The sequence below is a fragment of the Anomaloglossus baeobatrachus genome, chromosome 4 (genome assembly GCF_048569485.1).
Source record: "Anomaloglossus baeobatrachus isolate aAnoBae1 chromosome 4, aAnoBae1.hap1, whole genome shotgun sequence".
NCBI lineage: Eukaryota > Metazoa > Chordata > Amphibia > Anura > Aromobatidae > Anomaloglossus > Anomaloglossus baeobatrachus.
In genome coordinates, this window is record NC_134356.1 from 370060072 (window position 1) to 370292642 (window position 232571).

General features: G+C 45.0%; 2 protein-coding genes across 2 annotated transcripts in view; one reads left to right on the top strand and one right to left on the bottom strand.

Annotated features, from left to right (window-relative positions):
* SYPL1 (synaptophysin like 1) overlaps window positions 1–17790 on the top strand; it is a 31207-nt gene extending 13417 nt beyond the window's left edge. Inside the window, exons 4-6 of the mRNA XM_075345161.1 lie at window positions 3343–3547; window positions 13970–14155; window positions 15315–17790. Coding sequence (XP_075201276.1) covers window positions 3343–3547; window positions 13970–14155; window positions 15315–15443 — 520 coding nt within the window. The 3' untranslated portion in view covers window positions 15444–17790. The remainder of the gene's footprint in view (window positions 1–3342; window positions 3548–13969; window positions 14156–15314) is intronic.
* An 84473-nt stretch (window positions 17791–102263) lies between these two features.
* Window positions 102264–201749, bottom strand: CDHR3 (cadherin related family member 3). Its single transcript, XM_075342568.1, has 18 exons — window positions 201546–201749; window positions 182474–182642; window positions 178193–178284; window positions 175678–175772; window positions 170222–170326; window positions 169094–169242; window positions 166463–166652; window positions 162140–162311; window positions 161022–161124; window positions 160835–160933; window positions 158314–158540; window positions 142893–143064; window positions 132038–132282; window positions 112190–112365; window positions 109157–109173; window positions 107839–107867; window positions 107360–107408; window positions 102264–103292 (listed from the first exon to the last, which is right to left on the bottom strand). Exons 1-18 carry the CDS (start codon window positions 201747–201749, stop codon window positions 102934–102936), a joined length of 2652 nt encoding a protein of 883 aa, XP_075198683.1. The 3' UTR covers window positions 102264–102933.
* Window positions 201750–232571: the final 30822 nt, after the last annotated feature.

Below are 232571 nucleotides of genomic sequence, written 5' to 3' on the forward strand. Positions count from 1 at the left end.
GTCAGTTTTGATGAACGGTTGAATTTTTTTTTTTTTTTTTTTTTTTTAATTTCTTTGAGAGCAAGTGAACAATTTTACTGAAATCTGGTCAATCTGCTGCTATAGGAGATGGAGTGAAATATTTTTCCTTGCGGCAACACTTTGCTGCTCCATGTCATCCAAATACTTGTCAAAGTTAAACTCCTCATCTGATGAGGATGAAGATATGGCAGCAGTAGCACTGTCAGGCCCCAAGTCCTCTTGCGCCTGGCAGTCCTGTAGCTGCTCATCCTTACTGCTACCTCACTCAAAGCTTCTTTTCCTTTAGTAAGCTGTTGATCATCAAGCAGTATACGATGACTTGGGTCCACATAAACAGCTGCCAGAAGAATTTTATTTTCCAATAGCGGTGTCTGTTTCATTGAAGCAGAAATGCCATCTGCGATTAAACCTCCTCTTTGGGACAGGCAAAATAGCAAGTTCGTCCACTCCCCTATGAAAATGTCAGGAGTTAAATCCTCAGCTTGTAATTTTTTAGTCACTGTAAATGGGTGATTAAGCAATTCCTTCAATTCAGCCACCTGTGTCCATTGACCTTCATTTAAGGTTACTTGAGGGTTCACCATATCTATAAGAAACGATTTTAGTTCAAGCACTCGCTCAGTCATTAAATAAGTGCTGCCTCACCGAGTGGCTTGATCAAAAATTGCCCCTTTTCCCAGCACGTCTCTTCAAGATGGAATCAATATTAGGGGTTCCGGCGGCAATAACCAACTTCCTCACTTTTCCAATCAGATTTCCAGCATGTCCACCCAGTTTCACACATCCGTTTTTTCGCCTGTTTGGCGGATGTGGCGCACGCCAGTACAGTATGATACAGTATACTGGCAGCGCCACAACTTCCGGGTCACATGCTCCGGTCACATGAAAGCATGTGACCGGCGTGTGTCGTGCTGCCACTGTACTGTATACACTGTACTAGAGTGCGCTGCATCCGCCAAACCGGCAAAAAGACAGATGTGTGAAACCGGGGTCCCTCTTGCAGACTCTTATTGCCAGCTGCAGTGTGTGCACAACACAGCGCATGCGATGAATATGAAAGTGTTTTGAAGCAGCTTCAACAAGATCATCTAATCCTAAAGCATCATTTTCCTGTTCTTCTGTTGTAATATCTGGTTTGGTTTTTTTCCTCAGTTACATGAGCAGCATTGTGGCTCCATCTCATACATACTAAATCCTAAGCTTTCTTCTAGCTGTTGTTCATTACTCTCATTCATCAGTTTAATTGTACTTTTGTTTGAAGCATTGTCCATTACAATGGCAAGAACCTGTTCTTTTTTGCATTCCTAATCTTGCAGAACTTTTTCCACTAAGGCCTGGAGAAACTGGCTGATGGGATGAGCTTTACTATCTTTTACTGCCAGTGTCTTGCTAACAATTTCTTTCTTGTCACAAACATATCGAACATTGATGGCAAAATAATTCAGTGAAATGCAATGACTCTGGCATCCCAGCAAAGGCAATGGGTGAAAAGATGGGATATTCAGACAGCATTTTGTGAGGATCCTCACAAATAATGAGCAGTCAGTTTGTGTGGCCTTTTTCTAATCTGCTTTTGCTATTCAAAGCATTATTTATGAGCTCAAAAACCTTTCAGGTGATGCGGTTTTTTAAAAAGCTGATCTGCTTTTGCAGTTGAAAAACGTATCCTCAAAAAAACAGCAAAAACGCTGTGTGTGAATGCAGCCTTAGATCAGGAATAGAACAGACATTTATAGGACATTTCATAAGTTTCCCAAATTCCTATGAAAACAATTTATCACACTATGCATTGTACTACTGTCCCCAATTTTTTTATATATTTTCGGAGTCTGTGTATTTTATACCGACTCCACCAAAATGAGCTCCGACTCCATGACTCCGACCTCACAGCCCTGGCTTTGCCCCTTGTCCTGGTAGACGGCTGCACTGACTTTGGTCTTGACAAAACAGTGGTCCTACACCAGCAGATGACATGGCTCCCCAAACCGTCACTGATTGTGAAACCTCGACACTAGACCTCAGGCAGCTTGGATTGTAGGCCTTTCCAGACTCTGGGACCTTGATTTCCAAATTAAATGCAAAATTTGCTATCATCTGAAAACAACACCTTGGACCACTGAGCAACAGTCCAGTTCTTTTTCATCTGGGCCCAAGTAAGATGCTTCTGGCGTTTTCTATCGGTCATGAGTGGTTTGACACAAACAATGAGACAGTTGTAGCTCACGTCCGGGATACATCTGTGTGTGGAGGCTCTTGAAGCACTGAATCCAGCAGCAGTCCACTCCTTGTGAATATCACCCCCTCCCCCTCCCCCAGAATTTTTAGATGGCCTTTACTTCACTATCCTCTCAAGACTGCAGTTATCCCTGTTGCTTGTGCATCTTTTCCTACCACACTTTTTCCTTCCACTCCTCATCTTTTTCTTAATATGGTTGAATACAGCACTCTGTGAACAAAATGGGAAGCAGAAGGGGGGGGGGACTCGGCACCAATACCACGGAATAAAATGCAGAAACTTTATTTCATCTTCTTAAAAATTCGTCATGCAAGAAGCTCCAAAATAGATGCCATGTGGCTTGACGCGTTTCGGACAGAGGGGAATAAAAACAGTCCTTAATCTGTGAACAGCCTGCTTCTTTAGCAATGACCTTTTGTGCCTTACCCTCCTTGTGGAATGTGTCAATGACTGCCTTCTGGACATCTGTCAAGCCAGCAGTCTTCCCAAGATTGTGTAGCCTACCGAACCAGACTAAGGAACCATTTTAAAGGCTTAGGAAGCCTTTGCAGGTGTTTTGTGGTAATAATTTTTTTTTTTTTTTTTGACTTTTGGGTTTTCATTGGCTGTAAGCCATAATCAACAACATTAACAAAGTTCCAAGTTCTTTTTCAGTACTTGAACAAAATAATTAAAATTAAGTGTGGTATTGCTATAACTTTACTGACCTGTTGAATCATATTGCCAGGTCATTTTTACAGTACAGTTAACACAGTGAGGAAAAAAAAAATTTAAGCGTTTCAGGGCTTTGAATATTGTTTTAGTTTTTTTTTTTTTAAATTTTTTTTCTTTATTTTTACATCTGAATAGTAAAATGAATGTTGTCATTCAAATATACAACCCGTCCCACAAAAATATTGGCCCACATATGGCTATGTATACATGAAAAGTTATGGCTTTTAGAGGAGCAGAAAAGGAAAATTTGTCCAGCTGGGAAGTGGTTAACTTAGAATGTTGGGTTGTAGGCACGTACGTAATTTACCAATATGATGAATGTCTTGTTTAGCGAAGTAAATGTAATACTTATTTTCCTTGTTTGCTGTTAGGTTAAATAATGTCAAATTTGACGGATACAAAGAAAACTACTGTGACGATCTAATGAAAGAGTGGCACCTAAGTGGGGATTTTTCTTCATCGGCTGAATTTTATGTTACAATTGCAGCTCTTGCTTTTCTTTACTGTATTGGTGCACTTGTTGTATATCTTGGATTCCGACATCTTTACCAAAACCCCAGCAAACTGCCATTAATTGTAAGTATCATGTATAAATTATGTAATGCTGAAATAGTATGCACAGGAATGGTCAATAGCTCTAATAAACTGATAGAACTTTTCCTCTTTATGCTCATAGATACGCAACTACTGTACATACTATAACATGCGAGCAACATTTCATCCATCAATTATGGCTCAAATTGAACTGGAATTAGTGCAGGGGCATTTCCTTTGATGGTGACTGTTATCAGGTTTTGATGGAAGCTTAAGTCCCTTTTCACACTCTGTGGAGTCTTCTGAGAATCTCTCCAAGAACAGGATTCAAACTGACCTCTAATGGGGCCATAGACTGTCATGACACAAGTGGCGTTAATGTGAACTGTGGTTTGTTTTGTTTTTCCTCATGGTTCATAGCGTCTGTCATAAAAACATAGACCATTTATTTTTGCCCATATGAAATTATTTCAGAAAAAAATAATCCAAAATGACGTAATAGCCCATTAGGGTTCTGACTAAATCCCATTGTGGGGGGGGGATGCTGGTATAGAACCCCTTTGCATCACTCCAAAAAAAAGTGTGAATAGGGCCTTAGCCATATTTGCATGAAGTACATGATTTGATGCTAGAGGACTTTTTTACAAGTTTGCGTAATAATTGTAATAACATGGAATATAAATTGTGGGTAGTTCTATAGTTCTTATTGTATGTGATTGATGTCATGTTACTTAGGCCGGGATCACACGAGTGTAGACTTTCTCACGTGAGAGAATTGGATCGATTTATGAAAATGACACTCAGATCAGAAGCTGCTTAGTCATCTGCTTCTCACCTGAGCGAATCGTAGCACACTGACTAGAAGATGGAGAACAAAATGTCTCCATTCTATGAGCCACGGAAATCAGACTACTCGGATGTCATCAGTGGCGTCCAGTGTTTTCCACACAGCCATAGATTTGAGTGTGTGCCATCCATCCCCCCCCCCCCTCCCCACACACCAAATTATATCCTTTGAACTTTTCTCAAAAAACCTGTCTCCAAACAGAAAATGTTATTACACAACAAAGTGTGATGGATGGGTGGTGGTGAAAGCACCCGCCCCCGTCAGTTGTGCGTCACGGGAAAATAGCTGCCCGTGGCGCAAAACATTGCTAACACCTGTCACACGTACTTGCCTGTCTAGCGACGTTGCTGTGGCCGGTGGACCACCTCCTTTCTAAGGGGGTGGTTCGTGTGGCGTCACTAAGCGGCCGCTCAATAGAAGCGGAGGGGTGGAGATGAGTGGCCGTAACATCCCGGCCACGTCCTTCTTTGCTCATTGCCGGCGGCCGCAGGTACGGTGATGTTCCTCATTCCTGCGGTGTCACACATAGCGATGTGTGCTGCCGCAGGTAAGACAAACAACCTGCGTCCTGCAACAGCAACGATAATCTGGATTAGAAACCGGTCAACGATTAGGTGAGTAATTTTGATCGTTTAACGGTAGTTCGTGCGTTTCACACACAACGACGTCGCTAACAAGGTCAGATGTGCGTCACGAATTCCTTGACCCCAACGACATCTCGTTAGCGATTGTCGTTGCGTGTAAAGCCCGCTTAAGTCAGTTCAATTGTTAAATTTAGAGGTGCTGATCCCTACCTCACCCCATCCCAGAATTTTTACTGTTCCTAAAAAAAAAAAACTTAAATTCCTTCCTGTAGTAATAACTCTGTAAAGGAGCAATCAACATAAAATCTTTTTCTTTGTGAACTAGACAGACACCTTTTATATCTTGTGAGCTGGCAATTATCAGATCTAGTAGAAATTAATGTAGAGAGCCACTCGTGCACGGCCCTCTCTCCTGACAGTGTTCAGTGGGTGTGATGTTGGGACCTAGAAGCTCTTATCCATTCATAACGTAGCCTGTGGCCTTGCCATAAGTGTAGAAAAAGGAAATAACCCTATAGGTTGCATAGGTTTTCTTGTTGTACGTACCTGTCCTTTTTATATTGCTTTTTTGGCAACAATCAAAGGTCCTGTTTCATATCACCATGTGTGTAATCCTTCACCATAACTAACCAGGCACATGGCCCCGACAGTCACTGAATATGTAGCCTTCCAAGGGTGAAGCCACACTCTGTATACTGGGAAATGAATGATAAAAATAAACTGCAGGTAAATTTTGCCCACACGGTTTGTCGGCCTTAAAGAATGTTTTGGTTTTTTTTTCCAAGTTTCTAAAGCTGCCTTGTTCATCTGAGGGTGTGTGGCCCTTGTGACTTTCTAGAGACAGGAAAGATTGAGGGGAGGCTCCTGCTGCATTTAGTTCTATAGCCTTACACAGGACTGTGCCGGTGGGATGGAAGATTTCTTTATATATTTCTAAGTAGTAATGTCAGTAGAACACAAAATAAGGACTGCTTGTGTCCTTACTGCTTCCCCAAGTCACATACAATAAAGAAAACTAATTCTCTACATTCTTCTCATTGCTGCTTGGATTGTATGACGGATGTCAGTGGTAAGTAAGCTTTGCATTCAGAAGTGTTTTCTTACCATTTCTTGTGTCTCTTTTCAAAACAGCAAATTATGTTCTGTAATCTTAAACTGATTACTACTAACTCTGAATATATATATATATATATATATATATATATATATATATATATATATATATATATATATATATATATATATATATATATTTATATATTTATTTTTTTTCTGGGGGAAGCAAATCATAGTTGAATAATTGTATTCTTGTTAAACAAAATATCTCAAAAAGAAAATTCATAGTTATGAAGATTTAGATGGGCGTTCACTCCTCACTGCTGTGATTGACAGACACTATGAAACGTTCAGGCACATCAGTCAGCGAATTAGCCTTTACAGCTTGTATACTATCCTTTTCTATAAATTGTTACATATTTGATTAGGTCTTGTGGGAAATGATGGGTGAGAGGAGAAGGAAGCTGGGCTGGAGAAAACATATATGCTAGGTATACATGACATGCTAATGTGTATTGATATTTTTTTTTTTTTAATTTTATTTTTTTAAATTGCAGTAAAAAATTTTAATTGTTGAATTTTTTGCAATAACAATGCGTTTGTTACACCTTTTGGAGAACCACAAAATCAGCACCAGTGTGCGACTGCATTCTTTCATCTTTGCCATTTAAACTTTTAACTTTTTTTTTTTTTTTTTATTTTTTTTTACAGTGCATCAAAAGGGAGAGGGAGGATAAGGGGACTGAGGTTTATCTAGTAGTAGCTGTGGACTGACAGGCTAGGGTCTATTCAAAATCCTAAAATATATAATGGTTGAACATTACCAGTTATGTAGATCCTGTAGTGGAAATCCACCCAAATGGTGAAAAAAAATAACTAAACCGTACTCCAAGAGATGCAATTAGAAAATTAAATTGGCTGTATTGTGTTAAGGTAAAGCTCCAATATGTATAATGGCCAACATCTTACTCATCTGTGGATTATGGATATGGATTAGTGGCACAAGATGCATTAAGATTATGGATTAATGATACAAGATCTTCATTAAGCATTGAGGGTAAATCCTATGTAAAAACTGAGGCAAGCTTAATACACACATATGAATGTAGTTAATATAATAAAATATGAAGAAAAGATGTCCATTATGGTCATGATGGAGATGACTGTATGAGATGTAGGAGGGGGGAAAAACTGGTAATCTTCAAAAGGTGATAAAGCATATGGTTTGGACCATTTTCTGGGTTACATTAGTGGAAAGCAGCTTTTTGGTCTGCATTCACAATTTAAGGACACTGGATGTGTGGGGTGTGTTTTTTTTTTTTTTTTGTTTTTTGTTTTTTTTTTCTCTAAGATGGATGTGGGTTACAGAAATGGATTCACATTATAGATCTCTTTCTTTTTCGCTCCTAATTGGGAGACCCAGACAGTGGGTGTATAGCTACTGCCTCTGGAGGCCGCACAAAGAACTACACTTAAAAGTGTAAGGCCCCTCCCCTTCTGGCTATACACCCTCCCGTAGGAGTACAGATTCCTCAGTTTTAGCTTTGTGCGCAAGGAGGTCAGACACGCACGCATAGCTCCATTGTTTTTAGTCAGCAGCAGCTGCTGACTATGTCGGATGGAAGAAAAGAGGGCCCATACAGGGCTCCCAGCATGCTCCCTTCTCACCCCACTGTATGTCGGAGGTGTTTGTAAGGTTGAGGTACCCATTGCGGGTACGGCGGCAGGAGCCCACATGCTGATTCCTTCCCCATCCCTTTTTACAGGGCTCTGGGTGAAGTGGGATTTACTGGTCTCCAGGCACTGAGACCGTGCTCCATCTACAGCCCCTGGAGAAGATGCTGGATGGAGCGGAGTACATCAGGGACATGGCCCTGCTTCCTCAAGGTACTCTGTGTCCCCGTGCATTTGGCGCTCACACCGCAGCATGCTGGGTGTTGTAGTGCGCCGGGGGACATCAGCGCTACGGCGCTTGTGCCATGGCCTCATTCAGCTTCGCTGAAGCAGGCACACTTCTAGGAATCGGTCGCGCCGGCCGCTGGGACTGCGGCGCGGCTGGCACTTGTGGTGCGCCGGGGACTTCAGCGCGGCCCGCGCTTTTACGGCGGCCGCGCTGATAACTCGAGTCCCCGGCTTTTGCGGCCTGCTTCCGTTCGTTCCCGCCCCCCGGACCTGCCAGTCAGGAGAGGGGCGGGACGCTGGCCACGTCTAGGAATCGGTCACGCCGGCCGCTGGGACTGCGGCGCGGCTGGCACTTGTGGTGCGCTGGGGACTTCAGCGCGGCCCGCGCTTTTACGGCGGCCGCGCTGATAACTCGAGTCCCCGGCTTTTGCGGCCTGCTTCCGTTCGTTCCCGCCCCCAGACCTGCCAGTCAGGAGAGGGGCGGGACGCTGGCCAGTGCATCAGCGCCGAGGGCTGGAGTCGTTTTTACATACTCCAGCCCTCACAATCGGCACAGAGGGGACACTGTTTCCCGCACTTTTGTTTGGGAACTCCCACGGACCGCCCCTCTCCACAGACGCCGGCAGCCATTCCTGCTGACACGCTGAGCTGCAGAGGGGAGCCGGGGAGACCCAGACAAGGAATTCTGCAGCCTCTTACCCGCTATTCAGCGGGCGGTAAGCAGCCCTCAGGGCTCACCCCCTCTTGTGCCAGTAGTATTCTTAGTATTTTGTTTCTACAAATACTTTGTATTGCATAGCGCTGGTCGCCCTTTGGCTATAGACTCTCTCACATTGCAGAGAGCCAGCAGCATGTCGTCCGTAAAACGCAAGGGTGCCAAGGCACAGACATTATATGCTTCCTGCACCGCATGTGGGACTTTTCTACCGGCAGGCTCCACGGACCCCCATTGTGTGCAGTGCTCGGCCCCTGCGGCGCTTGCACAGTCGGGACCTCTGCTGGACGTGACCCAGGGTGTACCACCTGTGAATGCTGTCCAGGTGACAGGAACTGAGTTTGCAGCTTTTGCTGACAGAATGTCTCTCACTATGTCACAAATTCTTGACACATTGCGAGCTAGGCCTGTACTTCAGGCCACGGACACTGTGCAATCATTGCCCCCTGGTCCCCCTCAGCTCCAAGCTCCGGGACGGGCATATACACCTCAGGGTGAAGACTCTGACTCGGACGATGGCCCCGGGCAGCCTAAGCGGGCTCGCTATGACGGGCCTTCACATTCATCTCAATGGTCAGGATCCCAGCGAGATGAATCTATGGGTGATGAGGCGGACGTAACTGATCAGGATTCTGATCCTGGGACCGCTCTCAATCTAGATACACCAGATGGTGACGCCATAGTTAATGATCTTATATTTAACATCAATAAGATGTTAAATATTTCCCCACCAGCTCCTCTTGTGGAGGAGTCAGCTTCGCAGCACGAGAGAATCCATTTCAGATACCCTAAGCGTACTTTAAGCACTTTTCTGGACCACGCTGACTTTAGAGACGCAATCCAGAAACCCCACGCTTATCCTGAAAGGCGTTTTCCTAAACGGCTTAAAGATACACGCTATCCTTTTCCCCCTGAGGTGGTCAAGGGTTGGACCCAGTGTCCAAAAGTGGATCCTCCAATTTCCAGGCTTGCAGCTAGATCCTTGGTTGCAGTTGAAGATGGAGCGGCACTTAAAGATGCCACTGACAGGCAGATGGAGCTCTGGCTGAAATCCATCTATGAAGCGATTGGAGCGTCATTAGCGCCTTCTTTTGCAGCCGTATGGGCACTCCAAGCTATCTCAGCCGGGCTTGCGCGAGTTGACTCCGTCACACGTGCATTTGCCCCGCAGGTAGCACCTTGACCTCGCAAATGGCGGCATTCGCGTCGTACGCGATTAATGCTGTTCTTGACGCTACAAGCCGCACGGCAGTGGCGTCAGCCAACTCCGTTGTTTTGCGTAGGGCCCTGTGGTTGAGACATTGGAAAGCAGATTCTCATTCCAAGAAGTGCTTAACCAATTTGCCTTTTTCTCGTGACCGATTGTTTGGAGAGCGTTTGGATGAAATCATCAAACACTCCAAGGGTAAGGACTCATCCTTACCGCAACACAGACAAAACAGACCCCAACAGAGGAAGGGTCAGTCTGGTTATCGGTCCTTTCGAGGACCGGGCAGGTCCCAATTCGCCTCGTCAAAAAAGACTCAAAAAGACCAGAGACGCTCAGATTCTTGGAGGTCTCAGTCACGCCCAAAAAGGACAGCCGGAGGAACCGTTGCCAAGACGGCGTCCTCCTGACTTGCGGTCTCCGATTCCCACACCCGCGGTCGGTGGGAGGCTTTCCCACTTTGGCGACATCTGGCTGTCACACGTCAAAGACCGTTGGGTGAGGGATATTCTGTCTCACGGGTACAGGATAGAGTTCAGTTCTCGTCCGCCAACTCGTTTCTTCAGAACTTCTCCACCACCAGACCGAGCCGATGCTCTGTTGCAGGCGGTGGCCGCTCTAAAGGCGGAAGGAGTGGTGACCTCCGTCCCTCTTCAGGAACAAGGTCACGGTTTTTACTCCAATCTGTTTGTGGTCCCAAAAAAGGACGGATCGTATCGGCCCGTCCTGGATCTAAAGTTGCTCAACAGACACGTAAAAGTCAGGAGGTTCCGGATGGAATCCCTACGCTCCGTCATAGCCTCAATGTCTCAAGGAGATTTTCTAGCATCAATAGATATCAAAGATGCGTATCTCCACGTGCCGATCGCACCAGAGCATCAGCGTTTCCTACGCTTCGTCATACACGACGAACACCTGCAGTTCGTAGCGTTACCTTTCGGTCTGGCAACAGCCCCCCGGGTCTTCACCAAAGTCATGGCAGCAGTAGTAGCTGTTCTGCACTCGCAGGGTCACTCGGTCATCCCGTATCTAGACGACCTGCTTATAAAGGCACCCTCTCAAGAGGCATGCCAACACAGTCTGAAGGTGGCACTAGACACTCTCCAGAGTTTCGGGTGGATTATCAACTTTCCAAAGTCTCATCTAACCCCGACCCAATCTCTGACTTATCTTGGCATGGAGTTTCATACTCTCTCAGCGATAGTGAAGCTTCCACTGGACAAGCAGTGCTCGCTACGGACTGGAGTGCAATCTCTCCTTCAGAGCCAGTCGCACTCACTGAGGCGCCTCATGCATTTCCTAGGAAAGATGGTAGCAGCAATGGAGGCAGTCCCGTTCGCGCAGTTTCATCTGCGCCCTCTACAATGGGACATTCTACGCCAATGGGACGGGAAATCGACGTCCCTCGACAGGACTGTCTCCCTCTCTCAGACTGCCAAGGACTCTCTGCGTTGGTGGCTTCTCCCCACCTCATTGTCACAGGGAAAGTCGTTCCTTCCCCCGTCCTGGGCAGTGGTCACGACGGATGCGAGCCTATCAGGGTGGGGAGCGGTGTATCTCCACCACAGGGCTCAGGGGATGTGGACTCTGGAAGAGTCCACCCTGCAGATCAATGTTCTGGAAATCAGAGCAATCTATCTTGCCCTGCGAGCCTTCCAACAATGGCTGGAAGGCAAGCAGATTCGGATTCAGTCGGACAATTCCACGGCGGTGGCGTACATCAACCACCAAGGGGGAACACGCAGTCGCCAAGCTTTTCAAGAAGTCCAACGGATTTTGACGTGGGTGGAAAGCAGAGAGTCCACCATATCCGCAGTTCACATCCCAGGCGTGGAAAACTGGGAAGCAGACTTTCTCAGTCGCCAGGGCATGGACGCAGGAGAATGGTCCCTTCACCCGGACGTGTTTCAGCAGATCTGTTGCCGCTGGGGGACGCCGGACGTCGATCTGATGGCGTCACGGCACAACAACAAGGTCCCAGTTTTCATGGCACGGTCTCACGATCACCGAGCACTGGCGGCAGACGCCTTGGTTCAGGATTGGTCGCAATTCCGACTCCCCTATGTGTTCCCACCTCTAGCATTGTTACCCAGAGTTCTCCGGAAAATCAGGTCCGACTGCCATCGAGCCATACTCGTCGCTCCAGATTGGCCAAGAAGGTCGTGGTACCCGGATCTGTGGCATCTCACGGTAGGCCAACCGTGGACACTACCAGACCGTCCAGATTTGCTGTCTCAAGGGCCGTTTTTCCATCTGAATTCTGCGGCCCTGAACCTGACTGTGTGGCCATTGAGTCCTGGATCCTAGCGGCCTCAGGTTTATCTCATGAAGTTGTTGCCACAATGAGACAGGCTAGAAAACCATCCTCAGCTAAGATCTATCACAGAACGTGGAAGATATTCTTAGCGTGGTGCTTGGCTCAAGGGTTTTCTCCCTGGCCATTTGCATTGCCAATTTTTCTTTCCTTCCTGCAGTCTGGGTTGGAAAAAGGTTTGTCGCTTAGCTCTCTTAAGGGTCAAGTCTCCGCGCTATCCGTATTCTTTCAGAAGCGCTTGGCACGGCTTTCTAAAGTACGCACGTTTCTCCAAGGAGTTTGTCATATCGTTCCTCCTTACAGACGGCCATTGGAACCCTGGGATCTGAACAAGGTTCTCATTGCTCTCCAGAAGCCGCCTTTCGAGCCTTTGAAAGAGGTTCCCCTTTCTCGGCTTTCACAAAAGGTAGTTTTTCTTGTGGCGGTCACGTCTCTTCGAAGAGTGTCCGAGCTAGCGGCGTTATCTTGCAAATCTCCCTTCCTGGTGTTTCACCAAGACAAGGTAGTACTGCGTCCAATTCCAGAGTTTTCTCCCAAGGTGGTTTCTTCCTTTCATCTCAATCAGGATATTGCTTTGCCATCTTTGTGTCCGCATCCAGTTCACCAATTTGAAAAGGGTTTACATCTGTTGGACCTGGTGAGAGCACTCAGGATTTACATTTCTCGCACGGCGGCTCTACGCCGTTCTGATGCGCTCTTTGTCCTAGTCGCTGGTCAGCATAAGGGATCGCAAGCTTCCAAATCCACCCTGGCGCGGTGGATCAAGGAACCAATTCTTCACACATACCGTTCTGCTGGGCTTCCGATTCCATCTGGACTGAAGGCCCTTTCTACCAGAGCCGTGGGTGCGTCCTGGGCATTGCGGCATCAGGCTACGGCTCAGCAAGTGTGCCAAGCGGCTACCTGGTCGAGTCTGCACACGTTTACCAAACACTATCAAGTGCATACCTACGCTTCGGCAGATGCCAGCCTAGGTAGACAGGTCCTTCAGGCGGCGGTGGCCCACCTGTAGGAAGAGGCTGTCTGACAGCCCGTTCATGTGGTATCTTTTTACCCACCCAGGGACTGCTTTTGGACGTCCCACTGTCTGGGTCTCCCAATTAGGAGCGAAAAAGAAGGGAATTTTGTTTACTTACCGTAAATTCCTTTTCTTCTAGCTCCAATTGGGAGACCCAGCACCCGCCCTATTTGTTCTTAGGGTTTCGTTTTTCGGGTGCACATGTTGTTCATGTTGTTTCTTAAGTTCTCCGATCGTGTTATCGGATTGAATTTGTTTTTGAAACTGTTATTGGCTTTCCTCCTTCTTGCTTTGGTACTAAAACTGAGGAATCTGTACTCCTACGGGAGGGTGTATAGCCAGAAGGGGAGGGGCCTTACACTTTTAAGTGTAGTTCTTTGTGCGGCCTCCAGAGGCAGTAGCTATACACCCACTGTCTGGGTCTCCCAATTGGAGCTAGAAGAAAAGGAATTTACGGTAAGTAAACAAAATTCCCTTCTTTTCCCTCTCAAATCTATCTAAATTTGCACATACAACACCATATTTTTCTCTTTATGCGTATACGTACATACATACTTGGGTTAAATAGTTCACAAATGTAAAATTTTAAAAGCTCAACAGATGAAAATGGGTAACAGGGAGGGACCTGTCAATAAAGTAAAGCTGGGCGACCAGTGGTGACCAGCCCCTTTTTGACTTTTCTCCATTCCTAGCTCATTTTTGAGCTATGTAAACAAATCTGTGGTTTTAGGCAGCATACGTTTTGTCTACAGGTTTCCTTTCAGTGTAATTTGCTCTGTAATAAAAATGTATTTTTATTTATCAACCATATCTTCTTTTAGGACTTCATCATCACAGTCATTTTTGCCTTTATGTGGCTTGTGAGTTCCTCTGCGTGGGCTAAAGGGTTGACTGATATCAAAACTGTGACCAGCCCAGACCATCTTGTAAAAGAACAGTGCGTAGGACGAAAATTCCAGTGTTCTGAAGGCACTGAATCGCGCATGGGAAGTCTAAACATTTCTGTGGTATGTGTATTTTGTATTCTAACCCAATAGGAGATAAGCTATCATCTTTACTTTGACATCTTTCCATTCATGCAGCTATGTATGGGGGCTTGTATTGTTTCCTGTCTGTTTTTTTTTTTTTTTTGGTTTTTTTTTGGGGGGGCTTCTTGTAGTCTTTATTGATTTTCTTTCTCTCCCTCGAACAGTACATTTATTGTGCACATTTGCACGTGTTTTGTTTGTTTTTTTTTCTCAACATTTGTTTTGAGTATTTTCCATTCAGAACAATGTTAAGGGGGATGTCAAGTACTTGGACAACCCCTACTTATTCCCCTTTGTTCGCCCCCATAAAAATAAGCCTATACGCTGCTCCCAGTGCGGCCACAGTTCGTGATGTCTGAAGCTCCATTCCCGGGGCCCATGTGACATTATGACACGCGAGCCCAGCGACCAATCAGCGCCCGGCGTCTATCTCCCTGCCCTTAGGCATTTGAGCAGTGTGTGAGCACTGCACTGACTTTCTGCTCAAATGTCCGAAGGCGGGGCGAAGAAAGCCTGCACTGATTGGTTGCGGGGCTTGCATATCATAACATTGTCACTTGGGCCCCGGGAACGGAGTTTCAGACACCGCTGGAACCGCTGCCACACTAGAGGTACGTATACGCTTATTTTTACAAACAAACAAACAAGGGGAATGAGTAGAGGTTGTCCAAGTAGTTGACAATCCCTTTAAATCCTTTTCAGATAAACTGTTCAATTCCTAATCTTGTCTCAGGTCACACAACAAACTGCTTTTGCTCTAGGGACCAATGTGAAGACTACAAAATTGACTATAATAGTCACAACAAATGACATATAGAACGAATGCCAAATATTAGAAGCTTTTGCGCTACTTTTTCCGGAATGAATGTGTTGGAAAGAATGTTTGTAATACAATTTATAGGAAAATTACACTTACAATGAATGAGGCCCATATCTATAATTGACCTTGGGTAAGAAATACAAACTGTGTATCAGGTCAGGTACAAGTACTATTATTTTGGCCAAGAGCCTATTTTTTTTTTTTACATTTTTGCCTCCAATTATATTTAAAAATCACTTTTTTTTTTTTTTTTTTTTCTCGTCATTTGCATGCAAGGTCAAAATATTCAAACTGATAAGTGCCTATCTTGTTTTTCAGGCTTTTGGGTTCTTGAATTTGATTTTGTGGGCAGGAAATGCATGGTTTGCCTATAAAGAAACAAATCTACACACTCCACCACCAGAACCATCCAATCCTGAACAAGGCGTACCACCTTCTTCCATGTAATGAAAGTTCAAACGTCCATCTATTAAAAAAAAAAATAATTGCCATTTTTGTCTTATGTGCAGGTAGCCAAAAAAAGAATGGGTAGAATTAGGAATTTTCTACTGGGCTAGTGATACTTTTATTTGTTTTCTTGTTATATAAAAGCCTTACAATGTGATTTATATAGTATATGTCTTCATGGTGAAGGTCATTGGAGGTGAATCTTGCCCACAATGTAAAATGTCAAAATAGATACCTCTCCTAAGTGCCTAAAATGTCGTCTTTATAATAAAAGTCTGCTCTTATAGATAATACATCTAAAGTATGTAGAAAAAGTTATATAGTTGTTTAAGTGTAAATTGTATTATGCTGCATACACAAGCAGCTTTTAGGGCCAATTTAGACAGTTCAAAAGGCATTGAACAAGCATACGTAGCAATGTTCGTTCACAACGATCAGCCCATACAAATTCCCAACGGACAAGCAAAACTCTCGTTCTTAAGGTGAGATGATTTTTAAGCTTGCCTAAAAAACCTTGTTATTGACAGCATATTGTCAATGACATATTCTGTGTGCACAGAACAATAGTTCATTGAATTGTGGTCAACTTCCTAAGCACACCACTAAATGACTGCCAATTGGCCTGCATGTAACAGTTTGGTGTTGGCTGTCATGTTTAACCCAGTATATGGTAATATATGCAGACAAACTTGTGCAACTAATCTAACATTGGTGCGTGCACATAACCAAATTCCTCACACTATACTGTGTGGGGCAAAAGAATTCACTAATTAATCTTCAAGCAAGTGATAAAAGAATTGTACAGTATATAAGGTCTGAACGTAATGCTATTTTGATGTCCTAAAGCCTCCCAAGAATGTATTTTTATTTTTGTTTCCTGTTTTGAGACTGCAGCATGTCACTTACATATCTCACTATTTCATCAAAGATGGTTAGTGATGTAAATTATATAAATACTTTGCCTCTTAGGGCCGTTTCACACATCCAGCTTTTCGCTGGCTTGGTGGATCTGGCGCACCCCAGTACAGTGTATACAGTACAATGGCAGCGCGACAAGCTCCGGTCACAATCTGTCATGTGACCGGAGCATGAGACCCAGAAGTTGCCGCACTGCCATTGTACTGTATCACACTGTACTGGAGTGTGCTGGAACTGGTGAAAAGCCGGCTGTGTGAAATGGTCCTTACCAATTCTAAAATATTTGGCAGAGAGGGGTAATTCTATTTGAAGTCCACTTTGAAAATTTATGCAAAATGTACTGGGTTACACCTCTTTTATCATCTTGTGGTGTCAAGTGAATTTTGATGGATCAGTGAATGCATTAGTGGACTAGTCCTTCTGATGAATGTATTGGTTGTTTTACACATGGCTATTATAAAACCTTAGCCCATATCCAAAGAATAAAGTACAACTGTCTTAAAATGACACTAAGACTTTTTACAGCCTTAATGTAAATAGCTGAACCTATGTTAAACGTCTTGCGTTGATGTACTGTACTAAGATTACCAAACTGCTGTAATACTATTTTCTGAAAGAAATGTTCTGCAATAACTCTGAGCACATGCTTTTTTGTTTAGCACATTTTTGGATTTATTTTTTTTTCTTATACTTTAGAATAAACGATGCATTCGTTATTTGTACTTCTTTATAACCTGTTATTAGACTAAATAAAGGGTTATTCCAGTATGGCAAATGTTCATTGTATACTGAAGAGTTAGTCTCTAATATGCTTTATGTATCCGTCTTCTTGCCTTCATTTAACAAAAACCTCGATTGTTCACTTTCGGCGGAGAAAAGTCCTACTTTATCATATCGTATATAATGCACAGTTTCTTACAATACAGTTAGGTAGGGTCACAAGTAGTGGACAGTGGATTATAAAGTGTATGTGTGGTATGTTTGCCTGTAATCCAGTTAATAGCTACTGCAATTTCGGATGTGTCCACATCACTCATACCTCAGCCGCATGCCAACCACTACATAACTGTACTGTAACAAGAGTGCACCATTATATAATCAGGACAGAGTTTTGTTCCCTGGAAATAATCAGTTATGGTGTCTATTGAATGACAGTAAGTAGTGATATTGAAAAGTGTTACTACAGAAAGTGTATTAGAAAAATGCATACATTTAATGTAAGAAATATCATTTATCTGCTGAAACCTAATAGCCCTTTAATACAGGTGCATTAAGTGGTGGGGTTTTTTATACTAAAGATCTACACATTAAGCATCAGCCATCTTTGTTTTATTTGCACAACACTGTTAAACTGTAAATGGGTTATTCTTATGTTACTTTTCTTGTGTTCGCAGTACAGTGAAGTGCTAAAATAAACTGTTGAATACCCTTTGTGTCTGATTATTCTATAGTACATCTTATATTTATGATAACTACAATTTTCTTTTTTTTTTTTTAAGCAAGATAAGAATGTCCTTATCAGGTTAGACAGATCAAGCTCTGCAAATGTATGGTGTCAGGTCTTGGGCTTTAACCCTAAGCTATTTATAATGCTATACTGTGAGGTTAAGACTCCTTCAATAAAGCTGGAGCATGTCCAGTCCTCTGACAGCCATGGAGAAGGCAGGAGTGGTTTATTACCATTTCTATCTTCTATTCAGCCTGTTAAATTGAGCTTAATAAGCAGTACTCCGTGAATACAAGTCTTTGCTCTTTCAATGCCTTTCTGCTGTCTGATAATCTGGTGTAACAAACACAGAGGAAAACTTCCTGGAGTGGGCTCTTTCCTTTTGAAAGTAGAAAAATTAAAAGTTAAAAAAATGTAATATAATATTTTTTATTTTTTTTTTGTTTTGTTACGCCTGCTTCAGATGATTTTAGCAAACATGCAGCAGCTTCTTGCGGCCCACAGGCACGTAGATCTATTGATTGTAGCCTGGTGCACACAGCAAATCTGAATTCTCACAGACTTTATTGGGAAGTCAAAAGTGAGAACTTTCCTGCAAAACTGCACCAAAACAAAAAACAAAACGCAGCGTGCGCATGTAGCCTTAGAGAGAGCTAGGCAGTGATTATTGCCTTTAAATTCCTTGCTGTTATATTAACCCAAAAGTTTTTTTCAGGGCTAATTCAAATCTATTCTCTAATATCGCTCTTCGCTGCAATTAATGTAGGGAGATATGCTGGAGTGTATTAGAGGCATGTAGGCAGGGATTCTAGTCTTACTGACTTTACTGCTACTGTGTTAATCCAAATGTCCTTTTCAGGGTTAATTCAAATCTATTTTATTTTCTAATTATACTGCTGTTAGCAGCAATTAGTGAATGTAGAGCTGGTGGAGAAGGGATATAGTGTATTAGGGTGGAAACACATCTATGCGAGTAAAATCGGTCCGACTGGGCTGAAAAAAACTCGGCTGATTTTAGTTCACGTTAGGTGCGAGTGCAACGCAAGTGCGATGCTATTTCTGAGATTTTACTAGCGTGGTGTAATGCGTGTGTAATGCGTATTTTTTACTATGTCATCTGCCATTCAGCGCTGCTACATGGCCGCTGACAGCAGACACAGACAGCCATGTAGCAGAGCTGAATGGCAGATGACAGCAGACACAGACAGAGCCGCACTGTCATAATGAACTCGGGTGAACTTAACCCGATTTCATTGTCATGCTGCGGCTCTCTGTGCCGCGTCCTGATTAGCGGTCACCAGTGAAGGACTCACCGGTGACCGCTAATCCCCTGAGTGACTGAAGTTAGCAGCCCTCTCTCATACTCACCGATCCCCAGCGCTGCACGGCATTCACACTGTTCCGGCGGCTTTTACTATTTTGAAAAAGCCGGCCGCTTATTAAACAATCTCGTATTCCCTGCTTTCCCCGCCCACAGGCGCCTATGATTGGTTGCAGTGAGACATGCCCCCACGCTGAGTGACAGGTGTCACACTGCACCCAATCACAGCAGCCGGTGGGCGTGTCTATACTGTGCATTGAAATAAATAAATAATTAAAAAAAATGGCGTGCGGTCCCCCCCAATTTTAATACCAGCCAGATAAAGCCATACGGCTGAAGGCTGGTATTCTCAGGATGGGGAGCTCCACGTAATGGGGAGCCCCCCACCCTAACAATATCAGCCAACAGCCGCCCAGAATTGCCGCATACATTATATGCGACAGTTCTGGGACTGTACCCGGCTCTTCCCGATTTACCCTGGTGCGTTGGCAAATCGGGGTAATAAGGAGTTATTGGCAGCCCATAGCTGCCAATAAGTCCTAGATTAATCATGTCAGGCGTCTATGAGACACCCTCCATGATTAATCTGTAAGTTACAGTAAATAAACACACACACACATGAGAAAATCCTTTATTAGAAATAAAAAACACAAACACATTCCCTCATTACCAATTTAATAAGCCCCAAAAAGCCCTCCATATCCGGCGTACTCCATGGACCTCCAGCGTCGCTTCCAGCATGAAGGTGACAGGAGCTGCAGAAGACACCGCCGCTCCGGTCACCTCCAAGCAGCAACTGAGGTGAGTAGCGCGATCAGCTGAGGTGTCACTGAGGTTACCCGCTGTCACTGGATCCAGTGACAGCGGGTAACCTCAGTGACACCTCAGCTGATCGCGCTACTCACCTCAGTTGCTGCTTGGAGGTGACCGGAGCGGCGGTGTCTTCTGCAGCTCCTGTCACCTTCATGCTGGAAGCGACGCTGGAGGTCCATGGAGTACGCCGGATATGGAGGGCTTTTTGGGGCTTATTAAATTGGTAATGAGGGAATGTGTTTGTGTTTTTTATTTCTAATAAAGGATTTTTTCATGTGTGTGTGTGTGTGTGTGTGTGTGTGTGTGTGTGTTTATTTACTGTAACTTACAGATTAATCATGGAGGGTGTCTCATAGACGCCTGACATGATTAATCTAGGACTTATTGGCAGCTATGGGCTGCCAATAACTCCTTATTACCCTGATTTGCCAACGCACCAGGGTAAATCGGGAAGAGCCGGGTACAGTCCCAGAACTGTCGCATATAATGTATGCGGCAATTCTGGGCGGCTGTTGGCTGATATTGTTAGGGTGGGGGGCTCCCCATAACGTGGAGCTCCCCATCCTGAGAATACCAGCCTTCAGCCGTATGGCTTTATCTGGCTGGTATTAAAATTGGGGGGGACCGCACGCCATTTTTTTTAATTTATTTATTTCAATGCACAGTATAGACACGCCCACCGGCTGCTGTGATTGGGTGCAGTGTGACACCTGTCACTCAGCGTGGGGGCGTGTCTCACTGCAACCAATCATAGGCGCCTGTGGGCGGGGAAAGCAGGGAATACGAGATTGTTTAATAAGCGGCCGGCTTTTTCAAAATAGTAAAAGCCGCCGGAGCAGTGAGAAAGCCGTGCAGCGCCGGGGATCGGGGAACGGTGAGTATGAGAGAGGGGGGGAAACTGACCGACAGACTGTGAGAGAGGGACAGAGATAGTGACGGACCGACAGAGAGAGAATAGAGACCGAGAGGGAGAGACCGACTGACAGGGAATAGTGATTGACAGACATTGGGAGACATCGCTCGTTTCCAGTGTTTTAGGAAACATGCAAGAAATGTATTTAGAAAATCGGATGTCACTAAGATGGTGTGAATGCCGTCCCGTGACATCCGATTTTTTTTTTTTTTACACGCTCCCATAGACTTGCATTGGAGAAACTCGCAGTAGAAACTCGCAAAAAAGCAGCATGCTGCCATTTTTTTTCTCGGTCCGATTTGGACTGAGAAAAAAATCGCAGATGAGAGCTGAATCATTCACTAACATGTGTCCGATTCCAATGCGAGTTTTTCTCGCATTGCTCTACTGCGAGAAACTCGCAAGTGAGAAGCAGCCCTTAGAGTCATTTAGGCAGTGATTATTGCCTTACATTTCCTGCTGCAACCTAAAAGCAAAAGTTCTTTTCAGGCCTTCATCTATTCTATTCCCTATTAATATTTAGCTGCATTCAGTGTAGGGATATATTCTGGAGGAGGGTTAGTTTTGGATTAGAGACATTTAGGCAAGGTTTATGGCTTTACAGCCATCTATAGGTCAGGGCACAGCTGATAGTGGGACATATGCTTGTGTAAAGGCCCCGTCACACTAAGCAACATCGCTAGCAACATCTCTGCTAATGAACAACTTTTGTGACGTTGCTAGCGATGTTGCTGTGTGTGACATCCAGCAACAACCCGGCCCCTGCTGTGAGGTCGTTGGTTGTTGCTGAATGTCCTGGGCCATTTTTTAGTTGTTGCTGTCCCGCTGTGAAGCACAGATCGCTGTGTGTGACAGCGAGACAGCAACAACTAATGTGCAGGCAGCAGGAGCCGGCTTCTGCGGAGGCTGGTAACCAATGTAAACATCGGGTAACCAAGAAGCCCTGTCCTTGGTTACCCGATATTTACCTTTGTTACCAGCCTCCGCCGCTCTCACTGTCAGTGCCGGCTCCTGCTCTGTGCACATGTAGCTGCAGGACACATCGGGTTACTTAACCCGATGTGTGCTGTAGCTAGGAGAGCAGGGATCCAGTGCTAAGCATTGTGCGCTGCTCCCTGCTCTGTGCACATGTAGCTGCAGCACACATCGGGTAATTAACCCGATGTGTGCTGTAACTAGGAGAGCAAGGAGTCAGTGCTTAGTGTGCGCTGCTCCCTGCTCTCTGCACGTGTAGCTCCGTGCGCTGGTAACCAAGGTAAATATCGAGTTGGTTACCCGATATTTACCTTAGTTACCAAGCGCAGCGGCACTGGGGGCTGGTCACTGGTTGCTGGTGAGCTCACCAGCAACTCGTGTAGCAACGCTCCAGCGATCCCTGCCAGGTCAGGTTGCTGGTGGGATCGCTGGAGCGTCGCAGTGTGACATCTCACCAGCAACCTCCTAGCAACTTGCCAGCGATCCCTATCGTTGTTGGGATCGCTGGTAAGTTGCTTAGTGTGACTGGACCTTTAGGCAGGGGATGGTACACTGGGATATACAGGTCCATCTCAATAAATTAGAATTTCAGCAAAAAGTTAATTTTTCAGTAATTCAATATGAAAAAGGAAATGCATATATTTATATAGTCATTACAAACTGATCTATTTAAAGTGTTTATTTCTGTTAATGTTGATGATTATGGCTTACAGCCAATGAAAACCCAAAAGTCATTATCTCAGAAAATTAGATTATATAAGACCAACTAAAAAGATTATTTTAAACTCTGAATTGTTGGCCCTACTGAAAAGTATGTACAGTAAATGCACTCAATACTTGGTCAGGGCTCCTTTTGTATGAATTACTGCATCAATGCAGCGTGCCATGGAGGCAATCAGCGTGTGGCACTGCTGAGGTGTTATGGAAGCCCAGGTTGCTTTGATAACAGCCTTGAGCTCTTCTGTATTGTTGGGTCTGGTGTCTCTCATCTTCCTCTTGACACTACCCCATAGATTCTCTAAAGGGTTTAGGTCAGGTGAGTTTGCTGGCCAATCAAGCACAGTGATACTGTGGTTATTAAACCAGGTATTGGTGTGGACAGGTACCAAGCCCTGCTGGAAAATTTAAATTTCCATCTCCAAAAAGCTTGTCGGCAGAGGGAAACAAAGTGCTCCAAAATTTCTTGGTAGATGGCTGTGCTGACGTTGGTCTTGTTAAACACAGTGGACCTACACTAGCAGATGACATGGCTCCCCAAACAATCACTGATTGTGGAAACTTTACACTAGATCTCAAACAGATTGGATTGTGTGCCTCTCCACTCTTCCTCCAGACTCTGGGACCTTGATTTCCAAAAAATTACTTTCATCTGAAAACACCTTGGACCACTGAGCCAACAGTCCAGTTCTTTTTCTCCTTGGTAAGACTCTTCTGGCATATTCTATTGGTTATGAGTGGCTTGACACAAGGAATGTAACAGTTGTAGCCCATGTCCTAGATAAGTCTGTGTGTGGCAGCTATTGAAGCACTGACTTCAGCAGCAGTCCACCTTGTGAATCTCCCCCAAACATTTGAATGGCCTTTTCTTAACAATCCTATCAAGGCTGTGGTTATACCGGTTGCTTGTGCACTTTTTTCTACCACACTTTTTTTCTTCCATTCAACTTTCCATTAATATGTTTGTATACTGCACTCTGTGAACCGCCAGCTTCTTTAGCAATGACGTTTTGTGGCTTACCCTCCTCGTGCAATGTGTCAATGACTGCCTTCTGGACATCTGTCCCCATGATTGTGTAGCATACTGAACCAGATTAAGGGACCATTTTAAATGCTTAGGTGTTTTGTGGTAATTCTAATTTTTTTAGATGACTTTTGGGTATTCCTTGGCTGTAAGCCATAATCATCAACATTATCAGAAATAAACACTTGAAATAGATCACTCTGTAATGACACTAATATATGAATTTCCCTTTTATGTATTGAATTACTGAAATTAACTTTTTGATATTCTAATTTATTGAGATGCACCTGTATAGTGGTGAGTGCGGACAGAGTACTATGGGATGGCTGCCACCATGAGGTTGTGGAAAGGCAACATTTTCAGTGCAAGCAGTCAGGCTATGCAAACATGAAGCATCCTGTGTACTTTCTTTTTCCATCTCCACCTGGTCCACAGGTAAAGCTTCCTCTATAAATGTGAGCAGCAAGTGTTTAAGTAGACACAGAAGCAGGATGGTAACCCTGATTAAAACGTCATCGCCGCTCATCATCTTGGTTGATTCTACAAAATTTTGTAGAACGTTACAGATGTCAGGCATCCATGCTCACTCGTCATGTCTTATGCTGACTGGGATACTGACGGGCATGTTATAGCTGAGGAAATAACACACATTGTGTAACTTCACAAGTAGCTCAGGCACATCTGGGTGGGTTTTCAAAAAGCGCTGAATCACGAAGTTGAACACGTGGGCCAGGCATAGTACTTGTGGTAGCTTGCAAATCTTCTGAGCCGCCACCATGCTATGACTATTATTACTGTAAGATGTTGACCAGCTACATTGTAAATGGCTGGTATTTGCTACTAAAGTAGTGTAAACCTGAAGGTCCGTTCTGTTACGTAAAGTGACTGGGTCAGGTTTACAGGTGGCTGGAGAGATGGGTGGGTCTGGCTACCTACATACTCCCGCCCATGGGTGTGTCGCATTACATGTTTAATGGAGTCTGTCTGTGTTTGACAGATTGAGAGACTGCAGCCAGTATGGATAGTGCTAGGCTGTAGGAAGGAGCCTCTGAGGGAGGTCCTGTACATACCCTGACAGGAGTCTGTGTGGAGGCTGCTGAAGGAAGGCTCGTCTATTGTATCTTTTGCTCACTTGCTGGTCTTCAAGGTAACGATAGGAAACATTTGTCCCATTTAAATGTTCATAAGGTTTATTTTGTACTCCATAAACTGTACTTCAGAACATAACAATAGATGAGCTTCCTTCGGCTTCACAGCAACTTAAACACACGATTTACTGACCGTCTCATTCACAGATATGCCCGCACTGGAGGTATGGCAGCCTCCACACACTGACTCCTGTCAGGGTACATACAGGACCTTCCTCGGAGGTTCTTTCCTATAGCCTAGCACTATTCATACTGACTGCACTGTTTCTCTCTGTCAAACACAAACAGACGCCATTAAACATGTCATATGGCACTCCCATGGGAGGAGGTATGTAGGTAGCCAGACCCACCCATCTGTTCAGCTACCTGTAAACCTGATCCAGTGAACACTTTACAAACATATGGATTATACGTACTAGAACGGACCTTCAAGTTTACACCATTTTTGTGGTACATGCTGGCCATTAACAATGTAGCCGGTTGGCATCTTACATCACACAGCCATGCCTAGTTAGTAGGTTTAGCATTTGGCGCCACAGATCTGTCTGGTCTGTGATACCTTTCAACAACTCTGCGCAGTGTGCTTTTTGTCATCTAAACATATTACATTTAGCAGAGCCTGTTGCTGCTTGGTGTAGGTAGGAGGTGGAGGAAACCCTGATGTAACTACGGCCTGCAGTCCTCTGCTTCTGTAGCACGTGTGCCATCCCAGGGTCTGACTCTGTCCTGGCCTTTAAATGTTCACTCAGTGTGTTGTCAGGGAAATGTAGCTTCCCTAGCTACAAGCACTTGTCCACGTGTCAGTTGTTACATAGACCTTCCAAGTAACTGCGTTGGCCAGGGCACGGGTGTTGTAATGGGATACGTGCGAGTAAAGCGGGCATGGAACATCTTGAAAAATAGTGGTGGCTGGGGCTTGAGTACCACTGGATGACCTTCTAAAAATTATGAGTGAGGGCCGCCTGATTGCCCACCTAATTTTAGAAGTGAGTGCCGCGTGATGGCCCTCTAAAAATTTGGAGCCAGTCCACATGATGACCCTATTGATATGGGGGAGGAGGATAATAAAAAGAAGAAACCATGAACTGTATACCCTTCTTTGGATGGGAAGGGGTACATGGAAATACACCATTAAAAAAAAAAGTAACCTTTAATTTCGCTTTATATTCCGCTGCTTTCATCCAATGGGGTTGAGAAGCCTGGGCCAATCCAGGCCTTGTTTATTTTAAGAACAGTCAGCCTGTCATTATTTTGAGTTGACAAGCGGATGCGTCTATCAGTTATTATGCTCCCAGCGGCACTAAAAAGACACACAATCAACTTACGCAGGGAGGGAGCAGTGACTGCTGCCTTTGAGTGTCAGATCTGGCTCATCTCCATGGACAATACAAATTTGAGTGAGAGCCACCTGATGGCCCTCTAAAAATTTAGGAGCAAGGGCCGCATGATGACTCTGTTGATATGGTGTGGAGGAGGCGGACAAGAAGAAAACACTTTTTGTGGGGGTGGGAAGAGGTGCATGGGAATACACCAGAAAAAAAGGAACATTTGATTTGGCTTCATGTTGTCCTGCTGTCTGGTAGCCTAGCTATTAAGGCTTTGTTCACACGTTGCATGTTTGCTTCATTTTTCGCAGCTTTTTTTAGTGAGTTTTATGCTACATAAAAGATGACTTTTACAATACCAGCAAAAGCTATGAGAATTCATAAATCTAATACACACTATTGTTTTTCTTTTCACAAACCTAAAACTTCTGCGTTGTGAAAGAACGCTGTGTGTGAACATAGCCTAAGAAGTGGAGGCAGGGTTTTTTTTTATTTTGCTTTGTATACAAATCATTATATAGGAAAGAATGTTTCCTAACATTTTTTCCTGTAAAATCCATTTTATCGTTGGTTGGGTATGTTTCTTTTGTCACTCTGAAAGGCTATGTCTGCGTTCTGGCTTGACAACGAAACTGCAGCATTTTGACAAATGTAAACATTTCGTTTAACAAGAAAACGCATGCATTTTAAACAGTGCGTTTTGAGATTGCGAAGTCAATGGGTGGAAAATGCAACAAAAACGCAATCAAGAAGTCACATGCTTCTTTTTTTTTTTAGGCAAGGATTTTGACAAATATTTGTCAAACAAAACGCTGCCTGAAAAAAAGCAACGTGCGGATGGAATTTCTGATTTCTCATAGACTTTGCTCGGGAAGCACAACGCATGCATTTTGTCAGTTTAAAACGCAACCAAAAAGCAAGAAAAAGGCACACGTGCGCGCAGACCCTAAAAGTGGCATAATACTCTGATAACATTGTTCCCAGCAGTGATCTGGGAATCAGAGATGCATCCAGCCATCTTCCCCATGCTGTTCAGATTCCATTTGAGCGGAGATTTCATCCATTTCATCGATTTTCCTGCCCCTTCACCTTCTGGGAGGGTCTTCCGGAAAAATGCTTGAGTTTCCCATTGACTTCTATTATACTTGTTACTCAAGTCAAGCACCTGAATAGTCCGACGTGCTCGATCCGAGAAACAAGCACCCGATCATTTTAGTGCTCGCTCATCACTATATATAGGCAAATTGTAGTCTATTTCATGTAAAAAACAAGATTAAAAAAAAAACTTTGTGGAAAAGGTTTTTCCACTTTTTTTTTTTTTTTTTTTTACAGGATCGGACACCATTTTTAGTTCTAATAAACTCCCATGAAGAATCCAGTACAGTTAATCTCTTGCACACTAGATGTCAGTGCAGGTCTGGAATAGTAGACATGTAGCCTGGGATTTACCAGTAGTTGTTTCCTCCGTATTCTATTTTTTTTTCAGCTTTTAGCGGTATGGCTATGTGCACACGACATCTTTTTAAGGTGGATTCCTTTTGGAACCGTTCTGAAAAAGGGCTGCAAAACAGCCGCAAAAATGAAGATATCTCACAGCAATGTAAAAACTACATTTTTCTGCATATGCTCAGCTTTTCCTCACTTCTTCCTCATAGTTTGGAGACTGAAACGGCTAAAAAAAGGTGTCATTTGGAAGCTGCCTGCTCTTTATTGTTGAAAGGAAGAGACGCTGGAGCAGAGCCACAGCAAAACTGCCAGTGAAGCCACTTTTGGAAAAAAAAAGGCTTTACGTACAGCGGCTTCACCTAGGCAAAACTCTGTGGTTCTGGCGTTGGAATTAAGACGTCATTTTTAAATTATTTTGCCACCGCCAAGGGCAGATTAATACAATGTTTGTGAGTTTCCGGCAATCACTGTAAGGAGTCTGGTAGACTGCTTATTTCAGGAGATGAGCCCATTCTGTATATGCATTAGTTGTTACAGAAAAAGGTGCTGGTTTAGCTATTGAACTGAGCCAAAAACCAGCCCCCTTGATATATAATGGATAACGTGACTGGAGAGGATACCTGACAAACGGGGCGCTTGGTGTAATTCAGGTTGATTAGTAAGTAGTGATGGGTGGATCCGGACTGCCAGGAGGTGCTGAAATCTGGTGCAAGCAATGCACCTCCTGGCAGAAAACCGCACAGAAACCGCGTCAAAACCGTTTTTGTGCATTTTTTGTCAACTTTATCATGACTCGGTATCAAAATTGGGGGAGACCACACGCCGTTTTTTTTTAATTACTTAAATATTTAAAAAAAAAAAAAGCCGCATGCGGGTCCTTTTTATTTTAATGCACAGCCAAGAAGAGCACATAGCTGGGGGCTGCAGCCTGTAGCTGTATGCTTTATCTGTGCTGGGTATCAAAATATGGGGGGACCCTATGCCAATTTTTTTATTTATTTTACACCAATATACCGTAGATAAACAGACATCATCTCTGATTGAAAGCAGTTAACCATTCTGTCACACAGGGTGGGGGCAGGTCTGACTGCAACCAATCAGTGATCCAGGAACTGCCTGTGGGTGGGCAAAGAAGTGCATATCCTTGAAGGATAATGAGCAATCCCGGAAGTAGTGTTACATCTGTGTGGAGTCTAGTAAGTATAACGCGCCCGCTCCAATCACCCTATCCCTTGTACCACCATTTTTTAGCTCCTGATTCGGGTCCCCATAGACTTACGTATAAGGACAGGCATCTAGCCAGATATCCGGGATCAATTCCAGGCCCAGTCCGGCTTTTGTTTGCTTTTTTTTTTTTGTAAACCGAGTATCTGCGAATCCACCCATCACTAACTAAGTTATATATTACTTTTTGAAGCACATGTATACTTTTGTAGCTCGATAAACCACTTAAAGGGAATCTGTCACCAGGTTTTTGCCACATAATCTGAGAGCAGCATAACATAGGGGCATAGATCCAGATTTCAGCGGGATGTCATTTACTGGGCTGCTTAGTGTAGTTTTAAATGACAATTTCGCAGCTGTAAATTGAATGGCATAGGGGGATTACAACAATGCCACCATAACAATGATTTTCAAAGCAAAAGCCACTAATCGGTTATCTCTTCACACTGCCAAATACAGTGTTGCTATAAAAGGCACTTTTCCATGATACTGCACTGTTTGCCTCACCGCTAGCAGACATAAAACAGCCCACCTTTGTACCTATTCTAGTGCTTTGCACTATCCAGAGATTCTTTTCTCACCTATGTGTGAAGCAGTGACTAGAGCAGGAGTGGGGAAGCTTTTTTCTGCCGGGGGCCAGTTGGAAATTTCTACTAATCTTCGGGGGCCGCACAAAATTATCAATGTGAAAATAAACCAGCTATATTTGGTCAAACAATAAACTCACCCCTATTGTGGTGGTTGGAGCTGCTTCTGTTTGGTGTTTCTGTGATGTTCGGCGATACTTATGCTGCTTCTCACAACTGCTTTTCCAGATTTCTCTCGGTCTGGAGCGCAGTCAACTCTTTGTGATAATAAGATTGGTAGACCATATACATCACATAACAAATGCAGGGACTAGTGTATATAAATCACAGGAGACACATACATGACTGAAGGGGCTGTTGGTATATACATCACATAGGAGACGCTGGGACTCCTGTATATACATCACATAGGAGACGCTGGGACTGCTGTATATACACATCACATAGGAAACGCTGTGACTGCTGAATATACATCTCAGGAGACACTGGGGGCACATACATCACACGCCCCTCCTGTGATGAATGTGCTTCCAGCCCCTCCTGTGATGTATATGCGCCCAGCCCCTCCTGTGAGGTATATGCTTCCAGCCCTTCCTGCGATATATATGACCCAGCCCCTCCTGTGATATATATGCCCACAGCCTTTCCCGTGATATGTATGGCCCCAGCATCTCCAATCTGATGTATATGCCCCATCATGTGATGTATATACCCCCAGCGTTATACACATCACAGGAAACGCTAGGGGCATATACATGACATGGCATGACAGGGCGGCACAGACATCACTACGTGGGCACAGACATCACTATGTGGGCACAGACATCACTAAGTGGGCACAGACATCACCAGGGGGGGCACAGACATCATTGGGCAGCCACAGGCATCATTAGGAGGCACAGACATCACTGAGGGAGGGCACAGACATCAGTAGGTGGGCACAGACATCACTAAGTGAGCACAGACATCACTAGGGGGGTACAGACATCACTGGGCAGCCACAGGCATCATTAGGAAGCACAGACATCACTGGAGGGGCACACACATCACTAGGGGGGCACAGGCAGTACTGGGTAGCCACAGGAATCACTAGGGGGCACAGGCAGTACTGAGCAGCCACAGGCATCACTAGGGGGGCACAGACAGTACTGGGTAGCCACATGCATCACTGAGGGAGGGCACAGACATCACTGATGAGGGGCACAGGTATCACTGAGGGGGCACAGACATCACTAGGAGGAGACTGGGGGGCACGGACAGCACTTGCAGAGCACATACATCACTAAGGGGTACATAGCACTGGGGGTGGTACATAGTATTGGAGGGAACACAACATTGTGCGTGATACACATCACTGAAGGCTGCACACAGCCCTGGGGAGAGTGGGCACACAGGGCTGGAAAGCGGGCGGCACACAGGGCTGGAAAGCGGGCGACACACGACCCCGGAGAGCGGGCACACAATGCTGGAAGCAGTGAAGCTGCTGTGGGACGGAAGCGCAGAGCGCTAAACCCGCCCACAAAGTCCTGAGCACACTGGCACCTGCCAGCGAGAGAGCTCATTGGTGCGCACAAGCAGCACACGTGGGGATTTAAAGGGCCGGCGGCCGGTAAGACTGCGGCGGCGGCCGAGCACTGCCACCACTGGGAATCTACCCGAGGGCCGCAGGAAAGGTCATGCGGCCCGCGGGCCGGAGATTCCCCACCCCTGGACTAGAGACTGCCTCCTTCCCAGTAGTCTTATATTTGACTATATATAATGTAATAGAAAAAAGGCGGCACTGTGCTGTCTACAAATTCTTTATTTCACAAAAACGCAGCTCATGGGATGCAATGCTGACATAACACAGGAGATGGATGCTTTGCGCTGGATTATTCTGTCCATATTCTACAGCTGGCTGGACACCATTGTTAGGGCTATGTACGGAGGGAGGACAAACTAGACCTATTATGCATGAGGTTATTGGAAAAATAAATCTGTACACATTGTTGCCAGCCCATATGTTCTTTTTTGATGACTGTACTATATACGCAGGACCACAAGGAATTATATTTTACATTTATTTACTGAATCATCTGGTATTGCACATTTGTCCGTTAGGCAACCAAGGACTGTGACGGTTGTAAGACTATGTTCACACAGGGCGTTTTTGGTGCTTGTACATGTTTAAATAAAGTTAGTTTTATTGACCATAAAAACGAGCAAAAATGCACCAAAAATCACACCTGCGGTTTTTTTCCCACTTTTATTGCTTTCAATGGTGAAAGAGAGAAAGAGAGGGGCGAGAGAGAGAGAGAAAGAGGAGAGAGATAAAGAAAGAAACAAACTCACTCTCTGTGGTTTCCTGGCATGCTCAGTACACCAAACAGGATCCTTTCTATCAGTATACCACCGTTCACATGCCTTTACGTGCAGTTTTGTCAGGATCCAGCGACTTGCAGTATTTAGACGCAGCTCAAAAATGCTACAAGTAGCGTTTTTAAACAATGTTAAACTGCAAGTGGCTGGATTCTGACAAAACTGCACGCAAACGCATGTGAACGCATGTTGACGCATGTCCATTGCAAATGCATTGAAATGAAAACGCATTTGTACTGGATCGGCTCTTGCAGCAAAAAAACATTCAGGACGCATGTTAAAAAAATGTAGTGTGAAAGCAGCCTTAGCAGCAAAAAATAGCACACTACAGCAGCAGCAGAGACAGATGTAACAGTGCTATAGGATCTGAGAACTTTCAACGTATCTGATTTGTTACCCAGGCATCACCCTTTGGGGAAAGGTACCTTAAGAACCTGCAATCTCTCAGCTGACCTGAGAGGCGCTTCTAGGTTAGGTTATACTGGACCTTTAAGAAAAGGGACGTGGTCATGCATGCATCTTTCGGGCAGAACCAGGAAGCCTGTGAGGTGCATACGGGCTCTGGAAGGCAGCACCATGGACCGAGGACTAGATAGCGGTCTGGGCAGGTGAGGGAAACAACGTCCCCGCCTGGTGAGGGGGGCAGGACAGCACAGGGATGCCGGTATGGGCGTTACACACATACAGATAGGTTCAGAAATATTTGGACAGTGACAAGTTTTGACATTTTAACTGTTTACCAAAACATCTTCAAGATAATTATATAATGAATATGGGCTTAAAGTGCAGACTCTCAGCTTTAGGCCCGTTTCACAGGTCAGTGAAAAACACTGACGTTCTTCACTGACATGTAAAACACGCACATGTCCCTCCGTGTTCCGTGATTCACGGCACACGTGGGTTGTCCATGTGCAATCCGTGATCCGTGATTGCACATGGACATTACTCACCTGCCTTCACTGCTGCTGTCCATGGTGCTGAAGTCTCCAGCTCTGTAGCGTTTGCCCACCGCTCTCAGTAGCTACTTCCTGGTCGGGTTTTCCTGCTCTCATGAATATTCATGAGCCAAGCAGGAGCTGCCGAGAACAGAGGCTGCACAGCGAATCGCAGGCAAGGTAAGTTGAAAATATTTAATATGTCCGTGATTTTATGGTACGTGTTTCACTGATCACACACGGATCACACCATAGTGGTGTCATCAGTGATGCCATAAAAAAACTGACTTGTCTCCGTGCAGAATCACGGCCACGGGTGCACGCTGCACGGAGACAAGTTCAGTGAAAAATCACTGATGTGTGAGCAGACCCATTGATTATAATGGGTCTGCGTATGTCAGTGATTCTGGTACATTTTAAAAAAAGCACAAACGTACCAGAATCACTGACGTGTGAAACAGGCCTTAGGGCTCACTCCCACTTGTGTATAAAATGGACGAGTGCAATGAGAGAAAAAATCGCATTGCGCTAGGACCCATATTATTCAATGAGTCAGTGCAGATCTGCAAGTTTTTCCTGTAAGCTGTAATTGGAATGAGGAAAATTTGCAGCATTCTGGCATGCTGTGTGTGGTTGAGTAAAACCGCCGAGCCTCGCTAATGCAAGTCTATAGGAGTGAGAAAAAGAATTGACGTCACACAGACTATCTATATATCGTCCAATTTTTTTGCAGCCCAAGGAAAAAATCAACAGAATATTTAGTTATCAATGATAACTTATCATCCAGGAAGTGTATTTTATTCTATAGTTTTTTTGGTTTTGGGCGGTTTGAACAAACAGTTCATTATTTGAGAACAAAAGAAAAAAAACCCATAAAATTATTTTATCAAACATTATTACATACACTTTTTAAACACTAACAATGCAAACAGTCCAGGTCAGTGGGTTGCCATGGTATTGATCCCTCCGGTGTGACAAATAATTTGCCAACATGTCACAAACACGGAGGCCAGAAGTGTGATGCCGTATCTCATCTACATGGGATACTTGATCAGTGTGGCGCGCTAAGCCACCCACAGCATCCATGCAGACAGGTGAATCATAGGCACATGTCAAGTTGTGTAGAATTACACATGCCTGGATTACACCATTGACATTTTGTGGGCTTAATTGGAGGGCAGACATCAAAACATTCCATTTAGGGGCGTGACTTAGCAATGGCCGTGTGAGGAACCAGGCTCCAGACCTCCATGAACACAGGCAATTATTCCCACGTTTAGGCCATGTGCGCACGTTGCGGTTTTTTCTGCGTTTTGGCTGCGTTTACAACTGGACTGTGTCATTGACAAAATGCAAGCGTTGTGCTTCCCCAGCAAAGTCTAGGAGAATCATACAAAATCTGTGCGCACAATGCTTTTTGAAATGCAGCGTTTCGATTGTCAAAAATTTGACAAAATCTCTGCATTTAGAAAAGCAGCATGTCACTTCTTTTGTCCGTTTTAGCAGCGTTCTACACCCATTGAAATGAATGAGTTGTAGAAAAACACTGCCAAAATGTTAAGCAGTGCGTTTGCACTGCATTATTGTTGCGATACGCATTTTTAAATGCAGGTCTTTCGTCTATCTCTCTCTGTCGGTCGGTCTTTCTCTCTCTCTCTCTATCTCTCTCTCTGTCCATGTCGGTCTCTCCCTCCCACCCCTTCTCTCATACTCACCGATCCACGATCACTGGCGCGGCGCTGCACGGCCTTCACACTGTGCCGGCTTCTCCTCTTTTGAAAATGCCGGCCGCTCATTAATCCATCTCGTATTCCCTGCTTCCCCCGCCCACCGGCGCCTATGATTGGTTGCAGTCAGACATGCCCCCACGCTGAGTGACAGCTTTCTACTGCAACCAATCACAGCCGCCGGTGGGCGTGTCTATATCGAGCAGTAAAAAAATAAATAAATAATTTTAAAAAAAATGATGTGCGGTCCCCCCCAAATTGGATACCAGCCAGGGTAAAGCCACACGGTATTTTTAGGATGGGGAGCTCCACGTTATGGGGAGCCCCCCAGCCTAACAATATCAGCCAGCAGCTGCCCGGAATTGCCGCATCCATTAGATGCAACAGTCCCGGGACTTTACCTGGCTCATCCCGAATTGCCCTGGTGTGGTGGCAAACGGGGTAATAAGGAGTTAATAGCAGCAGCCCATAGCTGCCACTAAGTCCTAGGTTAATCATGACAGGCGTCTCTCCGAGATACCTTCCATGATTAACCTGTAAGTTAAAGAAAATAAACACACATCCAAAAAATCCTTTATTTGTAATGAAAGACAAAAAAACACACTCTTTCACCACTTTATTAACCCTTCAAAAACACCTCCAGGTCCGACATAATCCACGCAAGGTCCCACGATGCTTTCAGCTCTGCTACATCGGAAGCGGACAGGAGCGGCAGTAGAACACCACCGCTCCTGTGAGCTCCATGCAGCAACTGAAGTGAGTCGCACGATCAGCTGTGCTGTCACTGAGGTTACTCGTGGCCACCGCTCTCAGGTGGTGGACTGCAGCTGTGGCCACAAGTAACCTGAGTTAAAGCACAGCTGATCGTGCGGCTCACTGCAGTCACTCAGGGGATTTGCGATCACAGGTGAGTCCTTCAATCACGCCACGGCACATGCACAGAGCCGCGTGATCACGATGAAGTCGGGTGAAGTTCATCCGAGTTCAATCTGATCGCGTGGCACTGTTTCGCAGCCAGCCATGCTCTTTTTAACAGTGCGGTCCTACTCTGCTCTGCTGCAAGTCTATGGGGATTCTGCAAAGCCAAGTGGGACCGCACTGTGAAAAATGTGCGTTCTGGATGCTTTTCCCACTCTGTCTATGGCAGAGCAAGCATCCAGAACGCATGAATTCTCCAGGAATGTGCGCACGTTGCGTTCTGCCGAATGCGTCTCAGAACGCAGGTTTTTCGGCTGCGTTCTGAGACGCACATTCAGTGACTTACACGCTGCGGAATCGAACGCAACGTGCGCACATGGCCTTAGCCATCCCTAACTGCAGCGGCAATGTCTAGGAAGAAGAGGACAGAAGGCAGCATAAACCCAGCTGCTGCATTGCGCGGAGGGAGCGGTGGATCGGAGCTGGTGCGGCTCTTCTCTAAGGCAGGTGTCTCTAAGAACGAACCAATAGCTATGGCGTATCATGAGAAGAAGCAGGCGCGCGCTGCATGCACAGCACAGAGAGGAAAAGCGGGGGCCACGGAGTTGAGCCCTTATGCCATCCAGGGACATCCGAAGGGGCCCATGCGTCTGATAATGACACTCACTCAGTCAGAGATACACAGGTGGGGCTGGAAACTAGGCAAGACCCACTTCATCAATGGCGGCATCACGTGGTGACTCAGTGGTGTCGAAGACACAGAGGACGCCGAGAGGGCAGACTGCCGTTGCTGCTTCCACAGGTACAGGGGAATTGTCTCCAGGGCCAGCAGAACTTTCTCCATTATTTAATGCACCAGCAGATCCCTGCCTGCCCAGCTCTGAGCCACATAGTGATACATTACATGAGGACTGGCCTGGCCTGTCAGTCTTTTTTATCCCTTCAGCCACATGAGTCTCTGTCAGAGCTACAGAGCATCAGGGCACTGATTCAGGCCCTGCCATCTAAGAACAACCTGGACAGACTGGCCCAAAGATTTGAAGCCTCCCAGGAAAGGGCCTTGGCAGTTATTAAAGGGGACTTGGACTCTCTGGCTGAGAGGGCTTTGGCTAATGAAGAGGCTCTGTCTGCCATTTCAGACAGGGTAGCTGCACTGGAAACTAAATCCCCCCCCTTTTTTTTTTTTTTACTTTTATCCCTCTTTCTCTCCCTCTAAGTGGGGTGATGGGTGTTGGGCCTTCCCTCCCCTCCTGACAACATGTCGCAACATGTGCAGAAGAAGTTTCAGCTTGGATCCATAGTGCTGGTAAGAGATTCATCATGTTTAAACATTTGAAAACTAGTCACATACAGGTGGCGTTCCTTCAGGAGACTTACATGTACATGAACAAGCCATTTTTACCGCATGCCTACCATATTCTCTCACCTGATACGAAATCATGTGGCACTAGTATTTTGAGATCCCTTGAATCTCCTGTTATGATGACCAGGGCTGATTGCTATTGGTTAAGGGGAAAGTTGCTGCACAGCCCTACACCTTTGCCTCGCTATATCTGCCGAATGCAGGCCAGATTTCATCATTAACACAATTCTTGGAACATGTGGATGAATTTGCAGAGGGGACCCTGGTGCTGGGGATAGACTTGAATATGGCCCTCCAGCCACTAATGGATACCTCGACTGGCGAGTCAGTGAAGTAAAGTGCAGCTCTTAACTTAAAAGGGTCTTACACGAATATCAACTGCTAGATACTTGGCGTATTCTACATCCCAATGACAAAGATTTTTCATTATATTCTATGGTCCATAACTCTTACTCGAGGTTAGACTATTTTTTGATTAGGCATGCAGACCTCAACAAAATACAGATGGCAGGGATCAACGCTATTACTTTTTCTGACCACGCACTGGTAACGATCTCCATTCTTTATTCCTCCCCACTACCTAGACAGTGGCAATGGAAACTTAACTCTGCCCTGCTAGATGACACAGTGACGCAGGACGAGATCTCAAAGGCCCTAATTGTCTACTTTGATTTAAATATTCAATCAGACTTGTCTTGCGAGACTTGGAAACTAGGCACAAGCGAACACCAGTGATTGAGCTGAGAGATGCAGTCCTTAAGACAAGGGAGGAGATTAGGGCTCTCTTGAACCAGAAAGTGAAAGGAACTCTAGCTAGAGCCAGACGTCACTTTTCCGAATATAGGAACAAATGACGCAGATCGTTAGCAAAAGCTTTACGGGTAGTGATGGGCGATCTCGTTCTGTAAAGATCGAGGATCGTACTGATCACATAGTGATCGTCTGCACGATCTTGATCATGAGCTTTCCTTGGTCCAGGAGCTGTAAAAAGAAAGCACATTATTATAAAACATTATGATTTTACTTACAGGTCCCGCGATGTGTCCTGCGGATTGTCTCCCGGCCGCTTCTGCCTCCGCGATCGATCATTGCTGTGCCGCCCGGTAACAAACACTGGACGTACAGGACATTCAATGACGTCATACCTATGTGACCAGCTGGTGTGAATGTTGTACAGGCTTTGGCTTACAGACTGGTCACATGATGAGTTTTCAAAGGAACACTTAACTTCCAGGGGTATTCACTGCACTGCTCGTTACTCGGCAGTCATCGGCTGTTTTAGGCCGTGTTTCTGGTGACATCAAGATTCACCCAAGTCCATGGCTCATGGACTCGATTGAACTTTGACTGTCACTATGCGAGTGTCACATCACGGCAGGGCCGTATTTGCCACTAGGCACCCGTGGTCCCGTGCCTAGGGCGGCATGTTGCGGGGAGGCGGCACTTTCTGGCAGCAAAAAAAAAATATATATATATATACATAAATTTTTTTTTTTTTTTTTTTTAGATCTCCGCCCCCCGCCCCTCCCTCCGTTGCACTTCGCTGTGTTCTCGGGGGGGAGGGGGGGTTGAGAGGGAGAGGAAAGGCGCACTTCTGTCTCTTTAAATACACGGAGGGCGCCAGGCATAGTGAGCTGATTAACCCCGGAAGTTCCAGCACCTGCACTTCCGGGTCAGAGGCGCGCGGGCGCGCCAATCAGCTCACTGCCCCGTGCTGCAGCGTCCAATTCTGTAGACAACACACGCCGCGGAGGAGGACGCGACTGGAGCTGGAGCCAGCCAGAAGAGGATAATAGCAGAGCAGGGCAGCAGGCACCGGAGCAGGTATGCGTAAGGCAGAGCCTAGAATGTATGGGCACCTTACAGGTTAGTTGATGATCGTTGCGATGCCTCTTTTTGGCTGGGGGGAGGCTGGGAAAAGAGAGAGGCTGGGAAAAGAGAGAGGCTGGGGGGAGGCTGGGAAAAGAGAGAGGCTGGGGGGAGGCTGGGAAAAGAGAGAGGCTGGGAAAAGAGAGGCTGAGGCTGGGGGGGAGGCTGGGAAGAGAGAGAGGCTGGGGGGAGGCTGGGAAAAGAGATGCTGGGGGAGGCTGGGAAAAGAGAGGCTGGGGGGAGGCTGGGAAAAGAGGGAGGCTGGGAAAAGAGAGAGGCTGGGGGGAGGCTGGGAAAAGAGAAGCTGGGGGGAGGCTGGGAAAAGAGAGAGGCTGGGGGGAGGCTGGGAAAAGAGAGAGGCTGGGGGGAGGCTGGGAAAAGAGAGAGGCTGGGGGGAGGCTGGGAAAAGAGAGAGGCTGGGGGGAGGCTGGGAAAAGAGAGAGGCTGGGGGGAGGCTGGGAAAAGAGAGAGGCTGGGGGAGGCTGGGAAAAGAGAGAGGCTGTGGGGAGGCTGGGAAAAGAGAGAGGCTGGGGGGAGGCTGGGAAAAGAGAGAGGCTGAGGCTGGGGGGGGGGAGGCTGGGAAGAGAGAGAGGCTGAGGCTGGGGGGAGGCTTGGAAAAGAGAGAGGCTGGGGGGAGGCTGGGAAAAGAGAGAGGCTGGGGGGAGGCTGGGAAAAGAGAGAGGCTGGGGGGAGGCTGGGAAAAGAGAGGCTGAGGCTGGGGGGGAGGCTGGGAAGAGAGGCTGAGGCTGGGGGGGGAGGCTGGGAAGAGAGAGAGGCTGGGGGGAGGCTTGGAAAAGAGAGAGGCTGGGGGGAGGCTGGGAAAAGAGAGAGGCTGGGAAGAGAGAGGCTGAGGCTGGGGGGAGGCTGGGAAGAGAGAGGCTGAGGCTGGGGGGGAGGCTGGGAAGAGAGAGAGAGGCTGAGGCTGGGGGGAGGCTTGGAAAAGAGAGGCTGGGGGGAGGCTGGGAAGAGAGAGGCTGAGGCTGGGGGGAGAGAGAGGCTGAGGCTGGGGGGGAGGCTGGGGGGAGAGAGAGGCTGAGGCTGGGGGAGGCTGGGGGAGAGAGAGGCTGATGCTGGGGGAGGCTGGGGGAGAGAGAGGATGATGCTGGGGGAGGCTGCGGGAGAGAGAGGCTGATGCTGGGGGAGGCTGGGGGAGAGAGAGGCTGATGCTGGGGGAGGCTTGGGGAGAGAGAGGCTGATGCTGGGGGAGGCTGGGGGAGAGAGAGGCTGAGGCTGGGGGAGGCTGTTGGGAGAGAGGCTGAGGCTGGGGGAGGCTGGGGGGAGAGAGGCTGAGGCTGGGGGGAGAGAGGCTGAGGCTGGGGGAGGCTGGGGGGAGAGAGGCTGAGGCTGGGGGAGGCTGGGGGAGAAAGAGGCTGAGGCTGGGGGGAGAGAGAGGCTGAGGCTGGGGGAGAGAGAGGCTGAGGCTGGGGGAGAGAGAGGCTGAGGCTGGGGGAGGCTGGGGGAGAGAGAGGCTGAGGCTGGGGGGGAGGCTGGGGGGAGAGAGAGGCGGAGGTTGGGGGGGAGGCTGGGGGGGAGGCTGGGGGGAGAGAGAGGCGGAGGCTGGGGGGAGGCTGGGGGGAGAGAGAGGCGGAGGCTGGGGGGAGAGAGAGGCTGAGGCTGGGGGGGAGGCTGGGGGGAGAGAGAGGCTGAGGCTGGGGGGGAGGCTGGGGGGAGAGAGAGGCTGAGGCTGGGGGGGAGGCTGGGGGGAGAGAGAGGCTGAGGCTGGGGGGGAGGCTGGGGGGAGAGAGAGGCTGAGGCTGGGGGGGAGGCTGGGGGGAGAGAGAGGCTGAGGCTGGGGGGGAGGCTGGGGGGAGAGAGAGGCTGAGGCTGGGGGGAGGCTGGGGGGAGAGAGAGGCTGAGGCTGGGGGGGAGGCTGGGGGAGAGAGAGGCTGAGGCTGGGGGGGAGGCTGGGGGGAGAGAGAGGCTGAGGCTGGGGGGGGAGGCTGGGGGGAGAGAGAGGCGGAGGCTGGGGGGGAGGCTGGGGGGGAGAGGCGGAGGCTGGGGGGGAGGCTGGGGGGAGAGAGAGGCGGAGGCTGGGGGGGAGGCTGGGGGGAGAGAGAGGCGGAGGCTGGGGGGGAGGCTGGGGGGAGAGAGAGGCGGAGGTTGGGGGGGAGGCTGGGGGGGAGGCTGGGGGGAGAGAGAGGCTGAGGCTGGGGGGGAGGCTGGGGGGAGAGAGAGGCGGAGGCTGGGGGGGAGGCTGGGGGGGAGAGGCGGAGGCTGGGGGGGAGGCTGGGGGGAGAGAGAGGCGGAGGCTGGGGGGGAGGCTGGGGGGAGAGAGAGGTGGAGGCTGGGGGGGAGGCTGGGGGGAGAGAGAGGCGGAGGTTGGGGGGGAGGCTGGGGGGGAGGCTGGGAGGAGAGAGAGGCGGAGGCTGGGGGGGAGGCTGGGGGGAGAGAGAGGCGGAGGCTAGGGGGGAGGCTGGGGGGAGAGAGAGGCGGAGGCTGGGGGGGAGGCTGGGGGGAGAGAGAGGCGGAGGCTGGGGGGGAGGCTGGGGGGAGAGAGAGGCTGAGGCTGGGGGGGAGGCTGGGGGGAGAGAGAGGCTGAGGCTGGGGGGGAGGCTGGGGGGAGAGAGAGGCTGAGGCTGGGGGGGAGGCTGGGGGGAGAGAGAGGCTGAGGCTGGGGGGGAGGCTGGGGGGAGAGAGAGGCTGAGGCTGGGGGGGAGGCTGGGGGGAGAGAGAGGCTGAGGCTGGGGGGGAGGCTGGGGGGAGAGAGAGGCTGAGACTGGGGGGGAGGCTGGGGGGAGAGAGAGGCTGAGGCTGGGGGGGAGGCTGGGGGGAGAGAGAGGCTGAGGCTGGGGGGGAGGCTGGGGGGAGAGAGAGGCTGAGGCTGGGGGGGAGGCTGGGGGGAGAGAGAGGCTGAGGCTGGGGGGGAGGCTGGGGGGAGAGAGAGGCTGAGGCTGGGGGGGAGGCTGGGGGGAGAGAGAGGCTGAGGCTGGGGGGGAGGCTGGGGGAGAGAGAGGCTGAGGCTGGGGGGGAGGCTGGGGGGAGAGAGAGGCTGAGGCTGGGGGGGAGGCTGGGGGGAGAGAGAGGCTGAGGCTGGGGGGGAGGCTGGGGGGAGAGAGAGGCTGAGGCTGGGGGGGAGGCTGGGGGGAGAGAGAGGCTGAGGCTGGGGGGGAGGCTGGGGGGAGAGAGAGGCTGAGGCTGGGGGGGAGGCTGGGGGGAGAGAGAGGCTGAGGCTGGGGGGGAGGCTGGGGGGAGAGAGAGGCTGAGGCTGGGGGGGAGGCTGGGGGGAGAGAGAGGCTGAGGCTGGGGGGGAGGCTGGGGGGAGAGAGAGGCTGAGGCTGGGGGGGAGGCTGGGGGGAGAGAGAGGCTGAGGCTGGGGGGGAGGCTGGGGGGAGAGAGAGGCTGAGGCTGGGGGGGAGGCTGGGGGGAGAGAGAGGCTGAGGCTGGGGGGGAGGCTGGGGGGAGAGAGAGGCTGAGGCTGGGGGAGAGAGAGGCTGAGGCTGAAGGCGGGGGAGTGAGGCTGCTGCTGGGGGAATGGGAGAGAGGGGCTAATGCTAGAGACAGAGGACAAGGGTTGAGGGATAGTGCAATGACAAAATCGATGGGGGGAGTGTAAGGACTCAAAATGAGAGGGGGGCAGCATTGGGAGCTCATTATGGAGAAGGGGCAGCATGTGTGGGCTCAGTATGGAGTGGAGCAATGTAGGGGAGTCAATATCAAGAGTGGGGTAGTGTGTGTGTGTGGGGGGGGTCTCAGCATAAGCGTTAGTGTGGTGGTCTTAGTATGATGAATGGGGCAGCATGGAGGTGTCATTATGGAAAAGAGTAAGGCAGCATTAGGAGCTCATGGAGAGGGGCAGCATGCATGGGACACTGTGAGGAGGGGGCAGCATGCATGGGACACTGTGAGGAGGGGGCAGCATGCATGGGACACTGTGAGGAGGGGACAGATTGCATGGGACACTGTGAGGAGGGGGCAGCATGCATGGGACACTGTGAGGAGGGGGCAGCATGCATGGGACACTGTGAGGAGGGGGCAGCATGCATGGGACACTGTGAGGAGGGAGCAGCATGCATGGGACACTGAGGATGGAGCAGCATGCATGGGACACTGTGAAGATGGAGCAGCATGCATGGGACACTGAGGAGGGATCAGCATGCATGGGACACTGTGAAGATGGAGCAGCATGCATGGGACACTGTGAGGATGGAGCAGCATGCATGGGACACTGTGAGGAGGGGGCAGCATGCATGGGACACTGTGAGGAGGGATCAGCATGCATGGGACACTGTGAGGATGGAGCAGCATGCATGGGACACTGTGAGGATGGAGCAGCATGCATGGGACACCGTGAGGGGGGAGCAGCATGCATGGGACACTATGAGGAGGGGGGCAGCATGCATGGGACCCTGTGAGGAGGGGGGCAGCATGCATGGGACCCTGTGAGGAGGGGGCAGCATGCATGGGACCCTGTGAGGAGGGGGCAGCATGCATGGGACCCTGTGAGGAGGGGGCAGCATGCATGGGACCCTGTGAGGAGGGGGCAGCATGCATGGGACCCTGTGAGGAGGGGGCAGCATGCATGGGACACTGTGAGGAGGGGGCAGCATGCATGGGACATTGTGATGAGGGGGCAGCATGCATGGGACATTGTGATGAGGGGGCAGCATGCATGGGACATTGTGAGGAGGGAGCAGCATGCATGGGACATTGTGAGGAGGGAGCAGCATGCATGGGACACTGAGGAGGGGGCAGCATGCATGGGACACTGTGAGGATGGAGCAGCATGCATGGGACATTGTGAGGAGGGGGCAGCATGTATGGGACACTGTGAGGAGGGGGCAGCATGCATGGGACATTGTGAGGAGGGGGCAGCATGCATGGGACATTGTGAGGAGGGGGCAGCATGCATGGGACATTGTGAGGAGGGGGCAGCATGCATGGGACATTGTGAGGAGGGGGCAGCATGCATGGGACATTGTGAGGAGGGAGCAGCATGCATGGGACATTGTGAGGAGGGGGCAGCATGCATGGGACATTGTGAGGAGGGAGCAGCATGCATGGGACATTGCGAGGAGGGGGCAGCATGCATGGGACATTGTGAGGAGGGGGCAGCATGCATGGGACATTGTGAGGAGGGGGTAGCATGATGTGAGGTCAATGTGCAGATCATATTTCATAATTGAGGAAGGTGTGGTGGGTATAATTTATAAGGGAGGGCAGTGTGACAGTCACAGTATATAAGTGGGGACGGTGTGGTGGGAATATTTTATACTCATGCTATGTTTTGATGTGCCTGTGGTGATCCCCATTGGGGGGGGGTTAGTGCCCTTTGTTTCTCATTTATACTTTTTAAAGTGTTTTACAGAGTAGATCTGCCTTAAACAGATGTCGAGTGCGAAAACTCAGTTTTACGTTGTCACTAAGGGGCGCGACCACTTAAAGTGCCTAGGGCAGCACGAAGGCAAAATACAGCCCTGCATCACGGCGCACAATTTCCCGGCAGGAGCGGTCGGCTGCTAACCCCCACTGCTTGGTGTTACCTTCACTGGCAATGGAAAATCCAGGAAAGCCCTTTTTTTTTTTTGTAAAGTTTTTTGCCAAAAATAAAAAAATGACATGGGCTTCGCCATATTTTTGTATGCTATTCAAGTACAGCAAGCAGGTACGGGCTGCCCCCAACCCCCAGCTGCCTATTTGTACCCGGCTGGGAACAAAAAATATAGGGAAGCCCTTTTTTAACTATTTCATGAATTTAACCCTAGAACGCGCAAGCATAACAATCTACCATAGAAAACAAATGACCTAGCAGGCCTGCGAGGCCACAGGTATGCGTTCTAGGGTTAATGAAATAATTAAAAAAAAAAAAAACAACGTGGGCTTTGCCCAATTTTTGAGTCCAGCTAGGTACAACTAGGCAGCTGGTGATTGGAATCAGCAGCACGCGGTGGCCCAAGTTTTCTGGGCCACCCACTGCAAATTGCGGTCCGCAGCTGCCACAGAAAATGGCGCTTTCATAGAGGCGCCATCTTTTGACGCAGTATCCAACTCTTCCAGCGGCCCTGGTGCCGGGTGGGACGCTGGGTAATAAGGGGTTAATACCAGCTTTGTTTTACCGCTGGTATTAAGCTGATTTTAAGCTAAGATATTTAATGTCAGGCCAAGTTTGACCCAGCCATTAACCCCTTCACGACCCTGGACGGATCTATCCGTCCAGGATCGTGTCCAGTTAAGCCCCGCCCCCTGCCGCGGGCAGGCGGCGTGGATCGGCACACATATCAGCTGTTTTCAACAGCTGACATGTGTGCCTGCTAGCCGCGTGTGGAATCGCTTCCACCCGCGGCCATTAACCCCTTAAATCTTGCTGCCAAAGTCTGGCAGCAAGATTTAAATGCGCGCGGCCATGTTTGTTACTCACCGCCGCCCCCACCGGAAGTCACGTGTGTTATCACGTGACTATCGGTGGTTGCCATCGTAGCACAGGGTCATGTGATGACGCCTGCTGCTACGATGTTTCACTTTCATTTTCCCTCGGCCGAGAGCAGAGGGAAAACCAAAGTGACTGAATCTGCTGATTACAGCGGTATAGCTGTGATCAGCAGATAGCGATCAGCAATCGGATTGCTGATCGCTATAGCCCCCTAGGGGGACTAGTAAAATAAAAAAAAAAAGTAAAAAAAAAGTTTTAAAAAATAAAAAAAAACAAAAAAACCTAAAAGTTCAAATCACCCCCCTTTCTCCCCATTGAAAATTAAAGGGTTAAAAAATAAATAAATATACACATATTTGGTATCGCCGCGTTCAGAAATGCCCGATCTATCAAAATATAAAATCAATTAATCTGATTGGTAAACGGCGTAGTCGCAAAAAAATTCCAAACGCCAAAATTACGTTTTTTGGTCGCCGCAAGTTTTACGCAAAATGCAATAACAGGCGATCAAAACGTAGCATCTGCGCAAAAATGGTACCATTATAAATGTCAGCTCGAGACGCAAAAAATAAGCAGTCACTGAGCCATAGATCCTTAAAAATAAGAACGCTACGTGTTTCGGAAAATGGCGCAAAACGTGCGCCACTTTTATTGGACAAACTTGTGAATTTTTTTTAACCCCTTAGATACAAGTAAACCTATACATGTTTGGTGTCTACAAACTCGCACCGACCTGAGGCATCACATAGATACCTCAGTTTTACCATATAGTGAACACAGTGAATAAAATATCCCAAAAACTATTGTACGATCACACTTTTTTTGCAATTTTTCCGCACTTGGAATTTTTTTGCCGTTTTCCAGTACACTATATGGTAAAACTTATGGTTTCATTTAAAAGTACAACTCGTCCCGCAAAAAACAAGCCCTCATATGGCAAGATTGATGGAAAAATAAAAATATTACGCCTCTCAGAAGAAGGGGAGCAAAAAACAAAAACGCAAAAACGGAAAGTGCCCGGGGGCTGAAGGGGTTAAGAATCTCCAATAAAAGGTTAAAAAAAAAAAGACACCACACAGAGAAAAAAATACTTTATTGGAAATAAATACACAGACACACTTAGGGACTCCATCTTTATTACTCCCTCTCACCCCTCCACAATCCTGGTCTTCTGTCATCTTCAACCAATCTAGCTCTGCTATATCAGACAGCATGGGGGGAGGAAGAATGCTGCTCCTCCCCATGCTGTCTAATCACTCAATGAGTGAGCAGAGGCTGCCGGTTGGTAAACGGTGACGTCACTGCTGCTACCATTGCTATAGTAACCTAACGAGCGGGTTACTATAGCAACGGTGATCTACGATCACCTGCTTCCCAGCGCCGATATTCACCGGCTGTGGCATTGCAGTGTGGGGCAGCCAATCCCTGATTGTGGGCTGACTCTGTAAACAGTGCCAACATGCAGGGAGGTGGAGCCGACCATGTGGCCGAGAATCTCGTCAGTACACGGTGGTTGCCGAGTATACCGAGTACTCAGATGATCGGGCGAGCACCGAGTACCGGCGAGCATGCTGACACTACAGGACCTTGCATGATGTCATAGTCATGTGACCCAGTCTGTAGCCAGTGAGATAATGCAACATTCCTACGTGACTGGTCACATGGCTATGTCGTCACTGAAGGTCCTATCGTCAGCGATGGTTACCAGGAGTAAAAGCACCGAGAAACAGAGTGTTGGGCGCGTCGCGGGACCTGTAAGTATAATGACAATGTTTATTATTAACTGTATTCTTTATTTTACAGCCCGCCCCATCACATAACTGTAAAGCTCGAGATCGGTGATTGGACGCAAGATCGAGTGATCCCGATATCGATCTTTACAAAATTATCAGACGAGCCTCCCCGGTCCCGACAATCGGGGGATCACCCATCACTATTTACAGGCCCATAAAGTGAGCACCTATGTATCAGAGCTTTCCTCCGGCTCACAGAACTCGAAAGTTCACTTGTCCTTGGAGATTGCATTGGCCTTTCAGAACTATTATGCCTCATTATACAACATAGATGGATCAAACCCCCTCGCCTCCGGCCCTGACTTACGTGCGTGGATTCAGTACTACATTAAAACCTCCGGCCTCCCATCTCTGCAAACAGAGGATATGGAGAGGCTAGAGCACGGGTGGGGAAACTTTTTTCTGCCGGGAGCCATTTGGAAATTTTTACCATCATTCGGGGGCTGCAAAAATTATCAACTTGAAAATTACAATGCTATACTTGGTCAAACTCACTGTGGTGGTTGGAGCTGCTTCTCTTTGCTGCGGCTGTGATATTATGTGATATTGATCTTGTTGCTTCTCACAACTGCTTTTCCAGGTTTGTGTCAGCTGGAAATGCTGTATATACATCATAAAGAAGATGCTGAGGGCATATATATTACAGGAAGGGCTGGGGGCATATACATCACAGGAGATGCTGGGGGCATATACATCACTGGGGGTATAGACATCACTGGAGGGCAGAGACATAGTTGGGGGTACAAACATCGCTTGTGGTATATACAGCATTGGGGGGTACACACAGCCCTGTAATGGCTGGAGGGGCACACACAGCCCTGTAATGGCTGGAGGGGCACACACAGCCCTGTAGAGGCTGGAGGGGCACACACAGCCCTGTAGAGGCTGGAGGGGCACACACAGCCCTGTAGAGGCTGAAGGGTCACACACACAGGCCTGGGGAGGCTAAAGTGTCACACACAGGCATGGGGAGGCTGGGAGCACAAACATACCTGGAGAGGCTGAAGGGTCACACACAGGTCTGGGGAGGCTGAAGGGTCACACACAAGCCCTGGGGAGGCTGAAGGATCACACACAAGCCCTGGGGAGGCTGAAGGGTCACACACAAGCCCTGGGGAGGCTGAAGGGTCACACACAAGCCCTGGGGAGGCTGAAGGGTCACACAAGCCCTGGAGAGGCTGAAGGGTCACACACAAGCCTGGGGAGGCTGAAGGGTCACTTACAAGACTGGGGAGGCTGAAGGGTCACACACAAGCCTGAGGAGGCTGAAGGGTCACTCACAGGCCTAGGGAGGCTGGGATCACAAACATACCTGGGGAGGCTGGATGGTCACACACAGGCCTGGGGAGGATGGATGCTCACACACAGACCTGGGGAGGCTGAAGGATCCCACACAAGCCTGGGGAGGCTGGAAGCACAAACATACCTGAGGAGGCTGAAGGGTCACATACAGGCCTGGGGAGGCTGAAGGGTCACATACAGGCCTGGGAAGGCTGAATGGTCACACACAGACCTGGGGAGGTTGAAGGGTCACACACAGACCTGAGGAGGCTGGAAGCACAAACATACCTGGGGAGGCTGGATGTCACACACAGGCCTGGGGAGGCTGGGAGCACAAACATACCTGGGGAGGCTGGATGGTCACACACAGGCCTGGGGAGGCTGGAAACACAAACATACCTGGGGAGGCTAAATGGTCACACACAGGCTTGGGGAGGCTGGGAACACAATCATACCTGGGGTGGCTGGATGGTCACACACAGGCCTGGGGAGGATGGGAGCACAAATATACCTGGGGGATGCTGTAGAGTACTAGTTTTTGGCCTGGGTGATGTACACACTGCAGCCCAACTTGCTGTGAGTAATACTTAATTTTTGGAGGATATTATCCTCTTTTTGTTGCTATTTTTATATTTAGTGTAAGGACCTACAACATGAGGTCCCGTGACGAGGGTTGTAGGCTTACGTTTTATGGCCATAAATACCAACAAAAACCTCATATATTTTTGTTTGCACAGGATGCAGCCAAGCTCCTTTCTATTGGGCCTTGCATTGTAGAGTGTCTGTCCGTGCGTGATACATAGGTGGGGTACGGCTTGGCAGCCCGCCTGATCTAATAGTATGGGTGTCACCTAATAGGCTGTGGGTTTGTGACTGTGTTATCTGCATGTGTGAACAACGCTCTATGCAAGCCACTACTGTGCAGTTTTATCATCTAGAATTTGCCCCCCTCCATTCCATGGAGGTGTGTGATTTGCTTCTCCTGCACCTGTGATGCTTCCACTTTAGTGGGGGTTTAGCTGTATCCTGGTAGAGTACTAGTTTTTGGTCTGGGCGATGTACACACTGCATTAAACCAAAAATGGAAATACAGATCCATATTTCACTATAGTATAACTAAAGCAGATCTTACCATACTTGACATATGTAAACCAAAAACCAGAGTTCTGCAGAGCATAAATATTTTCAATAATGCATCAAACACGTGTGTGTTTTTGAAAAAAGTTCATCATATTTTATTACGTACATCAAAAATTCATAACAAATTAATAAAGTGCCGAGCTTCACAGATATTAAAACGGAACGCTTACAAATAAATGGACTTGATGGTGAAAATCTATTATGAGATGGTTTTCATCAATTATTTGTGAAATCTGCAGTAAAAATCTACTATGAGATGGATCTATATTGACTGCTTATATTGGAAATCGGATAACTTGGCATCCCTGCATCATGTTTATAAATTGGAAATATTCCTCATGTTTTGCATGAGACTATCTATTGGATGTCAGCGGTCCATGTGTATACTTATTGTTCTATGATTTATGAAGATTGGTGAGATTTTTGGTGGCAGCACTGGTCAGAATCATACTCAGTCTTCATTACCGAACCATGAGTTACAATTAAAAATTAAGGATCTCCTAAAAAAACCTGATGAGGGCATGGTGGAATAAAGCCTCCCTAGAACAGTATTTATCAAGAGGGATTACCCCTAGAGGCCTTAGAATTCAGGTCTTCCCCTCGTTTGAGGTTTCGGATGACACTTTTAAGAAAAGATGGGAGGAAGCCTGTAGTCTCTGTACTCGCACTATGCTTGAACTCCTTATTGGATTGGATAAGAAAAAAATAGAGTCTCTCGAGGCTGAGATTGAACAAATTAATACTGAGATTAGGTCTAAAATGTCCAAGGAAGCCATCGACATTCTTGAGAAGGATATACAGAAAGATAGTACAGAATGGGAAAGGGAAATTAAGCAATTTAAACTAAAGAAATTCCAACGGGATATTACCGATCATGAAACCAATAATGTATTTAGGTGGCATCAGGCCAGGCATTTTGGTTCAAGATCAAGATCTCAACAGAGAAATAACTCTTTCTCATCTGATGACCGTTCAAGGAGCCCTCATCCCAACTTGGATCATCCATCATCAAGGGATTCCCTTGAAAGGCCTACGATGGGTGGATTTGTGACGCGTAACTCCTCGAAGAGAAAGGCGAATTACCAAATGGGTGGCACGAAGGACTCAGGCCCTAAGGATAACCTCAAGGTAATCAATTTGCCAGATAAAATACTCACTCGGGAACAATTGGAGGTGTTGCAGCTAGGGCTATCTTTTTTGCCGGTAGCGAAATTTGATAGATTTACAGCGATTAAGGATGTTCAACTCTTTAGCCGCAAGCTTCTATATAAAAAATATTTTGCGAGACAAGGAGATGGGAACGATCTGTCTGGCCTGTCTGAACAGGACAGGGAGATCGTCAGCCTCCTAGAATCCTTGCTGGCTGAACAGGAGAAACCAGCCATGACTAAATTCCCAAAGTTTATTAAGAAAAAATCCACGGCCTTTCCTCCCTTGTCGTCCTGTCCCACGATAGAACTGTTCACTAAATTGGTCACTCAGGAGTTGCGAAAACAACCTGAAATTAGGTCGCATGATAATTTAAATCAGAATCAGCATAGAGCAATTGACCAACTTTCTAGAATGAGGGACATTGTGGTGAAACAGGCCGACAAGGGGGGCAATGTCGTGGTGTGGCCTACTGCCAAATACGAGCGTGAGGCATTTAGACAGTTAAATAATCGCACTTGCTATCGTAAATTGGGAGGCAACCCCACTACATTGTTCCTAAGTGAACTTGAGGTAATTCTCAAAAAAGCCCTGGACAGTAATGTTAAAACCTTAATTTAGGTTGATGCCATTCATATGATACGCATCTATCCCTTTGACACCTGTATTCCAAATTAGTAAAATAAAGACCTTTATCGCATGTGATATGTATAGCTACACAAACCAAAGACAGCCAGTCATGATCGATGCAGAATTCTGATTTATTTCAGGAAGTGAAGGGAATAATATTCAAAGACCCTTGGCTGAGGGCCAGGGGTGCCTACTATAATCCTATTGGTTAACTTGCAAAAACAGCTTACATCGAGTAATATATATGTATGCATTTCATAATCTTATATTAAGCTAACTCAGCATGTATTAAAATAAAAGTATGTCTTATGATAAAGTGGAAAGTCCCATGTCTGAAATTGCCAGACATGGGTGTGTTTAGATAGATCAAGCTAAATCAAGCACCATTTTTATTAGTCCAGCATTTTCTTGATTATATTCAATATGTATTAAATCCCATCCATAACAGTCCCCCCTTTTGAAGATAACCAAAAAATCTTTTTCATAAAGTCCATCCATCTGTCCCGGCATGTTCCAGCGTGTCTTTGCGTATACATTATACAGGGTGTTCCTAAACTAACCCTATGACTGGGGACCCTGTTCTATCCCTCATCCCGACGGTAGACTTAAAGGCGGTCAGGGCCGGGCCTCCAGCGTACCCCTATCTCCTAACAGACCCTGATCTGAAATCACCATACCCTGAGTCCAGGACTAGGCAAGACACGCTGTATATCAAAAGGACAAAACAAATAGACTTGTTCAGCAAATTATCAAAGGGGAAGTAAAAAGCACAGGATGGCAGAAAGAAATCAGTTCCTGTCCCTTAGGTGTCCTCTTGGCCATGTTCCACAGTGGCATATAGGATCCGAGGAGAAGGGGGAGGAGTAGGAGGCGGTGGTGGTGGTCCTCTCATCAGTTCATACTCATCAGGGCTGGTTGCACTCAGAGCCTCATACTCCTCAGGCGGTGGTGGAAGGTCATCAAAAGCGGCATGCATGGTCATCGTCTCATCCATGGATTTAGATATCATCCTCCTGATGCATGGAGCTACGCAGCGCATGGTCAAAGCCAACACTGTCAAGACACAGATAAGAATTATTCCTAGTTTAATAAGCCACCCTCTCCACCACCCAAACCAAGTGTCCCATTGTTGTGTGCCTGAGTTTTTGGCCAGTTCCTCGGACAAATCATTGAGGCCTTTTAGGGCTTTAGTTATGCTACCATCGGGGCCAGTATTATTGGGTATGTAAGTACAGCAGTTAGATCCTATCATTTTACAGACTCCCCCCTTTTCTGCCAGTATCATGTCGAGGGCCATCCTATTTTGAAAGGCCATAACTGAGGTGGGTCCTAGTTGTTCAACAATTCCTTTTAGGGCGTCTCTGGTGTAATTTACGAAGCGTTGTTGGTTGTAATACAGGTAGTTTATCCAATCTACATTTTTGTTTACCGTTATTATGGGGATGATTGATTCAAAACCGGCTGCTACTTGATTTCTGGCTTTAAATTCATCCGGCACTCCTCTAGGAACACCAATTGAATCGACATAAACATGGGGGTCAAAGGATCCTTTTATTTCTGATTCCCTTTTCTGTCTATTTAGGGGCTGGCGTTCCTGAATGGCTTTGTTCACTTCAGGAAAATCAAATATGTGGAATGGCATGAGTACTTTTACTAGGGCACATTGCCCGGTCCAAGGTACTTGTAAACGGGGTCTTATTTTCATGTCTCCACAAAGCCAGTATACATCGGGTAATTGACTATGTTGATTGGTAAACAGGGAATCATCATAAGGGCCATTGTATATTTTTATGGTATTGTTACAGAAATTTGGTGTCAATTTACCTACTGCTAGTCCCGGGGCAGTGCGTTCAAAACAGGCATAATTTCCGGGATAGGGGGTGATCCCATGCCCAACAGGTTCGTTCCACTGATAGGGAGGGTACATATGTGCTACATGTCGGCATCTTTTTAAAAGGGCTGTGGTGTTATTGAAAAGAGACAATACGCAATAAAAACCTTTTTTATCTGTTCTGGGATCTATGGGGAAAGGAACAGTACCCAAGTGAGGCCTAGCTGTGGCACACACAATACATGCTGACCTGTTGTTACTTGTTGCGGTGTACTTCAACCACTCTAACCAGAGATTTGAGTCTGAATACCCGGTTTCCAGAGCAAGTTTGTCTTCATAGGTCATGTCTGTCATGTATCTTGCCCCTCTTATCAGTTCCCTTATCTGTATATCCCAGGTGTGGTGTGAAGGCTTGTTCACTATATCTTTGAGCCAAAACTTTCCTGTCGCAATAGGTACAGGTATGTCCCCATATGTGCTTAGTACGTACAGTCCTTGGTCACCTTCAGAGGGATTCTCGATGTTTAAAAACATAGTCATGCACCCATCTATTGGACAGTAGATGTCTGTGTCTCCTCCACCTCTTATGCCCCTTTCTCCCCTGAATCTGCCTTTGGTCAGTGTCATGCGAGCCAGTAAGTTTTTCCCAAACTTGTCTGTGCGTTCTACAGCTTGAGTGGGCATGTATCCCCAGTTTGCATTGCCAGTGGTCCACCCGACAAAGGACAATTTTTCACAATTTGAACCCCATCCGGTTTCAGCAGTGGTTATACATATGTAATGTGTACCCCATTGGTGTAGAAGATATTGGTTAGTGGGAGTAGGGCATGTCACTATGTCGCAATAGTCAAACTGATATGAGGCAGAGGGAACGGACACATTAAACCAGAAAGTAACCACACCATTTTCTCTGGATATTGCCCCTTGGCCAGTCACCACCCCCAAAAAAATGGAATGTAGCAGACTTAGGTAGAAGATGGGAGACAGCCGTCTCCTGCTTCCGGGTCCGGCATCTTTTTGCAGTGAGATGCGTGGATCCATGTGGGTCTTCCTTCAACTTTGACAGTGGTAGTAGTCGTCAGAAGGACCTGGAATAGCCCGTCGTATCTGGGCTCAAGGGTATGTCTGGTGAATTTCCTGAGGAGGACCCAGTCACCTGGTTGGATCTGGTGTGAGCCTTCTAGGTCCTGAGGATCTGGAATGGAAGAGAAAACTCGAGAATGTACTTTAGTCAAATGTTTAGCCAGCTCAACAACAAACTTAGTCAGAGTATCATACTGCAAGGATAGCTGTTGTGGAAAGTACAACCCTAATCTGGGTGCGCTACCGAACAAGATCTCATAGGGGCTCAACTTGTGGGCTCCTGTTGGGGTGTGTCTGACACTGAACAATGCAAGGGGAAGACTCTCATGCCATGGCTTCCCTGTCTCCTGCGCTGCCTTAAGCATTTTTGCTTTCAGTGTCCCATTTAACCTCTCAACTTTCCAACTACTCTGAGGGTGATACGAGGTGTGTAGAGCCAATTCAGTACCCAAGGCCTGCCATATCGCTTTGGTCAAGTTAGCAGTAAAAGCAGGCCCCTGGTCACTTTCTATGGTCTCCGGGAGTCCATATCTGCAAACTATCTCCGTGAGAAGTTTCTTCATCGTTGTCTTCGCGGATTGGTTTTTGACAGGAAACGTTTCTGGCCATCCGGAAAAGATATCTATCACCACCAAGACGTATTCGAATCCTCCTGAGTGAGGCATCTGGATGTGATCTATCTGTATGCGCTGGAAGGGGTACAAAGGCTTGGGTGTACACTTCTGAGGTGTCTTCTCCGTTTTCCCAGGGTTGCATCGGGCGCAGACCAGACATCCTGGTAATAATAATTAGGGAATAATATTCAAAGACCCTTGGCTGAGGGCCAGGGGTGCCTACTATAATCCTATTGGTTAACTTGCAAAAACAGCTTACATCGAGTAATATATATGTATGCATTTCATAATCTTATATTAAGCTAACTCAGCATGTATTAAAATAAAAGTATGTCTTATGATAAAGTGGAAAGTCCCATGTCTGAAATTGCCAGACATGGGTATGTTTAGATAGATCAAGCTAAATCAAGCGCCATTTTTATTAGTCCAGCATTTTCTTGATTATATTCAATATGTATTAAATCCCATCCATAACAGTAACATCATCCCACAATCGGTGTTCGATGGTTTAATCAATAAGTTCCCTACGACACCAACAATATATTTTTTGCCAAAGGTCCATAAGGACATTGAAAACCCTCCCGGTAGACCAATTGTTTCAGGCATTAACGGCCTGTGCGAACCAGCCTGTAATTTCTTGGACTATTATCTGAAGCCTCTCATGTTTGACCTTCCCTCTTATATAAGGGACTCTACTGATTTTTTGGTTCGTCTGCAGGATCTGCATTTGGATGGGGACACCATAATGCTGACTGCGGACGTAGAGTCCCTATATACGTCCATTGCACATACTGATGGACTTAGAGCGGTGGAATTCTTCTTAAGTGCTACAACTCTGGATAGGCATTTGATTGATCTCCTGCTCACCCTTCTTCATTCTCACCCACAACTATTTCCTCTTCAGGGGGTGCTACTATCTCCAGGAGAGGGGCACTGCTATGGGGGCATCTTGTGCGCCCTCTTATGCGTGCCTCTTCCTGGGGTATTGGGAGCGCCTGATACAGTTCCCTGAGGAGGATTGCGGTACAGTTATTATGTGGGTGAGATACATCGATGACGTGTTTGCCATCTGGCAGGGTGAGCGGGAAAAACTTGACATGTTCATGCTGGCACTAAATAACAACACCTTCAATATTAATCTGACCTATCATCTCAGTATGGATTCCATTGAGTTTCTGGATGTAAGAGTGGTGAAGAGTGAGGACGTACTCATCAAGACGGATATTTATAGAAAGGATACAGCTGTGAATTCCCTCTTAAGTGCTAAATCGTCTCATCCTCCACAAGTTATAAACTCAATTCCAACAGATCAGTTCCTTAGGGCCCGGCACATATGTTCAGATTTTAGTCTCTTTGAGGGACAAGCCCTGGAATTAAAAAGACGATTTAAAAATAGACACTACAACAATGGGGCAATCCAACGTGGGTACGATAGGGCCAGTGTGACATCCAGGGATGACCTTCTAAGACCTGCGATTAAAAAATCTGATAACCAAGTGAGACTGATTACTTCGTATCATTCTCAATGGTCCGAAATGAAACAAGTGGTGGGGTGATTTTGGCCTATACTATTATCAGACAAGGATCTGAAATCTGTCTTGTCAGATAGACCATCTATTACACCGCGGAGATCCAGAACGCTTAAGGACATTATAGTCAGGAGCCACTACACACCGCCGCCCTCCAATTTTTTGGAGAGAGCTAGGGGACCAAGATGGGGCTCCTCCTGCTGTGGTGACTGTGGGGCTTGCCCACAGATGGAAAGAGCAGTTAGCTTTCACAACTATGCTAACAATAAGGAGTTTAAAATTGTCCACAGTATTAATTGTTAAACAGCGTACGTGGTGTATTGGGCCAAATGTCCCTGTGGGCTCATTTATGTGGGCCTCACCTCTCGGGAGCTGAGGGTGAGGATCCTTGAGCACATCAGGGACATCAAGAGGGCCGCTCGGATCGAAGAACCTGAGGAGTTTGAGATGCTCAAGAATATTCCGAAGCACTTCAAGGAGAGCCATAATTGTAATTGGCGCCTCCTTAAATTTCGCGGCATTGACAGAGTCTATTTGAGTCCTAGGGGTGGAGACCCTAAGAAGGTATTGGCACAAAGGGAGGTCAAATGGATTACAGTTTTGGAGACAGAGAAGCCTAATGGCTTGAATGATTTTATTTCCTTCAAGCCATTCTTGTGAAGAAAGAACTATCTATATTTTTTCGTCTCACTATGTGGCTTTATCTGTCTTCCTGCCCTGCCCTCTCCGTTTTGGGTTGATGTAATTTTCTTGGTTTAGTTGTTTTAATTGAAATATTGCTAAAAGCATTTCATGTGTACTGCTATGCTGCTGCCACTAATTTTCTCATCTTTTATTAGGGTTAGGTCACTCATTTTTATTTTTCTTCTTTTTTGTACAGAGCCTGTTATATAGCTATATTGAATATTGGACGGGATGGAACGCTTACAAATAAATGGACTTGATGGTGAAAATCTATTATGAGATGGTTTTCATCAATAATTTGTGAAATCTGCAGTGAAAATCTACTATGAGATGGATCTATATTGACTGCTTATATTGGAAATCGGATAACTTGGCATCCCTGCATCATGTTTATAAATTGGAAATATTCCTCATGTTTTGCAGGAGACTATCTATTGGATGTCAGCGGTCCATGTGTATACTTATTGTTCTTTCTTATGATTTATGAATATCTCGTTTTACATGGGCCGCACTACTCAAAATATAGAACTCTGCCTTATTTTAATCTAGTCCTGTAGACTGCTGCTATCCCGGCCTTCTGGGCTCTTTTCAATGTTCACGATTACATTGCCATCACTTTTGCCCATTTTTAATATGGCTACTTGCCGTCCTGACGTCAGAGCGCACCTGGCGCGTCGGAGTCTGCCTCTCCTCCTCTGCCAGCGCCCAATTGTGGGAAGTTTTCCTGCGTGTGCGCAGGGCTCCTTCCGGTGCGCCGACGGAGGTGGATGACGCGACTTCCGCCGCGCGAGGTGCACCGCTAAATGAACTTCAGGTGGGCTTTCCAGTACTTAAGAGTGACCCTGCAGCTACCCCAGCACCTCCTGACGAAGCGAGAGGCGAAACGTGCGTCGAGGTGCTGAGCGTTGTGGTCCGACAATCTGGGTCCCCTTCCCTGACACCCTCCAGCCTATACGGAAGGTCCCTTGGCTCATCCTGGCCTTAGGTGTATATGCATTATCCTCTTTTGAGTTCTTACAATTGTGCTTGGATAATATTGCTTCATATCATGCAAAATGATTTAACTCTTTGACTGTTGTTATCCATGTCTCCTTTTCCACCATTATAGTTATAGGTCAAGGATAGTGTCCAAGGTTGACTATATACCTGTCTGTATGCACTTTATGGGGTTGCTGTGATAGGTCTTTTGGGTTTCATTATGTACTTTTGGCACCCAGATGTTTTTATATGATTGTACTCACATTTAATAATGATTATGTCTGTTCCACAATGCACCAGTTTGGTTGTGCATGGTTTTATGGGGTAGGGAGTTTTTTAATATCTGTGAAGCTCGGCACTTTATGAATTTGTTATGAATTTTTGATGTAATAAAATATGATGAACTTTTTTCAAAAACACACACGTGTTTGATGCATTATTGAAAATATTTATGCTCTGATGTACACACTGCAGCCTAACTTGCTGTGAGGGATGCTGTGGTACCAGATCGCATTGCATGTTTACTCTGCCCACAAAGTAAGTCTTCACACGGGCATTGACCAGCACAAGGATGTAATCCTCCAGTGTTTTTGTGGTTGAGCCTAGAATGTATGAGCTCCTTCCAGGTTGGTGGGCGTGCATCGCAGCGTTGACCACGCTGCATATAGGCTTTAAAGGGCCGGCAGCCAGCTGCCGCCGGAGCACTGCGGTCCTTGGTAATCTGCACGGGGGCCACAGAAAATGCCATCGTGAGCCGTATACGGGGTTCCTCACCTCTGGGCTAAAGACATCGATTACAGAACAAGAGTTAGCCTCTGCTATCTCCTCATCCCAAACGGTGAAAGCGCAGGGTCCGGATGGATTTTCTCTGCCATACTATAAAAAATTCCAGGAGTACTTGTCTCTTTACCTGTTGTCTTCATTAAATGACATCTTTATTAAATGCTATGCCTCACATGACTCATCTGCCGATGGATGTCCTGGGGGCACATGTTTCGATGATCCACAAGCCGGGAAAGGACCCAGCACAATGTTCCAACTATCATCCCATCTCCCTCCTGAATGTTGATAGTAAGCTTTTTACCAAAATTCTCTCCTCTAGGTTGGTGCTGCTATTGCAGGGTATCGTTCACCTGGACCAGGCTGGTTTCATCATGGGAAGGGAGGTATGGGATGGCACCACCAAGGTGATAAACCTAATCTATAGAGCCAAACTTACCCACACACCGTTATTGCTCCTTTAAACTGATGCCGAGAAGGCTTTTGATAGGGTAAATTGGACCTTTGTGGAAGAAACTTTAGCACATATTGGATTGGGAAATAAAATGTTGGATTGGGTGTTGTCCCTGTATTCCTCCCCATCGGCCAGAGTGCGGGTGAACGGTATCCTATCTGACTCTTTTAGCATATCGGACAGGACGTGGTAGGGTTGCCCTCTTTCCCCTCTGATTTTTGTACTAACCATCGAGCCCTTTCTTAGACAAGTTTGGGCTAATGCGAATATTAACGGGATAAAAATTCTCTCCTCCACACACAAAATTGCTGCTTATGCGGATGACCTCCTTTTCTTTATCACCAACTCTAGAATCACGCTCCCTAACCTAATGGCAGAATTCCGCAGCTACTCTCGCCTTTCTAACTTCAAGATTAATTTTTCCAAATTGGAGGCTTTGAATGTTCGTCTTCCTCCCCCACTTGTGAATCACCTTTAAGGGAGCTTTTAGTTTTAAATGGGCAGCGCAAACATTAAGCTATCTAGGAATAAAGATTACGGCATCCCTTTCAATGTTATACCAATGCAACTTCCCGAGACTTCTTAAAACTATAAGAGCAGACTGTGATAGGTGGTCCAAATCTAACTTTACATGGTTTGGTAAGGGCCAAATCTTCAAAATGAATATCCTTCCGAGAATAATATATTTGCTACAGGCCCTGCCTATCGCAGTCCCCTCAGCTGTCTTCAAAACAATAAATGCAATTCAAACGGTCTTTATCTGGGTCAGTAAGGGAGCTAGGGTTAAATCTGCTGTCCTATGTAGACCCAAAGCTGAAGGGAGTTAAACGTGCTGTCCTATGTTGACCCAAAGCCTTCCGAATCTCAAGCTGTAACACGTGGCTTCACACCTAGCGCGGATTGTTGACTGGTATAGAATTAAACAAGCAAGATGTGGGTCCAGATAGAACAGAGCTTTTCAGACTTCTCACTATGCACTCTCCCCTGGGCCACTTCTGCTGCTCCCACCCCTCTGAAAGTGCATCCTACAATTGAGCCCACACTAAAAATTTGTTGGATCCGTTAATGTGCAGGGTGGCAATTCCCCCCTCTCTATTCTTGCACCAATTATCAGTCAACTCGGCTATAGTCCAGATTCTTTGGACCCCATTTTTAGGGCATGGAGTAGGGTAAGTTTTGACAGACTAACCGGGTTGAGTGGGGACTCGGACTGGCCCTCACTTGAAGAGCTGATGCTCCTTCAGATTCGGTGCCACTGGGGAACTAGAGAAGTTCCCAACTGAAGCATTTCTTAAACACACTTCCACCTAGGGTGCCGTTTTTGATGGATAAGACTTTTTTTGAATCCACTTGCCTAGCATCGGGACCTATTCTTCATGCTCTCTCAATGTCCTACTCCCTGTTGATCATGCCCCGGATCAGCCACCTCCCCCCCTACATTCTGCAATGGGAAAGAGATTTAGGTATAACCTTTTCACCGGCGCAGCGTTCCAACATATTTCTTGTAGCCTATAAGACGTCCTTTAGCTTGAGATTACAGGAGGCGAATTACAAACTTCTCTCACGTTGGTACTGAGTCCACTCTCGTTTACACACAATGTTTCCTTCAGTGGATCCAATTTGTTGGCGGTGTAGCGGGACAGAGGATACTTTCCTACACATCTTTTGGGAGTGTAGTGTGTTGCAGCCCTTTTGGGCAGGAGTCAGATTATCTACTAAAGAACAGGGCATGCGGGACAAATGGGATCGGCATTATACCTACTGCAGCACAGCAAAATGTTGACTTCTGCATATAAACGTTTTCTGTTGAGATTTTTAATTATGGCGGTCCGCTCGTGTGTGCCTCTTAACTGGAGGAAAGTCACCTGACCCACCGTGTAACTGTGAATTGAAAGGGTTAACAACATTATGCATATGGAGGACCTGATATCTTCGATCAATGACACTTACGAGAAGTTCTGTGCCACCTGGTACTATTGGCTCGACTTTCAACAGACAGATGACTAAAAGGAGGCACTGAGATAAACGGAAAGTGGTACCTTAGGGATGAAGGTGTGTGAAGGGGTGGCCCTTGCCCCCCCTTTCCTCCCCCCACTGCCCCTTTTTTTTCCCTTATCCTTTTCCTCTGCTTTTCCTTTTCCTCTCGTTTGTTCCTTCTTTACTCCTTTGCTATCTCTCTTTTCCACTTTCTTACTCTCTCCCCTTTGGTTGGGCTGTTTTGTCTTTCAACCACTGGGGACCCGGACGCTGTTGTATCTCTGTAAAAGCTTTTGACAGTCCAGTGTATATTTTGTTTTACCTGAAATGGTTTGCATTCTTCTATGTGCAATGTATTTCCATAGTTTTACATTTTATTTAATGATGTCAAGTTAAATAAAGAATTATAAAAAAAAATATTCCATTTAGCACACAAAATGCCAAAGAAGCATTCCACCAATTGCTGTGCCATGGTGAGGCTGTAATTAAATATCCAACGCTAATGGTTTAGAGCACGGGAGGGGAAAGGCCTCAAGAGATGATGCGAAAACTCTACGTCCCCCACCATGGCAAATGGAACAGGATGTCCTCTTGATCCAGGCAGCATCCGTGGGGGACGGACTGCCATTTTTTTGTTCTTAACCCATTAAGAAAGAATTCAAGATCCGTGCATCTCCAGTTCTTTCATAGGCCCTAATGTCTACAATTCTAAACATGTAGTTGCTGTCAACCATGGGTAACAGAACTGCAGAAAAGTACTACTCATAATTATAGAATTGGGACCCTGAGTTTAGAGGCTTCCTAGCTTGGATGTGCTTGGCAGCCGCCAAACAGTTTGGAAGCTGGCACAGTTCAGATATACCCTGGAAATTTGGATAATGTGACTTGTGGGGGGCATGGACAGGAATGTCTCCTCTTGCCTATTTGACGGCAACTATGGCGCACTATTGTGGAAATCGTGGATTTCCCCAGAAGAAATTCCAGGTGCGATGCCATGTAGTACAAGCCAGTTGATAAAATTCCAAACAGGGAAAACAGAAACAAAAAAAGAAACAGATACATAAAGGTGAGTACTGCGAAATGTAAAGGATGGCATGCAGTACCTCTGATATACTCAACACAAGATAAGCAGGAAACACTATCACAGTTCTTATTGGTGAGGATTGAAGTAATAATTTGTATGTATAATTTCAAAGATGTAAGGTACAGATTTGTAAAAGAAAAAAAAAAATAGGCGCAAACAGCCACATGCCTTGCTCACTTACCTCAGGGTCACCATGAGCCGCTCTTTTGCAGAAACAGGTTTCTGCATTCTGGTAATCTGAAATGTGATTCCCATCTATAACTCCTCCAGTAGTCAGTCAAATGTTTCCTTACGCATTCTGCAGTATGCGAAAAATGTATCAGGGTGCAGGCGTCACTTCCTTAAGATACGTGCAAAATGGCTTCTTGTCTGAAACTGGCAGAGAAGAGGATGGACCTATACACGCCGACGCCTCCTCAGTTCCTGAATTGTTGGGTACCTTTCCCATAATCTCTGGACAGTACCCACTTAAAAAGGACTTGCTCAATCTGGTTAAATGGTAAATTCATTTTGGCCATTTCTGCTGTTTTCAAAACACAAATATTCAGTCTTGGTATATAAATGGAGTCATCCCATATAATATGGATATACTCCCAGCAGGTTTTTGTAAGTGGTGTTTTTTAAGGTTACCAATCATCAGGCCATTAACTAATAAGGTTTTGAATTTAGAAAACATGGTAAAAAAAAGCATTGCATACATATGACATACGGAAGCAAAGCGAAAACGTAATCGCATACTCGCATAGCACTCGCATGATATACATTCCTTTATATATACAGAATGAAATACGCATGACACTCGTACCACTTTTCTGGATGAAAATTGGACCAATTATTTATATGCAGACGTGAGCAAGCTAGCAAGCCCTAAATTTGAGAGTATTCACTTCCTAATTGGAGAAAGAGTTTAGGAATCAGAACTGTTTTACATGTAGCTGCTAATGATGGCCAAGCAGTACATTACTCAGTGCTTGGTACCTTAGGCTTCTTTTGGCGGCCCTCAGGCCGTGTGTTTGAATGAACTGTGGGCTACAAGAAGCAGAAAAGAGGACACCAAGGGAACGAAAGACAGGTGAGAAGAATCTTTTGTTTATAGGATGGGCACATTACTACAGGATGGGCACATTACTACAGAATGGGCACATTACTACAGGATGTAGATAAGGATGGTCACATTACTACAGGATGGGAACAAGGATGGGCACATTACTACAAGGGAACCAGGATGGCCACATTACTACTAGGGGACAAAGATGGGCACCTTACTACAGGATGGGTACCAGTATGGTCACATTACTACAGGAAGGGGACAAGGATGGGGACATTACTACAGAATGAAGACAAGCATGGCACATTACTGCAAGGGCCCCAGGATGGGCACATTACTACAGGATGGGGACAAGGATGAGAACATTACTACAGGATGGGCACATTACTACAGGATGGGGACTAGGATGAGGACATTACTACAGGATAGGGCACATACAGGATGAGGAACAGGATGGGGACATTACTACAGGATGAGGACCAGGATGGGGGCATTACTACAAGATGAGGACCGCATGGGAAAATTAGCACAAGATGTTGGCCAAAATTACTATATGGTGCTAATTGTAAAACAATAGTACTTACAATATTACAATATTACAAACTGAGTTTGTAGAGGCAGTGGACACCATTCACAGGCAACACGTCAGCTATCGCAAGGCGCCCGATACATACCAGCAAGCCGCTAATATAGGGCGGCTATAGGAGTCTAGGGAGACCTCAAATAACTAGTGAATGTCTCCCTAGTGGGACCTTATATTAACTTTTCTGCATTGCCAGAGTTTTTTTTATTGAAGAGCATCAGATCATAGATGGACATGTCAGAAATAGGTGCATCTGAGGTGACATCATGGTGTATCCTAGCAGCCTGACTCTACGTGAGGTGGCAAACAATATAAGGATAACTAGAAGATTTTGCATCTGTCACCCTATATGCAATTTATGGCATTGTGCATTATCTGCCACTTTCGGACAAAAAAATGTGTGGCATAGCCATAGGATATTATGTGAACTAACATCTCTACACCATATTACATTTATATATCTGGCTCTTAAACGACCCCTGAAGAACCTCCTGCTGGGAGGAGAAATGCGCTGGATCGATTAGGGGTACATAGGTTATCAGTATGGCAACCTCTTTTTCATATGGTGCGAATAAGCATATGCGGATTTATACCCCGTAGCAATATTGGGGATACAGCATTACGATGCCCATAGGGACCTTGACCTTAGGACTCTTGACTATCGGACAGACTAGGGGTTAATCTCCATTGCTTGACTTATATTGTGAATCTCAGAGGTCCCCCTTAACAGCTTTTTACAAGTGCCCATATTCAATAACGAGGGATATACAGTATAAACCCTGAATGATTGGATCCTAAATGAGGGAAATATAATATCTGGAATATATCTAATATTAAGGGGGATACACATTTTTCTATTGTGGTGTTTGTTGTGTTTACTACTAGGTAAATTTTTATATAACTGTGGAAGTGCTTTGTATTTTTGTCACTTTTGTAATAAATTTGTATAATTATATACATTTGGGAGGTTTTTTTGTTTGTGAAACGATATTACTAAAAATGTCTCTTTGTCCTCCAAATAATGCGCCCCCCCCCAAATAAAAACTTTTTTTTATGTGCGGTCAAGTTTAAGACCCCTGTGGTAATATTTTCCACCTTTTGGCAAGGGTTGAATAATTGGGGTTGAAAAGATTGTCAAAAGTTAATTGTTGACATAATCAATTTGATCACAAGTGACTAAGATGGATCTTTTTAAAACCATTTTATAATTTGGAAAAACATGAAAAGTCAGTCCGCTATGTTATTAAATGGGCTATTGATTACTGTCAGTTTGCTGTCAATTTCTTTGGTGAGGTCACTTTGGAAATACAAAGGCAGTGTTTGTGTTATGGAGCTTGAAAGGGGTTGGATACAGTCCTAGGGCACTGCAGAATGACACGTCTTTTCAGGGGAACCGTAACGGCTTTGCAGTATTGCGATTCGTGACAATTTGATTAGCTGCAAATTGAGTCTCACACGCCACCTGGTGCTTTTGAATTGCACAGGCAGACTCTGGGTCGACCAGTTGATTGCTTAATAGTGATCAGTCTAGCAACAGTTGACCCTAGCAGCAATCCACAGGCAAGCAAAATTAAAGGGGTATACCCATCTCTAAGATCCTTTACCAATATGTAGTAGATGTAATAATAATAATTAATATTAGCAAATACCTCCAATGTAATATAGTATAGTTCTCCTGATATAGCCATGTCTCTTACCTCATGTTCAGGGCATTGCAGGACCTTAGGTATCCATGGTTATGGCCACTAGAAACTAACTATGACTATATGTGTGTTTGTAAACATGGATACCTAAGGTCCTTCAATGCCCTGAACATGAGGTAAGCGACATAGTGAATCAGGAGAGCTATACTACATTTCTAATTGGAGGTATTTGCTATTTATTATTATTATTATTAATATTATCACACATACTACATATCGAGATAGGATCTTGGAGATGGGAATGCCCCTTTAATTTTTGCTTGCCTGTGGATTGCTGCTGTGGTCATGGGTTACTGGAAACCTATCACAGCCACTTCTGCCCTTTAAAAGATGGTGGAGCCTGTTCCTCCATGCCGATTATAGCTTCATTTTGCGATAATGGTCCTTGTGTTCTGGTGTTGTCTTGTGTGTTATTTGGTGTGTTGTCGAAATAATTTCCTTGTCTGCTTATTTCTTCTCTTATTCTTTATTTCCTCCTGAACACATACTGTCTATACCTCTGTGTGTGCAGTGAGTTTGAGTTTTCGTTTTTCCCTGTCTGTCTATTTGTGTTGAATTAACCACTCCTGTCCTGGCCCTCCCCAGGGTATAGACCAGGGTTATTTAGGAGCTACGGTTAGGAAGATGGCCCAAACATAATCACCATTAGAAGTATATTTGGGAACAGGGACAGCTAGGGCCACCCTAGCTCTGTGGCCAATGTAGGTGCTCCTCATCCAAGTTACCTCTTCACACCCTGTGACAGCCATTTGCTGATCTGTTTCACAAATGGGTCTATTGAACACTATAATGGCAGCTAAAACTGACTTTCAGGTTACCATGCTCACTGGACAAGTTGTACCATTTGACTTGAGGGCACTGTAGTTAATGTAGTTTACAAACTATTGTGTTGTAGGTCAATTTACCTATATTCTTACATTTTAGTGTTATTTAATCTCTAGGTGCTGAATTTCTTCTATTTCTTATTATTTATACTGATAACCACCCCAACCAATCACTTGTGTAAAATGCTTGTAAAAATGCCTGTGAACACCAGAAGAACAACCACAATGCTCTTTGGATTATCTATGCTAGCACAAAAAATATTGTCAGCAGCACATTGTCTTGTGTAAATGGGGTGTGCTGTTTATACCATGATACAATTTGGGGTCAGAACTATAGTGGCAGCAATCGTTCTCTCCCATGCCGGTCTTGATGGCCTTAGAGCGCTGATGAACCTGTATATAGGTAATGACAGACATTTCAGGTACATTGCTGGTCCAAAATAGGCTCCTCTGAATGCACCATAAGTGTAAAGGGTGCTTTACACGCTGCGACATCGCTAACGATATATCGTCAGGGTCACGCGTTAGTGACGCACATCCGGCGCCGTTAGCGACATCGCAGCGTGTGACACCAAGGAGGGCCAATCAGCGATCGCAAAAACGTCAAAAATCGTTGATCGTTGACACGTTGCTCCTTTTGATAATATCGTTGGTGGTGCATGCCGCTGGTTGTTCGTAGTTCCTGCGGCGTCACACATCGCTATGTGTGACGCCGCAGAAACGACGAACATCTCCTCACCTGCGTCCACCGGCAATGAGGAAGGAAGGAGGTGGGTGGCATGTGCCGGCTGCTCATCTCCACCCCTCCTCTGCTATTGAGCAAACGCTTAGTGACGCCGCAGTGATGTCGCTATGACGCCAAACGCACCTCCTCCTTGAAGGAGGGATTGTTCGGCGGTCACAGCGGTGTTGCTGAAAAGGTATGTGCGTGTGACGCTGCCGTAGCGATAATCTTCACTATGGCAGCGATCACCAAATGTCGCACGAACGACGGGGGCGGGCGCTATCGCGCATGACATCGCTAGCTATCGCTATCGATGTTGCAGCCTGTAAAGCACCCTTAATAGTTGATGCTTTGTGATCTTGCACATCAATCTTACACTAGGTGACAGTGGCGTACCGTCAATAGAGGCAGGCCATGCCACTGCTATGGGGCCCGTGACCTGAAAGGGGCCCCGTGATGGCTGCCCGCTGTGTTTGCAATTTCACTTTCCTCATTCCCAGCACGGGCTGCCCAAGCAGCTGATAAGGGCCACAGGGGGCCTGCACTGTTTGTACAGCTGTAGTTCACCGCAACACAAAGGAACAGACACGCCCACACTGCACACCGTGCGCCCTCTGCTGAAGAGGAGGGAGTGGACAGGCAGCATCTTCAAATCAGAGAGGTGTAAGAGATGCCAGGAGGAAAACAGCCAATCAGGAGAGGGGGCGGAGCTTGTTCAGTACAGCGCGGGAGATTGAAAATATAGAAGGGCAGAAGGAGCACAGATCTTAGCATTGCACATAGAGAAAAGAGGCAGAAGGAGCAGGGAAAATGAGGAGAAGCGAGAACAGAAAGAATAGAAAGAAAAAGCAAAGGACAGGATCTGAGCACAGCCAGGACGACTGACAGGAAGTGCAGCATGAGGCCAAAGGCTGCCACTAACATGATCTCTCACAGCACAGGAGCAGGTGAGTATAATGATGTGCAAATGTCTGCCTGTAACACTACAAAAAGAAACTGTACTGTCACATCTCTGTGTGTTATCCCTGCACTGTCACATCACTGTGTGTTAACCCTGTACTGTGACATCACTGTGTTAACCCTTTTCTGTGACATCACTGTATGTATTATCCCTGTACTGTGACATCGCTGTATTATCCCTGTACTGTGATATCACTGGGTGTGTTATCCCTGTACTGTAACATCACTGTGTGTATTATCCCTGTACTGTGACATCACTGTGTGTGTGTGTATTATCCCTGTACTGTGACATCACTGTGTGTGTTAACCCTGTACTGTGACATCACTGTGTGTGTGTTAACCCTGTACTGTGACATCACTGTGTGTATTATCCCTGTACTATTATTAAGGAATAACGTTTGGAACTCCATTCTATGTCTGAACTGGGTGCAAAAAACCTAAAAAACATCACTATGGGGAGATAAGGTATGCACACCAGTGACTATGGAAGGGGAATACATGGAATAGCAGAAACTGCTGTGTGAATACTGACATGAAAAATTCAATAGCTATTTGTAAGAATGAAATGTGAAAAATGGAACCTGCATTACTGCCATGAATATATGAATAAAGAGAAATTTAGCTACTGAATTGATCAATGCAGAAGAGCCCCAACACTACGCCAAAGTATTTCTCTACGTTGGGGTCCCTAGCTTGTGTGTGTCCTCTCATGCAGTTAAAAAACTTACCGTGTATGGGACGCTGAGACCCAGGCTATATATGCGTATAATGTGGATTGGCAATAGGTGTGTATGGGGAGGGTTCACAAACGAAAAACTACTAACATTAAGGAATAACGTTTGGAACTCCATTCTATGTCTGAACTGGGTGCAAAAAACCTAAAAAACATCACTATGGGGAGATAAGGTATGCACACCAGTGACTATGGAAGGGGAATACATGGAATAGCAGAAACTGCTGTGTGAATACTGACATGAAAAATTCAATAGCTATTTGTAAGAATGAAATGTGAAAAATGGAACCTGCATTACTGCCATGAATATATGAATAAAGAGAAATTTAGCTACTGAATTGATCAATACAGAAGAGCCCCAACACTACGCCAAAGTATTTCTCTACGTTGGGGTCCCTAGCTTGTGTGTGTCCTCTCATGCAGTTAAAAAACTTACCGTGTATGGGACGCTGAGACCCAGGCTATATATGCGTATAATGTGGATTGGCAATAGGTGTGTATGGGGAGGGTTCACAAACGAAAAACTACTAACATTAAGGAATAACGTTTGGAACTCCATTCTATGTCTGAACTGGGTGCAAAAAACCTAAAAAACATCACTATGGGGAGATAAGGTATGCACACCAGTGACTATGGAAGGGGAATACATGGAATAGCAGAAACTGCTGTGTGAATACTGACATGAAAAATTCAATAGCTATTTGTAAGAATGAAATGTGAAAAATGGAACCTGCATTACTGCCATGAATATATGAATAAAGAGAAATTTAGCTACTGAATTGATCAATGCAGAAGAGCCCCAACACTACGCCAAAGTATTTCTCTACGTTGGGGTCCCTAGCTTGTGTGTGTCCTCTCATGCAGTTAAAAAACTTACCGTGTATGGGACGCTGAGACCCAGGCTATATATGCGTATAATGTGGATTGGCAATAGGTGTGTATGAGGAGGGTTCACAAACGAAAAACTACTAACATTAAGGAATAACGTTTGGAACTCCATTCTATGTCTGAACTGGGTGCAAAAAACCTAAAAAACATCACTATGGGGAGATAAGGTATGCACACCAGTGACTATGGAAGGGGAATACATGGAATAGCAGAAACTGCTGTGTGAATACTGACATGAAAAATTCAATAGCTATTTGTAAGAATGAAATGTGAAAAATGGAACCTGCATTACTGCCATGAATATATGAATAAAGAGAAATTTAGCTACTGAATTGATCAATGCAGAAGAGCCCCAACACTACGCCAAAGTATTTCTCTACGTTGGGGTCCCTAGCTTGTGTGTGTCCTCTCATGCAGTTAAAAAACTTACCGTGTATGGGACGCTGAGACCCAGGCTATATATGCGTATAATGTGGATTGGCAATAGGTGTGTATGGGGAGGGTTCACAAACGAAAAACTACTAACATTAAGGAATAACGTTTGGAACTCCATTCTATGTCTGAACTGGGTGCAAAAAACCTAAAAAACATCACTATGGGGAGATAAGGTATGCACACCAGTGACTATGGAAGGGGAATACATGGAATAGCTGAAACTGCTGTGTGAATACTGACATGAAAAATTCAATAGCTATTTGTAAGAATGAAATGTGAAAAATGGAACCTGCATTACTGCCATGAATATATGAATAAAGAGAAATTTAGCTACTGAATTGATCAATGCAGAAGAGCCCCAACACTACGCCAAAGTATTTCTCTACGTTGGGGTCCCTAGCTTGTGTGTGTCCTCTCATGCAGTTAAAAAACTTACCGTGTATGGGACGCTGAGACCCAGGCTATATATGCGTATAATGTGGATTGGCAATAGGTGTGTATGGGGAGGGTTCACAAACGAAAAACTACTAACATTAAGGAATAACGTTTGGAACTCCATTCTATGTCTGAACTGGGTGCAAAAAACCTAAAAAACATCACTATGGGGAGATAAGGTATGCACACCAGTGACTATGGAAGGGGAATACATGGAATAGCAGAAACTGCTGTGTGAATACTGACATGAAAAATTCAATAGCTATTTGTAAGAATGAAATGTGAAAAATGGAACCTGCATTACTGCCATGAATATATGAATAAAGAGAAATTTAGCTACTGAATTGATCAATGCAGAAGAGCCCCAACACTACGCCAAAGTATTTCTCTACGTTGGGGTCCCTAGCTTGTGTGTGTCCTCTCATGCAGTTAAAAAACTTACCGTGTATGGGACGCTGAGACCCAGGCTATATATGCGTATAATGTGGATTGGCAATAGGTGTGTATGGGGAGGGTTCACAAACGAAAAACTACTAACATTAAGGAATAACGTTTGGAACTCCATTCTATGTCTGAACTGGGTGCAAAAAACCTAAAAAACATCACTATGGGGAGATAAGGTATGCACACCAGTGACTATGGAAGGGGAATACATGGAATAGCAGAAACTGCTGTGTGAATACTGACATGAAAAATTCAATAGCTATTTGTAAGAATGAAATGTGAAAAATGGAACCTGCATTACTGCCATGAATATATGAATAAAGAGAAATTTAGCTACTGAATTGATCAATGCAGAAGAGCCCCAACACTACGCCAAAGTATTTCTCTACGTTGGGGTCCCTAGCTTGTGTGTGTCCTCTCTGCATTGATCAATTCAGTAGCTAAATTTCTCTTTATTCATATATTCATGGCAGTAATGCAGGTTCCATTTTTCACATTTCATTCTTACAAATAGCTATTGAATTTTTCATGTCAGTATTCACACAGCAGTTTCTGCTATTCCATGTATTCCCCTTCCATAGTCACTGGTGTGCATACCTTATCTCCCCATAGTGATGTTTTTTAGGTTTTTTGCACCCAGTTCAGACATAGAATGGAGTTCCAAACGTTATTCCTTAATGTTAGTAGTTTTTCGTTTGTGAACCCTCCCCATACACACCTATTGCCAATCCACATTATACGCATATATAGCCTGGGTCTCAGCGTCCCATACACGGTAAGTTTTTTAACTGCATGAGAGGACACACACAAGCTAGGGACCCCAACGTAGAGAAATACTTTGGCGTAGTGTTGGGGCTCTTCTGCATTGATCAATTCAGTAGCTAAATTTCTCTTTATTCATATATTCATGGCAGTAATGCAGGTTCCATTTTTCACATTTCATTCTTACAAATAGCTATTGAATTTTTCATGTCAGTATTCACACAGCAGTTTCTGCTATTCCATGTATTCCCCTTCCATAGTCACTGGTGTGCATACCTTATCTCCCCATAGTGATGTTTTTTAGGTTTTTTGCACCCAGTTCAGACATAGAATGGAGTTCCAAACGTTATTCCTTAATGTTAGTAGTTTTTCGTTTGTGAACCCTCCCCATACACACCTATTGCCAATCCACATTATACGCATATATAGCCTGGGTCTCAGCGTCCCATACACGGTAAGTTTTTTAACTGCATGAGAGGACACACACAAGCTAGGGACCCCAACGTAGAGAAATACTTTGGCGTAGTGTTGGGGCTCTTCTGCATTGATCAATTCAGTAGCTAAATTTCTCTTTATTCATATATTCATGGCAGTAATGCAGGTTCCATTTTTCACATTTCATTCTTACAAATAGCTATTGAATTTTTCATGTCAGTATTCACACAGCAGTTTCTGCTATTCCATGTATTCCCCTTCCATAGTCACTGGTGTGCATACCTTATCTCCCCATAGTGATGTTTTTTAGGTTTTTTGCACCCAGTTCAGACATAGAATGGAGTTCCAAACGTTATTCCTTAATGTTAGTAGTTTTTCGTTTGTGAACCCTCCCCATACACACCTATTGCCAATCCACATTATACGCATATATAGCCTGGGTCTCAGCGTCCCATACACGGTAAGTTTTTTAACTGCATGAGAGGACACACACAAGCTAGGGACCCCAACGTAGAGAAATACTTTGGCGTAGTGTTGGGGCTCTTCTGCATTGATCAATTCAGTAGCTAAATTTCTCTTTATTCATATATTCATGGCAGTAATGCAGGTTCCATTTTTCACATTTCATTCTTACAAATAGCTATTGAATTTTTCATGTCAGTATTCACACAGCAGTTTCTGCTATTCCATGTATTCCCCTTCCATAGTCACTGGTGTGCATACCTTATCTCCCCATATTATCCCTGTACTGTGACATCACTGTATGTATTATCCCTGTGCTGTGGCATCACTGTGTGTATTATCCCTGTACTGTGACATCGCTGTATTATCCCTGTACTGTGACATCACTGTGTGTGTTATCCCTGTACTGTAACATCACTGTGTGTATTATCCCTGTACTGTGACATCACTGTGTGTGCATTATCCCTGTACTGTGACATCACTGTGTGTGTGTGTGTTAACCCTGTACTCTGACATCACTGTGCGTGTGTTAACCCTGTACTGTGACATCACTGTGTGTATTATCCCTGTACTGTGACATCGCTGTGTGTATTATCCCTGTACTGTGACATCACTGTGTGTTATCCCTGTACTGTGACATCACTGTGTGTATTATCCCTGTACTGTGACATCACTGTGTGTGTTAACCCTGTACTGTGACATCACTGTGTGTGTGTTAACCCTGTACTGTGACATCACTGTGTGTGATAACCCTGTACTGTGACATCACTGTGTGTGTTAACCCTGTACTGTGACATCACTGTGTGTATTTTCCCTGTGCTGTGACATCGCTGTGTGTATTATCCCTGTATTGTGACATCCCTGTGTGTGTTAACCCTGTACTATGACATCACTGTGTGTATGTTAACCCTGTACTGTGACATCACTGTGTGTATTAACCCTGTGCTGTGACATCACTGTGTGTATATCCCTGTTCTGTGACATTGCTGTGTGTGTTAACCCTGTACTGTGACATGGCTGTGTGTGTTAACCCTGTGCTGTGACATCACTGTGTGTATTATCCCTGTGCTGTGCAGTGATTTATTATGGTACCTAAGGCTGTAAAGAGGGTCATAATCGTTACTATTATATAAGAGAGACATCTGAAAATTTATATTGTGTGTGGTCAGGGGGACGAAGGAGGACATCGCTACTTCAGGCCAAGTTCACATATTGCAGATTTTTTGGGGATTTGTGGTGTGAACCCACTGGTCTTTGTACAGTGGACTTTGCTCAGTGACAGGACGGTTCTTATATTCAGATTCAATGTGGTGATAATGTTTGGTCATGGTGTGGCGGCATTATTTTGCAATGTATAGTAGTATTATTGGTCTTGGTATGGTGGGTGCTGTTCAGTAACACTATATACCGTAGTATGTTATTTGGTAATTGTATGACTACTTTGTCACAGCATTACTCAGCGAGCGTCAGGCCCTGCGCTGCTCAGTGCATCACACACAGTCACAAGACAGGAGCACAGGCACACAGCACTGGTGCTCTGCAGACGGAGTCGCGTCCAGTAATAGTCTACTTACTGGACTGGTAGATGTAGAGCCTGGCTAGGATAAAGATGAATTCATAATGTGTATATGTGTCCCCAGTCACTTTTATGCCCCCCCCCACTGGCCTCCCGCTAACTTGTATGGCCCCCCAGTAACATATATGCTGTTTATTATATTAATATTTTATTGTGGGGTTTTTTTTATTTTATTCGGGGGGATCCATTCAGACTTTTGCTATGGGGACCCATGATTTCTATATTTGCCCCTGCTAGGTGAGTAAGTGATTCTATCCCCACGGTTTACAATTACCATTATGTAAAGGTGGACATGCTTTACACTGTCTATTTTTTCATGATTTGAACAGATCATGATCAGCACAATCCACGTTCATTTACATCACCAATGTTCCTGTTACCAGTAACATCATACAAAGTAAATGAGGCTGGACAAGGTTAACATAGCTTCATGCAAAGGAAGAAAAGTCTACAATGACTAAAATCTCATTTGTGAGTTTGCACTCTATACTCCTTGTCAGTAGGAAGTTATTTTTCCAAATGCAATAGTCTGTGAAAACATATAAGCTATAAATCATGAAGGCGTGTGTCCTTTCTTCTGTGTGGTGTGAGAGCATGATGAGTTTAGCCGTGCAAACAAAGGTTGGTCAAGGACGTCATGCTGCAAATACCTGTAACATGGTTACTATCAAAGTATCAGCTCATCCATAGTAACAAGTAGATTTGATTAAACTGGTGGCATGTACTGGCTAGAAGTACAGAATTATTCACCTGGGAGCGATAACCACTGATAGAATAAAAGCTCCTCTTGAAAAGACAGGCAATTGTTGAAAGGGGTATAGTAGCTGCAGTGACCACTTTAGGCATCTTGTCCATCGGCAGTGCAAATTTTAGCCCTTCATCTCTTGTTATGTATACACTTTGGCTATGTTAACTGAGGGGGGTTAGGTGTTTATAGAATGGAAACTCTCCAAAATACTCCTAAAATTGCTTAAAAACCTCTTGGAAAATTCTGTTAATTTATTTCTTTGACTAAACCACTGTGCTGTTCATATTAGAGGCTTTTTCAGCTTGTATTTTTCCTGAAACTGTTTTTAAAGGCTTCAGGGGGTAAAAAAGAAAATGCATGTAACTTCCTTGAAGTAGATCATGAAGGAAACCTTGCCAAACTAGTCACTGTCCAGTCCGAAGACTGAACAAAATTCTTTAGGAATTAAACAAACTCTTCAAAACAGCCCCAGGAAATGAAGAAACCTCCCCAAAAGCTCTTCAACAACAGAGTGTTTTCTTGAACTCCTGAAAAAATCTCAGTGTGAACATTGCCTTAGATATGTTCAGTGATGGATATTTTCAATGCTGCAGCACCGTAGTTGGAGATTTAGGGGCACTTTGCACACTACGACATCGCAAGCCGACTTACCTGCCCTGCTTATTAAGGGGGCGTGTTGTGCGGCGTCATAGCGATGTCACACGGCAGGCGGCCAATAGAAGCGGAGGGGCGGAGATGAGCGGGACGTAAACATCCCGCCCACCTCCTTCCTTCCGCATAGCTAGCGTGAGCCACAGGACGCAGGTAGGAGATGTTCCTCGCTCCTGCGGCTTCACACACAGCGATGTGTGCTGCCGCAGGAACGAGGAACAACATCGTTAAATCGGTCATTTCCAAATTATGGAACTGACCGACACTACACCGATGATACGATTACGATGATTTTTCGCACGTTAATTGTATCAAAAAGGCTTTACACACTACGATATCGCCTGCGATGCCGGATGTGCGTCACTTTCAATTTGACCCCACCGACATCGCACCTGCGATGTCGTAGTGTGCAAAGTGCCCCTATGAGCAGAGTCACACTTGTGTATCACTTCTGATGTGAGAGCATCGGATACGATATGCTAATGACCCTCGGCTCAGGCTCTGCTGCGAGAATGAGCCGAGTGTCATGTGACTATGGTCCGATCCTTAGATTGCATCACAGCTGCAGAACAGAAGAAGAGTTTAATCCCCTATTTCCTCCATTGTCAGCCTGTGCGTATATCACACCGCACTTGGATAACATCTGAGTGTAGTCCGATGTTTCACTCGTACCCATAGACTTGTATGGGTGCGAGTTACACGGCTCTCACAGACAATCGTAGCATGCTGTGATTTCGTCCTCAGTCTGTTTATGGCTGGAGTCACACTTGCGATTAACTCGCACGCGTGCAATGCGAGAAAATCTCGCATTGCACTCAGACCAATGTTAATCAATGAGGCAGCTCTGATCTGCTATTTTTTTTCTCAGTCCAAATCGGACTGAGAAAAAAAATCGCAGCATACTGCGTTTTGGTGAGTTTCACGTGCGAGTCACTCCAGTGAAAGTCTATAGGTGCATGAAAAAAAAACAGATGTCACACGGACGGCACACACACCATCCTAGTGACATCCATTTTTCTATATACAGTCATGGCCAAATGTTTTGAGAATGACACCAAAATTATATTTTCACATGATCTGTTGCCCTCTGGTTTTTAATTGTGTTTGTCTGAAATTTAAATCACATACAGAAATACAGTTAGGTCCAGAAATATTTGGACAGTGACACAATTTTCGCGAGTTGGGCTCTGCATGCCACCACATTGGATTTGAAATGAAACCTCTACAACAGAATTCAAGTGCAGATTGTAACGTTTAATTTGAAGGTTTGAACAAAAATATCTGATAGAAATTGTAGGAATTGTACACATTTCTTTACAAACACTCCACATTTTAGGAGGTCAAAAGTAATTGGACAAATAAACCAAACCCAAACAAAATATTTTTATTTTCAATATTTTGTTGCGAATCCTTTGGAGGCAATCACTGCCTTAAGTCTGGAACCCATGGACATCACCAAACGCTGGGTTTCCTCCTTCTTAATGCTTTGCCAGGCCTTTACAGCCGCAGCCTTCAGGTCTTGCTTGTTTGTGGGTCTTTCCGTCTTAAGTCTGGAGTTGAGCAAGTGAAATGCATGCTCAATTGGGTTAAGATCTGGTGATTGACTTGGCCATTGCAGAATGTTCCACTTTTTTGCACTCATGAACTCCTGGGTAGCTTTGGCTGTATGCTTGGGGTCATTGTCCATCTGTACTATGAAGCGCCGTCCGATCAACTTTGCGGCATTTGGCTGAATCTGGGCTGAAAGTATATCCCAGTACACTTCAGAATACATCCGGCTACTCTTTTCTGCTGTTATGTCATCAATAAACACAAGTGACCCAGTGCCATTGAAAGCCATGCATGCCCATGCCATCACGTTGCCTCCACCATGTTTTACAGAGGATGTGGTGTGCCTTGGATCATGTGCCGTTCCCTTTCTTCTCCAAACTTTTTTCTTCCCATCATTCTGGTACAGGTTGATCTTTGTCTCATCTGTCCATAGAATACTTTTCCAGAACTGAGCTGGCTTCATGAGGTGTTTTTCAGCAAATTTAACTCTGGCCTGTCTATTTTTGGAATTGATGAATGGTTTGCATCTAGATGTGAACCCTTTGTATTTACTTTCATGGAGTCTTCTCTTTACTGTTGACTTAGAGACAGATACACCTACTTCACTGAGAGTGTTCTGGACTTCAGTTGATGTTTTGAACGGGTTCTTCTTCACCAAAGAAAGTATGCGGCGATCATCCACCACTGTTGTCATCCGTGGATGCCCAGGCCTTTTTGAGTTCCCAAGCTCACCAGTGAATTCCTGTTTTCTCAGAATGTACCCGACTGTTGATTTTGCTACTCCAAGCATGTCTGCTATCTCTCTGATGGATTTTTTCTTTATTTTCTGCCTCAGGATGTTCTGCTTCACCTCAATTGAGAGTTCCTTAGACCACATGTTGTCTGGTCACAGCAACAGCTTCCAAATGCAAAACCACACACCTGTAATCAACCCCAGACCTTTTAACTACTTCATTGATTACAGGTTAACGAGGGAGACGCCTTCAGAGTTAATTGCAGCCCTTAGAGTCCCTTGTCCAATTACTTTTGGTCCCTTGAAAAAGAGGAGGCTATGCATTACAGAGCTATGATTCCTAAACCCTTTCTCCGATTTGGATGTGAAAACTCTCATATTGCAGCTGGGAGTGTGCACTTTCAGCCCATATTATATATATAATTGTATTTCTGAACATGTTTTTGTAAACAGCTAAAATAACAAAACTTGTGTCACTGTCCAAATATTTCTGGACCTAACTGTATAATTGCAATCATATTATGAGTTCCAAAAGGTTATATTGACAGTTAGGCGGGCTTTGCACACTACGACATCGCAGGTGCGATGTCGGTGGGGTCAAATTGAAAGTGACGCACATCCGGCATCGCATGCGATATCGTACTGTGTAAAGCCTAGATGATACGATTAACGAGCGCAAAATCGTCGTAATCGAATCATCGGTGCAGCATCGGCGTAATCCATAATTACGCTGACGTGACGGTCCGATGTTGTTCCTCGTTCCTGCGGCAGCACACATCGCTGTGTGTGAAGCCGCAGGAGCGAGGCACATCTCCTACCGGCGTCACTGCGGCTTCCGTAGGATATGCGGAAGGAAGGAGGTGGGCGGGATGTTTACATCCTGCTCATCTCCGCCCCTCCGCCGCTATTGGCCGCCTGCCGTGTGACGTCGCTATGACGCCGACCAGAGCGACGGTCGCAGGGCGGGTGAGTGCATGTGAAGCTGGCATAGCGATAATTTTCGCTACGCCAGCTATCACACGATATCGCACCTGCGACGGCGGCGGGGACTATCGCGTGCGACATCGCAGCATCGGCTTGCGATGTCGCAACGTGCAAAGCCCGCCTTAGAATGAGTTAATGCAGCAAGTCAATATTTGCAGTGTTGACCCTTCTTCTTCAGGACCTCTACAATTCTCCCTGGCATGCTCTCAATCAACTTCTGGACCAAATCCTGACTGATAGCTGTCCATTCTTGCATAAGCAATGCTTGCATTTTGCCAGAATTTGTTGTTTTTTGTTTGTCCACCCGTCTCTTGATGATTGCCCACAAGTTCTCAATGGGATTAAGATCTGGGGAGTTTCCAAGACATGGACCCAAAATCTCTATGTATTGTTCCATGTGAGCCATTTAGTGATCACCTTTGCTTTATGGCAAGGTGCTCCATCATGCTGGAAAAGGCATTGTTGGGTGCCAAACTGCTCTTGGACAGTTGGGAGAAGTTGCTCTTGGAGGATATTCTGGTACCATTCTTTATTCATGGCTGTGTTTTTAGGCAAGACTGTGAGTGAGCCAATTTCCCTTGGCTGAGAAGCAACCCCACACATGAATCGTTTCAGGATGCTTAACAGTTGGCATGAGACAAGACTGGTGGTAGCGCTCACCTCTTCTTCTCCTAATAAGCTGTTTTCCAGATGTCCCAAACAATCGAAAAGGGGATTCATCTGAGAAAATGACTTTACCCCAGTCCTCAGCAGTCCACTCCCTGTACCTTTTGCAGAATATCAGTCGGTGCCTGATGTTTTTTCTGGAGAGAAGTGGCTTCTTTGCTGCCCTCCTTGAAACCAGGCCTTGCTTAAAGAGTCTCCGCCTCACAGTGCGTGCAGAAGCACTCACACCACCCTGCTGCCATTGCTGAGCTAGCTCGGCACTGCTGGTAGTCCGATCCCGCAGCTGAAACAGTTTTAAGATACGATCCTAGCATTTGCTGGTCCTTCTTGGGCGCCCTGGAGCCTTTTTGGCAACAATGGAAGCTCTCTCCTTGAAGTTCTTGATGATGCGATAGATTGTTGACTGAGGTGCAATCTTTGTAGCTGCGATACTCTTCCCTGTTAGGCCATTTTTGTGCAGAGCAATGATGGCTGCACATGTTTCTTTAGAGGTAACCATGGTTAACTGAAGAGAGACAATGATACCAAGCACCAGCCTCCTTTTAAAGTGTTCAGTGGTGTCATTCTTACTTAATCATGACTGATTGATCACCAGCCCTGTCCTCATCAACACCCACACCTGTGTTAATGGAACAATCACTAAAACAATGTTAGCTGCTTCTTTTAAGGCAGGAATGCAATGATGTTGAAATGTGTTTTGGGGGTTAAAGTTCATTTTCTTAGCCAATATTGACTTTGCAAGTAATTGCTGTTAAGCTGATCACTCTTTATGACATTCTGGAGTGCATGCAAATTGCCATTAGAAAAACTTAAGCAGTAGACTTTGTAAAAATTAATATTTGTAGCATTCTCAAAACTTTTGGCCATGACTGTACAATTATCGCGTGTTGCAGAAAACACTGGAAATGAGTGAGGTCTGTCAATGTCGGTCAATCTCTATCTCTGTCTGTCGGTCTCTCTCTGTCGGTCTCTCTCTCTGTCGGTCTATCCCTCTTCCCCCTCTCTCATACTCACCGATCCCTGATCACCAGCGCGGCGCTGCACGGCTGTCACAAAGCTCTGGCGGCTTTTCCTCTTTTGAAAAAGCCGGCCGCTCATTATTCCATCTAGTATTCACTGCTTTCCCCGCCCACCGGCGCCCATGATTGGTTGCAGTCAGACATGCCCCCACGTTGAGTGACAGCTGTCTCACTACAACCAATCACAGCTGCCGGTGGGCGGGTCTATATCGTGCAGTAATTAAATAAATAAATAAATAATTTAAAAAAACGGCGTGTGGTCCCCCCCAATTTTCATACTAGCCCGGGTAAAGCCATATGGCAGGAGGCTGGTATTGTCAGGATGGGGAGCCCCATGTTATGGGGAGACCCCCACCCAAACAATATCAGCCAGCAGCCGCCCGGAATTGCCGCATCCATTAGTCCCGGGACTGTACCCAGCTCATCCTGATTTGCCCTGGTGCGGTGGTAATCGAGGTAATAAGGAGTTAATGGCAGCAGCCCATAGCTGCCACTAAGTCCTTGGTTAACCATGGCAGGCATCTCCCCGAGATACCTTCTATAATTAACCTGTATGATAAAGAAAATAAAGATATACACCAAAAAATCCTTTATTTGAAATAAATGACAAAAAAACCAACCCTCTTTCACAAATTTATTAAACCCCCAAATACCCCTCCAAGTCCAACGTAATCCACAGAGGTCCCACGACGCTTTCAGCTCTGCTACATCACAAGCTGACAGAGAGCGGTCACAGACCACGACCGCTCTCTGTGAACTCCCAGCAGCAATTGAAGTGAGTCGTGTTATCAGCGATGCCATCACTCAGGTTACCCGCGGTCACAGATCTCAGCGGGAGGACTTCAGCTGTGGCCGCAGGTAACCTTAGTGACGGCACCGCTGATAGCGCAGATCACTTAACTCACTCAGGGGATTTGCGGTCACCGGTGAGACCTTCACCGGTGACCGAAAATCAGGCAATGACACACAGACAGAGCCGCGGAATGACAATGAAGTCGGGTGAAGTTCATCCGACTTCATTCTGATCGCGCGGCTCTGTCTGTGTCTGCTGTCAGCGGCCATTCAGCTCTGCTACATGGCTCTGTCTGTGTCTGCTGTCATTGCATTGCATTGCACTCGGACACATGTTAATCAATGAGGCAGCTGCCATCTGCTATTTTTTTCTCAGTCCAAATCGGAATGAGAAAAAAATCGCAGCATGCTGCGTTTTGATGAGTTTATCGCGCAAGTCTCTCCAATGCAACTCTATGGGAGCGGGTAAATAAACGGATGTCACACGGACCAGCGCACACACCATCCTAGTGATATTCGTTTTTCTAAATACATGTATCGCATGATTCAGAAAACACTGGAAATGAGTGAGGTCTCACAATGTCGGTCAATCTCTATCTCTATCTCTGTCAGAGAGGGAGAGACCGACTGACAGAGATAGAGATTGACCGACATTGTGAGACCTCACTCATTTCCAGTGTTTTCTTAAACATGCGATAAATGTATTTAGAAAAACGAATATCACTAGGATGGTGAGTGCGCTGGTCCGTGTGACATCCATTTATTTACCCGCTCCCATAGAGTTGCATTGGAGAGACTCGCGCGAGAAACTCTCCAAAACACAGCATGGTGCAATTTTTTTCTCAGTCTGATCTGGACTGAGAAAAAAATAGCAGATGGCAGCTGCCTCATTGATTAACATGTGTCCAAGTGCAATGCGAGAAATTGTGCTTCACTACGAGAAAATCGCAAGTGAGAAGCTGGCCTAAAGGGGGTTTTACACGCTACGACATCGCTAATGCGAAGTCGTTGGGGTCACGGAATTGGTGACGCACATCCGGCCGCATTAGCGATGCCGTTGCGTGTGACACCTATGAGCGATTTTGCATCATCGCAAAAAGGTGCAAAATCGCTCATCGGTGACATGGGGGTCCATTCTCAAATATCGTTACTGCAGCAGTAACGAAGTTGTTCCTCGTTCCTGCGGCAGCACACATCGCTCCGTGTGACACCGCAGGAACGAGGAAGCTCTCCTTACCTGCCTCCCGGCCGCTATGCGGAAGGAAGGAGGTGGGCGGGATGTTACGTCCCGCTCATCTCCGCCCCTCCGCTTCTATTGGGCGGATGCTCAATGACGTCGCTGTGACGCCGCACGGACCGCCCCCTTAGAAAGAAGGCGGTTCGCCGGTCACAGCGACGTTGCCAGGCAGGTAAGTACGTGTGACGGGTCTGGGCGATATTGTGCGGCACGGGCAGCGATTTGTCCGTGTCGCACAACAGATGGGGGCGGGTACCCACGCTAGCGATATCGGTACCGATATCGCAGCGTGTAAAGCGACCTTTAGGCTGAGGAAAAACTCGCAGATCTGAGCTGCTATATTGTCTTACATGGGGCCGAGTGCAATGTGAGATTTTTTTTTTTTGCATTGCAGTTGTGCAAGCCATACGCAAGTGTGCTCTAAGATAAATAGTCCAATATATTGTTTTAAACCAGCTGGGTAATTCAGAACAGCAAACCTTTGAGCAGACCCATGCTATGTGATGCTTTCCATACCTCAGTGCTATTTCTTTCTTTTTGCAAAAGCTTATTTGAAACAAAATACAAAAATACTTCTCCTTGTCTTTGCTGCTGCCAGTCTGTGGTCACAGCATGCCATATCATGGGCATACCCAGGGTCAAAACTAGGGGGGGGGCAAGCCATGGTCGTTCAGGTTGTAAAATATTAGAACGGAAAAGGTGAATGAAACGAAAATTTTAAGAGAATTAAAGGGAACCTGTCATCACATTTTTTGGCTATAAGCTGCGGCTACCACCACAGGGCTCTTATATACAGCATTCTAACATGCTGTATATAAGACCCCAGGCCGCTGTGACTACATAAAAAACACTTTATAATACTTACCTAACGGTCGCGCTGCGGTGGAATTGGGTCACGGAGGTGTCTCCGTTATCCGGTGTCGGCGCTGCCTCTTTGGGCCATCTTCGTCCTTCTTCTTCTGAAGCTGCGGTGCATGACGCGTCCGACGTCATCCACACTCGCCGGCATTCAGGTCCTGATCAGGGCAGATCAAAGTATTGTAGTGCGCCTGCGCAGGAGCGGCGAGTGTGTGTGACGTAGACGCGTCATGCACACAGGATTCATAAGAAGGAGGACGAAGATGGCCGAAAGAGGCGGCGCTGGCAACGGACAACGGAGATGCCTCCGTGACCCAATTCCACCGCAGCGCGACCGTTAGGTAAGTATTATAAAGTGTTTTATATGTAGTCACAGCGGCCTGGGCTCTTATATACAGCATGTTAGAATGCTGTATATAAGAGCCCTGTGGTGGTGGCCGCAGCTTATAGCCAAAAAAAAGTGATGACAGGTTCCCTTTAAATGTAATTTTAGCTCGATTAATGACTCCGCACCCCTACACACACACACACACACACACACACACACACACACACACTACAATGCACTCACCATTACTCCCTACACACTCACACAATCCAATGCACCCCGTATTCCCCCTCCCTACACACACACAATAGAATGCACCCACATTACCTTCACACACACACACACACACACACACACACAATGCACGCTCCATTATCCCTACCCCCCCCACACACAATACAATACACCCCCAATCACCTCCCACACACACACACACAGACACACACAATACAATGTAACCCCTATTACTCCCTACACACTCACACAATACAATGCACCCCCCATTATCCCTACAATGCACGCTCCATTATCCCTACCCCCCACACACACAATACAATACACCCCCAATCACCCCCTACACACACACACACACACACACACACACAATACAATGCACCCCCTATTACTCCCTACACACTCATACAATACAATGCACCCCCCATTACCCCCTCCCCCCACACACACACACAATACAATGCACCCCCCATCACCCCCTACACACACACACACACACACACACACACACACACACACACTGCAATGCATCCCCCCATCACCCCCTACACACACACACAATACAATGGACCCTCCATTACCCCTCCCCAGACATAATACATTGCACCCCCCATCACCCCCTACACACACAAATTACACTACCCCATCACTACACACTCCTGCCTCCCCCCTCCCTTGGAATTCAGAACTCCCCCTCTGCCTGTCACAAAGCTGTGTTCCTTCACAAATGTAACCTGTTATGTTTCCTCAGCCCCTCCCCACTCATCCCCATTAATTAAACCTGTCTATTCGGCTCCTCCATGGAGCGCTTACCGCTTCCTGATACATCCAGTGTGGTGCCCGCAGCACTGTGATGACGTCAGCAAGGTGCTGATCTCATCACGTTGCTGCACGTCGGGGGTGGGGCCCAGTCCCGGCGTGCTGTTCAAATGTATTTACGTCTGAAAGACGCAAATACATTTCAATAGGAACGGAAGGAGGAAGCTGCGGTCACCGGCACCGGCTCTGCTGCACTCCTCTGCAGTGTGTACATGCCAGGCACACTGTCACACAGCAGGGCCGGCACAGCACAGCGCTGCTTCCTGCTGCAGCTAGTGTGCCCAGCATGCACACACTGCTGAGGAGCGCGCGGCAGTGGCTGCAGATACAGCGGCCCACTACAGGCACCGGCCCACTACACCGTGCCCCTGCTTCTAGGGGGGGCAGCTGCCCCCCTGCCCCTCGCTGGGTACGCCCATGTGCCATATTATTGTAAAAATTGCTTCCATTGCGGAGCAGTGATGCCAGTAATATAGTATCTTAACACTAATGCCACTGATTTTCTACAGTTATCATGTCACAGTTATTTAACCCCTTCACCCCTGAGCCTGTTTTCACCCTCCTGACCAGGCCAATTTTTGCAATTCTGACCACTATCACTTTATTAGGTTATAACTGGAACGCTTCAATGGATCCCGATGATTCCAAGACTGTTTTCATGAAATATTGGACTTCATGTAAGTGACAAAATTAAAATGATATTTTTTACATTTCTTTGTAAAACAAAAATTGGAAATTTGGTGAAAATGTCACAATTTTTAAACTTTGATTTTTTATTTTTTTTTTTTATACTCTTTAACCTGAGCATTATATCATAGTTACTAGTTAATAAATAACAATTCTGATATGTCTTCTTTACGTCAGCACAATTTTGGAAACAAAATTTTTATTTGTTAGAAGGGTTGAAAGTTTACCAGCAATTTCTCATATTTCCAACAACATTTACAAAACCATTTTTGTGGGACTACATTATATTTGAAGTGACTTTGAGAGACCTAGGTGACAGAAAATACCCCAAAGTGACACCATTCTAAAACCTGCACCCCTCAAATTATTCAAAACTGCATTCAAGAAGTTTATTAACCCTTCAGGTGTTTCACAGGAGCTAACACAATGTGGAAGGATAAAATGAAAATTTAACTTTTTCCAACAAAAATGTTATTTTAGCTTCAAATATTGCATTTTCACAAAGGTAACAGGAGAAATTGCACCGTACAATTTACAATTTATTCTGAGTATGTTGATACCCCATATATGGCAGAAAAAAATTGTTTGTGCACATGGTTGAAAGGGAAGGAATGTCGTTTTGGAGCACAAATTTTGATGGAATGCGGATGCCATGCTACATTTGGAGAGCCCCTAATATTACCCCACAAGTGACCACATTTTGGAAACTAGACCACCACAAGGAATTTATTTAAATGTGTATTGAATACTTTAAACCCCCAGGTGTTTCACAGAGTATTATAACATTGAGCTATGTAAATGAAAATATTTTTTTTTCCACAAAAATGCTCTTTTAGTCTCAATTTTTTCATTTTCACTATGGCAGCAGTACAAAATGGACCCCAAAATGTGTTGGGCAATTTCTCTTGCTGATACCTGATATGTGGCGAAAAACCACTGTTTGGGCACACGAGAGGGCTCGGAAGGGAAGGAGCGTCATTTGACTTTTTGAATGGAAAATTGGCTGGAATTGTTAACTTACGTGACGTTTAAAGAGCCGCTGATATGCCTAAACAGTAAAGCTCCCCCACAAGTGACCCCATTTTGGAAACTAGAACCCCCCAAGGAATGTATCTAGATGTGTGATTAGCACTTTGAACCCCCAGGGGCTTCACAGAATTTAATAATGTTGTGCCATGAAAATAATAAAATATTTTTTTCCACAAAAATGGTTTTTTTAGCTTCAATTTTTTCATTTTCACAAGGGCAACAGGATGAAATGGAATTCAAAATTTGTGGGGCAATTTATCCTGAGTATGCTGATACTCCTATATATGGTGGGAAAAGAATATTTGGGTGCACAGCAGGGCTAGGAAGGGAAGGAGTGATGTTTTGGAGTGGGGACCTGGTATATGAATTTTATGTTGTGACATGCGTGAGTTGTGTAGAATATGTCATGTTGGCAAGTATGAGTAGTGTAGAGTATGTTAGGTTGGAATGTGTGAGTTGTAGAGAGAACATCAGATTGGCATGTGTGAGTTGTGGAGAGTATAGGGTACTTTACACGCTGCGACATCGCTAGCAATCTCGTTAGCGATGTAACATGCCAGATCGCACATACGATTTGCCTAGATCGCACATGTGACCAGCGCTACAAAAAATGACCTATGTGCGATCTCGGCAATCTTATCTGCGATGTAGCGTGTCACATCGCTAACGAGATCGCCAGCGATGTCGCAGCGTGTAAAGCACCCTTATGTCAAGTTGGCTTGTGTATTTTGTGTAGAGTACGTCAGATCAGAATTTGGGTGTTGTGGAGAGTACATAAGGTTGGCATGTGTGAATTAAGTCCATGGATGTGTGGTAGAGTCTGAAGCAGTCTTTTATGCACAGTCCAGGTTTGTCGGGTCAGGTGTCGCATTGCCAAGAGGTGTCCTTCCTTATCCCTCTCCTGTAGCACACCCAACACTTTTTTGTGAACTCCCTTTGCTGGTTGTTCGAGGTACCTTACCTGGGAAATGTTGCCCTGGTACAACAGAGAACTTTCAGTTTCAGAGGTACTGGTGCTGCTCCTTTCTGACCTTCAAACATCAGGGCCTTGATCACGATCTCCTGGAACTAAAGGAACGCTTTGTACAGTGCCATCTGTACGATGTGCACAACCAGCTTCTTGTACCACACTTAAGCCTTTTGCATTTCACTGTAGGGCTGGAGGACTTGATCAGAGAGATCATGTCCCCTCATGTTTTTGTTGTACCCCAAGGTACAGTCCGGTTTGCAGACATGTGCAGAGGTACCTCGAACTACGGTAGCAGTGGTACAAAAAAGTATTGTGATCAAGTTAGGACATCCCTCTTGTCCTTATACTTGACAACAAGCATGTTGTCACTACATTGGGCTCAGCTCTTGCCCTTTCAGAGCAGCTGCCCAATTAGCGACGTAGGAAGGCCCCTCTGGCTTCTGTGCACAGTACCGTAAGCTGCAGTACCTGTGGCAGAGAGGGACTTGAAGAGAGGGATGCTGGTATAAAAGTTATCAACATTATCTAATCCCACACAATTTTCCCACTCACCCCCAGTGCAGGTGGGCATTCCAGGGGTAGGATCTGAGTGTCTTTTACTTCATAAACTCTAAATCTGTGAGTGAATCCTGAGGTACTCTTGCACAGTTTGTAGAGTTTGATCCCATACCTGGCCCTCTTACTGGGCAGCTACTGACGGAATCACAGCCTCCCCTTGAAGCAGAAGAGGGACTCATCCACACAGATTTCCCTTTGAAGAATGTGCACTTCAGTAAACTTGTTGATAGAAGTGATCGATGACCAGACAAATTTTTAAAAGTTGGCCAAAATGCGGGTCATCTTGGGGAGGACATTCTGAATTGTCCCTAAAATGTAGAAATTTGTGAATGGCCTCAAAACGCCTACGGGTGATAACCATGCAAAATACTGGAGTGTTATATAAAATATTAACACTCCAATATTGATAAAGTTTGACCTCCTTCACCAACTCTATGTGAAGAACCAGACCCCAATACTTCACCATGTCTATTGCGTCAATGGGAGAACAGCTAGAAAATTATGAAGCAGAGTTTTGTACCAAACATTGTTGGGCACACAAATTTGTTTGCTCCATCATGACACTTACCATCTAATCAGAGAAAAAGACTTGGAAAAGGTCTTGTTCTATGAGTTTTGCAGTCTCAAATTGGAGATTCATGATTGAGGAATAAAATAAGGAGTTAATTGTGAAAAGTCTTCTGGGGCCGGTCCAGAGGAGGTCACTAATGCTGGGTTGGGGGTCACTTATACTGGATTCTCATTCATTTCGTCTCCTGTGGCTTCTTTGTGGTGGTTCCGCGTCACTGGAGGAGGAAAAGGAGTGGGAGGAATAAAGAAAAATAGGGGCTGCTCCCTCACTATCATTGTCGGAGGCAATGATGGCATATGCTTCAACGATTGAATATTATCTTTGAGACTGGAATGACTGGGACATTTGTGTGTGTAGTGTGTGTGTGTAAAATAACTAAAGTTTATTGACCTGTGTGTGCATATGTTCATGTGTGACGCCCTGGCCTATCAGGTCATCACAGGGTTTTATGCAATCTGCCCTTCTGCATGATATCCACCTCCTCCTTGGTTACGGGTCCCTGACCTTTGGTGTTGCTAAGAACAAGCTAATCAAAACCCTAGGAACACTCTATACCACACCCACCAGACACACCAGTGGACAGCCTGAAGGGAATAGGGCTGGTCACTAGGTGGGTTGGTAAGGGGGGTCAGGAGTGTCAGAAGTGGAGGAGTTGAGTGGTGACTCTCAAATGGAGAAGTCAGGAGCTGGGCTCCTTGTTTACTAGGTGGCAGACGGTCTGGGCCCGGTGGGAGCTTGGACCCTGGTCGCAGGGGATCATGACAATGGGCACGGACTGTCGAGGAGGACAGCCGGCGGCCTTGTGCCATCACCGGGCAGGGGCCGGGGCACGACGGGGTACGTGGACCCTAGGCCAGGAAGTAGCTTCAGGCGTCCTGGTAATTTACCCGACGAGGACGGAGCCTTCAAGATCCGTTCTCCACCCGCTCCAAAATCGGGGTACTAGCACAACAAGGGGGATAGGACTTTCCCACTGCTTAGTCCAGAAAATCCCAAGCGTGAACCCTGAGAGCAAGCTCACTCCGTTAGCCATACGGGTGAGCGGGACCCGCTTTAGTTTCAAGCTAAGAGGGAACAATTGTAGAAAAAGGTGCCATGGTCAAGGTCACAGGCTAACAAGCAACACCAACGGGCATGGGATCCAGGCATGCTCCCTCCCTGCTGCAGTGGCATCAAGGACTTTGGTTTACCACGGTTGTTAGCATCAGCGTTATTGGACTGAGTGAGTACGCAATTACCTTTACCGGTCTGACGGCACCTTCCCGACACCATGACCGAGTCCCGGGGAATTTCCCCTACCCGTGGAGGGGTTAAACACCTGGCTGCCCCCACCATCGCCACCGGATACTCCCAGCTGCAGCGGTGGTACTTCACCCTTACCACACACCACGGGTGGCGTCACGAATTTTCCACACCATCCCCTGTACAGAGCCCCCTTAAATTCGAGTGGCCGCACGACCCCTCGGTCCGGAGACCCCTCGAGCCCCCGCGGATCCGGATCCGAGCAGCCTGGCTGCTGACGTGGGGGCGGCACACGTGTGTGTATGTGTGTGTGTGTGTGTGTGTGTGTGTGTATGTGAGAGTGTTTTGTGTAAGCTTTCTCTCTTTGCTTCTTAGAAGAGTGGAAGAAAAGAATCTAGAAAGAAAAAGAGAAAACTAACAGAACATTAAAATTCAGTAACATAAAAAAAACTTACTAAGCGGACATCAGTAAAAAAAAAAAAGTACTGAGCGCCCGCAACTGACACTAACCCTGAATATACTCAGTAAAAATACTGTAGTACATGACAATTACTATGGTATATTTTTATTGTCCCTAATCCAGGCCTATCAGCAAATCTAAATGTATTATTATTTTTATTTGATTCATTTTTGAATTTTATAAAAATAAAAAAATAAATAAACGGGTGCTTATCAGTGGTTGCAGATTGAACTCAGAGACGTGGTGCAAAAAGAGGGAACAGACAAAAGAAAAAAAAAAAGGTCCTGGTCAATATCGAGCCACAGCCACTGGTCAGTGTGGTGCTTCACTGGTCAGTAGTTTGGTGGCTGCAGAATGTGGTGCAATAAAAAAACCTGCCAAAACTAAAGCGATCATGCACTCGACCATCATTCACGTACCCGACCAGCAATCAAGTACCTAACCAGCAACCACGTACCTGTCAGGAACAGCAGGCACCATCATGTGATCGCTGTTGCTATGGCCATAGTGATTGCATGAATGCTAGTGACCTAGTGATGTATATGGACATATGGGTACATCCTTGGTCATGAAGGGGTTAAAGGAGTATTCTCAAATTTGAAAGTTATTTCCTATCCAAAGGATATTGGATACCTTTGTGATCATTGTGGGTCTGACTGCTGTAGACCCCACCAATCTCAAGAACTGGGGTTCTGAGGAGCCATGGCAGAATGGAGCAGAGGTCGATCATGCACACTGCCTCTTCAGTCATTCTTATAAGAACACTAAAGGTCTTGTGCTCTCATTAATAATCAATAGAGTGGTAGTGCCCAAGATTAACCTCTGCTCCATAACCCAGGTTCTCGGTATTTGTGGAAGCCACAGCAGTCGGAACCCATGCAATATTAAGTTATCATAATCCTGTGGATAGTGGATAACTAAGGATGAGTAAGCACTACCATGCTTGGGTGCTCAGTACTCGTTAAAAGCAGTTGGATGCTTGAATGGAAGCAACTTGAGCACCCAAGTATAATGGAAGTCAATGGGGGACTTAACAAGTACTGAGCACCCAAGCAAGGTAGTGCTTGCTTTTCACTAGGGCTTTTTCACTACCTTTAAACTTGAGAACACCCCTTTAAGTCTAGAGATCCTTGGGAGAAAGAAGAGGGGAGAGCAGTTAATTTTGCTATTTGCTATTTTTATCACATCTGCTGCAATTTTGACATTAGTTTTTCAAAGATTAGATAACCCTACAGTATTTAAGAATAGCAAATGTGTTTGTTCTTTCGCAATTTAACCCCTTCACGACCGCGGGCAGTAAAATTACGTCCTATTTTAACGTGACTTAACGACCAGGGACGTAATTTTACTGCCTAAACTTCATTTGATTGGCCATAGCAACGGCTTTCAAATGATGTCCCCTGCTGTTTCTTACAGCAGGGGACCTTTGCTTGACCCCAGGGGGGGTGGCATCACCACCCCCCCATAGGCGATCGATGTGATTGGCTGTTCAAATCGGAACCGCCAATCACATTGATCACGCTGTTTTCGGCAAAAAAAAATGCCAAAAATGGTGTGATCCTGTAAAATCCAGCTAGGACCGGGGCTGCAGCAGCTCCGATCATTGGCTGGAAGCAAGCAGACACCGTGGCCCCCCCCTGCAGCACTGATTGGAGCGATCGTGCTATGACGCGCAATCGCTCCAATCAGTGTGCAGTGGGGCGGTCTGATCTGCCGGTGGCCGCCCTCCCCAGGCCTGTGCTGGTCTGGGGACCCTCCCCCAACATGTCTGCAGCATGCAGCACTGGCTGGTACTAGTGGTACCACGCCACCGCTGCCGCTGCTGTCATGTCACGGAGCAGGAGCGGTGAGTATTGTGCTCACCTTGCAGCCCCTGTGCGATTCCGTAATGGCCCCTGCTCGTGCACCCCTGCGATCTGCCCCCCCGACATCCCGATCTGCCCCCCCGACATCCCGATCTGCCCCCCCGACATCCCGATCTGCCCCCCCGACATCCCGATCTGCCTCCCCGACATCCCGATCTGCCCCCCGCCATCTCTATTCTGAGGCTCCTCTGGTATCTCCCTCCTCCTTTGCTCCCCTTGCAGCCCCTGCGCGCTCTTGTGATTGCTCCTGCGCGCTCCCATAATGGCCCCTGCCCGTGCCCCCCTGCGATCTGCCCCCCCGACATCCCGATCTGCCCCCCCGACATCCCGATCTGCCCCCCGCCATCTCTATTCTGCAGCTTCTCCGGTATCCCTCCTCCTCTGCTCTCCTTGCAGCCCCTGCGCGCTCTTGTGATTTGCTCCTGCGCGCTCCCGTAATGGCCCCTGCCCGTGCCCCCCTGCGATCTGCCCCCCCGACATCCCGATCTGCCCCCCCGACATCCCGATCTGCCCCCCGCCATCTCTATTCTGCAGCTCCTCCGGTATCTCCCTCCTCTGCTCTCCTTGCAGCCCCTACGTGCTCTTGTGATTGCTCCTGCGCGCTCCCGTAATGGCCCCTGCCCGTGCCCCCCTGGGATCTGCCCCCCCCCGACATCCCGATCTGCCCCCCGACATCCCAATCTGCCCCCCGACATCCCAATCTGCCGGCCTCCCCCGTGATCTCTATTCTGCAGCTCCTCCGGTATCTCCCTCCCCCGCTGCTCTCCCCCTCCCCCTCTGCTGTTCCCCTCTGCTGTTCCCCTCCCCCTCTGCTGTCCCCCCGACGTCCTCTTACCTGTCTTCACCGGCCGATCACATCTGTCTCCATCGCTGGGTCCTTCTTCCTGGGTCTTCTGCTGAGCTGTCCAACTTCCTGCCTGCGGCTCCTGTACAGCTGTCTATCTCACTTGCCTTCTGTTCCTCCTGCTACTCCTCTGGGTACTGTGAGTATAACTTTTTTTTTTTCGTTTTTTCCTCTATCCCCTGTCCATTTTTACACCTCATGCGTCCCGCCGAGCGCAGATCAGGGATGCACATAACGGATCGGCATCCCTGCTCAATTTTTGGCGTGACTTTTTTTTCCGTATCCCCGATGCTTTTTGTCACGCCAAAATTTGAGCAGGGATGCCGATCCGTTATGTGCATCCCTGATCAGCGCTCGGCGGGACGCACGGACTGATGCGATACAAAAAGCGTCGGGGATACGGAAAAAAAAAGTATCGCATCTGTCCGTGTGTTCCGCTGAGCGCGGATCAGTATCCCTGCTCAATTTTTGGCGTGACTTTTGTTTTTTTACTGTATCCCAGCGCTTTTTGTATCTCATCCGACCGTGCCTCCTGCAGCGGCCGATCAGTGCACTGCGTCTGTGCGTTTGAAAAGTCAAATGGCGTTCCTTGTCTTCTGAGCCCCGCCATGTGCCCAAACAATTGATTTCCACCACATATGAGGTATCTGCGTACTCGGGAAAAATTGCACAATACGTTTTATGGTGCATTTTTTCCTGATACCATTGTAAAAAGAAAAAAAAAGCTACCTTGTTGCTGCAAAAATTTAAAAAAAAATTAAATAATTTTCACGGTTCAACGTTATCAACTTTCAGTGGAGCCCCTGGGGGTACAAGGGGCTCACTAAACATCTAGATAAATTCCTTGAGGGGTCTAGTTCCAAAATGGGGTAATTTGTGGGGGAGCTCCACTGTTTAGGCACCATAGGGGGGGTCTAAAAACGTGACATGGCGTCCGCTAATGATTCCAACCAATTTTGCTGTCAAATGGTGCCCTTCTCTTCTGAGCCATGCCATGCGCCCAACAATTACTTTCCACCACATGTGAGGTATCTGTGTACTCAGGAGAAATTGCACAATACGTTTTATGGTGCATTTTTTTCCTGATACCCTTGTGAAAAAAAAGCTACCTGGTTCAAGTAACAGTGCTGTGGTAAAACAAAAGAAAATTGTATTCATGGCTCAACATTATCGACTTCTGTGGAGCCCCTTGGGGCTCACCAAACATCTAGATAAACTCCTTGAGGGGTCTAGTTTCCAAAATGGGGTCACTTGTGGGGGAGCTCCACTGTTTAGGCACCTCAGGGGTCTCCAAACGTGACATGGTATCCGCTAATGATTCAAACAAATTTTGCTGTCAAATGGTGCTCCTTCTCTTCTGAGCCCCGCCATGCGCCCAAACAATTACTTTCCACCACATATGAGGTATCGTCGTACTCAGGAAAAAATGCACTATAAATTTCATGGTGTATTTTTTCCTGATACCCTTGTGGAAAAAAAAGCTACTTAGTTGAAGCAACAGTTTTGTGGTAAAAAAAAAAAATTCTTTTCACAGCTCAACTTTATAAACTTTTGTGAAGCCCCCAGGTGTTCAAAGTGCTCACCAAACATCTAGAAAAATTATTTGAGGGCTCTAGTTTCCAAAATGGGGTCACTTGTGGGGGAGCTCCATTGTTTAGGCACCTCAGGGGGTCTTCAAACCTGACATGGCGTCCGCTAATGAGTGCAGCTAATTTTGCGTTCAAAAATTCAAATGGCGCTCCTTCCCTTTCGAGCTCTGCCGTGTGCCCAAACATTTGATTTCCACCATATATGAGGTATCTGCGTACTCAGGAGAAAATGGACAATACATTTTATGTTGCATTTTTTCCCGATACCCTTGTGAAAAAAAAAGCTACCTAGTTGAAGCAACAGTTTTGTGGTAAAAAAAAAATGTTTCTTTTCACGGCTCAACGTTATAAACTTCTGTGAAGCCCCCAGGTGTTCAAAGTGCTCACCAAACATCTAGAAAAATTATTTGAGGGCTCTAGTTTCCAAAATGGGGTCACTTGTGGGGGAGCTCCATTGTTTAGGCACCTCAGGGGGTCTTCAAACCCGACATGGCGTCCGCTAATGAGTGCAGCTAATTGTGCGTTCAAAAATTCAAATGGCGCTCCTTGCCTTTCGACCTCTGCCGTGCACCCAAACAATTGATTTCCACCACATATAAGGTATCAGCGTACTCAGGAGAAAATGCACAATAAATTGTAGGGTGCACTTTCTCTTTTCTCCCTTGTAAAAATGAAAATTTTATGGCTAAAGTAACATTTTTGTGTTAAAAAGTAAAATTTTCATTTTTTCCTTCCACATTGCTTTGGTTCCTGTGAAGCACCTAAAGGGTTAATAAACTTCTTGGATGTTGTTTTGAGCAGTGTGAGGGGGTGCAGTTTTTAGAATGGGGTCACTTTTGGGTATTTTCTGTCACCTCGGCCTCTCAAAGTCACTTCAAATGTGATGTGGTCCCTAAAAAAATTATTTTGTAAATTTTGTTGGAAAAATTAGAAATTGCTGATGAACTTTGACCCCTTCTAACTTCCTAACGAAAAAAAAATTTCTTTCGAAAATTGCGCTGATGTAAAGTAGACAAGTGGGAAATGTTATTTCGTAACTATTTTGTGCGACATATCTCTCAGATTTATGGGCATAAATTTTCAAAATTTGAAAATTGCGAAATTTTCAACATTTTCGCACAATTTCCTAAATTTTCACAAATAAACGCAAAAAGTATCGGCCTAAATTTACAACTGACATGAAGTACAATATGTAACGAAAAAACAATCTCAGAATCGCCAGGATCCGTTGAAGCGTTCCAGAGTTATAACCTGTCAAAGTGACACTGGTCAGAATTGCAAAAAATGGCCCGGTCATTAGGGTGTTTTAGTGGCCGGGGGTGAAGGGGTTAACATGTTTCATACAAAATTAAATACAAGAAGGCTAAAACAAAAATCAGCAGTTTCCAGTGGCACCACTAAGTAGGGGCGCCATCATATCATTGGGGCCCCTGTGTGGCTACACAGGGCCTCAGGGGCTGGGGGCCCATTTCTACCCCAAAAACAGGTGGAATTGTGAATTTTAATGAAAAGGGCCCATATACTGTTCTTGCACAGGGGGTCCTTTTTTCTCTGTGTCCGCCAGTGCCACTGAGGATACAAATAGTCAATACCAGTTGGGATCAACTTCACATATAAAACTTAAAAGTAGAGCATGAATTTACTGGTGACAACAGCAAGTCCCTGGTTGTTTGCTTTCAGTGTCTGGGCCTGTCTGTAGTAAAAAGCTGCATTCATTTAGGTACATGGCACGGGAACAAAAGCATTAGTGTTAAATCTCAAGTACTTCAAATAGACTCGCATGTCTTTAAAGCCGAGAAAAGGCGGAACTGGATATGCCTGTCCGGAGAGGCACAGTTATGTGCTAGCAACTCACTGAAAAGGTTGTGTTTGGTAATTTGATCCCATTATTACTTGTTGCTTCTTTTCTTCTGGAAAATGCCATCACTCGACTTATTATTGTGCTGTCCCAAGAATATTTCCAAATAGCAAACACCAAACTTAGGCTTACAAGATGGCAAGACAATCTAGATACTTATGATTATAATAGTGCAAATATATTGTCAGTAGACATTTCAATTACAGGCGAATGACTAAGCTATACCATGTTTATTTAATTATTATAGAGACATGACTTTAAAGTATATAAACAAACAATAAAACAAACTGCACAAAAAGCTTCAGATATATGAAGTCTTTATTCAAATTACAAAGGAGGGATTTACAGTTGAGTAATGTTGGTCAACAGACACATATCAAATGAGCAATCTCAAAAGTAACACTCCTCAATAAGAGCTCCATATTGAGTATAGTCAGAGGATAAGTGTACGTGTCATATGGTATCAGGTAGATGCTACTATAGTTCACATGCCCTATTCACACACAATTCAAACAATATTCACACAATATTCACATAATATTGTTACAATTAAAACAGTTTCATTTGATTATGAAAATTACATTTATAAACATTATTATCATTTTTAATATTCACATTGTTACAATTTCAAACATTTAGAGCAGTTATTTGCAAACGGAAATGCACAGAATGATCAATTAAAGCAATTTAATTTTGTTATGAAAATTACATTTCTAAACAGTATTATAATTTTCAACTGTAAGGTATATGCCTCCAACTTGTCCCTTCTGTACCCTAGCGCTAGTGCAATTGTTAGAGCTGGACTCTATTCCTCTCAGGTAGCTGTAATGGATCGGCCGATTCTGAGTGGAGCCGCTTCAACAAATCAAGACAAAACCAGTCTGTAACTTGTCAAATCATATGCACACACTGTTTATTAATAGAGGTGAGGGGTTTTTATACCCTTTAGACTGATTACATAATGTGAGACATGTGATATAATTACAATAGTCATACATTTTAGGTGCTTACCATATGCCATATGTCAAGGTTAATCTTTGTTACACTTCTGGGAAATAACAAGAGCTTTGCCAAATAACGTTCCCAGGAAGTATACCCTATTATGTCCAGGTTTGTCAGCAAGAGAACATTGGGCCAAGTATAAGACCCAAAACAGGACATAGAATTTCAAGGATATTATATTAATATCAAATCATTTAACAATAAGACACATCCTGGGAATGAAGACAACATTTTTGTAAGGGTAAATGTTCATAGAAGGAGAACATAGCAACACAAACAAACAAACAAAGTAATGGCAGGGTCGTGCTGGAAAGGGGGTGAAGTAAAAATTTAATAAAATGCAAACTGCACTATGTGCACCACCAAAAAGGATGCCCTTCATAAATGACCAGTCCGTATAGATGGAAAGGATCCTACCTGTGTTGACGGGAATCAAGTCCTGCGATGATTGCCATCAAGGGTCCAATATTATGAAATTATGGTCCGCCAAATATTCTAATTAGCAGAGGGAATGATAATGTTTTCCCAATGCGACCACAATATTATAATATAGGACCCTTAATGATAGTGATAACAGGACTTGATTCCCATCTAGTTGGACCTGGACTGTAAAAGTACATATCTGTGAGAGTTCAAAAGTACCCAACCACCAACCACAGGCCTGGAGTTCTCAGGGAGCTCCGGGTAATGATCTGGGTCTGGTAACTTGGGCAACTGTGACCGCAAATAACCTGAGTGACATCACCGCTCATGACTGCGGCTTAGCCATTCTCTGCCTGAAGCTCAGAGTTGGCGATCACGTTCTGTGCCTGCGCACTGTCATGTCAGATGTAGCAGAGCTGGAATCGTCGTGGGACCTTGTGTGGATTAAGTCAGACCTGGGTGTTTTTGGGGTTAATAAAGGGGTAAAATAGGGTGGGTTTTTTTTTCTATTTTATTTCAAATACAGGATTTTTTCGGTGTTTGTGTTTATTTAATTTCACTTACAGATTAGTAATGGGGGATCTCACAGAGGCCCCCTATTACTAATCTAAGGCTTAGTGGCTGCTGTGAGCTGTTATGAAACCGTTAAAAGGAGGGACTGCCGGTGGACGGGGGAAGCAGTGCATATGTATGTTAAATGTATGTTAATGAGCGGCCCTAGAAGTAGCATTGGAGCCACACGGAACACTCAGTAAGTATAATGCACTTGCTCCAATCCCCCTATCCCTTCTCCACCATTTTGAAGCTCCCGATTCAGTTCCCCATAGACTTATATGCGGACCGGTGTCCGACAGATATTCATGATTAATTCTGTGCCCGAACCAGGTTGTTTTTTTTTTTAAACCCGGTTGAACCCGCAGATCCCAGGTATCCGGCGGGTATCATTCCCATCAACATAGGGAGGATCCTTTCTATATATCCTCAATGGTCATTTATCAAGTGGGATCCTTTTTGGCGGTGCACATAGCGCAGTTTGCATTTGATTCTATTTTTTGTTTTATCCACCCTTCAAGCAGGCTTTAGAACATGGCTTACCATTTATTGCAGCAAGTGTGCACATGATATGGTGACAACGCTGATATTTCTACTTAATTTTTTGGTTTGAATTTCAGAGACTGATTGTAGCTAGGAATTAAAGTGGTCAGCCATTTTCTCTTGTAAGGTCGGGGCCACACGGGGACTACTGTGATCCTCGCATGACACTCGGCTCACTCTGGCAGCACAGCGAGAGCCAAGTGTAATGCGAGTGTCATTGCGACTGAGGTCCGATTATGCGATCGGACCACAGCTGCAGGGGGCGGGCCGACACTGAGGAGGGGAGGGGTGGCACTGAGGAGGGGAGGGCCGGCGCTGTAGAGGACAGGGAGGGATTTATCTCCTTCTCTCCTCTGTTGCTGGCTATTGCCATTCTCGCTCTGCACTCACATTACACCGGATTAATGCGAGTGCAGTGCAATTTTTCTCTCACCCCATAGACTTGAATGGGTGCGAGAGAAACAAGGATCGTATTCCACCCGCAGCATGCTGCAACTGTTTTCTCAGTTCGATTAGAGCTGAGAAAATAATCGCTCATGGGTGCTGGCACATAGGCTAATATTGGTCAGAGTGGAGTGCAATGTTTTATCGCATTCCACTCGCTCCGATTTTCATGCCGTGTGGCTTAGGCCTAAGCTTTCCTCATACAGTGACCAGTATCACTGTCCAAAAAACGGCTTCTAATGGAGAAGCAATGACTAGAGGAGTTCATCACACTCCTCCAGTTGTAAAAAAAAAAACCCACAACCTCTTTTCTATAGGAGGAGGCTGAATCGACCAGTCTGGTCACAAGCTACTCCATTAGAAATCATTTTATGGACAGACATGCTGGTCAGAGTGTGAGGAAAGTTGCACTAGTATGAGAAATTGGCCGATCTCTTTAAAAGAATTTGTGCAGGATTACAAAAAAATGCAATTTTTTTTATCACCAATTCGAGGCACAGTCTACGATAAGCATGTTGGTATTTTATCCAAACCCTGACTAGAAGAACAGACATCCTAATCTCTACACATATTCTAGACATGTTCAGCAATTCCTTTTTTCCTTCATGAGAAAAGTAATTTGAATCAATCATAAGAAAAGAGAAGCTTTAAAGACACAATCCCCCTGTTAGATTTCAAAAGAAATAAAATTAAAAGTGTAACAGTATGTGCCCCTCAGATCAGCAAGACTTTTAGAAACATGTAATTCGCTCCAGTGTCGGAAAATATTGCGGCATGCAGCACTGGTTTGTAAGTACATGGGGCCTGTCGATCAATGTCATGTGACAGAGCCAGTCATCTTTAATTTCTCTGTTTTGCTCTTTTGAGAGAGAAGAGCAATAGAATTAGCATTCCCAGATGTGGACAGGGCATTGTTCAGTAAAGGCCATGTAGTAATCTACTTTTTGATGGCTAAACTATTTTGAAATCAAATGTGATATACATTTAGCATATAAGGTGGGAAAGCTCCTAAAAGACATATTAAAAGGGGTTGTCCACTACTTGGAAAATCCCTCCTGATTTCACGTTTCCCCCAGGTAAAATAATAACGTCTATACTCACCTCCTGTAGCAGCGCCGTTCCAGCAGTGCTGCAGTTCACGTTCCTGGGGCTCGTTGTGACATCATGTGAGCCCCACGTTCAATTAGCACTGGATTCTGTCTCCCTGCCTTCAGACACAGGAGCAATCAAGAGGAAGTGAGCAGTATCCGTTCACTTCCTGTTGATTCATTTGTTTGGTCCGAAGACAGAGACACAGAAGCTCATGCTGATTGGACACAAGTCTCATGTGACGTCACAATGTCACATGAGCCCCAGCACCTCTGGAACAGCATCTGTATGGGAGGTGAGTATAGGCTTCATTATTTTACCTGGAAGACACGTGGAATCAGAAGGGGCTATCCTAGTAGTAGGCAACGCCTTTAAACATGTCCACATAAAATAGCCTGAAAGAGGACAAACAATCCCTTTTGGTAAACCATCTGGCCAGTACACATCAATGTTCTGCAAAAAAAAGGAGGGTTTGGAGTAGCCTAGCTGACTTTGCTGATTTGATGTGAACCAAGACATTCTATGTAGCAAAGCTTTAAACTAAGATATCAGAAAATTGATATAGACAGTGGTTAAGTAAGTAAATGTGCAGTATTGTCCATGTGGCGCCCCTGAGGCTTCAGTCGCCACAGAGGTCCTGCACCTCAGCCAGAGGTGTGGTATCCCATCCCAGGGTAAGGAAGAGGTCATCCAAAGGTTCATACAAAACACAGTCATTTAGCAGCTCCCCATCGGGTCAGTCAGGGTTAGAGCCTGGTGACATTAATGCTATGAATAGCCACCACTGGTGATGGCACCTTCCTCCCCCTACTCGACCTGGCCTGGGGGTGTGGTCTAGTTAGTGGGAGTAGATTGTAGAGAGTTAGACAGTTGAAAGGAGCAGTGGAGAAGTAAAGACCAGTGGTCTGAAGCTGGGGCAGCTCGACTCAGGCACAAGACAGAAGGGGTCCTAGGGCCCACGTGGAGTGCGCCAAACCCCCCGTGGACTCGTTCCACATACAGAACATTGGAATGGAGGAACTTGACAGCAAACAGGGATACCTAGACTAGAGGAGAAGAACCAATGTGTTCATCTAGTAAAACTGGAGGCTTAGGTCACTTCAGAGGCCAAAGCCAAACCCGCACACGAATCCACTGGAAGGTGACCACATAGGACCAAAGGGACTAGGTCGACAGGCTCCCCTTATGAAGGATCCATGGACACCGGCTTAGGGCACTGTGTGTGTAAGCACATGACAGAAGGGCGAGAAGTCAGCGCAGGAAGACGACCAGGGAAAGGAACACACGAAGGGTGCACCGGTATTGACCTCCGAACTATCCAGGATCGACTGGAGCCCATCGCAGTGAAACCCAGCACTCCAAAGGCGGTCACTGACTGGTCGTGTTACTGTGGAACCTGCTACAGTGAGTAAAAACCCTTGAGACTGCATCCCTGTGTCGCTCCGTTATTCGCCGGCCCCCGAGCCCTGCACCCCGCCATCATAGACTACTACTCCCATCTGCCCTGGGGCCCAGCTCTACCTGTGGAGAGCTATACCAACCAAGCTGCGTCACCATCTGCCCCAGAGGTCCCATTCTCTGGCCAAGTACCACAGGTGGCGTCATGACAAACTATAACTACTACCCCCCATCATTTTCCCCTTTTAAATGACACCACCGGGGTCACGGAACCAGGCCCTGCCACTGCGGCGTGACCAAAAACAGAACCGCGGCCCGGTAATGAGTGCCCCATGGCCCTGGTGGGTGCGTCATCCACCTAATGTTTATAGTCAGTTATATTAATCTTTGTACATTGCACCATGTTGACTCAGTACTAGGATATGGGTCACACAGAATATAAACATGTCAAATTATATTTTAATCCCCCTCCTCCTTCTCACTTCCCCAGGATATTTTACAATTAGTAGTAAGTTGTCATATTACACAGATTAGTTTATCTTCTATTAATTTATTTTTATTATCTTTCTACCCAAATCAAAATGTGATTATATACATAATAAAATATAATTCATATTAATTACAGATTGTGTACATACTTATAAACAAAGCAAATACAGGTATCAAGAATGTTAAGTTCCCACAATGAGATTTTGTTGACTTTTTCATGCTTTATATTTTGGCTGTGCACAAAAACGCAGCGAGTTACAGCTCCAGCAAAGTAAAAGGGAATTATAGAAATCTCTCGCCCATTGTACTTCTTTTAATGCTGTGTAAACTGACCTGTGGTGCGATTTTTAAATTTGCAACATGTCAATTTCTCTTGCTAATTTTATGTGTGGATTTTCCCCATAGAATTGCAGTAGAGGAACATCCCCAGACAAAAAAGACGTTCGGTTTTAGTGTGTTTTACACACCGTACATGCACTAAAAACAAACTTAATCCACACATGACGGTATCAATAAAGTGTTGTCAAACAAACTATTAGGAAATATGTATCAAAAACTAAGATGCTTTATTTAAAGCATGACATACTGAAATGTGAGTGCAGAGTCAAAAATGAACTCAGAAGCACAATGAAAACAATGCAAGTAACCTAACAAACTTAATAGGTGCAGAAATGCTTACGAAACTGTGCAACATCAAAAACTCAAAGTGCTGGATGAAGCTGAAAGCTTTCACGTACAGTTTTGTAAAATCTAAGTGTACACTTGGTTCAGCACTCAAGGGGTTAAGGACGTATTCCGTTCAGTGCTCAGCCATTAGATGAAGATCTAAATGTTTACATTTTGTTAAGTTGGAGTTTTGGGTATTTTAGGAGATACTTTAGGAGAACGTCTTGGTGACAATGGAGATCTGTTAGAAGGATTTTTGTTTTCAGGCTCAATATTGGTTGTCGTTTCTTTAGGCGCTTGCAGCTTATTTGGTGTTCCTGGCACTGCAGTATTTGTCAGATCTTCTGCTTTAGCTCCACTGCTGGGTGTTTTGACCTTTCTATTAGGTGTACCACTTGTTTGTACCGGTCCAGATGTTTGCCCCATAGTATTTACTGGCAATTGCTGTGAGACTGGAGCAGGGATTACTGGCTGGTTTGTGTCTTTCCATCTTCTGGCTCCAGACTTGGAATTGTACTCATAGACACTTCCTGTGACTACAAGGATGAAGAACACACATGAGTGACAACGTCATAGTGAATGTGATATATGAGAATTATATTTTTTATTTCAGACATAATTAGATTAAATTACTTAGAATGAAGAAAATACTATAGAAAGTGAAAACACAAAAAGGTATAAATCATCTGTAGTTATTATTCCTACAAACTGAATCACACATCTTTTTGGGTCATTCTTCTAGTCCCAGACTCTAGTGATGGGTTTGAGCAGGAAAAATCCCAAATCTGAGGTCACTTACTCAGGTCTGCTTTCTACCTACCACCGCTAGAATCATCTCTCATGTCACTACCATTATCCGTTGATACACACTCCCTTCAAATTTTGACATAAAAATCCTAGACCTACTTTATTGTGAAAAAGTTTTAGGCAAATATTTTAAAAATAAATTCTGTCCGGGTTTTGATCCTGTCTACGATTACATGAAGAAACAGATGAATTTGTCAAAGTTAAATCCACAGAAGATCTGTGGTTAGTTCTCCATGATGTTTAGAACAAGTTCCTTCTGAAATTGTGCTCAAGTAGAAGTGTGCTACGAAGAATTGATGCTGGTTTGAAGGCTAATGTGGGCGTCACACGAAACGATCTATCGTGCGATGCATCGTCAGGGTCACAGTTTTCGTGATGCACATCCAGCATCGTTTGTGACGTCGTTTCGTGTGACACCTCCGAGCGTCGCTGAATCGGTCACAAATCGTGAGTCATGTACACGTTGCTTATTTTTAAAAAATCGTTTATTTTTCATGGCGCCGGTAGTTCATCGTACCCGGGGCAGCACACATTGCTCCGTGTGACACCCTGGGAACGATGAACACAACTTACCTGCATCCCGCAGCACCCGCCGGCTATGCGGAAGGAAGGAGGTGGGCGGGATGTTTACGTCCCGCTCATCTCCGCCCCTCCGCTTCTATTGGCCGGCGGCTGTGTGACGTCGCTGTGACGCCGAACGTCCCTCCACCTTCAGGAAGAGAATGTTGGCCGCCCACTGCGAGGTCGCTCAACAGGTAAGTACGTGTGACGGCGGTTTAACGACTTTGTGCAACACGGGCAGCGATTTGCCCGTGACGCACAAACGACGGGGGCGGGTATGATCGCTCATGTGATCACACGATAGATCGTACCGTGTGACGCCCGCATAAGGCTAGTCACACCAAATATTGATTGGATTTACATTTCTCTTTTGTTCACTTTGAATTTTGTTAATTGGTAAAAATAAACTATTAATACTTCTCTTTTTGAAAGCATTCTCCCTAAAACTTTAGCACAGTACTGTATATTTACAAAATAATATTGGTCCATGATAAAAAGTATATATTTTATATATTCGTGACCTATTGTCTCTTAATAATGAAACTGTTTTTCTGGACTTTGATATTATCCCATTTGTTGCTTTATCCTATAGCGGCCTGCGCTTGCTCACACCTGGGTACAGGTCACATCCAGACCTGAATAAACAATGGTGTGTGTGTGTAGGCAAATTGCTGTCATTACAATGTGCGTTCTAGATTCTTATTCCCATCTCTTTTCTTAAGGCCTGTGACACACATCCGTGCCGCCGGCACGTGTTTGTCATTTTTTACACGTACCGGCGGCACGGAGACACGTTAAGCAATGCTACCCTATTGCAGCAGACACACACACGTAAAACCACACGGAACGTGTGTGCGTTTGTACGTGTGTGCATTTTTCAAAGCACTGACATTTCAGTGTTTTCTCCTGCAGCACGGGTGTCACACGGCCCGCACCCGTACCACACGGGTGTAGTGTGGATGCGGTCCCGTGTGACACGCGCCGGAGAAAACACATGTGTCAGTGAAAAAAAAAAAAACCATTTACTCACCTTCTCCAGCCCTCCTGTCTCTGCCGCTGCTGCCTCTTGCTGCCGACCACCGCTCATTATTCTCATTGAATAGTCACTTCACTGCCTGGCAGCAGCAGCAGCGGGGAGACGGGAGGGCTGGAGACCGAGGATCAGCACCACGGACAGCAGCGCGGACAGCAGGAAGGACCACGTGAGTATGTTAATTACCGGTTCTACGTGTGCTATCGCGGATAGCACACGTAGAACACACGTGTCCCGCACGTACCAGAGACACGTACTTACCTGCATGCAACACGCAGGGGAAATACGTGTCTCTCGGCACGTGCGTGATTTTCACGTGAATGTTGCAGAGGCCTAAAAGCGTGTTTCAACTGCAGAAACTTTCCTTAATCTATATATAGTTACATGGTGCACACCTATAGCATGTCAATCAATTTAAGGGACTCTCTTTTGAAAACTGGTGTCTGCCATCCAATGAATGCTGCAAGTCTGGTTTCTTTAATCCTAGTGAGAAGCTGTATTTAACTAGTGCTGTCTACCTCAGTATTACCGCAGAGCTCAGTCATTGCCTGCAGCAGTCATTTGCTGTTGTGACAGCAATGCTCCAGCGTATCAGCATAGACTTTGGGTATCAGCGGATAAGCAGGCCTGGAGCAGCAGTAGATGCATAAAGCACATGCTGTTATTTTTACACAGGACAAGACAATAATGATAAAATAGGTCATCTTTGAAAAACCTTTTAAGATTCCCTACAATATTTAGCCATCCCACTGCTAAAACTTATAATTCCCCACCTTGGCTATTTTAACACATTTATAATTACTGAATTAATTACAAAGCTGTCCCAGATGAAGCATTCATGCAAATCTAAAGGTTGCCACGAAATATATAAAACTGAGTGTATGTATGTGTGTGTGTGTGTGTGTGTGTGTGTGTGTGTGTGTGTGTGTGTGTGTCCGCTAAAGGAATCTGCATTTAGAATCACAAAATCTTGCACAGACACCTCATTTGACTCTGGGAACGTTATAGACTATGTTTTGAGGGAAACATTTCACCCCGCACTTTACAGTTATTCACCAAAATACCTGCTAACATTAAAGTCAAGGGAGCTGGGAATGGATCTGTTATTATAGACTCCTATTATGGACAGAGAAAGAGACGCAAAGAAAGACCCCCACACAGAAAGAGACACAAAGAGATACCTACACACAGAAAGAGACAGACACACAGAAAGTAATAGAAAGAGATACACTCAAACAGAAAGAGGCACAAGGACAGAAGGAGACACAAACACACACACCAAAATAGACACACCGAAAGAGAGACACACTAAGAGACAGACACACCTAAAGAGACACAGAAAGAGACACACTCACACAGAAAGAGACACACAGACAGAAAAAGAAACAAACAGACACATAAATAGAAAGACACATAGAAAGAGACACACACAGAAAGAAACACATAGAAATATACACACAAAGAGACGCACACACTGAAAGAGACACACACATAGAAAAAGACACACAAAGACACATACACAGAAAGAGACGCACACACAGAAAGAGACGCACACACAGAAAGACGCACACACAGAAAGAGACGCACACACAGAAAGAGACACACAGAAACTGGATGTTTGAGGTAATATATTGGCTGTTTTGACAGTTACCCTGGATATTTATCAGGTGGCCTATAGCAACCAATCACAGGTATGCTTCTATTTTGTTACAGGTCAAGGAGCTCTGGTGGGTTGCTATAGGGAATGAAGGACAATCTTAATATAAGACAGCTCATGTGTGAGTTAATAGGATTTCAATGGTGAGTGGGAGAGAGGGAGAGTGGGATAGAGAGACTTAATTACTATCCAGGGCAATGTCGGATTCTACAGCTAGTACATATTAAAGAAAAAGGTAAAATAATTCAGCAGGAAAATTGTATACAAAGGGAGATACAATAATTCAGTTTCCAAATGTAACCTTTTGTGAAATAGTATCTTTGACGTCTATGGGCTATATCTGGTATGGCCGTTTAGTTGCATTCAAACAAATAAGACCGCGCTGCAGTAGTATACTGAACCTGTGGACTACAGAGGTGCTGTTTCCAGAAAAATTATAGGGATGTTGTACCATGGACATACAGAATACTGCACACAGAGGCGCTAAACTACATACTGTAACACCAGTGCAAAAAACAGCTGGGAGCATCTTATGTATATCTTACTTGGATCTATAGCTTCTCCATCAAACACAGTGTTTAACTTGGTCATTTCCTGTAAAATAAATAGAATGGCTGCTGTAATAATGATTCACTCTCCCAATGGTCCCAATGGTCCAATAAAAGTACTTTATTGCAATGGTTAAAGTACAATGTTGTCTATTCCTGCAGCACATTCTATACGGTTTTGTAAAACTTTATATTATTCCATTTTAATTGTGGGAAATATATTCTATTTTCCCTATCACAGCTTGTCCATACAAACAGAAGCTACTCTGTATCTTACTATTTTAAAAAAACATTTCTGGCATTGTGTTTGACTCAAAATTATAAAATTGAGTAAGAAGACTTTGTCATAATGCAATATTTTCAGTGTTTACCAAATTCCAGAAATCTGACATTTATACATTGATAAAATACCCCATTATTTAATATTATGTATTTATTTTATTTAAACATTTATATAAAATTATACATAAACTTACCCAGACAACATCTTGCTTAACCTTCTTTTCTATATATAAAGAAAAAAAAAAATATTGTTATTGATTACATTAAATTAGTGTAATGTGTGCAGTATTCAGTGTTACGGCTGCACCTTGCGAATCTATAGAACCAAGGTTGGCTTTCCTTAGAGCTCTACAACACTGGGAGTTTGCTTCAGTCTGGATCCTCCTCTTGCAAAGTAATAATTGGCATATGGTAGCTATGTAAAATCAGCCTATATAACCTGTGTTTTCATCAACTATTTATGGGTGTATTCATACAGATTTATTTGATGTGGATGTTTTTGACTGAAAATATTTTGGGCATGTCACAAAAATCAAACATGTTTTTTGTGTGAATTTTGACTCAGGTTTTGTAAATAGAGCTTTCTACTTCTAAATCAGTGAACAGAAACATCTGAAAAATTTACTTTTTTTTTTTACGTAGAGAAAAAACAGTGCCGTGTTTTCTCATTAAAATTTATAAAAAAACAAAAAATTGTGCAAAGAGTATAGGAAGCAGTTTTTGAATTTTGGAGCAAAATCCATATAAAAAGATTTCTTTGTGAATATACTCTATGTGATCTAACACATTTATTTAATTAAAAAATAATTCAAACACTTGCCAGTCTAAATTTGTGTCTTGCCATTGCATTTTAATTTGTTATCCTTTTTGATTTTGGATGTCACTAATAAGGTCATGTTTTTCACTATCTGAGTTGGGTGGATCGATTGTGTTATTCTGGTGATTCAGCCATGGCAGTAGTCTTTGGCCACTGGATGGGATTCTCTCGAATCTCCTATCTTCCAGGATCTCCAGTGTGGCTTTTGATTAACCAGGCTGGCGCGATATCATCATTACGGCGGAATATACAGATGACGTTCCGCCAGCCTGGCTTAAAAGCAACTCCAGCATTCACAAAAGGCAAGAAATTTGAGAGTCTCCCATCTAGTGGTCAGAGACTACTGACCTGGCATCTCTACTAGCTACCTCTTTAAAATGCACACTTTTTAGTGCTTTTTTTTCTAGTGGTTATTATTGATATTAAATTGACTGCCCATAGCTGGATAATCCCACTAAAGACAATATCTTCAAGGAATTTGTATGTTCTCCCATGTTTGGGAAGGTTTCCTCCTAGTGCTCTGGTTTTATTAGATGCTCTGAAGATAAGGCATTTAGATTGTGGACCCCAATGGGATCAGTGATGATAATGTCTGTAAAGCGCTGCTGAATATCATGGTACTATATAAGTAAGCGCACTAAATGGTTAGACTTACTCAGCTTTGCATAAAACATAAGTAACACAATTTTACATACCTGGTGGTGGTTTTATTCTGGAAATGAATAAAACAAAGATGACATTACAAGAAAGTGTAAGTAAAAAGTGATAGCAATACATAACAGATATTATACATCCAGTTGGCTATAAAATGAAAGTTATATCCAATGTATGAATGTACCATAATATACATGAATATATACATATACACACACAGAGTATATTTCAAACTCAAAAGGTGGCTTTATACCCTACGACATCGCTAAAGCCGCGTTAGCGATGTCGTTGTGTGTGACACCTATTAGCGATTTTGAATAATTGCAAAAACATTCAAAATCGCTCATCGGTGGCATCCCCCTAATCTCAATTATCGTTGCTGCTGCAGTAACGATGTTGTTCCTCGTTTCTGCGGCAGCAAATATCGCTACGTGTGACACCGCAGAAACGAGGAACATCTCCTTACCTGCGTCCCACCAGCAATGAGGAAGGAAGTAGGTGGGCGGGATTTTCGTCCCGCTCATCTCCGCCCCTCCGCTTTGATTGGGCGGCCGCTTAGTGACGTCGCTGTGACGTCGCGGTGACGCCGAAAGCACCTCCCCCTTGAGGGAGGGATTGCTCGTCAGTCACAGCGACGTCGCAGAGCAGGTATGTGCATGGGATGCTGCCGTAGCGATAATGTTCGCTACGGCAGCGATCACCACATATCGTTACAACGACGGGGGCGGGTGCTATCACGCTCGACATCACTAGCAATTGCTAGCGATGTCGTAGAGTGTAAAGCGGCCCAAAGAGTCAAAGAGCATTTTTTTTCTCTACTCTCATGCTGCCAGAATTATACAAATCAAATTCCTAATGATTACAAATATTACAAACAAATAAACATTATGAAAATATGTTATAGTATTTACTGTACATCTGACATTATGAAAGACTTTATATAAGGTGAGAGGGGTTAAAAATAATCCAGGTATCTAATGCCTAAATATTTTACTAAAAAAGTCAATGTCTGCTCACTAGAAATGAGTGGACTTGTTGAAGTTCTGTTCGGCGGGTTCAGCGTTATGAGAAAGGATTATCATATATGATAAATGTAGGACATAATTGAATAGCCAGACAAACAAAATTTTTCTCTTTATATGACAGATATTATAACTCACTTCTCACATATATTTGTAGTTCATGAGACATACATAACCTTTAGAGTGTATTCAGGCAAATATATAAATTGGTCCGAGATTGTACGCGATGCTCGGATTGACCATGCATCTCCTGCCCCGAGTCGGATAGCTGCATAGAAATTTATGAAGGTGTCTCGCTCAGGTCAGGAGAGCCGTGACTAGTCTGAGCATTGCAGTACGATCTCAGAACAAATTGCACAGACGTGAAATAGCCCTTACTCATACAGTGCCTACAAGTAGTCTTCAACCCCCTGCAGATTTCGCAGGTTTGATAAGATACAAATAAGTTAGAGCCTGCAAACTTCAAACAAGAGCAGGATTTATTAACAGATGCATAAATCTTACAAACCAACAAGTTATGTTGCTCAGTTAAATTTTAATAAATTTTCAACATAAAAGTGTGGGTCAATTATTATTCAACCCCTAAGTTTAATATTTTGTGGAATAACCCTTGTTTGCAATTACAGCTAATAATCGTCTTTTATAAGACCTGATCAGGCCGGCACAGGTCTCTGGAGTTATCTTGACCCACTCCTCCATGCAGATCTTCTCCAAGTTATCTAGGTTCTTTGGGTGTCTCATGTGGACTTTAATCTTGAGCTCCTTCCACAAGTTTTCAATTGGGTTAAAGTCAGGAGACTGACTAGGCCACTGCAACACCTTGATTTTTTCCCTCTTGAACCAGGCCTTGGTTTTCTTGGCTGTGTGCTTTGGGTCATTGTCTTGTTGGAAGATGAAATGATGAGCCATCTTAAGATCCTTGATGGAGGAGCGGAGGTTCTTGGCCAAAATCTCCAGGTAGGCCGTGCTATCCATCTTCCCATGGATGCGGACCAGATGGCCAGGCCCCTTGGCTGAGAAACAGCCCCACAGCATGATGCTGCCACCACCATGCTTGACTGTAGGGATGGTATTCTTGGGGTCGTATGAAGTGCCATCCAGTCTCCAAACGTCACGTGTGTGGTTGGCACCAAAGATCTCGATCTTGGTCTCATCAGACCAGAGAACCTTGAACCAGTCTGTCTCAGAGTCCTCCAAGTGATCTTGAGCAAACTGTAGACGAGCCTTGACATGACGCTTTGAAAGTAAAGGTACCTTACGGGCTCGTCTGGAACGGAGACCATTGCGGTGAAGTACGTTACTTATGGTATTGACTGAAACCAATGTCCCCACTGCCATGAGATCTTCCCGGAGCTCCTTCCTTGTTGTCCTTGGGTTAGCCTTGACTCTTCGGACAAGCCTGGCCTCGGCACAGGTGGAAACTTTCAAAGGCTGTCCAGGTCGTGGAAGGCTAACAGTAGTTCCATAAGCCTTCCACTTCCGGATGATGCTCCCAACAGTGGAGACAGGTAGGCCCAACTCCTTGGAAAGGGTTTTGTACCCTTTGCCAGCCTTGTGACCCTCCACGATCTTGTCTCTGATGGCCTTGGAATGCTCGTTTGTCTTTCCCATGTTGACCAAGTATGAGTGCTGTTCACAAGTTTGGGGAGGGTCTTAATTAGTCAGAAAAGGCTGGAAAAAGAGATAATTAATCCAAACATGTGAAGCTCATTGTTCTTTGTGCCTGAAATACTTCTTAATACTTTAGGGGAACCAAACAGAATTCTTGTGGTTTGAGGGGTTGAATAATAAATGACCCTCTGAATAAACTTTTCACAATTTAAAAAAAAAATAAAAAAATAAATAACATTCTTTTTTGCTGCAGTGCATTTCACACTTCCAGGCTGATCTACAGTCCAAATGTCACAATGCCAAGTTAATTCCGAATGTGTAAACCTGCTAAATCTGCAGGGGGTTGAATACTACTTGTAGGCACTGTATGTCTATATTAGATGGAACATTTCACCTGAAGTGAAATCCACAAACGGCATACAATTTTACCATAATACTCACAGTGGTTCCGTTTCCGGTTTAGTACGTCCAGGGCATGGACAGTACTTTGCAAGAAGGTAAATTAGTAATCCAAGGAGCCCAAGTAGAAGCAAAGCACCAACTGTGCACACAAATGGTATATACCATGCCAATGGGGAATACACATTTTTAGATGTTGTCACATACACTACTCTAGGCTGTAAAAAAAAAAAAAGAGATATTTTAGTTTAGCCATTAACAAAAGTGCAGCAATTGAAAAAGTTCAAGTTTGTTGTTTATTTAATTTTGATAGTTTTGACATTTAGTGTACAGTTAGAATAATTTAGCATTTTGATAAATGGGACTTTTACAAAGGCATTAACAGAAATATGTTTATTTTATTTACATTCTTTTTTATTTCTTTGTTTTGAACAGGGGAAAAAGGCAGAGTTTGGGTTTTTTTTATATTTCTTTTACAATATTTTTAACTCGCCTTAAGGGTCCTTAACTTGTGATTGTTTTAGGACTCATACTATTTACTGCAGTACTACAGTATATTGCATTAATTAGTGTAAGTAACTGGCTAACATGGCAGCCATGGGGGTCTTTAGGACGTCCCTAGCTGCCACAGTAACCAATCAGTTCCCCGCATTATCACATGCACTAGTAAACTAGATACTTAAATGCCCCTTACAGTGATTGACAGTGGCATTTAATATGTTAAACAGCAGTGATCAGAGCAAGCTCCCATTGCTGCTGTTGCAGGAAGATGCTGGTGCTGGCTGTGTTACACAGTCATCTTCCACCTGGTGTGGTGCTGAGCCCACTTTATGCAGCCTGCAAGTGGCCTGTGGTGAAAATATACATTGCAGGTCATTCGGGGATTAAAGGGCTGTTTAGCAAATAAAAGTTCTCTTTTTTTTTTTGCTAAATGGATGTGGATCGCTGATGATGTGGGGATGTGTGAGCTACAGGAAACTTGGTCAAAGTTGAAGGAAAGATAAATGCAACATGTTATCAGCAACTACTTGAGGCAAATTTGCGCTCATCAGCCCGGAAGCTGCACATGGGATGTACTTGGACGTTCCAACATGACAATGATCCAAAACACAAGGCCAAGTCAACCTGTCATTGGCTACAGCAGAACAAAGTGAAGGTTCTGGAGAGGCCATCTCAGTCTCCTGACCTCAATATCATTGAGCCACTGTGGGGAGAACTCAAGCATGCAGTTCATGCAAGAAAGACCAGGAATTTACAGGAATAGGGCTCTTTTTGCCAAGAAGAATGGGCAGTTTTACCATCTGAGAAAATAAAGAGTCTCATCCACAACTACCACAAAAGACTTCAAGTTGTCATTGATGTTAGAGGGGGCAATACACGGTATTAAGAACTGGGGTATGTGAACTTTTGATCAGGGTCATTTGGATGTTTTTGATTTAAAAAGAGAAAGCACAGTAGTTTGAAACTAAATGACTTGACCCAAACACTAACCATGAGTGGGAAAAAAGGATTTTGTGTTATCATTTTTATATTCTCTGTAAAAAGGCCAAAAAAGCAAAAAATCTGCCGGGGTATGTAAATTTTTGAGCACAACTGTATTTTCTATATCATTTCCTCCAGGTTTTCAAGATCTTTTTGTTGTCATTCTGTTAGAACCTATATGTGCATCCCATGACAAGGATGATTTTAATTTTACTAGAAGTAAACATTGAATGTTCCAATAGAATGATGAGAAGTAGAGATCTTAAAAACCATGAGGCACTGATGGGCTTTGTTTACATAAGTAAAAAACACTGAACATATGAACAGCAAAGTGGTTACACAATAGAAATAAGTTGGAAGAACCTTTCTATTTTAAGGCATTTTTCAGGCTTTGTTTTGTCTTTGTATTTTTTTAAGAAGATATGCTAAAAAACTCCTCAAAATATTCTGTGTAGACATAGCCATGAAGTGTATCAGAAAAGGGGAGAATTTCTTTTTCACGACACTATAACTTGTCCACTGAAACAGGAATCTCCCTTTAACTGCTGACATTCCACTACTTTGGGCAGCCCTGTCCATATTCACACCGGACATGCACTCTAGATTAGCTCCATCGTTTCAGTAGAGCCACGCTGTAAACTTGTGGTATATGGAATAAACATAATTATCTTTGTCACCTAGAGAGCTCAGTAACAAATACAGTGTATCAGGTTACAATAAAAGCAAGCATTTACACATCCTAAAAGCGTTAATCTAACTTCAGAGAAAACGTGATTGTGCTAGACTGTGACCGTTAATCCTCAGGTGACAAATAAACCGAAGGCAAATATAAGCAAGTATTGGTGCCATTAAAAACATCCAGAGGTATCAGTGTGAAAAAAAAACCTTTCGGTCACATATTCACCTGTACTATGTAAATAGAAGGACGTGAGCTACTCTCTGACTTTACATCTTGTTACTTAGAATAACATCCTTATCACCAATCCATATTGCTGGGTCATAATACAAGAGCTGTTGCAAATATGACAATGAGAGAACGAGTTGATCCGGTGATTTCCAACATGATTGCTTTTGGAGAACCACCCAAAAATCTTTCCACTAGTGAGGAACACCTAAAGCCTTAAAGAAGCTTGGTATAAGGTAGTTGGCAAAGGAGTTTAGAACTCTTGTAGTGTTAGAATAATTTACTTCTGAAATGTTTTCGGCTTTACATAGTACCTTTGAGCAAACTGAAGTCAGTTTTCTGTTTTAGTGAAAACATTTATCGAGGTTTGAGGAAACCCCAAGGTTCAAGGTAGTTGGTATGCAAGAAAGACTTTCATACCTACCATCAAGGCGTAAGTATAAAATTTGCAGGTGTTGCAATCTGACCCTGGTCCTGGAGCTTAATGGACCCAAACGGTCCATTTGGCCCATATTATATTATCAATATTATTACAGACCCATGATAATTAGGGCCCTGTTGGAGATTTTGCACTGATATTTTGAGATTTTGAGCTTCAAGTTATGCCATTGCCTACCAATTTGTGTTTAGTCATGGAAGATGACTACTATGTTCCACACATCTCACATATCTACTGGCACATGGATACCTGTGTCATATATTGGATGATGTGTGAGAGGTTCTTTATTTCTACGCATTTCAAAGTGAAACCTCACTTCTTCTTTAGGAAATCTACCAAAATGGGTTTCCTGAATCAGAAGTGGGGTTCACTTTGAAACGCATAGGAGTAAACCACCTCTCACACATCATCCGGTGTATTGGACATACATGTTTCTGCAGCAGCATGGTTCTTTTTCCATGATTTTATTCTGGTTCCGGTACTTCCCATTTGGCCTTGGGGCACGTGGATTCTGCGTTACCTGCACTATGCCTGTATTACTGGTTGTGTGTCATGTAGTGGGTGGGCCTACCCCCTACTAGTTTAACATAGTTACCTGGCACTGTGATTATTAAAAATGTTGAATTTTATGTTTTTATGTGATGTGTGAGGGCACCCCCTAGTGGCCGGGTGGGACGGCTGTTGCCACCGGGGAGGAGGAGTCGGCCGGATATCTAGGCTAGGTCTGAATGTGTGTGGGGTAGAGAGATCCGGGTCAGCGGAGTGCGAGCATCTGCAGCGGCAAGTGCGATTGTGTGAGCGTAACATCAAGGGACACCAAGGAGGAGGAGGTGAACGTAACCTCAGAGCCTATTCTGCCGGTGTGGGTCCGGTGTATGCTTGGCTGAATAGTGGGTGTCCCGAAGGAAGTAGAGTACGGAGGGCATATCCCCACCCGAGGTGACGTTTGGTCAGAGTGTCCCCAGCTCCACTAATATGGCCGTGATCCGCTGACCGGAGTGATTTTTACCGGAGTGTCTGTCAAGCTGTGAAATCCGGGACAGCAGTGTGTGCACTTGGGCAGAGTGTGAGCGAAACAGCACGGGACACCGGAGATAAGGAGGTGGACGCAACCTCAGAGCCTATTCTGCCGGTGTGGGTCCGGTGTATGCTTGGCTGAATAGTGGGTGTCCCGAAGGAAGTAGAGTACGGAGGGCATATCCCCACCCGAGGTGGCGTTTGGTCAGGGTGTTCCCAGCTCCACTGAAAGTCTACAACTGCCTGTTTCTTTACTGTCTGCTGTTCGGATTATTGGACTGTGCTGAATAAATGTTCTCTTTTATTGCATTCAACTCCTGCCTGAAGTCTTTTTGTGTAATGGAGAACGAAGACACTGACACACACTGCTTTAACTCTAAAGAAGTGATGAAGACAGGGATGGGCCTGCACCATAGTGCTGCCACGACTACACAGCCAGAGGCCTCCCTGCCTGGTCACTTCATGTGGCGTAGTCGGCAGGATCCAAGTCCCTTGCCGGAGAACCAGGAGTCTGAAGACCAAGTAGTGCCTGAAGCACGGAATTCGGACGATGAAAGAAGAGTTCCAGTCCCACGGTGGGAGGAAGAAGTGCCCAAGGCGTTGGACCGGGCACAAGATGGCGGCAAGGAGGCCGTTATCTGTGAGGAAGAAAGGGCGCGAAAAGTTGGCGCCGAAAGAAGAGCCTGGGGCTGGCCGGCGCCGAAGAAAAAGGACAGAGTACTCCGCCCAAAGAGGGGAGGCGCCAGCTCCAGGGCATTGAAGACTAAAAAAAGGAAAAAGAAGTACCTCGGCGGAGGAGTCGAAATGATGCGCAAGGCTGGGGGTGGAGTTTGTTCAAAAGCGGGAAACGAAAACCCGCCTCCACTTCCTCCAGTCTCAGTGTCGACATCACCGCCATTACCAGTGATTATCGAGATGGAGAACTTTGGGCAACCTGCGGAGTTGGCGACGACCATGGCCCTCATCAGCCTTGGCCGAGGCCGACCCCGGTTCGCCCCTGCTAACGAGGCCGCGATAGCGGATCTCCCCATTGGGCCGGGAGGCTCTACCAGACCGGACAAGGTCTCTTGGAAGACCTCGTGGGACGCTCAAACCGGGAGCACCATTACGGAAGTGAAGGCGACCTATGCTACCCCGCCCATGCCAAGCCGTCCGGGAGTTGCTGTTTTCCCTTGGGACACCCCGCAGCTTAACGCCGCTGCCACACCATTTGTTCCGGTGCCGGAGTCGGCCGAAGAGTTAGCCGAGCGTCTAGAGGAGGACCACCTGGGCTTCTTCTGGGACCCAGTCATCGCCCCGCCGGAGAGGGCGCGTCCCAGTGTTCCGCCCCCGAAGCCTGATCCCGTCCGGGAACGGCTCATGGCTGAGACCATAGTCCGGGAAATGCTGTCCGGCCCCGGTGGAGAAGATCTGGCTCAGCAGTTCGTGACCGGGGTGGTTGTCAAATTCAACCAGCAGGAGGGGTATGGATTCATCCGTGAAGTAGAGACCGGGGATGACTACTTTTACAACCGAGTTCACCTGGATGTAGAAGGACTCCCCAAGCGACTCCATACCCTGTGGCCGGGCGAGAAAGTCAGCTTCTTGCCGGACAAAGGCAGCCGCGGTCTGTTCGCGGTGTGTGTTTCCCGCATGCCCACCACCCGGGAAGCGGAGCAGTGGCAGGAGGAGATTGCCTGGGAAGAGCAGCAAGAGCGACGACAGAGCCGTACCAGACCGGCCGCGCCTCCTCAACCCCGGCGCGTACCGACGGCTGCCCCGGAAGCAGAGGCAGAGCCAGCCCTCGATCCGGAGAGGCTTCCAACCGTGGTGGCGGTGACGCAAAATGTCAACAACAGGCCAGTTTTTATGCTGGACGCGTCGCCCGCCGCACCACCACCGTCCCGGGCGGAGACGCCATCACCACCAAGAGGTGCTGCAGCAGCTGTGCCGGAGGAGCCGTGCTACGCTCCGGTGACTTTCAGGCGGATCCGCCGCCAGCCAGGACAAACTCTGGGGGCCTATATCCAGGCTCAAGCGGAAGAATGGAAGAGAGCCTGGCCCCCAGAGTAAGCTGTTCGCTCCAGCACCTGTTAAGACCGGGATGGTTGTAAACCGGCAGAAAGTTGTTTTTGTTGGAAAGTTTCACGGGCCTGTTGCCCTGCAGCAAAGACCGGGAGCGCTATTGAAGCCTCCGGGCACCTTCAGCAAAGACCGGGAGCGCTATTGAAGCCTCCGGGCACCTTCAGCAAAGACCGGGAGCGCTATTGAAGCCTCCGGGCGCACATCTAAGACCGGGAGCGCTGTCGAGCCTCCGGGCGCTATCCAGAGACCGGGAGCGCTGTTGCGCCATCAAGCGCCCCTCAAGACCGGGAGCGCCGCTGAACTGGTGCCGCTGTTGAGGACTGAACCGAAAGGTTTTTATGTGTTTATGTTTTTATGGGTTTAAGAGCCTTGCCGGGAGGCTCGGATTTTAAGAGGGGAGGCATGTAGTGGGTGGGCCTACCCCCTACTAGTTTAACATAGTTACCTGGCACTGTGATTATTAAAAATGTTGAATTTTATGTTTTTATGTGATGTGTGAGGGCACCCCCTAGTGGCCGGGTGGGACGGCTGTTGCCACCGGGGAGGAGGAGTCGGCCGGATATCTAGGCTAGGTCTGAATGTGTGTGGGGTAGAGAGATCCGGGTCAGCGGAGTGCGAGCATCTGCAGCGGCAAGTGCGATTGTGTGAGCGTAACATCAAGGGACACCAAGGAGGAGGAGGTGAACGTAACCTCAGAGCCTATTCTGCCGGTGTGGGTCCGGTGTATGCTTGGCTGAATAGTGGGTGTCCCGAAGGAAGTAGAGTACGGAGGGCATATCCCCACCCGAGGTGACGTTTGGTCAGAGTGTCCCCAGCTCCACTAATATGGCCGTGATCCGCTGACCGGAGTGATTTTTACCGGAGTGTCTGTCAAGCTGTGAAATCCGGGACAGCAGTGTGTGCACTTGGGCAGAGTGTGAGCGAAACAGCACGGGACACCGGAGATAAGGAGGTGGACGCAACCTCAGAGCCTATTCTGCCGGTGTGGGTCCGGTGTATGCTTGGCTGAATAGTGGGTGTCCCGAAGGAAGTAGAGTACGGAGGGCATATCCCCACCCGAGGTGGCGTTTGGTCAGGGTGTTCCCAGCTCCACTGAAAGTCTACAACTGCCTGTTTCTTTACTGTCTGCTGTTCGGATTATTGGACTGTGCTGAATAAATGTTCTCTTTTATTGCATTCAACTCCTGCCTGAAGTCTTTTTGTGTAATGGAGAACGAAGACACTGACACACACTGCTTTAACTCTAAAGAAGTGATGAAGACAGGGATGGGCCTGCACCATAGTGCTGCCACGACTACACAGCCAGAGGCCTCCCTGCCTGGTCACTTCAGTCACGCAACCATACAAGGTGAGCAACTAGCCCTCCTGATCTATTCTCTGTTTTTTGGGTAAGACTCTATTGCGCTTGTCTATCCACAATAATCTGTCTCATATATTAGTATAACATATGCATTGTCAAGAAACAATTATGGAACATCTTATTTTAAAGGGGTTGCCCACTACTTTTACATTGATGGCCTATCCTTAGGTTAGGTCATCAATGTCTGATCAGCCGGGGTCCAACATCCCGCACCCCTGCCGATCAGCTGTTCTCGGTCCCGGCAGCGACAGCAGACAGCCGGAAATGTTCAGTTCCGTAGCTGCTCCATCTTCTCATAGCGGCCGTGGCCGGGTACTGCACATCTGCCTCCCATTCTAATAACTTGGAGGTGGATGTGCAATACCCAGCAGCGGTTGCTATCAGAAGATTTAGCAGCTATGGAACTGAGCATTTCCGGCTGTCTGCTGCCGACCGAGAACAGAGATCGGTAGGGGTGCGGCGTGTCGGACGCGATCAGACATTAATGACCTATCCTAAGGATAGGCCACCAATGTAAAAATAGGGGACAAACCTCTTTAAGATATTTTCTAAGATGTCTTAAATTATTGCCAAAAAAACCCAACAAAAGTACAGACTTGAGATTTGATGGAATGCAGCATGGAGAAACGGAAATAATTATACATACAGTATTTAGCCAGTAATTTTTACATGCATCTAGCTTGGAAGTGTGTATAGCAGGGCAAGCGACCAGTGTGCCAGCTGGGGACAACCCACGTGCTAGCTTTGGCAGAGCTGGGGCATCAAATTAATCTTTTGTCTTGATAGTTTTTTATTGAAATGTTTTTTTAAAATATTTGTTCATTTTGTTTGTAAATTAAAACTAGTTTAGTATAATCTAACATCAGCTGGAAATAAAGGTAAAATCACTATGGAAATACAAACCTTGTGAAACAATCCAGCTTGGTTAGAAATAGTGATATTTCTCTGAATTGACACAGTAAAGGCAATCTGTCAGCAGATCAATGCTTATAAGCCGTTTATATAGGCATGCAGCTCATAGAGGGCTGAATAAAGTGACACCTTAATATCTATGATACGATGGCTTATTCCACACAAATTGACAGTTTTCTTATATGCAAATGAGCTATTAGGAATATAGGCTGAACACAGATCTGCTTCCAGAACAATACATCTATATATATAATTGCCTTATTCTGTCTGTCTGTCTGTCTGTCTGTCTGTCATGCTCCGAAATTGTGTCCTTACGGTGACACAAAGCTGATTGGCCGCTGGGCTCGCCATGGCCCCGCCCCCCCACATGGATTGGCCTCTCGCCCCGGGTCTCTGCAGGCCCTGCCCCCCTCACGCAATGCACGCTCGCTCTGGCCCAACTGACACGGAGCTCCGATTCCCAGGTGAGTACACACACATAAAATCACACTCACTCTCACACACACCTCACACATTACATCCACACACTCACAACATCCTGGGATATCGCTTGCTTCTACACCGGCTCCGTCAGGATCCCAGCAGCGCCAGACATAACCTTGCGATGCTGGGATCTTGACGGAGCCCGTGAACGCTGGTAACCATTATACACATCGGGTAACTAAGGTCCCTTAGTTACCCGATGTGTATCATAGTTACCAGTGTACACCGGCTCACACTCACTCTCACACACACATCACACATACATCACATCGCATCCACATACTCACAGCATCCGGCGATATCGCTTGCTTCTCGGCCTCGATACTGTGCTGTGAGCTTCCAGGACCTGCCGGAGGATCACATGGCCAGAAGCATGTGGTATCTCCGGATGTTGTGAGTATGAGCGTGGATGTGCGATATCGTCAGTGTGTGTGTGCGTGAGTGTATGCGATCGGGTGTGTGTGAGTGTATGCGATCAGGTGTGTGTGAGTGTATGCGATCGGGTGTGTGTGAGTGTATGCGATCAGGTGTGTGTGAGTGTATGCGATCAGGTGTGTGTGAGTGTATGCGATCGGGTGTGTGTGTGTGTGTGAGTGTATGCGATCGGATCTGTGAGTGTTGGCAGAGGAGCACGGCGTGCTGGAGGAGGCTGGGAGGAGAGAGGCTGATCCTGGGGAAGGCTGGGATGGGGAGGCTGATGCTGGAGACGGAGAGGCTGATGCTGTGATGGGGAGGCTGATGCTGGGATGGGGAGGCTGATGCTGGAGACGGAGAGGCTGATGCTGGGATGGAGAGGCTGATGCTGGGGACAGAGAGGCTGATGCTGGGATGGGGAGGCTGATGCTGGAGACGGAGAGGCTGATGCTGGAGACAGAGAGGCTGATGCTGGAGACAGAGAGGCTGATGCTGGGGACAGAGAGGCTGATGCTGGGGACAGAGAGGCTGATGCTGGGGACAGAGAGGCTGATGCTGGGATGGGGAGGCTGATGCTGGAGACAGAGAGGCTGATGCTGGGGACAGAGAGGCTGATGCTGGGGACAGAGAGGCTGATGCTGGGGACAGAGAGGCTGATGCTGGAGACAGAGAGGCTGATGCTGGAGACAGAGAGGCTGATGCTGGGGACAGAGAGGCTGATGCTGGGGACAGAGAGGCTGATGCTGGAGACAGAGAGGCTGATGCTGGAGACAGAGAGGCTGATGCTGGGATGAGAGAGGCTGATGCTGGGGACAGAGAGGCTGATGCTGGGGACAGAGAGGCTGATGCTGGGGACAGAGAGGCTGATGCTGGAGACAGAGAGGCTGATGCTGGGGACAGAGAGGCTGATGCTGGGGACAGAGAGGCTGATGCTGGAGACAGAGAGGCTGATGCTGGGGACAGAGAGGCTGATGCTGGGGACAGAGAAGCTGATGCTGGAGACAGAGAGACTGATGCTGGGGACAGAGGGGCTGATGCTGGAGACAGAGAGGCTGATGCTGGGGACAGAGAGGCTGATGCTGGGGACAGAGAGGCTGATGCTGGGGACAGAGAGGCTGATTCTGAGGACAGAGAGGCTGATGCTGGGGACAGAGAGGCTGATGCTGGAGACAGAGAGGCTGATGCTGGGGACAGAGAAGCTGATGCTGGGGACAGAGAGGCTGATGCTGGGGACAGAGAGGCTGATGCTGGGAGGAGAGAGGCTGATGCTGGGAGGAGAGAGGCTGATGCTGGGGACAGAGAGGCTGATGCTGGGGACAGAGAGGCTGATGCTGGCGCAGCATGGCAGATGGAGCACGTTTGGGAGTGCGCAGCATGGCGGATGGAGCACGTTTGGGAGTGCGCAGCATGGCGGATGGAGCACGTTTGGGAGTGCGCAGCATGGCGGATGGAGCACGTTTGGGAGTGCGCAGCATGGCGGATGGAGCACGTTTGGGAGTGCGCAGCATGGCGGATGGAGTACGTTTGGGAGTGCGCAGCATGGCGGATGGAGCACATTTGGGAGTGCGCAGCATGGCGGCTGGAGCACGTTTGGGAGTGCGCAGCATGGCGGCTGGAGCACGTTTGGGAGTGCGCAGCATGGTGGATGGAGCACGTTTGGGAGTGCGCAGCATGGGGTATGCAGCACGATGGGGAGTGCGGAGTATGGCGGATGGAGCACGTTTGGGAGTGCGCAGCATGGCGGATGGACCCCGTTTGGGAGTGCGCAGCATGGCGGATGGGGCACGTTTGGGAGTGCGCAGCATGGGAGATGGAGCACGATGGGGAGTGCGCAGCATGGCGGATGGAGCACGTTTGGGAGTGCGCAGCATGGGGGATGGGGTACGATGGGGAGTGCGCAGCATGGCGGATGGAGCACGTTTGGGAGTGCGCAGCATGGCGAATGGAGCATGTTTGGGAGTGCGCAGCATGGCGAATGGAGCACGTTTGGGAGTGCGCAGGATGGGAGATGGAGCACGATGGGGGGTGCGCAGCATACGGAATGGAGTACGTTTGGGAGTGCGCAGCATGGTGGATGGAGCACGTTTGGGAGTGCGCAGCATGGGGGATGCAGCACGATGGGGAGTGCGGAGTATGGCGGATGGAGCACGTTTGGGAGTGCGCAGCATGGCGGATGGACCACGTTTGGGAGTGCGCAGCATGGCGGATGGAGCACGTTTGGGAGTGCGCAGCATGGGAGATGGAGCACGATGGGGGGTGCGCAGCATAGGGGATGGAGCACGATGGGGAGTGCGCTGCATGGGGGATGGAGCACTATGGGGAGTGCGGAGTATGGCGGATGGAGCACGTTTGGGAGTGCGCAGCATGGCGGATGGAGCACGTTTGGGAGTGCGCAGCATGGCGGATGGAGCACGTTTGGGAGTGCGCAGCATGGGAGATGGAGCACGATGGGGAGTGCGCAGCATGGCGGATGGAGCACGTTTGGGAGTGCGCAGCATGGGGGATGGAGCACGATGGGGAGTGCGCAGCATGGCGGATGGAGCACGTTTGGGAGTGCGCAGCATGGCGGATGGAGTACGTTTGGGAGTGCGCAGCATGGCGGATGGAGCACATTTGGGAGTGCGCAGCATGGCGGCTGGAGCACGTTTGGGAGTGCGCAGCATGGCGGCTGGAGCACGTTTGGGAGTGCGCAGCATGGTGGATGGAGCACGTTTGGGAGTGCGCAGCATGGGGTATGCAGCACGATGGGGAGTGCGGAGTATGGCGGATGGAGCACGTTTGGGAGTGCGCAGCATGGCGGATGGACCCCGTTTGGGAGTGCGCAGCATGGCGGATGGGGCACGTTTGGGAGTGCGCAGCATGGGAGATGGAGCACGATGGGGAGTGCGCAGCATGGCGGATGGAGCACGTTTGGGAGTGCGCAGCATGGGGGATGGGGTACGATGGGGAGTGCGCAGCATGGCGGATGGAGCACGTTTGGGAGTGCGCAGCATGGCGAATGGAGCATGTTTGGGAGTGCGCAGCATGGCGAATGGAGCACATTTGGGAGTGCGCAGGATGGGAGATGGAGCACGATGGGGGGTGCGCAGCATACGGAATGGAGTACGTTTGGGAGTGCGCAGCATGGTGGATGGAGCACGTTTGGGAGTGCGCAGCATGGGGGATGCAGCACGATGGGGAGTGCGGAGTATGGCGGATGGAGCACGTTTGGGAGTGCGCAGCATGGCGGATGGACCACGTTTGGGAGTGCGCAGCATGGCGGATGGAGCACGTTTGGAGTGCGCAGCATGGGAGATGGAGCACGATGGGGGGTGCGCAGCATAGGGGATGGAGCACGATGGGGAGTGCGCTGCATGGGGGATGGAGCACTATGGGGAGTGCGGAGTATGGCGGATGGAGCACGTTTGGGAGTGCGCAGCATGGCGGATGGAGCACGTTTGGGAGTGCGCAGCATGGCGGATGGAGCACGTTTGGGAGTGCGCAGCATGGGAGATGGAGCACGATGGGGAGTGCGCAGCATGGCGGATGGAGCACGTTTGGGAGTGCGCAGCATGGGGGATGGAGCACGATGGGGAGTGCGCAGCATGGCGGAAGGAGCACGTTTGGGAGTGTGCAGCATGGCGGATGGAGCACGTTTGGGAGTGCGCAGCATGGCGGATGGAGCATGTTTGGGAGTGCGCAGGATGGGAGATGGAGCACGATGGGGGGTGCGCAGCATGGGGGATGGAGCACGATGGGGAGTGCGCTGCATGGGGGATGGAGCACGATGGGAAGTGCACACCTCCCCCCAACACACACACACACACGCGCGCGCGCACTGCACAACACACCACACACACACACTAGGAACCACAAACAACTGCCCTACACAGACACCCACACACACAGACAACGCTGCACACACAAATATACGCACATACCGCACAACACACACATTGCACAAAACATACCTCCCTCCAAAACACACCACACACACACAAACCGCGCAACACACACACAACGCTACAGACACACAGCGCTCCACAAACAACGCAACACACAAACAACACCGCTCTCAACCCCCATCACACCCAGACAACACCCAGAACATGTACAGCGCCCTACACAAACACTTGGTAACTACACACAACAACATCTATATATATATATATATATATATATATATAACAAAAATCATACATGAACTACACAATACGTAAATTCTAGAATACCCGATGCGTAGAATCGGGCCACCTTCTAGTGTTAAATAAAAGCAGGTGTTACCAGTGTCAATCAAGTAATAACTGACATATTGATCACACAGCTCTGCAGTGACATCAGAACAAAATCACCAAAGTATGGGGGAGAGGGAGCTCACCAGGTTCTCTGCAAACCCCACCAATGCACAGACGTGGCTGGCCACCACATATAATCGAGGAAGGAAGGAAATTCAGCATCAGGTTCTTTCTTAAAAGTGGTATCCAAATTTATTTAGAAAATCGTACTTGCAAAAAATTTAAAAACGTAAGTCCCATGATATGGGCCAACGCAGGGCGCATGCCTTACACGTTTCGGATTGCTCCTTAGTCATAGTCATCAGCACTGCTCTGTACATGTCACACTCGGACTAGTGGAGGTTCCAGTGTGAGGCAAGAAACACAACAACAAGGGGTACACCAACTACAAACAAGTGTTACACCGGAGACACTTTAACAATGGTGGGCCCTGGTGCTAGTGAGAAGGAATATGGGACACCTTTGCACTCACCTGCAGTGACACCCTGCACTCCTAGCCAGTTCATATACAGGTTCCTCACCTGTCGAGCAGGATACCTGATACCTGAAGCCCTAAAAGATCCTGCAGTAAACCCTGACTAGTGAGCTGGCAGGTAAGGATCACTGAAAAACTATATGCTAGTATCAGAAGAACAAAAACTAGTCACAGAAAACCAGACACCCCTAAAAATATATATTTACTTGTTGCTGTTAAGCAGTGTAGGCTGCAGTCCTGGTGTCTGACTACAGCCTTGAAGTTGGACTTTATCTTTTTGTTGTTTCCCCTATCTGCCGTACTTTCCACTTAATGTTGTATTAGTGCAGTGGTGGGACTAGTGATTCTTACCTGCCAGCTTAAAAACTAGTCATAGAAAAACAGACACTTCTAAAAATACGAGGGGCTGCTGACATGTCTTTAGCTTTGTGATCTTTTTTTTATTTCTATGGTAACAAATATTACATCACCTGAAAGCCTTATGCGTCTAATATATGTTTTCAAAATTTTGTGTTTGTTGCTTATGGCAGCAGTGCTCTACGCATGCAGGAAAACAAAATGGTGGAGTCTAATGCGATATTCACAGCAACTGAGAGCAGAGGAGTGATAAAATTCTTGTTTCTGTAAGGAAAGTCATTGAAGGATATTCATGGTGATATGTTGCAGACATTGGGGGATCAATGCCCTTCATATTCTACAGTTAAAAACTGGGTTGCCAAATTTAAAACAGGCCCCTTCAGCACCAATGACGTCCTTAATGACCGAGAGTGGTTGTTGTTCCGGAGATCGTTAAGGCTGTGCACAATCTCATACTGGAAAATTGACAAATTTCAGCTAAAGCAATAGCAGATATCATGGGGATTTCCCGTGAACGTGTTTGTGTCATTATCCATGGACATGAGGAAGCTATCTGCAAAGTGGGTCCTCAAATGTTTGACAACAGATCAGAGATGAATGCGAGTGAAAACATCCCTGTCCATTTGTCAGCGTTTCCGGACTGATAACAACTTTCTGGATCGACTGGTCACTATGGATGAGATCTGGATTTATTTGTATGACCCTGAAAACAAGGAGCAGTCAAGAGTGGAGGCACAGTGGTTCTCCTCGTCCAAAGAAGTTCATGATGCAAAAATCAGCCACTAAGGTGATGGCGTCTGTGTTCTGGGATAAGGAGGGCGTGCTGCTAGTGGACTACCTTCAAAAGGGTTTGTCCATTAATGCAAGGCATTACACTGAACTTTTGAACCAATTGAAAGCAGCTCTGAAGGCCAAAATGTGCGGCAAGCTGTCCAAAGGAATCTTGTTCCTGAAAGACAACGCCTCTGCTCGCACTGCATAAACAACCATGGCAAAACTGGCAGAGCTGGGCTTCCAGCACGTTGACCACCCACTTTATTCACCAGATCTAGCTCCTTCCGACTATCATTTTTTTCCAAACCTGAAGAAACACCTCAAGGGTACCAAATTTCACACCATTTCTGATGTCATGGCTGCTACGGATGCCTGGTTTGAGGCACAACTGAAATCCTTCTTTTTGCTAGGTTTACAGAACTTGGAAACCAATGTAAGAAGTGTGTTGACATCAGTGGAGACTAGAGTATGTGGAATAAATGTAAAGTTTCATCATCCTATCTCGTTTCTTTCTAGGTAAAACCAAAGACTTATCAGCAGCCCCTCATATATATGTTTATTGATATACATTAAAAAGGACATAATAAGAAGTCACAAAATGTAACCCATTGTGTAACACAAACAATGAGCTTGGACAAAAAGCAAAAATATAATAATACAATAGAACATACACATTCCCCATACAGAGTCAGCCTACATTCACACGACCACCCCGTTTTTGCGGTCCGCAAAAAACGGTCCTGTTTTTTCACGGATGCATTCGTGTGGCATCCGTGTGACATCCATTCCGTTCCGTATACGGGCCATGTGTTATCCATATGCCTTCCGGGGTTTTTTTTGCGGACCGCAAAAAAACGGAAGAAGCTAGATAGATAAATAGATAGATCTAGATAGATAGAGGGATAGATAGACAGATGGATAGAGGGATAGATAGAGAGACAGAAAGATAGCTAGAGGGATAAATAGAGATAGAGGGATGAATGAATGAATGAATGAAAGAATGAATAGAGGGATAGATAGAGGGATAGATAGATAGATAATAGATGAGACAGACATACACTACAGTGCAAAAGTTTAGCGTCACTTAGATATTTCCTTATTTTTGAAAGAAAAACACATTTTTTTAATGAAGCTTACAATAAATTAAACAGAAATACACTCTACACATTGTTAATGTGGTAAATGACTATTCTAGTTTCAAACGTCTGTGTTTTTAATGCAACATCATTGTGTTTGCTAACTGTGCTAGAAGGCTAATGGATGTTTAGAAATCCCTTGAAAACCCTTGTGCAAGTATGTTAGCATAGCTGAAAACAGTTTTGCTGATTAGAGAAGCTATAAAACTGACCTTCCTTTGAGCTAGTTGAGAATCTGGAGCATTACATTTGTTGCTTCCATTAAACTCTCAAAATGGCCAGAAAAAGAGAGCTTTCATGTGAAACTCCACAGTCTAGTCTTGTTCTTAGAAATGAAGGATATTCCATGCGAGAAATTGCCAAGAAACTGAAGATTTCTTACAACGGTGTGTACTACTCCCTTCAGAGAAGAGCACAAACCGGCTCTAACCAGAGTAGAAAGAGAAGTGGGAGGCCCCACTGCACAACTGATCAACAAGACAAGTACATTAGAGTCTCTAGTTTGAGAAATCGACGCCTCACAGGTCCTCATCTGGCAGTTACATTAAATAGTACCCACAAAACGCCAGTGTCAACATCTATAGTGAAGAGGCAACTCTGGGATGCTGGCCTTCAGGGCAGAGTAGCAAAGAAAAAGACATATATGAGACTGGCTAATAAAAGGAAAAGATTAATATGGGCAAAAGAACACAGACATTGGACAGAGGAAGATTGGAAAAAAAAGTGTTATGGACAGACGAATCGAAGTTTGAGATGTTTGGATCCCACAGAAGAACATTTGTGAGACGCAGAACTACTGAAAAGATGCCGGAAGAGGTGTGACGCCATCTGTCAGGCATGGTGGAGGTAATGTGATGGTCTGGGGTTGCTTTGGTGCTGGTAAAGTGGGAGATTTGTACAAGGTAAAAGGGATTTTTGAATAAGGAAGGCTATCACTCCATTTTGCAACGCCATGCCATACCCTGTGGACAGCACTTGATTGGAGCCAATTTCATTTTGCAAAGGAGCATTCTGTGACGAAAGCAAAGTCTGAAGGAGAAAATTATTATTTCAAGTATAAATCATTATTTCTAACCTAGTCAATGTCTGGACTATATTAGTCAATGTCTGGACTATATTTTCTATTTGTTATGCAACTCATTTGATAAATAAAAAGTATGATTTTTCTTGGAAAAGACAAAATTGTCTGGGTGATCCCAAACTTTTGAACTATAGTGTATATAATGTCCCACTCCCCAGCATTTTGTAATCTTGCACCCTTTAGTGCCTTTCATGTGGCACTAAAGGGTGCTTAGCCTTGTATTTAGCCAAAAAATAAATAATTAAAAAAAACGACGTGGGGTCCCCCCTATCTTATATAGCCAGCTCGGGTAAAGCAGATGGCTGCAGACCACAGCTGGAAGCTTCACCTTGGCTGGTGATCCAAAACAGAGGGCACCCCATACTGTTATTTTAAATTAAATATATAATTTAAAACAAAAAAAGGGGGGGTCCCCCCCAAATTGGATTTACCAGCCAAGGTAAAGCGGACAGCTGTGGTCTGGTATTCTCAGACTAGAGAGGTCCGCGGTTGTTGGACCCTCCCCAGCCTAAAAATAGCAGGCGGTAGCCACCCCAGAAGTGGCGCATCCATTAGAGGCTCCAATCCTGGTGCTTTGCCCCAGCTCATCCTGATGCCCCTGGTGCGGTGGCAAACGGGGTAATGGGGTAATATATAGGGTTGATACCAGCTGTGTAATGATACCTGGCATGAAGCCTTGGGGTTAGTGATGTCACGGCGTCTATCAGATAACCGACATCAGTCAGTAATAAAAAATAAAAATTGATGACAAACAAATTTTTATTTGAAAAAACACTCCCCAACACATTCCCTCTTTCAGCAATTTATTGGAAAGAAAAATGAATATTTAGACCCCTCACTTTGTCATTATTTTCTGGAGACCAGGTACTATGGTATGATGTGCTAAAAATTTTCTGATCCCACTTAATTTCATTGGGACTGCGCTTTGATGCCCCACATCAGTGTCAAGACAAGCTGAAGTGGAGGGCTGCCAGGATAGGATTAGACGTGAAGCCAGCAGATTGTATACTATATTCTGTATTGGGAAATAACATTATTGAGCACATCTCAGCTATCAGACAGCTATACTATATTGCGGATGTATATGGATTTGTTGATACCGTTTTGGTCTATGTGACTGTATAACATGGTCTGTATGTTTATTGAAAATACTATTCTGGACTGTAGCAATCATAATACCCCTGAGGAACCTCCATCATGTAAGGAGAAATGCATTGGATTGCTTGCTATATATGATAAATATTTGGGTAATGCATGAATGCTACCATAAGGTAGAAGAGAAGATTTGATGTGCTTTTTTGTTGTTCACTATATAATTAACAGCCTGTTATTTCATAATATATTCTTTATGAGATGCAAGAGAAGATTGAATGTTCCATATGACTTCTCTTTTTTGACGAATCAGCTTCCAGATTGTAGGACTTTGAATGTTTCATATACTCACGATAAAATGTAACTGTGACACAATACAATCTCATTGTTTTTTTGGACTAATCTTATGTAGTGACAAACCTATTGAGGGACAGTATATAAGACTTGGATTTGTTCTGACTGGAATGGTTAATTATTAAGAGAGATATAATCCCAAATCTTTTCTTAACTCGGTATGGAGAGTGTGTGTGTTCTATTCTATTTTTGCTTTTTGTCGAAGCTCATTGTTTGTGTTACACACCGAGTTACCATATATTTTGGGATGTCTTAGTATGTCCTTTTTAATGTATATCAATAAACGTATATATTTTTAGGAGTGTCTGTTTTTCAGGGACTAGTTTTTGAGCTGGCAGGTAAGGATCACTAGTCCCACCACTGCACTAATACAACATGAAGAGGAAAGTACAACAGATAGGGAAAACAACAAAAGGATAAAGCCCAACTTCAAGGCTGCAGTCAGACACCAGGACTGCAGCCTACACTGCTTAACAGCAACAAGGGCTCCAGCATCTCCTTCCACCTCGAGGCCAAGCTTCAGAATGAATCAGAATAACCAGCGCCGTCTACTGGGAGATGTGACCATATATAGGGGAAGGGAGTGGTTATCAACCGGAAACACCTCAGACCAGGAGTCAGAAGCTGCTGGAAAGAAAAACTGACATTAACCCTTTCAGCACCAAAGGAAAGGAAATATGTTTAATGTGTGGAGTCTCACATGGCAAAGAGAGACTCTGGCCCAAATCCTGCCACATGTCTCTAGTAATAGAGACGGCCATGACATTACAGCAGAAATCATAATCTCCTATGAATGCTGATTCACAGCCAATGTTCACAGGAAGAACGTCCTGACAGATACAGGAGTCATCAGCTGACCCTTGGCTGTCATGACAACCCATCGGCGCCCCATGATCACATAATGGGAGCACTGATGGGAGTTGGAAATGGCATGCTCACAGCTGGCATGTGCTAAATTCCGCTGTCAGAGATTGACAGCGGGATTTAACTTGTTAATGGGATTTAATTGATTAACAGCTGCGGGCAGATATCCAATGCACACGGGGCTGTCAGAGGCACATGTTGGCAGATCAGACTAGCCGATATGCGCAGGGAAAGATGCAGTCTTGCACAAAGCAAGTGTCCAATATGTCATAGGTCCTGAAAGTGTTAATAAAAAATACAGTTATCTGTTTATGGACACTCTGTCATGCGATCTCCACACTGCTACTCAATTAAAGATGAAAAACATTCTCACTTGTGAATGATTTGTCTGATTATCTACATACTTACTGTAGTAGTCGTTTTAATGGTGGTCAGTCCAGGAATATAGACATTAATAGTTAAAGACACAGTCCCGGTTTGTACAACCATTGATGGTGTTGAAGAAATTAAATTGTCATCAGTAATTAAAACTCTCATGCTGTATTTCCAAGTAGTGTCCCCACCTTTAAAGTAATCAAATGGGATGGCAAGGATCAAACTGGTAACGTTAGAGCCAGAAGATGGAGAAAAAGCAAAATGGTTGTTTATATTGCCTAGAAGAGTAAGAACAAATATGATCAAAATCTTTTGAATAGATTAGAAGGTTCTGTTTAGAGCGCTGGTCCTTTAATATATTTTTTATATTTTTTTATTATATAATACAAATAAACAAGACATTCTTACAGAAACTGAAAGCAATACATGTAGAATATTTTGTTAATATTTCATTAAAAATGTATAGGCTTCCAAACAGTAACTAAATAAAAAGGGAATGGAAAGATGAACTCAGGTGTACCATATTATTATTGCACATGGTCAATATAAAAAGGTGATGATCCTGATGAGATGTTGGTTCCAAATTTTGCCTCAAGTGGTCAAGTGAAAATCCTGAGGATGTCAAGAAATAAGAAATCCAGGATGTTTGAGTTTAAAAATGAGAACCATTTATTCCAAATTTGTATATGCTTATTTTGTTCTAATTCTGGTGCTCCTATGCTTATTGCAGGCACAGTAGCTCTTTCGTGGAATCAGATTAGATGGGCACATCAATGAGCCTTGGGGGGCCTAGGACATTGTGATTACTTAATTGGTCGTAGTTCTTTGGATATCTCTTTTTAGGTATCAAGCACTGAATAATGGAGACACCCCATAAGACATGCTTTTTGAAGATGCTCTTCCCCAGCTCTTGAGAGTCTTTAGATACTTTGATACTTAGATACTACCTTTGCTGCTTACAACACGTCATGTCAACAGGATACATTGTAACCAAATACGGTAGTTAGCATTATTCACATCACCTATCAGTGGTTTTAATGGTTTATTGGATGCTGGCAACTCCTTTTTAAATTGCCGTTCCTGATGTGCTCAATGGGAGACAGGTCTGATGACATTGCAGGCCATGATATCATGTTTAGGCTATGCTGTCTACTCATAGTAGCATGATCAACATGCGGTTTGGTGATCTCATGTTGAAAAATGGCTTCTGGGACATGAAAAAAATCACCATCCTGTAGATACAAAACCAGATCAATAAAATACTAAGCTGTTAATGTACTCTTAATGAAGTCTAAAGGGGTTTGGCTTCTGTACCTTACACCACACCACAAAATATTCTGAGGAGTACGACAAGATTGATGTTACCTCATGAACACCTCCTTATGGGGTTGAACCTGAGGTCTCTAGACAAATCTCATTGCATTAAGACAAAAGCTTCTCACTGAAGAGGATAGACCTTCATTCCAGTCACAATTGCCGTCTTGCTCTGGACCATGATAGACTTTGGTAGCGGTGGTGTCATATCAATGAAACACCTATAGCTGGCTTTCAGACTTGTTGCTCAGTGTTGTGCAAACGCCTGTTAATAGTTTGTGTACAAACTGCTTGATGCTTTAGGCTTGATACGTGATGGCCAAATTCACTGATATTGTAGAATGGATCAATGATTGAATCAGTGGTACCGCCATTTCTCCAAAGTGCCCTAGATGATGTTTTTTCAACACGACAGTGACATGTTACTCGTGCTACTGTGAGCAGCATGCTTGACCTTAATGTAGTACCATGGTCTGCAAAGTCTTCTGATTTGTCACCCATCAAGCACATCTGGGACACAATTGGTCAGCAATTGCAAAGGGAACTGCCAGCAGCGGATCTGGATAATTTTCGTGCTCAAGTGCAGAACATTTTTCAGGCAGCTATTATAACCTTAGTATTCATACTTACGCAATAATTAATAAATCAAGATTTTTATATGAGACTTGGCTATAGGTGAGCGGAAGTGCAAGGACCTGCTGACCTGCTGAATACCAGTCAGTCTTTGCCAGAGACTGATTAAGTCTGGACTGAATTTGAACTGGTGAGCCTGCTCAGTGATCCAATACTGTTGTATAGACTGTTTATTTTTACTCATCATTTCTCCGGATTAAAGTCTGTTTTAGTTTGTCCTTTATGCTGGAGATTAATGAACTTTAATAAAACCTCCTGTTTTCACAAAGAGACTTTTGTCTGTGTAAACACTACCAGCTTCTTGAAAGCGAGTGGATCCCTTACATATAGTATATTTACAGCGGGTGAAATAAGTGTTGAACATGTCACCAATTTTCTAAGTAAATATATTTCTAAAGGTGCTTTTAAATTAATTTCTCATCCGATGTTGGTAACAACCCATCTAATCCACATATGCAAAGAAATCAAATGATGTCCATACATTTAGTGATGTGTAATTAGAAATTACATAGGGAATAAGTATTGAATATGCTCACTGAAATTTATTTAATACTTTGTACAAATGCTTTTGTTGATGATGAGAGCTTCAAGACGCCTACTGTATGGAGACAAAAGCTACATGCATTGCTCAGGTATGGTTTTGCCCTATTCTTCCATACAAATACTAATCAAATCCTGAAAGTTCTGAGAGCTTCTTTTATGAACTCTGTGCTTTATTTCCTTCTATACATTTTCTATTGGATTCAGGTCAGGTGATTGGCTGGGCCATTGTAGCAGCTGTGTATTTGGGATCGTTGTCTTCCTCAAATTTCGACCCTCACTTCATCTTCATCATCTTGGTAGATGGCAGCAGATTTTTATCAAGAATGTCTCAGGACATACTTCCGCTTATCCTTTCTTCAATTATATGAAGTTTGTCAGTAGCGTATGCTGAAAAACATTAACACACCATGATGTTCACACCTCTAAACTTCATTATTGGTATGGTGTTTTTGTGTGATACACAGTGCATTTTGGCCTCCAAACATGGTGTGTTTAATATCCAAAGAGTTCAATTTTGGTCCCATCTGATCAGACAATATTCTCCCAGTACTTTACAGGCTTGTCTAAATATTGTTGAGCACATTTTAAATGTGCTTGAACATGCTTTTTATTCAGCCATGGAATCTTGCGTGATGAGCGTGCATACAAGCCATGGTGGTTGTGTGCATTACTTACTGTTTTCTTTAAAACAATTATACGTACTGATTACAGGTCTTTCTGTAGCTCTCCTCCAATGGTTCTTTTGCTCTTGAAAAACTCTTCTGATAACTATTTTAACTCCTCTGTCTGAAACCTTGTGGGGAGCACCTGGTAATGGCCAGTTTATGGTGAAATTATGTTTTTCCATTTCCATTTTATGGCCCAACAGTGCTCAATGGAACAACATTCAGTAGTTTAGAATTTTTTCTGTACCAATGCCATCAGTATGTTTTACAACAATAAGTTTGCAAAGGTTTTGAAACATCTCACTGGTTTTACCCATCATGAGATGTTTCTTGTGTGGCAACTTGGTAGTGAGACACCAGCTGATATTATTTTTCACTAAATGGTAGGATTGCTTTCTAATACTGATAGATTTCAGATGATGTCATGACTTTCCTTAGCTTTATGCACCTCTCTTTCTTTACATGTTCAATACTTTTGTCCCGGTGTCATTTTTCATTATTACACAATTTAATTTATCGACAGCTATGGATTCATTTTTTTGCCTGTGTGGATTGGATGGATTGTTACCTACAGCGAGGAAAATAAGTTTTTGATACACTGCTGATTTTGCAAGTTTTTCCACCTACAAAGAATGGAGAGGTCTGTAATTTTATTACAGGTATACTTCAACTTTGACAATCAGAATCCCACCCACAAAAAATCCGAAAATCCCATTGTATGATTTTTAAATAATGAATTTGCATTTTATTGCATAAAATAAGTACCGTATTTGATACAATAGAAAAACAGAGCTTAATATTTGGTACAGAAACCTTTGTTTGCAATTACAAAGGTCAGATATATCATGTACTTTATGACCAAGTTTGCACACTGCAGCAGGGATTTTGGTGCATTTCTTCATGCAGATCTTCTCCAGATCTTTCAGATTTCAGGGCTGTCAATGGGTAACATTGAGTGTCAGCTCCCGCCAAAGATTTTCTATTGGCTTCATGGCTGAAGACTGGCTAGGTCACTTCAGGACCTTTAAAATGATTCTTACGGAGCCACTCCTTAGTTGCAATGGCTGTGTGTTTCAGGTCATTGTCATGCTGGAAGACCAAGCCATGACCCATGTTCAATGCTCTTACTGAGAGAAAGGGGCTGTTGGTCAAAATCTAACAATACATGACCCCATCTATCCTCCCTTCAATAAGATACAGTCGTCCTGTCCCCTTTGCATAAAAGCACCCCCAAAGTATGATGTTTCCACCCCATGCTTCACAGTTGAAATGTACTCATCCTTCTTTTCCTTCCAAACATGGCGAATGGAGTTGATAGAAAAAAGATCTATTTTGTTCTCATCTGACCACATTCGTCCTATGGATCATCCAGATGGTCATTGGTAAACTTTAAATGGCCATGGTAAGATTGACAACCATCTTGTGTTTTCTAAAAATTCTGCCAACAGTTGTTGCCTTCTCACCAAGCTGCTTTCCTATTGTCCTGTTGCTCAGCTTGTGCAGGGCTACAATTTTGTCCTTAGTGTTCTTAAATAGTGTTTTGGTCTTGGCCATGGTGGAGAGTTTGGAGTATGATTGATTGAGTGTGTGGACAGGTGTCCTTTATACAGGTAACGGGTTGACACAGGTGCAATTGAGGCTGTGTGCACACGATGCGTTTTTTACCGCGGAAACGCTGCGTTTTGAACCGCAGCGTTTCAGTGGCAAATTGCATGCGTTCAGCTTTCCCAGCAAAGTGTATGGGAAAGCTGAAAAATCAGTGCACATGCTGCGTTTCTTTCCGCAGCGTTTTGGATGCCAAAAATCGGTGCGGAAAGAAAAGCAGCATGTCACTTCTTTTGTGCGTTGTGGCTGCGTTCTCTCCCCCATTGAAATCAATGATGTGGGGTCAGAACGCAGCCACAACGCATGGACCTGCTTTTTTGTTGCGGTCCGCGGCCTTTGTCGGCACGCCAGAACGCAGGCATTTACCTGGAAGTGAGGTCAAGAGGCTTCCTGTTGACCTCACTTCCTGGCAAAGCCCCCGGTGTCGCCAAAGTGCCCGCCCCGACCCCCGACCCCCCTCCCGAAAATCCAACATGGCCGCGCGCACAGTAGCGCACCGGCCGCCCTGCTCCTATGATTTCTGTCGCATGTGCAATAACACATGCGACAGAAAACTGTTCCCCAGGCCCTGCCCGTTCACCCCCTATTCCCCCCGGTGTCATACATACCTGTCCGGTCGCAGCGCTGATCCCCCGCGGCCCCCTCCTCCTTCACAGTGCACGCTGGCCGGTCACATGTGCAGAGCAGCTGACAGCCAGCACTGTGTTCAGTGTGAGCTGTGCTGGCTGCTGCTCGGCAGTCTGCAGCTGTGACCCGGGGAGAGTGGGTGCAGATTTTTGCACCCACTCTCCTCAAATGGAGGGTCTGCCCTCCTAGAAAATGGGGGATACGTTTCCTGAACGTGCCCCCATATTCTAGAAGGTCCAGAGGCGACGTGGGACATCCATATGGATTTCTGCGGACCCATTTTTTTTTATTAAATTGGAGAACAAGGGAATGATTTGGGGAGTGTTTTTTCTAATAAAACATTTTTTGTTGTCTTTTTTTGCTTTTGTTTACTGTCAATTAGTTATGTCGGGTGTCTGATAGACGCCGTGACATCACTAATTGCTGGGCTTGATGCCAGGTGACATTACACATCTGGTATCAACCCCATTTATTACCCCGTTAGCCAACGCACCAGGGCGCGGGATGAGTTGGGGCGAAGCGCCAGGATTGGCGCATCTAATGGATGCGCCACTTCTGGGGCGGCTGCGGCCTGCTATTTTTAGGCTGGGAAGAGTCCAATAACCATGGCTCTTCCCACCCTGAGAATACCAGACCCCAGCTGTCAGCTTCACCTTGGCTGGTGATCTAATTTGGGGGGACCCCACGTTATTTTTTTTTTTATTCTTTATTTAAAAATAAAAAAAAAAACATGGGGAGCCCTCCAAATTGATCACCAGCCAAGATGAAGCTGCCAGCTGTGGTTTGCAGGCTACAGCTGTCTGCTTTACCCTGACTGGCTATCAAAAAAAGGGGGGACCCCACGCCATTTTTTTCATTGGTTTTTTTTGGGATAAATACTAAGCTAGGCACCCTTTAGTGCCACATGAAAGGTACTAAAGGTGCCAGCTTAGAATATGCAGGCGGGGGTGGGACGTTATATATATTTGACATCCATTCATCCATTGACGCTTTTTAGGCTGTGTGTCCACAATCAGGGTTTGCAGCGTTATGGGCGCTGAGTGTTTTCCCTGCGTCCATAACGCTGCGTTGTGCAGTAGAAGCACAGTGGAAGGATTTTTGGAGATCCCATGTCCACTGTGCTTCTTTTCTCCGCAGCATAAACTGACCGGTAGCGTGGCTTCCCGAGCCTCAGCATGTCAATTTATGCTGCGGAGACGAGAGTGTTCTCTGCAGGTAGCATAGAGCTCCACAGCAGCCTGAACCCAAATCGTGGGCATGGGCAGCTGCAGGAAGGCTGGCACTGTGTACTAGACGCCGCGTCGCTGGATCATGGCCACATAGCCTTAGGCCCCTTTCACACGTCAGTGATTCTGGGACGTTTGTGCTTTTTTTTAAACGTACCAGGATCACTGACATACGCAGACCCATTATAATGAATGGGTCTGCTCACACGTCAGTGATTTTTCACTGCACGTGTCTCCATGCGGCGTACCCGCGTGTGCGTGATTGCCGCACGGAGACATGTCCATTTTTTTCTGGCATCACTGATGTCCCACGGACCACGCAGTGGTGTGATCCGTGAAACACGTGCCAGAAAAAAACGTGCTTTTAAAATAAAAAACATTTTAACTCACCCGGCTCCAGCGATGTCCTCTGCAGCCCGTCCTCCCTGTTCCTTCTGTGCCGGCTCATTATTGTCGCGCATATTCATGATGCACGACACAGCCGACCCGGAAGCAGCTGCTGCGGGGGTCAGCGCCGGCCGGATGCTGCACCGCGGGAGCGATCAGCACCATGGAGAGCGGGAGCGGGTGCAGGTGAGTTAATCTCTAAGTGCAATCACGGGCCACGGAGAACGGAGCCCGGATTGCACTTAGACAACCCACGTGTGCCGTGATTCACGGCACACGGAGGGACATGTGCGTGTTTTACACGCCAGTGAAAAACGTCAGTGTTTTTCACTGACATGTGAAGCGGGCCTAAAAGTGAGAATATTGTTGCTACAGCAACATTTTGGGTGAAGTAGCTGTGGATTCAAAATGCTTAATATACTCCTGAATAAAATCCTTGATGGGTGCAGATTCCAAAATGGGGTCACTTGTGGGGGTTTTCTGACGTATAGGTACCTAAGGGGCTTGGTGCGCGAAGTTTATTTCAACTTTTCCAAAATTCAAATGGTGCTCCTTCCATTCCAAACCCTCCCATTTATCCAAACAGAATGTGGAGAAGGAAATGACATCACAGGTTTTTTTTTCCAAAGGTCTGTGTTCAACCAACTTTATTATCACTGACAAGTCTTAAAAAACGCACCTAAAAAAACGCATGAAAAACGCATGAAAAACACATGAAAAACGCATGAAAAACGCATGAAAAACGCATGCGTTTTCGATGCGTTGTTTCTCAAAAAGCATTGTTTACAATTCTCCCCTCTGCCAGAGGGTGCGTTTTTTTCCGCGCGGAAAAAAAAGCAACGTGTGCACATACCCTAATACAGGTAATGAGTGCACAGTAGGAGGGCTTCTTAAAGAAAAAAATAACAGGTCTGTGAGAGCCAGAATTCTTGCTGATTTGTAGGTGATGAAATACTTATACATTAAAATGCAAATTAATTATATAAAAATCATACAATGTGATTTTATTGATTTTTTTGGGGATTATGTCTGTTACAATTGAAATGTACAATAAAAATGACAGACCTCTCCATTGTATGTAGGTGGCAAAACTTGAAAAATCGGCAATGTATCAAATACTTATTTTCCTTACTGTACATCTGGTGAGAAATTCATGACAATAGCACCTTTAGAAATACAGTCATGGTCAAAAGTTTTGAGAATGACACCAAAATTATATTTTCACATGATCTGTTGCCCTCTGGTTTTTAATTGTGTTTGTCTGATGTTTACATCACATACAGAAATATAATTGCAATCATATTATGAGTACCAAAAGGTTATATTGACAGTTAGAATGAGTTAATGCAGCAAGTCAATATTTGCAGTGTTGACCCTTCTTCTTCAGGACCTCTGCAATTCTCCCTGGCATGCTCTCAATCAACTTCTTTGATTTGATATCTGTCCATTCTTGCATAAGCAATGCTTGCATTTTGCCAGAATTTGTTGGTTTTTGTTTGTCCACCCGTCTCTTAATGATTGCCCACAAGTTCTCAATGGGATTAAGATCTGGGGAGTTTCCAGGCCATGGACCCAAAGTCTCTATGTTTTGTTCCATGAGCCATTTAGTGATCACCTTTGCTTTATGGCAAGGTGCTCCATCATGCTGGAAAAGGCATTGTTGGGCGCCAAACTGCTCTTGGAGGACATTCTGGTACCATTCTTTATTCATGGCTGTGCTTTTAGGCAAGACTGTGAGTGAGCCGATTCCCTTGGCTGAGAAGCAACCCCACACATGACTCGTTTCAGGATGCTTAACAGTTGGCATGAGACAAGACTGGTGGTAGCGCTCACCTCTTCTTCTCCTAATAAGCTGTTTTCCAGATGTCCCAAACAATCGAAAAGGGGATTCATCTGAGAAAATGATTTTACCCCAGTCCTCAGCAGTCCACTCCCTGTACCTTTTGCAGAATATCAGTCGGTCCCCGATGTTTTTTCTGGAGAGAAGTGGCTTCTTTGCTGCCCTCCTTGAAACCAGGCCTTGCTCAAGCAGTCTCCGCCTCACAGTGCATGCAGAAGCACTCACACCAGCCTGCTGCCATTGCTGAGCTAGCTCGGCACTGCTGGTAGTCCGATCCCGCAGCTGAAACAGTTTTAAGATACGGTCCTGGTGTTTGCTGGTCCTTCTTGGGCGCCCTGGAGCCTTTTTGGCAACAATGGAAGCTCTCTCCTTGAAGTTCTTGATGATGCAATAGATTGTTGACTGAGGTGCAATCTTTGTAGCTGCGATACTCTTCCCTGTTAGGCCATTTTTGTGCAGACCAATGATGGCTGCACGTGTTTCTTTAGAGATAACCATGGTTAATTGAAGAGAAACAATGATACCAAGCACCAGCCTCCTTTTAAAGTGTCCAGTGGTGTCATTCTTACTTAATCATGACTGATTGATCGCCAGCCCTGTCCTCATCAAACCCACACCTGTGTTACTGGAACAATCACTAAAACAATGTTAGCTGCTCCTTTTAAGGCAGGAATGCAATGATGTTGAAATGTGATTTGGGGGTTGAAGTTCATCTTCTTAGCCAATATTGACTTTGCAAGTAATTGCTGTTAAGCTGATCACTCTTTATGACATTCTGGAGTATATGCAAATTGCCATTAGAAAAACTTAAGCAGTAGACTTTGTAAAAATTAATTTTTGTAGCATTCTCAAAACTTTTGGCCATGACTGTATATTTACCTAGAAAATTAGAGTTGTGTTCAATACTTATTTGAGCCTCTGTGTATACGAGTACATATATGTATAAACATACCTACACACACACTGTATATATAGAATATATTTAATGTATGAATATATACATATATATTACAACATTTACATGTGAATGGAAAAAAACTTTGTTATTATTATGTACAGATAGACATTAAGATATGCATGATGACTAAATGGGTTTCCGCAATTCTATTATTTTTTCACGTCACATGACAATTTGACATTAGTTCCTAAAGGACTGTCTGTAACTTAGGGCCGCTTTACAGCGTGCGTACTCGCCCTCATCGGTTGTGCGACACAGGCAAATCGCTGCCCGTGGCGCACAACATCACTCAGACCCGTCACATTACTTACCTGCCTAGCGACGTTGCTGTGACCGGCGAACCGCCTCCTTTCTAAGGGGGCGGTTCGTTCGGCGTCACAGCGACGTCACTAAGCGGGCACCCAATAGAAGCGGAGGGGCGGAGATAAGCGGGTTGTAACATCCCGCCCACCTTCTTCCTTCCTTATTGCCGGCGGCCGCAGGTAAGGTGAGGTTCCGCGTTCCTGCAGTCTCACACATAGTGATGTGTGCTGCCACAGGAACGACGAACTACATCGCACACGCAGCAGCAACGATAATTGGGAATGGGGGGGGCAGCGATTTTGCACGTTTTTGCGACGATGCAAAATCGCTCATAGGTGTCACACGCAACGACATCGCTAAGGCGGCCGGATGTGCGTCACAAATTCCGTGACCCCAACGAGATCGCTTTAGCGATGTTGCAGCGTGTAAAGCACTCCTTAATGTCTTACTCAGAAAGCGCAAAATCCATTTATTTTAGTAAAGAAAAGGCCACACCTCTGTGATGGCTATGTGTAGATGTCTATGGACCTTTACACCAAGTAAAAGTACAGTAGCGGTTTTCTTTCTTCATGTCATTATACTATTTATTCTGTCAGCAATAATCCACATTATTGACCTTTCTAAAACAAAAATTCATGAGAAGGAAGGAACTGAATGCTGAACACAACCTCCAAAACTTTCCAAAAACTCTTAATGGTATGCCAAAATATTATACTTTTATATAAACTATTATTAAAAACAAACATATGTAGTACAGTTTATACTATATGTTTGGATTTTTTTTTACCTGAATTGAAAGAGTATTTAAAAGAAGTGGGTCCAGAATCCCGATCTGTACAAGTGAGCTTGAAATTTTGAATGTTTGTACCTATTGCTTGATTTACTGGTACAAACAGTGTAGATGAATTTGGGGAACATACTGGTTTTTCATCATTAGCTTCTAGTATATTTATAGTGACCTGAGGACAAAATGAAAATATTAACTTGAAACAAGATGTGTTTGTAAACTATGGACTCTCACTGCTGACAGCATTAAAGAAGAACTCCCAAGTTTTTATCCTCTTAGTATATTGTAGTCATATTATAAAGCACTGTGTACTTATAATTGCTCATTTCGTCCATCTACCCGGTTAATTCTTCTCTTTCAATTAGGTCTTTGACATCACGTGATTAAAAACCGACTATCTGAATCCTAAATCAGCTGCTGGCTTCTGATTGGCTATTTGCTGCCATTGGATTAGCTTTGCAGAGAGCTTTTCTGAGCAGCGCTGCCAATACATTCAACTGAAATAAAGCGCTGACAGCGGCCCCTGCACCAGCTGTGATAGTCAGCAGGTCTACGTGCCCGCGAACCGCAAGAAGCAGGAAAGAGGACACTGAGAGAATGGAGGACAGGTGAGAAGAACCTAACTGTTGCTTTCTCAAGGGGAAGATAGAGCCCTATCTATCTATCTTGCCCTTGAGAAAGCCACACAGTGGTGATACACGTGGGGCTGCATCCCCTGCCTTCTCCTTTGCCGCATTTCTTATACTTATATATATTGCAGGTGCCATAGGTCTTTTTTGTTCGGTACCGTATTCATAGCATCTTGTTCATTGTGATTTCTCACGTTATGCTTTTATGTCATCTATTATATTTGTCTTTATTTGTTATTCTGGACATGTCTGTCTGTACTGGTGACAAACAAAAGGTGTTCACATCATGATCACCATCATGAGTTTTTTCATTGGGGGTGTGCTTTCTTGTTGATGTAATCTATTTTTTCAACCCCCTCCCAATACCTATGATTCCTTGTTAGCATCGGTTTTGTGTGGATCATTGTCTCTCCGCAATTAAGGGCACATTACACGCTACGATATATCTAACGATATGTCGTCGGGGTCACGTCGGTAGTGACGTACTTACGGCATCGTTTCACATATCGTAGCGTGTGACAGCTACGAGCGAGTGTGATCATGCAAAAATACTCACCTTATTGTTGATCTTTGACACGTCGCTCATTTTCTAAAAATCGAACATCCTTCTGCGCGCCGGTTGTTCTTTTTTTCCCGAGGCAGCACACGTCGCTCTGTGTGAAACACCGGGAAAGATAAACTGAAGCTTACCTGCGTCCTGCCGGCAATGCGGAAGGAAGAAGGTGGGTGGGATGTTTACGTCCCGCTCATCTCCGCCCCTCCGCTTTTATTGGCCGGCCGCTGTGTGACGTCGCTGTGACGCCGAACATCCCTCCCCCTTCAAGGAGGGAAGATGTTCGCCGCCCACAGCGAGGTCGTTTGGAAGGTAAGTACGTGTGATAGGGGGTTACGACTTTGTGCGACACGAGCAACAAATTTCCCGTGCCGCACAAACGATGGGGTGGGTGCGATCGCACATGCGATCGCACGAAAAATTGCAGCGTGTAAAGCAGGCTTTAGGGTTATGTCGTGGGCGGGGAGGACGCCGTCGCTGCTGCGCTCTCGCTTACGCTCGGGTCCGGCGCTGCTGCGATGGCTGCTCGGTGGCTCGAGCGGTGGGCCGGATCCGGGGACTCGAGCGGCGCTCCTCGCCCGTGAGTGAAAGGGGTGGTTGGTTTGGGGGATTTAGTCCGTGATGCCACCCACGGGTCGTGGTGAAGATGGGCACCACCGCTGCCAATGACGGGGATCCCAGGAGCGATGGTAGGGAGCAGCTGGGATGTTGTTTTCTCCCTCCATGGGTAGGGGTCGGTGGTCCTGGGGCCCGATGATGTTGTAACGGGGAGACAGGTTCGGTGAGGTGCAGGGTTGCAGGGACAGCGCGGCGTGGTGCCGGATGGCACGGGTGTACTCACTCAGCAAGAAAGGTACAAAGTCCTCGGTACCACAGCCGGCTGCAGTGCTTCTCCCCGGACAGGTGATGGCGGCTGTCTTTCCATGCACCTTGGTGTTCTCTTTCTGACTACTATGGATTCCCAACGGTAGTCCGCTCCCCGGTGTATGGGTACCGGAGGAGCCCGTTTGCCCGCAGACGCTGGCCCTTGGGTCTCTAGCCTTAGGCGATAGCTGTATAGCCTCACGGTGTGGGCGGTTGCCTTCAATCGGGACTTTTGCTGTTGTGAAACCCCTGGGGTTCCAGTCACATTCGGATCTGACTATTGACGGCGGCTCCAAGCCTGGTCGGGGTCGGATGGCCCTGCCTGTGTGTGCTGGCTTCACTTCGCTCCCCGGTCGGTACCGGCGGGCCGTCGCCCGTCCCCGGTCCTACAGTCCCGCGTTGCTCCACCACTCCTGCAGACGGGCATCACCGTCTGCCAACCTTGCTGTCAGTGCCTGGGCCACTACCCAGACACCCAAGTGTTCGCTCCTCTCACTTCAACCTCCTCAACTAAACTCCAACTCCTAACTGACACTTTTCCCGCCTCCAGGCCTGTGAACTCCTCGGTGGGTGGAGCCAACCGCTTAGCTCCGCCCCACCTGGTGTGGACATCAGACACTGGAGGGAGGCAACAAGGATTTTTGTTTGGCTGGTGTCCCTGTCTGATGGGGGTGGGGTGTTTGTGTGTTATCTGTGACGACCTGGCTAGGCCAGGGCGCCACAGTTATAATTAGGGATGATCGAATACCCTAATATTCGCTTCTCCGAATATCCGTCGAATACTTCGTTGCTATTCTACTATTCGCGAATATTCGACGCCCAATGTAAGTATGTGGGAAACCAGAATAATTTTATGTTGGACCCAATGGTGATCTGTGGTGACGGTGACAGGGGAAAAGGCTGAAATGGATGGGAAAAGGCTGAAACAGTATGGGCACAGCCTGTAGAAGGTGCCTGACTACATTTATGGTGTCTTGGAATAACATGCTCAGAGCAGCACGCAGCATTTACATAGTCGCCAGAACAGCTCTCAAACCAAAGTATAAGAGGGGAAATTGCTAAGAAACAGTTTCTAGTGCCTAATCACTGCAATAAAACGTCAAATCAAGCCCTGACCTCCAAAAAAACACTTTAGCATATGTTCACACGTTTCATTTTTTATATTTTTCCTTCTTTTTCGATTTCAAAGGGTTGTAACATACATTATATTGATGTCTGTCTCGCACCTCCTTTTTTGGGACATATTTGACAGCACTTTAAAAGGTCAGATACAATGTGCCCGTTGGGATGTTGGCTTTGCCCTCCTCTTCCACCAACACCACCAGCTCCAGTGGCCCTCTATTCAAATGTAGAAAGGGCCACTGGCTGTCCTCAAATCTCAGACTTCTTAGGGCCCTCAGGTGGGCCCTGTAACATAAATTGGGGAGGGACAGCAGTCATTTGTAGTATTCTGCGTCCCCTATATCATTAGTGTGAAAGTTGGAATACATACTCCATAACACTTTACAGTGCTATTGCCTATGTGGCCATTTGGGTGTTGGCCTTGCCCTACACCTCCTCCACCAACACCACCGGCTCCAGTGACCCTTTAATCAAATTCTATTCAAATTATTCAGTAATGTATGTTTTATGGACAAATGAACGCCATGCTGGGACATCGAAGCTGATGTCGTTGATGATGATTGCATCTGACCAAAAGCAGGCTGGGAGCAGGAGGCATCATCGCCTGCTTCCTAGACCGCAGTTTGTGAAGCATGCAGCACCGTGGAAGTGGCACTAGTTTCACTCTGGAACTCAGGCTTTATTCCACTAGCTAACTCCGAGGATTTAAAAAAATTCAGTTTGCACAGGGGGAATGGTTCAAACACCATGTAGAACAGCATCAGAAGGTAGTCTCAATAGCTCCCAACAGCTTTTTTTTAAACATTGGTAATATAAGCAACAGGGCATAACATGCCAAGGAGTTTAATAAATTCAGTTTCCCCAGGGGATAATGGTTCAGACACCATGGAGCACAGCATCGGAAGGTACTCCCAACAGCTTTTTTTTAAAAAAAAATTGGTAGGATAAGCAATAGGGCATAACATTCCAAGGAGCTAAAAAAATTCTGATTCCGCAGGCGGCCATGTGTAACACACTGTAGAGCACAGCATCAATAAAGAACACAATTAGAGACTGCCTGACCAATTGTTATACACAGTGTAGCCTCGACAGTGGTTGTGCCAGTGCATAATGTACAAAGGCTTGAAAAATATTGCCCTGGGTGATTGAGCCGAACAATTAAATCGCAGCAGCATAACAAGTTAGATTAGTCATGCGGTGTCATTAGATGATAGAAGACAAAATAGTCTTTAATGAGAAAGAATGGAACTGATTTGAACTTAAGAAATACAAATTTTGGGGCTACACTTATTATTGGGTCTTGTTAACAGGCGGCCTGAGATACTCTGGGAAAGTCCATCTATGGTTCATTTTGATCATCATCAAACTGTCTTGCACTTTCCATGGATAATTGTGTGCGAAAATCTGTTATTATTGACCCCGCTGAGCTGAATACACCCTCAGAGAAGACACTTGCAGCAGGGTAAGCTAGCATTTCCAAAGCGTAAAAGGCGACGTCTGGCCAAGTGTTGAGCTTGGAAACCCAATAGTTAAAAGGAACTGTAGACTCTGAAAGCACGCTGATATGGTCACCTACATAGTCCCTCACCATCTTACTTAAGTGTTCCCTCCTTGTCATAGTTCCCCACACCAGTATCTGAATCGAAGTTGAAGGTTTGTGGAAAATGGACCAGTTTTGACACATTAGTCCCCCGTCTATGTTGCTCCTACTATGCGTAGCCCTCTCTTGTAATCCTGTTGCGTGAGATGACACGCTACCGCTGATGCCAGCATGATCTCAGGGTAATCATTTCATCAACTGCTCCACTACAGCCCTCTTGAATGTTTCCATAGTACAATCCTTATTTGCCTCGACAAGTAGCAAAGCGAATTTGTCTTTGTAGCGTGGGTCAAGGAAGGTACATAACCAGTATTTGTTGTCTGCCAAAATGTGAGCTAGCCGACAGTCATGAGAAAGGCAGTCTGACATGAACTGTGCCATGTGTCCCAGGCTCCGAACTGGAAACCTTTGTGTGTCACTGCTAAGAATACATTCTGTCTCCCTAAACCTCCTCTCTTCCTGAGTCTCTCTCTCCTCCTCCTGCTCCTCCTCAGGCCATCCACTGCTGGACAGCCCTGAAGCTTGGGTTGTCAATCACTTGGTTACCAACTTCAAAGCATTCCTGCTCTTCATCATCCTCCTCATCCTCATGATGCTAACCAAAGGTGGCCTGAGCCTGTTGACCGAGGTTGTGCGGATTACTAGCAATCATTGTGAAGTCTGGATCCACAGACACCTCGGGTGCATTAACACTTTGGTTAGTCAGACCATCCAGAGAGCGTTTCAATAAACAAATCAGTGGAATGGTAATGCTGATAGGAGCATCATAACTGCTCACAATGTTGGTACAGTAATCAAACTTTTCTAGGACCTGACAAATGTCTGCAATCCACACCCACTCTGCAGTACTTATGTCTGGCAGCTGCGTCTGACGGGCATGTTCCAGCTGGAATTGGGATACTGCCCTCTGCTGCTCATGGATCCTGGCCAACATATGATAGGTTGAATTCCATCTCGTAGGGAGGTCACATATTAGTCTGTGACGAGGCAAGTGTAAGCGATTCTGCAGCACTGCCAGGCCAGCAAAAGAAGGAGATGACTTGTGGAAATGTGCGCTAATACGTCGTACCTTGGTAAGTAGGTCTGGTGTCCCAGGGTATTTCTTCAGAAAGTGCTGAACTACTAAATTTACAACATCGACCATATAAGGAACGTGTACAAGCTTTCCAAGCTTTAAAGCTGCCACCAGATTACGACCATTATCACACACTACCATCCCTGGATGGAGGTCCAACGGCTAAAGCCACTCATCTGTCTGCTCAGTTATTGCTTTCAAAAGCTCAGGTGCCGTGTGCGATTTGTCACTGATACAGATGAGCTTCAGTAGAGCGTGTTAACGCTTAGCCGAGGCAGTGCTGCAGAGATCCCAGCTGGGGAATGATGTCGACGGTTGGACACCGGCAGATGTTGAGGAGGATGCACAGGAGCCAGATGAAGAGTAGGAGGAGGAGGGAGTTGTTGCTGCGTGGGAGGCTACTTAAACTCTGATTGAAGTGGGGCCCACTATTCTGGGTGTGGGAACTATATGGGATGTTGCCGGCTCAGACTCTGTACCACCCGCCACCAGGTTCACCCAGTTTGCCGTCAGTGAGATGTAGCGTCTCTGTCCACTTCCGCTTGTCCACGTGTCTGAGGTTAAGTGGACCTTCCCTGTTATGGTGTTGGTGAGAGCCCGTTTGATGTTTACGGACACATGATTGTGGAGCGCGGGGACAGGACAAAGAGAAAAAAAGTGCCGGCTAGGCACAGAGTACCGATGTTCTAACACTGCTAAAAGGTCGCGGAAAGCCTCTGTTCCCACAAGCCAATACGGCAATATCTCAAGGGCTAGCAATCGTGCAATGTGTGCAGTTATGGCTTCTGCCCTTGGCTGCGTAACGGGGTATTTTCGTTTCTTTTCGAAGGTCTGTGGTATGGACAACTGAACGGAATGCTGGGACACCGAAGCGGATGTGTTCGTTGATGATTGAGTTTGGCCAACATCAGGTTGGGAGAAGGAGGCATCAGCGCCACCTCTTCTTGCACACCAGTTTGGGGAGCAGGCAGCCCAGGGGAAGTGGTAGAGTTTTGAGTCTGGAAATCGTGTTTTTCACCTAGAGCTTTTAACCTCCTAGTGGTGTGCTTGGCTAACATATGGTTTTTCATGCTGGAGGTGCCCAATCTGGAAGTATTTCTTCCTCTGCTAAGCTTGTTCTGACAGATTTGACAAATGGCAACCGTTTGGTCCGAAGGACTGTTGGAAAAAACTCCCACATAATCGCAGCACGGACCCTTGGACTCTGAGATGGCACAGGTGATGCACGGACCCTTGGACTCTCATTTGCCACATGTGGTGGTGTCATGTGCACAGTTGGTTGACCTCTGGCAGTGGTCGAAACCCTATCTCTTACAGCCTTTTTGCGGCCTATGGGCACATGCTCCTCTGCACTGCTGCTCTCGCAATCCATGCCACCCGTCCATGTTGGATCAGTCACCTCATCATCGACCAGGTCGTCTTCAAATTCCTGAAGGTCAACATCTTCGGTAATTGAGGTTTCAGGCTGACCTGATGGAAACTGTGTCTCATCATCCTCCAACACTTCCACCTGATTGCCCAGCATTTCACGCTCAACAACATGGCTTTCTTCTGGCCTTGGGGGCTCAAAGATCTGTGCATCACTGCACACCATTGCTTGTTTCCTTAGAATACTGATGCTGTGAGGAAGGAGGACCAGGTTGAGGATTCGATGGCACAGCCTCTGGGCTACTCAAGTCTGTTTGTGTGGACCCTTGGGATTTGGTACTCGACAAGTAACCGGAGGCATTTTCTCCTAGCCAACTCGTTACCTGTTCGCACTGTTCAGGGCGCAAGAGTGGTTTCTCACGTGGACAAGAAAATTGGGATAGGAAGGCAGAGGTAGATAAAGCAGGAACCTTTTTCTTTGGCTCATTCACATTGCTTGGGCGACCACCACTGTCACTACCACCTCGTCCACGGCTCTTACCGTCTCTTTTTCCCATTTTTTTTGTTTGATTATTTGAAGGTGAATACTGTAACGTGACCTTTTGTACAGGCAGTGGAACAACACTTTTGCCGGGTTGTTAAACCTGTGTTAATAGTTTCCCACGATAGCTGTTTCTGTAAGTCTAAAAACCGCAAGGTACCTTTATTAGACAAAGTACCACTTGGAGGAGTCGACAAAGATGTTGTGAATGTCTTTTAGCCCTAAAAGATAACAGGGTTTGACAACACTTTTATTTTAGTATTGGTTTTTGGCACTCAGACTGTGTTTTAGTTTGAGCAGGACACTATGTAGGTTCTGTAAGATATGAAGACGCCACCACCGGGATGCTAGCTTGGTGCTATAACGGTATTTGGCTTCAGGCAGGAGTAGAGGCACTGACACCGAGTATTAATTAAAAATTTGGTAACACTGACACTGTGTTTTAGTAAAAGCAGGACACTATGTAGGTTCTGTAAGATATGAAGACGCCACCACCGGGATGCTAGCTTGGTGCTATAATGGTATTTGGCTTCAGGCAGGAGTAGAGGCACTGACACTGAGTATTAATTAAAAATTTGGTAACACTGACACTGTGTTTTAGTAAGAGCAGGACACTATGTAGGTTCTGTAAGATATGAAGTCACTACCAAGATGCTAGGTTGGTGCTATGAAGGTATTTTGCTTCAAGCATGAGTAGAGGCACTGACACCGAGTATTAATTAAAAATTTGATGACACTGTGTTTTAGTAAGAGCAGGACACTATGTAGGTTCTGTAAGATATGAAGTCACTACCAAGATGCTAGGTTGGTGCTATGAAGGTACTTGCCTTGAGGCACAAGTAGTGCCACTAATACCGAGTATTAATTAAAATTTGGTAACACTGACACTGTGTTTTAGTACGAGCAGGACACTATGTAGGTTCTGTAAGATATGAATGAAACACCGGGATGATAGGTTGGTCCTATGACGGTATCGGCTTCAGGTAGAAGTAGAGACCGTGACAGCAATTTTCTTTTCTCTTTTTTTTTTTTTTTTTTTTTTTAAACTTGCAATATTTTTTTTAGCAGTAGGGTACTATGGAGTTTATGGAGTTGGCCATGAAGCCAACACAAGGACGCAACTGTGCTGGTATCAATTGAGATGGTGGCTGACAGGCACTACACCTAAACCCGTTGTTTGGTAAATTTTGTGACCATTTTTTAGGGAATTTGCAATACCTGTCCCTAGTTGAACACGCACAAGTGATGTAGTAGTGCTGGGATTGTTGATTATTAGTAGCAGATGTCAGGAAGGCTTTAAATCTTTACCTGCCGGTGAAAAAGCTCTCCCTATATCAGACACCACACTAACAGACCGTATGCAGCAGTAATAAGAGGGATTTTTGTTTTTTTGGTTTTTTTTTGTTTACAGATGGATCTCTCTAACCTAACAAAGCACTGCACTAACATTGACCCTATAGCTGGTTCTGCATTCACTGTTTTGCAGCCTGGCAATTTATGGAGCTGACTACTGGCTTCAGTCCTTAGAAGGACTATTTAGGAGTTTGAAGCACGATCGCTATCACCAACAAGGCACTGCACTGTCACTGGCCCTATAGCTGGTTCTGCATACACTGTTTTGCAGCCTAGCAATTGACTAGTGGCTTCAGCCCTTACAAGGACTATTTGACTATTTAGGATTTTGCAGCAGGAACGCTATGTCATACAATGCATTGCACTGTCCCTATACCTGGTTGTACGAATTTACACAGCTGCTAGTAGCTAATGCACACTATCTTCAGTCCTTACAAGGACTATTATTAGTTGGCTGTATAAACGCTCTCCCGCACACAGTACAGTCTATCTACACCGCCATCTGCCAACAGACTGCATGTTCACAAAATGGCCGCTGCCTTATATAGCCCCTATGACGCTGTGCGGTTAAGCCAATCACATTAAGACCATAACAAAGATGGCTGCGGCATTACTGTGAAGGCAAGCAACATCAGATGTGTTCTTTGGCTGGAAAACAGGCGCCAGCAAGTCAGAAATGAAAATGAAAGTATCGGAGCAGATGTTGTTTTATCCGTCGGATACCGAATAGTGGTGAATACATTCGCTCAAACCTAGTTATAATATATGGAGGGTTTGTGTAATACTTTATTATAAGGCTACACTTTGGGATGCTTTGTTTGTGGCCTATTTGTATGGCATTTAAATTATTTTAATTTGTTGTCTTATGTAATTTGTATTTGTATATTTGCACAATAAATTATATCAATTGGTGAGTGATCCCATTGTGCTGGCACATTGCTTTCTTTCTTTCCTTGTTTTTCTAAGGATGCACACACTAATACAAGGGGACAAGGATGGGCACATTACTACAATATAGAGACAAGGATTTTCACATTACTACAATATGAAGACAAGAATTGGGAACATTACTACAGGGTGAGGACAAAGATGAGCATATTGCTATAGGATGGGCACAAGGATTGGCACATTACTACAGGATGGGGACAAGAATGGGCACATTACAGGATTGGGACCAGGATGGGCACATTACTACAGGATGGAGACATGGATGGGGAACATTACTACAAGATGGAGACAAGCATGGGCACATTACTACAGGAAAGGGACCAGGATGGGCACATTACTACAGGATGGGGGCAAGGATGGGACATTACTACATTTACTACAGGATGGGGACAATGATGGGCACATTACTTAAATGTAACATGGATAGGCAGATTACTACAAGATAGAGACAAGGATGGGCACATTACTACAAGGGGACAAGGGTGGGCACATTGCTACAAGATGGAGACAATGAAAGGCACATTACTACAGGATGGGGACCAGGATGGGCACATTACTACAATGGGACAAGAATGGGCACATTACTACAAGATGGAGACAAAGATGGCCATATTATGACAGAATAGGCACAAGGATTGGCACATTACTACAGGATGGGGACCAGAATGGGCACATTACTACAGGATGGGAACAAGGATGGACCCATTACGACAGAATGGGGACCAGGATGGGCACATTACTACAGGATGGGGACAAGGATGGGCACATTACTACATGATGGAGACAAAGATAATAATAATAATAATAATAATTTTATTCATTTATATAGCGCTATTAATTCCACAGCGTTTTACATACATTGGCAACACTGTCCCCATTGGGGCTCACAATCTAAACTCCCTATCTGTATGTCTTTGGAGTGTGGGAGGAAACCGGAGTACCTGGAGGAAACCCACGCAAACACGGGGAGAACATACAAACTCCTTGCAGATGGTGTCCTTAGTTGGATTTGAACCCAGGACCCCAGCGCTGCAAGACTGCAGTGCTAACCACTGAGCCACCATGCCGCCCATGTCCACATTACTACAGTATGGGGACAAGGATGGGCACATTGCTACAGGATAGGGAACAGAATGTACACATTACTACAGGATGGGGACAAGAATGGGCATATTACTACAGGATGGGGACCAGGATGATGGGCACATTACTTCATCATGGAGATAAAGATGTCCACATTACTACAGGATGGAGACAAGGATGGGCACATTGCTACAGGATGGGGACCAGGATGGATACATTACTACAGGATGGGGACCAGGATGGATACATTACTACAGGATGGGGACCAGGATGATGGGCACATTACTACAGGATTGAGACAAGGATAGGGCACATTACTACAATGGGACAAGGATGGGACACATTACGATGGAATGGGGACCAGGATGGGGCACATTACTACTGATAGGGACCAGGATGGATACATTACTATAGGATGGGGACAAAGATCGGGCACAGTACTACAAGAAAGGGGACAGAATGGGGGCATTAATACAAGATGAGGACCAGGATGGTAACATTACTACAAGATGTTGGCCAAAATTACTATATGGTGCAAATTGTAAAATTATATTGCTTTTAACCCCTTTACAACCAAGGACATACCAGTACGTCCTTGGTCATATTTCGGTAATCACTGCCGGCTGGTGCGGTGAGCATTCGGTGATCCCTGCACATGTCTGCTGATTTGAACAGCCAACATGTAGGGCTAACAGGCAATCCATGCCTGTTTGCCACATAGATTGTGCTGTCAAAATGTGACAGTGCGATTTAAATGACCATCAGCAGCCCTGTGACATGATCAGAGGGAGACAATTGTTGCCATGGTAGCCATGGTTGCCATGTGATGACCCCTGTTGCTATCACCAAGTATTTCCTGTTAGCGCCAACAGAGCTGTGGCTCCCTTAGGAATACTGCATTTCTAGTGATCAGAGCTGTGCAGCTCTGATCAACAGAAATACACAAGCAATCAGACTACTGGTCCATAAATTTCCCTAGGGGGACTAGTAAAATAAATAAAAAATTAATATGAAAATATAAAAAAAACTAAAAGTTCAAATCACTCCCATTCGCCTCATTGAAAATAAAACAGTTAAAAAAAATAAAAATCTAATCATATTTTGTATCGCCGCATTCAGAAATGCCCGATCTATCAAAATATAAAATCAATTAATCTGATCAGTACATGGTGTGTCGAAAAAAAAAACATGCCAAAATTACGTTTTTTGGTTGACGTAAAAAAAATGTAAACTGCAAAAACTGTAAGCGATTACAGCTTAGCATCCGCACAAAAATGGTATAAGTAAAAATGTCAGCTCAAGACACAAAAAATAAGCCAGCATTGAGTCCCAGATCCCTAAAGATGAGAACGCTACAGGTCTCAGTAAATGGCGCAAAAAATGCAATTCTTTTTTTTTCACGAATTTCTGAATTTTTTTAACCTTAGATTAAAGTAAAAGTATACTTGTTTGGTATCTACGAACTCGTACCAACCTGAGACATCACACTGATACATCAGTTATACCATATAGTAGACACAATGAATAAAATATTCCAAAAACAATTGTGCAATTGCCCTTTTTTTGCAATTTCACCGCACTTGGAATTTTTTTCCCCCATTTTTCAGTACACTATATTGTAAAATTAGTGGCTTCATTCAAAAGTACAACTTGTCCCGCAAAAAATAAGCTCTGATATGGCAAGATTGATGGAAAAATAAAAAGGCTATGGCTCTCAGAAGAAGGAGGAGCAAAAAACAAAAACCAAAATCGTAAAATCGCCCAGGGGTGAAGGGGTTAAAAAGGGGATAAAATATAAAAACAAAATAAAAATAAAGGATAAAGAATTTTTTTACCATTAGAAATGCTTTTTTCTATGTAAACTAAAATAAACAAAAAACTGTAGGTTTGTTATTGCCACTTCTGTAACGACCCAAACTACAAAAACCGTAATAAAACCCATACAATGAATGCCATTTAAAAAAATAAGCACAAGGCATCGCTGAGGGTCTGGGATGTTGAGTGCAGGCGGGCTTCTCTCTCAAGGGGTCCTGGTCAACTCTCTCCGCTTTTCTCTAACCTGGAGTTTTCCCCAGGGGTGGGAGTTGAGCGTTTCTTATGTTGGAGGAGGAGCGAGGACACACGGATAGCCCAGACTTTGCACGGTTTGGAGGTGCCCCCCTTTTCGGCCCTTTTGCTTCCAGAGGGCCGGCATCCAACGGCTTGGCTGGAATACCTTAGACTTAGGTCGTTTTTGATGGCTGATAACAGACTTGGGCTTTTTGCGGTCCCGCCCACAAAATTTGAACAATTATTTTTGCTGGAGGATTCTCCCGGGCATCTTTTGTCACTGGTTTACTCCTTCCTGACTACAGAGGCGGATATGGGGGACCTTAAATATATCGAGAAGTGGAATAGAGATTTGGGGACTCCCATTCCAGAGGAGGACTGGAAAAAGTCCTTTATCCTCACCCATAAATTTTCCATTGCCTGCGCCGCACAGGAAAAAAATTATAAGATTCTGACACGTTGGTACAGGTGCCCAGATACTCTACACACAATATTTCCTGGGGTTTCAGATAGTTGCTGGAGGTGCGGAAGGGAGAAGGGGACAATGCTGCATATCTGGTGGGACTGCCCATTGATAAAGCCTTTCTGGAAGTCCGTGTTCAAGGCATACTCTATAATTAGTGGAGAGCAGTTGGTGGGTTCCCCTCAGATGGCATTGCTTTCAATCCTCCCAGGATCACTTAAATCACAGAAAATGGGCCTCCTGAGATTCTGTCTTACAGCGGCACGCATGGTGATCCCGAGATACTGGAGATCGACTGGGGTGCCATCTGTGAGGGAGTGGTATGCGGAGATGGCTATCATTCACAGGATGGAGTCCCTCACGGCAGAGACCAATTACTCAGTGGATACATTCCTTAGGATCTAGACCCCCTGGACCCTCTTGATTCCCTACCATTTCAGAACCTTATTGGTAACTCATAACCTGTGTTACGTCAGTCCAATGTAGCGGTCCAAGTACTGGGGAAGTAATCCCTACCATGCCTTCCCTCCCTCTCTTTCTGCTGCTCTTCTCCCCCCCTCCTTTTCTTTTCCCCATCTTTCCCTCTTACTACTTTCTTTTCTTTCTGGTTCTAGTTAAATCTTCTAATTTTTTTTGGCAGTGGCCTCGTTTTGGTTGAGGCGTATTTCTCCTTTGGAAAGAGACTGTTCGTATTATAAAATGTGGTTACATGTCCTATGCGTGCCTTATGGTAGTTAGTAAGAGAGGATGTATTAGTTAGGACGTGGCTTATATTTTTCTCTGTAAGTTGACACGTAGTAATCACTTATTTGAATCTTACTTTTTTTTTTCCTGTAAATTGTCTTGCTTACTTTAATAAAGAAAGATTAAACATAAAAAAATAAGCAAAAAATGTTTAAAAAAAATGTGATCCAAAGGTATATAGAAAAAAATACAGTATGTTGATCCAAGCATAAGGGCAAAATCGCATATTCAAGTCTATGGGTCTGTGAAAATCATGGACAGCTCAAGGATGGCATCAGCATGCAGCCCATGGGCTGCTAGTGATTAACATTGTAATGTGTAGCAGACATTTTATAATTTTTATCATTTATTTTACATTAGTTAAAATCACTGGTAAAACACTGTTGGAAATAACTAAAACCCTAACAAAACACTGGTGAAATTCAGATCCAAAACATTGATGACATTCAAACCATTTTTTTTTGTGCATGAGAAAAGTCACTAACATCTGAATGAGACCTGATGTTTTTTGTACTAACGATCCAAATGATTATATAACCTATAATCATAATTGTTATATCTGGTACTAATTGCCATTTATTTAGTAAAATTATCGTTTGATTGGAACACATTTACCTCCTGCTACAAAACTGATTGTGAAAATGTACAATATTCTCCACAACACGTGTGGCTTTCTATGGGAGTCTTCCAGAATAGGAGGCAAGATCTCGAGTTTTCCGGTTGTAGTATTTAGTGTACCAGGCTAATATTACCCAGTGCTTAAGCATTCAGTTTCTATTATTTTCACCTTACTAACAAATGTTTCATTAAATGATAAAAATCTATACTGATATACACAACACCATACTTAATCAATCTGGCCTATAATAATAATAAAAATATGCTCATGACAGATACTTCCACTTGTCCAAGCTAATTTAAAAAATGTAACATTGCTTTTGGCAATTTCTCAAATTTTCCTTTGAATAGCCATTGTTTTCAGAAATCTGCCAATATTAAGGAATTTACTTAAAATATAATTATTCTTACCGAAACTGTTGAAAATTTCGATCCAGAATCTGTTGCTTGCACAGTAAGCGTGTATATTTTCTGAGTTTCATAATCAGCATAATTATTAAGCTGCAATTCTCCAGTATTTGGATCAATCCAAAAAATGCTGGTGGCACCCAGAGTGCTACCACCACTTTGAATTGTGTAAGTGATCTTATCGAGGTAGTCCTTATCTGTAGCATATATGTAACCAATTATTGATAAAGCTGTAGAAACAATAACATATACATTATAATTTTATTACAACACTGAGTTTACCCCAGACAATAGAGAATTAAAATATTTAGTTGGGAGTCGCAAACAAAGTATCCTTTGAAGTATACTTTAGACATTACAGGTAGACAACTATAGTACAGCGATAAAAATAGTCATTGACAGGGGGATTCATCTTTGATGAGTGTTGGAGTGCTGCTAATTAAAGCCCGCACCTCAGATGGGAGCCATTTTGTGCAAGCTGACTGTAGCACTCGCATGGTTCTTTATAAGACAAAGCAATCGAAGGTATATAACAGTTTGGATATAAAACTTCATTTTCTTAGTACAGCTTAAAGGGATCCTGGTACATTAAGAAAATTGCATCAACGTGTTTTTGGATTTAGTACTCTCCTTAGTCACAATTAGGACGGTTCTATGTCCGAAACACATCAGTTTTTGCACTGATGCAATATTTTTTATGTACCTTGAACCTTTTAAGCTATACTAATAAAATGGTAGTTTTACAGCAAAAGGGATGGATACCTTTGTTTGTAGCTCAAGACAAGCAGGGTCTTTTACTTTTCATGTTTAGGATCTTCACAGTCAATCTACGGAAGCTGGTAAACTTTGTACATTGTGCCTGTTACAACTGAGCCCTTCCACTCACTTGGAAACTAACAAACCATGGGAGATGTTAACCAAAGATCCCTACACAGACTAAAGGGAGCTTTACACGCTACGATATCATTAATGTTTGATCGTCGGGGTCACATTGTTAGTGACGCACATCCGGCGTCATTAACGATATTGCAGCGTGTGATACTTACCAGCGACCTTAGGCGACCTCAAAAATGGTGAAAATCGTTCACCATGGAGAGGTCATCCCAAACTCAAAAATCGGTAAGGGTTGTTTAGCGTTGTGATTCATCACTCATGCGGCAGCACACATCGCTATGTGTGACACCGCATGAGCGAGGAACGTCTCCTTACCTGCCGCCGACCCCAATGTGGAAGGAAGAGGTGGGCGGGATGTTTACATCACGCTCAGCTCCGCCCCTCCGCTTTGATTGGCCGGCCGCTGTGTGACGTTGCGGTGACGTCACTGTGATGCCGAACGTCCCTCCTCCTTGAAGGAGGGCTTGTTCGGCAGTCACAGCGACGCCGCCGACCAGGTAAGTACGTGTGACGCTACCGTAGCGATAATGTTCGCTACGGCAGCGATCACAAACAATCGCATGCGCAACGGGGGTGGGTACTTACACGCTCGCTATCGCTACAAATTGCTAGCAATATCGCTACCGTGTAAAGCCCCCTTTAGAATACCCCAAACCTGACTCTATTTTGACCCTGTCTGACCACGGAGGTTGGAACCCTAAAGTAATGCAATGGCACCCCCATTCAACCTCAGCTGACCCTGAGTGTCCTTAAAAAGAACCTGTCAGCAGCATTTTACTAAGTACTAACAGAGGTCAACACAAATATGGATTTGTGTTGACCTACTGATTAAAATGGTACCTGAAGTGAACAAATCCATTTTGTAGATTTTCTTTAATCTGTGTATGAAGATTTCTTATCTTCATATCTTCATGCATAAGGTCTTCAGCTGTGTGTTGTTTTTTCATCCTTATTTAAATTACTGTGGGGGGGCACATGTACAGATTGATCTCATGGTGGGCTTCAGGAAGATGGCGTTGGTGCATATGCAGATTGCACAGTGCCACTGGCAGCATTTTACTGAAACCCACCATGAGATCTATCTGAGCATGTGCCAGCCCCATTTTGATGAAGCACCCCATGCAAATGATCTGCTCAAGCGCCACCCATATTTTTAAAAGGTAAATATTTTGTCAAATTTTCATTATATTTTTAGGTGGTGTCCCTATTTTAGCAATGTTGGTTCACCTTTGCTAAACTTACAGTTTTATATTAGGAAACAAAAAAACCCATAAATAGCAATTATTAAGTGCTTGCACAAGGTGATGGTTTGTTAATCCACCTGCAGAATATTGGCAGCTGTAAATGGTCACTGTCAGGGAAGACACACCATTCAGGTCAGTGAACACCCCTGGTATCTATTAAGCACTTGAGTCAAAGTCACACTAGCACTTGGACTTCAGTTTTTGTATATTCTGTTAATGGAACAGAGAACAGAACTATTAAAGTAAATGATCTGTCACATGACTGACGGTAGCAGCGCCAAACAGACCCCATTGATTGATCCAGTAAAGGATCAAAAGCAAATATGAACCTATCCTATGTTCACTTTACTATATTTTATGTACAGCAGCAGTACTGAATTACTTACGTGGAGAGAGCTCGGACACACTGAACACATAAGAGGAACTGTTGAATACTGGAGAAAATTCATTTACTGGAACTGTTTTGATATACACATACATTGTCTCTGAAAATAAAGAAGAAGCAGACATGGATTGTGTTGCAGGTTATATAAAAAATATACTCTATCCAGAAAATCCCATTACAGTACTTACTCTTGTAATTTGGAGGAGCTGTGTCCTGCACTTCAATTGTTAAACTATATTCGTTGCCTACAGCTATATTATTGGGATCTTCAAAGTTCAAATCACCTGTCAGCTAAAAAAGAGTATACAGTTATTAATGAGATGGATTATTTATAGGACAAACATAAAAGTAATTATCAATGCAACAAATACACATACACTAATTCAGTAGCTTATTGTTTTATAGAGAAAAAAATAACTTGTCTACACTTGAAGAACTCAGCAGTAAATACAATTGGAAACCTGACCTATTTTGTAAAATTGTTAAAATTCTGCTATTTTAAAGTTTCAGTTTTGGTAAAATGGTGAGACAACCATTATGTGCAAGAGAGATAATAAACTCCAAAGGATAATTAACTCCATATTGAGGAATTTAGAAAAGCGATACCAACTCTTAGGCGGGCTTTGCACACTACGACATCGCAGGTGCGATGTCGGTGGGGTCAAATTGAAAATGACGTACTTCCGGCATCGCATGCGACATCGTAGTGTGTAAATCCTAGATGATACGATTAACGAGCGCAAAAGCGTCGTAATCGTATCATCGGTGCAGCGTCGGTGTAATCCATGATTACGCTGACGCGATGGTCCGAGGTTGTTCCTCGTTCTGGCGGCAGCACACATCGCTGTGTGTGAAGCCGCAGGAGCGAGGAACATCTCCTACCGGCGTCACTGCGGCTTCCGTAGGATATGCGGAAGGAAGGAGGTGGGCGGGATGTTTACATCCCGCTCATCTCCGCCCCTCCGCTCCTATTGGAGCCGTCACATTGCCGTGTCACATTGCCGTGTGACGTCGCAGTGACGCCATACGACCCGCCCCCTTAATAAGGAGGCGGGTCGCCGGCCAGAGCGACGGTCGCAGGACAGCTGAGTCCATGTGAAGCTGCCGTAGCGATAATGTTCGCTACGGCAGCTATCACAAGGATATCGCAGTTGCGACGGGGGCGGGGACTATCGCGCTCGGCATCGCAGCATCGGCCTGCGATGTCGCAGCGTGCAAAGCCCGCCTTAGGCTTCCCATAATGATGGCAAATTAGTTGTCACATGCTTTTATATACCAGTGAAATACATTATAAAAAAACACCAACCACTATTTTTCCAGATCCAGCTGGAATGACTTGGAATCGATCATTGCTCCCAAGCCCAGAAATGCCAGTGAAATTGAAATTTTTGTTTATAGGGTCAACATCATTGTCTGTGCAATAAATTCTGAGATCGATAATGAGAGTGAGATTTACTTCAGTTTCAGGTACGTCTTGGCTGTAAAAAAATTCAATTATGTTACAATGGAAAGTGGTATACACAATTGTATGCATAATTTGCAATTTTTATATAAAAAAAAATCTGTTAAAATGAATGTGTCATTAGAAAATTACCTATTATTTTAACAAAGTTAAGTATTAAAATGATATTTCATATTTTCCTTCAATAATTATATATAAAAAAAAATAGTATTCTGAGATTCATTCAGTTTTCACTCATTTTCTACAATTGCCTCATTTGACACCCCTTTTAGATAGGAAGTGTCTCCTTGGCAATGAGCAATAAGCAAAAAAAAAAAACGAAAAACTAGGGATAAGAAGAAAATTGAGTCAGATAAAAATAGAAAGTAAAACTTGCTTAAAGCATGATTACAGCGTTTTGTTTTTTTTATTATTTCACTGCTGGAGAGGTGCTTCTAAGCTAAGTTCCCTGTGCCTTGCCTTACTTTCACCCTCCGACATCTCCATCTGTTATCAGCGTCGCTCTGCTCAGTCTTCTCCAGTTTGTGACCTGCCGGCTGCTCCAGTGTTTTATGGAGCAAGCCAGAGGTCACAAATCAATACAAGTCGAGAGCCTCATTCTGTCTCTCATAGACTTGTACTGACAGCTTGTGACATAACTTCTGATTGAGGGACAGTCAGAAGTTACAGTTACAAGATGGCGCTGCAAGAGTGGAGCGACGCCAGAAAAGATGAAAATGCCATTCTATTCTAACAGGGATAATAGTTTGCCACTCTGCAGATTTGGTGTGGTTCTCGGCAGTAAGACGCCACACCGATCAACATGTTATCACTTTTCCCGCAGATAGGTAATAACTTGTTTTCACTTTAAATTCAATTTAATTTCTCACCGTATGCCATTTCCTATTTTATTTCAACATGAAAATAAGCCTTAAAAAAGTTCTTTTTTTTCTGATAAAAAAAAAAATAATACATTCCCTTTATGAATCAGGCATGCATTCTGGAACATTTTATGCATTTATTTAATGTAAACAGAATGATCAATTCTAAAGATTTTGCCAGTAGGGTGGATTGGGACCAAGACAAGGTATTGTTTATCCTAATGAGGGACACTTTACAGAAATTCTAATATAAACTATTATTTTACAAGCTCCGACTGCTGAAATTACAACTAAAATATAAACCATAAGCTCTATATAAAGTCCTAGAATATATGGTTACAAATTAAAGAACCAAACACTGTTGCTACAAATAACAAGCCAATGCCATGTGCACCATATTCCTGTAGACTATACTAAGGCGGGCTTTGCACACTACGACATCGCAGGTGCGATGTCGGTGGGGTCAAATTGAAAATGACGTACTTCCAGCATCACATGCGACATCGTAGTGTGTAATGGCTCGATGATACGATTAACGAGCGCAAAAGCGTCGTAATCGTATCATTGGTGCAGCGTCGGCGTAATCCATGATTACACTGACGCGACGGTCCGATGTTGTTCGCTGTGTGTGAAGCCGCAGGAGCGAGGAACATCTCCTACCGGCGTCACTGCGGCTTCCGTAGGATATGCGGAAGGAAGGAGGTGGGCGGGATGTTTACATCCCGCTCATCTCCGCCCCTCCGCTCCTATTGGCCGCCTGCCGTGTGACGTCGCAGTGACGCCATACGACCCACCCCCTTAATAAGGAGGCGGGTCGCCGGCCAGAGCGACGGTCGCAGGACGGGTGAGTCCATGTGAAGCTGCCGTAGCGATAATGTTCGCTACGGCAGCTATCACAAGGATATCGCAGTTGTGACGGGGCGGGCACTATCGCGCTCGGCATCGCAGCATCGGCTTGTGATGTCGTAGTGTGAAAAGTGCCCCTGAGAGGTTGTGGGAAAGCATGAAACCCGACAGATTATGTGTTGTTACTGTTAAGATATTTGTGATTTTAAACATTGTCTGAACAAAGTGTTTGATTGTATTTCTCCCTTGTTTTGGACTGGTTTATTCAAATATACAGTCATGGCCAAAGTGTTGGCACCCTTGAAATTGTTCCAGAAAATGATGTTTTTCTCCAAAAAAAATGATTGCAGTTACTTATGTTTTGTTATACACAGGTTTATTTCTTTCGTGTGTTTTAGAACTGCACAAAAACACAGAGAAAAATGTAAATTGGACATAATTTCACACAAAACCCCTAAAAATAGGCCACACAAAATTGTTGGCACATTGAGCCTAATATTTGGTTGCACACCCCTTGGAATAAATAACTGCAAACAATCGCTTCTTATAACTGGAATTTTTTAACACTTTTCTTTTGCAAACTGCTCCAGGTCTGTCATATTTGAAGGGTGACTTCTCACAACAGCAATTTTAAGATCTCTCCACAGATGTTCAATGGAATTTAGATCCGGACTCATTGATGGCCAGTGGCCACTTCAGAACCCTCCAGCGCTTTGCTCCCATCCTTTTTTGGGTGTTTCTTGAAGTATATTTGGGGTCATTGTCCTGCTGGAAGACCCATAACTAGTGATGGGCGAACCCCCATACTTGGGATCAGGAGACTCGCCCGAGCTTTTTGTAAAGTTTGAGTTCGGGGCCGGAGATAACGCAAACTTACGCCCGAAACCCCAGGCTTGGACTTTACAGTTATGGAATGGGGCGGGCGGGCTGTAAAATAAAGAATATAGTTAATAATAAACATTGTCATTATACTTACTGATCCAGCGATTCGTCCTGCAGACCCGCTGACTCCCGGCCACTTCTGCTTCCGGGTCCAATCATTGACTTCCAGCGGTATTCACTGCACTGCTCGTCACTTGGCAGTCTTCGGCTTTTTTAAGCCGTGTTTGTGGTGAGATAGCGGGTCTGCAGGACGTGTCGCTGGACCGGTAAGTATAATCATAATGTTTTTTAATAATGTGTTTTTTTACAGCCCCTGGACCCGAACTGGACCCGAACTTTAACACGGGTTTCCTAGAAAAACCCTTGTTTGTGACCTTTTGGATGAACACTATGTGTTCGGTACGGGTCCAGAACTTTACAGTTCGAGTTTGCCCATCACTACCCATAACCTATGACCCATGCCCATCATTTTGCACTGGGCACTAAAATGCGACCCAAAATCCTTTGGTAATCTTCAGATTTTATGATGCCTTGCACACAGTCAAGCGCCCAGTGACAGAAGACGCAAAACAACCCCAAAACATCTTTGAAACTTCACCATATTTGACTGTAAGTACGGTCTTTTTTTTTCTTTGTTAACCTTATTTTCGGTAAGCAGTAGATTGATGTGTTTAACCAAAAGGCTCAATGTTTGTCTTATCTGTCCACAAGATGATTTCCCAGAAGGATTTTGTCTTACTCATGTGCATTTTGACAGACTTCAGTGTATCTTTTTTATGTCTCTGTGTCAGCAGTAGGGTCTTTCTGGATATCCTGCCATAGCTTTTCATTTAATTCAAATGTCAATGGATAGATAACACTGACAATCAAGTACCCTGAGCCTGCAGGAGAGCTGGAATTTTTTTAGAACTTGGCTGAGGCTCCTTATCCACTTGCCGTACTATCAATTTTTTTATGCCGTCCACGTCCAGGTAGATTAGCTACAGTGCAATGGGTTGTAAAATTCTTGATTATGTTGTGCTCGGTAGACAAAGGAACATCAAGATCTCTGCAGATGGACTTGTAACCTTGAGATTGTTGATATTTTCAACAATTTTGGTTCTCAAGTCCTCAGACAGTTCTTTTCTTCTTTTTCTCTACTCCATGCTTAGTGTGGCACAAACAATGCAAACATTGAGTCAACTTTTCCCTTTTTAACTGGTTTCAGGTGTGATTTTCATATTGCCCACACCTGTTACTTGCCACAGGTGAGTTTGAATGAGCATCACATACTTGAAATAAAGTTGTTTACTAACAATTTTGGAAAGGTGCAATTTTGTCGGGCCCATTTTTGGTGTTTTGTGTAAAATTATGTCCAATTCGCTCTTTTTACTCTTTTTTTGTTGTTCTAATACACAAAGGAAATAAATATGTGTATAACAAAACGTGTAATTGCGATTTTCTGGCAGAAATGCTTCATCTTCTGGATCAATTTCAAGGGTGCCAACACTTTTGGCCATGACTATATAATCTACATCAAATTAATTATGAAAGACAAACGTGAATAGGAAAAAGATAGGCTATAATAAAAGCTTCATACCTGAATGCATACTGTGTGCATGTTGGAGGATTATCGTTTAGATCCTGAATATTTATGGTAATAGTTGTTAAGTTTGAGTGACCAGCGCTTGGAAGATCACTCACTTTGATTTCTAGAGTTATGGTACTGTTAAGTTTGAGGGGTGTAACATCAACATCTATTCTCTTGGCTACCTGAATCACTCCAGTCACTAAAATAAAACGCAAATAAGGCAAAAAGAAAAATAAATGTAGAGAAATGCTTTTTTAATAGGACTGATCTGCCATCCTTTATATTTGAATCTCTTTAAAAGAGATTTATAGAAATACAAAACTAGGCACAGGTAAAGCATAAAATATAACAATTAGAATGGCATACTACAGTGACATGCTAAATGAATTAAAATTATATTTTTGATACTTTCTCTAGATCTTCAATGTTTTCCAAATGAGAGAAAAAGCTACACTCAACCTTGTTACTATCAGAGACAGTAAGACTATAAAGAAAAATTTGAAGGGATTATTTACAAAATCCCTGTTTGTTAAGGCCACGTCTCACTAAGCGACATTGCTAGCGACATCGCTGCTGAGTCATGGTTTTTGTGACTCAACAGCGATCTTGCTAGCGATGTCGCTGAGTGTGACATCCAGCAATGACCTGTGCTGTGAGGTCGCCGGTCGTTGCTGAATGTCCTGGACCCTTTTTTGGTTGTTGCTCTCCCGCTGTGAAGCACACATCGCTGTGTTTGACAGCGAGAGAGCAACGATCTGAATGTGCAGGGAGCAGGCTTCTGTGGACTTTGGTAACCAAGGTACACATCGGGTAAAAAAACAAAGAGCTTTGCTTGGTTACCCGATATTTACCTTGGTTACCAGCGTCCGCAGCTTCTAGAAGCCGGCTCCCAGCTCCCTGCATACGTAGCCAAGGTACACATCGGGTAACTATAAGCAAAGCGTTTTGCTTAGTAATCCGATGTGTACTATGGTTACCAAGCACAGCGTCGTTACATGGGTCGCTGGTGACTGGAGGCTGATCTATGATCGCTGTGGAGATCTGCCTGTTTGACAGCTCACCAGCGACCATGTAGCGACGCTCCAGCGATCCCTGCCAGGTCAGATCGCAGGTGGTATCGCTGGAGCGTCGCTTAGTGTGACGGTACCTTAAGAAGGGTCCATTGATAATTAGCTGATAACGCAGATTCTCCCACCTGAGATTCCTGGCAATCAACTTTAATCTATGGGTAAACCTACAATAAGCATTCAATGTTTCTGCATCTCCACCACACAGAAATTACGGTAAGGCTTACATATCATGCCTTTTTCTTCCAGTAAATAGACGATGCATGGTGCAGTTGTAAGGGAGTAGGAGCAGCAGAAGATGCAGTTATATAATACCTTGCAGTATCTGCGGGAGAACACCGCTATTTGCTGATTAAGAAGACCAACCAGGAATCAAGTAGCAAAATAGGTGTTTCCTCAAGGGAAAAGATTAGAAGAGATGCTGGATCAGGTGACAATTGTGGCGCAGTTACAAAATATAAAAGCCCGTGTCGGCAGCAAAAGGGAGGAGTCGGTGCCAAGATTTTTGAAGAGAATGGTTGTGTGAGCAGTTGAGCAAGCTTACAGTCAAACATCCGTGACCTGAGCAGAGATGAAGACTGTGACCCAATCCAGAGGATGACTAAGCACCGATGGTCAAGCACTGACAGTCAAGCACCAAAGACTGTGACCCGTTCCAGAGCTAGACCGTGCTAAGTGAGAGACGTTATCCACTAGTTTGGACTTGTAGCCTAGCGAGTTGAGACACAACTCCCATTAAGGCCTTTGTGCTGTTTGGGATACTTTAGATAGTTGCTGACAGTAACAGAAAGGACAATGATACTGATGCTCCCCTGGTAGAAGGAATAAGGGTTAAGATAATGTTAACAGTAACTGTTATTTAGTGGTGAATTAATAACTTTTAAAAACATTGTGTTCATGCTATGTATATCTATATTGCTGAATTTCTCCTTGTAAAATAATTTGTTTGCTTCCCACCATTTGTGCCATTCCCTTGTACCATACTTAAGGCACTATCCCTCTGAGTAAAATAAATACCTGTTGTTAAGTTACTAGTGTGTCAGCCTTCTCTGCATTGCTGCATTTGCCTAACCTGTTTACATAGTGAACAGTCAGCGCTTAGTACACAGAGAACGTTCTCACTTTCCTTCCTTCATGACTGACATCCTACTCCTCAACTTGTGTGTGAAGTAGGATTTCAGTCAAGGGCCAGTGGACATGATGATAGCACAATGGAGAATGGTAATTGTTTATAGCTCTACCAAAATGACAGTTGCAGGAAGAATATAACTTAACTTTCTTCCTGCAGCTGCACTTTCATTAAGAAAGCCACATATATTTAGAATGCTATTTACCTTATAGATTAGCACTATAGCTGCAGGTAAATCCTGGGTTTTTTTTTTGGGTGGGGGGGGGTTGCTGATAGGTTTCCTTTAACAGAAGTGAATGTTTGGAGTATAAAATTGCTGTGTGAGCATACTTGGCTGCTAATACAGTAATCTACATAATACCTAAAATGTATAGACAGAATATTTGGTAATAAGACAAGTTATACAGTCAGTATAAATTTACAATGTGACTATACTCATCATACATTGGTTTATTGAGAAATACTGATTTGGAGTATTGATGCTATAGTACAGTGTACTTGGAAATCCAACATCATCTGGATCCTTAGCAGTTATTGTGCCAACTATGAACCCTGGGTCCTTCTCCTCAGGAATGGTAAATGTTGTAGTTGACCTAAAAGAAAATAAATTTCGCTGTTTAATTAGTCCGAAGGCGATGGTAGCTTAAACGGGTAATCCGGATCAATTTTATTTTTTAACTATGGGCTTAAGAACTAACAGGCAGGTAGGGGCTCAGGGCAGATCAAACTGCGCTTGCACAGGAACTCAATGTCGGCTAGTCTAAATGACATAGAATGCATCATCCACACTAGCTTCAGAAGGAGGACAAAGATGGCCGAAAGAGGGGGCGCAGGACCCGGAGAATGGAGACGCTCATCCGACCAGTCTGCTCCGCACCGACCATTAGGTGAGTATTATGAACATCCGGTGTCAGGTTCCCTTTAAGTTACGTGAAAATCCTTTAACATGGCAACAGTAATTAATATATAAATCTATTGTACATTAAAAAATTATCTACATTCCTGATTATGGTAGAAAACCATTGGTCTTCACACAAATCCCAATGATTCCATATAAATCCTTAGTTTTCATTTTTTTTTTTTTATCTAGAATGGAATCGCTTGATTCACCAGTTCACCAAAACGTAAAAATGGCCGCACATGACAATTCTTTGTTAGAGGGGTAGGCAAACTTGTAGTGGCCATTTTATATATGATAAGCAATCACTACATGGACTACAACAAAGTCATTCTAAATCTGATACAGTATAGTAAAACTTACAGTGAAATAGTGGTATAGCAAGAATTGCAATATGGGTTTCTGTTGCAGGACAACTAACCATTGTTCTGACGTGTTGGTGTATGGTAATTCCAGAAACTTGCAGCCATTAGGGTGGGGCTATAGTAAAATGCATCATCTATTGGCTGCAACGTCATTATGTAATTAACAACTTTTTCATAATATTACTAAATTCAACATTTTTCTCATAGTCTATTCAAAAAATTATAGATTTTTATGTATAAAATGTACACAAAGTAAGAAGTATTTCTATCCATTGACATTAAAAATGCAGCTAAAATCAGCCTACATACATGGTAAAGTATGGTGTTTCATCATTGATGTTCATTATCTTCACTTCCAAGCTTCCATTTACAGACAGCCCACCTGTATCCGTTACTTTCACAAGAAGTGAATAACTAATGAAATGATATAAAATATTATTAGCTTTGGTCTGTATTTTTTGATAATTAATTTATAATTCACAATTTCATGTTGAGTTCACCAGTCGGTGCATTATTTGACAAACCAATCTATAAATAGTAAAATTATTTAATCTGATCTGTCTGTACAAAATTACTTATATTAACTATAGTGTAATGAGGATAATACAGGAGTATTTCTGCATTCATGTTTAAAGCGGGCTTTACACGCTACAATATATCTAACGATGTGTTGGCGGGGTCACGTAAGTGATGCACATCCAGCATCGTTGGTGTTGTAGCGTGTGAAACCTACATGCAATTGCGATTGTACGAAAAAACGTTGATCACATACACGTCGTTCATTTTCAAAAAATTGAACGTCTGGTTGTTCAAAGTTCCCGAGGCAGCATGCATTGCAGTGTGTGACACCCCGGGAACGATGAACACCGCTTAGGTGCGTCCCGCCGGCAATGCTGAAGGAAGGAGGTGGGCGGGATGTTTACGTCCCGCTCATCTCTGCCCCTCCGCTTCTATTGGCCGGCTACCATGTGACACCGAACGTCCCTCCCACTCCAGGAAGTAGATGTTCGCCAGCCACAACGAGGTCGTTTGGAATGTAAGTACGTGTGACGGGGCGGGGTTACTCGTTTGTGAGACATGGGCAACAAATTGCATGAGCCGCACAAACGATGGGGGAGTGTGCGATTGCATACGAGATCACATATAAAATTGTAACGTGTAAAGCAGCCTTTAGGCGCTAATCCAGGTCTGATTGTGGGTCTATCACCAGAACCCACAGCATTGTAAGGAATTATGATGTTGTTAATGGTCAAGCTTTGACTTGGGGCCATATTATCGGCATAGAAATGAGTCTGCATTACATTCATATGGAATTAGCCTTTGAATGCTGCTATTTATGGCTGATAAGCAGCTATATTTTTATAAGTTTGTGTTATTTGTTTAAAAACTCAGAATATAAATTTATAGATACACCTAACCCCCATGGGCTTCTTTGTCTTTAAAGTTAATTTTCTTAAGGCAATAATTATTAATCAGCATTTTTTCAGTGTGTCAGTCACAGTGGCTTCTAGTTTTCCTTCTACAACAAAGGAGATGCAATAACAACCACTGATAAGGGTATATCTATACCGGACAGATTTCCAAATCATGCATTCGTTGTTGTTAAAAAATCTTTGCAGATTTCTACAAATTTTATCCATTTAATTTCACCTTTATGATCAAGATATGCAACAGCACCAAACATTTGTACTGTCTTTTTTAAAAAATGGACTCAAAATGCATCATAAATTGACATTCTACACATTGAATATCCAAATGGCAGGTCAATTTACAATAATTGCTAATATCTCATTCACAATGCTACAACTGTAACACTATTTTTCCCCCCTACCAAATCCAAATGCAGCCTATCCACTCTGTTTATGGTATGTGTGTTGTCCACCTCCTCAAAATGAATGGCTATAGTATTTATTATTTTCTTAGTCCCTGGACCTAAAGCTATGTGCGCACGCTGTGGTTTTTTTTCTGACCACAAAGATGCAGCTTTTCTGGCCCCAAAAAACGCACGCACCAAAAAAAGCATGCTTTTTTGTGTGTTCTGATGCGTTTTTTGCTGCGTTTTGCTGCGTTTTTTGCTGCGTTTTTCTCCATTCAATTCAATGGGTGAAAAACGCAAAAAGAATTGACATGTTGCATCTTTGTGGTCACCACAAAAACGCAGCAAAAAAAACTGCACTGTGCAGACAGCAAACATGAAATTTCATAGACTTTGCTGGGTAATGAAATGCATGCAGTTTTTAGAGCAAAAACGCACCGGAAAAACGCGAAGAAATGCAGCATGCGCACATAGCCTAAGGGTTTTTTTTAGAAAATTTAAAGCACATATCACTACATTACTCCACAGAGTAACGTACCTTCATAATTGAGTTTTCCAGCAAAAACAAACATTTATGAGCTTTAAAAGGGTATTCCCAGATCCAAGATCCTACCCCAAAATGTAAAAGGTATTATAATAATAATATTAGCAAATACCTCCAATTAGAAATGTACTATAGTTCTTATATAGCCATGTCTCTTACCTCATGAGCAGAGCATTGTAACTTAGGTATCCATGATTACGTCCACTCATATAGTGACAGTTAATTACTTACTTTACTTAAGGTACCGTCACACTAAGCAACATCGCTAGCAACATCGCTGCTGAGGCACAACTTGCTAGTAATGTCACTGTGTGTGACATCCGGCAACAACCTGGCCCCTGCTGTGAGGTCGTTGGTTGTTGCTGAATGTCCTGGACCATTTTTTAGTTGTTGCTCTCCCGCTGTGAAGCGCACATCGCTGTGTGTGACAGCAAGAGAGCAACAACTAAATGTGCAGTGAGCCGGCTTCTGCGGACGCTGGTGTAGTGACCAGAAAAGCCACTACTAATGTGTGTTCTGTATTATCTATGTGATTACATTTGTGACACCTATTCCCCACCTTGGGAGGAGGTAAATTATTTAGCTTTGCGCTGCCCTCTACTGCCTTGCTTTGGTATTGCAATTGATTGAAAGCAAGGAAGTAGCTGTTGGGGGCGGAGCTTGAGGAGGCAGTTTAAAAGAAAAACCGGTTAGATGCGGTTGAGTTGCTGTGATGCAGCAGAAAAAAAGAGAGACCTCCATTGAGAAATGCGGGGAGTGTAATTATCACCCTATTCGGAGCGCCCCGTTTCTGCAACAACAGACTACTGAAAAACGCAGTTAATCCAATTGATAGTGACATCCAGCCTCCCAAGGCCGGGATAGGAAAAACGCTTGAACTAGTCCACTGTGTAAGAGATCTCTTTATTTATTGCTATGAAATGACTGTCTATTGGAAATGGAAAAACAACTTTGATTGACTAAAGATTGATTACAAGATTTCAGTAAAGTTCCTCATTTACGTTTTTACAGAATCCTCGGTGTCTGTCTTCCTTCAGCGGCCTTATACCTGGCAGATATCACCACAACTCATAGTCTCCTATCTCTGTTATTATTCTCTTTATAATTTGCCACCTAACCTAGGGATTTGCTGGAGCCATCGGAGACACCGTGACCTGAACATCCTCTGAGGTAGTAGGCCCGGCTTCTCACAAGGCGGTGCGGCAAATTACACTGGTAACCAATGTAAATATCAGGTAACCAAGAAGCCCTTTCCTTGGTTACCCAATATTTACCTTCGTTACCAGCGTCCGCCGCTCTCAGCTGTCAGTGCTGGCTCCCTACTCTCTGCACACGTAGCCACAGTACACATTGGGTAATTAACCCGATGTGCACTGTGGCTAGGAGTGCAGGGAACAGGGAGCTGGCACTGGCAGTGTGAGAGCGGCGGACACTGGTAACGAAGGTAAATATCGGGTAACCAAGGGAAGGGCTTCTTGGTTACCTGATGTTTACCGTGGTTACCAGCCTCCGCAGAAGCCGGCTCCCTGCTGCCTGCACACGTAGCAGAGTACACATCGGGTAATTAACCCGATGTGTACTGTGGCTAGGTGTGCAGGGAGCTAGTTGGTTACCCGATATTTACCTTAGTTACCAAGCGCAGCATGCTTCCACGTGTAGCGACGTTCCAGCGATCCCTGCCAGGTCAGGTTGCTGGTGGGATCGCTGGAGCGTCGCTTAGTGTGACATCTCACCAGCGACCTCTTAGCAACTTACCAGCGATCCCTATCTGGTTGTATCATTGTTGGGATCGCTGGTAAGTTGTTTAGTGTGACTGGGCCTTTACTTGTGGTCAGAACCATGGATACCTAAGCTTCAATACCTGGATATGTGGTAAGAGACATGTTTATATCAGGAGAACTATACTACATTTCTAAGCGCAGGCATTTGCTAATATTATTATTTTAATTCCGACTACATATTAGGATAAAATCTTGGAGATGGGAATACTCCTTTAAATAGTAAAGCGGGGTTTACACGCTACAACATCGCTAGCATCGGCTAGCGATGTCGAGCGCGATAGCACCTGCCCCCGTCGTACGTGCGATATTGTGTGATCGCAGCCGTAGCGAACATTATCGCTACGGCAGCGTCACATTCTCATACCTGCTCTGCGACGTCGCTCTGGCCGGCGAACCGCCTCCTTTCTAAGGGGGCGGTTCGAGCGACGTCACAGCGACGTCACACAGCAGGCGTCCAATAGAAGCGGAGGGGCGGAGATGAGCGGGACGTAACATCCCGCCCACCTCCTTCCTTCCGCATTGCCGGTGGACGCAGGTAAGGAGATGTTCGTCGTTCCTGCGGTGTCACACACAGCGATGTGTGCTGCCGCAGGAACGAGGAGCAACATCGCTAAAAAAAACAAATTTTTTTGTTTCAGGACGACCTCTCCTCGGCAAACGATTTTGACCGCTTTTGCGATCATTTAAGGTCGCTCATAAGTGTCACACACTGCGATATCGTTAATGACGCCAGATGTGCGTCACAAACAACGTGACCCCGACGATAATTCATTAACGATATCGTAGCGTGTAAAGCCCGCTTTAGTCATACAACTTACTAAGAGTTTACCACCACATTTCAAGAGCAGCTTTTTTCAATAAATAACCTAGTCCCCTTCTCTGTTAGGCTATGTGCGCACGTGTGCGTAATTCATGCAGTTACGCTGCGCTTTGTAGCGCAGCGTAACTGCATGCGTCCTGCGTCCCCTGCACAGTCTATGGAGATTGTGCAGGACCCATGCGCACGTGGCGTCTTAGAGCGCAGCGCTTCGGCTGCTGCCCGAAGCGCTGCGTTCAAGAAGTGACATGTCACTTCTTCCGTGCGCTTTGCCGGCAGCCCCTGCTCTGTCTATGGCAGGAGCTGCAGGCAGAGCGCATGGAATCGGCTTTTTTTTTTTTTCTACGGACATTTTCTGCAGCGATTTGAAGCGCACGTGTGCTCTTCAGATCGCTGCAGAAATGTCTGCAGGGCTAGTATGCAACGTGCGCACATAGCCTTACTGCCAATACGTAGAGAACAGGGCTGGCTTTGCTAAGCAGTCAGCTGGTCCCATTCACACCGTACTCATGTGCAGAGGAAGAACTGCTGTCTTTGACAACCATAGTACCAGAAACAGCTGTGAGTCGGGATGGATCAGCTTCCTGATGTCGAAGGCACCTTGCCTAATTAAACTACATTAATAAGTTATATAACTTAGTATTTTAAACTCATTAATATAATTCACGTGGCTGGAAACCCAAAGTGTAATTTAAAGTTCATGCTTTCTTTGTAATAAAAAGGGCAAATTTATTCAGAATAGAAGTGATGAGAACAAAATAAAATAGTCATCTGCTGCTATCAGGGTGTGTAATTGCAGAATTTTACCTTTTTGGATCAGTTTCATAATCAAATATTTTTGTAGACTGTATTACACCAGTTGGAGAGATTGTGAATGGAGCTGAAGCGGGTATCAGTGAGAACTGCAAAATATATTCATGTTAGCAGCTGTCGGTGTCACATATGCTATATTACATTGTGCAAAATCAAATAACATTGTTTACAAAGAACCATACAGATCATTTACTATTCAGCAATACAGAACACAATTTTGTTTACCTAAAGTGGTTGTCCACTATTTTGGCATAGTTTCACTCCTTACAGGGAACCTGTCAGGCCCGATAGCTTTATTAACATAGCTTTATTAACAGGGTTAATCTGCAGGTTAACAGCATTATAAAGACGTGCGGTATCTGGTAGAAAATAAACTTTATTTCTCCTGTGAACTGCCGGCTTTCAGTCATGCAGGCATGCCCAGAGCAGTTACAGTCACTGCTGAAAGTACTGAGAGCAGCAGCTGAAAACACACCCCAACACTGACTGACAGCCAGTCACAAGTACATCAGTGTAAAACTGGCTGTCAGTCAGTACCAGGGTGTGTTTACAGCCACTGGTCTCAGAGCTGTCAGCAGTGACTTTAATTGGTCCAGGCACAGCTGCATGACTGAAAGCCAGAAACTCCCGCTAGAAAAAAAGTTAATTATCTCACATTTACTTCAGCAGCGAGTCATCTTCAGGCAACGCTATTAACCAGATATCTGCATGTCACTAATATTATTAGTCATGACGGATTCCTCTTAAGGCTCGGGTAAGTGTAAGTGGTGGAAACATTTTTGCTATTTCATTAAAACAAAAAACAAATTTGCTTGTGTTGGCATTTTCCGAGACCACTAACGTTTTCATTTTTCAGTCAATGGAGCCGTGCAAGCTTAGTTTTTCCTTTTTTTGAGTGGCAAGCTGACACTTTTGTTGATACCATATTGGGGTACATACGATGCTTTGATTGCTTCTTACTGCACTTTTCAGGGGGAGGGGGACACAATACTGGCATTTTGATTTTTTTCATTACAGTTTTTACCAATCGGGTTCATAAATTTTATATATTGATAATCTGGCCTTCTAGAGATGCAGTGATACCATATAATTCCTTTATTCAATGTTTTTAACATCTCTATTGTTAGTGTCAGAAAATAGGTTGATTTAATTTTTTATTTCATTTTATTATTTTTCTTTTTTTTTTACATTTTACTTTATTGTTTAGTCCCCTTAGGGGGCTTTAACCTGCAATAGTCTAATCGCTTGTACTTTAACAGCAACACTTTAGTATTTGCTGTATATAGATCAAATCACAGTCTTCTATGAATGCCAGTCAAAGGCACAAGGGTCTTCAGCAGGCCTCCAGCTGTAATGCAACCTATCATCAAGACCTCACATTTGTGTTGCAATGGGGCTGATGAGCAGCTACAACCATGCTGTTCAACATGCTGTATGTAAATACTACTATCAGAGAATGACAGTGACATTTAAGAGGTTAACAGCCTTGAATGGAGCTCCACTCCACTCACAACTATTAGAGGCAAATGATGGATGAATATCAGAACCATCATCTCCAAGGAAAGATGTGGGCCCAACTCCTGAGCCTGCTCCATTCATCTGTTCTCAATGAGCACCGTACATGTACAGCGCTTGTCATTAAGAGGTTAAAAGGTAAGTGTACTTTCAAGAAACTTTTCAGAATAAGCTGTCCAGTTTGTCTATAAGTGGAATAACAGTGTTTCTGGCCATTATATTACTTATATGCCAAATTTACATCAGCTCTAACTTTGCAGGCTATATTTTTCATTTGCAATTAACTTTGAACTAGTGGGAGGAGACTGCCAGCTATGATCTCTCCTATGCACAGACACTGACAGATACATTGACAGCATCAATCAATTCTGAAGCAGTACTGAAATGACTAGATAATAATTACGTTATGGGGTGAGGCAAAAGACTTATTAGAAAGCTCAGCACAATCTTTCTGTTTCTCTGTTTGTTTTCTGACTCTGCTCTTCACTCTTCTTCCCTCCTTCCCTCTACATTGAGTATAAAATCCTCTGTTACCTTACAGCTCACGGTGCTGGCAGTTAGTTGAGCTGTAATTCAGATGAATGATGAGTTCAGGAGTAAGGGGCGATTAGGAAAATCAGCTCATAAAACTTTCCTGGGGTATAGATTAAATGTAAATAAAAACATGAGTTAAATTGGAATTAATCTGATCTCTGTGTGAGCAAAAAAATCTGTCTTATGTCTGCTTGTCTCATAAAAGATTTTGGCAGCTAATAGTGAGTGATCAGTGCATCAGACAGGGAGAGGTGGAGTCTGGCCTATAGAGAAAAGGGCATTTATCTATAAGAAGAATTACATTTTTAGTACAAGTGATGGTATTTCTTATATTCACTTGTACTAATGATTGATACAATGTATGTTTCACAATAAATGTAACTATATCATGTGCAACATTTAACACACATTCTCTATTTCAGCTTTCACATGTGTAATTTTTAAGGTTTATAAAACTAACCTTTAGTGCGCTTGTGGCATCCTCAGGATCAGATGCTAGAGTTGTATATATGACCCCACTTGGAGCTCCCTCATCAATATAAACTGTGACAACTGCAGAATATAAAATTTACAATGATATTATTGCAAATATTGTAGTACTAAAGTGTATCCAAATAGTTGGTAGTGATTTGTTGAAATTCCAAAATCACATCAGACATCTAATTGCTATGGTTTGTTCTACAGTAGATACCATATGTTGGTGTGAAGGGAGTTATAGATTCTAGATTTGATATGGACAGGGAGAATTTGGATTTTGATCTGCCTTATAAAATACAAACCATATGCAACCAATGGAAGAACTCGAAAAAATATATATATAGAAATAAATTCCTATATGTAAAAAAATCTTCGCTGAATTAGGGTATAACTGTATTTTTATTATTTCTATTGTTACTCCATAGATGGGAATAATAATTTCTGATTAAATGGTTTATAAGTAAAGGCAAAGTAAGGGGTTTATTGCCTTAAAGATCTAGCGGCAGAACAATAGGAATATTGGGTCTTAGTGCTGACCGCCATCCTTTCAGATTTATATTTATTCAATGGAAAAACTCAACCAATGGAAGAATGCTTTTGAAGGAAAATGTATTAGAAAAACTTACATCTTAATTGAAAAAAAAACCATGAATAGTTTTAAACAGTATACTTAAATAACAGAAAAAACAATGAAAACAATATCCAATTGCACAAGTTTGTTTTTCAGTAGCAATCTTTGCAGTAGCAATTGTCACAAAAAACGATATCACATTTTAAAACAAGAAACTAGATGTTTGATAATTGTAATAGAGAAATTTGAAATTTCCTATTTGTTTGTGTCTGCAGGTCCAGCACAGACCTATACAGTACAGACCAAAAGTTTGGACACACCTTCTCATTCAAAGAGTTTTCTTTATTTTCAGGACTCTGAAAATTGTAGATTCACATTGAAGGCATCAAAACTATGAATTTAAAACATGTGAAATGATATACTTAAAAAAGTGTGAAACAACTGAAAATATGTCTTATATACTAGGTTCTTCAAAGTAGCCACATTTTGCTTTCATTACTACTTTGCACACTCTTGGCATTCTCTTGATGAGCTTCAAGAGATAGTCAACGGAAAAGGTTTTCTAGCAGTCTTGAAGGAGTTCCCAGAGATGCTTAGCACTTGTTGGCCCTTTTGCCTTCACCCTGCGGACCAGCTCCCAACAAACCATCTTGATTGGGTTCAGGTCTGGTGACTGTGGAGACCAGGTCATCTGGCGTAGCACCCCATCACTCTCCTTCTTAGTCAAATAGCCCTTACACAGCCTGAAGGTGTGTTTGAGGTCATTGTCCTGTTGAAAAATAAATGATGGTCCAACTAAACGCAAACCGGATGGAATAGCACGCCGCTGCAAGATGCTGTGGTAGGCATGCTGGTTCTGTATGCCTTCAATTTTGAATAAATCCCCAACAGTGTCACCAGCAAAGCATCCCCACACCATCACACCTCCTCCTCCATGCTTCACGGTGAGAACCAGCCATGTAGAGTCCATCCGTTCACCTTTTCTACAAAGACAGGGTGGTTGGATCCAAAGATCTCAAATTTGGACTCATCAGACCAAAGCACAGATTTCCACTGGTCTAATGTCCACTCCTTGTGTTCTTTAGCCCAAACAAGTCTCTTCTGCTTGTAGCCTGTCCTTAGCAGTGGTTTCCTAGCAGCTATTTTACCATGAAGGCCTGCTGCACAAAGTCTCCTCTTAACAGTTGTTCTAGAGATGAGAAGGTGTGTCTAAACTTTTGGTCTGTACTGTATATCTCCATAGTAACCAACTACAAACCCTACAAAGTCTAACTCTTCAGGCAGGAAAACCATATGGGACATTATGTAAACATGCCTTTTGCCACAGCCTGAAAAGCATAAATTGTTTTCTCCTACACTAAGAATTTCACTTTCATTTCATAATTTGAATGATGGAATAATACAGATTTCGCTTAGCTACATGTTGCTGTGGGCATACCTGTGGGTAAATAGATTGAAAGTAAGCCAGCTACCCTCCTACAAAATAAAGAACTTACTTATGCCATAAGTACCCCACTGGTATGGCAACAACAAAGGATACAAACCCTTGTCAAGCCAGTGTTACAATTGTGGTCACCCAAGTTGCCCTATTGCCATTCAAATGCAATCTCTGCATATATAATTGAATGTTTATGCAATAGCATCAAAGGGGGTCTACAGGCTAATGCCTATGAGTCAAGAAGCATGCCAGTTTAGAATACAAGGGGATTATTGCCAGAGTTTGAAGGACTGATACTCCATAACTGTGAATGGGTCACAGAGTGCACAAGATTGCTAGAGAAGACTGCAGCAGTACTGTTAAGAGCACTTTCTAATCATGCATGAGGTTAGACCATGATGTCAGAGCAGTCTCATTACATCTCACCTACTAGGACTTGCAAAAATGTAACTGATTATTTGCCAAATACTTTGATTGCTAATATTTTTTAACTGAGAGGCGGAAAGGCAGCCATTATTATGTGACGCCCCTGGACTATCAGGTCGTCAAAGGATGCTGCATAATCTATCCTTCGTGCAGTATTCCACCTCCCTCTTGGTTCTGGGTCCCTAACTAAATGGTGTTGCTTCCAACAGCAAATCAAATCCTAGATACACCCTGCACCACCCTGCACCACACCCACCAGATACACCAGTGGATGGCTTGAGTGGAATAGAGTCGCCCACCTGGGGAGGGGGGGTGTCAGGAAGAGGAGTCAGGAGTGTAGTCAGTGCAGTTAGTAAAGTGGAGAGGAGCTGTGAGGAGCTCTGAGGAGGTCGGGAGCGGTGGCTCCAGGAAGGAAGCTGTTTAGGGTGCAGACGGTGGTCTGGGCCTAGAGGAGTCGGACCCCTGGTTGCAGGGGATTGTGGCAAGGTGCCTGGACCTGTCGAGGAGGACAGCCGGCAGCCTAGCACTGTCACTGGTCCGGGACCGAGGCACGACGGGGTACGTTGACCCTAGGTCGGGGAGTAGCTTCAGGCAACCCGATAACTCACCTGAAGAGAACGGAGCCTTCAAGATCTGTTCCCAACTGCTCCAAAATTGGGGCATTAGCGCAACGAGGGGGATAGGATTTTCCATCCAAAAAGGTCCAGAAAATCCCAAGTGTGAGCCCTAAGAGCAAGCTCCCACACTTAGCCAGATTGAGGAGCGGGACCCAGCAAGTTTTCCACTACCGGGACCACCAGAGAAGTAAACCTAGTGCCCGAAGGCAGGTCACTGATCCCCAGGCAGCACCATTGGGGACAGGCCCCGGACGAGCTCTCCTCAGTGGCAGTGGTATCCAGAGACTTGGTTTACCCGGTTGTCAGTGTCTGCTTAATGAACTGAGTGAGTACGAGAGTGACCCCTGCATCCCACGGCCTTACCTCACACCGAGTCCCAGGTGTGTATTCTCCCCAGTTACCGTACACCACAAATGGCGTCACAAACTCTATAATCCCTTGTAAATACCCCCTTCATTTGAGTGGCCACATGACCCCGGGTCCAGAGACCCTCGAGCCACTGAGAACCCGGATCCGAGCAGCTCGGCTGCTTCCACAGGGGAGGCACAATTACTCTGTGTGTCCAGTTCAAAATGACAAGTTTGGTGAAAGGTCCTTTTTAAGCTCGCCACCAGACTGCATTGGGGTGAACGTAAAGCTGCTAAAGAGTGCCAAGAGGCTACAAAAGCGTAACAAGAGCAAATCCACTGTTGTATTTACAAACTGTCTACCTCTTTCAAGTCATTGACCCTTGAAAGAACATCTGTAACCGTCAACCTCTTTGTGAAAAAGCCATATCTGAACTGTCTCCTATATACTGTACATCTGCATTCCTTCTGTCAATCATGCTTGAGGGTAGTCCTACTAGGTATGTGCCCAAAGATACTGCATATGCCCCAAGAGATGTATTTGTTTGTAGATGAAAACTTCTCTATTGTGTTGTGCCTTGTGTAGATCCTGAGAAGGTATACAAAGAAGAATATACTAAAGCAGAAGCTATGTTTTAGGTTCTGCAATTCAAGTCCTTAAGTAGGCAGAACACCTTATGTCAAGTTTGTTAAAGAAAGCCAAAGTGTATCAATATCGCATGTACAGATTTGCTGCAGTGCAGTAAGCACCATGCATAAATACTACCTATCATCAAAGGATGCTCCATGTGCATGTATTTCTGACCACATTTTAAGTTTAGCTAATGTGTGTTAGTATAATATTTTGGATATGTCTAATACTCACCTTGATTTGCTAGATTATCAAGAAACACAGGAGGCTCATTAATATTAGTGAGCTGCACAGTTAAAGTTTGCAAATCGGTGGCCCTTGTGGTATCCTCCAAGTAAATCTGTATATCAAAGCTACTCGGGGTGGTTTCAAAATCAAGTACAGGATTCCCTGTGGTTACCACCTGTATTAAATACAACATTTACACTTTCAGTTGATATTACATGAACATACCTACAATTCCAATTCCAAAAATGTTATAATGCTTTGTAAAATGTGAAGAAAACAAGAATGCAATGATTTGGAAATCTCTTAAAGCTATATTATATTTACAACAGAACATAGAAAAAATATGAGAAGGTGAAAGTTAGCGATTTTTCCATTTCATTGGAAAAAAATAATTAATTATGAAATTAATGTGATGCAAGTCACTACAAAGGTAAGTCATGAAGAAGTATAGACAAACATTCTGGGGTCAGGTAGCAGGAGAGCACATCAAGATGAAAAGGATTGGCAGATGTGTAGTCTGGTCATGGTCTGAACTCAGAATATCTGGAGGGTAGTGGATCAGAGTGGACGTACAAGGAAAAAGGATGGTCAAACAAAATCAATGGTTAGACAAAAGATCAATACCCAGAGCACAGATATAAGAGTCTAAGTAGTACAACTGAACAGAAAACTAAGACTCACAGTGTTCTGGGACTGACTGCTCAGCTAAATAGCTGAGCAATCAATCTGAACAGGGCACACCTGCAAAACCCAGAACCTTCCAGTCTCAAATTGGATGGTTGAGCTGTCACTGAACACATCAACAGCTCAGCATGCCCCTGCACTAGATTGGACAAGTTAGCTGTCAATCAGCATACTGACAGATCAGCACACCCATAATCTAAAGACAGCAGTCACCTATTACGTCCAAGACACACCGGAGAAAGCATGACAATTAATAGCAGAAACACATCTCAAAATATTTGGATATTTAGGACAGGGCCATGTTTACTATTGTGTAGCATCTTGTCTTAATTACACAACAGTCTCTATAGGTTTGGAAAGTGAGTAGATCAATTACTGGAGTTTTGGGAGAGGAACATTGTTCCATTCTTGTCTGATGTAGAATTCTAGCTTCTCAACTGTCTTGGGTCTTCATTGCTTGTTTTTTCATTTCATATTGCATCAAACCTTTTCCATTGGTGAAAGGTAAGGTCTGGACTGTGTGAAATCCATGCTGTTGTGATGGATACAGTAGTTTAGCAATGTCTAGCTGAAATATGCTAAATCTTCCATGAGAAAGACTTTGTTTGGATGGGAGCAAATACTTTTCTAAAACCTCAACATAATGCTCAGCATTGATAGTGCCTTTCAAGATGTATAAGTTGCCCATGCCACAGGAACTAATGCAACCCCATACCATCAGAAATGCAAGTATTTTAACTGTGCACTGATAAGAAGCTGGATGGTCCCTCCCCTTTTGAGTCTGCAGGTCACAGGGTCGATGGTTTCCATTAAAAAAATAAAATGTTGATTCATCTGATCACAGAATAGTTTCATATTTTGCCTCAGTCCAGTATAAATTGGCTTTTGACTAGAGACAATGGCAGCATTTCTGGATTGTGTTGCTATACGTCTTCTTCTTTGCATGATAGAGGCAGAACTTGCATTTTTGACTTGTGTTCAAACTGTGTTCAAAACACAATTATTTTTTTTAAGTATTCCTGAGTCTTTGTAGTGATTTACATGACTGAATCATTCCTGTTTTTAATCCAGTGCCGCCTGAGGACTCAAGCATTACAAGCAGCCAATATTGACTGTAAGCCATGTTCCTTCTGCACATGGATATCCCAAAAAACTCTTTTGATGATATTATGTGCTGTAGCTGGTAGGACATTCAAAGCCTTAACAATTTTATGTTTACGAATATTTGAAAATATTCCACAATTTTTAGACACAGTTGTTCACAGATTGGTGATCCACTGACCATCTTTGCTTCCGAGAGACTCTGCATCTCTAATATGCTCTTTTTATATACAGTATTGTGACTTAGTTGAAAATTGACCCACCCAATGATTTTCATTAGTATCACTTACTAGTCCTGTCTTTTGTTAACCTTGTCCCAATTGTTTGAGATGTATTGCTGCAATCAATTTCTAAAGGGGTTATTTTTTTCAAATGAAATGGAAAAATGTTTAACTTTCACTTTCTGATCAATGTTCTATGTTCTGATGTGAATAAAATATGGCTGTAACAGATTTCAAAATCATTGCATAGGATTGTACAATATTCATATAAATGTAGATACATATAAATAGGAGGCAGAATTAGGATGCATCACGACAACCCTTACAGATTATATATCCTTGAAGTATATTGCAAATAGCAAACCAGTTATATTATACAAGGTTGTGTCATTTTCAAAAAACCCTTCAGGTAAGGAAATGTGGGCACCAACTTTATGTAAATGGCCACCTTGTGTCAAATGCCTAATTACAGCCATTGGAAATACGCTATAGAGGGTCAGGCAAGTTGCATAATCTTTTTATTATATGCCAATAAGTTTGATGAAGGCACTAGGCTTTATCGTATAGTGTATGATTAATATTGCAACATTTTTTAAAGGGGTTGTCCAAGACTGAAGTATTAATGACCTATCAAAAGAAATGGTATCAATTGGAGATCAGTGGGGATCTTGATAACACAACAATCAAGCTAAAAACCTCAACAGCTGGAACTAAGGGTACCTTCACACTTAGCGATGCAGCAGCGATCCGACCAGCGATCTGACCTGGTCAGGATCGCTGCTGCATCGCTACATGGTCGCTGGTGAGCTGTCAAACAGGCAGATCTCACCAGCGACCAGTGAACAGCCCCCAGCCAGCAGCGACGTGCAAGCGACGCTGCGCTTGCACGGAGCCGGCGTCTGGAAGCTGCGGACACTGGTAACTAAGGTAAACATCGGGTATGGTTACCCGATGTTTACATTAGTTACCAGCGCACACCGCTTAGCTGTGCGTGCAGGGAGCAGGGAGCCGCGCACACTGAGCGCTGGCTCCTTGCTCTCCTAGCTACAGTACACATCGGGTTAATTAACCCGATGTGTACAGCAGCTACATGTGCAGAGAGCCGGAGCCGGCAGCACAGGCAGCGTGAGAGCTGCGAAGGCTGGTAACTAAGGTAAATATCGGGAAACCACCTTGGTTACCCGATGTTTATCTTAGTTACCAGCCTCCGCAGCTGCCAGACGCCGGCTCCTGCTCCCTGCTCGCTTCATTTGTCGCTCTCTCGCTGTCACACACAGCGATCTGTGTGTCACAGCGGGAGAGTGCTTTTGAAGAAAACGAACCAGGGCTGTGTGTAACGAGCAGCGATCTCGCAGCAGGGGCCAGATCGCTGCTCAGTGTCACACACAGCGAGACACACAGCTAATGAGGTCACTGCTGCGTCACAAAAAGCGTGACTCAGCAGCGATCTCGGCAGCGAGCTCGCTGTGTGTGAAGCACCCCTAAGAGATGTACAGTGGGTGAAATAGGTATTGAATACATCACCAATTTTCTAAGTAAATAGATTTCAAAAAGATGCTAATGACATGAATTTCTCACCAGAAGTCATTAACAACTCATCTAATCCACACAGGTAAAGAAATGAAGCCATAGGTGTCTATAAATTAAGTTATGAGTAATAATGAGAAATGACACAGGAAAAAATATTGAACACATGAAAAAAGAGAGGTTATAAAGCCATTGAAAGCAATCTTGCCACATAGTTAAAAAAAATATTATCAGCTGGTTTAACTGATGACCTATAAAAAAGTGTCTCATTACCAAGGTGCCACACAAGAAACATCTCATAATTGCTAAAACTTGTGAGCTTCACAAGACCCTCGCAACTCTCTTGTTGCAAAACATACAGATGGCATTGCTTGCAGAAGAATTTCTAAATTACAAAAGGTTCCAGTGAGCACTATTGGGGCCATAATCCCAAAGTGGGAAGAACATAATTTCACCATAAACTGGGTACGACCAGGTGCTTCCCACAAGATTTCAGACACAGAAGTGAAAGTAATTATCAGAATAATTGTTCAAAAGCCAAGAACCATCTGTGGAGAGCAACAGAAACACCTGAAATCAGTAGGAACAATTGATTCAAAGAAATTTATAAGTAATGAACACTCCCTCCATGGCCTGTATGCACAGCCGCAACGCATGACTTTGTTGCTGAACAAAAAACATGTTCAAACGCGTTTAAAATTTGCTCAACAACATGTAGACAAGTCTAAGCCTGAGAATATTGTCTGGTCAGATGAGATAAAAAAACTAAAGCGGGCTTTACACGCTACGATATATCTAACGAGATGTCGACGGGGTAACGTCGTAAGTGGCGCACATCCGGCATCGTTAGTGATATCGTAGCGTGTGACAGCTATGAACGAGCAGAAATACTCACCTTGTCGTTCATCGCTGACACGTTGCTCATTTTCTAAAAATCAAACGTCCTGTTGTTCATCCTACCCGGGACAGCACACATTGCTCCGTGTGACACCCCAAGAACGATGAACTGCAGCTTACCTGCGTCCCGCCGGCAATACTGAAGGAAAGAGGTGGCGGGATGTTTACGTCCCGCTCATCTCCGCCCCTCCGCTTCTATTGGCCGGCTGCTGTGTGACGTTGCGGTGACACCAAACGTCCCTCCCCCTTCAGGAAGTGGATGTTCGCTGCCCACAGCGAGGTCGTTTGGAAGGTAAGTACGTGTGACAGGGGGTTACAACATTGTGCGACACGTGCAAGAAATTGCCCGTGCCGCACAAACGATGGGGGCGTGTACAATCGCAAATGCAATCGCACAATACATTGTAACGTGTAAAGCAGCCTTTACTCTTTGGATGCCATAAAACACACCACATTTGGAGGTCAAAAGGCACTGCATATCACCCCAAAACAACATACCAACTGTGAAGTTTGTAGGTGTGGAACCTGTAAGGCTGTTTTTCAGCATACAGGTCTGGCAAACTTCATATTATTGAAGGAAGGATGAATGGACAAATGTACCAAGACATTCTTGATAAAAATCTGCTGTCATCTACCATGATGATGAAGATGAAACAAGAATGGAAATCTCAGCAAGACAATGATCCCTACACACAGCCAAGGGAACTCTCAATTGGTTTCAAAGAAAAAAAATAAAGCTGCTAAAATGGCCCAGCCGATCACCGGAGCTGAATCCAATAGACAATATATGGTAGGAACTAAAGCTCAAATTTCATAGAAGGAACCTGTGGCACCTTCAGCAGTTAAAAAGTGTTTGTGTGGAAGATGGACCAAAATCACACCTGAGCAATTTATGCCATTAGTTTTTCTATACAGGAGTCATATTGAAGTTGTCATTGACTCGCCCACCCCAGGGCTATGGGACACCCGGTGCCGGGCTGGACTAGTCCGGTGGTAGTCAGTGGTGGCTGGGCCCGGCTCCGTGGCCCTGGTGGGTGTCAGTAGAATATGTGGCTTGCTTGTTAATGGTTGTGTTCGTGACGCCACCTGTGGTATGCGGCTAATAAGCCGCCGCTGCTGTTTGAGGCCACCGGGATGATGTGATGGCAGCTATGGTGGTACTGCTCCCCACAGGTGGAGCAATGCCCGGGGCACAGTTGGTGCTTGTGAATGTCTATGCAGAGGAAATAACTGAGGCGACTTCAAAGGTGCAGTTCCAGTTCTTTACTCACAGTTCTCGTCAGGGCAGAAGGACCCTTGGACTGCTGGAACCTCTGTCAGGGACCTCCGTCTTCTGGGTGATTCAGAGTGTGAAATCCGGTACCCTTCTCTTAGTGTCTCCTTCTCTGCTGTCTTCACTAGCCTTGCCTTAGTTAAGATGGACCTGGCTCGGCCTCCACTACAGCCTCCAGGCTGGGGGGTCACCTGTCGGCTGATTACCCCTTTTCTGGACGGCTGCTATGGGTTCTGGCCCTGGGAGCTTACAACGTCCCTGGGCCTCGGTTTTTACTGTTTGGAGATTGTCTTTGCACTCCTCCAGTCTCTAGGGACCGTCCCCTGTCGCAGCTGGATCCCTCCACCGATGTCACTGTGGACCAGGCCACCGCAGCCTGCACCCCCGTGGCAGTTCTAGGGCCCTGCGTCCTTGGTACCCCTAGGCCTGCTCGTAGTAACTGTCAGGACTACCCGCGGCCCTGCGACCCCTTCTGTCTTCTACGTGGTGTCACCTGGACCTCTGGGTCCCAGGGTCTTCACCAGGAAGCGTCTCCTTCAGTTCCTCTGCTCCTGTCTGACTTGGAGCTTTCTTTCCTTCTTTCTTTCTTTCTTTCCTCCTCCTTGCCTGCCTCCAGCAGGCCTCCTCCTCCCTCCTTTCTCTCGTTCTTCTCCTCCAACTACATGCTGGCTCCTCACTCTCTCACTCCCTGAGGTAAACTGAAACTAACTTGACCTTCCTTTCTCTATCTGCTCTCTGGTGGCTCCTCCCACCTCCCCAGTTGCTAAGCTACCACCCTATGGGAGCAGGGATGGGTCTTACAGCCCCTCTCAGCATGCAGCATGGGAGGGTTGCCTGCCACTTTCCCTGGTCCTGTGTGTCCCTAGCAATGGGTGTAGAGTGGATTTACCAGGGGACCGGAGTTCACTCTCTTCCTCTCCCAGAATGGGGCATCACACCACTGATGGGGTGCAATGACCTGTGGCGACGGAAGCCTCAGGGGCGCCACACTCCCCCACAGCAAATCCCAGCACGTCCTCGGGCTGAAAAACAACAAAAACATGTGGAGAACTGCAAAACATTTTTGTATGCAAAGTAATAAAACAATAAAACATTTCTTCCCTTTATGGGAGGCACATATCAGTAAACGTTGCGAACTTCTTATAAAGAAACTATGTGTGCACTTCCAGTTCATTGCACGGTTTGGGCACTTCCCCCATAATTCTGGTAGGGGGCACAACGGGTGCAACTATCTACATTTTCGGCTACAACAAGTCCAGTAGCCCGGCAGTTCGTTTCTTTCAATCAAACAATAATGGGACGAAATCAACCAGCCATTAAGTCCAATGGCCTGGTTACATAGGACACATAAACAACATACCAGCCACTAAGTCCAGTGGCCTGGTAGGACATAACACATACACTTCCACCGGGGCCCACATTCCAGTTCAGTGGCCCGGTAGCACATAACATGGGGGGTGACGTCTTCAAAAAGCATCAGGGGCAGTACAGCAGGAAAGGGTGTCATCTTCGAAAAGAATAAGGGGCAAAACACAAGGGACTTCTTCAAAAAGAATGAGGTGCTATGTACAGTTCAGCAACTCCTTACTTCTTAACTTCTTTACATGTAGGGATTCTTCTCCGGCTCCCCACCTGGCAGCAGGTAAACAGCGGTCAGCACAGTCTGCGTCTCCTGCGTGGCTGTAGCAGGCCTGCTGCAAGATGCTGCGGCCTGGGCCTGATCTGAGGTAGTGCTGCTGGCTTGCATAGGGTTACTGGCTGGCGCGAGGCTGCTGGCTTGCAGGGGGTTACCAGCCATACGGCGCCACTCTGGCTCTTCTGGGGCTGCCTCCTTGTCTTGGCGGGCCGCGCCTGGCATGGCGGCGGCCTGGGTTGGAGTCGCTGCTGCGGTGAGATCTTGGCGGGCCGCACCTGGCGTAGCTGCGGCCCGGATCGGCGTCGCCGTGTCGGGCGTCTCTCCAGGGACCGCGGGCATGGCAGCGGGGGTTGGGGCTCTCGCGCCGGCAGGGGCATTAAATGACTCACCCCTCAGTTGCATCTCCGGTGTTCTGGTGGTCGCTGTCTTGCTGCAGGGTGCTGGTATCGGAGCTGCGGTCGTGGCACGCGCGCCTGCAGGAGGACCGGGCAGGAACCCCACCTGGCAATCCGGGCTCCGCCGGCTGGGGGTGTCACTCTCTTTACCCGGCTCTGCAGCGGCGGCTTGATCTTCTCCGCTCTCCAGGACGCAGGACACAACCCGGTTCTGAGGTGCGTGTCCCGGCTCGGCCACTCCTCCTCTGGCCGCTCGTTGCTCGGCGTCCATCCTTTTAGCTTCTTCACGCGCCATCTTTTCTTCCTCCGCCTTCTATGGCGGGCACCGCTTCGAGCGCTTTTCTTGGACAAGGGGGCGGGGCTTCTCTTCGCGCCCTTTCTTCTTGCACGCCCCCCTTCTTCCCGCTCTCAGCAGCGCTAATGGCGGCGGTTTCTCAGTAAAGTACACAGTCTGTCACACGGTTCTCCAGGCGCACAGTACCCGGTTAGACCGGGCACGAAATCCTGTTCGTGACGCCAAAATTGACTCGCCCACCCCAGGGCTATGGGACACCCGGTGCCGGGCTGGACTAGTCCGGTGGTAGTCAGTGGTGGCTGGGCCCGGCTCCGTGGCCCTGGTGGGTGTCAGTAGAATATGTGGCTTGCTTGTTAATGGTTGTGTTCGTGACGCCACCTGTGGTATGCGGCTAATAAGCCGCCACTGCTGTTTGAGGCCACCGGGATGATGTGATGGCAGCTATGGTGGTACTGCTCCCCACAGGTGGAGCAATGCCCGGGGCACAGTTGGTGCTTGTGAATGTCTATGCAGAGGAAATAACTGAGGCGACTTCAAAGGTGCAGTTCCAGTTCTTTACTCACAGTTCTCGTCAGGGCAGAAGGACCCTTGGACTGCTGGAACCTCTGTCAGGGACCTCCGTCTTCTGGGTGATTCAGAGTGTGAAATCCGGTACCCTTCTCTTAGTGTCTCCTTCTCTGCTGTCTTCACTAGCCTTGCCTTAGTTAAGATGGACCTGGCTCGGCCTCCACTACAGCCTCCAGGCTGGGGGGTCACCTGTCGGCTGATTACCCCTTTTCTGGACGGCTGCTATGGGTTCTGGCCCTGGGAGCTTACAACGTCCCTGGGCCTCGGTTTTTACTGTTTGGAGATTGTCTTTGCACTCCTCCAGTCTCTTGGGACCGTCCCCTGTCGCAGCTGGATCCCTCCACCGATGTCACTGTGGACCAGGCCACCGCAGCCTGCAGCCCCGTGGCAGTTCTAGGGCCCTGCGTCCTTGGTACCCCTAGGCCTGCTCGTAGTAACTGTCAGGACTACCCGCGGCCCTGCGACCCCTTCTGTCTTCTACGTGGTGTCACCTGGACCTCTGGGTCCCAGGGTCTTCACCAGGAAGCGTCTCCTTCAGTTCCTCTGCTCCTGTCTGACTTGGAGCTTTCTTTCCTTCTTTCTTTCTTTCTTTCCTCCTCCTTGCCTGCCTCCAGCAGGCCTCCTCCTCCCTCCTTTCTCTCGTTCTTCTCCTCCAACTACATGCTGGCTCCTCACTCTCTCACTCCCTGAGGTAAACTGAAACTAACTTGACCTTCCTTTCTCTATCTGCTCTCTGGTGGCTCCTCCCACCTCCCCAGTTGCTAAGCTACCACCCTATGGGAGCAGGGATGGGTCTTACAGCCCCTCTCAGCATGCAGCATGGGAGGGTTGCCTGCCACTTTACCTGGTCCTGTGTGTCCCTAGCAATGGGTGTAGTGTGGATTTACCAGGGGACCGGAGTTCACTCTCTTCCTCTCCCAGAATGGGGCATCACACCACTGATGGGGTGCAATGACCTGTGGCGACGGAAGCCTCAGGGGCGCCACATCATCACAAACAAAGACTTTTGTATGAAGCATTAAATATGTTTCAGTAAGCATGTTCAATACGTTTTCCCCTGTGTCATTTGTCATTATTACACATTACTAAATTTATGGATGTCTATTGTTTGATATCTTTGCCTGTGTGGGTCGAATGACTTATTACTAATATCTGGTGAGAAATTCATGTCAATAGCACCTTTAGACAGAGGTGTATCTAGGCTTTCTGGCACCCGGGGCAAGATTTCAGTTTAGCGCCCCCCCACCCCCCATGTGACCAATCATTCATATGTGATTTGCACACTGACAGTCACGTGATGATGAGCTGCTCTTAATAATTTAATTCTCTTAATGTTCAAAGAGAAACATATGAAGAAAAGCCAGTTGTCACATGCAAGCATGAAAATCACATATGAGTGGAGTGGCCAAATGATGACTGCTGGAACCAGACGCAGAGCTGAATCCTGACAGGGAGTATATTACACGCTGTTATGATTGGGCTACAGTGCTTAATTTTATAAGTAATGGGGTTGTAAAGGTTTGAGATGAAAATCTGCAGTTACTATGTGACTGCAGACTTCTGAATTCTTACAGTGCACACACTGCCCGCTGTCAGGATTCTCTGGTGCCGATGGTCAGAGTGGGAGGTCATGAAACTGCAATTATGTGATTTACATATATGTAGTCACGTGCTGACTAGACATGCGTGGCCTCGCTCAAAATGAATTGAGTGAGGCTGGACACGTCAAATCAGAATGTGGCCAGAAATCTAAAAATCTCATGCTTGCTCTCACATGACCGTCCACTATTGTCACTAGCACCGGAGAATCCCAAATGTGTGCACAGTATGCATTGTGAGAATTCAGAAGCCTGCAGTCACCTAGAGTCACTGCAAAATTTCATCTCAAACTTAGACAAGCCCTTTACTTATACAATTAAGCAGTGTATCCCAATTCTAAGTAAAGGGGTTGTCCAATCTTACAATTTATGAATTGTTACTTGTGTACAGGATCATAGCTAATAACAGCACCAGAATCACCAGAGGTACAGAAATACATAATTGTAACACCCAACAGTACAGAAAGACAGCATCACAACCACCAGCAATACAGAAATTCCTAATCAGATCCCAGCACTTAAGAAATGCATCCATATAACCCCATCAGTACAGAAACACAGCATCAAAACCCTCATTGATACAGAAATACATAATCAGAACCACAAGCAGTACATGGTACATTAATTGTAATGTTAGGTCCAACCCATACACATTTGTATTCCATGAACAACTTCCAGTACATCCAGGGCTGGCTCCAGGTTTTTGTGGGCCCTGGGCAAAAGAGTCTCAGTCGGCCCCATACACACATAGAAATGCACATATACATATTTAAAGATAAATTCACAAGAATACATCTAAATAGACAAATCTATACACAGTCATATACACTGACATACATAGATACACATCATACATGCACACACAGACACATTAGAAATATTAATAAGGGGAAGCCGGCAGCAGCCTCACTCACCTCCCTGCTTGTCTCCCATACAGCTCCTCCTGGGCATGTGGCTGTCCTGCGCTTATTGGTGGCCATGGCTAACAGACATGACCGCACACAGAGCACACTGACACTGCTATATACATCACAGGAGAGGCCGCAGACATACAGCAATGGGGGAACATACAGCTCCAGAGGGGGGCATATAGCTCTGAAGTGGCATACAGCACTGAGGTGGGGGGACATACAGCTCTTGGGGTGTACAGCACTGGGGTGGGGGAGATACAGCTCTGGGGGGTATACAGCTGTGGGGTGGTATACCGCACTGGGGTGGGGGGACATACAGCTCTGGGGGTATAGCGCACTGGAGTGGGGAGACAGACACTTCTGGGGGGTATACAGTACTGGGGTCGGTGGACAGACAGTTCTGGGGGTATACAGCACTAGTGTCAGGGGACATACAGTTCTGGGAGCATACAGCACTGGTGTGGGGGGACAGACAGTTCTGGGGTATACAGCACTGGGGTCAGGGGACAGACAGTTCTGGGGGGTATACAGCACTGGGGTCAAGGGACAGACAGTTCTGGGGGGCATACAGCACTGGGGTCAAGGGACAGACACAGACAGTTCTGGGGTTATACAGCACTGGGGTGGAGGCACAGACAGTTCCCGGTGTATACGGCACTTCAGTAGGGGGACAGAGTTCTGGGGGTATACACCACTGGGGTGGAGACAGACACTTCTGGTGGTATACAGTACTGGGGTGGGGGGGACACACAGTTCTGGGGGTATACAGCACTGGGGTGGGGGGGACAGACAGTACTGGGTGTATACAGCACTAAGGTGGGGGTATACAGCACTGGGGTGGTGGGGACAAACAGTTCTGGGGTATACAGCACTGGAGTGCATGGGACAGATAGTACTGGGGGTATACAGCACTGGGGTGCGTGGGACAGATAGTACTGGGTGTATACAGCTCTGGGGTGAGTGGGACAGATAGTACTGGGGGTATACAGCTCTTGGGTGCGTGGGACAGATAGTACTGGGGTTATACAGCTCTGGGGTGTGTAGGACAGATAGTACTGGGGGTATACAGCTCTGGGGTGTTTGGGACAGATAGTATCGGGGGTATACAACTCTGGGGTGTCTGGGGCAGATAGTACTGGGGGTATACAGCTCTGGGGTGCGTGGGGCAGATAGTACTGGGGTACACAGCTCTGGGGTGCGTGGGGAAGCTAGTACTGGGGGTATACAGCTCTGGGGTGTGTGGGGCAGATAGTACTGGGGGTATACAGCTCTGGGATGCTTGGGGCAGATAGTACTGGGGGTATACAGCACAGGGATGGGGAGGATGACATACAGCTCAGCGGTATGTTAATGCTTCGGCTCCTCTGTGGTTAAGCCTAGAATGTATTGGCTCCTTCCATGTTAGTGGGCATGACCAGCTTAATTACAAATTGTCATACCTTGAAGGAGCCCGTACAGTCTAGCATCTACCTTCATCTGTTTGTGAGGAGCGCACAGTGCGTGCTAGCTTCGCCCACAGACGAACTTAGACCCTGCACGCAGCAGTGAAAGCTCCGTTCAGGTGAGGAGTTAAGAGCCAGCGAACCAGGAAAGTTGGGCTGCTGGCAGGAGCTCTACAGTACCCGGAACTCAGCCCGGGGGCAGCAGCATACTGTTAGGGCCAGATGGACGGGCAGACCAGGGAGGTGGATCCACTGGGCCGAACTCCCTGATGAGGGAAAGGAGTCCGGTAGCCGGAGCACTTTAGGTAGCAGGACAGTCCGTGCACTGGAACACAATGGAGAAGTCCCTGGGACCACGAGGTCACTGATGGTGGTCCGGGTGACGGAGCTCAGGTTCGGAAGCCGTGATGATGTCAGGCGGGGTCCGGAACCGTTGGAGCGAGATGACGGGTCACCGCAGGGAACCGAGATGGTACGGACTGTCAGGATGGCAGATGGGCAGCGTTCGGGGTTCGAGATACAGCAGGACCGGATGGCGATGCAGGATCGGCTCTAGAAGACAGAGAGGTAAGTATCTCACAGAACACAAGGAGACCTGACTCCTAGCTTGGGAAAACACGAAGAACAGGCCCCGCTCCCTTGGACATTTACCCCCTTTATACCCTGTACCTGTTTGCATCATTTCCTGTCAGTGGACACTGGCCCTTTAAGAAAGGGTCAGTGACCGCGCGCGCCCTAATGCGCATGCGCGCGGCCCGGGTGCCAGAAGCCAGGGCAGGAAGCTGAGAGGAGGACGCAGCAGAGCCGGCCAGGGACTGGGAAGCCAACGGGCGCCGGGAGCGGGGACCAGGAGGCCTGGGAAGCGCGGGCACTGGAGGCTGGGGAGCGGGGAGCGTGGCAGGTGAGCCGGGGAGCGGAGCAGAGGACCCGGGGAGCGGAGCAGAGGACCCGGGGAGCGTGACAGTACCCCCCCCACGCCCCCCTCCCCGCAACCGGGACAGGAAGGCACGGATCAGAGGAGTGCCCACGTTCTCCCTGGGCTCCCAGGACCTATCCTCAGGACCATACCCTTCCCAGTCCACCAGGAAGAACTGTCGACCTCGTACGGTCTTCATGGCCACGATATCCCTTACCGCATAGATGTCGTCCTCAGCAATAGGAGGAGGAGCCGGACTGGCAGCAGCGGAGAAGGGACCAAGGACAACCGGCTTGAGCAGAGACACGTGGAAGGAGTTGGGTATCCTCATCGTGGCCGGGAGCTGTAGTTTGTAGGAGACCTCATTGATCTTGCCGAGGACTTTAAATGGTCCGATGTAGCGAGGTCCCAGCTTGTAGGATGGTATCTTCAGTTGGATGTATTTGGAAGCAAGCCAGACGAGATCTCCCGGAGAGAAACACGGAGGATCCAGACGTCTCTTGTCCGCGTGTCTCTTCATCCGCAGGGATGCACGTGCAAGGGAGGCCTTAACTGAGTCCCAAATGGTTGTAAAGTCACGGAGTACTGCATCAGCAGCAGGGATGTCCGAGGAAGAGGATACAGGCAAGGGGACAGACGGCTGAAGTCCGTAGACAACATGGAAGGGAGAACTGGAGGAGGACTCACTGACGTGGTGGTTATGGGAGAATTCAGCCCAAGGAAGAAGCGTAGACCAATCGTCATGATGGGCGTTGACGTAGTGACGTAAGAAGGAGGTCAATATCTGATTGACCCGTTCCACTTGGCCGTTCGACTGAGGATGGTAGGCCGAAGAAAAGTCCAAAGTCACTCCCAGATGTTTACAGAGAGCCCTCCAGAAGCGGAGGTGAACTGAGTTCCTCTGTCGGACACTATGTGTGATGGAAAGCCATGCAAGCGGAAGATGTGATGTATATAGGCGTCCGCGAGTTCCTGGGCAGAGGGCAGTCCAGCCATAGGGACGAAATGAGCCATTTTAGAGAACCGATCCACCACGACCCATATGACTGTGTGTCCGGAGGACAATGGCAAGTCCGTAATAAAGTCCATCGCTATGTGTTGCCAGGGAACTGAGGGTATGGGCAGAGGCAGAAGACGGCCATATGGCAGGTGTTTGGGAGTCTTGTTCCTGGCACAGGAGGAGCAGGCAGAGACAAAAGAGGCGACGTCCGTGCGAAGAGATGGCCACCAGTAATGACGTGCAATCGCACTCCATGTTCTCTTCTGACCTGCATGACCGGCTGTTTTCGAGGCATGGCCCCAGTGTAACACTTTTTGCCTGTCAGTCTCAGAGACATAGGTCTTCCCAGGCGGTATCTGGGCCAGGGTGACAGGAGCCACCGGAATGATCTTACTAGGACAGATGATGGGTTGGAATGTCTCTTCCTCCTGCTCCATGGGCATGAAAGACCTAGACAAGGCATCAGCGCGTACATTCTTGTTCGCGGGTCGGAAATGGAGCTGGAAGCCGAACCGGGCAAAGAACAAGGACCACCTGGTTTGCCGGGGGTTCAGTCGCTGAGCCGTCCGCAGGTATTCCAGGTTTTTGTGGTCCGTGTAAATAATGACGGGGTACACTGCTCCTTCCAGAAGACAGCGCCATTCCTCCAGAGCCAGTTTGACTGCCAATAGTTCTCGGTCACCGATGGTGTAGTTGCGTTCAGGTGCTGAGAAGCTCTTGGAGAAGAAACCGCAAGTCACCATCTTCCCGGAGGAGGACTTCTGCATGAGCACTGCTCCGGCTCCCGAGGAGGAGGCATCCACCTCCAAGGTGAACTGGCGGTTTAACTCTGGACGGTGGAGTACAGGAGAGGAGGCAAAGGCTCGCTTTAGAGAGCCAAACGCGGCGTCGGCCGCAGGTGACCAGTCCTTTGGATTAGCCCCCTTCTTGGTCAAGGCGGAAAGAGGAGCAGTCAGAGCCGAGAAGTGAGGAATAAACTGGCGGTAATAGTTGGCGAATCCCAGAAAGCGTTGGATTGCCTTGAGTCCAGAAGGAGGAGGCCAGTTGAGAACGGAAGAGACCTTCTTTGGATCCATCTGCAGTCCGGTATCGGTGATGAGGTAACCCAGGAAGGGGAGAGAAGACTGTTCGAAGACGCACTTCTCGTACTTGGCGTACAGGCGATTCTCTCTCAGTCTTTGTAGAACCAGTTGCACGTTCTCTCGGTGGGTCTGGAGGTCCGGAGAGAAGACAAGGATGTCATCCAGATATACCACCACACAAACGTAGAGAAGGTCCCGGAACACATCGTTCACTAATTCTTGGAAGACTGCTGGTGCGTTACACAGGCCGAAGGGCATCACGCAGTATTCATAGTGCCCATCGCGAGTGTTGAACGCGGTCTTCCATTCATCCCCTGAGCGGATACGGACCAGGTTGTAGGCACCCCGAAGATCCAACTTGGTGAACACACGAGCTCCTCTGAGCCGATCAAACAATTCGGGGATGAGCGGCAGGGGGTACTTGTTTTTTACGGTGATTAGGTTCAATCCCCGGTAGTCTATACATGGGCGTAAGTCGCCCTCTTTCTTCTTTACGAAGAAGAAGCCTGCTCCAGCAGGAGAGGAGGATCTCCGAATGAATCCCTTAGCCAGGCTCTCTGTGATGTACGTAGACATGGCCCTTGTTTCGGCTGGAGACAGTGGATATATCCGTCCTCGAGGTGGTGTAGTTCCCGGGAGCAGGTCAATGGCACAATCGTAAGGACGATGTGGCGGAAGTACTTCGGACTCCTTCTTATCAAAGACGTCCACGAAGGACCAATAGGCTGAGGGCAGTCCCGGTAGGGACTCGGGAACCGGAGGTCGGCGGATAGGTTGTATGGTCTTCAGACAGTTCTCATGGCAAGAAGACCCCCATCGAGTGATATCGCCAGTGCCCCAGCTGACTGAAGGCTCGTGTGTCCGCAACCAAGGAAGGCCCAGCAGGATTTGATGGGACATGTGTGGGAGGACGTAGAGAGCGATGTTCTCGGTGTGCAGAGCACCGATACGCAGTTCAAGCGGCTTGGTGATCCAGGAGATGGTGTCAGAGAGGGGTCTCCCATCCACAGAGGCAATCACAAGAGGTTTGGCGAGTGGAGTAACAGGCACCTGGTACTTGTCCACCGTGGCCTGCTGGATGAAATTGCCTGCTGCCCCAGAATCGAGGTACGCCTCAGCCGTAAACCGCGTCTCTCCCGTTGTCACTTGCACAGTCCATGTAACTGGGTCTGAGAGAGTCCCAGCACCTAGGGTGGCCTCTCCTACCAACCCTAGGCTTTGGAGTTTCCCGGCCTCTCTGGACAGGAGCGTAGCAGGTGTGTGCCCTCTCCGCAGTAGAAGCAGAGACCCTTGGCGAGCCGCTCTGCTCGGCGTTGTTCAGACTGTCGCACCCGGTCGATCTGCATGGGCTCATGGACGGAGACACCAGAGGCCGTTGACTGGAGTACGGCGGGCTTCTGTGGAGGAGAGGAATGCCTTACCGGACGTCTCTCACGGGACACCTCTTTGGACCGCTCCTGAAAGCGTATGTCCACTCGAGTCGCTAGGGTAATCAGGGCGTCCAGGGTGGACGGTACGTCACGTCCAGCCAGCTCATCTTTGATTCGACCCGAGAGTCCTTCCCAGAAGGCGGCGGTTAGGGCCTCGTTATTCCACCCGAGTTCTGAAGCCAAGGTGCGGAAACGGATGGCGTATTGACCCACTGTCAGAGTTCCCTGACGTAACCGGAGAAGAGATGAAGCAGACGCGGAGGCGCGTCCGAGTTCGTCAAAGGTGCTGCGAAAGGCCTGCAGGAACTCCTGGAGGTTCTTGGTCATAGGGTCCTCCTTCTCCCACAAGGGGTTCATCCACGCCAGTGCCTCGCCCTCTAGGTGAGACATGATGAAGGCGACCTTGGCTTGGTCGGAGGCAAACAAATGTGGCAGCTGCGTGAAATGGAGGGAGCATTGGTTTATAAACCCCCTGCAGGTCTTGGGATCTCCGGCGTACCGGGGTGGTGAGGCCAAACGCAGTCTGGAAGCATCCGAGGAGGCTGCCACGGGAGCGGGGGCCGTGGATTGACTAGTGGAGACCCGGGGCGCTGAAGATGTGACCGAGGCTTGTAGCGTGTTCAAGCGGGCGTCCACGGAGGTCATAAAGTTCAGCATGCGGGTCTGGACTTCACGCTGGCGTTGGAGTTCCTCATGCAAGGCCGCTAGTGCTTCGGCGGGATCCATGGCCTGTTCTTACTGTTAGGGCCAGATGGACGGGCAGACCCGGGAGGTGGATCCACTGGGCCGAACTCCCTGATGAGGGAAAGGAGTCCGGTAGCCGGAGCACTTTAGGTAGCAGGACAGTCCGTGCACTGGAACACAATGGAGAAGTCCCTGGGACCACGAGGTCACTGATGGTGGTCCGGGTGACGGAGCTCAGGTTCGGAAGCCGTGATGATGTCAGGCGGGGTCCGGAACCGTTGGAGCGAGATGACGGGTCACCGCAGGGAACCGAGATGGTACGGACTGTCAGGATGGCAGATGGGCAGCGTTCGGGGTTCGAGATACAGCAGGACCGGATGGCGATGCAGGATCGGCTCTAGAAGACAGAGAGGTAAGTATCTCACAGAACACAAGGAGACCTGACTCCTAGCTTGGGAAAACACGAAGAACAGGCCCCGCTCCCTTGGACATTAACCCCCTTTATACCCTGTACCTGTATGCATCATTTCCTGTCAGTGGACACTGGCCCTTTAAGAAAGGGTCAGTGACCGCGCGCGCGCCCTAATGCGCATGCGCGCGGCCCGGGTGCCAGAAGCCAGGGCAGGAAGCTGAGAGGAGGACGCAGCAGAGCCGGCCAGGGACTGGGAAGCCGACGGGCGCCGGGAGCGGGGACCAGGAGGCCTGGGAAGCGCGGGCACTGGAGGCTGGGGAGCGGGGAGCGTGGCAGGTGAGCCGGGGAGCGGAGCAGAGGACCCGGGGAGCGGAGCAGAGGACCCGGGGAGCGTGACACATACATCACCGCCCTTGATGACAGCCAGGAGCTGATGCCAGCCCTGGCCGCCGTGGAGACTCAGACTGCTGCATCAGTCAGCATGACAGCGCCCCCCCCTGACACTGCGCCCCTCTGCTTTAGAAATATATTTACTTAGAAAATTGGTGACATTTTCAATAATTATTTCACCCATGATTTCTGCCCCATATGTCACTAAGTTCAAATTGCCAGTAGAGCGGTTTTCAGCTCATCAGTGGAGAGAAATCAGACCTAAAGTGATTTGAGTTTATTTTATATTTAGATCATCAATATTTCAGTCCTGGGCAAACTTTGAAAGATAAAGTTCAGTACTCGGCATTGACTATTAAACACTTCATGGGGCTGCTGTATTCTGCCCTTTTCATTGTATAGTTTCGGACATGGCTGGTGAATTTTTTAGCTAATAATGGGGGTGCCGGATGTTGCCCTACCACCGATCTCTTATAGATCAATCATTATTATTTGCATTCTGGATAGCTCTGTAAAGTAATTGTAAGTTTTAGCAGTAGAAGGATTTTCCAAATCAAACCTTGGAAAAATGTGTAACTTTACAAATTGTCATTAACACGGTCTTAAAAAAATCTTACCAAATAGTTTGGGGGCTTTGCATCAATTCTGAAGGCACTGGTAAGTGGGTTGCTGTTTATAATTTGGGGAGTTATTAATAATGAAGTGGTGGTCACGGAGAATGAGTAGACCACTATTCCAGCTGGTTGGTTTTCCGCCAATGAAGTTGTATTAGGCAGTCCAATAAACAGTGATGTACCTCCTCCTGTTAATAAACATAACATGCTGTAAAATACTGTAAATACTATAATGTGGAGTATACTGTACACAGTATCTTTATATTCACTCAGTTCTTTTATGGACCTTTTAGAAGATAAAGTCATTTTATGCTAAGGTGCTTAGATCACTGTAAATAATGGTGAAAGAATGACACTTGACATGAGTGTAAATAGGAGCACAATTATTTTTTCAGCACACAATAGAATTATATACATGCAAAGTGGTAAAGTGTTGTTTAACTAGAACTACTGAGGTAGTCATTTTGACTACTTTGCACTATGTATTTCTATATAGGTGTCACGAGTCCAGTAGTTCTAGTGTTAAACTAATCCTTAAAACCCACTGAAAAAATGACAATACACAAATGTCTCACTTTGGTTTTGGTTATCAATTTTTGATAGTTCAAAAAATCTTTCATATATAACTTTCCATTACTATTGCTATTACTTTCCCATGTATTCACAAGTTTTCTCAATATAATTTCATATGCTTCTCAGAATTTCCTTTATTGGCAGAAATAAATTGTTTCCCTAGTGATGATCACCTATTTAAAGTGAATCTGTCAGGTCCCTTATGCCATCCAAGCCAGCAGCATTCACATTTGCACATCAAAATTCCCTTTCTATCCAGCCCTGTATAACATAATTGTCTAAAAAATCAATGTGCAAAAAAAGGATTAATTACCTCAGTTTTTGTATGCAAATTAGGGCATTGATTAGTTGAAGGGGCGTTGTTTCCCCTGACTAGTCGGCCCTCTTTCCATGTTATCAGGCCACTGTGGGCGTGATGACATGATTTCCATGAGGCAGCATCACCGCAAGCTTATAGAAATTTTGTGCATGCATATAGCGTGGCTCATTTCAGCAGCATCAGTGTGTCTCAAGCCAGGGGTACGCATCTCGGCTTCAGAGAAGCGCATTAGGCAAGATTGGAAAACAGCTTCTGCACTTCTGATCATGCAAAGTGCTCCTCTCTATAGCCGGGATGCGTACACCCAGCTTGAGAGGCATACTGACACTGTTGAAATGAGCCGCGTGAATGCATAAGATTTCCATGAGGTGGCGGTGTGAGCGGCTCATGGAAATCATGTCATCATTCCCACAGGGGCATGATGACATGGAAAGAAGGCTGACTAGTCTGGGGAAACAATGGCCCTTCGACAAGTCAAGGCTCTAATTTGAATACAAAAAAACTGAGGTAATAAATGCTTTTTTTACACATTGATTTTAGAGAATGATGTTATACAGGACTGGTTAGGAAGTGAATTTTGAAGTGCAAATGTGAATGCTGCTGGCTTGGATGGAATATGGGACCTGACAGGTTCTCTTTAAGTAGATGCAATCTAATGTTTTACAGTAGTATGTGTGACTGTTGCTGTATCGGCAATGACAAATGATTGCTAGTAGTTCCAATAGCGGGATCTACGGAGTCTTTAGCTGCCAAGCCTGTGGTGATCCGCTGATGACCAGGGAAAACTTGCTATTGAAATCTGTTATGGTTGCCTTAAGTGTTTCTAACAAGTAGGAGCATGTCTGTACTTACCCTTTACATGTGTAAAATATTCATGTGTAATGATGTGTAAATTATCACTAAGAAGTGATTCATCAAAAAGCATATAGCTGCTCCAAACAAACAGAGCTCCTCTTGTGTCAAGCACTGTGTAAATTAGCAATTCAAACAACCATGTCAGTATTTGAAATCTCCTAGAAATGTCCTTAAAGCATCAATCACTTGTTTGAAGTTTGACACAAGGAAGAGAATTTGTGACTTTGAGCTATTGGAACTGCTAGAGCTTCTCAATGGCACAAGATATATGTCTACAGTTTATGTGGTGGTGGAGTGTAAGGAATCCCAGAGAAAATCAGAATAAGATGATGTTTATTGAGTCTAAAGGCCGCTTTACACGCTGCGATCTCGCCAGCAAGATTGCTAGCGTGCGTACCCGCCCCCGTCAGTTGTGCGTCACAAGCAAATCGCTGCCCAGGGCGCACAACGTCGCTCGTACCCGTCACACTACCTACCTGCCTAGCGACGTCGCTGTGACCGGCGAACCGCCTCCTTTCTAAGGGGACGGTTCGTTCAGCGTCACAGCGATGTCACTAAGCGGCCGCCCAATAGAAGCGGAGGGGGCAGAGATGAGTGGGACGAACATCCCGCCCACCTCCTTCATTCCTCATTGCGGACGGCCGCAGGTACGGTGAGGTTTCTCGTTCCTGCGGTGTCACACATAGCGATGTGTGCTACCGCAGGAACGACAAACAACATCGTACTTGCAGCAGCAACGATATTTGGGAATGGAGCATGGTGTCAACGAGCAACAATAAGGTGAGTATTTTTGCTCGTTAGCGGTCGCTCGTACGTTTCACATGCAACGACATTGCTAACGAGGCCGGATGTGCGTCACGAATTCCGTGACCCCAGCGACATCGTGTTACCGATGTCATTGAGTGTAAAGCGGCCTTAAGCCAACTGCAACATTTCAACCATTCCCTACTGGTCATTGGTCAGTTTAATTTTTTTTGTGAATGGTTGTTGTCACGCACAATAAACAATATTTTCATCCTATGCTCCACTCCATTTTCATTCATTGTAATGTAGTGCTCTGTTTTACAAACCACATGCCCCTCTAACAGAATTGGACAGTAAAGTAACTGCTGAAACAAGAATCATCAGAGATGCAACTAGAGCATGGATGTATAACAATATCAGTTGGAAATATATATTGATACAGTAGACTAAGGAACAAATATTTAACAAGAAAGAAAAAAAACAAGTCGCACTCTTCATCCGTAAACGTCCAACTGTTTATTGAGAAAATGTTTAAAACATGCGGTAGGAAGCAGGGTGTATCAGGACTATCACTATTTCACGCAACGGGTCCCAGGCTTATTGTTGCGCAAAACAGCCGTAATCCTGATACACCTTCCTTGCTACTGCAAGTTTTAAACATTTTCTCAATAAACTGTTGGACTTTTATGGGTGAAAAAGAGTGGCACTTGTTTTTTTCTTTCTTGTTGAACATTTGTGCTTTAGTCTACGTTATCAATATCTATTTGCTACTGAAAAAAAGGGTTCCACTTGTTTTTTTCTTTCCTGTTGGACATTACCACAACTTTACAAAGTGGAGCACCTTGTATCCAATTGTCAGGAGTGTTTTCCTACACTGATACAAAAAAAATGTGTGTGAGTAGTGCCAAAGATTTTCCTCTATTTTTTCCAATAAGGCACCAATGTTATTTCATTGAACTTAGGCAAATAATAATATATTTTCAGAAAGCAGACAAAGGATGTATAAATATACTATAACTGACTGTTACATAGAACATTGATCATAGTGAAATTAATCATGGATTGTTCACAGTACATTCCAATAATATGTAGACTATGTTATAATGAAGGTATGATTAGCATTTCTGCTCCTTTAGACCAGTCTTTGGACCCTTCACATTCCAATATATCATCCTAATCCACCCGTTTCTTGTGTGACAGAATTTGCTAACTGCTTTGGAGCTGGTACTGGGAAACCTTGTGATTTGGGCCCCTGTGCGGCTCAACAAAATGCACCCTGCTGTAGAGGCCACTGTCATTCAGGGTCTACCCTAAACTGTATTATCAGAGTCTTTTATTTGACCACTGTATACTATTGTTTTTTTGGCACTACATGGTGGTATTATTTGGGCACTGTATGATCCTTTATTTGCTTTTCTTATGGTTTATTTTGCAGAACCATTGTTGTCATTGTCTTACTGTATTAATGTTCAATTTTTGTCTTTCATAAGTAACCTCAGCTATTCTCGCTTTTGTTGCTAAGGAGTGTCTACTGACTTTAATAAAAACTACTGTTATTACTAATAAAAAGTTTTTAACTGCCAGCATTGTCCTTGTAGGAATTGTCTGCAATAGTAAACACAGTGATAAATCCCCTCCCTGTCAATTCTCTGGCCTTAAAGGTGTCAATTTGCAGAAACTTATTGTTACTTTTTGCCCTTTTTACTCTGGCCTGGTTATAAATCTAGAAAGAAAAAAATTGTGCAGAAAATGTACTTTAACGTGTGCCAGAAAACTCTTGTGCACTCTAGCTGAAGTGTATGCAAGTTTACAGCTGGCACAGATTAAAGTGAACCTGTCAGGTGCAGTATGCACCCAGAACCACGAGAAGTTCTGGGTGCATATTAGTAATTCCTACCTAACTGTCCCTGTATACACTAGCATAGATAAACAGATCTTTGAAAAAGGTATTTCTAAAGATCGTTTATTATATATTAATGAGGCCAGCGAGTAGTCGCAAGGGCGTTAGTTCCCTTGGCTAGTCGGCCCACATACCATGTTAGCACGCCCCTGTGGGTGTACTAACACGCTACTGAATGCGCAGTGACGCCGCACATACCTCACTCTTAATGGCGGCCAGCGGAGGATGGATGAGCATGGTGCATGATCCAGAGTCACCAGCACTTCCGGTCGTGCGCACTGTACCTCACTGAAGCTGAGAAGCTTACACCCGGCATCAGTTTAGTGCACATGATCAGAAGTCCCGAGGACTCCGTATCATGCACAGTGTGCATCCATCTTCCGCCGGCCACCATTAAGGCTATGTGCGCACTAGGCGTATTTTCACGCTGCGTTTTTTGTGCGTTTGTGTCCACAAAAAATGCACCCGCGGCAAAAAAACATGATATTTTTACCCGTTTTTGGCTGCGTTTTTGTCCACTGCATTCAATGAGTGAAAAACGCAGTGAAAAACGCAGAAATAATTGACATGCTGCATTTTTGTGGTCACCACAAAAACACAGCTACAAAAAAACGCTAAAAACGCCGCTAAAAATGCAGCAAAAACATCTAGTGCGCACAGGGCCTAAGAGTGAACTACAGTTAGGTCCAGAAATATTTGGACAGTGACACAATTTTCGCGAGTTGGGCTCTGCATGCCACCACATTGGATTTGAAATGAAACCTCTACAACAGAATTCAAGTGCAGATTGTAACGTTTAATTTGAAGGTTTGAACAAAAATATCTGATAGAAATTGTAGGAATTGTACACATTTCTTTACAAACACTCCACATTTTAGGAGATCAAAAGTAATTGGACAAATAAACCAAACCCAAACAAAATATTTTTATTTTCAATATTTTGTTGCGAATCCTTTGGAGGCAATCACTGAAGTCTGGAACCCATGGACATCACCAAACGCTGGGTTTCCTCCTTCTTAATGCTTTGCCAGGCCTTTACAGTCGCAGCCTTCAGGTCTTGCTTGTTTGTGGGTCTTTCCGTCTTAAGTCTGGATTTGAGCAAGTGAAATGCATGCTCAATTGTGTTAAGATCTGGTGATTGACTTGGCCATTGCAGAATGTTCCACTTTTTTGCACTCATGAACTCCTGGGTAGCTTTGGCTGTATGCTTGGGGTCATTGTCCATCTGTACTATGAAGCGCCGTCCGATCAACTTTGCGGCATTTGGCTGAATCTGGGCTGAAAGTATATCCCGGTACACTTCAGAATTCATCCGACTACTCTTGTCTGCTGTTATGTCATCAATAAACACAAGTGACCCAGTGCCATTGAAAGCCATGCATGCCCATGCCATCACGTTGCCTCCACCATGTTTTACAGAGGATGTGGTGTGCCTTGGATCATGTGCCGTTCCCTTTCTTCTCCAAACTTTTTTCTTCCCATCATTCTGGTACAGGTTGATCTTTGTCTCATCTGTCCATAGAATACTTTTCCAGAACTGAGCTGGCTTCATGAGGTGTTTTTCAGCAAATTTAACTCTGGCCTGTCTATTTTTGGAATTGATGAATGGTTTGCATCTAGATGTGAACCCTTTGTATTTACTTTCATGGAGTCTTCTCTTTACTGTTGACTTAGAGACAGATACACCTACTTCACTGAGAGTGTTCTGGACTTCAGTTGATGTTGTGAACGGGTTCTTCTTCACCAAAGAAAGTATGCGGCGATCATCCACCACTGTTGTCATCCGTGGACGCCCAGGCCTTTTTGAGTTCCCAAGATCACCAGTCAATTCCTTTTTTCTCAGAATGTACCTGACTGTTGATTTTGCTACTCCAAGCATGTCTGCTATCTCTCTGATGGATTTTTTCTTTTTTTTCAGCCTCAGGATGTTCTGCTTCACCTCAACTGAGAGTTCCTTAGACCGCATGTTGTCTGGTCACAGCAACAGCTTCCAAATGCAAAACCACACACCTGTAATCAACCCCAGACCTTTTAACTCATTCATTGATTACAGGTTAACGAGGGAGACGCCTTCAGAGTTAATTGCAGCCCTTAGAGTCCCTTGTCCAATTACTTTTGGTCCCTTGAAAAAGAGGAGGCTATGCATTACAGAGCTATGATTCCTAAACCCTTTCTCCGATTTGGATGTGAAAACTCTCATATTGCAGCTGGGAGTTTGCACTTTCAGCCCATATTATATATATAATTGTATTTCTGAACATGTTTTTGTAAACAGCTAAAATAACAAAACTTGTGTCACTGTCCAAATGTTTCTGGCCCTGACTGTATGTGCAATGTCGCTGCGCTTTCATTAGCATGTTAGTGCGCCTACAGGGCATGCTGACATGCTAAGGGGGCCGACCAGCCAAGGGAACTTACGCCCTTGCAACTAGTCACTGGGCTCAGCATATAATAAACGATCTTTAGAAATAGTTTTTCTAAAAATCTCTTTATCTATGCTAGTTGTTACAGGGACAGTTAGGCAGGGATAAGCAATATGCACCCAAAACTGCTCATGGTTCTGGGTGCATATTGCACCTGACAGGTTCCCTTTCAAGTTTTGGGCACATGGATGGTCCCAAAGGTGTGCTAAATTTATGAAGAGATGTCTGTCTTTTAATACATTTATTGCACTTTACTCTTGTGGGCTTGGGCTTCAAGAATGATGTATGGAACTCCAATCTTGGTATATTCCCCTCAGTTTAAGTATTATATAGCTAAGTGTATTACAGTTCTAGTAATGTGAGTGGTATTTATAGAGATCTCATGCTCACTGTGCTTTTTTTAGCGCAGTGTAAACTTACCTGTGATTCTTTTTTTTCTTTTTAAAATCTACAACATGTGTATTAACAGATTTTCCCCTTAGACTTGAATGAAACAAGGAAAATCCAGATGTAAACATGTATATGCACTTAAGTGCATTTCCATTGTGGAAACACACTGAAACTGCATGTAATCATTACATGTATATCAATAAATTTTTATCATTTTATTATATTATTTTATTATAAGTAACACTGTTCTACAGCCAAATTGTTTTACAAACTAAAACAGTGGAATCTAATTAATTGTGTGGTGCTAAAAACAAATATGATGCTTAAATTTGCTGATAGATTCTAATTTTCAAGATGCAGATGAGGTTTGTATTTACTTATGACACCTTTCATGCAGGTTTATAGAAAAATTGTATCTTTATTGTTTCATCATCATTATTGCATTGCAAAACCTGACTACAATGATAAGGAATCCTACAACCTGTATTTTGCCTGCAGAATAGGAGATCAGGACAAGAGTTGGGCTCCACATATATGCAGCAATAGTTGTGCATCACTCAGTGGTTGAATGGGAAGAAGCAATCTAAGTCATTTGCAATCCCAATGATTTGGTGAGAGCCAACTAATCCCACTACAAATTGCCATTTCTGCATGGTGCCCCCCCCATTGGGAAAGGAATTTCAGGGAAGAAGTGGACTTTACAGTATCCAAAATAGCATCTGCAATATGCCCAGTACCACATATAGAAGAACTGCCAGTTCCAAAAGCACCAGAAACTATTTTATGTATTGGTCATGAGTAAGAACATTTTTTGTTCGAAACGCGTAGACCGGACGGTGTCTATGTTTTAACTTTTGGAAGAAAAAAGCAAAGGTTTTAATATACTATCTGCGGATCCTGGTCTTCTAATCTGGATAGTTTCTGTTCAGGAACCAGCGTGATATTTTTCCATGCATCGCACCTTCTGAGATGTCCTATCTACTCTGGCGAGCTGAGCTAATCTCTTGTTTCTGTGTAGGAAGAAGAGGGTGCTTGGTTTCATGAAGCATGTTTCTCTCATGACCCAGACTTTCTCACAGCAACTTCAACTGAACTATACCTTCTAACACAAGGTGAATTGAACAATCTTGTTTGAAATTTGGATCTGCCCAAGAGTAAGGCTGAGCTCTTACGTTCCAAGTTACAGTAATGGAATTTCCTAGCAAGCGATGAATGGATTTTTTTGCTCCACAACTGTGATAATGATCCTGTCTAATATTTCTTTATGGAGGGCGATCTTGTAGTATGCAATAACATCAACAGTTTAATGGAAGTTCTGAAGATAACTCATAATTCAGAGGAATGGAGGCTTTTCATCAATTCATCCAAAACTAGCGTAAAAGCCGTATTGCTTCATAATGACTATGCACTACTTTCAATTCTAGTGTGTTAGTTAGTCACATGAAAGCAACCTGTCACAACATGAAACAGCTGTTGAGGTACCTGAACTATCATCAATATTTGTGGCTGCTCTCTGGTGACCTAAAGGTGGTTGCCTTTTTACTTGGTCTCCAGAGGGGATACACAAAGTACTGCTGCTTTCTGTGTGAGTTTGATAGTCGTGCAAAAGAATATCACTACAATAACAGAGACTGGCCTCTCCAATATTCACTTCAGCCAGGGAGTAAAAATGTCCTGCATCCACCACTTGTTGACCCACATAAGATTTTGTTACCACCAATACATATCAAGTTGGGCCTAATGAAGAACTCTGTAAAGGCAATGGATAAAAATGCAAACGCATTCAAGTATCTCATTGATAAATTTCCAAAGTTGAGTTAAGCAAAGATAATAGAAGGAATCTTTATCGGGCCTCAGGTTTGTAAGCTTTTTCAAGATGAGGAGTTTCTCTGTTTGTTGCAAGGGAAGGAAAAGGCTTCATGGGTAACATTGACATTAGTGGTAACAAATTTTTGAGCTCAAGAGCAGCTAACTATGAAGAGTTGGTGGAAAATCTCCTCAAAGCATAAAAGGATTTTGGCGTTATCATGTCCTCACAGATTAATTTCTTACAACCACACCTACACTTTTTTCCACCAAACTGCACAGCAGTGAGTGAAGAGCACGGTGAGAGATTTCACCAAGATATTGCAGCCATAGAGAAAAGTTATCAAGGAAAATGGAATCCATCAATGCTTGCAGATTACTGTTGCAGATGATCCGATGCAGGAGTACAAGAGAAAAGCAAAAAAGAGTTGTCACTGAATGAGGACCAAATTTTGTAGTGAAATTTCTGTAATTGTGTATAATTCGCAATTGTGGTTAGACAGGTTTTAGTTGTATTATTTATACGTTTCCTCTAAATAAATATCAGAAAATTGTCATAACAAAATATTCTGCATCTTTATTATTTGCAAAAATAATAATGTTTTAAAGTACTGAAATTTTAGGCATTAATTATATGTAGTAGTAAAAGGGAAAAAAAAGCTCCTTGATATCATAGAAGCAAGAGCCAATTACAAATTTTCATTATCAGATTTAAATTCAGGAGGTCAAAATCATTAAGAAATGGCTCATTTAATAACTGCACCTGTCAAACTTTCAAATATGTAGCACAGTGTAATAGGAAGTTTAGAAAACAAAGCAATTTTATTTAAAACATGATATAATAAAAAGAGACAAAGTGATAACTTTATCAAACTTGATAAAAACGCATGTTTATAAAGAACACTAAGAATGCAATAAAACAGCACAAGTAACCTAATAGGTGCTGAAAATCTGCAAAGTGAAAAATGCCACAAATACTGATTGTGGAAAAGTAGCCTACAGAGACAATAATTTTATAATTTTTCTCACAATATTACATCTATTGATAAGATATGGTCAAAGTAAAATGTATATCACGTCATCTATAACAATATGTTTCTTTAATTGTAGTCCACCATAAATTATAGTGCATTTGATCATTTCTTCATAATCAAAGATTAAAGGTTGCTGGCAGCGCATAATGGGTTACGTTCCTTACATCAAGAAAGCATGAATTGGTATAGAAATATAGAATGCATGCGTAGAAATACGGGGGGGCAGACAAGTGTTTGGCCGACAGATATAGTATTAAAAACACATTAGATTAAGTTCTAAAACAAGCACTCAAATTGTAAAACACTGGTTAAAACTGTCACTGAAAGAGACTTGTGTATATGGGTGGACGGCAGTGGACCAGTGTCGGGCAGCTGCTGCTATGACTAATAAAATAATGGGATGTATTAAAAGAAGAATAGATGCTCATGAGAAGAATATAGTTTTACCCCTATACAAGTCACTAGTGCGACCGCACTTAGAATACTGTGTACAATTTTGGTCTCCAGTGTATAAAAAGGACATAACTGAACTAGAGCAGATGCAGAGAAGAGCAACCAAGGTTATTAAAGGATAGGTTATCAAACTTGGGGTTATTCAGTTTGGAAAAATGAAGGCTTAGGGGTGATCTTATTACAATGTACAAATATATGAGGGGACAGGTCAAAGATCTTTATAATGACCTTTTAACACCTAGACCTGCAATTGGGACAAGGGGGAATCAACTATGTCTAGAGGAAAGAATGTTTGATTACAATCATAGATGCAGATTCTTTACTGTACGAGCAGTGAGACTATGAAGCTCTCGGCCACATGATGTTGTAATGGGTAATTCACTACTAAAATTCAAGAGGGGCATGGATGCCTTTTTTGACAAATATAATATTACCGGTTGTGAGCACTACATTTTGTGATTGGACACTGATCCAGAGAACTAGTGTGATTGCCATATGTGGAGTCGGGAAGGAATTTTCCCCTAATATGGAGCTTACTGTCTGCCCCGTGGGGTTTTATCAACATGTTAGACTATAAAATTGAACTCGAAATTAAGTCTACTTTCAACCTCAAAGACTATATAAAAAGCATTCTGTTTATATAAAACATTTGTAAAACAAATGAATCTAGAGAATTATTACTATTTTATAAAAAAATTAAACTATAAACTCAATAAACCTTTATGTCCTTGTTGTATATAAAAAGATGTCAATCTCATTTTCATATCATTTTGGACCAATTTTGACATGCTCACGTTTGATAAATTTGAATAAATAAAAAAAAAACATAGCAAACTATTTTAGTTTTTGTTCTGGATTAAAATCATCTGTAATCAATATGAATACCCACATATAAAACCTAGTAATGATATGTATTACATAAAACTATTGTATGAAAACATAATATATAGCTTAATCAGTTTTGTTATTTTGTCTTTTAAAGCAATGCTTCAATAAGAAATATGACTGTTAACAATAGAGACCTTACCAGGGCCTATGACACCCAGCAGGAAAAAAAGGAGCCTGAGTTTCTCCATCTTCAGACAAGAGGCTGTAGTATTTGTGAACGTGTGTACGGTATCACAGCACTAGTGGAATGTCTGGCTTTACCTGCCCTGCTGTTAACTAATCTCCTCCTCTGCCTTGAGAGCAAGTTGTCCAGTTAAGAATCAAACAGATGAAAAAGCGTATCTAAGGGAGTACGCAAACACCATTAGTGTGCTTGCTTAACCTCTCTGCTTCAACTACAGCATTCAGTTATTATCCACCCAATAGTAAAATCCACATTTTATATACAGGAGATAAATAGAACAATTAGCATATGTTAATGAGCGAGTAAACACCTACAAAAAATTCAGTTAACCCATATATTGTAGTACAAATTATCTATATTTTTCCAAAAACATAAGACAGCTTTGTAAAAAAGTAGCTCACCCATGGTTCAGGCTGGGGGGTGCATGGAGCACAGAGATCCATGAGGTATCACTTGAAGACATCATGAAAATGCAAGGAAAAAAAATTCCAGCTCATAAAATTCCAGAATTGCTTTATTTGAAAAATGCACAAAAAACATACATAAGAGCAGTTAAAAGCAACGCGTTTCGAACGAATGACCATTCTTTATTACCAGCTGTTTTTTTTTTTCTTTGCATTTCCATTAGACAGCTTTAACAGTGTCTGCTTAAAACTGGATAAAAGGTGAACTGACATGAATACAATTTTTAAAGGGGTTTGCTAAACCCTTAAAATTAACCCCTTATCTTTTTTTTACATGACAGGTTCCTTTTAACCACTTGAGTGATTTTCTATTTTTAGCTTTTTCATTGCATCATATTGTCAAGTCAACTTTTTATGACATAATGAACACCATAAATGTATCTTTTTCCGCAATTTCATTGCACTTTAATGTTTATGCATTTATCCAGTACATTGTATGTAAATATGAATGATTCAAAACTACAACTCGTCCCGCAAAAAAAAAACTCATACTGGTATATAAACGTAAAAAAAAATGGACAAAACCACTGTCTCACTGATTGACAGCCATGCTGTCAACACGACATCAGTGTTGTAGCCAATACCTGACATTGAGGCAGCGCCACACACTCAGCGCAGTACCATTGGACAGTGAGTAAAGAGCTTTTTGTTATTTTATACTAAAATTCATTTGTTGGACATGGAACGATAATCCAGGGATTTAGTCTGATTGACATATTTCGAATTGGGAAAAAAGACCGCTAAGGGATTTTGTAGATGACCAGTTTCAGTTCCAGTGTGATCAGTCAAAACATTTTTAATGCACTCAGACGAATGTTAGTCAATGATGCAGCACATTTGTCTGATTTTTTTTTTTCTTCAGACCAAGTAATTAGAGGAAAAATGCGCAGTATGTACGATTTGCCACCGAGAATCAGAGAAGACACCCTTTCAAGTCTATGAGTGAAAGAATAATATCGGATGCCACAGTATAGCAACCAATATTTATAGATACATTGCATTTCTGTAGGTCTGGAAACTGTAAATGGTTCTGTAAATTATTAAGAGGTCCTGAGAAAAAAAAACAGATTGCACACTGATGACTAGTGAGTATTGATGGGCAAACCCCCCCAATGGTCAGGATCGGGGAGCTGGGGAAGAGGACACACAGCCATGGGAAGCACTAGATGAAATGCCCAGCTAACTGGGTACACTCTATTTGTACTAAATACAAGAGACTACATAAAAACAATAAAGTGAGCCGGTGTATGAGATGGTATACATGCAGCTTGTAAGCTCATGTTCACACTGGTCATAAGTAGAGATGAGTCACCCCCCTAGAGTTCGAGTTCGGTTCGGCTCATCGAACAGAGGCTCCGTTCGGCGAACGTTCGACGACCCCTTCGAACACCATTGAAAACAATGGCAGGCAAACACAAACACATAAAAATACATTATACATGTACACATACAGTTAATAAACATTGCCATTACACTTACAGGTCCCCGCGACGCGTCCTGCACTCTGTCTCCCGCCGCTTTTCCTTCCGATAATTGCTGCGTCCTCCCGGTAACCAGCACTGATGTTAGGACCCTCCGTGATGTCAAAATAGCATGTGATCACTCACGTGTGTATTATCTCATTGGCTACAGACTGGTCACATGGCTAGACGTCATGCTAGGTCCTGTCAGTGAATTTCTCCGGTACGCGGTGCTCGTTTGTGCATCTCCGTGTACCGGCGAGATGCTCTGGCACATGGTCGGCTTCTCCGTTCCTGCATGTGGGCGCTCTTTACAGAGTCAGCCCACATGCAAGGACTGGCTGTCACAGCCGGTGAATTGCGGCACCGGGAATCACATGATCGGAGCACCGTTGCTATAGTAACCGCCTGTCAGATTACTTTAGCAATGGTGGCAGCGGTGACGTCACCGCTTACAGCCTGCAGCCTCTGCTCACTCACTGAGTGATTAGACTGCACAGGAGCAGCAGTGTCTTCCTCCCATGCAGTGCTCTCTGATGTAGCAGAGCTGCATGGGTTGAAGGAGAAAGAAGACAGAAGACCAGGATCGTGGAGGGATGAGAGGGAGTAATAAACAAGGAGTCTCTAAGTGTGTCTGTGTATTTATTTCTATTAAAGTATTTTTTCTCTGTGTGGTGTCAAACTTGCCTGACATTAAGAATCTCTGGCTAAATACTGGCTAGTAAAACAAAGCTAGTATTAACCCATTATTACCCAGCAAGCCACCCGGCTTCAGGGCTGCTGAAGAGTTGGATACAGCGCCAGATGGTGGCGCTTCTATGAAAGCGCCATTTTCTGGGGCGGCTGCGGACTGCAATTCTCAGCAGAGGGGCCCAGAAAGCTTGGGCCAACCTGTGCTGAATTCCAATCCCCAGCTGCCTAGTTGTACCTGGCCGCACACAAAAATGGGGCGAAGCCCATGTCGATTTTTTTTTTTTAATTATTTCATGAAATTCATGAAATAATTAAAAAAAGGGCTTCCCTATTTTTTTAGCTCCCAGCCGGGTACAAATAGGGGTTGGGGGCAGCCATACCTGCCTGCTGTACCTGGCTATCATACAAAAATATGGCGAAGCTCAAGTCATTTTTTTGGGGGGCAAAAAACTCCTGCATACAGTCCTGGATGGAGTATGCTGAGCCTTGTAGTTCCGCATCTGCTGTCTGCTCTCCTGCATACATTAGTGAATGGAGCATGCTGAGCCTGGTAGTTCTGCAGCTGCTGTCTGCTCTCCTCCATACAGACAGCAGCTGCAGAACTACAAGGCTCAGCATACTCCATCCAGGACTGTATGCAGGAGGTTTTTGCCCCCCAAAAAAATTCCGTGGGCTTCGCCATGTTTTTGTATGCTAGCCAGGTACAGCAGGCAGCTACGGACTGCCCCCCACCCCCAGGTGTCTATTTGTACCTGACTGGGAACCAAAAATACAGTATAGGGAATCCCTTTTTTTAATTATTTCATGAATTTCATGAAATAATTGGAAAAAAAAATGACGTGGGCTTAGCCCAATTTTTGTGTCCAGCCAGGTACAACTAGGCAGCTGGGGATTGGAATCTGCAGTGCAGGGTGCCCAAGCTTTCTCGGCACCCCTTCTGAGAACTGCAGTCCGCAGCCACCCCAGAAAATGGCGCTTTCATAAAAGCGCCATCTTCTGGCGCTGTATCCAACTCTTCCAGCTGCCCTGGTGACGGGTGGCTCGCTGGGTAATAATGGGGTTAGAGCTAGCTGTATAGTAACAACTGGCTCTAAGCCCGAAATTCATGGTGTCACGCCAATATTAGACATGGCCACCATGAATTTATAGTACAGATAAAAAAAACACAATACATAGAAAAATATTTTTATTATAAATAAAACACAACACAATTAGTGACTCTATCTTTATTGAAATAAAGAACCCCCCTCCGCAGTAATCCTGGGTCAAGGATCCCGCGCCGTCCAATCCGGATCCAATATCATCTGATCGGTTTGCTGGAAGGCAAAGCGATCAGATGATGTGTCAGGTTCAAGAGCCTGAATCACGTTACACAGCAGCTGAATGTATAACTGTCTTTTATACAATCAGCTGATGCATCAGTGCAAAAAAAAAACAAACTACACACTTCTGTGCAGACTCCTGTCTGACAGCAGCAGCTGATAGTTTAGCCGGCCGGGCGGTAAAAAGCCGGCCTCACCGCTCGACTTTTCGTGTCAGCTGATGAAGAGAGAGGAGAGAAGAGAGAGAGGAGAGAGAAGAGAGAGAAGAGAGAGAAGAGAGAGAGAAGAGACAGGAGAGAGAGATGGAGAAAGAGAGAAAGAGAGGAAGAGGGAGAGAAGAGAGAGAGGAGAGAGCAATGCAGCCTCATTCCGTGAACTGCTCCGATTTTAGAGGTGTGTCCTGCAGCTCACAGCTGATGTCCGGCTCCTTCCCTCAGTGCATAATTAAATTAAATTAAATTATAATTATAAATAAATAATAATTATAATTTAATGTTAAAAATAAATTAAATTCTTTACCAGGGCGGCCGGGACTTGAACTTGTGAACTAATGCTCCCTAGGCAGTAGCTCTAACCATTGAGCCACTGCCTCTAATGAGAAACATAGGAAGATTTGGTTATCTTGACCTCTGCATTGCAGAGTGAAGTGCCCGGTGACAGCACGGCTCACTTCAGGTGCTGCGTGGAGAGGAGACAGAGCGCTCATGTTCTACGGGGCTACCTGTCATCTTCATGTAGCAGAGCTGAAAGCGTCGTGTGGATTACTTCGGACCTGGATTGTTATTTGGGGATTAATAAAGAGGTAAATGAGGTTTTTTTTTGTCTTTTATTCCAAATAAAGGATTTTTTGTTGTGTGTGTTTCTTTACTTTCACTTACTGGATAATCATGGAAGGTATCTCGAGGAGACGCTTAACCCCGTTATTACCTCGATTGCCACCGCACCAGGGCAATTCGGGATGAGCTGGGTAGACTCCCGGGACTGCAGCATCTAATGGGTGCGGCAATTCCAGGCAGCTGCTGGGTGATATTGTTAGAGTGGTGGTCTCCCATAACGTGGCGCTCTCCATCCTGACAATACCAGCCTCCAGCCATGTGGCTTATTCTGGCTGGTATCAAAATTGGGGGGACCGCATTTTTTTTTTTTAATTATTTATTTTACTGCATGATATAGACCCGCCCACTAGCGGCTGTGATTGGTTGCAGTGAGACAGCTGTCACTCATCATGGGGGCGTGTCTGACTGCAACCAATCATGGGCGCCGGTGGGTGGGGAAGGCACGGAATACCTGATTGAATGATTAATGAAGCGGCAGCCATTTTCAAAAGAGGAAAAGCCACTGGAGATTTGTGACAGTCGTGCAACGAGGCGCCCGTGATCGGTAAGTAGGAAAGAGAGAGGGATTGTGCTGGGGACACAGGACGGATGCAGATACACAATGTGCACACATACTTACTGTGAAAAGCCACGCTTTTGGTGATCGAACCGTTCTCGAACGGTAACTCGAACTGCCGAACTTTAAGCAAATCGTTCGAGTTCGTCGAACGACTCAAACACCCCCCAACTCGAACTTGAAATTGGCGAACCGTTCAACTCGAACATCGCTCAACTCTAGTCCTAAGACAAGAAAAAACCAAGGGAAAAATTAAGGACGTATACCCTGCTGTAACTAAATAAAAGCATCCAAATGAAATAGAAGAAATCCAGCAGATCACAGGCTCAGTAAAAGTAACTTACATCTTTAGTCTTGCAATTTAAAATTCCACATCGCAGGTGGTATTCACAACAACAGGAATATAGAAATTAATTCTTCAACGCGCTTCGACATAGAAGATAGTCATAAGGTCTTATTCATGGATGTCTGTCAAATGTTCTGATACCTCTACATAACACTCATGGAATCCCCATCATGCAACAGGTCAGTGCTCACGTTAATTAACTCTCAGCTGAAAAATCCACCTGTGCATGAAATGGAGTCCATAGTGTTACTAGTAGAACAGATATATATATATATATATATAAAAATACAAAGTGCATATATATATATATACAAAAAATAAAATAAAATAAAACAGTGGGTTACATGAATAAACAGATATTAATTAATTATATTGGACTACTTAATTAATACCTGTTTATTCATGTAAACTACTGTTTTTATTTTATTTTATTTTTTGTTTTATGGACTCCATTTCATGCATCAGAACATTTTATAGACATCCAAGAATAAAACCTTATGACTATCTTCTATATCGAAACGCGTTGAAGAATTAATTTCTATATTCCTTTTTTTTGTGGATACCACCTGCGATGTGGAATTCTAAACTGCAAGAATAAAGATGTAAGTTACTTTTACTTAGCCTGTGATCCACTAGACTTCTTCTATTTCATTTGGATTCTGGAATCCGAGCCTTGAATTCTTTGTGCTGGATCAGGTGTTAATTACTCCGGAGGCAGCGATATTTTAGCAGTGAGCTGGAATTTTGCAATTATTTTCCAAAGTAAAAGCATAGTGCGTATAAACATATGGTACTTAGTAAACACTGTTTTTGATAAAAAAAAGCATAAAGCCATCCCACCGTGACAAGGTGTACCCAATTGGGACAGAACCTACACTCTCTAATATTAAAACCTTACCATGGGTCAAAATAGGCCTCAATGTGAGAAAGAGCAATTTACATTTTACTCAAAAATATACCTATAAAGAGAAAAATCAGAAAAACTGAACATTTTGCAGTGGTCCATTGGCCAGAGCTGTATACACACACACACACACACACACACAATATATATATATATATATATATATATATATATATATATATATGTATATAGTTGTATAAAAATAAATAAATAATTTCAAATAATGACATAGCGCTCCGCGGTATTTTTGATTCTCAGCGCAGATAAAGCGGACGGCTACGGGCTGTCACCTCCATCCCCATCTGCCTGCCTTTACCTTAGCTGGCAATTAAAATACAGGGAGGCCCATTAATTTTTTTAATTATTTAAAAAAATAATTAACAAAAAATGTGTGGGCCCCCACCGTATTTTGATCGCCAGCAGGTAAAGCCAGGCAGCTGGGTGCTGGGAATCTCAGCAGCCCGCAGCCGCCCCTGGAAATGGCGCATTGTTTCTTAGCGCCATTTCCAGGTGCTTTATCTGGCTCGCCCAGCGGCCCTGATGGTGGTGGCATGCTGAGTAATAAAGGGGTTAATACCAGCTTTGTATTCTTAGATGGTACTAAGCCTAAAATTCATGGTGTCATGCCAAATTAAACATGGTCACCATGAATTTCTAGGAAACAGTAAAAAGAACACAACACAGAGAAAACATTTTTTATTAGAAATAAAACAAAAAAGAACATTTAGAGACTCCATCTTTATTATAAAAAAAAATCCTTAGCCCGACGTAATCCACAGTTACAGCAATCTCAACTCTGCTTTATCATTCTACACAGACACAGTCTATACAGTTATGTAAACCTACAACTTCCCTTAAAGGGACAGTCTATACAGTGTGAGAAGCAGAGAGCATTATCAGCTCTGATATATCACTCTGCACAGAGCGATGAAGCAGGCAGTGAGGGGATGACAGTGAGGGAATGATTGCACTAACGTGTCACATTGCATCACCCTGCACCTGATGCTCTCAGGACAGGAGCGCCTCAGCTGCATGGAAATAGACACAGCTGACCCACTGCTGTCAGGAGATTATGCGGTGCGCCGTGATGCGACGCGACACTCGCACAGTTACCATCAAGGAACTTTGATGATGTCATTATCATGTGAGCAGTCTGTAGCCAATGAGGTAATACAGCATTCAAACATGACTGGTCACATGAATATGATGTCACGGAAGGTCCTTTAGGCAGTGGTGCTTACCGGGTGGCACAATGATTGGACGGACGCGGAAGCAGAAGCGCCGGGAGGGAGATTCTGCAGGACACATCGCGGGACCTGTAAGTATGATCATAATGTTTTTAAATAATGTGCTTTTTTTTTTTTTTTACAGACCAGGACCTGATCTCAACCCAATCTGTAATGTGACGCCCTGGACCCCAGGGGTCGCAGGTCACAACATCACCACATACCCCCTCCACACTAGAAAGGTACCATCAGCCAACTACAAAGACCTGATTGCCTCCCTCAGTGTTAGACAGGCACACCAGGTGGGCGGAGTCAGGTGGAAAGACACGCCCACCGAGGAGTCTGCTGGCCTGAGGCAGGAAGACAGTTAAGTTGAGTCAGAGAGTTCAAGGAGTGCAGGACAGTGGAGTGGAGAGTTGGTCCAGAACAGTCAGGCAGGCAGACAGCAGTGGCCGCCTGCAGGAGACTGGGAACACGACCAGTGGAACCGTAAGGGACCGGGACAGGGTAGTGGCCCGCCGGAACCAAACCAGGGAGCTAACAGGATACCGGAGCACCAGGCAGGGTACTCAGACCCCGAACTAAGCTATATGCCACCACCATAGTCGAATTAACTGATTGCGGTCTGGATCTCATGGGTTCATTCCCACCAAAGTTTCGTTTGACGGCAACAACCCAACCCGTCCAGATAGTAGCTACCACCAAAGGCCAGAGATCCAAGGGCCAGCACCTGCGGGCAAAGGAGCTCCTCCGACATCTACACGCCGGGGAGTGGACTACCAGTGCTCAAGCACAGTGGTCAAACTACAACATAGGTGCAGAAGAAAGGTGGACATTGCCAACCCGACTAGGAAGCTGCAGCCGGCTGCGGGCCCCGTTCATACCTTCATTTGGTTTACCAGTGACTCTGTGTGGTTTAATCATGAGTACACCAGTGCCATCAGGCACCACACCGCGGTGCACCGCCACCCTGCACCCTGCACCCCGGCCCTCGCACCACCGGGCCCCGGGACCAACACCCCCTACCCACGGAGGGGTCAACACCTAGCTGCGCCACTACACCGCTCCCGGGAGTCCCCGTACCTTCACCGCAGCGGTGGTGTCCACCATCACCACAATCCGTGGGTGGCGTCATGAACAATCACCCCAAAACCAAATACCTGCATTCCCCCGTGTGTAACGCCAACCCCCTTGCAGAGCGACGTGACCCCCGGGTCCGTGAGAGGCTCGAGCCACCACCCGTAGAACGCGAGCACGGATCCGAGCGGCTCGGCAGCCACAGCCGAGGCCACGGGGCGGTACAGTAACACGAGCTTCCTGAAAAAGCTCGTGATCGGGTTCGTGTATACGATAACTATGTGATCGGTACGATCCCCAATCTTTACAGTTCGGGATCGCCCATCCGTGAGAAAAAAATGGTCCTACTTTTTGGGATGAAACTCTGATTTTTTTACACTCGTATAACCCTAGTACAATATGATACAGCTTGCCTCAGAGGAGCTCTTCTTCTGTATCCTCTGTTTACAGACAAGTTAGACTTGATAGACTTGTGTTTTTTTTAACCCAACCCAGTATGTAACTATGTAACTACCTGATGACATGTAATTGCATTCTGGATAGAATAATATCTTAATAATAGCTCATTATGTAGGATAAAACTGTGGAGCTAGAGGAAGAAACCTAAGCTTTACCCAGTAATTGCATCTGCAGTCTATTTTGTGAGTGAACAAAAATATATGATAAACAGCGACAATACTTATCTCTCCTGAAAACCATCAGGCTACAACACTACAGCAGTATCGCTTCCCTGTAACCTAAAAGTTGGCCAATAGCGCCATCATGTGGAGTTTTTTCTGAAATTGATCTTGCATTGATTTTAAGTATATTAACAGCAATACTTTAGACAAATCAAATCAGCACCAACAGCCGGGCAATTCTGAATTGTATGATGCAATATTTATGAAACATTTTTCCTTAAGTAACAATTTATAGCCCTTACACTTGTAGAAGTGTCACTCACGCCAGTCAAGAACAAATTCCCTATGACAATAGTTATGGTTTGGTTATATTGTACAGTTAGTGTGACAGTCAAAGGACAGATTGTACTTTTCAGGGGTTTTTTAGTACAGGTTGGTTTATAATAGATTGTGATTAATACAGATTTAAAAGAAATCAGACCTGAGCTAGAGGTGAGCTTAAGAGCAACGTTTTTTTTATTGTTTTTTTTGTTTGTTTTTTTTATAAAACAATAGTACATGTGAAAATCTGTGTTAAATATCTTATTTACTTCATTCTTCTCTTGGTCTAATCATTCACACTCAATTAGTGGGCAAAATCTTTAGTCAGTGAAAACAATTTTTCACATTACTAAGATAGAAGATGGTGGTTGGTTGTTATAAGATTCTATGGAGAGAGAAAGTGGAGGAGCTATAGGCAGGCACAGACTTTCTGCTGCACGTTCTTCTGAAATGACAGTTACAGTTCTCCATAGAACATTATGGGTACCAACTATTTCTTATTTCAGTAATGGAATTGCAGCTGGTGTGCGCTGTATCCTGCTGGAGTAGTAGTAGTAGTTTTTTGGCCTGAGCAATATACAGCTGCAATTCCATCTTGCTGTAAGTAATGATATTCTTTCTTTTTTGCTTTTTGATATTATTTCAGTAATGGAAATATTTGTGTTCACTGAACACAGATTTAAAAAAAAAAATCCAGTTCGGGACCAGACGTGACTCAAACATCTGTCTGGATGCCGAAGCCCATATAAGTATATGGGGACCAGAGCATTGTGCTGTAAAATGATGTTAAAAGGGCTAGGGGGATTAGAGCAGGAGCATTATACTTACCGAGTCTCCCGAGAAGCTGTAACACTGCTGTACTTCCAGGTCCTGCAGTCACAAGTGGGATATTATGGGAACCTCCAGCTTTGACCGCAGATAAACTGAGTGACGTCACCACTCACACTGCAGCTCAGTCAGTTGTTGCCTGAAGCCACAGTGTGTGGTCATGTTCTGTAATGTGCCTGCTCGCTGCAACTTCAGTAAGTAGCAGAGTCGGGATCATCATGAGACCTCGTGTGCATTACGTTGTAAGTGGGTGTTTGAAGTTAATAAACTTGAGAAAAGGGTTTCTTTTGTATTTTATTTCAAATAAAAGATTTTTTTCGTTGTATTTAGTCTTTTTCACTTACAGCATTTGTAATGGGGGTCTCATAGATGCCTTCCATTACTAATCTAGGGCTTGGTGGTAGCTGTGGGCTGTCGTTACCCCCTTATATTACCCCGATTGCCACCAAGTATGACAATTGAAATGAGCCAGGTAAAACACCAGAACTGTCACATCTAAAGCCTGCTTTATACCTTACGATCCAGCATACGATATCGTATGCGATCGTAACCGCCCCCATTGTATGTGCGGCACGTTCAATTTGTTGAATGTGCCACACAAACGATTAACCCCCGTCACACGTACTTACCCGTCCATACGACCTCGCTGTGGGCGGCAAACGTCCACTTCCTGGAGTGGGAGGGACGTTCGGCGTCACAGCGACGTCACGCAGCAGCCGGCTAATAGAAGCGGAGGGGCGGAGCTGAGCGGGACGTAAACATCCCGCCCACCTCCTTCCTTCCGCATTGCTGGCCGGGAGCCGCAGGACGCAGGTAAGATCTGTTCATCGTTTCCGGGTGTCACACACTGCGATGTGTGCTACCCCGGGTACGATGAACAATAATAAGTTTTATTTCTATAGCGCCAACATATTCCGCAGCGCTTTACAATTAAGAGGGGACATGTACAGACAATATGAGACAATACAAAATAACAAAATTAAGATACCAGGAGGAGTGAGGGCCCTGCTCGTAAGCTTACAGTCTATGAGGAAATAGGGGAGACACAAAAGGTGAATGGGGGGGAGAAAAGCTTCTCATATATGGTCCAGACATCAATTTGGCTGAACCATACAATCTGATGTTCAATTCTAGAGAAATGAACGATGTGCGTGCGATGAACGTTTTACCATTCAATCGCAATCGCACGTACCTGTCACACACTGCAATGTACCTTACGATGCCGGATGTGCGTCACTTACGACGTGACCCCGCCGACACATTGTAAGATACATTGCAGTGTGTAAAGCGGGCTTAATGGGTGCAACAATTCTGGAGAGTTGCAGGATGCTATATTTAGACTGGGGGGGGTGCAATAACCATGGGCTTCCCAGCTTGAGTATACCAGCACCCAGCTGTTGACTTTGTCTTAGGTGGGTTTCAAAATTGGGGGGGACCGCACACCTTTTTTTAAATTATTTATTTAAATAAATAAAAAAGCCGCATATGATCCCTCTTATTTTGATACACAGCCAAGATAAGCACACAGCTGAGGGCTGCAGCCTGTAACTGTAAGCTTTATCTGTACTGGGTATCACAATATGGGGGGACCCTACACCAATTTATTATTTATTTTTAAACTACCATAGGGACGCAGACAGCATATGGTATTCCAACTAATCACAGATGCTGTCACACAGAATGGGGGCACGGTCGACACGATCTGACAGCAAGAAATCACCGACGCTGGGACTGACAATGGGCGTGGGAAGGTGGGAATATGTATGGGGAGGTTAATGGAACTAGTGTTACACTCACGCGGGATACTTTGGTAAGTATAACGCTTCTGCTTTATTCCTTATTTTCTTTCTTTTTCCTTTATTTTTTTTTTATTATCTGTGTGGCCGAACCCAAACAGTAACATAGAGCTTCCCGAGAACTCCGTGTTGGGTATCCATTTTGCGGTCCTATGCATGAACACTATGTATCCGGTACGGACCATGTACTTTACAGTTCGAGTTGACCCATCACTAGTTAAGAGAGGAGGGTCTACTATTCATGAACCTCATTGCTTGTCCAGGGTGGAGATGAGCTACAAAATTTAGTGCAAAATTTGGACAGGGTCCCCCTCCAGCATGTTGGTCAGATCTTTTGGCCCCTGTAATAATATCCTCTGTCGTGTAATAATGATTCCCATCCTATAATAATAACTCTCATCCTAGTCCTTTATTTAAAAATGTCCCCCTATTCTGGTCCCTTCCTGTAGTAATGCCCCCCAACCAATATTAATGCCGCCCCATCCTGGCCCCACCCTTTAATAATGTCCCTTATTCTCAGTCCCTTCCTGTAATAATAGCTCCCGACCTGGACCCTTTATCTAATAATACCCTTTCCTTAATAATCTCTACCTTCCTGAGCCCCTTTCTTCAATCATTTCTCCCATCTTGGGCCCCTTTCTATAATGTGGCCCTTTCCAGTAATAATGTCCCTCATCTTGGATTCCATTTTGTAATAATGTCCACCATCTTGGCCCCTTTACATTAATAGCCCCCGTTCAGGCCTTGCTTTGATAACATGCACCATTCTGGTACTTTCTAGTAATAATGTCCAGCATCCATACCCATTCTTGTAAAAATGTCCCACATCCTAGACCCTTCCTATAATAATATTCCTCGTCCTGGAGCTTTCTTCCAATACTTTTAACGATGAAAAAAAAAATTCTTCTTATTTTCCTTGCTCCTGCAAATAAGTGTCCTCTTCTTCCTCTATAGCTGGTGGAGGGGGAGCAGGTAGCGAATGGTCCTGACACTATACGACACCCATGACAGGAAAAAAAGAAAAGAAGAAAAAATCCTTAAAAGTTATATATTATTTGTAATAACTTAAAACCCTATAAACCACTCTCAAGTACTTAAATTATATGTGTATGTAAGGTGTAGCAGGAGTGGAGTAAAACAGGAACCTGGCTAACCATCCTTAGTGAGCTCTATAAGTTGTCAGCCTACCTAACGCATAAGTTGGCACCCTGACAGTTCGGCATGGTGCCCCACTCAATAACAAATGACTCTGAACTCCCTGATATCATCTGCGACCACACATTGTACTGCCCCCACCTCCTGGCAGGGACACCAACACACTCACCTTCACGGCTGCTCTGCAGTGGCTCCCATGTTCCTACTCCCTGATATCAGTTGCCAGGGCCTGCACATACCAAGCAGGTCTCCAGGGAGCGCACTTAGGGAGGCTCCTGATGAAAAGGTTTCCTTGAAACGTGCGTCGAGGTGTTTAGGTGGGTTTTTCTGACCTAGTGTTATGTGAGTATTGCACGGATGATTTATACATGGGTAAATAGAGCCTCTGTTTGTAGGATGTTGGAAATGGGTGCAATATGAGTGGACATTTAGCCTTAATAGGCATATTTATATCACCTATTTTTCATCTGTAAGATATTTACTCATAGTCACTATATATCAATTGACTGAGTCTTTATAAATTTATAATAACCAATATTTATTTGAACATTTATTCCTTGGTGAAGTATCACTAGAATAGTTCTAAAGAAATATTTGTATCTATAAAATTGGATATTTATTGAATATTTATTAAAAGACCAAGTAAGATTTACATAGCATTTGATATTTGAGGACTTAATAAATCCATACAGTGGTTTCATATATATTGGTTCCATTAGTGCAATTTGTTTGAATATTGGGGAGAGTGTTGGGGTGTTGCTCGGTTTATACAAATATTTGATACTTTTATATCTTACAATTTGAGTACAATATCCCTCCACTTCTCTTACCAATAAATTATGGTCAAAAATTCCCCCTATGTTTGTTTTTCAAGTGACTTTTTTCTTGGTGTTATTTAATGTTGTAGATCAAACTAATGTTTTTTAAAAAATATTTTGCAAAATAAAAAATAAATATTTGATACAATATACTCGCATTTCCGTGTGTTTTTTGATTATATATTCTTTTGAGTTAAGGTATCACAAATATTATGGGGGAGAAAATATAGGAATTTGTTGATATGTATTTTCATTACGTCCCGCAGGAGACATTGTGCCCAATGTCACAATCCATTGTGTCTCCCGCTGGGCAAGCATATTTTTCACATTGCGATCACGAATCCCCATATGAATAACATCAATTCCTACAAACTTCAAGGACTGTGGATCGCAATTGTGGTATTTTTTAAAATGGGCCGGCAAGGTTTTTACTTTCGTATCATCTTTTTCAGTTCTGGCAGCCTCAATATCGCGGATATGTTCTCACACGCGGGTACGGAACTCTCGAGATGTTAGTCCAATATATATCCTGTCACATGTACAAGTCACATGATAGATAACTTTTTTTGTACTACAGGATACATAATACTCAATAGAGAATTCTTTTACACTACCCATGCCCCTGAACACTCTGGTCCTGCATTTATTACTGCAGGCTGCACAGTGGCTGCACGGATAACATCCCCTAATGGGGCGAGTAGCCCCAAAGAGATTCTCAAGCACAGGGGCATAATGGCTATGCACCAGGAAGTCCTTTAGATTTTTTGATGTCCTAGGTATCATAGCTGGCTCATCAGTGACACTTTTCTCAAGAACATGATCGGTGTGCAAAATGGGCCAATGTTTTTTTAGGATCAACCTCATGGTGTCCCACTGATCATTGAAAGTCCCAATAAATCTAATAATGTTCTGGTCATCATCTTTCCTCCCTTTACTGTGCAGCAACTGTTGTCTTTGTGTATGTTTATCCCTATTGTAACCACGCTTCACACAGCGACAGCTATAGCCCCTTTCAAGAAGCCTAGTTTGTAAACCATTAGCTTGTTTTTCAAAAGCTTCTGGGGTAGAGCAGATCCGTTGCATGTGTAGATATTGTCTGATTGGAATAGCCGTAACTGTACTGGAATGGTGAAAAGAGCATGCGTGCAGGAGTGCATTTACAGACGTGTCCTTTCTATAGACATCTGTCTGTAACTGCCGCTCCCTATCCACTATCAAAGAAATTTCAAGAAAATCCATCCTCTGAGCATCAAACTTAAAAGTAGGTCTGATATTGAATGGATTCTGATTTAGTGCATCCATAAATGACCTGAGTTGCTCCACTGTACCCTGCCAAAGTATAAGGATGTCATCAATATACCTCATCCAACACTACACATGGGAGGCGGCCCCCGCGCCTTCCTCACCAAATATTTCCCTGTCCCAAAAACTGAGAAAGAGATTAGCATATGAGGGCATGAAAGCCGCGCCCATGGCAGTGCCGCACGTCTGTAACTAGAAGCGATCCCTAAATACAAAAAAATTGTGAGACAGGATATAGTGGAGCAACTCAATGATCAACTCACAGAAAAGGCTGTCCCGACCACTACCCATCAAAAAATAGCGGACCACTCGCAAACCGTCATTGTGTGAATTACATGTGTACAGGCCTTCTACATCAGCAGACACAATCAAAGCGTCTGGATCCACAAAGACCCCATTAACCCGTTTGAGAAAGTCCATTGTATCCTTAACAAATGACGGCAAGGTCTCTACCAGCGGCTGTAAATAAAAGTCAATAAATCTGCATGCTGGTTTTCATAAGCCGCCAATGCCGGACACAATCGGACGCCCCAGTGGGTTAGCAGGGTCTTAGTGGATCTTAGGTAGGATATAGAGGGTTGGGATCTTAGTGGATCTCACCGTGAGTCCGTCAAGTACTTTTTTGGTAATGATACCCTCTTCAAAAGCTTTTATCAGGATCTTTTGCAGTTGAGCCACAAATGTGGGTAGTGGTTTGAAATCCAATCTGCGATAGGTATTTTTATCGTGGAGATGTCTCATAACCACCCTCTCATATTTTTGATTAGGCCACACAACAATGTTTCCCCCTTTGTAAGCTGCTTTTTTCTGGACATCAGAGAGTCCTTGAAGCTTAATGCCCTCCTTTGACGTTGATTTCAATTGTCATGTACACGCAGCAAGGAGATAGTACGGAAATCATCCGCAACCAATCGTGTAAAAATCTCCACAGATGAACACAGAGACAAAGGGGGAAATCTTGTCGATTTAGGCATATTCTTGGGAGGAAACCCACCTTGTGGCAAAAGTTCCTCAAGGGCCATTAATGCCTCCATTTCAGCGTCTCCATCCTTTTCCGGGTGTCCAGTACCACGTGTGTGCAGTTTCCTTAATAATAGTTTTCTGGAGAAAATGTGAAGATCCTTCAAGGCTGAAAAATAATTGAAAGGGTTGGTAGGTGAAAAGCTCAACCCACGCGGTGTGTACATGACCTTGGTATATGTATGCATCATCATTATCTGGTTGATATTTATCCTCCTTGTGTGTTTTTGCATATTATGAATGCCACCTTTTACAACTTTTGAATGGTGGATTAATGATTAACCCTCTTTCTTTGTGGGCTAGTGTGCAATATGGCAACTAATGATGTGAAACATGAGCCAATGGCTATAACAAGGCAATTGCCGCACATATTGCACACAACACTTTATGTAGAACACCATCTTATACAGACTTTGAATAGTGGACTGATAGTTAACCCTGGTTTTCTGTGCGCTAGTGTGCAGTAAGGCATGGTAACTAATGATGTCAAACTTGAGCCAATGGCTATAATAAGGTAATTGCCGTATATATTGCCCAGAACACTTTATGGGTAATTTTGAATTGTTTTATTTGATATTTATTCAAATTGTGCGCTATGTAAAGTGTCTTATGAACGCCACCTCATACAACCTTTAAATGGTGGGCTAATAGAAAACCCTGTTTCCTTGTGGGCTAGTGTGCAATAACGCATTGTATCTAATGATTAGTGTTAAACTTGAGCCAACAGCTATGGTAAGCTAATATGTTCATATTTATGTAAAGCACTTGCTAATTAAATAAAATGTACTGTTGTTTCCCTTTAAGCCACTTTTTCTGTCTTTCCTTGCCTACATAGCTAGTTATTATATATATATTGAAAATTTATTGAACATTCATTCTGCAACTTAACTGGAAATTAATTCTTGCTCCTTTTACTTTTCTTTTCAAATCTTCTTGTGATACCTTTTCTCTCATAGAATGCCCACGGATCTTCTCTGTGAAGTATCCAGCAGTGGTCCCCCATAATGTTCATGTTCCATCTACCTTGGTATCAACGCTCCATCTCCTTGATATCCTTATGAAATCTGTCTACTGGCTCTTCGCTATCAGCACCAAAGAAGGCCCTGGTGTTAGGGAGAGGGGAGCGGGGTCATGTCCTAACACTCACCTGAGGCTGATCCCTGCACCCCCCAAGGTTACTAGATGGGCCCTTCTCCTTGTACACCTGAACACACCTTGATTAGGGAAAGTGGTTCTTGTTTCTCCTCTTTAAGTCAGTGGCTTGTCTATGAAAGTCTGATAAAAAGAAACAGTTTCTCCGCAATCTTGAGAACTGTTTCTTAGGCTACATTCACACAACCGTACCGTTTTTGCGGTCCGTAAAAAATGGTCCTGATTTTTCACGGATGCATCCGTGTGGCATCCGTGTGGCATCTGTTCCATCTGCCTCAACACGTCAGACTATCCCCTACCCTTGCAAACTTCAAACGGAACCTGAAAACTCATCTGTTCAGAAATGCCTACAATCTACAATGAACTCGCTGCCGCCCGACTACCGTGCGGAGCTGCCGCCCGACCACCGTGCGGAGCTGCCGCCCGACCACCGTGCGGAGCCGCCGCCTGACCTACACCCCACCTATTGTCTCCTCCCCATAATCCTATAGAATGTAAGCCCGCAAGGGTAGGGCCCTCTTCCCTCTGTACTAGTCTGTCTACTGTAACTTGTATACGTATTTTGTATGTAACCCCCTTCTCATGTACAGCACCATGGAATTAATGGTGCTCTATAAATAAATAATAATAATAATAATTCCGTATACGGGCCGTGTGTCATCTGTGTGCCTTCCGTTTTTTTTGCGGACTGCAAAAAAACGGAAGCAGCTAGATAGATAAATGGATAGATAGATAGAGGGATAGATAGAAGGATAGATATAGGTATGGATAAAAGGATAGGTAGAGGGATAGATAGAGAGACAGAGAGATAGAGTGATAAATAGAGGGATGGATGAATGAATGAATGAATGTCCCACTCCCTAGCATTTTGTAATCTTGCACCCTTTAGTGCCTCTCATGTGGCACTAAAGGGTGCCTAGCCTTGTATTTAGTAAAAAAATAAATAATTTAAAAAAACGACATGGGGTCTCCTCTATCTTTGGTAGCCAGCTGGGGTAAAGCAGACGACTGCAGCCTGCAGACCACAGCTGGTAGCTTCAACTTGCCTTATAATCCAAAACAGAAGGCACCCCACGCTGTTATTTTAAATTAAATAAATAATTTAAAACAAAAAATGTGGGTTCCCCCTCAAATTGGATCACCACCCAAGGTAAAGCGGACAGCTGTGGTCTAGTATTCTCAGACTAGGGAGGTCCGCAGTTCTTGGACCCTCCCCAGCCTAAAAATAGCAGGCCGCAGCCGCTCCAGAAGTGGCACATCCATTTTTTGGTCTCCCCTATCTTTTGTAGCTAGCTGGGGTAAAGCAGACGGCTGCAGCCTGCAGACCACAGCTGGAAGCTTCACCTTGCCTGATAATCCAAAACAGAAGGCACCCTACACTGTTATTTTAAATTAAATAAATAATTTAAAACAAAAAATGTGGGTTCCCACTCAAATTGGATCACCAGCCAAGGTAAAGCGGACAGCTGTGGTCTGGTATTCTCAGACTAGGGAGGTCCGCAGTTCTTGGACCCTCCCCAGCCTAAAAATAGAAGGCAGCAACCGCTCCTTCAAGTGACACATC

Bases quoted from the DNA above. Each gene is read 5' to 3' on its own strand.
- CDHR3 (XM_075342568.1), bottom strand. From the start codon at position 201,749: ATGTTATGTTTATTAACAGGAGGAGGTACATCACTGTTTATTGGACTG. The intron at 166,653-169,093 runs GTATGATGAGTA...GTTTTATTTTAG, and splicing joins GTATTTCTCAATAAACCAAT to TGACTGGAGTGATTCAGGTA. The intron at 103,293-107,359 runs GTAAGATATACA...TCATCCTTGTAG, and splicing joins TGGAGAAGCTATAGATCCAA to TCACAGGAAGTGTCTATGAG.